A 249094-nucleotide genomic window follows, 5' to 3' on the forward strand; every position below is an offset into this window, starting at 1 on the left:
TTTTCTGTGTTTTTACCTCCTGCCCAGCACAGTGTGGCCATGATCCAGCAGTGTGACGCTTTCAGCAATACCTGGAAGGGAGCAGCAGCTGCCAGGTGGCTGCAGCACAAGGGAGAACTTGGCTCCCTCCCACTCTGCACCTGGGGTGCTGCCAGAGGGATTCTTCCCAACCCTAAGGGCACAACACTGCCCAGCATGAGAAGTTTTGCTGTACCTATGCTGAGGACTGCTTTTTAGAAAATTTCTGAAGGATTTTTGGGGGTTGTTGTATTTGGGGTTTTTTTTTGGGGGGGGAAGTTGTTTGCTTGTTTTGTTTTGGGGGGGATTTGAGGGTTTTTTTCGGTTGTTTTTTTTGGTTGGGTTTTGTTGTCTGGGGTTTTTTAATAGAAAAAGAAGGCTCGGTAGCACTGCAGTTCACAGTCGGGAGCTTTGTGGAATGTGATTGCATTCTCTGCTCAGGGATGCCCAGGAGCCCAATCACTGAATCTCATTGGATGGAGAAGATTGCCAGGCTGGGCTCAAGGTCTGAACTAAAGCCACTGATGCCTCATTTTCTGCTGTCCTTCTGTTGGGATGTGGATGAAGGGTGGCTTGCCACCTTTTTACCCATGGGGAGAAGTCCCCAGAATGAACCCGGCAGAGGCAGCGCCCCACTGAGACACTGTCTGTCAAAACCACTTCAGCCCTCAAGACCCATCTCCCAGGAGCTGCACATCCTGGCTGTTGGCAGCAGAGGACCCCCAGGGAGGCTCAGTCACAGAAACAGAAATGTTCCTGCTTCTCATTCAATGTAAAATAATTGCCTGAATCCATGTGAGGAAATCCTCTCCCCGCAGCAGCTTTGGGGATATGACAGAAGGCATGCTCCACTTCTGGCAGAGATAAAGCAATTTATCCTTCTTTTTGCTGTAGAAAGCCCTGAATTTCTTTCAAGACATGACAGTGGTGTATATTAGTACATGATGAGGAAAGAAATTGCAAGAAATTGTCTGGGGTGGTTTGGTGGATTATGTTTTTTGGGCCACCGCGGGGCATTTTCTATCTACAGAGTTGTGTCAGCGATTTCTGTGAGTTTATCCCCACTCTGTCGTTGTTGATGTTGGTGGTGCTGTAAATCTGCCTGTAAGGCACTGCTTGCAAAAGCAGCATGTAAAGCAGAAATTTGTCCTTTGTATTTTGAGCAAACTAGAGGCAGAAATTACATAAGCTGGCTCCCCAGTTCTGTCAGACAGTCTGCTTCATTGGTCTCTTCTCCTTGCAAAAGTTTTGGAGTTCTGGTAGTATTTATATACCCCATATATACACACTTATTTATGTGCATTGATACAAGCACGTATGAAAATACAGATATATGCATATATATATGTGTACACATATCTCTCCATGTATATATGCTTCTGTGTGTACATTTATATATATGAGACAGAGATTTCAGACGGGGGTTGTGTATCTATAACTATCTAGACTCTTTCGGTGAAACTTATTGAACATATCTTTATTGCAGAGAAAATTACTGAATGTGTATTTTACAGCTTTTCTCCTCTTTAATCTCTATCTTGTTTTATTTTTGTATTTTGTTCCTTCTTTTCCTCTCTGTTTTCTTTTTCTCCTTTCTGTCTAAATGTATTGGATGATACAGTCTAAAATGGGCTTTGCCGTAATAGTTTTGTGGGGTCTACTTAGGGAGGAAAAAATCTTCTAAATAACTGCATGTAATGAAGATGCATTTGAATATATAATCTGTGTCTTTCACCAGCAGTGACCATCTCATATCTGCAGCTTAATGCAAAGATACCACTATGCTTATATGACATGTTATGGGAGTGTGACATGTAAGTACATATAGAAACATACACTTGAAAAGAATGAAGAAAATAACATAAATATTTGTCAGCATATTTAAAATTAATGCCTATATCTCAACACTAGCATGTTTCTGTATGGGTGCATGTGCTTTGTTTCTGTATGTATCAGCCAGCCTTCCTATGAGTGCATGTGTGTGGGAGGAAAGGATATGATTATGGATTTGCATAACATTCTGCATGAATGTAGACTGAAACAGAAAACATGGAGGAAATTATAGAAGCTATTTTTAAAATCTACATTACTGCAAATGTTGCTTCATCAAGCTCTTATCACTACTGATTAATTATGTAGAATGAATGAAGATGAGCTCTGCCTTATCATCTATGTCTGCATTGGAGAAGAAATTTAAGCAGGGTGTTTTGGTACACTTGCAAAGAGGTGATTCAGCAGACAGGGGAGTACCATAACCTTATTTTTTTGTCCCCTGGACATTCCAGTTACTGGTGTCTCTCCTCATGCATGAGATTATTGATCTCCATGGTAGTAATGAAAGACAAAAAGGTCATTTTTAAATGTGAACAGTAGGGACCACTCGCTACTACAATGGCTAATGTAGGCAACCTACTCCCTTATCTTTTGCAAAGATCTCCATTATACCAACAATATTGATCTACTGTGAGAAGATCTTGCTTTCCTATCTTTTTATCTTCATGCCACTTCTGCCCAGCATTTCCATAATGAAAGCTTTTATAGTTTTGATAGCTCCCTGCTTCCTAATTTTCTTCTTTTCCAGCATGGGAGGTACTTGTATTAAGCCACCTGAAGCACAGCTCTTGGCTGTGCTGGTGCTTTCCTGATGGCTGCTGGAGGAGGTGACCCATCTGGAGAGCACCTTCCCCACTACAGCACTGCAGCCCCTCCTTGTAGCCCCTGTGGCTGCTCTTGTAGGGGGGCTGTGTGGATGCAGGCTGCACTGCAGGAGACAGCAGTGGGATAGAGAGCACTGATGTAGTTAGGTGTAATCAGATGAGGGAAAAAGGGAGCAGGATATGGGGAGTTAGGTTATTATATTTTATTATTTAGGGAAAATTAAGAATGGGTATCAAGGATGAGACCCCAACAAGAGAATCTGAGAAATCTCAGGAGTGTCAACCCCACATCTTGGGAATACAGGGACCAGGGAGCATTCCACTCTCATATCTGTGGAATGACAGCTACAGGTAGTGCAAATATCAAGGCATTTCTAAGCTGCAGACACAGCTGCACCATGATTTAGATAAGAAACAGATAGAGTGCCTCAGTGTTGTCATCCATATTTCCTTCCTTCCTTCCTTCCTTCCTTCCTTCCTTCCTTCCTTCCTTCCTTCCTTCCTTCCTTCCTTCCTTCCTTCCTTCCTTCCTTCCTTCCTTCCTTCCTTCCTTCCTTCCTTCCTTCCTTCCTTCCTTCCTTCCTTCCTTCCTTCCTTCCTTCCTTCCTTCCTTCCTTCCTTCCTTCCTTCCTTCCTTCCTTCCTTCCTTCCTTCCTTCCTTCCTTCCTTCCTTCCTTCCTTCCTTCCTTCCTTCCTTCTCTTTATTCCCTCTTTTTTTCCTCTTCTCTCTTTTCTTTCTTTTCCTTCCTTCTTTTCCTCCTTCTTTCTCTCTTTCTCTCTCCCTCTCTGCCTTTCCTCTCCTCAGTCTTGCAGATGCATTGGAAAGTATGAAAGGATGCCTGCCCCACATACTGAAAGAACGGAACCAAAAAAATCCTAACTTCTTTCCATGTTTTCTTGAACTCCCATGTTTCTTTTTAAATTTTTTTTTAACAGTATCACACAGCTGTAGGCAGGAAAATTGATCTGCAATTTTCTGGTTTTTTGAGGATTTAGTGCAGCTGGTATTCTGTCAAGGAAGATACTAGCTTGGACTTATTTCTGTTCAGCAAGGGGATGCATCAGGTATGTGAGAAGAATAGGAAAGTTTGATGCTGGTATTCACAACAATTCAAGTTCAAGTAAGCAAACCCAAAAAGGCATTATAGAGGAGACTCTCACTTATAACCAGAAGTTTTGGATTAGATGTTTAGTACAGGAGGTAAGAGTCACAGAACAGTTGGAAGGTGTGAAGAAAACTAGTCACTATGATTCATTGAAATACATCAACAAACAAGCCAACCAGTGTGAGTTTCTGAGAAAGCTGGGGAACTCAGAAAGAAACGACAATTGCATCATGTCTGTCTACATTTCCCACTGCTTTCCATCCCTGAAATAGAAAAAAGAATAGAGGAAGAAGTGAGTGGTGTGCCTTTGGAAATCCTGCTTGTCAGGCTCTGCTCAAGTCCCTGGGAAGAGATAAAACTAGCAAGAAAACAGAAGAAGTGAAGGGCAGCCAAAGGGGCATCAGATAAGGTGAGTTCTGTGCTTAAAGGAAGCAGACCCCATTTTAAAGAGAGAGCTGAAATAAATTGCTGTGAAATGGGAATGATGCAGAACTATATTTAAACATTGTTTTATGTAAACTAAAATGAAGATGGAGTGCTGGCAATTAGGAAGCATAGACAGAACTTTAGCTGTTGATAAAAAAGCATGTGAGACAACATTTGGTAAATTAGCTGCCCTGACTAAATGAATCCATAATATTGAAGGGATTAATATTGACTTGCATATCATTTCTCATGTCTCAGAAAAATGGAAAAATACATTAAGATGGGGAAACAATATAAGGAAAGATTCAGCTTGCTGATTTAAGACACCCGTAAGCTGGGAGGTATCTACAAAGGATGGAAGCATCAAATGTCCCATTATAATTGGTAGCAATTTAGGGCTTTGTTCAGTTGCTCACACATAAGCATGGCCTGATGGCCCCAGGGGACAGCACACATGCCGTGGGGACTAACAGTTGTATGACAGGAACTACAGGAAACCCATGTCTCTTTGGAGCATAGGACTGGAGGCCAGGCAGGAGAGGGCAAGCCTTGGGCATCTCAAAATGAACCAGGCACCTCTGGTTCACAGACAAATCAGGAGCTGGGAGCAGGAAATAGGTCCAACTTAAGGCTCCAAATGCCCATTGCCACAATTTAACTAGATGTTAGATTTCCTACTACATTCTCCTAGTGAAAAATAGTTCAGTATAGCTATTGGCATCTAAACATCATAACTAAAGATTATGTCAGCTGATCTAAGGTATGGGGACCTAAAGCCCTTGAACAAAAAGAAGCAGCAGAAAACATCAGCCCAGCAGCTGTGTGATATCTATACACTATCCTGGTATCACTTCAGACCTGTCCTTTAGAGAGGTTTATGATGGAGCAAACTCCCTCTCCCCAGCTAATGAAGAGAAAGATGTACGGAGGTGAAATCCTTCCTGGCCCAAAGCAGACCTCTAAAATAAAAGGGATTCCCTTTCTCAAGTGCTTGTTGTTCCTGAGAATGATTTTTCTTAGCATTTAGAGCAACAAAGCCAGGTTTCTGGTGGTGCATGCAAAAAGAAAGCAGCTCTTTTTCTTCTCTCTGGGATTTGGAAGTGATTTCTCCTGAAGATGCTAGGGGGGCTCATTATATATAGCAAAATCAAAAAAGAACTGCAACATGCCTAATGTTAATCCATGGTGTGTTGGCAACCATGCTGCAAAGTGAGCAGAGGCCATGGCTCCCCTCCCTGCAGAGCTGGATCTCCTACAGAGCTGGATCTCTGCCCCAGGTGTAGCTTGTCCTGACACTTGGGGTCCCATGGGGAGAGGCACCCACACCCATAGGGTTCTGCATGGGTTCCTGGTGAGCATGGGACACCTGGAGTGAAGAGTGACACCTTGAGTCACAGTGATGGGCCAGACCCAGGAAATGACTCAATCACTCTCCTTCACTCTCTGTAGCCTGTAAGGGCCTCATTAGGTACAGGTAGCTTTATTTGAAAACAAACCCCTTCAGCATGTAAATGCATCATAACACCATGGCACAGCAGCCCTTGCCCATGGCTTCCTCCATTTGCTGCCTTCTTGGGGTGAAATTAATCCCAGATTCTTCCGGGTGAGAGTTGCAGGAACTGTGCCCACAACAGCACAGTTGGATTGGGTGATGAGCTGGAAAAACAGAGAGTGATTTTTCAGAGGGGGTGTTGAGAATACTTCTTGCTGACAGCTTTGCCCTGATGAAATACAGCATCACATCTCTACAACTCCAACTGCTGAAGAGGGCAAGTAAAATGCCAAGGGAAGGGAGGGGGTTCCTACAACATATATGTATATATCTCTCATGCAACTGGAAGAGATTCAATTAGCAGAGATTAAGGTGAACATTAGAGCAGAAATTCCATAAAGATGACGTCTACGAAATTACAGAGAGCAATTTGAGAAACTGTGCTTCTTAAGCACTAGGGGAACAAGAGTGCATTGTGAGGCACAGGATCTCTCACAGTTAATAGCTGTATTACAGTGATGTAGTGTTCCTTCTATAGTTTAACATGAATCACAATGCTGACATGCATAAATACCATATTATTTTATACAGGCTATATATACACCTTGTCTATGACATTATTTTTATCTGCCCCTTTAATGCAAGTTTAGGACTTCCCTGAGCTAGACCATAAGCATTATGTGCAATACTGGGCATAAGATTTATGAAGTTTAATTTGACCAGTGCTTAAGGAATGTGCTAATTAATAAATTTATTTTTTTTTTTGCATTAGGAAGTAAATAAACTTCAGAAGTTTCCCTTGTCAGTAAGCACAAGTTTATCTTCAAATGGTTTTGGACTATAATGCATACTTGTAAATGAAACACGGGAGTTCTAGTGGTTATCTGGCAACTGACACAGACTAGGGTTAAGAATGTGACCATTTACTATGAATAGTTCTCACATCTTTAGAATGTGTATTTATAGAACTACTTATTTTATGCTTAATACATTTAGTGGTGGGATCACTGGAATTTGTTCCTGGGCCCACTTTCCTCTCAGAAAGCAGCCTACACTGCTGTCTGCTTGGGGTTTGACAAGAAGACAGTATTTAACATTTATCTTGTTTACACCTAAAAATGAGGAAAGAGAAAGTCTGGTACGTATAGATCTAAGCATTTGCCTGTCCATTTACCAGCTGAACATTCAATCACAGAAGTTGCACAAACAAATTAGGCATACAGCTATACAAACTTAGTTTGAAAAATTGGGCCATGCGTGGGTGTGTGCATCTAAATATTTTACAAGCTAAACAATTACCCTGGAGTATTTTAGGTTAGAGACAGATAAATGATATGTCCATCGAAATTTACATCTAAGCAAAGATTCAAAGATGAATATGCATAAAACCTTTCAATTATCAGGTTTTCAGGTGTTACGGGTGTCCTTCCTTCAGAGCAGTGCTGGGGAGAGCTCCATGCTTTTGCAATTCAATTACCTGACACAGAAGTAGCAATAAGGCTACTGCCAGAATCTACGTTAAGAAAAAATATTTCCAGTAGTCTATTTCTCTGCTGCAGTATAGCAGATGTTAACAGTGATGAAAGCACTCAGAAAGGTGAACCAATGGAGTGAGTGAGAGAGGCGATGCCCAATTTTGCCACTCAGACACAGCGGGGAAGGCTCACTGACAAGTTCAGGAGTTTGGGTAGAGTTTGTTGTCTCTCCATAGCATTACTTCAGTTCAACCCACAGCTCTCTGTGCAATGCCTGGAGCCTAGTGGTGGGCAGCTCCCTGTGGATGGGCAGTCTGGAGCCTTGCCTTTATATCTCAAACCACCTGGGAGCAGGCAGCAACATCTGCTCCATATTATCATCCACATCCTTGCATGGCTGGACTTTGTCTCCTCTCCATGGCTTCATCTCCTCCTTGATGAGGGCACAGCTCCAGCAAGAAGACTGATGAGTCTTACCCTCCTGAAGTTACCCTACCAAACCATTTTCTTTTCTGAATCCAGGACCTCCTTTTTATGTTTCTTGTTATAATTACAGAACCTGAGCTACTGGCCTGTGAAGTGGTCTGTCAAAGGCTAGCCCATGGCTAAGTCATGAGCAGAATTTGGGAATGGATTAGGAAACAGGCACCAGCTTAGACCAAAGGATATTGTTTGTATTCCAACAGCTTAGTCTCACTGTTCAAGGGTGCTCCCAGGATTTCCCAGGTGACTAACGTTACCTCCTGGCACCAAAGGCTTCCCTGCTGTACTCAGTGCTACTACAAGGCTCGTATCCCATATTCACTTAAGTTAATTATTACTCATATTGAAACACTCCCTTTTAATTAATGGGAGAGTTGATGATCTCATATGTTTATCTGTTAGCAGTTTTGTTACTTTTTAATAACTAGAACCCTAGAATGACACAAACCCACCGCATCAAATGATGGTGGCTGATTGTCACCTCAAATGGTAGAGAAGGCTGTGGTTTGGGGAAAACCCTGCTATTCAGGGCCACATTCTTCCATGTGGTGTTTGGTGTACACCACCAGCTAACAACCACTCTGAGAGGTCCAGCAAATCCCTTTGACGGACAGGCAATGGAAAGGGAAAAAGAAAGTCAATAACAATAGAGTAGCAGCCTTTTACGTGACACACCTACCGGTTAGCAGTCCTCATTCCCAAGAGGCTGGCAGATTACCACAGCTATTCTTGCAGCTGACTGATCTGTCAAAAATTATGGTTTTCTCTTCTTTTCTTCAATGGAGATCTTTTTATTTTGTCCACTGACTTGAAAAAGAATCCCAGAAACAGATTTCCATTTTAGTTTCTGCTCATCAGGATAGGGATGCAAGTGAGGGGAAAGGAAATAAAAGGCAAACAACTCCCCACACATATTTCCTGGTAGTGTCGCCTGAACTGGTACATGCCAAGCCCAGAAATACAGAAGGCAGAGCATACCAGAACTGCCTACAAACTATCGCATTTACTACTTTTCCGGCAGCATTGCCAACGTTACATTTCTCTGCCCAGGGTGTTCCTGAACTATCAAGCCTGGGAAAAGCTGTGGGAAAAGTAAAGAAAGTCCAAGCTACCTTATTTGCTCACAGCAATCCCAATGGACAACACCTGTGTGTGTGCCTCTCCTCCTCCTTCCCCTGCCCTGAAATACTGAGGGTTGGTGCCCATGGGTCTGGAGAGACCTGAATGGGCACTGCAGACAAGGCTCAGCCCACTTCTGGGTGTGGGACAAATGCAGACTGTCCAGAGAAGATCTCTCCTGGTACAGATTTCAGAAAGTATGTTTTCTTCATCAGTAAACAAACAATGAGTCACTGGCTGTCACATGGGAGAAAATGAGATTACAAAGGATGTATAAGTAAATAAATTAGTTCCCGTTAGTCATGGCAACGGCTCAATGTTTCCACCCAAATGTTTTATTCCAATTTATCTTTCTGTCTTTATTTTTGTAATATTATTACTCTTTTACTTTGGGGAATGAAATTCTAATAAGATTCTCTTGTAAATACAGTTTTTAAAAATGCAGTTCTTGTGTTAGACTCCTTTTGAGGACACAGTCTTTATTTTTTGACTTTATCAGGTATAGAGATGTGGGAGAAGAAATGAAGCTGTACCCTCCTCTGCCCTGATAGTGCTGCAGGTCTTGCATGTGGCCATTTGTCACTCAACCTGCAAAAGGAGCTCTTACCATACAGGCATCTGTTGCTCAGCTCCCTGCCACAAATGTGGGTGCACTACACTCTCTGTTTTACAGATGCCATCCAATAGAGCTCAGGAGGTTTACTGACCCTTGTCCCCAGGCAATGATGACAGAATATTGTGATCCAAAGAACTCTGTCTCTCTGAGGAAATGTCAATTTTAAAACATGCTTCTTCTCCACTCCTTTCCTTTGCATCTGCATCTCAGAATAGTTGATAAAAACTTTTTGTGTTTACCCCAGATCCTTCAGAGATGGAAATCTTGCAGAAGAGCTATGTTTTCATCAGTGGTTTTAATTATTTTTTTTAAGACCTTGTTTTGCTATAGATGTTAAATAGTCTACAAATTACATAAGATGTTTTAAATATGTATTTATGTATGTATTTATTACAATTCCTATAAACTCAGTCCATGCCAAAAGCATGCCCTTCAAAGTAGGTGAAGCTGGAAATTGTCAGAGTCACATCTTGATTTAAATGTCACAGTTCTCATCTATAAGCAAAAGTGGTTGTTACCGTTTTCACTAAGATATGAAAAAGACTTTAGAAATTATTTCGGAGAACTGAATTATTTAAGTATTGCCATTATTCAAAGTTTCCCCTAAAACTATTTTCTGACTGGTTTTGTCCCTTATTGTAAGACGTAGGAGGAATTTAGGGAGATGGTGCCATTTCTGGTACATTCTTCAATATGTGCAACAAAGAAAATCACTTCCTTTAAAATAATATCAAAAAGGATCTATCTCCCTCTCTGAGTTCAACTGTTTTAATACCTGCAGATGCTGTTAAATATATCTGTTCTAATTGTGAAATTCATTTCGAGCTATAAAGGTGATGGCATTTTCTTGGGGCAGCTGCTCAGGGGAGATTCAGGAGCCACCCAGCAGGACTAGAAGAAGTATGCTCACAGCCAGCATTAGCAATATAAATCTCTTCATACTATAAATGAATCAGTTTGACTTGGTTTGAATTTTTAGGTCAGTGGACCAAAAATGTACTTGGACTCTTAGTTCCACTGTATTTCCTGTATTTTCAAGGACAATACTTTATTGAGACTACGGTGTTTAGTCAGCCAGAAGAGGTGATGAGTGAGGGAAGGAGAGGAGGGAAAGCAGTGTGGAAGGGACTTTGGCCCATGTATGCACCAACAGGTGCTGCAAGGTTTGTGAATGCATCGTGTAGACAGCCTGGAGACGTCTCTTTCCTGCTGTTTATACAAGGACTTTTCTTATTCCTGTCTTGTAAACATGTCTAGGCTGTAAGAAATTGAAACTTCCCAGTCAAATTCTCAAGGCTTTCAAAACTTGGAGGCAATGTCAGCAAAAAATTAAAATAGGGCCAAATTAAAAGGCTATGGGATTTTTTCCAGTACAGCAGAGAATTTTTTCATTATTGGTGGTAGCAATAATAATAAGCTGAGGCCTGTGATTCAGTTTATGGTGTTCTTAATTTATGATGGAAGACTTTATATTTAACAACAAAAGTGAGAGGATGGCAAAATTGTGTTGAAGGTAATTAGCTCCACAGATGCAGGGCTGAAGGCCGCTCTAAAGAGTGAAAAAAACCCCAAATAAATCTATATGGGTGATGTATTTTATCCTCTTTCTTTCCAGCAGGTTAACTTTAAAGTACCTTTTTTTTTTTAAATTGACACTCTTAATGAAACTATTTAAATACTACAAAACTATGTTTAGTTCTGCTTATTGCTGTTGTCACAGATATTTCTACATGAAACCTGAACAAGAATAGGTCAGGTGGAGCAATGTGTGGGTGAAAGCACTTCCTCTACACAAAGTAAAGCAAGACAGATTGTATGTAAACAAGTACTGATTCATGGTCTTGTCTTTGAATGAAAGGGACAAGTTTGTTTCTAAATTCTCCATCTTCACTTCTGACTGAAGAACTGATTCTCTGATGCTGGACTGAATAAATCAGCTTGTGCTCTGCTATTTTGATTTTTGCTTTTATTTAGAGGGGGGCTTTTCGTTTCAAGAATGGAAAGTAAATATATGAGTCTCACAGAGAAAAAATAAATTAATTTCTTTCAAGGCAATCCATCTGATTTGAGTTGTTCATAACAGAGGAAAGTGAGGTTGAAAACCAACTCTCCAAAGGCCAGCTCTGACAGACCAAGAAGGTAAGAATTTACCCATCTCAAGCTGTCAAGAGCTGACACTATTAATCCCCACACTGCTGCATAACAAATGTGTAAGGTTAACAATTAAAGGATGGATATTTTCATTCATTTAGATGATGGGTAAAGTAAGAAATTCAGGGCTGGATTTATTTTTTTTCAATACTTTTGAGACATCAAAAGCACTTGAAGCAAAATAATTTTGATTCGTATTTTATGAATATAAAAGTATTTGTATTTTCTTGTTGAGACAGTGGGTGGGAGCAGTGGAATCAGGAGCTTTGTGTTGAATTTCAACTCCGATAATGAATTCCTTTTTGATCAAAGGCAAGTCTCCTAACAGCTGCACGCTGTAATTTCTTTGTCCTAAATGTAGCTGTATATAAAGTATACCTGCCTCATGGGATATTCCAGCAATGAATAGAACTGTATATGTTGAAAGTACTACATAATGCCACTAGAGCTGATATTTAGGTTGATGCTTTACAGCTTAGGTGCCCTAAACACTTTTCTCATTACCTCATTATTTTCTTTACTGTTTTTATGTGGCTTGTTCAGGCAGAACCCATTAGGCAGTGATAAGAAAAGAGGGAAAGATGTTTATAGTCAAGTCACCAAAAAGTCCAGAGATTTTTTTTCTTTATATATTTGAAATATTTGCAGCCATAATTGGAGGGGGAGCGGGGAGGATGGAGTTTGGAGGTTTTATTTGGGTTTTTTTAAGACTCTGGTATCTGCAAACATTTGGAAGGATTTCATGATTCCCAAGTGTTGCCTAGCTCAAGATGATACATAACATGTAAATAAACCATCTATTTTCTGAGATTCTTGGGAAGTCACAATATAGACAAAGGTTACCACCAGAGTCACACTGGAAATGTAAAAACTTGTGCACCCCAGAGTATTTATTTAGGTAAGAAAAGTTTATGCAGCTTATGGAAGAATTACTCTGCAAGGAAATTAAATTTCAGTAGCTCATTTTTTATCTCATTTCCTCAGTTCCTCTGTCATCCCCCAAGCTCAACACTTTCTTTAGAAGCCCTGAGTGAGTGGGAAAAAATGTGTTGAATTTAATGGTTGGCTTGGGAAGTCTTCCCCAAAGGACTATTTGTCCATTATAACTGGCTGCCTGCTGCACTTATTTTGTTTTACTGGCTATAAGGACACGAGTACTTACATTTGCTCTCTTTCTCAAAATATTGTCGTTTGGCTGAGTGGTTTAGACTAAACTGAAGAGATATATCAGTGCTAGTGAGGATGGTTTATTTTGGTCGTTTTACCTGTGTGTTTTCAAGCTCCATCTGTACTGTGAGTATCGGGCTGTGTGTGGGAGTGGTGCTGAGGCAGGAGGATGTGCAGAACGCTCATTCCTACACACACAGACACAGAGAAGGGTTTTCCCCAAATGCTCTGCTCTGTTGTAGGGGGGAATTTGAAGATGGGAGCAAGGTCAGGGACCTCTGCACAGAAAGCTCGGTGTGCTGGAGAAAGGCAGATTTCACAGAGACTTAGTACCACATCCTCCACAAGCACTGTGCAATTTAGCTGTAGGCAAGGCAGGGTTGACCACACTGTGACTTGCATTAATCGCACCACCCAGACTGAGCCAGAGGGCAGACTGCAGTCAAGGTCAACCAGGGCTGTCCTTGCAGTCACCCGGGCCTCACCCACGGTACAGAGGAGATGCTGAAGCGGCTCACTGCCCCTCCAGCTCGGCTGGGCTGCACTGCTGCTCCTCAAGGACACCTTTTCAGCTGCACTGCCTGGCTGTGCCGCTCTTCTGCTGAACAAAGGGACACCTACATTTCATCAGAATCAGCTTGGATAAAACGTTTCTTCCGAGGCTCAGTCAGTATCTCTGGGCCCTCGGAGCTCCCCAGTGGCTTGGCCTCCAGCTCCAGGCTGTGTGCTTTGGCAGCCTGTCCCCTGGAGCCCTGGTGCCAGGGCGCCTGCTCGCCCACGGACAGCTGGGCCCGGCGCCTGAAGAAACCTGCTCGCACTCCGGCTGCAACGAGTCCGGCAGCCTAGGGCTCGCTCCTGCTCTGGGAACAACTACACTTCAGAGACCGGCAAAGCAGCCCTGAGCACGCTCCAGTCACGTGCAGAAAGGATTTCGATGACAACTCTCCAGTTGCATGAGCAAACCAAGCATTCTGGCCTTGTGCAAAGGCTTTGCCTATTGATCTATTTTTTCCTCTCCAAGAGGATGTTCTTATGAGACAGTTGTTCAGAAATTAATTTGTGCTGCACTAGTGATTGTATTGTTGTTGCTCCCATGTGGCTATGGATATAGATGATATTTTACAGGAAATCATGAAGAAAAGACTATTGCTTTGAGCAAGGCTGTAATTTAAAGTTATCCAGAGAACATGACCCATGCTTGTATTCTCACCTCTATAGCATCGCAGTGGTACAACAACAGCTCTAGTCCAGGTGATGTTCTGACCTAGGTTTTCAACATGACCATGTTTATTCTAATTGACAGGTTTAACATTTTAGACCTAGTTCATCAGCCTAAAGTATGAATTAGTGAGCACTTAAACCTGAGGCAAAATTTTCTTATATATGAATAAGAGATGCAGGAGTCCAGTATATGTACTCAATGTAGAAATGCCTTCTCTCTTTTCCTGCCTGGGATGCATGAGATGTGTCTGCAATTCATGGTTTTATTTTATAGAAGGTGTATTTTATTGCCTCAGACTTCATGAAAATGAAAAACATCAGTGATCGTACTCAATTAGTCTAAAGAGCATCACTTCTTCATTTGTAACAGGAGACAAAATAACCTAAAAATATGCCCATGTAAATTGCTTCTTGCATACATACTATTTCTTTTCTGTCATTCTAGTGTGAACATCCCCCTTGAACACTTCCCTGTATTGGACATACTGAATACACTGTTCATTTAGCAAGCAGAAAATGAATGAAAGTGCTATTAAATACACCAAATCATTTGGATCAGAACATATCCACTTCCTTGAAAAATGAAGGTTGGGAAGAGCGTGTAGGAATAACAGCAAAGACATAAAATTAGAAGATGCAATTCAATCTGGGAGCTGAAAGTAGAGGTGATGCTCCTGTGTCTGGCTCTGCCTGGGCTGACAGCAGCAGCAGGGCAGGCTGAGCTCTGGGGCCAGGGATGTAACTGGGAGCAAAAGAAACTGAGTGGAGGGGATAGGATTACTGCCTGCTGTCTCTCCCAACCAGAATGAGAGTCAACCACGTTCCACCGATTTATTTGTGGGAGAGGAGTTAGAGGAATTAATTTACTAATCCTACACCCAGCCTCTCTCTTCCCTGACTGCAGTCTTCCACTAATTTCCCAATATAGATTCTGTATTCCTCTCTGCAGCTGTTTGTTATTTGTAATTTTTAATAACAAAATGTTATTTCCTAAGACTTGGAGACTTTTATTTCTTCAACAAATCCACTTCCACCTTATGTACATAAAGGACTTGTTCCTAATACATAAAAATCTGTAAATGAAAGCACTTGTAGTAGATTTTTTCTTGTCTAAATACATCTGTCAATTTAATCTGAAGAAATTAGACACCTGCTCTAACAGTAAATGAATGTTCAAGAAACTTAGGGAGAATTAGAAGGTCGATTCTTCAATCATTTGCAAATCATGAACATATACTTTTTTAGTAGCCCTGAAATAGCTTGCAGGAGTAGTTTTTAGGTAGCTAAAGATGGCTCACTGCACTCCTGTAGTTGTTCAGGAGAGACAATGTAGGGGCAGAGGCTCTACATGACATTGCTTCAGCTTCCTGACTGTATGACTACAACTTAATGAGCAGCTTAGGGCTGGACCCAATGACAGGTTTATGTGACTAAAAGAGGGCTTATGTATTATTAAGATTCCTGTACTCAACATTGCAAATCCGTACCTTCCTGTTTGATTTCATAAGTCTCTAAATGCTGCCAGCTCTGCACCTGCACGTGTCTGGGACCATCTCTGATACTCTTGTCATGTCTGGGTGTCATTGCAACCCAAGAATACATCACTTGTTTGCCTTAAGGGCCTGTCACAGTAGGCTTGGCCCACAACCATTGGATGGATCCAACACAGGAAGCAGCTTTGGCTATGAATATGCTTCACCTTTGTTTTTGAAGGTAAATGCAAATTCACAGGGCAGGAGAAAGGGTGTGTAGTGCCACTGTGTAATATGTCAGGTACTTACATGGAAAAGAGGGAGCCAGTAAAATCCAGAGATCTCTATTTCCTCGTCAGCAAAGCAAGTTCAGGATCCCTTCATCCTGGCCAGAGGAACAAGGGTGGGATTTCTAAGAGATGCTCATGCACAATGTTTCATGGTGCCAGGTTGCTTCCTGCAGAAGATGCTGGCTGAGAATGTTCATACTCTGATCCCTTTGTCCCAAGGATTTCGTATCACAAATCCCAGGGAGTCAAATAACCACTTTGCGACCCCAAAAACTGAGGTCCCACCCATCTCTCACACCCCTGCCACCACGGAGTTTCTCTCTGTATCTCACAGTGACACCAGCGCTCACGTGTTGGCTTTGTACTTGAGTCACCTCAGTTCAACAACCTGGAAGAAAACAAACAACAGCAAATCCTACATAGCTTTATGCCACACTAGTGAGTCAAAGGGAGGGTCCAGTCAGGGCCAGAGCTGGTATAAGCAAGATACAGGACTGGGAAAGGAGGAGAGGCACATGTTGCCTCTCTTCTTTGTCCTTAGCTGAACACTTTGGTGTCTGCATCCACAGGCTCCATGTGTGCTCTACAAGGAGCACATTGTTGAGCTTTGGGTTTGGGCCCTGCTTGCTCATAGTGAGCACTTCTGCTGGTGAAAATATCAGCAATGATCTGAGAAAGAAGACCAGTAAAAATTAATTTAAAAAAGATTAATATAAGAATAGGCACCTGTACAAACAGTCACATACAGCTCAAATAGTGGCTCCTGGGATATATTTGTATTAGATACATGCCCTCATAGCTTTGAATAAATGTCTTCTCTCAGAGCATAAACATTCATGATTTAATCTACGAATTACCATTAGAGACACCACAAATGTCTAGGGTAATGTTAACCTTTGTCTCAGATAATCAATTGTTGTTGGTCAGCAAATAATTAATCTGATTTAAGGAGTTCTTAGGTGACACTGGTCAAACCCACACACTTCTGCATTGCTGCAGGCAAAGAACTGTGATCAAAACACAGTTTTAGATGCAACAGGTTGCTTCATCCTTGGCACTAGCTCAGCTGACATATGTAAGCAGCAGACATCAAACTTACCAAGACCTTTCTGCCCACCCTGCCCTTTAGAAGGCAAGGAACTGCCAGATGAGGGCCCATAAGTAGACTACAATTTGATATAGAGATACATAAAACCAGTACAGCATTCATTTGAGAGAAAATAATTGGTAGATATATTCCTCAAGCTGCTTAATTCTGCTTATGCAGAATGTTACTTTGATTGAAGACATAAGCAGGAAGTACCTGAGAAATGACAACTGAAAAGCAGATTTGCTATATCTCTTAATTTTTCAATATCGCAAGAAAGACATACAGGCCTATTTGAGATTGAAACCCTTTATTTATAAGGATATTATTAGAGAAAGAAAAAGAGAGAAAGAAGAAATTAAAAGGAAAAAAGGAAAATAGGAAAAGGAGGGAAGAAAAATATCTTTTCAGAGTTAATTCTTCAGTCATTTTCATCTGTTTTTGAGCTGGCACTCTATGACAACATTTCCTTTACATGATGTCTCTGGTGTATTGCTATCAAAGCATACAGGACTTCTCTATTGAGTGGAAAATTGGCAAGCCTTTCTTGTTTACAACTGCAAAGGTAACAACTCCCGATAAAGTACTGGACATAATTATGACACCTTTAGCCAAATTGTTGGAAAAATAACGTTACGTTCCCTTAGCCTGGCCATTGCACCTGAATGTGTTATTCTTAACATCAACACTGATGTTGCTTGTTAACAGCATCCCTGCTCAGAGAAGGCTGTGTGCACTCAGTGACCTCCTGGCTTCAACAACTCTACTTGCAAGTGTAGCTCAAGGATTTTCACAGCAATTGGTGCTCTCAATAGCACCAATTCCGCTCTGCTTTGGAAGAAGAGTGTGAGATTGACTTCTAGAAGCAGCAAGTGAAGTTCTGGGCTAGAAGGAGACTGAGCAGTTGTATCCATCTCAGCAGAGTCCCTCTGCAGTCCTCCACAGTGGACTACTGCTTCTTCCCAACTGCCCTTAAAAGATCAAGTCCCATCTAAGGCTGAAATATAAATGAGCAGATGTTGCACTGCTGTAGTGACCATGCCATCCCCATTATAAAGATTGACAGGCAAAGCAGTGTAATGCAAGCCTTGTTAAGAAAAACTCTGAATGCAATGTAAAGTAGATCTAGGCTATTTGGAAGCACTTAAAAAACCACAGGATTACTATTCATAGAATCATAGAATCATAGAATCATAGCATAAGCTGAGTTGAAAGGGACTCATCAGGATCGTTGACTCCAACTCCTAGCCCTCTGCAGGACATCACAAGAATCCCACCATGTGCCTGAGACATTGAGGCCCTTCCTCTTCATCTCATAGTGCCTCAGGTATTGTAGGCTCTCTCACCAACCACTCCCTCCACATCCTCATAGCTCAGGGAGCCGAGCACTGCAAACTTCCCTGAGCATCAAGCTCCAGGTTCTAGCAAATCCCTTGAATCCTCATCTTCTTAAGGAAATTCTCTAGCAAGTGGCCTATACTTTCAATGCTTACCTTTGTGGTTCTCAGAGCACTTTATGAACATTCATCAAGCTTATGTTATAACACTTCTGAAGGGTTAAAACATTGCTACTTTCCCAAGGGTGGGTAATGAGATTTTTGGACATCCACATGGAGAATTGTGAAAGTTTCAGAGATACAAAACACCCAGAACTACCAGCATCTGGTATACATAACTTGTGACCCAAAATAAGCACTATTAAAAATGAAATGGTGGGCTTGCTTTTATTTACCTCCTAGTAAAAAAGAATTTAGAATTTCCAAGTGTGCCTCCACAGCTCTGAGAGCAAGAAACTTTTTATTTGCTTGTGCTTTTTTGCCTGAAGGGAGCTGAGACAACTTAACTAAAGATGCTATTCAGGCAGTTTGGTCTGTAAGTAAAACAAAGTACACACCATATTGGATGACTCACAGTGAAATTGCAAGAGCAGATTAAATCAGTGGGAGCCATGAGCTTTTCTGTAAACAATTTCAAAGTTACTGACACCAAAGCACAAGGCAGTGCAGTGTTAGGCACCTGTTAGGGGAAGATATAACTAAAATACATGACATTGTGAGGTGATGTGTTGAACAGGCAGTGTGGGGACCAGCACAAAACAGCATTTGTAACATCTTGAGATCAATGTGAACAACAGCATGTTGTCATAAAGGCACATTTCTTTCCCTCTGGATTGGATACTTCCCAGGAATTCCCCTCCCGGGGGTATTTCGGTGGAGGGCCCAATGACTAGGAGGTTTGGGACAGGAATGAGGAGAATGCAACCACTCCCCGTTATCATTTTTCCCACCCACCCTCCCACGGTGAGGAGCTTTTCTCCCTCCCAAGGCTTTCACAGGAGCTCTGAAGCAGCTGGCAAGGGGAGGCATGCCAGCTACAGCTCTGCTGGCAGGGGCCCTTAAGGGAGACTGCAAAGACAACTGACCACAAGCGCTGACCCTCTGCAGGGTTCCCTGTGGTCTGCTGGGAAACTCCTAAAGTAAATTAAACTGTTCTTTGGGGTGAGGGCACAGGAAATGGTCTTTCCCTGTGTGATCTGGAAAAGGACTATCATGACCTACCAGTATCAATACAAAGTAAATGAGCTGTGATTAAGTTTGCCTACGCAATTCGTCGTGTCAGCTAGGGACTTCACCCATCAAATTTTAAATCCCATGAGAGCAGGTTACTGCAGTATTGAGCTCTACAGAAAGTCAAAATGTAGGTGATTTCAAATCTAGAACAGACATGATTGTTAGTAGTGGGTGAAATAACTCATTGACTGCTACTTTTTCATATGGCAGCTGAACAGTGCTGTGCCTCCTGCCTGGCGTGCATTCACAGCTATGGCAAGCAATCTCCACTCAGGAGAGGTTTGGCATTGAAAGAGCTGCAATATTTTAAATTGGGATTTGAGGAACCATGTAGACCTTTGATCTGGAATAGACTATTTTTTGCTGAGTAGAAATTGGTCCTGTATTTGGCAGATGGCACTGACTCAAGTGTTTATCCAGAGTGCTCTGATGCATATGTCCGTGTATGTTCACAGATCATAGATAAATACGTAGTGCCTTAGGTTAGCGTCACAAAAGTGTTTGGCTAATGAGTGTCAAAACTACAAACATAACTGATCCTCCCAAAATTTGTTGAAGAAAAAAATAGCACCTCATATATTTCAGTTGGGTACTGGATTTGTCAGCTAAATCAGGACTGACTTTGCTGCTGCAAGCCGTAATGCTAAAATATACCACTTGTATAGGATGCCCTCTGTGATTTACATCTACAAATTATCCCTTCATCATCACAGCGAACTATTACTATAATCGTATAAAACCTAGGAATACTAAATTAACAAAACTTTCCTGATTAAGACAAAGCTATGCAGCACTTGGGTAACAGTGACAGTTGAAAAACAAAGAATAGGAACACTGACTTCTGAATTATTTTTCCTGTCTCTAGACAATTTTTCTATGTAATAGAGATCAGGTAAAAGAATGGTAGTGATGCAGATCTGAATTTACATATGCTCAGTTGTTATTGCCATGTTGCTGTCTTTGCAATAGCAGCTTAAAAATGGATTGCTTTAAAAAGCTCCACCCAAAACTAAGACACCCCTAACTATATTTTGAAACCTGATAATTTTTTCATAGCTCCATTATCATTACTAAAAAGTTTGTTCCTTAAAATAATTAATTGTGATACAATCGATATTTAAAATAAATTTTACTCAATTTCAGTTAACAACCCATAACTATGATTTTGTATAGTTAAAAATTTTCTCCGTCTCTGATTTAAGAATTCAGTGTTTCCAGATTTTTTAATGTAATATTTGTATTTGACCAATGATTTTTATAATGCTGTCTGGTATCCAGTTTTTCTATTATGTATAATCATTCAGCAATTTCAATTATGACTGATGGAGTCAGGAAAATTTCACTTTCAACCTTATTAGTTCTTCTCACTATTTTTCTCCCAGCTAATTCTAATTTTAATTAGATTGAGCAGCAATTGATTGTACTGATGTACAATTCAATTAATTCCACAGCGATGACTGAGGTTATTTTCTGAGTGACAGCAAAATACCAGAGTACACCAAATTTTACAATAATTATAGACCAGTTCTAGTGGAAACAGTGGTCCATCATTTTGTATACCCAAATTCTGATTTTAAAGTCACACCTATTTAGGTATTTTTAATCTATTTCTCATTAGGAAATGAGGATGACTTAATTTGTTAAGTACAGAGATCATAAGCTTTGTAACATTAAGAAGGAACTTTAAAAACTGACCACACAAAATATCTTGAATTTAAATTTTTCCTCAGAGGCAGATGGAGTCTTGGTTTGTTGTTGTGTGCCCATTGTTTTTTGCCTCCCATTACAGTAGATCATGTAGATGCAGGGAAAATAATCTAGTGATCACACTACTTATGATCTTGTCTTTTAATTCTGGATTGAAAAGTAAACTACAGACTACACTTCTGTATTTTCTGAATCAGAAAAAAACCAGGTTAGACTATGACCACTATAGATGATGTTTGATCTGCATGGATTGCACTTCTGTCTAGACTGTAGACTAAAACCTTGTGCACTGATCGGTAAGAGTCTGCATTACCCATTCAAATGGGAAATGTTGCATGAAGGCAAAATTCATGCCAGCATATAATAGCAGCAAATGACTTACACTGTCTGACCTAATTCAGAATCGTCAACCTCAAATATTCAAAAATTCAATCACAACACCAATCATGGAACTAATGTAAAATCCTGATTTAAAAGCACATTGATTTTTCTTTTATCTACAGGTTTCTAAGTTCACAGAGAGCAGGCTTCCAGACTTTCCCTGGCAGTCAAAAAAGATGAAAACATTGTTTTGAAGGTTGCACTTTTTGTGTACCTTCTTTCACATTCTTGGGAGCAGTGCTCTGAGTGATACAATATATTTTGTATAACAATTAAAATAATTGGCAAAACAGTTTTCAAAGGCAGGGCCTATGATTAGTCACCAGTTATTAGAAAATAATTGGGAAGGTTAATGAGGAGCATTTGTTTCCTTCTCTGCAGTTAACCACAGCACTGTCAGTTTGTGAAACTGACACCAGTCAGATGTCAAAAGGGTGAAGTCAGCTCTTTGATATGAGGTTCGTAATTAAGGCTGTAGACACATAGTACAGAGCCAAGTAGGAACTTAAGCCCGAGTCAGTGTGATGTCACAGGACTGTTGAGCTGCCTTCACTTATAACCTGCAGCTGCTTTTTCAACCTCTTGGCCCAACTCAGTCCCACCATCTCTCTGCTTCATTTGCCCAGGCTCTTGGGGTGACATGGTAATGTACCTATGGATCTGCAGCACATCACTTTGCCACTTTTCCAGACCATGGCTGCTGTACCAAGCTGGGATGGGCCAGAAAAGAAGTCCTGTCCAGGCACACAAATGCTGCAAGACTGCGGCTGTGGGTCCACAAGGAAGCTGCCATGGAACTTGGTCCATGCAGTTTGAGGGCCCATGGGATGAACTTCCCTGCATCAGTAAACAACTACATACACTTGGAAAATGTTCCTCCCAAGCAAAGAAAGCCCTGGTCTTTGGCCTTATACAACTCAAATTGGTCATGCAGCCTACTGGATCTCCAGGTAAGATAACCTCCTCTGTTTCTTTTCTGTTGCCTCTGTGCTACAGATTTTTCCCCCATGGGAGGGGAGTATCAGCTTGCAGTCCTGAGCAAAGTCCAGTGTGGGCAATCCCATTTTGTTGACATAATCTACCACTGCTGTAGATTATAGCACTGGAGTGCTATATCTGCACCACTGGCTCTGAACTACTGCACAGCTGTGACACGTCGGGGGTTGTGCTCCTCCCTTGAAATGGCTGCACCTCACTGCTGGTAGATGCAATGCCTGTGTCTCTGCACTGTGCAGAACAGCCAACTCTGGACACAATTTGATATTTAAGTGCAAAATGGAGATTACACAGCAGAGTCAAAATATTTAACAGCAGTATTTTGAATTTCAAAACTGTATGAAAGATCACTTTTAACCTTTGAATAGAGTTCAAAAGATGTCCCTCAGCACACTTCCACTTTTAAATAAACAGGAGAATCAAGGGCCCTGACATTTCCAAAGCCCAAAACACCGGTTTGTTTTCCTTACATAAATACTTTGAATCTCAGCAACTGTCTACAAAAGATAACGATAGAATTTGTCAGAGTTAAATGTGATCTGCTGATAGATTTAGCTTGCAGTTTTACAGCACCTTTGGGGAGCTTTGGTCCATTGAATAGAAGAATTCAGATGTGAGCTCTAAGGACACGTTCTTCCCCTCAACGTTTTTCATAAATGTCATTGAAGATGCAGCAGCCATGCAGTAAGTGAGAAAAGCAGCTGCCTTACAGTCAAGCTGAATTAGAATCATAACGCAAATATACTTAAGTGACTCAGCAGTAACTAAGTGAGTATTTCGGATCTATTCTTCCCCGGTAGTGGTCATGTAATTCCCCTTCATCTACATGGGAATTGAGAACATGTTTTAAGCAGAAACTAAATGCATAGTGATGTAAATCCTTCAAGATTTTTCTTGAAAGAGAAGACATTGACAGAAGTTTTCTGTTATCTTCTGTTATTCTGTTGTTTGCATTATTACAATTAGCATTTTTTCCAGGTTAAGGAGAATTAAAAATTACTTTTTCCTCCCAGAGTGCCCAGGGTTTTTTTACTTTTCCATTTGTTAGTGACACAGTATTAACAACCCCACGTGTATAAATGGAGTTTATTAAACTGTTGATATCTTTAAAGGGCAGTTTTGAAAATCAGGAGGAGTGGCTTTTGAAAGAGCTTAATCACAGTTTCACAGAATAAATTAGGTTTTGGAAAAAACTTCTCAAATCATGGAGTCCAACCTATATTAACTTAGATTAGGTATATTTTCACCCCAATGGACTAACACAGAATGACCAAACACCTTTGCTGTCCACCTCTGAACTGGACAATGTTGTTTTCAAGATTTTCAACTTACTACTCCCTCTGTCTCACATCCCTGCTAAAATGGAATTGAGTATTAGCTCATACTCTAGATAGAGCAGCTGGTGAGAAAACCTGATGCATCTGGAGAAAAGATCAGGTATTTGCACAGAAGGCAGCAGGAGCACCTCTGGGAGGTGGTTCTTGTCTCCTGCCACAATGTGTGTAAATACATTAGTGTGGTTTGGATCTGCATGACTGGGATCCATATGTTTGCATGCCCATCCTGTGGAAGCCACTACTCTGCCAGGCTGGTGGTAAAGCACAAGCAGCAGCACGTAGGGGACAGAAAATGGGTACTCATGAAAAAAGAAAGGTGGAAAAAAAATAAAGAACTATAAGCTAAAATACATGCTAGTGATTTTTCAGCCTTTTGTGCAAGACATGAAGATTCATCAAGATGAATAGACTGCTATTATGTAATTGCAAAACAGGTCTATCACACAACCTCTGGGTCTGGGGTTTGCATGTTTGAAGCAGTAGTACGAGGCATGCTGTTTCTTAGCCAAAGACATAGATATGTATTTCTATTACTTACCTATTTTTTTCTTTTTTTTTTTAGAATATAGTTATGGCCTTAGGCTGAGAAAAATATTTATGCTCTTCTCTCCGGTGTATGTATTTTCTAAGGACAGCACCACTCTTTATGAATATGCAAAAGTGCATGCTTTACATATTTACTTTCTTTATACAAAACAGTGTGCCTGCCACATCATGTACTGCTTTCACTTCTGTGCATATTCTCCCAGATTTATCATCTTCTCATATTTAGAATGTAATTCTCACTCAAATCACAAGCAGCCAGCTCTTCTTAATAACAGTTATTTTAGAGATAACAGCTAATTATGACATTTTAAAAGGCATACATTAATATTTCAGTAGGCTCAATGTTTTGAAATACTACTCGGGGCAACATCTTGGTTGTTTTTGCAGGGGAACCTAAGGATCCAGTCAGCAAATAGGCAGTTAAAACATCCTTCAGCATACAAACACTTGCAAACACTTTCGACAGTGTCTTCTGTTCATCACAAGCCACACTTTAGGAAAAAAAAATAGCTTTAATGGATTGCTTCTTAATATAATTAAGTATATTTAACAACAGTATGCTTCAGAGTTCTTAAATTAGTCCTTTGCCTCAAGACAATATATTCATCCAAATCCCTCCCCAAAACATTCTTATTCTGTAAATCCTATTAGCATTAATCTGCTAAAGTTAGGTGTGCTTTATCATTTTTTTTTTTTTCAGATACCTGGAAAGCTTTGAGAGCTACTGCTCATTCAGCAGCTTATAGTTCCTTCTGGAGGTCTAACTTAGCCTGGAAACTTTGAAGCTTTCATGCCAGCTTGCCTTGGACTTCCTCAACTCAACAGTGCTACAGGGAAAAGAACCAAGTGGGAGATTTATTGCAGGATGGCATTAGCAAGAGTGTGGTAAGAAGGGACAAAACTGAGACAGAAACCTAACTGTACTATAAATGCAAAGGAGATAAGTAATAATTCACCTCTCTTTTATCACTTCCACTGTGCATTTTGTTCCAGAAACAACAGAGACTTTTATCTGAAAGTCCTTGGATGACCGATCCCATTTAAATTCAGCCTAAGCCTCTGCAGACTGAAGTGAGGCCTGACCATGCTGTGAGGTGGAGTCAGCAGGGACCCCAAATATTTTCCAGCTCTAAAAAAGCATGGCCAGATTATTGTTTCAAAAGGAAGATTAACACCTCTCTGAAGTCAAATGCATGCACAAAAAGCCAGGAAAGGGGATTTCTGTTCCTCCCCAAGGTGCATGCAAAGTCTTTCTTGGAAGAAAGAAGTGGCTGCATTTTCCTTTCAGGTTTATCTCACAGGCACGTGAAAAGCAATTGGGGCTTCCCAAACCATCAATTAAATGCTGTGAGAATTTGTACAAGTTAACAAGGGAAAGAGGGAGTTATCTGAGGATTTTAAAACCATTTAAAGTAGGAGCATGGAAAGATTGCCAAATTCACATTTTAAAATCATCGTATTTCAAGCTTCTAAAATCTTTGTCCCAAGATCTCACCGCTAGATTAAACTTGGTCACAGAACACAAGACAGCAGGGCTGCTGACTTTAATTAGGATTCAGAAAGAGTGGTGCTGCCTAGCCTTGCCTCCCAAGCCAGGAAATGTCTCCTGTGAAGCAGTATGGCTAACACTCCAGCATCCTCTCCCTCGAAGCTGCCATATTGTAAAGGGTTCACAATATTTTAGAGTGGCTTTCCCCTTCCCCCCCTGCCCACCCCAAGGGATGATCTTTCCCCATAGCCCAAGGACAGTACTGGGGGGAGTGTGCCAAGGGGAAAGCACCGGGGCTGGCAGTGGGCTATTCCCACTAGAGACCAGGGCCACCATGGGGGCTTCTGTCCTCTGCCTATAACCACTCATGGAAGTTTTCCCGGGAGTGGAGGGGCACAGTGGCTGGCATGGACTGGACATACAGCCAGCCACGGGGCTCTGTTTAGGAATTGGCTTACCCCAGGGACCGGCCTGAAGTGTGTCAGGGGAGGTTTAGGCTGAGTATTAGAAAAAGGTTCTTCACCCACAGGGTGGTTGGGCACTGGAACAGACCCCCCAGGGAAGTGGTCACAGTACCAAGCCTGACAGAATTCGAGAAGGATTTGGACAACGCTTTCAGCACATGGTGGAATTCTTGGAGCGCCCTGTGCTTGGCAAAGAGCTGAACTCGATGAACCTCGTGGGGCCCTTCCAACACAGGATATTCTCTGATTCTGTGGCTTGGGAGGGCTGCCGTGCCCAACATCCTCAGCCGAGGGCTTATCATGCCCCGATTACCACCCGACCCGGCTGACACACAGAGCGCCGAAGGAGGCTGAAACTTCGCCCCGGGCTGGCAGGGAACAGAAGGGCCGGGAAGAGCTGGGCCTGCCCCGCCCCACGGCTAATGGGCGGCGGCGGAACAACCCCGATACCGCGGCTGGAAATGCCCCGTCGGCAGCGGCCCCGCGCTCCCCGCCCGTGGCAGCCCCGGGGCGAACTGCGGGGCGCCCCTCCCCGCTCCGGGGCGCTTCCCCCGCCCAGCCCCGAAGCGTACGCGTCTCCCATCCCCGGGTCTTTCAGCGTTCGCCAGTACTTTTCCCGGGCGCTTCCACTCCCAGGGGGGCAGCTTCTCCGGGAGCGCTGGGTCTCCCGGGGATGGAAGAGGGAGGAGGTGTCAGGGCGCTCCTGCCGGGCAGGGCCCCCTTTGCCCCGCCCCTCGGTGCCGGAGAGGTCCTCCCGCGGAGGGGAGGGAGCCACCCAGGCTGTCCCTGCCTGTCCTTCCTGCGCTGGGGCGGGGGAGCAGCGGCCCTCCCGGCGGGCAAGGGGGAGCCCAGGGAGCTCCTCCCGCGCGATCCCGGCAGCGGCAGCGGCAGGAAGGGCAGGGCGGGGGCGGGGGCTGTGCCTGTGCCGGGGGGGCGGTTCGCGGAGGAGGGGCCGCCGCCGCCGCCGCCGGGCGCAGCAGGCAGAGGGAAGGCAGGGAGCGGAGCTGCCGCCGCCGTTGCCGCTGCCGAGGGCCGGGGCCTTGGACACGTCCGGTGAAGAGCGCAGGAGGAGAAGGAAGGGGAAGGGGGGGAGCCAGCCGGCCCCTCTCGGAGGACGCGGCCCGCATCCGCCCGGGGAAGGGCAGAGGGAAGCGGAGGGGGAGCGAGCGGGCGCCGCCGCCGCCGAGGAGACAAAGAAGCGGAGCCCGCCTGGGCTGGGAGCCTCCCCGCCGCCACCGCCCGCCCCGCTCCGCTCCGCTCCCCGCCGGCCGGCCGGAGGTGAGCGCGGCCGCGGGCGGGACGGGGATGGGGCCGGGGCGGGGGCCGGGGCCCGCCGCAAACTTGTGGCGACCGTGGGGGACGACGCGGGGAAGGGGTGTCGGGAGCGGGGGAAAGGCGGGTGTCACCTGGGCGGCCGAGGCTCTGCGGCCGCCCCGCGCAGGAGGGGCCGGTACCTGCCGGGGGCGGCTTGGGGGGCCCGGAGCGGGAGGAGGTGTTTGTGTGCCACGTCCAGTTGCGGGGGGGGGGGGGGGGGACTCGGAGGCGGCTCCTCCTCATCCTCCCGAGTTGCTGCTCGTTGTGTGTGTGCGTGTGACAGCCGCTGCTTTGTGCCGCCCGGCCGGGGGGCAGCGCCGGGCCGGGACGCCACCCCCCCCCGGCCCTCGCGGGGCTCCGGTGAATGGAGGCGGCGTATCCGGCGGCCGCGGGGCAGCGCCGGGGGAAGGCGGGCAGCGCCTCCCGGCCGGAGCGCGGCGCAGCCCGAAAGTTTCCCGAGCGGGAGCGCCGCCGCCCCGCTCGGGGATCGGCGGGCACACCGGGCTGCGGCGGGCACATGGCCCTCGGCCCGCTCTGCTCGCTTTGCTTTCCGTCACCCACTTTCGGCTTCAGTAGGGCTGAGGCCGGGGCTGTTCTCAAGGAGCGGGGTGCACTACGGCCTCGGTCGATGCTATTGTAGATAAAGAACATAAAGGTAAAATTACATCTCATGTATTGAGTGTTCAGTGAAGCGCATCCCTGCCTGTTTTGGGAAGAAAACTACTGAAGTTTATAAGTCTTCTCGTCATGTTTTTAATTAAAAATACGCCTAGGCTAACAGCTACCCCTTGCTGACGGGCAGGCACTTTGGCCTATCTCAGATCAGGTTGTCAGATCGGGATTCAGGTTTGTAACTCAGGTCTGACCTGCAGCTGGCTGATCATGAGGGCTCTCGGCTCTAGCTCCTGTGTTATATCTTCCAATGTTTTTTAAAAGTGAACGTGGCCCTCTGCGTGCATCAGGGTTATTCCGTGAATTCTATGTAGTATTTCACTCCGAACTGTCATGTTTTTGTAAAACAAAGAGAAACCTTTTGTAATTTTAAAAGTTGAATGGCGACTGAAAGTCGGCAAGAATTTAAAGCATTCTTCAGCTTGAACAGTGTTTCTTCCCATGAAGCATTTTTGTTTCTGTGGAACATACTGCTGCTGTTCTAGCAGCTCAACGTGGGAGAATTAAACTTCTCTTTCATGAAATGCGGTAGTGGCCTTTGTAAAAACAAATTTTTATGGCCTAACCATGCGTAGTTTGTATCATCGGGAGTTTGGACTGGTAACTTAATATGGAGGAATTTGAAAGGACTCACTGGGTAGGAGATTATGAAGAATTTCTTTTTGAAAGTACTTGTTTTACTTACATTGCTTTTTAGGAATCTGAAGCATTCAGCACCACATAGATGATGTTAATGATACTGTGTGTTCATTTTTAGGATTATAATTTCTGATGTAATGTTGCTTCTCTGAATATTGATTTCACAACTCTGGAAATCAAAAGCCTCTGTCTCACCCAAGTGTGTTTAAGAAGTTAAGCAGATTGCTTTGTCTTTGTAACTGACTTTCTTCTTGTGACTTTGAGAGAAGATGTCACTTTTGGGAACAGTGAGTAAATGTAGCAATAGAAGGCACCTGTACCATGAAGATCAAGGCTGTAATTAGCAAATATTTTTATATAGGCCATGAAACAGATACAGATTCATTATAATGTTAGATCTTATTGCTGTTGTTCTGTCATTGCAACATTAGCTGTTGCATTTGCCTTCTACTAGATTACATTTCCGATTGCTTTTGTGGAAAAAAAAAAGATACACAAAATCTCTTTTGCTGTATTTTCCCAAAACTAGCAGCAGATAGTCTGCTGATAGTCTGGATGATCCTTTTTATTACATCCTGGCTACTGAACAGATGATAAATTCAGAACTTCAGCCTGTGCCTTGTTGCCGTACAGAAAGGGAACTTATCTCCCCTCTCTCCTCTATTTTCCTGACTAGCTGCCTGAAAGCTTAAGGAAAGGTGTTTGCTCTCTTCCGTGTCACCTCACATCTTCTGTTAGCTAAAGAAGAGGAACAAGGTCAGCGGTGTCTGCTGCTTTTCTAGCCTTTGGTTTTTTGTGTGCCTTGTGTTGCTGTTGGTATGTTAATCCTTTGCAGTGCTAATGGCTTTCCTCAGTAGAAACTATAACAGTAGCAACTCGAAAAATGATACCCAGATAGCTCTGTTTGCTGGTCGTAGTCTTGAGCAGCAGCAAAACTATCCAGAGTATCTGCATTTTTCATGCTTCTTGAGCATAAAAGCTGCTTCCAGACTCATGGAGACAGGTGCTGTATCAATTTACTTGCCACTGGTTTGAAATCAAAACCAAGGCATCTTTGAATGTAAAGCGTATGTTCTAGAAAAATATTTTCTGCTTTTATTGAGGGACTGATGGTTTCTAATCTGTGGGTATTCCCAAACCCCACTCCCACTGTGTTTTGAGGAAGGAGGATTGCTGATGTGGATTTATTAGAGGTGTTTGAGGGATTTTTTAGATAGCTGAAAACTGAAACCAGATGCTGCCATGTTTTGGTTAGTTTATGCAGCCCGGGGTGAGATGCTGGGTGCTCGCTGGACACCCTGCTCCCCCAAAGTAGGTCATCTGGCATGTTGGAGAGGCCGGGAGTTGAGGCACTCTGCAGGAGAGCTACTTTGTGCTTCTCATGAAATAATACACTTAAAGGTAGTATTCTTTATCCTTGTATTTACTAAGTATACAGAAATATTGTAGAACAATAGTTTCCAGGGAATGAAAGTCAGGAATTCTTACTAGTCCCTGAAGTGAACGATGTTTAGAGAGCTAGGATGGTGTTTGCAAAGTGGGAAATAGCATTGTTTTGTCTTCCTGAGGTGAAGAAGTGAGGCCTGCACTAATCATTTCACCTGTGCAGTCCAGTCTTTACTACAGGAGACCCTGGTACACCTGTTGAGAAATGTTTTCTGTTCATTTTGCTTTGCAGATTTATGTATGTTGGCCCAGGAATCCAAAAGTTATTTCTGTTTTAGGTAGTTCCAATTTAAATTTTTCCTTCAAATTAATTAGGCCCATTAGTTTTCTCATAATAATGTAGTCAATGGTGTTCTGCCCAATTAAACTGTTGCTCTGTTCAGTGGAGGGTAAAGTAATTCTTCCAAATGCTAAGTTTTTGCTATTTTGTTTTTTTCTTTTTCCTTGAAGTAATCTTTTTCCCCATCATAAGAATTCTTAATTGTTTCATAAATGCTAATGACATGAGTAAGTGAAAAGTGCGTTAAAATATGAAATATATATTTTTATATTGAATTAAGTATATGTGACAAAACAAATCAATTTGTTTCTCGCCATTAATGGAGTTCATATTTTAAACCCAGCATAAATAATAACTTTGTGTGCGACGAGGTGGCCTGACAGTGTACATTTTTAAGCTTTCATAGAGTACTGCAAATTTTAAGAATTTAGGTGCAGAGGAATAAATCTTGATTAGAGAATAGCAACCCATTGCATTTTAAATTACTGTAGCTATACACAAAACCCTTATGTCAGTAAAGTTTTAGAAATACTCATGCTATGAAAAACATTTGTTAGAGTGGAAGCTCAGGCCTGCTGATAGAGCCTGTATTTGTTCACAGTTGTAGAAACAAACTTTGTGGCTTAGAAGCTTTATTGCTCTGTAGGTTTGCTCTACTGGTTTTGGTCCTGATCTCGTTAGCCAGTATTAATATGGTAACATGTAACTACTATTGATTATTTGGTGAAGCAGACAGTGTGGTAAACGTGGAACACTTGGCAGATCCCTGAATTCTCAAAAATGTTGCTTCTCTCTTACAATTGTGACAAAATGCAGAGGCAAAATAAAATGCTATATGGGTGTGTTTTTACCTTACCCAGTTTTCCTCAACTCGTATCAGTTACTGTGTGCAGAGTACACACAACCATAGAAACAGATGTGAAAACAGGTAGTGAGATATACCACAGACAGATTATAGCAGAAATTTTATTGGACAAAAAAAGATAGATGCAATATGTTTACAGAACCAGGTAGCAACTGTCTTAGGCAACCTCCTTTTTAAAAAGTAATTAAATTAAATACAAACTTTGTTTCAAATAAGGTGTTTGATCAGAAAAAGGAATATCATTAGGTAACCTATTGTGTTTCAGCATTTGTGCTGTTTGGATAGGTGGGGCATCAATAACCAAAAATAAATGAGCAGGCCTTCAGTTTATTACCTATTGGATAGAAAGGGAGATTTTAGCCTTCCAAGCTGTTTGAAATTTCTGCATTCCAGAAATGATCAGAGTATTTATGACGGCTTTAATAAAGAGAAGTGGCACAAGTGTGAAAGCAGGTACTGAAGTTTATGGAGAAGCTAGAGGCTGTGGATACTCTTCCTGATGCAGTCCTCCGAGTCTGGGTCACGTCCTCTTACAGTGTGAGAAGCTGCTTTTAGCTGACTGCTGTCTCCTGCCTGCCTTTCCCTACGGGTTACACTGGATCAGCTCTGTGCAAATACAGAGGAGCCATCAGATGCTGCAGGAGGACAAGAAGAGGGTTAACAAAGGCAGGTGCTTTTTGTTCATGCTGGGGTGGGATTATTGGTTCTGCTAGCAGTGCATCATTTTAAAAGTATGTGTTTTATTTTTAAGAAAACAGAAGCAAGCTTTTAGGGAAAAAATTGTCAGTTTTGCTTCGGATTTAACTATATTGTTAGTATTTATATTATTTTTAAAAAGCTATTAAAAACTGTCTTATAACGTTTCCTTCAAAATGAGATTAGATTCTTGAAAGGGTGGGAAGGTTTAGAAAGGTATGATGGTATTCATTAAGCATATAAACTATAAATGAAACAATAGGATTTTCTAAGTCATCCTTGTCAAATTTAAGTTGTCTGAAATAATGATTTTTGTAAACTAATTAAGTATTAGTTAACTGTTTAGTAAAATAAAACACTTAATTCCTTCAGTCGTTTCATAGGTTTGGGAGAGAAGAGGAACACCATGTCCTGTTAAAACTTACCCTGTATGTGGAGAGTTAAACTGGTGTATTACTCTAAATTTTTTTAGAGCATTCTGGACTAATAAACGTTTCGAGGAACAGCAATAAGTGAAGCCTCCTGCTTAGCAAAACCTGGCACTGATACCAAAGAAGAGTCCCAAGCATTAATCATACTGACCTCTTGTTTTAATGCAGTAAGAACCCTCAGCATACCATGGCTGCAAGGTTTTTCCTTCCTGTTCTTACAATAGCAGTGTATCCATCACATTTGTTTTCTCCCACATCCGTTGTGTGTTGGACTTGGCTCCCAGTGCCATCCTGGGCCACTGCTATTTCAGAGGAGCTGACTTCTTAGTTGACATCCTAATGATGTTTTGTATGACAACAAAGAAAGTATTTTTCAACCTTTTAATGCAGAAGGAGAGATACGTGGCTCTATGATATGCTCTTGGGCTGAATTTTGATAGCTGTCATGACAACAAATGACACATTCATTTCCCTGAATGGATGGTGTCCTTCCAGATACACACAGAATGTTATCAAATTTGACAGATCTTGAATGATGGCATGTCAAGGATTCTGGATTCCACCACAGAAGACTGGGCTGCTGCAAATGCACACTGCCACCTGACTTAGCAAAATTTACTTTAGGCTTTTTCTTGAGTTTTTCAGTTTGTTTTTACAAGTATCCTTTGAGTTTTCATTTTAAATAGATTTAATGTTGGTTGAAAATTCAGTTGATAATTTTAGATTGAAAATTTGTTTGCTAGATAGGATGAAGTCCAACTACCTTTTTTTTCTTTTCTACTGTCATGTGTAAAGATGCATGTGTTTTAAATGCCTTCAGTATTTTTAGTAAAAATTTCAGCAAAACCAGAAGGATAGGTTTTGAGTATTTGTTAGGTTGGAAACAAGCACTCTGGTCACTGATTTTTTTTTTTTTTCATTTTGTCTTAGTGCTGTCAGTCAGTGATGGTACACACACTCCATGGTAGTTCAGCTGTATAGTGCAGGGCCAGGAGCTGACACCTGTGTAGATGGGCTGCAAACAGGGGCAGTCAGTGGCACAGATGGCTTATTCGGTTTATTTATAGGCTTGGCTGTTGTTTATTTGTAAGGTTGCAATCTCAGTTGGCCAGGTGTTTCTAGTTTAACTGGACTGAAGAAGTCCTGTAAGTTGGGTAAAACCCTATAAATGCTGATTTTTGTGTGTTTTGTATTGGAATGTTAAGCTGGGTTACAGTCTGTCAGTATCAAGTGCTCTGGTAAGTGACCCAAATTACCTGCAGACAGCAGTTTTTCATGCATGGTGGTGTATTTATTTTTTTATAGTTATGAATTGCTTTTGTTAGCAGTACTGTCTGGCTGTACCTGTAATATAAGTGAAATGATAACTGGTACCACTTAGGTGCTGGGAAGAAGGTACCATATTTGTATCTTTAATTAGTCCTTCCTACCAGAGCTTGGAATTCTGTCTGTGTAGCAACTTTGGAAATGTAAGTTAAGAGATAGCAGGGACTTTTACGAAATTTCAATACTCACTGGGAAAAATGCTATTTTTTCAGCTTTGTGGTTTTAATTAAGAATGCTTTTGTTCCAGTCATAAAAGAAGTTGGTTATGGTGTATCTTGTTCAATTGTGCTTTCCTTTAATCATTGCTTGTTGAATGCAAAAAATGTAGGTGGCATTTATAGGTATAAAGACAGGTATTTTTACATCAAAAAAAGAATGAAGCCATTTAGAGTATAAACATCCTGAGCTTTACCTTCCCTGTCTTTCAGAAAAAAGATGAAAAGAAAAATTGATGATCAGTCTCCTTCCTTTACATTTTCAGGTCTGTAGGCAGTCTTTCTTCTAGTGCTGCAGGGATAATATAGAAATAATTATATTGTGGACTATTCATAAATTCACACTGTTTTGAATTCCATTTAATTCAAATAGAGAAAGAAATTAATGCTAATATCCCAAATAATTAATGCTATAATAAATGATCTGCCTTCCACTTGACACTAAAGGACTTATGTTCCATTGCATCAAAAGAGCTAAATCATTTTGAGCATTCAATATTAAAATTCTAGTTCATGAATATTAGAAATTTAATCTGATATCTTAGTAAGGGCTGTGTGGATTGTATTGAGTTTAAACACTGGTAATCACAAAGCCTGTGTTTAGCACAAGTATCAAAATATGACACATCATTTTTATGAGCTTTGAGGCTCTTAAGGGATGCATGGGGAATCATAATGAACTGAAATGTGGTAGACTTCCTATAGCAGAAAACTGCTAAAGTCTGGGTAATGTCATTACTGTGACAATGTATGTCTTCCTCCGTTAGTCTTGTCTTATAATAATACTTTTGGTTGTATTCCTTTAGGATCTTTTCTGGTTTTGCTGACAGGAGATTCTGGATGTTTATTTTATTCAGGTATTTCTTTCACCTCTCTGGAAGACACAATGTCAAAGCTTTGCCAAAGTTTCATTCTTTGTTTTGTATTCCAACTTCTCCCTCCATTGCTGTGGCCCTGTGAAAATGCAAGCAATGTGCTTAGGGGCACTAGTGGTCCTATCGGAGTGAACGTCTCTTATTTACAAAGCACAAAGCTGAGCCATGTGCACATCTTCTCCAAGACAAGAACCACTGTTACATTGCAGGCCAATTATTTTTTTGTTACACATTCTTTGCTTGTCACAACATGTATATTGAATTATGGAACTTCTGCTGTAGTGTCACACAGCCAGCTTATTTTTAGAGACAGACATTACGCCTATACATTGCATATGACTTTAGTTTTCCAGCAGTCCCATAAAGTCAGTGTGGCTTCTAGTAGTATAGGATTGTTTATTGAACAGGTGTGGATCAGGCGGTGCTTGATATAATGCCTGTTTAATTGATGGAAAAGGAAGTTAGTCCCTCAGGAGGGAAACAAAGAATTTGTAAGTTTGGTGTTTTATTTAAAAACATGAAACCTAGTATTTAAAACAGAAAACCAAAATGAATGAAAGCAGGAAAAAAATGGGAAAACTAAAATGTGATGCAAGAAACGCTCTTAAATACATTCAGGGTTGTAATTTCTGGTTTAGAGGAACCAAGGTTTGAAAAGAAGTGTATGAATGCAGATAATGGAAATTCATAACTTTTGAAATGCTTTGCCCCCCATGTTTTAACTGTATTAGATTGTTTAATGGTGCTGCTAGACCTTATTTCCATGTTCTGTTATAAAAGTCTTTTCAGCATGCCCTTGTGATTTGTCTGTTCTTTGGTATTTTTTTTCCTTCTTTCCGGATAGATAATTTTAGTGGTTAAGTAGCTGGTCATTTGGATTCCTTTGAGTTAATGTAAGTGATATACTTGTGATTAAAAGAAGATACCGTACATAACTGCAATCTGAATTAATGGCCATTGACTTACTCTTCTGCAGCAAAGGCATACATACCATTACTGAGTGTACATAACATTTGAAGCAGCTTGGTATTTAGTAGATTATACTGTGCTTGCTAAGCAGGTAGTAAAATTCTAAATGCTTCATTCTTCAAAAGTAGCAATCCTGAATCTGATGTCTGTGAGTCATGAATGCAGGTGAGTCAAGGTGGAGTTGTGCTAGGGAGGAGGTCATTTTTCCAATGCCACTACCTTGTCAACTCTGCCTGCCTGTTGCCTACCTGACTGGTAGCAGCCCTTGGCTCTTGTTCCTGCGCCGTTTTCCTGCCACAGACGTTTTTGAATGTGAGGGGTGTGCCTAGTTTGAATGTGAGGGGTGTGCCTAGTTTTCAGGATGCCTGGTGTTAAGCAACTGGATTTCAGTGGATTTTTAAATTGTTGATACTGTTATTCTAAAATTGTGGCACCTACTAGATATTAAGAAGACTCCCCACAAAACCCAACAGCAATCAAAACTCTGAACCTCAATATTAATACTTGCACGTGGTATCAATATAATTCATAGTTTTGGGGTTGTGTACATGTACCTTTAGATTTTCTTAGGGAAGTACCATTTTATTTTATGAATCTGTAAATACTTAATTCAAGAAAAGTCTGATCTAGTTGGTGCATACCTTGATTATTGTGCTATCTAAACTGATGATCACCTGTGTCTTTGCTGTCTTTTCCCTCCTCCTTTTCCATTGCACCATTTTGTAGATAATTAGGATACCCTTGATTGTGAGACGGCATGCTTTTGGGTTGTCTGCAGTCCATTCATGTGGCAGAAATATTTAAGCAAAGAAAATAAAATATTAGATAAAACTAGAAAAAATGTATTCTGTCTAGTGTGATTACACACATTTGGGAATGGGTAAGATTTGACTGGAACATTGCAGTTACATGATGTACAGAAGTAGAGTTGATGAAATTTCTGAAATGAGGATATACTTGAACCCTTGCTTACAAGATTTCTGTATAATTATGTTTAACTTCTTTCTTCTATGAATATATTCTGAAATTGTGTTAGGGTATTGGGGTGGGCTCCCACATGTGTCAGTCAATACATATCTTTCCTTAAATAAGAAGACACATTTTTACATTGAGAAATGTAATAAATAAATGTTTTGCATTGTTTTTCTAGATTTTTCAGTGACATTGATTTGAAGTACTGTAAATTTATGAAAGGCTAAAATGACTGTGTGTAACTGTTTTGCAGAGAAATCTGTTTTCCTGCAGCTGCTGTGTGTGACTGGTCATTGTACGTAGTCTTGCATCCACAGCCCTTTGCTCTAATACCTCTTTCAAAGCATCCAAATTTGCCTCCTTTTCCCATCTTCCTTCTGCTCCCTTTGCAGCACCGGGGAGCACCAGTCACTGCCTCGGAAATCCACATCCTCTGGTTCTTGCACTCTTTGCAAGCAGCACAGGGGCTGTCAGGTAGCTGAATGGTGTCCAGCTGCTGTGTTATGCAGCCCTTTGTCTAACGATGTGCTGTTAAAGTTCCCGTGGAGGCTATTACTCATGTATTCTTCATGCAGGAAGAGCCTTTCCATTAAATTAACAGCTATGAATAGGATTTGGATGAAGATATTTTTGTTAGTGTTTTGTTGGCTCTCTGTTCCAATTAAATATGTAGTTGCACACAGTCACAGAAATGAGGTTGTCTGTTTGCTTATATCTGCTCAGGGTAGGAGAAAGTATAGGGTGTTTTACAGGTTATTCTGCTCAATATCATATTCTCATTTTCTATCTTGATATGTATATGCTTGCTCCTTCGTTTTAGGAATGATTAATTAAATCTGAACTTAATGTGGGAGAAATGCTATCGAGAAAATTGTGTGATGAGGTTCAGCACTGGATCCCAGTGTCATAGGGTGTTGGGGGAATGGAGGAAGCAATATTATTTCAGTTTTTTCTGTTTTCCAATAGCTGGGTATTCTCTTTTTTTGTAACATTTCTTCAGGACATTGCTGTTCTGAAAAGTCTGTGTTGTTTTCTACTGAAATGAAATGTAGCCTGGGGTTTTCAGCTTCTAGATGTGCTGTAATAACTGACAGTTGCTGAGTCTGAGGACTTAGTATGCAACACTGATCTGAAACTTACACATTTGAAGGGCAGGTAAAGGAAAGAGTTGGAAAATAGAAATCTTGAGTTCAGGAAGAGTTAGACAAAGGATATATGATTTACAGTTAGTAGCCTTAAATGTGTATTTACATTTTAAAAAGTTTCATGTGGGCATACTTCCAAGATTGTTTTTTAAAGTAATTGTTTTATGCTTATCAGCTTTTGCTGCAAAGTGGACATAATGCAGGTTGCTGAGTCATTGACCCTTGTAACCAACAATTTGTATATCTTCCCCTTGTTTAGCTTCATACCAAGAAGCAGTAGAAATGTGATTTAGGATAAAATCACTAGGTGAATATACTTGTTCACAAAGGAAAGACTTAGATTTTTCTCCAGTATGTCTAATTTTTTATCATTATGTGTGGACTTACAGAATGTGCTCAGCTGAGATTGATCACTGGTGTGTGAAATGACCAAATTATAACAATGGAGGGTTTTGAGGTGGGTAATATATTTTCATATGTAGCTTCCAGCAATGATTTTAATATACTGAAGGCCACACTTTCAATGCTTCTGTTATTGAAATGTAGTGCTCTGATCGTTTCTCTGCTGAACTTCAATTTAGAACTTCATCTGGAAAACATCCAAGGAAAAAAGCATCAAAGCAAAATAATAATTGTCTCGGAATGCAGGAAGATCTTTAAGTATAGAATTAAAATAGGCAGCAAGAGCTTGAAAAAGTGTACTGGACACCTTAAAGGCTAAATCTGTAAGTAAGAAAGGAAAAGACTGGCATGTATCTTGATGCTGTAATAGTTTGCTAACCTTGCATACAGGAAGTAAACTTCTGCGTTCTTACTGTTTATAGCTTCGTTTCCCATCTTGAATCCTTTGGCTTTGCTTTACCTAAAGGATTGTTACCACTTTACTGATAGATCCTCAGGGAGTCTGTTGCCACTCACAAAGCCCTGAAATAGTCCTCTGCTGCACTTCAAAGCCACCAGGTGAACTCTTCCAAATATTTAATCAACCGAGTTATGATACTCAAGCCACTTACGAATGTGTTTAGTTTACTTTTCTGAGGTTTGGATTTGGGACTTTGTAAAGAAAAGCACATATGAGAAGACAAAAATGATGATTAAAAGAAGTGTATGCATAGTTGAGAATTGATTCTGGCTCTTTGGCATTTTAGGTGTGCCAGGGTGAGAATAGTTTCTCTAGTTCTTCTGTCAGTGTAGTAATAGCTGTGGGAGGATGGTGGTGTGTGTGAGACTTCAATAGCTGACAGCTTTTTTGTTTTCTACAGCTACAATTAAAAGTACCATAAAAGTTGAATTTCACACTGCTTTTATTGGAAGAATGATTAAAGAAGAAATGTAATCTGTATTATCCAGGAGCACCTGTATGTATCATGCTGAAGTAATTCAGGTTTTCCTTTCATTTCAGTAGGTAATGGTCTGGACCTGTCAAACACAGATCTTGGTGATTCTTGAATTGTTCCAGCAGCATCAGCAGATGTATTCTGCAGATGGCATTGAAACCATGGAAAGTTGTGTAAAGTTCAGATTTTCTAGGGTTTTGTTTGGTTTTACTCTGCTTTGCAGTGAATATTAAAATGTTCAGAAAATTTAGCATCCTTTGTCTGCTGGGCACAGTAAAATATTGCTGTAGCATGTGGAAGCTTCTTTTCATCCCACCCACAAGCTCAGTGTACCTGAAACACCCTGTCCCTTGACTGTGGAATGTGTTGGGGAGATCTGCTCTTCAGCCTAAATCTTAGCAGACATGGGGATTTTCTTCACCTCTTGTATTACAGAGGACTCTTCTGCCTGCTTTAGTTTCTACATTGTCTTTTCAGCTCAGCCCATGCCTTTTTCTTGCTTTTCTAGGAATAGCTTCCCTAGATGGCAACACCAGCGGCTGGCAGCTCTGTGCTTGTTACGCCTGGGGAAAAAGCCCTGGCTTTCTCAAAGCCCACTGCCTCTAGCAGCAATGAGCAGATACACTCATCATTAGGAGATGTGAGTGGCAGGTATGTGGTAGTCTTGTCTCTGCATGGCTGAAACCCTCATCAGCTGCAGCAGCTGAATGGATCCTGGTCTGGGATGAACTTGATGGATTAGTGTAGTGGAAGAGAGTCTGTGCTGTGTCACACATCCCAGTTGATGGTGCCGTTAGTTGTTTCAGGTGCTTGCAAATAAACTCTCCCTGATACAGTTGAAATGCTCTTGATTATCTTCTTCTTTATTCATAGAAATGTTGCAGTAGGTCTGGATTGGACTCTGATATTAGAATCACCTGTATTTCCTTGCCATTTTTTTCCAAGTCACCTCTGCATACTTGGATAAATAGCACACATACACTGTCTCCATAGCAGGTCTCTCTATGGAGTACCCACATGGGACGTTTGTTACAGATTATAGCATCCACCCCTCTGGAGTAAGATTATTGTCTTGATTTCTCTGTGTGTTTAAAAACATAGTATCACCTGCAAAGCACGTCTTGTCAACAGTTTCTAGTCCCTGTTAATTTTTATCTTTGGGGTAAAAGGATGTGTGTTAGGATAACTTAGTTTCAAGATGCAATACAAGATTTAAAGAGAGGAACTGTGTGTGCCTGCAAAAAGGAGAATGATTCTCTGTTTCTCTGTATCAGTGATTCCATCTTTGCAAGAAAAACGCTAGGAGGAAAGTCGTTGTGGTCATGTAATGTTATTTGATTTCAGCTTGCTAGTCTGAGTTTTCTTTCTGAGAAAAGAAAGGTAATTTAATCACAGATTGCAAATAGTGGAAATTAGACACCCCTCGAAAGTAGAAATGATAGCAGAAGGACGAATTAGTTGATTTCTACCTACAGCACAGGATTCACTCTCTTTGGCACCAGCAAGATGTTTAGTTCAGCTCTGCCAATTTTTTTTTGAAGTCTCACTCTAATTTGCTGAGTGTGGAGATCGTGTGATTATTTCAGCCAGCAGGAGAGCCTTATTTCTTTTGTCAGTTTTTTGGTTTTTTTTAAATCTGTTTGCTAATTCTTTGGGGTTTTGTTTGGGGGGTTTTTGGTTTTTTTGGAATGTTACTTCATCATGTGCACCATTAAACGTTTTATGCAGGAATGAGAAGTAATTATTTTTTCTTCAGTTGGTTCACACTGGAATAGCCATAAAATCCTTGATCCTGATTCTTCACTGTTCTGCAGCTTGTAAATCATTTACTTTGTGCTCCAAGTGCAACGTGTTTGTATAAATCTACTATTGATGTTGATGTATCATTTCTTCTTCAGTCTCACTTAAGGCGAGTGTAAATAACTTTACAGAGTTGCAAAACAGTGGGAAAATAAGCCTCCACAAGCTAAGGCATCAGATTTATTTTCTGGGGCAAATGAAGAGGTTCTTTGAAGCCTGATCAAAGCCCAGGCTCTCCAGTTGTGCATAGTATAAAGCTGGTGGCGTTTGAGCAGAATTTGTTGGCTTCAGGAGTTTTGGTTTTGTTTTCTTCTCTTTTTTAATTTTTTTTTTTTATTGGGGCTTTATATCTTTGGAATGCATATTCAACATATTTCTGGAAATGACAAGTATACTGCCATATGGCATACCAGATTTCAAGCCACTCTGAGGTACATGTGTGAATTTTAGAGTGCCTGGAAGAAATGAATGAAAACCACATTCTCAATTTTATCTATTGCTGAGCTCTGTAGGCAGAAGGATGGGAAGGCTTTGAAGTAAATTCTGCTGGAGGGATTGTGTGCTTATTTCTGAGCCACCATCCTAATGCAGCAAGGTGTAGATGTAATTTATGTTTCAAAATATGCACTAATTTCAGCAGGGCTGTCAGTTTATGTGCTGCTCTGCTATTCTGGGAGATGGTAAGAAATACTGAGCATCTTTTTGCTAGTGGCAACTGTTACCATTTTCAATTCTTCATTTCCAACCCTTTTGTGTCTAAACCTCTCTTTCAGACGTTAATACCTGAACCTAATTCTTAAGTATTGTTGAACTGTTATTTCTGTATATGCTCTGCTTCCTTAAAAGGTTCTGTATTGATTATACTTTGAGTAGATTTCTTAAGCTTTTGTTGATTAGTAAAAGCTGAGGAAGCATTACTTGAAGGTATTTGTTCCAGGGTTATTTTTCAGTCTGGAGACTTTATGTAAACTTTTTAGACACAGAAAAGACGTTTGGGGAAGTTGTGTCAGGTTTGGGTTATAAATCATCTCTTCCATGCAGAGGGCAAGCTATTAAGGATTAAGGTAGTTCCTTAAGATCAGTTTGTGATCAGCTTACACAATTCTGTGAATTTTCTTCAGAATCAAAGACAATTAATTTTGAACCATTTTTTTAATGTAGAAAGGGAGAATAAACGTACTTGTGAGATAGCTAATTTGAGTGATTAATATTTTACCACAATAGTTGCTTAGCTGGTAGAATTTGGTAAAATTAATTCTTTCTCTCTCTAACAGTAAGAGAGTGTTCACAGGGGAAATCATGTTACATTACTAAATCCTTTCCCCCAAATTAAATTTTTCTTCTAAAAAATGTACCTTGATACAGTAATTGTTCCTGACCACTTCCAGTGCACAGCCTCATGCTCTTTGCTTTGTGTGAAACCCTGAGGCTTTTCATAAGATTCTGAGTTTCCTTCATGTTAGGACATCTCCATGATCCAGTTTAACTTGCTGTGTGCCAGTTAATTGCTGTTTCTGACCTTGAATGAAAGAATATGTTGTGTGTTCCAGTTGTTTCAAAAAGATGATGGCAAAGGAATGATCTTGCAGTGATGTAAAGCAGCAGTTTTACAGGTGTTTATAGTTACCAACATTTCTGATGTTCTCACACACGGTGGAAAAATGTTTTCCTTCTTTCTAGAAAATACTGATTTGTTAGGTCTGTGTTATTTAATAAATCAGTTTGCCAAGGTTGGATGCTTTGATGAGTTGAGAAGCAGGAAGCTGTGGTTCTTGCCAGTGGCAGCAGGAGGGCCAGGAGCTGCCCTTGGGATCTGTGTGTGTGCAGTCCTCCTCCAGCCCTTGGGACAGCTCTTCCTGGTAGGAGGTCACAGTCAGGAGCTTGAACAGACACAGCGTGAGGGGTTGCTAATGCTGAGAGCATCTTCCCTTGGGTGACAGTGGGCAACTATTGGAAAATTCATGGAGTTTTCAAGGAGGAGAAAACTGTATCCCTTCTTTCTTAATGTTTTCTGGTTTTGTTTTTTTTTTCCCTTGGTGTGTGATATGTTTTCAAATTATCTTCCTTTTTCTGACATGATAGATTTATTTTTTTTAAAAATAATTTAAGAAACTTTTTTCTTTAATAAAAATCTTAGTTTTGGGGAGTTCTTAGTTCTGGAGTACAGAGATCCCCACAATAGTTATTTGTCATTGTTCTTTGCTTTTGAAATTCTGTCACTGTGTGTAGCACCAAGTATATATTCAATGAAAAATTTTTATTTGCAATCAAAAATTTGGAATTCCTGGAATGCAGTTTCTGTGTGTTTTAGTAGGAATAAAATTAAGGACATTTTAGTTTTTAACTTTACCTGCTTTACAAAAAAGCAATTTTGGAACATAAGGTTTTGAATGGCAATACACTTCTCAAATTGCCATCCGTATAGAAACTGGTTTTGGAATGGTTTTAGAGAGGTATTAGTACACTGTGAATTTATTAATTAGTCCTCTTTCTTCATACATTTGTTTCAAAACTCTTCTTCCAACTTTTCTAGAAATTCTGTTAAAAGAAACCTCGGTAAGAAACTCTTGGAAAAAGATCACAAAATGGAACATGTGGTCAGCCTTTTGAAGAATCACTGTATGCTGAACTTTTCATCATGTGTCTCTGACTTGGATCAGAATTTGCAACAAACATCTCCTCAGTTCTTCCCTTTCTGAAAGACTGACTTGAATTTGTTAGCATTTTGTTTTATCTTTCAGGATTAGAGTTTAAGCTGTCGAATGCAAACCCTAGCTAAAACCTGAGCTCTTTAGGTGTAATAGTCATTGCAGGTGATATGTTTTTCCTTTATTGTGTATAAATGTTCTTAGATGTATTATCTCTGAAATTTCAGTGTATCAAAACCAGTGTTTATTTCGAGGCTATTACCAGCCAACCCTTATTTTCAATCAAATTGTTCTGAATACTGTAACAATTGGTGGTTGTTTGTCATCAGTTGAAGTTAGGCATACGTCTTCTGTGTGTTTTTCCTACCCTGTCTGTGAAGGGAATTGCTAATTGCATAAAACCTTTCTACAGCTCTTTCAGTGTCCCTCTAACATTTTGACTGTTCTTGTCTTATTTCTTTGTCTGCTTTTTCACTGCTTGACCTTCTCATGTGAGTTATCTTTACCAGCCACTTACCACTTACTACTACATCTGCTATCCAGTTCTTGTTTTGAAAACACCACCAAAGAGCAATTCTGAAATAAATTTGTGATTGTATATCCATCCAAGCTTTCTTGCTTGGGAGGTATTGCAGGTAATGGCACTAAGGAAGATATGAGAGCGTGTTAGCAAACAACATGTAGCCTGGTAGATTTGAAATCTCGTTTGCGTATTGATACTGTTTGGAGAAGTTCTGTAGACCTGAAGCAGAACTCTTGTTGCCCTTAGGCCATCGATTTACACATACTTCTGGTTCTGCAAGTTTTCTTTGACATCATAGATGTGTGTGGTTGGCCTGTTTTGTTTTGTTTTGGGTTGGGTTTTTCTAGTGAAGAATTGTTTCATAACATTTTTTGGCAAATAGCCTGAGCCAGTCATGCGAGATGAGAGGGGGAAATCTTGCCTGGCTGAGAATCACAGAAATCTTGATTCTGATTTTTGAGGACCTCATGATCTCATACCATTTTTTGGTAAAGCTTTTGTATAGGTACTCAAGATGCCATTTAAAGTTTGTGGATGTGTTTGTATTAGTGTAATGGCTTATTCTGTAATTTGACATTATACATTTGACTGCTTAGTATGTGCCAATAACTTTACAAAGATGGCACTTAAGCTGGGATTACATACTCTTTTGCTCACCAGTGTAAGCTGTCTTCAAGTAGCAGGTCCTCCTGCCTCTCTGCTCCAGGGAGAGCTCTGACAGGAAAGAGAAGGTTTTTTGCCTGTGAGGACATTGAAAGGCTGGACAAAGAAACAGTACCACCCTCCTTTGAGGTGATTCTTCCTTCAAGCTTTATTCAAACAGAAGGCATTTTTGTCCTGTGACAGTTTAGAGTTTGGTTCTCAGACCCATAGTGCTCATTTTGACGCTCCCCTCAGGTTGTATTCTGCACAAAAGAGGAGTCATGTTTCTGTAGTGAAGACAGATAGCTTTTTTAGGAGCAAAGCTAAAACTGGCTTCCGAAACACAAGCTAAGTGAAGTATGTAACATTTGTCTTTGCAGTTTATATGTGTGGTGCTGTCTACTTCAAAATTTTGTTACATAGGCATAGAAACCCATGCTAGAAACTTTGGCTGGTATGTTCTCTGTAGGGTTGCTCTTTTGTTTTCTGTTTCCTTTGTATCTCATGAAGTAAGACAGTAATATATCTTTAATAAAAATGAATTGCCCTGAGTTGCTTTTTTTCAGATATTTTTTGAAATGTTGAATACTGATTGCTTCTCCTTGAACTCATTAATGCCCGTCATAAGCAGGAAACATAAGAATACTGACTGAACAAAGTTTGCACATGTAAAGTTACTACAAGCTGGTAAAGTGCAAGGTGAGAATAAGTTTTTTTGGCAAAGGAATGATTGAATGGATGGTGTAACCCATTTATGGTCTCAGAACCAGTACTAGATGATGTGTCATGCTTTTTACCAGTACTAGATGATGCATCATGCTTTTAATCCTTGATGTTGTTTTGTCATGGTAGGTTTATTTCTGATTCCTGGAACATCACCAAAATTTTGAATCCTGTTCACACAGCATGTCTGTTCCTGAGCTGATTTTTTTTTTTTTTTCAATTTTTTTTGTTTGCCATATGTCAAATGCACTAAGAACATGAAGTTGTTGTACTGCTTTCTTAAGGTACTTAGTGCTTCTAAAAATTCAGTAGCTATAATTTGAGACTTGATACGTTCACAGTCTGTAGATAGGTTCTAGTTTTGAAAATACTCAATTCTTACTGCTACTTTATATTTGTCAAGAAGAAAGCACCGTGGCATTTGTGATATTGCTGATTTAAATGAAAGGTTGCTATAACAGTTGTTTTTTTTTAGAAAATCTGTGTATGCTTTTAGTAATTAACAGCGAGTTTTTGAGACTGTTGCTCTTAGGGTTCATGTCATACACTTTGTATTCTGAAGCATGGGGGATGCTTGTACTCTTTTGCAGTTTGAGACATGTAACTTTCCTAAAGGATATGTTCTTGATATAGGATCCATATTTGCCATCATAGTCAACTGAAAGGGATGATAAATTACTAAGAAAACCAATATAATCAAAATAATGCAGAAAGGAAATTGCTCTGCCTCATTTAAAGTTAACTAGAATTTTCAAAACTATTTAAGTATACAAGTTCTTATTGAGTGTTTTCAGGTCTTTATTAGCTTTAAAAAACTCAGCTTCATTTTTAGGCAAAGATGTTTGGATCATTAAGCCAATGTCTTCATATTTCTCTTAGCAAAGCTTCTGTTCCTACAGATCAATAAAACCGTTTTAAAGTTTGTAAAGAAAACCCCATGTAAATACACCAGAAAAGCCCATGCGGTTGAGTAATATGCATGGAAAGTGCCTCCACCCTTTGTTTCCTTTTGTCACAGAAAGGAAAAAAAAAAAACAAACCCCAACTTCATGTTATTGTCTTTTAATCTCCACTGCACAGAGAAAGCTCTGGCCCAGATCTTCCCATTTGAATTGTGGAATTGGAGTACAGACCTTAAAATTACTTAATTACCCTCCCTCCCCCCATCAGCATCCTCTCTCTGTCTGGAATTTAGCTGTTTGTCAGGTTGTCGTTAGGTATGTAAAGGACAAAATTTAATAAAACTATAACTATAATTGTTTAATGAAATTACTGAAATATTTAAAAGTCTGTTCTTGAAACTTTGAGCCTTTCTGTACTAGAAACAAAGCGTTTGGTATGTATGTTTGAAAGTGGAAAGCATATATTTTATTGGCTTTTGATTTTTAGCAACAGATCATGTGTTTAAATGGCATCATGACATTTTGGTTTCTGGCCTGCATGAGGAAGATGTTGTAGTCAGGTTAGCTATTGAGAAAGAGCTGTTCAGCAAGGCTTTTGTGTACCCTTCAGAGAGAGCTTTGTTGTGACTGCCTGCTACAAATGAGGGATTTTTAATTTGTTTTCTTTCTTTTTTTGTTCCCAAAAGAAAGGACAGACCTGGACATCTATAAATGTTTGAGGTAGTTGGATGAGCTTGGAAATAATGTATGAGGAGAGGGACACGTGGTTATTATATATCCATAAATAAACTGCAATGAAGTGGTGAAGTATTCAGACCTTCTGAAAGTTGTCTAAATTTACTTTGAAATACTTAGCAAGGATAGTAAAATCCATATAGAATAAGAGCTTATTTAAAGGAAATTCATCATCTTTTCAGTACCCTTCAGATTGGTGACACTTTGCTTTAATCTCTCCATGTTTTCCAACATGAAGAACCTTCTGTGTCAGAAGGTTCCTTACCCAGGTAATCTTTAAAAAACAACAGACAGACAAAATAAAACAGCCCCTAACAAACAAGAAAATGAGAACTGGGACATCATTGGAGTAAATGTTGAATTCACCTGGTGGTTGTTGTTGTGGTTTACATACATTTTGAGCATTGGGACCAGGACAAACTTCTGTGCCACAAGCAGAAGGAACAGTTTTTGAGAACTATGAAACAGCAGCTGACTTCTTCAAGGGATGGTGGGAAGACGAGGCATTTCCCAAGTCTTTCTGAAATGCCTGGCACAGAAAGGTAGCTCTGAATTTCCTTTCTTGTAAATGAAATTTTATTAAACTGTGATTGCCATCTATGTCATACTATAAAGATGGTTGAAAAATGTGCTGATTCTCATCTCATTCAGTTTATTGTCATACCGTATGGGATTTAAATGAGACCTAATGGAGTAGTAATTGGATTTGATTGGATTTGCAGTGCCTGTGTGATATGAAGGAGAATTCGTGGTACTGTGCTCAGTCCAGAAAGCAAATGCAAAAATTAAATCTCATACAAAACTGGAAACAAAAAGATTGATTGACTATATCCTTAAGTTTAAAAAAAACCCCAAAGTTGAGGAAAATTGTAGCTGAAGAATTTCATTTTAGGCTTTGTCAAAATGTTTCTGACAGGTTCACTGACTGCATGATTCAGTTGGGAGATATTTTCAATTAATTGTATATTTTCATATATATTAACTGTATATTTTCAGTATATTAACTGTATATTGTATGTATATACCATAAAGTTATTATTAGTTTAGAAGTTTAGTTAAAATTATTGTGTCTGATATTCTCTGTTATGCTTTAATAGTAGAAAACATATGGATTAATGATTTGAATTTGGTTCAAACCAGTAATATACAAAATTGCTGCCTTGCAAAAGATGTCTGTGAATACCTCTGAAGAAGGATTTTGAGACTAAGTGCCCTAAGAAAATGGTAGCTGCTCTTCATTGGCACTGCTTCTGAATTAAGGCTATCTTGAGTTCTGGAGTGCAACCCTGCATTTGTGTATTAGGTGTTTCTTTGAATTTCTTTTTGAATTAACTCTATATTCTAGAATGTGCCAGATTTTGACCAAGGAAATTTCTTAATTTCAGAATTTTCTGAGTATTGCTAATGACTGTATTCAGGAAAAACCCAAACAGAAATAAAAATACCCACCTCTAATAGTGTGAGTCTTGGTGTGAGAAACACAGGCTTGGAATACACAGTCCTAAATATAGCCACATTAATAATGAATGCTTTACGCTTTCCTGAATTTTATGCTGTCTTGATACCAGAAGCACTTGCAATATATATAGAGTGAGTTATATCCTTACCACTGATAATATTCTGGACAGATCAGGATTAGAAACTTTGTCTATACCAGTCTGCTATTTTTGATCATCATTTACTTATATTTAAAAGTTTATTCATCTATTCATAATAGAAATAAGACTTTCTAGGTTGAATGTATTTACTTACCAACATATATTTCTCCAGTTATTTGGCATGTGCAGTTTTTTTCTTTACTTTCATAGAAGTCTCTTGAATAGCTTCAGTTAAAAAACAGATAAATTGATATTTTAATATGCCTGCAAAGAAAGAAAAAAATTCCTTATATTATTTTTGTGTTGAATTAAAATACTGTTTCCCTTTCTCCTTGATCCTTATCTGTTTTAAAACAACAAATAAACAGAATCCTGTTGCAGGGTTAGTAAACTGAATTTGCCACACAATTAAGCAGTAACACACACACTTCCAAAGAAAAAGGGAAATCTGCAGTTATAATGGCTTAAGGAAGACAGCAAGAAATCATACTCTTAAATTAAAATACCATTTGTCACTGAATACCATTTGTCAAAATGAGGGAGAATATTATTTTCTTTTATGTTGACTTCAGGTAAATTTATTTTGTGCTTCTGGGAAGTTGGCATAGTATACTACTGCTGTTAATATTTTGTTGGGAAAAAGAAGTTTTGGGAAAACCGAAATGGTAGTTGAGGATGAAGAAGTAAGCAGAAATCTTTGTAATTACTTGAGTCAATATGTCTTTTTTCAAAGAACTGGACCTGCAAGCTAATATCTTGGGGGGCAAATTTGGACAAGGTAATTGGCTTTGACCTTTTGCCAGATGTCTAACAGTTCCTTTTCCCCTCTCCATTGCATCCAGATAAATGTCATGTCTTTAGGTTTTTGTTCCCTTGTTCTGGTTTGAAGAGTGGAGCTGCTTATGTAGCTAATCTGCACTTAAAATTATTTCCACTTCTAACCCCAGTAGGACTCTCTTTTGGGGTATTCAGACAAAATTGACATAATTGGATTTCTGCCCAGATACTGTATTTAGATAGCTTTGGAGATGTCATTAATTTGGCAGCTGCCATAGGAAATCTTTGTTTTGACTATTGTTACAGGGCCTGCAATGTTTCTATTGCATTTTCATTTGTAGTCTGCCACTGAATTGCTGTGATTAAAATGAGTAGAATAAGACACCATCAAACCTGTACAAGACATGAAAGGGAGAAAATCAGTGCTAAAAACCTCAGAAGGTAGGCTGGTGCCAAATTTTATTTGGGTATGATGAGATTCTGGAATACCTTGTTATCTTCCAAACACCAATAGCAGCACAGCCTGCAGCTAGATCTGCTGAGTGCTGTGATGGAACCAAAGCTGTGTTAACATTTCTTTTGTTGCCAACCTAAAACAAGGTTTCTGTGTGATTCAGGCAAAAACTGCTTCAGGTGTTTTTCTGATGGTTAACTTGGAAGAAAAAGCAGGTTTTTGGGGGGGACTGTTCTTGGGAAGTGGCGATCCTAGCAGCTCGGCTGTTATTTCCAAAAGGAAACATGGATCTAAGGATCTTTGTCCTGCACAGTGAAGGCGGTGATTTTGGGGACTGCCTTGTTCAAAGAGGATGGTCACTGTACCACCTACCAAGTTGTGTAATGGCAAAACCACTTTGAAGTTCTGTGTGCTTGTCTTCCAGTTCCCTTTGGCTCCTAGATGTGAACCTCTAGTTTGATGGTTTTGTACTTGAACCTTATGCAGGTTATTGCAACTTGAACCTTGTTGTTTTTCACCATTACGTCATCAGAGGAGACTCAGAAAAACTTCAAATTTGAAATACCAGTTTTTCACAGCCTTTGATATACAAATAGACTGTGACAAAAATGTCTTACTCCTCCCAAAGAAGATAATTTTCATCAGAGCATTACTGAATATTAACACCCAATATTACTTGAGACTATTCTGGTGCCAGTAGGGATTTTGTGTTGAGTGGTCTCCCCCACATCAGTTTTACTTTTGTGTTCTAGTTTAGTGTCTGTTTATGTGAGTTCTTCTGCCCTGTGCTTTTGGACATTGTAAATGAAATACCATGTTTCAGTAAATAGTAGATCTCTGCTTTTCTTGATGGTGGTAGGTTAGAGAGGTTTCTTCAACTTGCTCCCTCAGCTGAAGTCATTATAGATTTCTTCACCTGAGGGCCAGGATGCCTGGACTTCTTTCTGCTGTCCTGTCCAAGTCAAGTGGCTCGTTCATGCTGACAGTACTTAAGATGCAGTTTGCCTTAAGAGAATAGGGCAGAGCTTGCAAAATCTTCAGTGTCAGATACTCTACATGGACAGTAATGCCTAGAGCATCCTTATTCCTGGTGGCTGAGCATCTGGAGGAGGGGTAAAATACCCAGACACCCTCAGCAAACAGGCTTAGGTGTGGGGAACAATGGCTGCAATTGTTGGTGATGGCAGCTTTTGCTGGGGAGTGCCCAATCCAAGTTGTGTTCTGTCAGTGTAAATTATCCACTTGCCACCTTGCAGTTTGAGTTATAAGGAAGTTTCTGACAGTGGTTTCCGTGAAGACATCAGTCACAATCTGCTCTGTGCATTTCCTCTAGTTCTTTGTATCTGCCTGGTGGCTTCAAAGACAAATACTGACCTTGACCTATCTCTCTTAAAATCACCATTGCCATATATTTTAGCACCAACACAGTAGTGGCAATATTGTTTTAAATTCAGACAGTGCTGTGTTGAATGTACACATAGGAAAAATTTTCTTCAGACTAAGAATGAATAATTTACCGGAATAGAAGCTCTAATAAGGATTTCAGTCAGCTTCTGACTTTGAATTGCCAGAAGGCTAAGTCTGCCTTGCTTGACTCTGTAATTCCTGGTACAGTCCATTTTCTTAGATCTCACCCCGAAGCAAATCATCTCAAACTGTGTAACTGAGATTTATTTGCTTATTTTAAATGTGAGTCATCTTAGCCGTGACTGGTAACCAGTTGTCTCTGCCTAGTGTTTCTCTGATACTGAGTTAATGTTACATTCTTCTTCTGTAGTAGCTAATTCATTAGAATATGTGATTTTCAGTTCTCCAAAAGGCATCTGTGAATCTTTTTCCAGTGGAGGTGTTAATATTCAGTAATCTACATGTGCAGATTACTAGATTACTAGTAATTACTAGATTACTACAAAGAATGTATTAGCATGCTGTTTGTAGTCATCTGTCACAGTCCTGAAATCCAGAAGTATTGATTTAAAAGCTTTAACTCTAGTTTGGAAGAACTGGTATAATTCAGTGAGTTGTTTACATCTTTGCCTTTAAAATGTTTTACATAAGGATGCAATAGGAAAAACAGATTTGTGAAGGAACTGCTTGGGGCTGGTAAGTTGCGAACCACTGAGGTCATCCTCAAAGATTCTGAGCTGATTTTATATTTGTTGTTGTACAGTTTTTGCAAACAAAGCATTAAATTATTGATAAGAAAAAGGCTGAAGCTCAAATGGAATCAGTTATTAAAAAGTATGTACAAAGCACTAGTTTATGGAATTGTTACTAACTATAAATGCTAAGATATTTCTAAAAATGGTATCTGTAATTTGAGAAATAAAGCATCCTATTAAAGAAACCAAAATAAATGTTATGCTCAAACCATGGCCCGAGAAGCTCACTTAGTGAAGTATTACCTAAGACTGAAGTCTAATCCTTTCCTTTCCCTGGAGACACTGTGAGACAAAGTTCAAGAACAACCTTAGTATGTATAGTTCAGTTTCTCTTTGTCTATTGGCAGTGCAGGTCTTTCAATGTACATTTGTAATGGTTCTTGAAATGGTTAGAGCTGTCCTAACCGTGAATCAAGACCTTTGTTTCATCTCCTATGGGCTTTAGAGATATTTATCCATATCCTTGCAGAGCCAGCTTGTAAACCCTTAAAGAAAGAAAATAAAGATTGCAAGCTCTGTTTTCTTATTGCAGATAAAGAAGAAAAACTAGGGGATTTGTATAAAATGGAGTTTGAATAGTTTACTTTTCGCTGATAGTCCTTGAATAGGAGTGTTAAAAAAACCTGGAGCTATGATGATGGCACAGCACCTTTGTTGTGAGCTTTCTTCAGCTTGTAAAGTGACTGGTCACAGCTTGCACTTATTTTAGTGCTTGATTTTTGGTCTGAACAACGGATGTGTGGAGTTTTGGTCATGGGGGTTAGTTGGTTTTGGTTTTAAGACTGCACTATTGCATGCCTTCTCAAAGAGTTTGTAGCCTTCCTGTTGGGGAAGCTTTCTGGCCACCTATTCATGATTTTTCCACTGTGCTTCATGGGGTTTTTTTCTCTCTCTCATGCAGGGGCTGCCATGGAACTTTGCAGCTCCACATAATCAAATATGAATCAGGTCAATATCAGCAAGTATCAAGATAGACAATCCTGCTTAATCCAGGAATTAAAAAAACTGCATATTACAATGAATTTAGGTAGTAATTGATCATCAGTATTTGGGTTTTTTTAATACTTTTTTTTGAGACTTTTGAGGGAGAGCTAGAGAATGTAAAAAGCGTGTGATTTCTCTTAAATAATGTAGATTTGTGCAATATCTCAGCAGATGCATCCACTAACAGATGTAACCCTCCTTATTTCCTTCCAGTTTAAAAGTATGCTAGTCATGCAAGTGATTGGAGGTATACATACAACGAATAGAAAGCTTGCAGTGGCAGGTTTTGAAAGACAATATTTATTTTAAATACTGATATTATTTAAACAGCCAACTACTTGTGTGTCGTGAGTAGATCAGGTGGTTGTGCAAATATATGTAAAAAATATTCCTGTTTTTTGAAAACATATCATATATATATTCCAGTACAGAGAATGTGCATTTGACTGCAGGAGTTAAATGAGAATACAAGTTGGCATAGATTCTTTAATTCTGTGTGATTCAAGTGTGAGCCATGCATGTTTTCTCTAGCTGCATTTCTCTTCCTATTCCTCCCCCCAAGTATATGTTTATTTTAAAAAAGAGAGTTGTTTGAAGGAGCATTGATAAGTATCTAACTGCTTCCTCTTTGAACAGACAGCATGGCCAGAGGTGCACGACAGCTCTTGCATCCAGACAGGAACACAGAGAAGATGCACAACCTCCTGCCTGTGTGCTGTTCAGTAGAGACATGAATTTCTTAGAGTAACTTTTACAGCCTCTGGTGATGGTTCCAAACCTGGACTACTTTAGAAAGCCCATTTAAACATAGAATTTTCTCTTTGCTTCAAGGGCTAGTCCCATTTTTATAGCTGGCATACAAGCTCAAATCTTCCCCAGTGTTTTAAGTATCTCACGCAAGGCAGTGAACCTATTCTTGTGCCTCATTTCACTTGCTTCCTTGCTGTTAGGGAATCACAATCTTAAGAGAAGAAAAGCTTAGTTGTGTAGATTATATAGTATGAAAGGATTTTTAACTTTTGTTTGTTTTTAAAATTTTACACACATTGTAATGCAGTGTTGTAATTTGCTGCCTTTTTGAAACCTTAAATATGATGTAAATCCACTTTTCCTTTTTCTTTTCCTTTTCTCCCTGTGTTTCATACTGACTCTGAAAGTGTATTGCTATTTTAACATAACCATTTTCTTAGCTGTAGAAGAAGGTAATATTAATTGAGTTTTTGAAATTATATATATGACTAGGAGGTTTAAAATACAAAGTATATACTAGAGTATTCAAAAACTTGTTGGGTTTCTTTTCCCTAAGCAAATTCGGGCATTGGGCTTTTGAGTGCTTAGGCTGATCTGTCTGCTAATCCATGGAACTGGATTGTGCTTGTCCAATTGTCTGCATAGTTAAAATATTTTGAACATAGCCTGTTTTAAAGTAACTTCTTTTGAAATATCTGCCTAATGGAGAAGTCTTAATGGAATACTTTAATAGTCCAAAGTGGTTACCTGCAATTGCTCCAGTGTATTTCAGTCAATTACAAAGGAAGGCAATATTTAATGTTGAAGTGAAGCTAGATGGTATAATGAACTGGCAGATTGCCAGTTTGATCTTCTCCACAGGAGAATTTGTATTAATGTGATGCTTTTCATTTGTTCTCCAGAAGGTCACCAGTAATATGTCAATTGGAGTTAAAATTCCCACTCTGTGCAGTACAGGTTTATGGTCAGATCATTCTTGTGTATTAGCATATTAAGTATCAAAGAGATTATTTTAGCTATTTCATGTCAGAATTTAAATAGGAGGTGGTTGGGTATTGGGAAGAGAGCCTGAGAGAATTGTCATCGAAATTGTTGCTGTAAGGCTGAATCTGGATTTTAGCCATGGAGATAAAGAAAATGGGGCACGTTAGAGCTATTAGTGAAAGAAGAGGTGGTTAATAACTGTGGATGTTACTTGCAATGTAATCGTTACAAAACCTCTAATTTATTCTGTTAGGTAGTAACCTTTATATTAAGGTTCTTATTATATTAGATGTTACTGATATTTACCTTCTGGTGCTCATTTGCAAGCATCAAGTTCAAACTTTTATTTCTGACTGTTGACAGGGGCTTTTTACTGTGGAACTTTTATAGGTCTTGTGTTTGGAAGACCTTGGTTTAGAAAGTAAATGAGTGTCTAAAGTTACTGTTGAAGACTGGATAAATTTGTCTTTTTGCTTTGTGTGTTTGTACACGTTCATCCAGTTCCTATATTCTGCCACTCCTATTCCTTGTCATAGTCTTGTATTCCTCTGCTCTAGGCCTCAAGGAAAGTGTAGGGTATGGAGAGACTCATGAGTGGCGAGGAGCTGTGGCATTTTACATGTGGCAGGGCTGACATTACTCTAGTAGTAGATGCACTGAGTGAGGTACATCAAATGGACATTGTGCTAAGTTATACAGAAGTGATGGGCACTGGGGGCACCATAAGAGAAGAGTGCCCACCTCTGTGCCTCTATTTGCTTTGCTGACTTACAAAAAAAGTTGTTGACTTGATTTCCCGAGTTTTCCAATGTTGCGCCAGTTTGTCTTTTGGGTGAACACTAAATCCTGTGTGCTGCAAGGCTTTTGAAGGTGGTTGGAAATAATTTTATACTCTCAAAATTTAACAATTCATTCCCCAGAATGTCTGTGCTATCAAATATTTCTTTCTAGTCCTGGCTGGTAGGACATAGCAGGCGAACCAGAAAACTCCATGTGTGGTGCAAACTTTGCCTGGGAGCAAGAAGTCCCAAACACTAACAGCTGTTACAATTTTTGACCCTTGAGAAGAAAGATCCTTACTTCTGTAACTGAAGATTGTTTCAAGGAACACATTTTAAAGGAACATTTCAAGGAAGATTTTAAATATAAGTGAAATATTTGAGGTCTGGGTTTCCATCCTGAGTTTGTGTCACTTGGCAAATCGCAGTGTTTTGGGCAAAGCTTTGGACTGTGGGGGTGTGTGATGGAAATTAGCTACTCCTCTGGGGAAGTGACTGTTAGCGTGACTCCTAGCAGAAAACTTCCTTTGGCTTTTCCAAAGCCAAGTGAAGATTTTTATCATGAGAAAAATAGAAAATGGAGTCATGATGCAACAGGATTGAACCCAAGGAGCACAGAGACCAGTCTGCATCTTGTGTGTCTTTTAGATTAACAGAGTTTTATTCCAATCTAGGTGTTGTTAGAAGTGTGGTTTTTTTGTACATCTTCCTTTGACGATTTGCACTATCACCATTAACATTCCAATGTGTGTTAATTGAACTGCCAGAATAAAACCATTCTTGCTGTACAGAAGGAAGTTAGCATTGTTATGTTGAGATAAACACATGACTCATTCTTTTCTTATGCGTTTAGATGAAATTTGGACTCTTTCTTTTCCCAACTGTACTTCTCTATTTGACTATATCTTTTTTAAACCAAGACAGACTGATAAATACTGGGCTAGTTTTTCAAGTACTGATGATGAATAGTGCTGTTTTTCAGCTCACTTTCAAATACATTTTCTATTTGCAAGTGTGCATTTGTGAAAGTGGAAGTAATAATTGAGGAAGGTATTGTGTTTTTCTTTAAGGAGCAAAGCAAAAATACCCCAACAAAATCAGAGCCTTGGTACTGCATTCAGTGATAGATGGTAATGAGTAGTAGATTATTTGTAAGGTAGAACAAGGAAAGACAGTACTACTCAGAAGATCTTGTACCAAAAAAAGGAGGAGATTTTTGTTTTCTCATTTTTACCTCTTAATATTAAAAATATCCTTGTATTATTGACAGGAGAAAAACTATGTACTACGAAACATTCAGTCAGCAGGAAAATACATCTGTTCTGCCTCAGAGTTTTAATGTTGCTTCATTTATTAAAGTATCTCTCCCATTTACTTGATATCCGTCCTGCAATTTCACTAGAGCAATTTTCAGTGGGAAGACAGTTAAGATTGGATAGATAATTAGATAATTGGATAGAAAAATTGATACAGCAAAGTGTTGTTGCCTATGGTCTGAGTCTGCAGAGCATTGAAAACCCAAGTGGGGCAGCAGCTATTCCAGCTACCACTTGACAGAGGAGAAGGGATTGATCACCTTCCAGTCCTGCCTGCTTTCTGCTGTCACAGGCAAATCTTCATTCGGGTGGTGAGCTGTATCAGGAGGCTCTTCTGTTGGAATAACATTTCCTCATAATTTGCCATCCTCTGTTACTCATTTATTTTTTTAATCTTGTGTGTTTTTCAAGAGGGCTGGCAAGGGTTTGTCTCCCGTTGCAGCTGCTGGGGAGCAAAGCGTGAGCTTCCAGGAGCTGAGGGTCAGGGAGTCTTGTGTTCTTGACCTCCTAACAATATGTTTAAGTTTAAATGTTTGTCAAACTTTTTGAACTACTTTAGTCGTTCTGTTACTCTACCTATTAATGAACGGGAGAGTAAATCTCACTTTGAAACATCTGTGTAAGATATTTATAATACCACTGTCAATACTTTTTTATTCTCCCCTCACTTTGTAATCGTACATGGGATCACTGGGTGACTTGCTCCTCTGAAGTTAATTTCTTCCTGTGATGTTTTTGTGGAATCACAACTGCTTGGAATCTGTTCAGAAAAGACTTTGAACAGAAATATTTGTGCCTGAGTGGCCTGGGTTGTATAGGAGTTTTAACGCATCGTTCTTATGAGGTAGAGGCTGCAGCACAAGAAGTTGATGAGAATTTTTCTTCTTTTTGAATTGGATCTTAATGGATTTACACTGCTTGAATTTGTTAGACATCCTGTGGAGTTAGAAGGGTCATTAGAAAACAGAAACAAGTGTTTAAACATTCTGACCTTTCTTCTGAACAGTTACTTTTGTGGCTAGAAATACTTAACAGAACAACGGAGGCCAGGAAGGACCTCTGGACAAGATATGATTCTGTCAGGGCTGAGGCTGCACCTGGGGCCATGTTCAGTAGAATTTGAGACTATGTCAGGTAGAAGGCCCATCACTTCACAGAGGGTGTGTGGCTGTGCTTAGCCAGCCTTGTGCCTTTAAATTCAGCCAGAATTTCCCTGAATGTGGTTCTCTGACACTTTGACAAGCTTCACCACCGCTGTCAGAGCTCTCTCGTTGGGTCATCATGTCTTGTGCCAGAAGGCTTCAAGCCACACGTGGTATTAATCCAGCTCAATTACATATCTGTATGTGTGAGTGCCTTCTGCATGGAAATACTTTACTGCCTCACAAAACTCCTGGCTATGCTTTTGTTGCTCTACCTCTTTTCCTCATGTAGAAGCATTTTCCTTTTCTTAGAAAGTACAGTCAAGTTAAACTGACTAATACAAGAGTGAAGAAAACAGTAAATAGATGGTGCTTTGTAAAATATAATCTTTCTAACACTAGAATGAATTTTTAATTCAATTTAATTGATTTTTCTCTGTATTATGTAGCCTTAACTTGTGCATGGTTTGGATTGTTTGGTGTTAAAATAACCTAGTATTCATTGAGAGAGAGGAGTTAAATCTGAAGATGGGGTCTGTTTATGCTAAACAGGTGGATCAAGTTCAAACCATTCTGTCTGCTCTTTGCCATCTCATAGGAGGTTTTGACAGCCTGAAGGCTAAATCACCTATTTGGAAGTGTTCTAAGTTTAGTGCTAGAACTAAAATATGTTTGTTGTTTCAGGCGGTGGTGTATATAACTTTGTTGGAGAGTCCTGCCTTTCACTGCCTGGATCCTTTTAACAGTGTGTCAAAGGTGAGTGGTTCAAGTTCAGTGGTTATTGTAGTAATTTAAGATAACAAGTGAACTGAATGTATTGCTTGGTTTTGGCTTTTATGTAATAGCAGTGTAGTTTGTTTTTTGGTTTTTTTTAACTGCTGGATGAATAATTAAATAGCATGTCTTTTTCTGTCAGTGAACTGGGGCAAATCAGTTTTAGCTCTTACTTTCAGGAAAAAAAACCCCAAAAAATTAATAGATTCAGACTATTAATTAAGAGCTAGATATTGCTTCCACTGTTTTATGGCTTCTATCTCCTGATACCCACTGCTCTGACTTGGGCTGTTTTCCCCTGAATGTGCTGCCTGAGGGCACAACATGATGGTGTGGGAAGTATGGAGGAGAGCAGTCATCCATAAACCATGGTGGGGCAGGCTTTGTATTATTCTTTGATTGAATTAGAAAAACTAAGTAATAGGTTTGAAAGTGTTGAGTATTGAAAATATTAGGTGGAAAGAAGGTTTTTGTGTTTTCTGTGAGAGCCAAAGAGAATTGCATTCAGTGTATGCAGAGCGTCTTCCTAGGCTGGCTCTGAAGACCTGAAATAATCGAATGAAGCTGATGTTCCTGTAGAAATCTTCTTGTGGTAGAGTTTGGCTAAATTCTTTCTTTTAGTTTGTGTACCCTGTTGTCAGTTTCTGGTAGCTGTAGTTGATCTCTGTGGCTTAGTAGGAATTTCTTAACAGAAACCTTTAATAAATGGTACCTCATTACAACTGTACCAAAAAATAAAAGCAAAATGGCAGAACACTGAATAAACATTCAGCATTGTAGTAGCTGCAGCATGGAATCTTGGCTTTACCAGGTGGATTTATTACTTCTTATTCAAATTCTCTGTTTATAGAACAAAAGTAATGTTACCTTCTTCGGGAGAAGTTATGAGGTCCAATTATTGACATTTTGGAACTTTCAAATGGAAAGCAATATACTGAGTTGTGTGTGCCTTGATATTTGCTGTGAGTTCTATTAAATACTTGTTCAATTAAGTGTTATGAGATGTTGAAATTAGATCTGTTTATTTAATTAAGTGAAGGTGAACCAGTTAGAATTAAAAATGCAATCCAGTCTTAACTATAATATCTCTGTATGTTTTTGCAAATGATTGGTTTTCCTTTAAAGTGAAAAGGAAATTTTGAAGTAATACTGAGATAGTGGGCTTTTGCACTACATTTTCAAGTTATCTGACATGTGCCTTTAAATGTACAGAAAAAATTTATAACCTTGGCCTTTCTAACAGATCAGTGTAACCTTGAAGTCTGAGGTGTTTAAAGACTAATAGTGAGAAACCTTCTGTACCAGTTTTCTGGAGTAGAAATTGAAGTAAATTTTCTTTAATACTTTTTCTATGTTGTGCAGGTAGAAAAATCAAAATGTTCTTGAAAGAACTGTTAATGTGAAAACAAAATAAATACACAATAATAAAACAAATAATTCATCAAACTGTTGACATAGTCGTTGTGAAATTGTTTTTCTGCAATAACTTCTCAGAATTAACCTGGTAATTTATTGACTATGAGCTAAATTATGTATTAATTTAAAATGTGTAGTATAAAACACATCAGAGTTTTATCTTTGGAATCTCTTTCTTGTCCTTTTTATTAATAGTTCTAGGTTAAATGTTCAGTGAAATTATTTTTTAAAATAATCCACTACCCACTTAAAAGAAATAGGTGCCTGAAATCTTGGTTATGTACTTAGTAATTTTTATTTCTTGAGCTAGTTGCTGTGATATATGGCATATTGAGTAATTTTCTTTTTACTCTCTAATCAAATAGATGTGGAGGGTAACTAGACATGCCCAAAGTGGAGCTCTTTACATCAGATGAAGGTTTTATGTATTTCACCAAGAGGCAGTAAATCCGTAACAGCTCACTGAAAGGAGGAAGAACCACTTGGATATGCCAGTTGGTGGGGGGTGTAAGGAAGTGTCTCTCTCTTTGTATCTTTTTTTCCCCCCTTTTTTATTGAACAATGGAGTACCCAGGATATTTGCTGTGTGCAATTAGACAACACTCAATTGCAGTAACAAAATTAAATCTAACTATATTAATATTTTACACCTTTTTCCATCCTTTGTGTGCTTGTTTCTGATGTGCTATATTCAGCTCGGTAAACATGTGAATCTGCAAAACCTGGAGCATTCTAATGCTGCTCCCAAAAGGACATGAATGTGTAGGTGTAGGTTCAGTAAAGCCTACATTGGTAATAGGTTGTTAAACCAGAACATAGTAAACCTTTTGCCTTTTCAAAAGGAAATGAACTTGGCAACAAAGTAAATTTTCAGAAATTACACTCCAAGTCCTTAAACTTTACCTAACTGCAGGCAATCATGTATCCTTACAGGATTTTGTTGTGGTTATCAAGGTCTGCCAGGTCTTCTTTTATGTAGCTGGGCAAGCTGGCTTCTTTCAGTTGTTTGCTTTCCTCTCCCTCTCCTCTAACATCATATTTTATGTAGTAGTATTCTGTACTTTTGAACTTGTCCCTCATTCACTTGCAGTAATTAAATAAAAAACAAAATCTCATGTTGTATTTTCACAATAAAATATTTTGAGAAGGGGTTGCAATATTGTTATGTGCATTGAGCATTTTCTGTTTTAGATGAAAATTTTCTGAGAAGTGTTCTGTGATTTTTTTGAGACTTGATACACTTGTATGGAATAATTGGTTCTTTAGGGTTACCTCTGTGCATGGGAGGGAGATTATTTGATGAGATCAGAAGCAAACCGGTATGAGCAAAGTTAACTGATGTCTTCATACTCAGCAGTTTTGTCAAGGCTACAGTACCACAGCATAGAACAGAAATCCTTGTCTGTAAAGATTCTCACAGCAACCATGGCAGAGATGAGCTCTGACAGACTTCTGACAGACTGATCCTCGTCTATTCAAGAGCAAAAAGTACCATAGGCATTTTAACTTGATGGAACTGTTTGTGATGCTGTATCAGAATATTGGTATTTTTCTGTGATTCAGCATGTTTGTAGTTGTTAATTTTGGATATTTTTTAACCCAAGGAAAATTATACCTATTCTTAGTGTTTCCTATGAGTTAGTTGTGGGAAACTTTGATTCTGACAGTTATGAAGAGAATGAATGGTATGTGCTGAGTGGATGTCTGGATTCCTTTCTCTTAATTGGTGTAATTACAGAAATTTTTTTTTATCTCAGGTGCCCAAAGTGATTGTAAGACTTTGAATGCAACTCCAGTGTTACTTACATATTTTTACAGGCATTTGATATAATGAATGAATTTATAGAATACTGCCTGTTATGTTATGCTAGTAACATGACACTTTCTAACCTGTAATTGAGGACAGTGGGGAAGAATACTTTCAGCCAGCTCTTACACTTCCATTACTAGAGGTACACACCCAGAATAAATTGATCTTCCCTGAATTACATTATTTTAGTATTTCTTATTTTAGATTTTTCTTTACTGCAACTTTTCTGTTTCTCTTTGTAATAATTGTAGTTCTTTGCTTCAACTATAGGTATGTTTTAATTTATTAATTATATGAAAGTTAAGAATCAGTTGTCTAATTTTTTCCAGTTTTGATAGTTTCAGGTGCCACTCGTGTTCATGAGTATTAGCAGTAAGTGTTACAGCCCACAAATGTCCTTTGCATTGTGCTTAACTGCAGTCCATATGGATTTGTCATCAGAGAGCAGCTTTCATCAAAACAGGAAAATTAATTTGAGTAAAAATATAACAGTAACCACATTTTTTTTGTCATGGATGTAGTTTTGATGTATCATAGCCAAAGTGTGGACTTTGTTTTGTCGTGTAGCATGTCAGTTTTTCTGAGCCAAATGGTTTGATGCTAGATGTTCTTGATATCTAGATGTTGAAATTGGTGAATTTCACAGAAGAGAAGAATATTTAGAAGTTAGTGTGGTATATTTCTTGTGGAATTCTGTTTCTAATAACTTGATTAATTAATCTTGGATTACAATTACTGTTTAAACTGTAGTAACAAAGCTCCAATTGTACTAAAGAGAGAGGACTGAGAAAATGAGCTTGTCCTGTTATTTATTTTTTAAGCCAGTAGCAACGCAAAGCATAGAATACCATGCATACAGATACAAACCTTTCACAGTTTTTCTTTCCCTGAGTGAGTTTGAGAGCCTTATTTTAAGACATCACAGGTTCCTTGCCATCTTGTGGATTTAAGCCCCGCTTTCCTTTGTACTGTCTCTTCACACCCTTTTGTTTCAGGGATCTCCTGCAGCTCTCATCCTACCTTATTTTGGAGGCTGTTGTTTGTGTCAGCTGCTCTTATTTGTTCCCTGAAATTGATCCTTGATGTAGCCTATTTTCTACCTGCTCCATCCTTTCTTTTATCCCCCCACCTTTCTTTTAAATGACCCTTCTGATTTTTGATTCAGCAGCTCTATGTGTAATTCTTCCAGGTGCTATTGTTGCCACTCAGACTTTTTTTTTTTCCCCTCACTGCTTTGGGTTCTTGAATTCTTGTAGCATACCTTTTCCTCATGACTTTCCTTGTTCCACCTCCTTCCTACTAATATTTAAAATTTACCAGTAGCCTGATATTTTTTTTTTAAATGCTCAATACCATCATCTTAACAGACCTGTTCCTCTGTGTGAGCTAGAAATCTGCCTCCTGCAAGCAGCTACAGCAGGTGATGTCAGAGGGATTATTTCCCTGAAGCAGCAGGTAGTTGGGGGTATCCAAATTTTCCCAAGAGGCTGATTTTGAATTCTCTATCTTGCACCAAAATCCATAGCTCTTAGCACATTCCCTGATAAGCTCACTTGTCTCATACCATTAGTTCTCAGGTTATCACATACCAGCCCCAAAAATGGTGTTGAATCACAGTTAGACTTCTCTTTATATTTGATCTCTGAATTTGTTTTTCAAGCTTAAACAGTCAGAGTATTAGTTTTCCTTGCTTAGTTATCCCTGAAGATTACTGAATGGTATTTTCTGCCAGCCCTGGATTTGCATGGGATATGGAAAGGTCTGTTCAGTTATTGCTGGAGAAGAAGGCTCGTTTATGATGGTAAAGATATGGATGCATGGTAACGTGAAACATTTATCTCAAAATGAAAGGGTGTTGACATTACTTGAACATTTGGACTAGAACTGCAAAACTTGTCTATGTATGTTTATAAAATTCGTTTTGGAACTACCTCATAAGCAAGGCTTTGACAATTGTGCTTCATAGAATTTGAATTTACTGTCACAGGGATGATGGAAGCTAGCATTCTCAGCTGCTGACTTGCACTTCAGACACCTTGGATGCATGGCTGCTGTAACATACTTTCTGACTGCACTAAATTACTGAAACTTCAGGAGGTCTTGAGCTGTGAGCTGCAAGTCTTCTTCCATGTGACTGCTCACACATCATTATGTGGCCAAAATGGGGTGTCCCATTTGTGTGCTGGGCTTATGTCCGTTGTGTGAAGAGCAGCTGCTGCTTTGTATTCTTCAGGAAAAAAAGTAGTGACAGAGAGATCAGAAGCCTGCTGATTGTTGTGACCTGCTTCCTGCCTGTGGTTTAGGAGAAGGGGAGAAAAATGACAGCACAAAGTAGGTCACTGGTCAGCTAAAGATTCTGGCCTGTAAATGGTGGCTGGGCATTTTGGCATTTCTGCCCTGCAACATTCTTGAAAATAAGAGAAACAAAACTGAGAGCAGTATTTGATGAAATGACATAGTGCTGTTTTGCTTTACAACTATAGTTTGGTTTCAGGGTGGAGTTTTTTGAACCTGAATGTATTCCATACTAGAGGAGCAGGAACAAGGCATCAAATAACAATTCAGACCAATACCTGTTCCTCAGAGTTCAATTTGCAAGAAGCTACAGAACAAATAAAATAAAAATACTTGGTATTAGTCACTTGAAGCAGTTAGGGATTCTGTGTTAGAGGAAGGGAAAAGGGACATCTCTTCTGTAAGTTCTCCCTGGGGTCCAGAGAAAGAGGGGATGAGTATATCTTCCTAGTTGTCCCTATTCTCTTTTTTCTCTATTTTCTTTATATTCTATTTTATTCTGGTACCTTGAGGTGATTTGTGAATTTTTACATGCTGGCTCCTATTTTTGTTTAGTCCTGGGATTGTAACTTGCTGCTCCTTTAATACACTGCTCTACAGCTGCCAATATTTGTGTATCAGTTATCTTCAGAAAGCCTTTCATTGAGGCTTGATCCATATTTGGTAACACTGTTGTCTTGCTTGCATAAGGTCAGATTCAGATAATGAAGAAATTGTCTACTTCTGTTGTAGCATTACTTTTAGCAGGGTTGTGGTGTGTTGCTCTTGATATTGACTACAAGTAACACTTGGTACTTGACAGTGTCTTGTATTTTATATGGCTTCCATCTGAACTGGTGTTTGAGAGCAATGGCATAGTCATTTTTATTGAAAATCAGTAGCAGTATACATTTCTAAATTTGTATTAATCTAGAAGGAAAAAGAAGCCTGTAGTTAAAGTTCCACATTTCAGACCTGTGGTTTTGAACCTGCTTTTTCCTTTATTTAATATTTATTCCTGTTCAGATGTTAATCCTCACATTCTCTATCCATATTTAGAAATTATTTGGCTGCTATTATTTCGCTTTCATTTTTGTTGATGCTTTTTATTGTTATCCAGCAGGAGTAAGGAAGAAAACGTGTCTGTGATTGTGTGAGGGTAGCATGTCTCATCAGTGCAAGAGTACATAACATTTCTGGATGAAAGGGAATGTGAGGTAGCAGCCAAACCCAAATGTTTAATTTTAAACCAAGTTATTGCAGGGAGGTTTTATTCAGTAAAAGCAAGCTTTGGAGAAATTTGACAGAAGATAAAAATAATAGAAGGAGATTTAAAGGCATTTAGAAGTACTCCATTTTGCTCAAACACTGAAGGTGAGAGTAGGAATAAAGGAGGATGAGAGTCCGGCTTTATGAGGCAATGTTTGTTTCTCTTGAATGTATATTTTGCTCTTAGAAATGTAGACTTCTCTAATTGCTTTTTTTTTGTTTGTTTTGGGTAACTGTTTCTATGGAAAAAATCAGATACTCCTACAGTGAAAATTTGTTTTCAGAAGCTTATCCTTCTGAGCACCAGATATTGTGCAATGGAAAATTGTGTTGGGATAATAGCAGTGGAACAACTTTTGAGACTGTCTGTGTAAGCTGTCTTAGAGCAGCTGGCACCTGAACTGCAGCATAAGAACTCAGAATAAGGAGCATCTTCCTAATGTACTTAGAGCAGCATGTGTTCTCTGGAGCACTCCTGGGATTTTAGAAGAAGGGTTTTAGAAAATCCCCTTTCATCCTCTTCCCTCTTCTGTGGAAGGTGTTCCTCTCTTGGCTTTGTGTCCTTCTCCATCAAGTGAGGAATTAGCAATAGCTAGTTGCTGTAATTGTATAGCAGAGCACTCATAAGTACAATTTTTTGGAAGAGGTGCTCATTTAAACTGGAGGAAGATATGTAAGAAATAATTTGATTGAAATAAATGAATGCTACCAGCAATACAGACCAAAAATGTGGTCTTGGCTTTAAATTTAAAGCATTCTTTAAAAGTTATATGACAAGTCATTTTGAAACCTGTTTTGTTTAGAGGGATGGTGTTTCCTCTGCATTTGTGTTTTGGGAGTAGTAAGAGAGGATTCCTGTATTGACTCTGAAGTGCTGTTAGATGGAAGAATAAATAATTTAAAGGGGAAATGGGGATTGCCATTTTTTTGCCCAGGCTTATACTTTCTTGGGTAGCACAGCAGTTAGTGTGACTGACGAGAGACTTGTGAAGGTACAGCTTTCACTTGCATCTCATAAAATATCCAAGAGTGTTTCTTTATTTAAATTGTGCTTTTGCTCTGTACATGTCCTATCAGGAAATTAAAAGCATAGCTTTCTGAATAACTATCTCATGTTCCAGTCTTTTTCAGGAAGATGTACAGATTTATGCAGGAATAAATTTAATACTATTAGCTGTCTCTTAATGAAATCTAACACTGCATCTTTCAAGCTGCCTCTTTGGTTACATGCATAAGCACAGAATCAAGAATGGTATCTTATGTCCAGTGATTATTTTTACCTGACTCTGCTTCCAGGAAGTAACTTTTTGCCTGAGAAACCTTCCTAGATATGAGAAATAGGTGTTCATTAACCCAAATTCAGCTTTGGAACTTTGCCTTGAGATTTAAATTCAGAAGTATCCTTTTTTTTTTTTTTTTTTTTTTTCCCATTCCCCTGTTGCATATGCACCTTTTCATAATGGATAAAAATTTTGGTCCAGGTGACTTGGTAAGAAAATCCAGAAATCTAAGAATTTATTCAGAATTCCAAATGACTATAAGCTGGAAAGTTTATGGGAGCAGAGTCTGAACAGGACCTTTAAATTACTTAGTGCTCTGTGAAGTAGAAAGTTTAAAATATTATAATAATTAAAATTGTTTTCTCGTTTTCCTACTGTTATGAGGTAGATTGATGTGGGGCGATTTTTGGAATAGTAAATGATATATTGCTTAAGACTGCAGACTGAATGTTGTCTTCCCCCTTAAAAACTTTGAAAATAAATGAGTTTTTGAACTGAGCAAACATCTCTTCCTCTTTCTAGTTAAAAAGTGAATATATGGTTTTTCCATTGGGGAACAGAAGGTCAGCGGTTCAGTTTTATTTTCAGCATTTTATAGACAGTTTAAAGTGAAATCCCTTGAAAAGTAGGTAGCGGTGTTTCAAGGGATTAGCAGTAAAACGTAGCAATCCACAGTGATTCTGAGCTTTGTCCTTCTGTGCGAGATCAAGGTTAAACTTCTTATGTCTGAGGACTGTTCTTTGTTTATACAATACATAAATGTATTAATACTTCCAGTGAAGTATAACTCCTGCAGACCATTGAATGTTTGAGCTGTGGGAAAAGAAGCAGTGGTGGAAGCAAATCTTCCAAACACTTTATTATTTGAAATCTTGAAAGAATTTCAAGGATGTCTCCTTTATAAAATGTCATGGTGTTCACCGTTCACTCAGGTGTTCACTCAGGTTCGCCATGTCCTGAGTGGTTGGCTAGTTTAGTTTCAAGAAGAAAATTTTATTGATAATAAGGATGAAAATCTGTGAACATGGGTACACTTAATTTGTTCTTTCGTAGAGCATATATCACCAGTCTATCATATAGTTACATTTACCTAAATGTCCTCTCAGTAGAGTGTCTGTTTTGGGCTTTTTTTGACCTTATGTGCTTTGTTCCCTCCTACTCTGTTTTTATAAAAAACTGTGGAGAGGTTGTCAGTTGTGAAATGATTGGTAATTTTGTCTTATGTAGACACCTAAGGTATGTTTTATTCTTCCTGGACTTTCCCTTCTCTTTTATCTTGTTTGTTTTTGGTTTCGTGTGTTTCTGAATAGAGCGGTAAACTTAAATGCTGTCTGCTGGGAGGAGTGGAGAGAGAGAGAGAGCCATCCAGAGCAATAGCAACAAACATTAAGCTTATCTGTGTTTCTTTGCAGAAATATCAAAACACCCATAAAGCAATGCAGAGATGTAGTCATTAATCATTGCTGCTGTTTTAGAGGTGAGATGAGGTCTCTTTTCCAAAAGTTTTCTTTAGGGCTGCAGAGTTTATTAATGGCATCATTTTTCTGGAACTGCTTTTAAAATAATTCAGGAAAAGATGATCCAATGCTCTTTTCTGGCCCTCTTGCTATATCTAAATGTGAGGCAGTTTGAGATTCTGTTGTGTTCATACTCTGCAACCAAGAAAAATGGGGCAGAAAAGCTTCCACTTTCCTGTTTGTCTTGTTGTTTGCAGTCAGAAGGTCTGAAGATGTTCTCTCTGCACAGTCTGGGTTTCCCCACTGCTGGCTAGAATGTACCATTGCTCTTGATTGCCTTCAAAGTAAAGCAAGAAGATTTTTTTTTGCACTAATAGTGGAAAAAGTCACGACAGGTTGGAGTCATTCACAGTCGCTGCATCTGCTTTAGGCTGCTTATGGAGGCAGAAAAAAAACTTGCAGCTGCTGCCTGTACTTGCCTGAGCCCTGCCTGCTGCTGGGGATTGCAGCAGCAGGTGCTGGAAAGGGAGGTTGAGGGCAGATGGCACAAGCACAGGGAGGGTAAAGGCTGGAGGAAGGGCTTGCTAGGAAGAGGGATATTAGCCAACTGTCTATTGTTGGAGTTGCTTTATATTCAGACATTATTTTTTTCTCATCTTTCAACAAATGAAAATCAGTAACGATGACAGTTCACATTCCTTGTGTTTTCTACTAAGTATGTGATAAAAGGACATGAAATTATGTATAGTCTTCAAGATATGAGGAAATACCTTCTTCTAAAAATACTGTCTGAGATAAAACAGTAAAAATCATCTAACTACAAAAATCCTCTCTCTTAGTCTGAATGACATACAGATACACATTTCTTAAAAACAGCACACACTCCAAACAAACTGAAACATGTTTGTAAGGTTTTCTTAGCCCCTTAAGGTTGTCATCCCATATTTATGGAAAGATTTGAGCTAGGTTTTACTTACAAGTCCCCTGCCTTGTCTGTTGGTGACTATAATAAGCTTAGTTAAAGACATGATGAGGTGTTTTCTCTGTAATTTCTATTACTGTTGCTGTCTATCTTCTAAGCATAGGTAAGTTATAAGGCTTGTATCTAGTACTGTATAATTGTAACATGAGCTGCTATAATACCAGCTTGTTCCTGTAGGATACCAGCTTTTCATCCTTTGAAATAGAACTTTAAATTTAAATCATTTGTCAGAAGCTGAAAATGAACACTGCCTACTTTATAACAGACATACTGTTCCAAAAAATGCTATAGAAATATCCTTTTTAAGTAAAACATCAAAAGAGTTTTAAAAACTCAGCTTCCTGAAACAGCAGAGTGCTTATCACATAAATAGAAAAGATTGTACTTAGTATTATGTATTTTAAAGTCTGCCACATTGATTAAGCATTTGTATCTTGAAATGCCCCAGATGAGGAAATTCTGTGGTATAGCAGTATTACTAAGGAAAATCTTTAAAAATACTGAATTGGAAGGGTTAGCTTGTGTCAAAGTCACAACATGAAACAAGAGTGAATAGTGCATAAAATTAGAGTGGTATTGCATGATTAGTAGGCCAGAACTCAGATTTGTATTTTTCTGATGTTGTAGCAGCCAACCTTATAACAGCCTGGATGGCTTTCTTTTTGTGCTACTGGAGAGTTAGTAGCCTAAACGATCTGCTACTTTTCATAGCAGCATAGGGCTGGAAGGCACCTCTAAAGGTCATCTAGTCCAACCCCCCTGCAGTGAGGAAGGACATCTTCAAGTAGATCAGGTTGCTCAGAGCCCTATCTAATCTGACCTTGAATATTTCCAGGGATGGAACATCTTCCACATCTCTGAGCAATCTGTTCCAGTGTTTCACCACTCTCATTGTAAAATCAATTTCTTCCTTATATCTAGTGTAAATCTACAGTCTTTTAGTTTAAAACCATTACCCCATTGTCCTATCCCAATAGGCCCTGCTAAAAAGTCTGTCCCCATCTTTCTTATAGCCCCCCTTTATGTACTGGAAGATTCTATAAGGTCGTCTCTTTTCCAGGCTGAACAACCCCAACTCTGTGAGCCTGTCTTCATAGTAGAGATGCCCCAGCCCACTGATCATCTTGGTGGCCCTTCTTTGGACCTGCTCCAACAGGTCCATGTCATCCTGTGCTGAGGGCCCCAGATCTGGAATCAGTATTCTGGGTGGGGTCTCACCAGAGTAGAGTAAAGGGGCAGAATCACCTTTGACCTGCTGGCCATGGTGCTTTTGATGCAGTCCAAGATGCAGTTGACTTTCTGTGAGTAGACATTGCTGGGTCATGTCCAGGCTTTCATCTCTATGTTCCACAGCCCTTCTCTATAGTGTTGCTCTCAATCCCTGCATCCCCCAGCCTGTACTGATATGGAGTTGCCCTGACCCAGGCACAATACCTTGTACTTAGCCCTTTTGAATCTCCTCAATGCCCATGGGCCCAGTTCTTGAGCTTGTCCATGTCCCTCTGGATGGCATCCCATGCTGCAGTTTTGTCAGCCATAGTTTGGTGTTAATGTAGACTTGCTGAGGATGCAAAATGCTCAATTCCCCATCTGTGTCATCGATGACGACATTGAACAGTGCTGGTCAGTGGCAAGTGCAGTGTGGACTCCAGACACTGAGCCATTGATCAATGTCCAAATCTCTCTGGATGTGACTATCCAGCCAGTTCATCATCCACTGAGTAATCTATGCATCAAATCCTTATCTTTCCAATGTAGAGAGAAGGATGTTGTGGGGGACTGTGTCAAAGGCCTTCCTGGAGTCCAGACAGACGTCTGTAGGCTTTCCCTTATCTGCAGTTGTAGACACTCCATTATATAAGGCCACTAAGGGTAGGGCTTGGATTTGGTGAAGCCACTTTCTCATGTAACCATTAGCAATTTTATTCCTATTTGTTATTTTTCAAAGTCTTATGTTGTGTTTCTAATTGCAATTTTTGATATTGTATGCCTCAAATTATCAAGCTGTATTAGTCTGAATAATGGGCAGCTGTGACTATGAGGTGACTTTGGCTTTCAAGAAAGGAAGAAAAAATGTGAGCTGGAAAATTGTGCTCACTGCATTCATGGTGCTTGGCAACCTTTTCATTTGAGGGCATCCTCACTGCTCTTGTACAACAGACACTTGTGCTACACCTTCCTGCTGAAGTGGAGCTCGGAGAGCTGGAAAAACCTATAGCCGTCAGATCACTAAGACATCTGGACTACAAGCAAAACATAAGTGGGTCTTGCTGAGGAGATGAAGCCTTTTGTTTAAAACTATTTCTTTTCCTTAAATGTTGAGTTTGCATTTTAAGATATCATTTGAAGCAGTGCCTGCTTGCATATTTTACCTGAGCAGACTCATTCATGTGATAGACATCATGAAAATTTTGCATGAGAAATTTTTTTGCAAACATCTTTTTTATAAATTCTTAGATAAACACGCAAAGATTTCATTTTTGTTGAATGGTAAAATGTTGTACTGACTCCTTAGTAGGAAGAATATATTTCTGGATGTTTCTAACATGTATTCTCCTTTATTTCTTTGTTTGTCTTTTTAAAAGACTTCTAAACCACTTACATGACAAATAAAAGTTCTTAAGCTCTGTGTTCTATTGGAACTATGCAGAAATTCGTTACCACTACACTAGTCTTGAGGTTTCCTGTTTGCAATTGTTCTGCAATGTGAGATGCAAGGTGCCGGTGCACCGGTGTTCTGCAGTGTGAGGTGTAAGGTGCACGTAGCTGCAGCTGCATTAGAGATTGGGATAGCAGATATGTTGGGGGCTGGGAGAAGCCAACCTTACCTAGCAACTATCAAAAGCATTTGGCTGCAGAAACAAACCCCAGCCCTCACACCACTGTGCCCATAAACAGTGACAGGCTGCACCAAGGGGACAGGGTCTGCAGTGTGTAGATAGCAAGGTCAAGTTAGTTAGTATAGCTCTAAATTACTGGTTAATTATAAGTGATCCTTCACTTTTTTTGGAGACTCACTTGTTATGTTAACAAGGAGTGTCATCTAAAAGCCCCATCCTTTCCAGGGCTGTCCTGCCTGGGTGCACAGGCTGTGTGTGACCAGAGCACTCCTCTGGTGCACCAGCCTGGATCACTCTCACCCTTTCATCTGTAATTCTGCCTTTCTGGTTGTTTTTTAAATTTCTTTTCCCCCAAGTGACTTGAAAGGAAACCAAGCGCTTTTCTGCACTTTAGAACAAATGTCCTGGTTCTGCCAGCAAAGCTCATGGCACCCACTGAGCCTGCCTTAGAGTCTTCCTGCATTGTGGCTGGGGCTATCCCTCAGCTGATTGTTAAATCTGTTCAGCTTGGGTGGATGAGTAGACCTAAACCACAATCTCAAAAGAAGTGGGAAAAAATATTTAATGAATAGCTAATATTCTGTAACAGCTTTGTGGATGTTTCTGACATCTTGGGGTGCATTTGAACATTAAAGGTGTTTTTATATGCTAGTTAATGACAAAAAAGAAAATGGTTGTCTCTGTAAAGTAATCCCATATGTAAAAAAAAGTATTAAACTTTTTTCCAGTATCATGTGCAGTCAACTTAATATTCTATCTAATTCTGTACTTACACTTTTGCTAATATTTAAACTATTCCAATGCAGTTTAAGTACCTTTTTTACAGCTCTTGATGAGCTGAATTTTAATTCTTCTGATACTTTCAGTTTGCATTTCTGAACTTAAGCTTATTGCTATCAGTTTTTCCTTTTCACAGAAAGATTGCAAATTTTAATAAAACATTCCTCCTTTACAGTGGATTAATTTATTTACATCTTTGTTCATGTTTATTTTTTATAGCCTACCACTCATCTTTGCTTTCAGCTTTGGAAAACTGGCCCCCTAAAACACAGACAGCAGCATCTATTGATTATGACTGTCTTCAGTTTGCACATTGAAGTAAATTAAATAATAATTACTTGCACTTACTCAGCTATCACTTTTAGTTCTGTAATCAATGCATCCTAATGAGACCTAATAGTGAAACACCCCAAATTAATTGTCAAGCTTATGCTAAAACAGTCAACTATTTTAGGTTGCCTGAGTGTGGGGGGCTTTTTGCTCAGGTATCAGTTTGACACCTCACAACCACATAGCTGGGTAATGAATGCTTGCTCACTACAGCTGTTTAGTTAACTTCCTTTGAAAGAAGGGGATAGTAATCTTACAGCAGTTTTTGATGCAGTGACCTCTTTCCAAAGAAACGTGTCTCTTGGCGTGGGTTGACACATATTATATAAAGTATTAAAGTGTTAAACTGCAAAAGTAGTTAGACAAAGTGGCCTTTATGTGATCCATCTCTGTTTGTCCAAGCACCAGCAAATAGCCCAAGTAACGAAGCATGGAAAGGGTTTTACTGGTTATAACAAAGGTTATAATTACAACAACTTCTTATAATTTGGGTCAGTTTGTTTATTCTTTTTATACCTCTGCATTTTGAGGTTCCCTTGTAACAATCATTAGGAATATGTCTTCCTTGGTTTAGGTTAATTTTGGCCTTTGAATGAAGGAGATGATATTTCCCTGTTTCTTCAAACATGTTGCACTGGAAGTAGTTAAAAGTATATCCAAAAGGTGTATTCTTTTTCACAAGTGTTTATTTGAATTCACATTACTGGTTCTTTTTTATGCCTTCTGAGTTCTGCCTTTATGCTGGTGTTTTACTGGTCCTTGAGAACTGAACAAAACAATTTCAAATGTAAAGATTTGTTTTTTGATATCTTTCTGTATGTCAAAACTATTCATCTAGGCTGATGTAAGAAAACTAACCACACACCCACACATGCAACAAAGAAAAAAACTAGGTGAAAACAAAACTTCAAATTTCCTGAAACTGTTGGCAGGCTAACCAGAGATTGCATCATCATAAACAAGAAAGCTTCAGATTTAGAGGGTACTTCAGATGAAGTGATCTAATACAAGTTATTAATTGCAGAATACAGTAATACATCCAGGTAGCATAAAACAAGTCTGTATGAACACAGACTTTTAAAAATTTATTTTCTGCAACTATATTACCTTAGAGGACCGAATATTGTCTATTTGCCATAGCTGATGAAGGATTAACCAGGTGACCACCAGATAGCTGGCCTGTCAGCAATAAATGCTGCGTGGTCCAAAACACATTTTGATTTTTCAGAGTTTGGGGACAGGTGGAGAGGTTGTTCAGCCTTCAAACCTTAGAGAAAACCATGGTACATCATTAGTAAGTTTTCCACTCTTCCCATGTAATTAACTAAATATAATATAGTAATTATATTTTACTTAATATTGTACAGCAATTAGGTGTTTTATGTGTAATGTAGAAGCCTCTGCATCAATTCTGTCCCTTTCTTTCAGTGTGGCTTAGGAAGACATCCATTTCCAGAACAATCTATTATATCAGCTGGCACTGCCTATTAGAATTTTTGCTTGTTCCCTTGGTGAGGGATTAAATTTCAAGCATTACTGTCAGTCATTTTTCAGTCATGTTCTTTTTTGCAAAGCAAGTTGTGAGCAAGGAAAGCAACTGCTTCCTTTCTCACTGCATCTTTACCTCCTGTTTGCATGGTCCTAACTAACCCTGACATAACTGTGAGCTTTTCTGTTGAGGGCAAGAAAAGATGCTGCTTTTCTACCCTGGACCAGGACATTAAACTAGTCATAGTGTTAACTTGTGTCAGTCTATAGGAGAAGATTCCAGTTCAGGTGGCATGCTGATAAGAATTCTCTCATTTGTCCCTATTTGGGAGAAATGTATTAGTCCTGTATGGGGAGGGGGAGAGAGTGAGGATTGAAATCCCAGCCTGGTAAAAAAGAATGGGATCTGCATAACAATTCTTTCTGTTTTGGTATTTAAAATGACACCAACTGAATAAATCTTTCACATAAAATTTACTAGTAAATGTACAAGCTTGTTGGAGCAAATTCTCTTAAGTTCCTCTATGTTTAAGTTTCCATAATCTGAAATATTACTTACATGGTTCTCTTTAAGCACGGCTTCAAAATGGCATAAGTATTTATTTGTTTAGTTTTTTCCCTGTCATTGCTAAGTAGTTGGATTGTTGAGAGTTTGATTGTTGAGTTGACTCATGAAGTCATACAGACGCTACAGTACTAGATATTCCACCAATGTCTGCATTTATTCTGCCCTGTGATTAGTTAATGTTCCTCACCTGTCTGAGAGCTTTCAGTACAGGCATAACTGTTAACCTTGGCTGAGTTTTTGTTTATTGCCTTCTTGGCTGTGCAGTTTTTCAGTTTTTGCCCTCTCTCCCAAGGACGGTTTTGTGTAGAAAAAGTGTTATGTGCTTCTGCAATGGGGCAGCTTCCATTGAAGACAGAATTCCTTTCCTAACAAAACCTAAGATGAAGGGAAGTAACAAAGCGGCTGAAAATACATGAGCTCAATCGAAACTATAGTAGTTTTAACATTTCAACAAAAATGCAGAGTCGGTAAAATAAAGTAGTTTTTAAGACTGATAGCAGCAAAGAAATTGCTGGATTAAAAGGAGTTAGAATTGTGTATTCGTATTATAAGAATTGCCTTTTGAAGGTCTGGGTTATGGAGTTCTGTTTGCTCTCATTTAATGTGGTGTCTTTATTTTGGGTTGTTTTTGATTTTTAAGGTTGGAAGTTTTATTGCCATAGAAGTAAAGCAAATGACCACTTGATATAATAAGGTAAAAGTCAGGGTCATGTGAAAAAATATTGTATGGAGGAAACACTTGCATTTCATTGATTGTATAGAGAAAAGACTCTTACAGTTTCTTGCAGAAGTATTTCAAAGCTTTTCACTGGTGGTTTTTAAAGCGTGGAGTGTTGTCCTGTCGGGTAGAAGACCACACAGTATTTCACCATGAGGACTTTTGAGCTTTCTGAGAAGGAACTTTCCAGAAAGTTGAACACTTTCAGCAGTAATGGATTTTCATTTTCTTGGTGTGAAGGAATCTTATGTTGCCATTAAAACATTTGGGAACTGTGGTATCTTTTATTTTGCAGTACGTAAGCAGTACACTAAAGAAATTTCATGCTTTTAGTCCATGTCAAGTTTTTATGGTACTTTCAGATGCTTTGGGAGGCTGTGTTATTGTGTTTTCTTTTCGTTTTCCCCCAAATCTTGTTATGTTGTCTGCTTATAATCCTTTATTTGGCACATGGCTGTGCTGCAGAAGCATTTCAAAACTATTACTTCTACAGTCCCCCTTCTGGGAAACAAATGTGTCCTTATTTACATACCAGGAAATCTTAGCTCTGCAGATGTCACAGGAAGAGCCATATTGTCCTTGATGGAGACAGATTAATGATGTAATCATAAGAAAATTGTAAGAACTTTAATGTATTTCTCTACATTAAAAACAAACAAAATAAAACAAGCAAACAACCCCAAAACACAAAACAAAATTCGCTCCCTCCAAAAAAACAAACCTAAAACTAAAAAAAAAAAGAACCTAACACAACTAAATTGTATACACACATATAAAGCTTTAAATGGAAAAGCTGCAATTACATTATGCATTTTGACTCTAAATCCTATTTCCACTTGGGAAGGAAAGCTTTTACTAAACATTTAGTAAAATCTGGACTACTTTACTGAAAGGGCTTAAGTGTGAGCATGGTGCTAGGAAAACTGGCTTCTCTATATCTGAATACTTCTGCCAAAATTGCATCATGCAAGGGGCCTGCTTGTGAAATGACAAATCATTTCTCAGGAATAGTGACAGTTTTACAGGTCTACACTAATGGGAATTTAAGAAATCGAGTAGGCTTGAGCACCCTGTCCTGGTGAGTTTCAGAGTACTACAGTTGATGTTGTCAGCCCTGGTAAATAGTTTCTTCCTGTGCCAACACCGTGGGGAAAGACTTGATGACTCTTACAATAGAGGTCAATTAAAATTAAGTTTAAAAGTTTTTTTCTTCAGAGGTATAGGAAGAGTTTAATAGTTTTCCACCAGTCACTATTCAAATATTATTCCTAATGTGGGCTTCTTATTATTAATATGCTGTAATATTGATAATTTTTATTTGCCTATATTGTGAAAAAAAACTTTTTTAGAAGAGGAGAGTATGTAGTGGCAACATCAACCAACTGCATTGGTGATGTCCTATTTCTTCATGTTCTCCATGTCCTCAGGAATAGTAAGAATTGACCATTTTACAATTGCTGAGATAAAATAAACCAACCTAAATTGGAGAGATAGATTATATTGACAACACCAGCCTCCAGAACATGCTTGACTGCCGTCCCCTGTGGCTACATCAGCTTATCGACCTGTAGGCTCTCTGTCCATTTTATGTCAGTCAGAAAGCAGGGCAGTTTATTGAAGGCTGAGGTCCAAAGTTCAGGCTCTTCTCTGTCATTGTCAGATGGGATTATTATTTTAGGGGGAAAAAAATGGTTGAATGGTTACTGACTTATTTATTGTAAAACCATCAGTTCCACTGCATGACTCACAGCCTGTTTGAGCTGTAAGGATTGTGCTTCTCAGTTATTCAAAGCATCATAGCTCCTTTTTAAATTCGTCTTGGGGGCCTCAGCCATGAAAATGCATATTTGAATAATGTTTTAATTGTTGTATGTTCTTTCTGGTTTTTGATTGGAAAATTAAAACTTAAACCTGTTCAACTCATCTTCAGATTTTCAAAAATCATGTCCTGCTTTGGCCATGAGGGGTAATTTTGCTGGTGCTTGCCAGAGCTTTGCTGTCAAATGGTTTAGCAACCGTAGCTCAGGCCAATATGATGTTCTCCTAGAAACAAAATTAATGATAAGAGGAGGCTATTAATTTATAATAGGGCCCACTATTATGTTTTATGATTATAGATTAAATAAGGAAAGCACTTTTTTTTCCTAGAGTAAATAAGCCAAGTTTTCTGGCATGCAGTTTTCACAGTTTGTACTGTAGCTAAAGGGGGAAGTGTTTGTGTGAGTTTGTGTGTGTATTTACGGACTGCAGAAGGAACCCTTTTAGAATATAAGTGATATAACTTACATGCTGAACAGAATTTCTGAATGAAATCTGGTTTTTAATTTCCTTTCTGTCCCATAAACAGCTAGGTATCAGAGAAGATAGGGTTGTGGACTTACAAGACTTAGGCAACAAAGTCAAATATTACAGAAGTCTTTGGACATTAATAGTTTGAAGTACTTTTGCACCTTTTTCTACTAATCTGTAGTTTAAATGAAATCCACACCTTTTATTTAAAAATCTCAGAATCTACTACATTGATTTTCAGATATGTTGTCACCTCCTACACTCTCTCTGTCCTCCTTCACTTCCCTCTCCCCCAACCCCCACAGCAGTAATTAGAACGTTTTAGGTGACTTCTCAGAATTAAGAAGGTAAAATCAACATGGCTCGGTTGGCATTATAATATATTTGAATGTCATTGGTACTAGAATTGGACTTTTCCTTGCACACTATTGTGCTGCCTCGCATTGTTCCTGGTAATTGCTGGGATGCGTAGGAAAACGTGGAGGCATGCAGCTGCCTTTGTGCAGCTGACAAATAGCTTTGAAAGAGATCATTGTTCTTACAGGTAAGTGAGAGAAAGACATCTCATTCAGTCTTAATGAAGCTCTGGATATGTTTCAGGTAGGGAAGAAATGAAATGCAGTGGGTGCTCTTTTCCACCCTGCTGACTAATGCCTGGTGCAGGACTGTGCTGAGCTGGGATCTTCCTGGGAACAAAGGAGGAAGTGAAGACTTAAAGGCAGTTTTGTGCTGCCTGCACAAAACGGTGAACAAAGGCTTGCTAAAGACAGTACCCTCTTATTGATGGCAGATTTCCTTTCTGGGCTGCATTACTTCTTGAATTATTTCTTAACTTTTTAATTAATGAGGATGGACAACTTTGTTTAAATGCAGAAAACTTATATACGTAATGTTAGTATGAGGACATGGGACTAGTGTAGAAGGAAAATACGTTTTTGGAATGTTGCTATTTTATTTTTTTTCTCAGAACTTGGAATGCCACATATGGGATACTTTTATAATGTTATTATGCAAAAATTAAACAGATTTTGTAAATAAACTTCTGTTAATATGTATCTATATAATATTTTATATACATTCTGATGAAGTGAAGGTAATAAATTATGACTAGAATTCAGTATCAATATGCTGCCATATTTTAGTGGCTGAAAAACCAAGAAGTCATTATGACTTCCCTTATTTTTAAAAGAGGGTTCTCCCTAAATGGCATTCTCATTTTCCCCTAACTTTTTTCTTGCTTCTTTTAGAAGAATTAAAAAAAAAAAGAGTAATAATTATATGACATAATTTACTGAGGATAACAGTTTAATATTTTGTTGCAGAAGGACTCCATGAAAGATGACAGAAGAAGTTATTGTTATTGCAAAGTGGGATTACACTGCACAGCAGGACCAAGAACTTGACATCAAGAAAAATGAGCGTCTTTGGCTATTAGATGATTCTAAGACATGGTGGAGGGTAAGAAACGCAGCCAACAAAACGGGATATGTGCCATCAAATTATGTGGAGCGAAAAAACAGCTTGAAGAAAGGTTCTCTGGTTAAAAATCTAAAAGACACATTGGGTAAGTAATTTTGTATTTTGGAATAAATTTAGTAGTCTTGATGAGTTTCAGGTTGGGAATGTAATGTGGATATAAATATTTCATAACGTGTGTTTGGATTGTCTTTATGCTTGGTTTGAAGTGATATGATGGGCAGATGATTGAGGGAGGGAGAGACAGAGGGAGTGGATGTGGGTGTAGAATCACGTGTAAAAATCTGTAATGTGTTTCCTTGCATCACATCCAGAAGAAAAAGATGTTACTTTTGTTTCAGTTTGTCAAAGGTTGTGTATTTTCAATGGCTGAAGAACTATGAGTTTCATACACATGTCAACTGCTGAATCCTCTTTTCATGCCAACTCCTCTCACTTGAAAGATGAAGGATGTAAAATGGATTGTTCAGCATAGTATAATAGCCAAAGATAAATCATTTATGAATGGGATTTTACATAGTGTGGCTATGTACAGAGCCAGGGGTTAAGTTTCTGTGGTCTGAGATTTTCTGTTGACTTTCAAGTCCTTAAATATGTATTCTATTTTATACTTGCACATAAAGTCTTCACAACAGTATCTCATACATATAAAATAATCTAGGTTTGAAAAATTTTGTTTGCATTTTAAAGAAATGTATTTGAAAGTTAAGTGAAATGTTTTTCTTTCTTTCTCTTCGATTTTTAAGGCATTGATTAAAAAGTGCTTTGCATATGCCTGGGAAAGGTTATAAGCATAATGCTAAGTTGTTGTTTTATGCCAGGAAAACCTACTAGTGGTATTTTAGAGTGTTATGAATAAAAGAGAAACAGGCACATTAAAAGTGTTTTGAGGGGTTTTCTTTTGCTTCTGTTTTGGTTTTTTGCCTGTGTTTTATGAAGTCTTACATAGGGAAAATATGTTCTGTTGCAGACTGCTGTCAACAGCATGACTCTTCAATAGAAAAATTAGGATTTGGGATTGTACTTATTGGAAAGTTAAAACATTCACTTAAAAATAACATGGCAATAACTTATGTGGGATTATCCTGTGCCAATGTTGTTTCTAACAGATTTTGTTTCTTAGTCGCTCCTTCATTACCATGTCTTCCATTGCTGAGCTGCCATAACGTACATAGAAACTGGGGACTAGAGGATGGGTGGCAGACAAACGAGGTCATCATAAAATTTACCATGCTAATATTTAGTACCACAGTCCTTTCTACAGATACTCTTGGAATATACTGATTGCAGTGCCAGGAAATGTGATTATGCCTTTTCAAAGATTTGCGTGGTTAAAATCAAAGTCCCAGTTGTGACATTAAGCTCCTTTTGTATAGATTTATGTTGTTTAAAACATAAATTAAATGTATGTATTTTGTCTGAAAGGTACGTTAGGAAAGGATTGCAGTCATGTTGTAATAATACTTCAAATGTTCATGTAAAATGTGAACAATAGTTGCTTGATGTAAACACATTTTTATTTATGTCCAACAGAAATCTATTTAAGTGAAGGAATAGAGGTGTGTCCTAGCCTATGTGTGTGTTTATTTTAAAAAAGCTGCATGCTATGCAGGGTGCTTCCCTTCACTCTGGTGGTGAATGATGAAAAGGTGTGAGAAAAAAGCTTGATGGTTTAATGGCTGAGCCGTCCCTAGGTGTCACATCTTCCAAGACTCAGCCCTTTGCACACACCTGCATGGGTTTTTAAGTTCTGAAGGACTGTTAGGACAAGTTAGGCATTCCCTGTTCCCTTTCTAATGGTTTTCTCTGTGTGTTTGTTCAGCTGAGGCAGAAAGTGCCTTAGGATGGGGTCTGGCTTTTTGTGTGCTGTCACCACACTTAGCTGGTGAGCATCCAGAGTGTAAAGCCTCTCGTGCTCTTTTAAGCTCCTACATCCTGTGACACTGAGAAACTGCCTGAGGCATACCTAACTCACAGATGGATTCAGAATATTCTTAACATCCACCCAAAAGAACTGGTGCTTAAGAGTATTCTTTTTTAGTAGTTTAGGTGCTGTGAACTCTTTACCGTAATGAAACATGTATGTGCTGTGCACCACGTATCTGTACAACTTTTTTTACCTCTCTTGAATCAGAGTCCTCAACTAAACTATAGTCTTTAAGTCTTTCCTGTCTTGCTGTAATTTCTCATTCAGAACGAGCAGACCATGTGTCCTTTCTTAGTGGATCCATTGTTTTGAGAGGCCATCAAAAATGCAGTCCTTCTTTTTAAACAAAGGCTTGCAAATTGCAAGACTGATGTTTCATCTACTGAAACAGCTTTTGAAAGTTTTGCTTCGCCCAGTGAAGCAAGTTCTTAAGTTCTCTTTATACAAATATGTCTAATGTATCATCACTCCTGCCTCTCAAAGGATCACAAGAAAAGTCTCATTAAAATACTGCCTAACCCAACACAGTTGGGAATGGTGGTCATGAGTATTAGTCCTTAAATCAAATCTGTTTCCAACTTTGGTCTTGAAGCTACTGCCAAAATATCAGGTACTGAACTTTAAAAAAACCCAACAAAATGTCACTTAATAGTCTTGTCAATAATTAATAACGAATCTTGTGAAATCTCAAGAAACTCCCACCTCATAGCTGCTTCCAGTGACGTACTTGCACTCCTTTTCATACTTGTGTCACTCAAGCAAATGATTGTTCCCATGGAGATGCACTTTTCCCTGCTTCTTTTTTAACAGATTACATTTCTTTGTGTTAAAAAATAATTCATCTGAAAGCATTGTTATCAAGCAAATGATGTCATGTGTTGTCTGTGTGATTATCTGCCAGTCTTGTGCTTATCCATGGTAATTACCAGTGCTTGATTTTTTTATATTCAATAAATATGAAAAGTGATAGCCATAGTTCAAATTGTGGCAGACCCTGTAGGAGCTATAACTATTTAATTAATAGTTCCCCTCATTTGCTGTTGAAGATATATCATCTGAATAGTTATTCATCTTTGGCATTAGTCTATGTTCTAATGAAACTTTATGCCACGAGTTATGCTGGTGTTTTGTACACAAAAACACATAAAAGTACACCATGAAAGTTTACTATCTTTTCGAAGTTGCTTTTATCGGGAGAACTTATAATCTCATCAGAGAATTGAGTTATGCCTGTTTGATGCGAAGAACTAATTTTCCCAGAACTGTTGACTGTCATTAATTATATCTCAACCCTTGAATATTTTATTAATAGTCCTATCAGCTTTAACATTTTTTAGCTTGGGGTTGGTGGAAGGTTAATGGACATATGGGTACCTAGAATAGGCAGCTTGATGTTTTAAAATATCAGCTCATTTTTAGCAGGCTTCTTGAATTTCCATTTTATTTCAGCATTTTTCGAAAAAAGCATCAAATAAAATGTGTTCAGAAACAGCTCTCCTGAAAGTTTTGGGTGCTTATTAAAATGATGATTAACTCTTGTTTAGCATATGTTCATTAAATTCGTTCTTTGTGGACTGAAAAACAGCTCACCCAAAATCTCAAATGAACCCCAGTAATTTCTGAAGAGATATTTTAGAATCATCCTATGGTTTTTTACAATACAATAGCCTTTTCTACACTGTTCACTTTGTGTTTACCTTTTTAAGGGCTTGCTCTGTTCTATTGTATCTTCTTTTAGTCCTGACATCAGGGAATTTTCTGTAACTTTTAACTTTCCTTAAATTACTTGGAGGAACTTTGAGTCTTGTAATTCTTCAATTGATGGATGTGTGGTTTTTGTCATTTTTCTGTTTGATATATGCTACTTGTGATCTTCTTAAATCTCTTTCTTGAGTGAGGTCTAATGAATACTCAGCTTCAATGGCCTAGTTTTAATTATGGAAGTATAGTGTATAGGCCACCTATTGAGTATTTTAAATGATTGATCTTCTCATTCCCTCTTTTGTCTTAACTGAATGATACTGCAAGTAAAAAGTTAATGGTAATTTGAGCATTTCAAATTGCTGTCTTCTGTTTGCTCATACTGAATGAAATCTGGTAATTATTACTATTCTTAAGGCAAAAGCCAGCTTCCATGCCTGTGATTAAAATTTCATCTTCATTCATTATAATGAAGTTTAAAATAGTTTCCTTTTACAGTATTTCATTTGTGGGGAGGGTATTTTCTATACATTTTGAATAAGTCTTACTAAGCAAGAGACCTTCAGCATGCATCTTTTAAACTGTAATTTTCTATAATATAATTCTTCCCATGTGCTGGGGGGGTGGAAAGGAATTCCCATATCCATTTGTTTGGAGTGGGTGTTTGCCAGCACCACCCCCAGAGCTGCCTCTGAGTGCAACTCCACGGGTTTCCCCGTCGGCAGCAAAGATGATCTATGCCTGCTGGCTCATCTCTGTCATGCCAAACAGAAACCTTATCTGAAGGAAGCCAAAATAATTGAGAAGTCAGTTGTTTGTGTACTCAAAATAAAACTTCTACATTTTTTCCATCCCTTTGCAAGTCATTTTCCTGGCAGCAGCACAGCTCCCCAGGCAGCAGCGTGCCATGAGTGACTGAAGCGTGTGATCCAGCAGCAGGGTGCCATTTTCATGGGAATCCATGATTTTCTGAATGTTACTGCTTTTTTGCTTCATAACCAGCACTGTATGTAGGCTTTTCTTACAGGTTTCTGGTCTTGTTCCCTTTAGTTAAAAACTGCATAAGAAACCTTGAGGACATTTCTACTCTGCTCTTGGTGTGGGTTTTTGAATAGATGCCCTGCAAAAGAAAAAAGGTTAAATAAAATGTGTATTGAAAAGGAGATTGGACACCAAGAAAACAGGAGAGGTATTTGCAAATCTGTAGGAACAATAGAAACGGATGAGTTTTGGTGGTGATGGCAAGTAACAGTAACCTTGATAACATTTCACAGACACATTTGAGTTGCATGAGAGACTTTTTAAATGGCTCCTTTATTAAGCTTCTGGAAGTCTGCAAAACTTTTCAGTAACTTTTTAGTTTTAATTCACTCAATATGTCAGATTTGGAAAGGAAGGATTGTTAAGCAGGATGTAATGTAGAGAATCTTGCTTGTATCAGTGCTCCTAGTAGGTTATTCCAGAAGTGTTATCCATCCAGGAGTATTTCTTGTGTCTGTCAACCCCTGTGGTGTATGTCTGCCTGGGTCAGTCTGTAGATCTGCAGCAGTCCCTGAATGCCATATATACTGATGCTTCCAGGAATGAACACTTTTATATCTCTCTCCTCTCCTCAGCTATTTTTATGATAATGCTGGGGTTTTTTCAAATTTATAACTTCATATTTTCCCATTTGAGAACTACTTGGTACCACTTTCTCAGTGCTCATTTGGAAGTTGACAGGGAAGTTAGCCCTTTTTTCTTTGGGGAGTCGCTGCCTAGTAAGAAGCAGAAATGAGGAATTGGTCATTCTTCAATGCAATCTTTTTTTAGCAATGGAAAACTGTTCCTCTTGGTTGGTTAAGAGGCTTGGTGTACTTCCTTTTTACATATAAATATTTCAACTCAGATTTACACAATTACCATCTGTATAACATGGTTATGAAATCTCATGATTAAAGTTCTGGTGTGTGTTATTGGTCTTTATTTTTTTGTTTGGTTTGTTTGGTTTTGAGGACTTCTTCTTTTTAAAAATATCTTAGTGATCTGATTTTGGTAGTTCTGATGTGATGTGTATGGCAGATTTAATTATATAAGGTTGTATTTTGACATTCATCAGATTGTTTCTAAATCTTGTTTTAAGTATTGAAATTTTATTACTGAAATATTTCACTGGCTCTAACATTGTGGGTTTTAGCTGAATATTTTCCAGTTCTTCCACGCTAATTTTTAAAAGTGTAATCATAAGAAGTATGCACAGTATTTTTGGCACAGTCAGAGCACTAAATTGCCTAAAGTCAGAGTCTTCATTACTCTTTGCTTGATGAATGTTTGTTTGTCAGTGGCCTGTCTGAGCCTCATCTACAAGATCACAGAAAACATATTAAATTTATAATAGAACTAAGTCCCAGTTTGAAAATATTTGTTAGTTCTTAATTAGTTATTTCCAGTTCTAGTCTTCTCTGGACACCATAAGGGTATAAAATTTGCTACACAATGAAAGAATGGTGGAAATAAAAATAAATATGGTATCACTGTATAATAAGTATATTTTTGTATAGCACAGCCTCTTAAGCCTTATATAGCTCATGTTAATAAAAGCAGGTCTACCTTACAAGACAAACAGAAGTTATTTTAATCCCTTTAGAACTTCAAGCTCCCAATGGTTTTGGCCTTCCTTGTCACAGACTTGTAAGAAATGCTAGTCTTTCCATTCAAAAACCAGCATTTAATAAAGTTGATTTTAAAAGATAAATAACTTCTTAAAGCATATAGTTACTTGTCAGATTATTTATCACGTCTTAAAATTCCTAAGGGGGAATTCTATCACGTTTTTGTTTAGCCAAACATCTCTATCTGAAATTGGGTGATAAAATCAATTCCCTCATAGGAATTCAGCAAAAATAAAACTATTTTATCTGCGTCACTTATTGTTGCTTTGAAGTTTTCTAGCTTGTCAGAAAATGTGGACATAACAGTAGTGGCATGTCTGTTGTGCCTCTTGGAGAATTGGATGAGGGTGAGTCATCTCTGTTTGCACTTTAAAGGAGTTAGCACACAGGAATTAAAGTTCAAATTTAGGGAGAGGAAGTAGTGGAAGTGTTCATATACAGCACAAATCCTTGCTCAATTTCCTAGAATCCTAGAATAGCTCATTTCATGGTTGAATTTGTTCAACTGAAGCACCTTCTCTGCTGTGCATCATCCTGCTTCGTAGTTGCATTGCTCAGAATGTTTGTTTGTGAGACACTGTGGCAATGGTGGTGACTCTTCACCAGTGGTGAAATTGAGGAGAATGGTTTTGTGGTAGTGAGAGAAGTGATGGGAACGCCTTTTAGATGTGGTGTCTTGAGTTTCGGGGGAAAAATAAGCTGGAACAATTGCATTTCTTCCATGTTCACGGTAATAATAGATGATTGTGGTTACATAGATTGCTGAGAAAGGATAATGGGAGATGTTCACAATGATTTCAAACGCAGGGAAGCGATTTCTTCCATTCCCATCTAGAACATGTGGAGTTAGGTGGTGGCAGTGCTGATGCCACTGGAGTGATAGCAGATGATTTGTATAACATGTAATTGAAATACTTAGCTGGTTTCTGGAAATACATCTGCCTCACAACTGTCATTAAAACCTAGACTTAAAGTAGCCATTTTCACTTTATTGATGATCTTTGAAGATATTGTGATATACTCAATAGCAGTAGTTTTGCATATGGAAAATGACACAAGAACATACTGATGACAAGGTAGGGTCTGCCTTCCCACTACATCATTGCAAAAAATACATTAATTTTTAATGAGTGTCACTATAAAACGTTAAAATATTTATCTAGAATCCAAAACAAACTCATGAATTCATGATTTTGGACATGTTGTACGCCCACAAACATTTAAATAATTTTAATATGTATATCAACTGTGTCCACTGAAAGTAACATTAAAGGAATCCTAGTCTCTGCTTGGTGAAACTAAAATCAGACTTTCTAAAAAATACTGTGTTTTAATTTCTAAAGAAACATCTGCTTGGAGAAGGAAAAAATCTGAAGTTGTAGAGCAGACTAATGCAAAACAAACAAACAAACCCACAAGAAAAATCCCCAATGAAAATTAAACACAAACTTGATGCCTTTTAAAGAGCTAAAGGCAAAGAATTTTGGTGAATATTCTGGAGAATTCATGGTTGAGAATAATGCTTCTTTTATTGCTTGATAAGACTTTCTCTGCTAGATGTGTGCACCAAGCCCTTTATCTGCTCCAAAGTGAAAAGCCAAAAGCAGCAGTGAATGGAGAACCTGAAGCTTGTTGCAGGGCTAGCTTGTAATGATTCAGAAGTTTGCTTTTTTCATGTTACAACTGTATATATTGTATTCTGTTGCAGTTTTAGCTTTATTGGGGTAGATACTTTAAAGGATGTGCTGCTTCAAGAATTTAAAACAAATATATAATGGAAACCATGATGTGTGCTACATTTCAGCAGATTTTTCTTCTGTGATGGTTGCAGTAAAATGTTTCAGGGCTGAAGACATAAAGATACCCTCCTGTTTTTAGTCTATATTGAGTAAATAAATGTGTTCATTGTATTAGAAGTTTTATCTAATAGATAGATTTTTGTCCCCCCTTTCCCATGCAGAATGTCTGCATGTGCTTGGAGGTACATAGACGTTTACAGATCAAAGAACGAGCCTTTATTTTATTCATAATTATGTGTGGAAAGATAAAAGGATCACCTTAACTCAGTGTGGCTGTGCGTACTTATGTCTTTGGTATTATTTCCCTCAGTCTTCACCTTGGAGGACCCTTGGTTTTGCCCCTCTCTGAGCCAGTTATGTTTCAACCTGTAATGTCTGGCCTTAGAGCAAGCCCAAAAATTAGCTCCCAAGGTAGTTTCACAGCTTACTATTAAAGAGAGTCCCTCCATTGCCAGTAGCTCTTCCTACGCCCTGTTCCAGCTGTGGAGGCAGTCTTTTACTTTCTTTGCATTAAACGTTTGTGTCTGAACCCTCAACTCTTTTGATGTTTCCTTTTTTACATAGAATAAAATACTTCAAGCATTCTGCTAATTATGTATCTTCTTCTGAACCAGTAAAAATAGAGTAAGTTTTGTTTTTCTTTTCCCCCCAAGTACCGTCTTGTACTGGATTCATTGCACAGTGTTCTCTTCTGTCTTCCTTTCCCTCAGGTTCTCGAAGTTGGCTGAGGCAGCAGAACTGGGGCTGCAGTGTGAGTCACTGCATTGCACCTATGTGCCTGAGTTGGGCGTTTTCCATCAGCACATGCTTATAGGGGCACATGTGTTTGTGTGCTCTGCATACTGTCATCCCCTTTGGCTTCACATATTAGCACATGAAAGTGGTAGCAGAGAGAAGAAACAGATGACAGTAGCTGAGGTATTAGAGGTCTTGTATACCTTGTTTGGTGTGTGGAGCTGAGTCACTCTAAAACCCAAGCTAAGGTAACTGACAAAAATCAATAGCCTCTATGTACTCCTTTTTCCAACGACTTGCAGGGACTCAAAGGACAAGAAATTTTTCAATATACAGGTGGCAGTGGCTGTTCTTTCTCCCACCTTAGAATCTTTGGGGAGTTCTTTTCCTTCAGATTTGGCTGTTTTCTTCAATATGCAACCTTAAGTAATTATGTTGATATTACTGGATGTGTCTTTTGTGACCTTAGGCTGTCTTGAAGTTTAATATTACAGGGTATTTTTAAGTATTAATTTGTTTCTTCTTCTCTATGTGTTTGCACTTGGGTTCTATTGCTTTCTGTTTGTCAGGTTTTTCTAAGACCTGAACAATAGGTGGCTGTTCCGTGACACGTTCTCGTACCATGCAAACAGAATTTGTAAATTAGCGTTCACACCTAAAGAAACTGGGCCTTGTCTTACAATGTGTTAGGAAGGGTTTCCTTCCATTTTCTGAGTCTCAAAAGTGTTTTCTTTTGTGGAGTCTGTTCATAAAACAGGAATTGACATGTGTGGAGTGTATGTGGACATAAAACATAAAGTTGCAGTGCTAGAGAGAATGCCCACCTCCAGTTTTAAGGGGAAAGGTTCCAGCACAGATGGCATTTTATGAGCATTGTTTCAGTGGTGAATGTGATTGCTTACTGACAAGTTATTTTTGTGGTCTCAGCAAGTTCATTTGGATGGACATCTCTCTTAATGGCTGGTCAGCTTGGACAGGTGGACATTTAAGGGTGCTCTTTCTAATAGGTGACTATTTGTAGCTGTATTTTGCACTAGAAATTGATTTAGAACTTAGACTATAAACTGTCTAAATTGTATGCAGTCATTTCCAACGCTCCTGTTTGCAGTCTTTGAGACTTTTTAAATTAAAAGAAATGGAAAGTTAAAGAAAAAGGAAAGGAAAATGTGTTTTGATGTGGTGGTAAGGTTATTCTTCTTGTATATGGGTTCTACCAGTTTACTAACCATCCTGTAAGATTTTTTTGAATTGTTCATTCGGGAAATTGTTCTCCAGAACAGGAGATAAATGTATTACTTTACTGTTGCTCTATAGTTACTGAGTTTAAATCTACAAAAGAAATTGTTCTGGTTTGTGTGGGAGTCCTGCGGTTTTGTATTTTGGCTGTGAGGACTACACTTCAGAGGAGATGGGCAGTTTTGTTAAGTGAGCCATTTCATCCTATACCTTCCCCTTCAGAGATGGAGAGGCCTGGATTTGTGTATGTGATTGCAAATAACCTGAGAGCCCTTGATTAACGAAGCTATGTGCATTGAAATTCAGAGAGGAATTTAGTACAGAAAAGATTATATTTAGTTTGCGTTCCCCTTCCTAAAAGGAGTTTGCAAGAAAACTGCAGTACCAGGCTTCTAAGGATTTTTGAGGTCTCTAAAGAGAAAATGTAATAAACATTTTGTATTTTCCTGTAACACTTATTTAATGTTGGAAAATGTTAGTATAGTATAACATGGGCATTCTGGCCTTATGGTAGAATTATTAAGGCTTAACATCATGCGTGGTGTTGGTATGGGTCAACGAGTAAAACACAGTAAACTCAAAGAGTGGATGACTCTTTCAGGAGAGACTGTCTTGAGCTTTTTAATGCTAAGATACTGCCCTTTAGTCAGTATTCGGATCATTGCCTTCTAAAGCATATTTTTGGCTCGAGAGGCTGTATAATTGCTGCTTTGTAGTTTCTCTGTTCAGGTTTGGGCTTGGTGATCCAAACTTCAGTCTCTATCTGTAACACCTGTTACATCTTTGCTTTTCAGATACAGAATTCAGAGTAAATTTGAGCATACAAGAAGTGAAATGACTAAGTTAGAAATATAGTTACATCTGTCTAAAATGGAATAATTCCATCTCGGTTATTTGGAAGGGTCTTTAAGTTGGAGGGTTGTCATCTTGTATTCAGGATAGTCTACTTAGTACTTGCTGTGGTTTTTTTCCTCAGTTTCTTTTTAATTGAGTGGGTTAGTGTTAGGAAGTCAGATTTGTATCCTGAGCTGTCCTGTGAGCCTCTTTTACTTGATATCAATGTGAGATAGCTAAATATAAATCCTCTTTCTACCAAGTGCTGGAAGGGGAGAGGGAACATAAGCTGTGATATGCTTCCTGAGGGACTGGAGTATGCATTGAGGTAGACAGTTTGGAGCATCTCATGCATATTAGTGATTTCTTTTGTCAATATCCTCTGTTAGTGTTTGTGAAGGAGAGGCAAAACAGTGTAGCTTTTCTTCTCTACATCAAGGGAACAGAAAGCAATGGGAAGTCCTACATGGCTACTGTGCCTTCTCCCCACACTTTATAGATGTGTTCTTAGAATTATAGGGCTGCCTTAGACTTAAGGTATTTCTGGTTATAGTCTCTTATTATTCATCTTTCAAAATCAAGATAGCATAATTTATAAGGTTACAAATTAGGTGGAAATATTTTTATTTGTATTTGAAAGCAGAGACTGCATATTTAAAGTAAGCAAGCTTCAATTTTAATGTGTAGAAAGAAACCCCATTCATTTTATATGCCTTTAATTTGAGACCAAGGCAGCTGTTTTCCTGTTATATAGAAGATTTGAAATCCCAAGACCATTTAAATTTGCCTAATGAGTCTTCTACTTAATTTTGCCACTGGGGTAGGAACATACATGAGCACTTTATGGAAACCTCCAGATCGTGCATTTGTCTCTGTCCACATAAGTCCCTATATTACATCTTTATAATGTTAACCTTTTGCTCTAAAATGCTCTGGGTACAGAAAACTCAGTACCTGATACTGAAATTTGAGTGTACCTTTCCTAATCACAAAGAGGCATGTGTAGCACAGTGTAAATTACAGGAATTAATGCAGTAGTCGTTTTTAATATAGATGTTTTAATATTGCTGATTTCTTTACAGAAGCCTCCAGACCAAATCGTGTTTGATGCATGGAAAACTTTGACACTGCTTTTTCCTGTATTTGAAAAGCAGCCTGGTTGTCGAAATGTCAGAGTTTCACTTTGACATTTAGAGAAGAGTTTCCATTTTCTGATTTGTTCTGGAGTGGCTTTTTTCATATATTGAGCTTCTTAGAGAAGATACAAAAAGTCATTAATTGAGCTGTAAAACTTCATTTCTGTATTACAAATGCAGTTGAAGATTCCTGGAATTTATGGCAGTGTCCTTTAAATAATGCTGTTGATGGATATGTGGCTTCTAAAACACTGGCTATCCCATATGGATCTTAGCCTTTGAACATTTTCTTGGAAACTGGACGTGTAGGTGGAGGGGGAAAAGAAGGAGTGGGAGGTTGCAGTCTGAAAATGTGCAGAAATGTTTGGTTTTTCTTTCTGTGTAACAGAAGAAACTTTGGTCTGCTGAATTCCTTAGTAATAAAGAAGCAAAGACAAGTTAATTTGAAATTATTAAAGCAATAATAAATAACAAAACTACATGAATGGCTGATTTGAATATTCCAGTTGACAAGAAGTTCTGTTTAGCTCTGTACTGAGTGGATGAATTACTTAATTTACATTGCATTATGGTGGAGGTTTTTTCTGAAAAATTTTCCTGAAAAGCTAATTGTTTCTTTCTTAATACAATTTTTAGTTTCTTTTAAAACAGACACTGTACACTTTACACTCTTATTAAATATATGCATTAATATGCAATATAATTCATTGTCATAATATTCAGAGATAAATAACTTATTTGTTAAACAAGAAAGGAACATTGTTTTTAACTGCAACTGTATGAAGTCAGATGGAATTGCAATTCTGTTAGAATACACAAGAAAAATAATTTTAAGTATCTTAAATAAAAATTGGCTAAAACGTTGAAGAAATATTACTTCTAAATAAAAACGAATTTTGAGAAATTTGCTTGTTTCTGCTGCATCTAACAGAAAACACTACATTAGTAAATTGAATGAAAATTCCTGGTTGCATTGAATTTGAAGATTTTTAAAACAAGTAGAGCTGTTCTGTGAAATTTGATTTAATGTTTAGGGGAACTAAAATATATCTCAATTTTGGCTGAAATTTATTTCTTTTTATATAGCTCTGAAATTAGCAGCAATTTTTTTTTCTGGGTATTTATATTGGGAGTTCTTCTAGTTCATTTGTTTGGCTTCCTCAAATTTATCAGCCTCAAAATTGTTTATCTTGAATCTTTCAGCTCTTTAATGGAAGTAGTTGTTTTAAAATATAATAAAGTTAAATTTTTCAGCACTCTGGAGCGCTTTCAGTTTGAATTGGAATGGGGTTATTTTTAAAGAACAAAACCCATTGCTATAAAAAATTAGTTAAAATGAAAATATTTCCGTTAAAATTGTGCTGTACTCATGTTCTTCGTGTGGCTTCTATGATTTTATGGGGTTCTTTGGGAGCTTTTTATAACAATAAAGCAAGTTAAAAACATTTTACTCCAGAAGGAGGGTGCCTAAATGAAAATGCATTAAAATTAATATGAAAAATTTTACAAGTAATTGCTTTGTTGTTTTGGGCAGTTTTTTGTTGTGTTTTTTTTTTTTTTGTTTGGTTTTTTGTTGGTGTTGTTGTTTTTTGTTTGTTTTGGTGGGTTTTTTGTTCTTTTGTTTGTTTGTTTTTTAATTCAGAGGGTAATGGCCAGTAATATTTTTTAAAATTGAGTTACTAGGTAATTAATATTTGCCATTAAAGATCTTTTTTCAAATTCTTTTTTTCCCCATAAATAAATTTTCAAATATCCATGTTAAATTTAAAACCCATGCTTTGACAGCCTGTGTGAGAGTTGTAGGTGTACATGTGTCCTTTCCAGCTCTAGTATCAGTTCCTGTGTTTTGGCTTGGTGATACAGCATATTTTAGTTTTTTAATTGGGGAAAAAAAAGCTTGTATTTGTAAATAGACTATGAAAGAGATTACCTGTTGGTATTTGATGCACTATTAATTCAAGATATCTCCTTGACTCTCTTCTTGCCCAAGTTACTTTTTTGCCAATTTACAGCTTTATAGTAATATATAATAATTGATCAAAAACTTATTTCAAACACAAAGGGTTGAATACATTATAGGAAAATTAGTTACAGCTTGTTATGATAAAAAAATCTATTGAGATACGTAAATATGGCAGTAGATGAAAATGTGCAAATAGTTGGGTTTCTGATTGCCATGGGGAGAACTAGCAGCTTTACTCAGCAGCATCCATTTTTGTCTTTTCAGCTGCATATTTAGACTTAAAACTGGCTTCTCCAACAGGAGAATACAGGATATTTGAAGAACACCATTTAAGAACTCTAGTCCCTAAAAGAGGAAGTAGTTTTCAAAACTCAGTTGTATTGAGACACTTTTGTTAGTTTTGCAGTGTAATCTATAGTTTAAAAGTCACTTTTGGAGGAGAGTGTCCTTCCTTAATTGTTCTTGATATTTGAATAAGAAGCTATTGGAGGATTCTTAAGCAGTTGTATCTATTGTATTTAGTAGCATTTGGTGTTTTTCACCGAGTTCTGAATTAAGGAATTCTCTTTTGGAAATTTGGTATTGCACTTACAATTTCTCATACCAATAGTTTTCTTGTATTGCAACATTTTTTTGAAAGAGTTTTGGGGTTTTTTTTGTCCTGTGATTTTGATTTGATATGCAGGTAAGCTGCAAAAAATATCTTTGCTTATCATTTGTATATTAAAATTATGTATTAAAATCAGAGAAGGTTTTAGAAAAGGTGAATTGGGAGAATTCAGATGACACTGATGACTTGCCAACAGTTTCTCAGAAATTGTCATTTGGTACTGAATAATGTTTTTTGTATATGGAAGAGGGAAAGATAGAAAAGACATTAATATCAAATCAAAAGACAGTAATAGCAAATCAACTTCAGAAAAAGTCAGGTATCAAATCACACTGAAATTCCTTCAGAAAAGAAATGCAACTGTATTTAGTTTAAAGTTAAGTTACATACAAGATTTTACAGATTTAGGGAGCAGTCTTGGGAAGGCAATGCTAGAGAATTTAACTGCAAATAACTTTAATATTTGGTTCATGTTATTCTTAAGCAGAACTTAAGAACCGTGAGTGTGGATAAGCATGTGGAGATGTTCTTTCATTTCTGGGGATGATCAAATGCAATTAAAATACAAAACGTCATCACTGATCAGTTTCAGACAAGGATACCAGCTTGCAGGAACATGGAAAGACTTGTCAAATAAACCTTTGTAAAATTATGAAGTTGTCTATTTTGTAAATAGATTTATTCTAGTAAAGGTAGTATGGAATATTAATCTATAATTAGCAAATGGAATACAAACCTATACTAGTGGCAAAAAATCCCTTTCTATGCAAGTGTTATGTATGTGTTTGATAAGGTATGTTTTAAGATCATGTTTTAAATATAATTAAACTTGTTTATCCTGTGAATCAATTTTCAGAGAGGTTGTAGCTCTGCAGCCTTGTTTCAGTGCCATCACTGAAGACAGGAGAGAGAGAGAAATCCTTTTGTTTTTAGCAGGAGAAGACTGGGCAGTTGAGGGATCTGTGCTGACAGGCAGCCAAGCTTTGGCCCAGGAGTGTGGCCAGCATGGCAGGAGACACATGTAGGGGTAGAGGAACTGGCACTGTCCCAGCATTGGGCCAGAGGAGATTGACCAGAGGGAAATTCCACCACTTCGAGCTTTGGGCGTGGGGGAACTCAAGGGAAGTCTAAGGAGGATGAGGTGGAAGGCTGAAAATGCTGTGGGGAGAGGGAATTGGAGGTGCAAGCTCGAGGAACTTAAAGGTACAATGGAAGGGCTGTCTCAGGGACAAGCTGGTAATGAAGGGGTGCTTGCACAATGGAAACTTAAGTGACAGGAAGCAAATTCATAGGAAACTGGTCTTCAGCCTGCTGCTCAAAAAACAAGCTATTCTTTAGAGCTGCAGCTGAGCTAGGAAAGGAAGACAGCACGTAGTGATGCGACAGGCACATTTCTGAGTTTCCCTAGGACTAACCATGGGGCCAGAGGATTTCTTTCACTGCAGAGAGAAGGAGGATTTGCACTGGGTCCCTTCTCTGGAAATGTTGCTAACCAGTTGATCCTTTTTTTTTGTCTCAGTAATATAGTCTAAGAATGATACCAGCTCACATCACTTGGCAATGTATTTATACGAGTGAAAATGAAGTAATTTACTGTGGCTTACTTGTAGACTGTGAATAGTGTTACTTCCTACAAATTGCAGTAACAATAATTTCTGCTGCTTTGCAATGCTTCTTTTCCTTCTGTACTTTTCCTCTCACTTGAAAGCTAACTTCTTGCTTTAGATTACTCCTTACAACAACTATTTGTTTTACAAAGGATTATGGCTTCCACAGGTTACAGATGAACTGGAACCACTGAGTCAGAATAGGAAAAGCATAGTTGTAGTAGATAGGTAGATTAGTAGGTTTTCATTAGAACAAAGACAATAAAACATGCCAAAACTATGACTGCAATTGCAAGCATATTCAACTTTTCTACATGTGCCTCCCAAAGTGCTTGAATAGTTTTGTTTTTCCAGTAAATCCTTTATATGGGTTTCATTCCATTCATATATAAGAATAGGGATCCCCTTATGAATTGTAATAAGTGAACATTTCTGTTAGTAGAATGGTAGTGTTTACTCTTCTAGAGATGACTCATGTAGATTGTACTTTCTTTAATGCAGTTGTGTTTTTTGTTATAGATGCATATACAAAGTTTATAATTGTCCTGACTTTAGTCTTGCTTAACTGTGATGAGCTATCCCACTAAACTGTATTTTTAGACTTTCCTAAGGAAATGAAGCTTACGCTAGTCATGCTGTAACAGTCAGCTGTCATAGTCCGTCCATCTGTCCATCCTTGATAACTCAGCCAATTTTAGGCAAACTTGACAGACTGGCAGAGATAATCTAACTAGTTTTCTCCAAGTCTCTGCCTGGGAGAGTCATTGCTGATGTCCCTCACTGGAGGAGAAGCCAGACCAACCCCAGTTCTTTGCCCAGTCCTGGCAGGGCTGAAAGGCAGTGGGGCACCAGACACTGTGCTTGACTGGCCAGCCCAACAAAGGTAGGGAGGAGGGCAGCACCAGGGGAGATGGAGTATGCTTTGAAGGCATTTTGGAGATGGCAGTGGGGAGCTAGAGATACAAGAAGGACCTGGGGATGTGGAAGCAGTCATATGGTAGGGGGACTTAGTGTGAATCCTGCAGGAGATGGGGGAGGGAGAGAAGGAATAGCTCAGCAGGAGGTATAAAGAGAAAAACAGAAACATATTTCCTTCATTCTGCTCATGGAACAGCTTGTTTCCTCTGCAGTCATAGATACAGTTGTGAATGTTGCAACCTCACATAAAAAATGATTCTTAGATAATGTGCTGTGCTGTGCTTCGCTGTGCCTGACTGCAGATGGGTCTCTGCATAGTTTTCCTTTGGTCAAACCAACTGGAAAGTCTTTGGTGCACTTTGATGCTATTGCAAAAGGTTAATCATTACCATGCTGTCAGCCTTAAAAAGTTCATTCACATGAAATGGTAAGCTTAAACTGAAGAATTCCAGTTGTCTTTATTGATAGAAATTAGAAGCTTCACTATGTTTCTTTTTTTTTTTCCTAAATTTGTAATGATTTATGTTTAATGGGTGTGATAGGAAGCACCATTTGAAATGTCAAATGCATCATTGGAAGGTCTGTTAAAAAAGAGAGAATATATGAAACTCCAGAAGAAAGAAAGTGCTTAAATGATAACTTTTTCGTAAGTGTTTGGATACCTATATCAGATTTCAGGGGATTTTCCTGAGAAAATTTGGGGTTTTACCTGTTTGTCAACAGTTTTTTCTCTAGATACTTAAATTTATGGCATTTTCTTGTCACACTACATCCCCATTTCTCAGGGTTATTGCTGTGTTCTGAGTTTCAACTAGTTAGGCCAGCTACTTCACCATCTACCATCTAATTTTGCATTAGTTCTTCTGCTGTAATTCCGAGAAGTGAACTGCATATCTTCATTAGTGAGCCGATAAAAGCCTAAGTTTTTAATCTGGAAGGTTCAGTTTCAGTGGAGGACTATACGTAGAGTGAATCTATTGAAATGCAGTTACTTGTTTTCTATCAATTTACAACAAGTAATTTCCCCCTTTTCTTAACAGAACTACCTTTAAGTTGTGTTTGTTTATATCACTGTAATTTAATGCTCCTTAGTTCTGAAACGCCCTTGTCTTTTTGGTTAAAAATGATCTCTAAACTGATGAAAATTTCCAGTCTTGGCAGAGATCAGAGCCTGACCACCTTCTGATTAGTACTTGCTTGTACACTCTTTTCCTGTGATTGTCTCCCCTAGTACAATAAGCTGCCTCCCTCATTTTGCCTGAAAGTGCAGCCACTGGCTCTTGGCTGAAGTGATATAGTTAGAATGACATTAGGATGTAGCAGGCTCCAGCAGGAAACAAGGCCCTACTGGGGAAGGTCAGGAAACACTTTAGGATCATCAGGATTTTCTGCCATCTTCTGAGACCATAAGACCATGTATTAATGTATTTAACTCTCCTAGACAATGATCCCTGCATGGCTGTGTGTGCACTGTTAGTCTGTGCTGCTCAGATAATGGTGAAATAAGCATGAAGTTTTGTGGTGAGCAAACAGCTTTGCTGAAGATGCCCACTGGATATGCAAGTACATGTATATGTAAATATATTAAAAACACACTTTGGCAGCGGAGTGGCTGGATTGAATAGGCCTGAATTGTTAAAAACCTTATTTCTCCTTATTTCAAATTATTCAGAGAAACAAAAACAAAGTACCTTTATTTATTTTCCTTACGCTAAGTATTCTATAATCAGCATGTGTGCTCTTGTGTCTCAACTAAATCTTTCACCTGCCACCCAGGCTCTAGGAGCATGGAGAAAAGTACAAATGCTCCTATTTCTGTTTTGCTTTCTCTCCCTTGCGTGACTTTTTGGATGTTGTTTGATTGTGCTATGCTGAGACGTAATCTTTTGTTTTTCATATATTTTATAAGTGAATTTCAAAAGAGAGGGCTACTTGTTCACTTTATTTATTATTTTGTTTATATGTAAGCTTAAGCAGGGGTTGCTGCAAAAGTTTTAAAAGTACACCGAGTGTGTTGTGCGGTTTTTCTATATTTCAACAGACATTAGTATGGTTTCTCTAACTAAAAAAAAAAAAGGTGATGTGTTCAATGTTATTGTTTTTTCTTCTGTACATTGTATTTAACACTATAATTAAAGCCATGACAGGACATCAGAATTTACAGGTTATAGGGAAACATATGCAAATGGTCTTCCTCATCATCAGGTTTCTCCTGTTACAGTACATGATGAAATGTAGGTGAAAGAGGTGTGAGTTTCAGAAGGGGAGTTGCAGTTGGAAGGAATTGCAGCTATGCCTGTGCAATTCCTGTGCCTGCCTGGGTATTGCCAGAGCAAAGAGAGCAATACAATCTGCAGAGAAACTTCAGCTTTTATTTCTGTACTCGTTAGTTTTTGTAGGTTTTCTTTCACTTTTTGTTTGAGCCAAATTGAAGTCATCTCCAAAATTAAAAGGCATGGTCATTTGGCTGGAATTTAAAGATATATAACAGCAAGCTCAGAAACGTTTCAGTGATTAGCTGTGAAGAAATCATTACGTTTAAGTGTGTCTAAACTCTGCTTCTTCTGAGAAGAGAATAGAAGTCATTATAACACAAACTGTTCTTTACCTAGTGGTGCATCAGGTGGATGTTAGGGAGAATCTCTTAAATGTGTTGCTATTGCCTGACTATCTAGTGCTACAGAAGAGATCTCCATTTTAGCAGTGTTGTTGAAGTGAGGGTACAGCACGTCACCACGTCCAGCTCTTGCAGTCTGGGGACAAGCATTCCAAGTGACCACTTTGCATTTCTGTCTTTACCAGGCTTGGGAAAAACCAAGAGAAAGACGAGTGCGAGAGACGCCTCCCCCACTCCGAGCACAGACGCAGAATACCCTTCCAACGGCAGCAGCGCCGACCGGATTTACGATCTTAACATTCCCGCCTACGTGAAATTTGCCTATGTTGCTGAGAGGGAGGACGAGCTGTCCCTCGTTAAAGGGTCCCGAGTGATTGTCATGGAGAAGTGCAGCGACGGCTGGTGGAGAGGGAGCTACAACGGACAGATCGGCTGGTTCCCTTCAAACTATGTGGTAGAGGAGGTTGAGGAGGCAACTGCAGATTCACCCAGCTTTCTCAGCCTAAGGAAAGGCGCTTCCATGAGTAATGGCCAGGGCACCAAAGTACTCCACATCGTTCAGACACTGTACCCATTCAGCTCGGTCACAGAAGAAGAGCTCAATTTTGAAAAAGGGGAAACGATGGAAGTCATTGAAAAGCCAGAAAATGACCCAGAATGGTGGAAATGTAAAAATTCCAGAGGTCAGATCGGTCTTGTCCCTAAAAACTATGTAGTAATCATTAGTGATGGCCCTTCCATGAACACTTCCCATCCACCTCAGATAAGCTACACGGGACCATCTTCTACTGGACGATTTGCTGGAAGAGAGTGGTATTACGGGAACGTTACCCGGCACCAAGCAGAATGTGCCCTGAACGAAAGGGGAGTGGAAGGAGATTTCCTTGTTAGAGACAGTGAATCTTCGGTAAGTGGTGCTCGGCCTGCAGGTTTGTAAACTCCCATGCACGGGTTAGCAAGCACTGCACTTAACACATTCCTTGTCTTTTCATCCTTAAAGAAGCAAACAGGGCATCAGCATTACCAGCCAATACCCTCCCTGCTTGTGAGAATCAGTCTGTCAGTGAAATGCAGTGACATTTACACTGAAATTTAACAGCTGTGGTCTGTATTATCCAGGGGTTTTTTAAATCTGTGGACAATCAAGTAAATATTTCGGTTTTCCATTTAGCTTTTCATGTTTCTCATGCAGTCATCGAATTTAAAGCATTACGAGGTAAAATAATTCTTGTTGATTGAAAATTTAGTCGTTGATTTGATCTTAAATCTGTTTTCAAATAGAATCTTTGCATTGGTCAGTTCTATTCTGCTTTTAATTGAATAATTGCATCGTTTCTTTATTAAAGTCACATTTTAATGTATTTTTTATCTACCTAGATCATTTAGGTTGTAATAAGGTAAAGTTATTATTGTATCTAGTTGTTAAGGTTGTTATGTACAACAGATAGGGTCAAGACAGACAGAGAATTTGCAGTTAAAGCGCTAAAATTTAATTATTCTTTGACTGTGATTTTGAAAAGGTGACAGATTTTAATCTTACATCATATGTAACATTGACAAAATTGACGAAGTACAGTTTTGTAACAGTCCCAGATATTTTTATCTGAAGACAGTATTGTCTGATTAGGTTTCAGGCACCTCTCCTTGATGAATTTGCTCTGCAAAAAACATGATAGCTGTCAAACTACCCTTTCTTTGAAGCTCTGTGTCACTGAATTCCTATTTCTGCTTAATTGTAATCACTAAACAAAGGCAGATGCAAATAAGCCACAGGAGAACAGGAAAAAAATTTAGAGATTAAGTAAAAATTAACTAGAGGAAGATAGGAAGAAAAGTAGAAATTTAGAAAACATGACTGGTTTACAGTGGCTGAGAGGAATCAAGTTTTAGTCAACAGAAGAAAAGACTGATGTGGGACACAGTCTTCTAAAATGTAGAAAGGCACTGGAGGATTATGGTAATCATTAAATTACAGTAGTTCCGTTTTTCCCCCTACATTCTTTTTCGGTCAACATCCTGTCTGATCGGGGCATACTGGATGTGGTCGATTCTTAGCATGCCTGTCCAGCAGGTAGAAGCTCGCCTTCAGATCTAGAGGCTGCATTGTGATTTATCCTGGGACTGCAGCTATCAATTTCCTTTAACCTCTTGGGAAAGTGCCAGGAGGAGAGTTTGAAAATGAATACATTAACTTAAAATACAAAAGTGCTTACCCATTTCTCAGTGCATGACATGTCACAGTGACCACTATGCCATGGTTTGGTTTTTTGCTCTTAAGAGTCTGGAGTAAACGAGCTACCTTGAAAGAGCACAGTAACCTTTTAATTTAATGTGACATCATAACGTTAAATCCTTGTATTCAAAGCAGTTTCAAACTTTTTGCCTGCATTGTTGCTGGAGAAATCATTCCTTAGGAGTACAAAAAGAGTACAAACTATTTTAGTATCTAACACTTAGTGGGATAACAGAAAATTTATTCAGTTCATATCACAGCGAGTTTTTTGCGCACCTGCAGGGAAAAAAAAAAGCACTCAGTTGAGGAACTTACCTTTTTTCCTTCTTTTTGTACTCTTTATCTGGTCTTGCATACCCTATATTTGAGACTCTTTTAGCAATGAGAAAACTATAGTTATGCATGTAAATGTCTGTCTTGTATTAGAACTGCATGAGAGTTTGAGTTTTTATTAGGTTTAAAGAAATAATTTACTGCATCTCAAACTTCTGTCTGCCCTAATCCTTATGCATCATTCCATCATATAGTGTGTTTTATGTACATGAATTACAAAACACTGAGGATTGCTATTTTTTTCCCTGGAGTGCCACAAGTAATATAATAAGTGAATGGACATACTTGATAACATTCAGAAAAGGATCATAAAAATCTATTTCAAACTTATTATGTATGGAATAAAGAAAGAGTTTAGCAAGAACTCATACATTTCTTACTGTTGCTGTATTTCATATGTGTGACTACAAAGGTTGCTCATGCTGTGGCTAAAAGTCACCAGGAGTGTCTTTACAATGTGAGCAGATGGGCTTGATTAGAGAGAGCAGACTGAGCAGAGCCAAGTTGTCAGCTCTCTGATTTGCTCATCTGACCACCAGACCAGCACTTCCCATTACACTTTGTTAGCTCACCTATTAAAGCCGTGGATGCAGGGGTTATTCCTTTCTAGAAAGGCCCATAGATAAAACTGTGAGTCATGTTGCTAATCCTGTGCCTGATTTTTGACCTGTCTTAGAGTTTTCTGTAGCCTTCCATCACCATAGTTACAATAATTGGTCTGCATAAAAGTTTTCCATATATTTCAATTTTGCTCTTGTTACTGAGCTATGAAAAGCTCTCCTTGGATAGATGAAGATTTGTATTATTCTGTATTTGCTTGATGGGACTGTCATGTTTTTGCATTTCATGTGTTAGTAGTTGCAAGATTTATTACAATATTTCTCTAGGTTTAACTTACCAGATTTTTGTTTGACAACTAGATTCCTTTAGCCAAAAATATGCTCCTCATTAACACTTAGATCTACAGGATGCTGCCATAGAGGAGAACAACCTGAAATGAACTCTGTAAGGTAGCTAGGAGCCTGATTATCTTCATTAATTACGAAATACTATTATTAGAAGCATAAACTTGTTTGAACCATTTAAGCCCATAGTTTATGTAACAGGCACAGTTACCTACTGATAACATTTTTGCCAACTGTGTTATACTTAGGTAATGTCACCTTAGTTTTGGAGATCTAAAAGAACTGAGCATGTGCCTAGTTAGAAATACTGCTTACTAGTTGTTCTTTCTGTTGCAGGCTGCTAGGTTAATGAAACTTGCAGTTTGTCTCATTTAAGTAACAAAACAATGGAAAAAAAAATGCAGACTTAACATGTACTGTCTCTGCAGAGCCATTTTTTGGATTGCAGGCTCTTCAGTGGTCAGATTTTTTCCTCTCTTTGTGTAGTTACTAACCCAAGACAAACAGGTCTTGGCTGATACTGATGATCTTGGTTGGGTGGGTGATTGTCATGGTTTGAAGGTCTCAGATTTCACTGCGTACAGAAGCAAATTTGGGTGAGAAAGAGTTGTTTTGTTCAGATTCACACCAGGAAACAAGTGTGCCCAGTAGTACTGTAGATAACAGGAAGCAGTAGTGTGTCACCTCCAGCTCCTGAGCAGAGCCTTTGCTGCAGACATCCTTAAACTTCAAAGGGAGCTTCTGTCAGAACTTGTGGGCCCCTTGCAGTCCTCTGCAGGTGGGTGTGAAACTGGCCATCAGGCAAACACCAGTGCTTTGTAGTCCTATGAGGTCTTCTTACGAAGCAGAGAAGGTGTTATTTTTCTCAGACTATGAGTGAGCTATGCAAAATTTTGGATGATTTCAGGAGCAGTTATTCATTAGGAAGTAATGGCTACCTTCTGCTGGTAGTGTCACAGCATTCAAATTACAGTAACCTATCCTAAACAGGATTGCAAGGTATAGTTTTAAGATGATACTGATGATTTTAGGTGTATTAAAATGATTTAATAGTAAGGATTGTACGTGTGACTGGATTTGTCAGTTTTTTGAGATCATATTTAGCTTCTCTGTTCTTTGACTAGCAATAATGACAATAGAGGGAAGAGGCAGAGGTTGAGTATTTGTATGTTTTTTGAGGTGCTAATTCTGTAGCTTTCAGAGTGTCCCATGTTTTCCTGGGATTTTAATCCTACAACAATCCTGGATAGAAGCAGTGAAATATGGCAACTGTTTAAAAGTAAACATCGGTCATGATCTGTGACATGCAGTGATTGATAAGTACAGCAGACATGAGGAGAAAGTTTTTGAAAACAGGCATAAGGAAATATCCTAGTGACTTATTTTAAAGGGAAGAACAGAAATCTTATTAGAGCTATAGTTGAAGATGGATGAAACCAATTCGTATTTCTGATCTATGTCATATTGATTTTGGAACATGAACATTACATAGGGAGGAGAATGTTGTTTGGTTATATCCAAATGAAACAGAAGGGGTAGAAAAAGGAATTAACTCTTCCAGATGGTTCTTTCCAGCCTGACCTTACAACTTTGAGCTATGACTTCGAGTTTTTTGGCTGGGTGATTGAGGAAGAGGGAGAAGTGAGGGAAGACTTGGGTATGGAAGTGGAAGGAGTTTAGGAGCCCCAGGACAGGCTCACTGATGGGAGCTCAAAGGGTCTGGAATAGTTTGAAGAATGAGTTCATAAGAGTATCTTTTTTGGAGAAAGGGCATTTGCAAATGGAATTGGACTGAAAGGGAAAATTTGAAATAAGTTATAGGATGGGTAAAAGACTTTCAGAAGGAGCTGTTTTTCACAACTTTGCCATTTATAAGTGATAAAATTATTTCATTTGCAAATTGAGAGTGTGAAGAGGGAACTCTGGTTTTGCCATTTCACTTGTTTTTCCTTATATTGCTTTATCTCTTGCTTTGGTGATAGTTTTTAGTTGGGTTTTTTTTTTAAAGATCATTCAGTTCCTCACTGAAGCAATAAAGAAAACCTACCTTTCCTACCTTTTGTTCTCCACATGCTGTAGGCATCAGCTGGCTCATGGTCGTCTCTAGATATAAGCAGGTGTTAAAATAAAGGAACTGAAAACAATTCAAAGTACTGTTACACTTGGACTGTAGGTGCATTTAGAGCTAATCTTTAATTTTCTGCTTTAGGAATTGATTTAACTTCAGGTTAGATTTTTCAGGTTTAGGTCTTTCCAATTATGATGGTGCAGAAATATTCATAGATTCACTGCCACAAAGCTATGCTCTGTAACTCTGTTGTAGAATCATCAACTCTTCTATAGACTTAAGGGATTAAAGCTTACTTCTGATATGCCTTTATTTGGTGTATGTGACTCTTTTATTCCTGGAAAAGTTAGTATGTAAACATCCAAATGTAGCAATTAATTTAAGAGGGAGAAGAAAGAAAAATTGGCCAGCAGTTAAAACAAAATAGCTTAAACAGTAAATAAAATAAACAGACTTGGAGCAAATCCAAGGAGGACAGCAGGGAACCAATTCAAACTGCATTGAACCAGCGTATTTTGAAATGGTAGTGTTTAAGAGCAATAGTTTATTTAGATTTTTTTAATAGTATTTTTAATGAATTTGCATTTGTTAGGGCAGGAAGGAACCGAAATAAAAACAAAAACGAGTCCAATTGCTTTTGCTGTTCATTCTTCAGTCGTATAGAAGTTACTACTCTGAGACCAATAAAGGGTTTCAGGATTTTTGCAACAGCTGTTTGAGCTCTTCCATCTCTTTGCACCGGATGATGACTCTCAAAAGAGTTAGATCAGCCTTTCCGCTTTCTACATTTTTTAAAATTAAATCAGATAATGAAAAGAATAAACTTTGTAGCGTATTCTACAGAAAATATGATAACGTCTTCTAGTTATGTATCAATCTAACAAGCAGGCTCCAGGGCTGTGGATAATAGACAATAGTTCATAAGAAATGTTCATTCACTAAGATTATAATTAAACTGGCAGAAAGAGTATTTAATGTATTGTGTGGATCACCTCACAAAGATAGAAGTCTGGCCAGTGCCTGGGTCATAGGACAGTAGGTCAGAGGTCCAAGATCTCTCTGTGTGTCATTAGCACATCCTTTATGGTCTAGAAATAATTATTCTTAACAGATACGAGGAGCTTTGAAAACTGATAATTTTGACACGCTAAAAACAACTGTGCTTTGTCAGAAAATATTAAAACTTTTTTGAGAGCAAAGTGATTATTTCACTTATTTTTTAACTTTTGCCATAACATTGTTTCCTGTTCCTAAAACAAACAAAAAAATGTTTAGTTCAGATCATGAACTTTCCATTTGTAAGTTCTTCTGTTTTAATTGAGGGCCTTTTGGTTGCTGGTTTTGTTTGGTGCAGACATCACCCATGGAAACAGCAGAACTTAGTCAGCAAGACTTGATACTGTGTTTTGAATCTTAACTGGCTAATTTGTACTTGCTGCTTCAGTTTGTCCTTGGTGAGACCTGTGTTCAGGGCACAGTGATCATCAGCACACTGCCCAAAGCCCATGCCCTAGATTCCTCCTCCATGAGCCCAGAGTCCCAAAGCTTCTGGAGAGGTTTGTGCTGGCCTGTGCTTTGTTGCTGTTTAATGGCTGCTGCTTAGAGCTATGGAGATTCCACTGGAACCATAGCCTGTGTGGCTATGGATGCTGGCAGATTTGTCTGCACTGCATTTAACCACAGCAAAGTGTTTGTACAGCCAGGTTAGCTTTAACCCAGTGGGGTAGGTGCTGAAAAAAGCCAGTCTCAGTGTGAGTTCTGTGCAGCCTTTGTGATACTGCTGAGGCAGGGGCTTAATATCAGAGATAGCTGGCTTAAAATAGCAGTTTTTCATACTTGGAGTTAGGGATAAATGACAGGGCACAAAATGTATCTTGGGTGGAGTGTTTGAAATCCCAAAGATACGCTCTTATGCACATTTCTTTCCATCGTTTTCTCCCACCCTTCCCAGTCCCCTCTTGGCAGTCACAGAAAATATTCCATGTATTTTGAGCCAGTGGCTATTCAGTGCCAGAAGAAGCCTTCCTGATGGAGCCTACACTGACCTGGTCAAGGCCTGATGACCCTGGATTATAGATAGAACAAGTAATTGTCCTATGGGTGTTACATAAAATAATTTTTAAAGAAGTGATGCCTGTTGATCTGGAATGTAGTGGCTTGAGGTAGAAGAGGGTTAGGCCAAGGGTGTGGGGAGGTTACTGCTGCCTTTAACAGTACAAAAGAAGAACTGCTGCCCAAAGCTGAGCCTAGAGTCTAAGGAATTGGACGAGAGCCAGATCAGCAGGCATGGCAGGAGCTTTGCTGTGGGCAGGGCACATGGAGTCATAGGGAAGACAGAAAAAGCATTAGTGCTAAAACAGGTGAGGGAGAGATGCAAGAGATGAGATTTTGGGATAGGCAGGACGTGAGGGGTATGTGGCCAGAGACCCATTTCATTGCAGGAACAAAGACAGCATGTCTGAGAAAATGCTGTCCTCCAGCTTATTTGGGTATGTACTTTGTGTTTGACCCTTTACAAATGCAGTGCAGAGGGCTTGAGGTAAGGTTTTGTGAGCTGAAGTCTGGTGTCAGCAGTAACACATGAGGGCTCCTGACCCCTCCAGTTGGTCCTCTGCTGTGCCACAGCTGTGCTCAGGATTGTTCCTAAGGGAACCAGGTGGGTTTTGTTCAGGCTGGGCAAGCACAGGTTTGCAGTACTGGCCCAGCCAAAGCAGCAGCGTGGTGGGGAGAGGACCAAGGGACACAGGTTGTGTCAAAAGCCTGGCATGTGTGCCTTCAGTAGTTTGTATTTGAAGCCGTGCCTTCAGTGGGCTGAGACACTGCAGCAGTACCTCCACAGTAGCACCAGACATTACTTAACTCCATTAAGTGCTTGTTCCAAACTCCAGTGTGTGCTTTTTATTATTAATTTTCCTACTGGCTGGTGGCACCTACTTCCATACACCTCTCACAGGTCAAACCCATGCTCCCATCTGTCATATCCCACTCCTACCTGGAAGGGAGCACCCAACATTCATCAAAGAATGGCAAAAACCACAAGGGTCCCAAAAGAAGCTCATGAGGTTTTATTAGCAAACTACACACTTGGCATGGAAATTAATGTTTTGGCCCTACTTCCTAATAGTAAGAGGAGGGAAGAAAGAGAAAGTGAAAGGGAGATCAGGTTGCAGGGGAAAGGAGATCTGCAGTCCTGGATCCAGGATCAATCCAGCCAAAAGGGTATCCAGGGCCTGGGGGGGTGCAGCACCAAGGCTTTGTGGAGCTACCTAGTTATAGGTAAGTTTTCCCCTGCCTGGGATTAGGTTTCTTGCTATTCATGTAAGTGAATCAGCATATGTACTCTTCTGGATCTTGATGGAAATGGGGGGAGCTTTGAGGGTCCTTTGGTGGTCTTGATCCCCCTCTACTGGACTTGTCTGCTCCTTGACCCTATTCCCATGCCTGCACTGTTTTGTGTTGTGTGGTATCCATGGACCAGAACAGGAAAATTGGCCCCAGAAAGGTGCTGCCCTACCTCTGCACATCCCCGCCTTTCCAGCCACATCCTGTTCTAACTTGGCTGCTCCAATGGTCGTCGGTATTTGAGGCATAGATAGCAGCACATTAAATCCTTATTGCCCAGTCTTCTACACCGTCCCTATGGTCAGCCAACAGCAGTAGGTGGCTGGAGACAGAGTTCAGCTGGAAGCAAGGGACACTGTGTCCTTTCTACCCTCCTATGGTGACATGTGGTGAAGAAAGTGGAATGGTCTCATTCTGGCTGTTTCGATGACAGATCTCCTTGTTAAAGCAACTGATTGCCAGGATAAAGAGGTTTATCATTAGAAATTGTTATGTCCTGAGTAACTTAATTAGTGCATATATTCTGTCTTTTGTGGGTGGGAGTGTGATGGTGTGATTTGTACGGTGTTTTTTCTTCTATAGCTTTATCTTTTCTTACAAAGAAAATGTACTCGGTGGGAGAAATTATTCCCTATACATGTGGTAATGAAGATAAAAGGTGCATGTGTTTTTTGTCTTTTGCAATGCAAAGCAAGAATGGCCCTCTAGTGGTCACGGCTTTAAAAAAGCGAAATGGGGAATTTTCCTCATCTCGCCCAAGCAATATTGTAGTAATTGTTTTCTCCAGGGCACTCTAGTGAGGAAGACATGCATGATAAAAATTGTTCCCTTCTCCTTGACATTCTTGTGCTTCTAGATTGATTAACTAAGATAATATTTGCAATTTAGTCATGTAATTGGCAACTTCAGACTGTGCGTCTAGGGAGCTTTCACTTAACTGTCTTAACTGCGTACATTAATAACAATGGCAATTATTTATTGAATAATAGGCTATTGGGTTTCCTAAGTAGCTAAAGCACCGAGCTGTGGAACAAAGACTAATGTAAATTACTGTCAACTATATGACACAGTTTGTTCCTGAAACTGCAAAATTATGCCATCATTTTGTTCACTTTTATGTAATTTTTTTTCTTTTTGAATTCTTCTCAACAGCCCAGTGACTTCTCAGTATCTCTAAAGGCGTCGGGGAAGAACAAACATTTCAAGGTGCAGCTCGTGGACAATGTCTATTGTATTGGGCAGCGACGATTTAATACTATGGATGAGTTGGTGGAACACTACAAAAAGGCTCCCATCTTCACCAGTGAACACGGGGAAAAGCTATATCTTGTGAAAGCACTTCAGTGACGTTGAAGATGGACTTGGCCACCTGGGCCTCTTATAACTTACAAGCCTTAGGTCCTAAATTCACTTTTATAGAGCAGAGCAATATCTGAAGCAGGCTTAAGGAATAGGCTCTTACTAAAGTGTTTGCTCTGTCAGTTGCGGTTTGTCCTTTTTTTTTGTTTGTTTGCCTCTTTTTGTGTTCCAGTTTTGTTAACCTCTGACCACCTCTCTTCAGGTTGAGAGTTTCCCTTGGGTGGCCATGGCGAGCACTCACCTTCCTGGCAGAGTTCAAAACGCCCCTCTCCTGTGTACGTTTACATACTTAGCTCAGATCGAGGAGGGGCGTTTTCAATTCAAACCAGTGTTAGTTAATCTGTTCAGACTGCTCCTGCAGGCAGAACTCTCCGTTCAGAGACATCGGGCACAGTTTGAATGCACTGAAGCTGCAGCTGCTTAAGTGAGAGAGAGTAGACATAACAGTTGTTGGCTGTGAGTTCTGTAGCTATATCGCTTACCGAGTAGGATAATACAAAATCTCCTAGTTCCTAGAAGCACTCTTTACACTGTACTCTGCTGTTACATTGCCTCTCTGACTCTTTGTAAAGAGTACACTAATTAAAAACATTTTGTAATAGTACTTCTTAAACTACTATGGTAAGATTGTAGTAAAAGAAAACTAGTGTATTTTGGTCTGTAATTGCAACAAAGAGAAATTTTATTTGAAAGTTGATTACTAGAGAAAGAATAATTGAATTGTAAAGGCTGAATGTTTCGGTAATCTACAACCAAATGTGCCATCCACATAATGCTTTTTCCTCTTGCCCTTCTGCTTGTTTGAATTAAACGATTATGTATTTAATTCTCAAAGTAATATGTATCTGTAGCTGATTGTTGACACTAATACAGAAGATTAATAAAAACTGATCTTGGGACAGGGTGGGGCGGGCTACCAACACTATATATATATTTGCTTTATGGAAAGAAATCTTCGGGTTTTACAGAGGATGGCGTGGTTGGTAGGAAGAGACACACAGAATGTTTATGAAGAAAATGCATTTTTCTCTTTTCTTTACATTTAAACTCCTTTATGGTTTAAATATACAGTCTTTAGATGGCACATTCCTGAGATTGAAGAAGGGATCATAAGATCTCAAAATCTTGCATACTCAGTTTTTTGGATATTGTAATAAAAAAGGTATTACGTCATGATGGAGTACTGGATTTATCCTTGGGTGGTAGTTCTGGTGTTACTTTAGCAAGGTGAAGTAGAGTGAATAATGAATTTGTTTGTCTTGGAATTTGTGTGGCCTAAAAAGAAATCATCTGCGACTGCAGAGGACAGTTTTGATATGAGGCAGTGTCTAATGAGCTCTGTGTTTCTTGTTTCTGTGATAATTAAGTCCATTCATAGCTTTAATGAAAACTGCGAGATGGACCTGTTTCCTGGTACCTCTTTGCTATTAAAACACATTTCTTACTTATGCTGTATTTCAGCCAGTAGTAGTGCAACTACCTCTGTGTATAACTCTAGAGCAGTTAAGCAGATACCAGCACTGTCTGACTTGCTTTGGGGTAAATCCTGCCACTGCCAGGACACTGCACTGGCACCTTTGCAAATGAACTGCAGCCTTGCTCAGATACAAGAGGCAAGTACAATTTCTGAAGTTCTATGCACATACTACTTTTACACCTCTTGAAATCTTATTTCTGTAAGGTTTTCTGAATTGACAGCTTGTATTGGAACTAAAAAATGTATTTTTCTGTATGTGCATTAACTAAAAATTGAGCAGTGACACTTGTGCTTGGTAAAGCTTAATGAAAGAAAGCAGTGATTCAGAGCAATCCAAAATGATCATGCATTATCCTGAAGCATACCTACCCACGACTGTCTTCTAAGAAGATAGAAGTTTTCCTTAGGAAGTTGGTGAGAAGTACCAGTTGTTTACAGCTTACCTACAGAAGGATTCCACAGTGGGCTTCTTAAACCTCATGAGTGAATTCTGCAGAGAATGTAGGGATTTGCCTTCTAATACCTAGTTTTTTCTATAGGTGAATCTAAGCATGTAGCGGGTATGGCAATAATATTAAGAAAGTCAGCTATATGTTGTATGAGTATTTTCAGGTTTGAGTGAATTGGTTTTCAGTCTTATTGTCTCTTGGTAGTATTTACAAAAATTATATATGGGAGTGGCTTACCTTTTCAGCAAACTGATTGCTCTAATTACTATTTCATGCCCTGTGTTCATTTTATTCCTGAAATATTCCATATGTTTCCTGTTTCAGGAGCCCTCATATGCCTCTTGCAATCTTTTTTCTAGAGTCCATTTTTACAAGCTCTCTTAGTTCCTAACTCCTTTCTAGTCTTAGTAGCTTAGAACTAAATCAAATATCTGAATGAAGGTTTTACTATATGCTTTATATTTTAAGGGATTTATCAAATTTTCTTTGCTTGTTTTTGTTACCTCATCTTCTGTAAACAGCTTCTTTGTCTTGAGGTGTGAATTGTAAAATACTTTGTTTTGGAAGCAGTTAGTTAGTTTATGACCTGTAAATGACCAGCTCAAGTAACTTCTTTTTTTTTCAAGTAAGTTTCACCTTGGTTTTTTCCATGCTATATTTTATCAGCATGCTTTCCATTCAATAGGCTCATTAATACCTCTTCAGCTGTTCCCATCATTACTGAGATATGTTCATATGAGTTTTGCCACCTTTTCCTGCCCTTTTGATCTCATTTGTTGGACTTAGCTTAAGCATTAATAATCTTCAGTACTAAATGCTTCATAAAGGGACAATAGACATGGATTTTATTATTATTTTCCTATTTTATACACACCTTTCAATTATTTGACAAAATCTCACTTTTATTTTTTTATTACCTACAGCCTCTTTGTCAAAGCTTGCGATGGGATTTTTTTTTTTTAAATGTGAGCAGAGTCATGGTGACCTGAATTTCTTTGCTTGCAGTATTCATTAAAGGCTCAAATAATTTCTGATGGAGTAGAAGTTGTGATTTTTCTTTATGGTGTTTAGTTTGGCTTTTGCTATCCTACCTGATTCATACAGGTGCATAAGTACTTTTAAGTACTACTCCTGCACAGCCATTAATGTTTTCTTGCCTTGCTGGTGTCTATGGAGAAATGCAAATGACTTGTGAATCCATAACAGTTGTTGTACTTTCCACACAGTGGCAGAAATTTTTTATCCATGTTTATAATTTTAGCTCTGTGAAGTTGATGACAGGCTCCCACTTGACGTTATCTGGACTGTTTGTGATATCACCCTTTGTGGTATCACATATTAGGTGGGGACAAATTAGTAAAGGATTAATATAAGAGTGCACTGAAAACATGCCAGGTAAACTCACATGGACCTACTGTGTTATAAAAGCAAAGGATTTGCTTACTCTTTGCTTTTGAGGAGAGAAAAGGCAATAAAGGTATGCAGTTGGGTATTTAATGTCATTGACTGCATGAACAAACTCTGAAGTCTGACGCTTGAATGGTTCTGCTTAGTGTTCTCTATTCAGATCTTCGTGTCTCATAAATGTATATTAAATCCTAAAAGTTTACAACTGTTCCCTCAAACCTTTATTGTAGCTTTTCCGTACTATAAAGTTTGGTGTCTGGTTTAGTGGTTTCACTACGGGGAAATAGAGATCTCCCCCATTTAGAACAATAGCTTCTGTTACAACACAAAGTTGAAGTACTTTCAAAATGCCACCATACAATTTCACCTATAAAAATGAGTCAGATTTTTGCCTAAATTGTAAATTAAAAATGGATTACAGGTCCTTTGAACCAGGTCTGACAATTTACTTGGCAATAGCTACTAAATAACTGTAAGGGTTTTCATTTCTTCTTGGTCTTAAGATAGTTTAATTGAGTGCTCTAGGGATAAATGAAACTTGGGCAGTCTCTACAATCTGAATCTTACAGGCTCTGTTTTCTTACTCCAGTGGGATGTGATGACTCATTTTTAAATGGAAATGTGTTAGCATATAATAAGCTGTGAAAATTGTATTGCTAAAGTAACACTGATCTCTTAAAATGCTCTAGGAACTGTGAACCTTCCTATTCCTTTCTTTTCAGTACATTCAAAATTCAGTGCCTTTTTTATGAAGTGGAAAAGTGCAAGCCAGCAAGAGTACAGCATGCACAGTCCTGAAGAGCATTACAGATTGCCTGTACCATGTGAATTAAAGGATGCAAGTAAATGCTGCCATTCATTCACTATTTTGACTAACAAGTAAATCAGTTGTGCAATACTCTTCTAGAAAGTATACTGCAATTGCAGCCCAAATGTGCACCAGCTTTAGTATGTGGTAACAATGCCTAATGTATGTTCTTGTACCAGTGTCTTGCAAAAGCAATAGCTTTCTGTCTTTTTCTCTTTTTTAGGTGGGCATTCATGTTGTTGGATATAGTTTTAATTTGTTGGAGAAATGAACACATAATGTTTTTTGACCTAAATTGACTTAATGTGAAAAATAACTTCTATATAGTAAACTTAAAACTAGTATTTTCTGGTCTTTTGCATGATGTTGGAGCCCTATGCTCTTTTTGTGTTTTAAAATGTAATTTTTTTCTGGCACGTTCTTAGTGTGTCTTTTCTTGCTAGAAAATAGGCTGTTTCCCCTGTTGTTACTTGAACTATCCACCCAGGCTGATACAGAAGCTGACTAATAGAAGTGGCATGTAGCCATTGACACATTAGACAAGTTTTTCCTTGCATTTTCTTTCCCATGTGGTAATATTAAATGGTTTAAGAGTGGGAGGTTAAACAAAAAGAAAGAAAAAAGAAGACTTTCTAACTTGACAGATTATCTTCAGCAGTGGGAGTCCACAGTTATGAGGAAAGAATAACAGGTAAGAAATGTTCTTTTCTATTTTCCTAAATGGATTTAATTTGGAGTTTAGCTTGACATCCTGTGGCATGAGTGCAAGAAGTAAAAGAAAGGTTAACAAATTAATGCTAATTTAATCCATTTTATTGAAGGAATGGATGAATAAAGTTGTTGATCTCAGTGTCTTACTATAGAAAATAGTCATCTTAAAAAGGGGAGAACTGGGATTTTGGGGAGTTCCTTGTTGGTGATGGGGCTTTTTTTTCATTTTTGAGGGAAGACTTGAAAGAGGTGTCTTGCTCCAGTTTTCAAGACAGATTTTTGCTTCTAAGCTTCTTCCCAAAAAACATCTCTTGAGTGTGGGCCAGGCCACAGGGAATGAGTTAAGAGGAATTATTCTCCCACCTGTAATTGAAACTGGTGGTGAATAATGGGCTTTTTTTTTTTTTAATTTTGATCTCCATTAGATTGGATACATACATCTATATGGTAATTAATTAGTGGGTTCTGTGGGTTACTGACTTAGTTTTTCACCTGGGTTCAACTCTCTCAAGTTGAAATAAGCTTGATGACTTTTTTTTTAATTCCTTTTTATGTCACAGGACCAGTAGTGCATTCAGTGCAATTATAATTGGTAATGCAAAGAAGCCCTTCAGTTGTGGGCAGCTGGTATGTTTGGAATACTAAGTCCAGAGATGATGATGATGATAATACAGCAATAAAGAATTGCGAATAAGGGCACCAGCAGACAGAGAGAACAGGCTCTGGAGTCATTAACCAAGTGTCTTTATCATTTCTCTTTGGAGAGTTAGGATGTTTATTTTCACTTGAATATACATAGCTAATTCATAGAAGTTAAACTTAACGCTTTTTTGGTGTACAGTGTGTTTATATGTAAGTAAATTCACAGGAATTAGTACTACAGGAGAGAATGTCAATGTTAAGGGCCCAGGAAAATTAAGAGTACTGGTATTTAGGACAGCTTTCCTAATGAAAATCCTTGCAGATTAATGTCCCAGTGAAAAGTGGGGTGCTACTTCACATTCCTTGGTTTTGCACTGGCATTGGCCTGACTTTGTGCTGCCACAACCTATCTCCAAAGGCAGGGCAGCTGTGATTATGTTAGAAGAGATTTTCATAGTGTAAGGGCTCTTGTGCAACTAGCTTGGACTAAGCACAGAGTGCAGTGTGAAGAGGTGTTGAAGAACCCACCAGGAATGGGTGGGTGCCACAGAGAACTCATTAAACCTAGATATGTTTGTCCTTTGCCCTTACTAATTCAGCAGTGAGTGCTGACCTTATCAATGTTTGATGTTTTGTGTTAGTAAGTCTCAGGGTTCTTGTTCCTTGTGCTAACAGAGATCAGATGTGCCACTTCTCTGGTTTGTCTCTGTGGAATCATTCTGCAGTAAAGTTCAGAATGTTTAAGAGAAATTGTATCTTTAGCTGGCATATCTGGTGCAGTATATAATCACATCTATGTTGTCAGCCTCCTAATACTCTTTAGTATTACTTTTCCTGTAAAAATTAGAAGTCTGAGCATGTTACAAAAGTTAGCATTAGATTACCTGTCATGTCACCCCTCCATGGTGACATCCCATATTGTTTAATAGTGGTCTTGGAGACTTGTCTCCCTAAATTAACATCACATTTGGTTTTTTTTTTTTTCTCTCCAGCTTTTTTTTTTCCTTAGAAATACATGTACATCTGTCTTTACAGTCTTGTTAGTTCCTGGAAAGTCTTCTGGTCCTTGGCTGCTGTTCTGGAACTTCTGGATCATTTGGAACAATGACCTTTCCATCCAGTGTTGACTTCTTGAGAAATAATACTCTTCATGATGAGCTGTGTTATCCTGTGTTGGGGAAATAAGAGCCAAAGGTGCTTTCCTACTTCATGGTAGTTCTGGGAAGCACTTTGTCCTAATAAAATGAACTCTGGCCATTCTTTAGAAAAGAAAAAAAGAAAAAGAGAGCAGGTTACCCTTGTGGTTTAAATCAAATGCTCTGTAAAAGCTTGCAAATCATTCTAAAACTGTAATAATGGAGGAGCTCATTATATAATGCAATGTCAGGAACTGCTTTGGTTACTTATGAAAGGAGGAGATTGCTTTCCTCGGCATTAGCAGGATGTTAATTCTGCAATAGTCTTAGAATTTCTGAAGAACAAACCCAACCACCTTCAGGAATGTATCTGAAATCAAGCTGTGCATATTACAGTTATGAATCTTTGAGGGTAGGGTACCACACAATCACCTAGCTTGAATTTTCACTATTTTACAGTTAGCTGCAATGATTTTACTTTTATGATGATTCAGATGAATAATTTTTTTTGTGTTATTCCTAGTGCAGCTGCATGTGGTCCAGCATAATTTTCATTTAAGCTGGTTGAGCTTCCAGGAATCCTGCTTGTCCTGTGCTTTACTCATCTGCACTGCCTTCCTGCCTCATTTGTACTTGGTCTCCTACTCTGCTTTTTTGCTTTTCTCACCTGTTTTCTCTTGTGCCTTAGAGCTTCTTCAGTTTTTCATCTTCTTGTCTTCAAGTATTTCTACTCTCCCTTCATGTACAACCTTTAATATTTAGACCCTGCCTAATGAAGAGGAATGATTGCTTTGCTCCACACTTCTCCCTTACACTCTCAGCTTGCAGAGGAGCAGGCCCACTTCCCTGCATGGAGTTGTTTTTGTGCTGTGGGAACTTCAAGGAACAGATCATCAAGCAAATAACTACATGACCTGAGCAAACCTGTTCTTACTCAGAGAGGTGGTTATTGCAATAGGTGCAATGTCCACTTGAATCAGCAGCTTGACTTTGGAGCTTCAGTGTATGTGTTCTCACTGTGGAAGGTGCTCAAACAGGCTAAGCATCTGCAATTCTGAAATGGGGAATGGGAAAATACATGGCCAGTATTTCTGCATATTTACCACAAATGCCCCACAGCATGCTCATCAAAACAGGGGAAGTGAAATTCTTATGTTGGTATTTGGGAGTGTTGGCCCATCCCTCCTTTCTTGCTTGCTGAAGTTTCTTCTTGACCTACTGGCTGATATTTTCCAGCACTGAACAGAGAGAATAGCAAGGATTCCTTCAAGAGAGTTGCAATTCAGCAGTAGCAGCTTTTGAGATGTGATTTGCTTGAATTGCATCGATCCATATTTAGGCTGATATAGTGGAGTCGTTACATTGGCATATAACTATAACATTGTGTTATAGCTGTAAATGCCAGTTTGTGCTGTTTATTGGAGCTGTTATAATTATGGTGTGTGCTATAAAATCTTCATTCAAAACCTGATATCATAAACAAAGCCCTTTAATTAAAAAGAAAAAAATAGCTCCCAGCTCACGTACAAAAGGAAGGAACAGCTCAAATTGAAAAGAGGAGCCAAAGTAATTGTTATGCACTGTACACTGGATAATGGAGAGCAGACAAAGAGCATACACCAAGGAGCCATGGAAATGAAGCAGCATAAAAGGACTGGTGACAGCACCATTGGGAGTGTGCTCACCCACACAAGAGAAGTGTGTGTGTTTGCACCAGTGAGCAGGAGTGGAGTTCAAAATAATCACATGAGGCATTTGCTAAGGGACCAGGATCAGCAGACCCAGGCCAGAGGAACTTTCATTCTAAAGATGTTCATGCTTTTTCTCTCAAGATACAGAGGCAGGATATAAATAGCAGTGGGCTTGAATAAGCAGTCGGCCTCTGCAGCAGGAAATGAAGACATCTAAGAAATCCCCTTTGTCCCAGATAGATGTGTGTGTGGCATGTTTACTTTCCCTCCATTTAAGACTGCTTCAGATTTGATTTGTTTCAGAACTAACTCAATTCTCCTTTCAGAATCAGTGCAAGCCTTTCCACAGCAGATTGGTCACCAGGGAAAGGTTGGATTACCCTTGAGCATGAGTATAATCCACGTTGTCCTAGGCTGCACATGGTTGCCTTAATCCTTAGGGAGGGAGAACCAATACTTCAACAATTTTAGTACAGTACATAATTGCATTAAATCTCCTCTGCTCTTCCTCTTTCACCACCATACCAATGGGCTGGGGACACATACCCCTTTGACTTCTGTGAGATGTTTTGCAGCCCTGATACTTGAGAAAGTTGTTTTAATTCTGATACTTGGAAAAAACCACCTTGAACCTACTTCTCACACCAGCTTTTCCCACTGAATATGAAAAATATCTGCACTTACGTAGACCTGTCCGGGAACCTCATTGCCCACTGCTATAAGAACAATGTGTTGCCTGCCATCAGTACACAAAAAATACAGGATTGCTCCATTGGCAGTGGAAGAGCAGTATGAAGCTCTCTGTCAATACTGTGTCATTTCACATCAGCATGGATATGAGTTGGATTGGGAGCTGATGATGCATAAAACTTGATGAGGGGAGATAAGATATGCTGTGTGTCAATTCTGAATCATCTCTTTTCAATTAAGAGATCTTAATGTCTGTGCTGGCCCTCTTATTTATACAGTTGTAACAGTAGACTTAGCAGTACACATACATACATTAGGGGGATGCAAGACCTTAAAAACACTGACTGTGATGCTTCTGTTTTTAAGGCAAGAGAACATAATTGTTGCAAAAGCAGTGAATGAGCTAAAATACACCTTTCTTGTTAGTGATAGTGGCTGACCTGGTCTCTCTGCTGGTTCATCAGTCCTTGTGAGGCCTTGTACTTTTGGATGGGACCCATCTCCTCCCAGTCAGGATGGGTGCAATTGAGTTATAAACTCTTAGCAGGGTCCTCTTAGCTAATCCTCCCCTGGGCTTTCAGCTGCTGTGCTTCCCAGTCATGAAAGCCATCTTTTACTGGCCTGAAAAAGAAAGCAGAGAGATTTTTCCAGAAGGTTTTATCTGTGTTAGCAGACAATAGGAGGAACAGTCTTGAAATTAAGTCATGGTAAATTGTGATCTAGAGAGCTATAGATTTTTATGCTCATCTGAGATAATAGACAGGTACTGAAAAAAAAATAGGGAAAGTTAATGAAGACATTTCTTTCTCTGAATGTCTTTGACCCTTCCTGTAATCCTTATCCTTTCCAGCTGATAGAGAAGTTCAACAGTGCTTCCCCTGCCTCTGAATTTCTTGCCCTAGAACTTCCTAGAGGAAACTGGCCAGTCTTGGTACTGTCTTCTGGTAAATGATTACAGTTTACACTCACCATATGTTTTGAATATACAGGCTTGTTAAAGTGTTCCAGCAAGATTTGTGTGTCATGTGAGCACAGACAAAAATCATTGTTCCTCAGTGATGCTGCCTGTACTGAGAAGCACACATCTACATTACCTGGCATCCTGATTGTTAGTTTGAGAATGCTTTTTTTTTTTTTAATGGACAGTGGCCATGAACTGAGATGCAGAAAAAAGAAATTATTTGCAAAGAACCTCGCAACATTATGCAATAACCACGAAGAGCATCAACACTTACTTTACATGTTCTCTAAGGGCTTATACCAAGGCAGGCTGAAATTTAATGGAAATATCAAAATGACTAGACTTGGCTTTGGATCAAACTTTAATACAATTCATTTCTTACTGGCTTCTGTTTGATATCAGAAGGTATTAAGGCACATTTACTTATGATTTTAAGAGGCCTCATTTTAGAAGATATAGGGGATCAGAAATGTTAACTTGTATTCCAGACCAGCTGACTAAATTATATATCTGTTTTCTAAACTGTCTTAGGCAAGGCATATTTACTTCACCAATCTTGCAGAAAATATAAAAAAATGGAGATGGTGCCAAATCTGCAAAGAGAATGTCATATGAAAGGGGATTTTGTGCTTACTTCAATATAGACTATTGCACTGTTCTTTATCTGAGTCTTCCTAAGTTTTCTGCTGTAGAATTACTGTGGCTTTTCTCAGATTTTCTGCTTATTAAAATTCAGCCCTCCAACTTCTGAGCTCCCTTGTCCAATGTTATTTGATCCTACCTAGGGGAATGTGTTTTAAGCGTTAGATATTTTTAATGGATAAAACCTTAATAGTAAGAATTTAAAGAATATTATACTTTGGGACTTAAAAACCTCAAGTTGGAGAAGAAAAGAACATTACTTCCTTTCTCAGTTTATTTCACCTTTGTTCCATATGGAATTGGAAATAACGTTCCAGCTCTTCAAGGAACACTATGATATTACTGTGCCTATGCCCTTGGACCTTAAATTCCCATCCCATAGAGATTTTGAAAGTTTTCTTCATCTGTAATAAGCTAACATTAAAAATAAACTCTGGATGTCTCATAGAATCACAGAATGGTTTTGGTTGGAAGGGACATTAAAGATCATCTAGTTCCGACCAGGGACACCTGCCTTTAGACCAGTTTGCTCAAACCCCATCCAGCCTGGTCTTAGACACGTTCAGGGATAGGGCATCTACAACTTCTCTGGGCAATCATTGCCCAGACCACCACCCTCACAGGTAAATAATGTCTTCCTAATATCTAATCTAAATCTACTGTCTTTAAGTTTAAAGCCATTTCCCCCTTGTCCTGTCAATACATGCCCTTGTGAGAAGTCCTCTGCAGTTCTTGTGTCAGCTCCCTTTAGGAGCTATAATGTCTCCCCAGGCTGAACAACCCAGTTTCTCTCAGCCTGTTTTCCTAGGAGAGGTATTCCAGCCCTCTGATTGTGTTTGCAGCACTCCTCTGAACTCCAGTAGGTTCACATTTTGTGTGCTGGAATCCCCAGGGCTGGATGTAAGGGCTCCAGGGCTCCAGGTAAGGTCTCACAGGAGCAGAGTAGAGGGGCAGAATCCCCTCCCTTGCCCTGCTGCCTACACTGCTTTTGATGCAGCCCAGAACCATCAGCTTTCTGAGCTGCAACGTGCATATTAGCAGGTCATGCCCAACCTGTATTTGTGTAGAAACATATTTTCGTCCAGTCTTTTGGAATTACAGAGGAGACAGTGCCACATATATTCTCAGTTTTGGGACTTGTCTTTGAGATGGTCACTTGTTGCACCATGGTAGTGAAAAGCTTTTTCAGTGTATGAAAGAGCTTAAAAAGTAGATTAGGAATGATTGGTTTAAATTCCTTCATCTCATGGATTTTGATGTTTATCTTTGTGATAGTATAGCAATGCAATACAACTGCAGCTGAAGTTTGGCAGTTTGTTCCTCTTGAGTTCTCTTTCAGCTTCTCTGTAAGAAAAAGCATTAAGCTTTCTGCTTAATGATGTTCCTTTCTTCTCTACTGGTTGGAACAGGCTAGCTTCACAAGCTTCATGTTGCAGTAATCATTATACGATGTTTAGTATTGGTGGTTGGATACTTAGAAGAGCAGCAAGTTTCCAGGCAGGGATCAGATCCTAACAACTGCTTGCAGAAGGATTTAGTGAGGTTACACCTGTTTATCTGCTGCAAACTGATCCTTTTTTTCTTTCTCTTGCTGCCATTTTCCCATGTCTTCAGTGATTCACAGCCTCCTACACTGCAGTCCACTGGGACTGCCAGAGATGACTTTGTTTTGAATTGATGTTTCTTGAATGACCCAAGTTTTCCTTGTAATCTGATTCCATCAAGGGGATGGTGTTAGGCCTCTGGGATTTTTAGGAATGACTTTCATTGCACACACTTAAAGGAAGCTTGTTCAAAGTGACCTACAAACTTTAAAGTCTCAAAGGAATCACCATTTCTCAGTTCTGGGCTCAAAAACATGCCTTCCTCAAATGCCTGTGCTCTTTTGGACAAGTGTGCTTGCTGCATGCCAAGCTCTCTGTTTCCCTCTAGTCCTAAGCTCCTCTGTGCAAGCAGGGTCACAGTCCTGCTTGGATGTGGAGCACCCATGTCAAATGACCTCCTATGACCCCAATGCTTTCACTGTTGTGCCCTCCTCCTGTGTCTGTGTGCTCAGTTTGTGAGATTCCTCAACTATATAAGAAGCTGAAAGCACAACCTTGGGCCCTGCTTATTAAACACCATTTAAAAAGCATCTACAAACTTCAGCTTGTCTTGAATGTGTGAAGATTGCAACACAAACTTCTTGACAGAGTGGTACATTTCCATTTTCTATTTAAGAGAATAATAATGAATCACAAATATTATAAGATTACTTCTGTGCACTGTATACATGCTTTGTAGATGCTTCCAAAAATAGAATTAAATAAGGAATTAGAAAAAATGGTACTGTGCACTTTCTGCCATTGGCTTGTTCAAGCTCCTGTTCTTCCACGTGCTTTGCAGCACTGAGAAGTATAAACACAGCTAGTCTCTTCCTTTTTCAGAACTGCTTAGACAGTGTATCCTCCTGCTACTCAAATGTATTGCCAGAGTTGCCAAGTGGCAAATCACATGGATTCATCACATGAATGGACCTTTGTTCATGTGGAATTGCTTTGGTACTGCAAAGCAGTTTCCTATAGGTCACTGGTTTGCTGTCATTCAGGTGCTTGGCGATGTTATTCATAATTTCTTTTTGCTGTTGATCAGAGCCATACTTCAGGCTGTGAAGAAGGGTACAGAGGATATTCAATATTAATCTGAACTGTGCAATTCTCTCTTAAGGTACCTGTTATAAAGAATGCAGGGAATTAATTCCCCTGCTGCTTCTGCCACAAGTGGGATTTAAGGTGAGCTAAGGAACTTCAGCTGATGCTCCATATTTTATTGTGTGTCAGGCAAGCCCAGAAACTTTATTCGTGAGGGCTGTGCGTGCTCTTGACTGATGAAATATTTCACCCGCTTTAGCTGTGGGAGGTTGTTTAATTAAAGGGAATAAGTAGCATGTACTATATCAAACACTTTAATTCTGAAAACTTGGAAATGAGAATTAATAGATTCATGCAGAAGTGTGCTTACAGTGGATTAATGATTGTTGTTAAGCTGGCGATTATTCATTTCCATTTTGAATACATTGGTCTGAGAATATTCTTGGGATCCAAAAAAATTAAAAAATGGAGATGCGGGGCCTTGGGGGTGGCAACTCTGGAGCTGAAATATGTTTCCCTTCAGTGCCATGGCATTAAAACCCACTGGCTGATGCTTCAGGTAACTGACTGTCATTTCCACCCTGTATGTGGCCTTGAGACTTCCTGCTCAGTTTTCAAGCATGCCATGATGCTGACAGTAAGGTTTAAAGAGAGCAGTGAAAACAAAGGTTTGAAACACTAGTAAAAGCCTAATTTCATGCCACCGGTTAAGGGGAACCACAGTGAAGGTTTGTATGATGCTCTCATGGGCTTTGGTGTCATGCTGCTATCACTGGCATCCACAGTCCTCCAACAGTCTCTGAGACTTGTATCAGACCTAGTTTGCCTGGATTATCAGTGTAACCTGTTTTCTCCCATCTTGCTTCATCCAGAATAAAAGAAACTACTTTGCAGTTCTAGGACTGGGATTTAAAACAAATGGGCAGTATTAAGAGTATGTCCTTTTTAAAAAGATGCCCTGTGGAATGGTATTTGAAGAAAAACTGATCATGGTGAAGTACAAGAGAAAGCCGAAAACTCACGAGTGTGAGTTTTTTGTGCAGCAAGCGTGGGGGGTGAGCTAGAAAGATCAGGATGAGGAATGAGCCTCCACTGATATTCACACAGAAAGGGAAGAGCATTAAATCAGGTCTATTGATTGGCACTGATACAAAAGTAATGCTTTTCTCTTAAGCACAACTCTGCTGTCACAGCTTTTTGGTTACTGATGTGTGCTTCCCAACAAAAGACATTACCTTAATACAGAGAAGTAGCTGTGAGCTGCAGGCACAACTGAGGCTGTGGCATATTCTCAAGCATGATTACGCAGACAATTTTTTTCCAGTGCGTTTTTACGTCTATTTTTTTCTCTCCTGAATGCTTCTGTTGATAGTCAGACTTTCTCAATTGTTATTGCTCACATTAAGTGGTAAGAAGAGGGAAGAGTAAAAACCTGAATGCTTATAATGTCCCTCACTGTTGCAAAATCATTATTGGCAGCATGTGACATCAACACAGGGGTTTAGAGAAGCACGGAAATAGTACCTGAGGGGTTAAAAAGACATTGTAAGTGGCTGTGAAACATCATCTTCCCTTTCTCAAATAAAATGCTCTCATCCACTAAGTCATCTATCTCAGTCCTCATTAAAGTTAGTGGGAGCTTTCCCATTAACTTAAAAGGATATTGGATCAACCCCAGATCCTCCGTGCTGGGTGTAACGGGCACAGTTGTTAAGCTCAGAGGTGAGGAGAGGGAATTTTATGGCTGAAGAGTCAGTGTGAAATTTCAGCCCTCTTGAATCCACTGGTGAAACTCCCATTAACTTCATTAGTGTTGGGATTTTGCCACTAGACTCAGCATGGAATGAAATCAATGTAGCAAGAGATGGCAGGATGTTTGACAACAGAGATGCTAGCTGTGTTTTATCCATGGCTGGAATGCTGAAGTGTAAATGCTGAAGTTAAAGTTTCATGTTGCCATTTCAGTGGCAATAGGAGAATTGAGCCTGACTGCAGCTGCCTGTCTTGTAAGGAGAGAAATTCTGGCATGGCATCTGGCATGAGCTTTCCTTCAAAAATGCTCCCTGGGGACATTTCCAGTTTATCCAGAGGTGGCTGCATCTCATATGCACCAGATAACTGGAATATAATACACTTCCATCCAGGAGCAGAGACCATACCCATAATCCCTTCCCAGGTAGAAAGCATAAAGCTAGAGTCCAAATAAAAATAGGGAATTTGGAAGAAAACAAGCTTCTTAGAAAGTAATGAGCTGTACACATCCAGCTGTGCTATCTGCAAGGAAATGATACATTATTGAATTGGAAAGAGATGTGTGTGTAAGAAGGAGGAAAAAATGATTGAAAACACATGATAATGGAAAGGATTTTCACCACACTCTTCCCAAATGTGAAGAGAAAGATGTCCATTATAATAATTTCAGTGTAAGCCCCAGAAATATGCTGCAGTGTGAGGCCAGATCCATCCCTGGAGGGCTTGCAAGCAGAGATGAATATAAAAAGTCACAGGAGTTCAGGGATAGGTCAATACAATGATTTCAGTTTTTAAGCAGCTAGTACAGGGTTTTCTAGAAAGGGCTGGAAATCTTATTTCCCTTAAGCAGTTGTAGTTGAACTCCAAAACCCAGAGCCTCTTAAAACACTAGTTGCTTTCTGAAATGTTGGTGGTTATTAGTATCTAATTCGAGCCTGTTTCCCAACCTGGGAAGTATCACTACTGAGAACTTCTGTGTGCTCCTCTCTGCCCTATCCTACTCCCTGAGCAGGCTCTGAATGAAAGGGTTTGTTGTAGGCATGTGCTTCACCTTTTACTTCTACGTGCTGTTGACTGGTATTAGCAGTACCTCCCTCAAAAGAGATGAGGATGATAACAAGATGATGCTTAATTGAGGTCCCTGAAAGGACTTCACTGGCTTTAGGCTCTGTCTGCAGCCACCAAAGATCCATCCCTGGGGAGAGCACATAGGTGCTGCATTGTAGTGCCTGCATTTAGATGTGCTGCCTGTAAGTCTGACTCCTTCTGGGATTAAATGGTTCATTCTTTCAAATACTGTCTTATTGGTAATGCCAGCATGTCATTAATGCAGTGAATCATTAAATGGGGAACATTTTTCCTGTCTACTTTTCTGTGTGGTAATGTTAAATGTGGTCCCCCACATTTCCTACCTCCAACACCTACCCTCCACATCCCCCATCCGATTTCTCTTTCTGGAGCATTCAGAGTGCATGACTTCATCTGCCTGATTATCTCGAGCCTTGGGAATGCTGGCTTTGTCTCTGAAACCACCAGAATGTGCTGAGCAAACACCGCTCCCAGTCAGGCTGCATCAGGGCTGGCAGCTAAAGCCTCCCATGCAAGAAAACTTGCTAGGAGCTGCTTTTCGATGAGATCATCTTTAATGATAGGGGGCTGTCTTATTTTGGTGAGCTGGATTGTACACGAGGGCAGTATCAGGGCCAAATAAAAGAGCTCTTGTTTCTGAATGTTTTTGTAGCTTTCTAGGATTGCATTTTTGCACAAAAGTGGGCATTCATTCTTAGTTACGTTGCAGTTTCATCTTTCATACTGACAATGTGGTTTCTGTCATTGGCAGCAGTGCCAGTAAAATCTACAATGGATTTTTAAAATGTAATTGGAGAGGGAGTGCTTTTTCTCTGAGAGGCATGAAGAGCTGTATCTCTGACGATGTAAACTTCTTAAGAACTGTGCTCTTCGCTCAAGTCTGTCTGGCTATAGAGCATTGTTGTTCTTGTGCATCAAGCAGCAGGAGTAGGCTGAAATAATGGAAAGAGAAGGATTGCTGACAGGTATCTAATGGGAGCCATTTCATGGGAACTCCCATGATTGGAGTGCAGGAGCTCTCTGTGCAGCTTCTCCAGCTTGTTGAGGGGTATATTTGCTGCCACAGGTGTTCTGATGAGCAGAACAGGAAATTAGGATGGGTTAGATATTACTGGGATACAAGGAAGAATATTATGTTTCCATGTTAGCTGATAATATCTATGCTATGCAAATCCAATCTTTCATGGTCTGCAGACATTTCCTTCTGCCCTCCATGAGGAAGATAAGTTCTTAGAGCTTGCTCAGAACTCAAGCTGCAGCATTACATTGTCAGAAATGATCCAAAGGAGGGGAGGTAGTGTGTAAAAAAAAAATGGACAATGTGAGTTACATATCCTGACCCCCCAGTCTGTGAAGCATGTCTTGATATCTTGAATTTCCTCCTTGAATATTCAAAAGCTGTGGGCCTGCCACTGTTTTTACACAGCAGAGACAAATAATGCAGACAGCAATTACAGCCACTGTTCAAATCTTAGTCAAGCATGTGCTTATTAATTTGAACAGCGTCAAGGTCCCAGCTTTCTCCCTGTCAGGCAGTACAATCCCCGCAGGTTTAGGAGCTGCCAGTGCATGTGAGGACATTTGATGTTTTCTGTCACTGCTCTTGCATGTATATGAAGTTGAGTGTTATCCTGGTGTTACAGTGATTGCTTCCAGCATGGCTTTTTGGGGGAAATAAATAATGCCAGTCAAATTAGGAAGTGATCCAATATCTTGCTCATAACCCAAATTAAGTAAAACAAAGCTTGTATTTTATTCTGGTTTAGAAAAGGTTTAACTTTTTGACATTAAGCCCTCTATACTCTCTTCTAGTCCATCACACAAACATCAAAGAAATTGTTATAGCTTGACTAGAAATGCTTCAAGATGTTCTAGAAAAGAGCTTATTCTCACTGAGCTGAGAAGATAAGCTTGTGCAGAGCTGAAACCAGCTTTCAGGAGCTTTGCAGGTGGAAGTTTTGAATGTCCAGCTAAGAAACTGGCTAAATTTTGATTGTTTCTATTAAATTAGTGATCAAGACAGTGTCAATACACAGTTTTGCATGGCCTAATAAATAGATGTAGCTTTATCACAGGTGATTAAATTGGAGTCTTTTCCATTGAGATAGAAGCTAGAGAAGGTTACCAGGGACAACTGCTGACTCTGAACATTTTCGAATTCTTAAATCCAACAAATATTTATCCATGAAATTTTAAAGGACTAGACATAGGAGCTCTGTTGATCTCTGTATTTTGGTTTTTAGTCAGTGAGTGGAAAAAGTATACTGCTAACAGACTATGAAAATTGAGTGCTGGTGCTAAGTGTAGGTCTATCAGCTTGACATTGATCCAAAGCAAAATAATGGAACTACTGAAACTGGAGTCCTTTATTAATGAATAAAGGGAACAGCACTTTGTTAGCATCTCTTTATCTGAGCCTAAGGAAAATGGATCTTGTCAAATCAGCCTGATGTATTTTACTTTACCAAGATTACAAGCTTGCCTGATAAAAGATGCCTAGTCACCTAATTGGGCCTTCTTCACATCTTGACCCAGAGAGAAAATGAACAATGTCCAACAGAAAGTGGTTTTGATGCTGATAGATCTCCAGGTGGAGATGGATGGAGGGAATCATCTCTGAGCTGTTGGTGTATATAGTAGGATTCCTCAGGGGTCGTATGCTGGGTTTTTGCTGTCTAACACTTGTGTCAGCAGAACATGAAAACACGAAATGATTGCTGCTACTGTTTGTAGATGTGCATGCAGACTGGACACAATTGAGGGAATAACTAATCTCACTGTAAGAGCCACCCACATTATTTGATAAACTGTGAGAACATAAGAAAAACTCATATATTATTTGCCTGGTGCAGGGTCTTCTATTTAAACTCAAGACAGCAGGTCTTGAAGGGGCCTGAGGTTTTGATCCAGCAGAGCAGTGACTAAGAGGCCCTGGTGGATGGAAAACAGAGTATAAATCCCAAAACCCTGCCAGGCTGTGGGGTTTGATAAGGCACTAATGTGGATGTGGAAGGAAACATTAGAAAACTAAACTCAGTATTGGTAAAAAGGAAGTGGGTTGTTTACAAAGTCACTGTACGTTGGATAAAATCCACTTTTGTGCAGAGGGCTAGCACAGATGATATCAGGGATTAGAATGAGATTTTCATCTTGGTCTGCATTTCAGTGCAGAGGTGGAGTTTAGCCTCAGTATGTTATTGTGCTACATCAGGATTTAAATTCCTTATATACTGTTTTCTGGCAAACATTTAGGTAAATGTTGCATTAAGTAGACATTTATTTTTAATAACATTCACATTTATCTTGCTTTTCTCCTGACATTTTTAGCGTCTTCACAGATACCTGCATAGCTATTTCGGTTCTAAAATTTGCAGTAATTAATTGCTTTTCTACATATCTGTGTGAGCAGCTATCAGCAAAGAGAAAGGGAGGTGCTCTAGTTTCACATCCTTTGATTAAAGGTAAATTGAAATAATTGAAGGTGTGGTATTTAATGTAGAGGCTTTAGGGCTGAAAACCAGCATCCTGATACCTGCTGAGAAATACCTTACTCCACAAATAATCCCTGTTCTAGTAACTCCTGCCGTGGCTAAGGCTAACATTGGAATGTGGCCCACAGTAATTACTGTTTTGAGACAAAGGGGACGCTTTCTGTTCACCCAGAAATAAATCACTTTGATTGCTTTTCTCCTATGGCAGCGTGCTGTATGTATAATTTAAGATGTACAGCACAGCGGTGGAGCCTTTTAGAACTGGATCATCCCACCGGTCAGCAGTAAAAGCTGATGCAAATGATGGGTGAGCAGATAAACACGAACAGTTTTGGGAGCTGCCAAGTGCCAAGGATGCTGCACGTACAGCTAAGAGCACTGTATGTGTTTCAGTCTCTGCTATCAGCCTGTCTGGAGGTGAGACTCAGCTCGCCTGCTAAACTGCAGGAATGTCTCAGGATTGCTCTTGGGGGATTGTCTGAGTGCTGAGTGGAGCTGCAGTCGTGTCAAGAAAACCAGTCCATCGTGTCAAGTGCTAATAACAGGAATTAAGCAGTTCTGTAAACACTTTTTACGAACAAGTATAATCAGTTTGGTGTCTCTTAACAGACTGGTATGTGATGACGCTGGAGAGCTTTGGAACAGCTTTAAGAAGGGGAGGCAAGGCAGAGCATCATCCCCTCTTAGAGGGCATTCGCTGAAAGTGAGGCTTTTTTGTGGCTGTGAATGGGGCGGCTCCATGCACAGCTGGGGGCTGACCTCACAAACACAGGGTTGTTTTTTGTTGTAGTAACCAGCCACCTGGGAAAGGTTTCTAAAACAGTTCTTTTTTATTACCTGGTGAGCACTCAAAGCAATTATAACTATGGCAGAAATTGCTGATGGGCTTGTATCAATTTCCTTTTGATAGCTGTCTTTTCTTTCATTAATCTGGGGTCTGAGATGTTTTTTGTAATGCCAGGATCTTCATCCCTCTCTTCCATGGCTCCAACTCCTCTCCAGGCTGTGAAATCAGCTTCAGTCTGCCTTTGTCTCATCCTGCTGTGAAGTCCTTGGACTTTTAACCAGTCCTGTAGTTAAATAGCCCCTTCTCACAGTGCCACGAAAGCACATCTCTCTCTACGTGACCCCAGTTTCTGTACTGGAGGCACAGCAAGAACTGGAGGAACTGCCTCTGCCAGCAGCCACCCACCTCTTCCAGGGCTTCCACCTGAGCAGGCAGTTCTTGGTGCTTGGTGTCATTCCTGCAGTTCTTGGTGTCATCCCTGCTCTGGTTGAGAGGAGAGGTGAGCAGTGAACATCAAGGTTCTGTGTCACAGAGCATCTGGCCAAGGCAGTGAACCTGGGCTTGATACCATGCTTTGTCTTCTGGCTCAGCTGAAAGGCTGACACAGAAATTTGAGTAAAACATGTTAAGTAGGCACCCAGAACCTGCTACATACAAATTCATTTAATGGTCTTGCATGTGTTCATCTGAAAAAGCAAATATATGTAGTTTGCATGTCTAATGCGACTAGAAGAGACAGAAAAAGATCAGAGAAGAGGTTGTTCTATTTAATTTCTAGACATTCTACTTTTGTTTAAAATCAGCATTGTGATTGAGGCATTCTTATTACAATTTTGCAGATACTTGTTTGCAATGAGAGACATTGCCATGTGGCATTCTTATACTCCCTTTTTGTTTTGTCCTTTATGAAATCTTGTGCTTTCAGTTCTGAGTAAATTAAAGGGGTTGGATTGGCAGTTCCAGATGTAGATGCTCTGTTCATAAAGCAGGTCCTGTACAGTAACAGAATTAAGCTGCCAGTTTAGGTGTGCTTGAGCACCTCTGATTTGATCTGAAGAAACCTCCATGCCAGCGGAGAAAGTCAGCAATTTTGTCTTCAGCACCAGCATGAACTTTGATGCAGAAGCTGTGCAGCTGACTGAAGTAACCTGACTGGTGGTATTGCTGCTCTTCCATCCATGTCACTACTTACTGATTATAAAACCCTGCCTCTTTACTCCTGTTGATAGCAGGTTTTGTACTTTCTGCATCTGCTGGGCTTCAGTAACATATTTGCTGAGAAAATGTTCTGTTGTCGAATCTTGAACCTGGTGTTTTTTTCTACATTTTAATTATATTAAAAAGAAAAAAAGCAGGTGGAGGAGAACTTGGATCCTAACAATATTATTTAAGCAATGAGTTCATCTTGGAGGCTAAACCAGACCTTTTACTTTTGAGTCATTCTGTGGGTGGTGCTGCTTCTGTACAAGCACAAGGTGCCCTTACTACATTTGTAATTCAAAATAATTTCCAGCAATTTGAGTGCAGATAGAGCCAATCATTGGTGCTTATTTCTTTCTACCTTCTCATGGAGAAAAAAAGTCTTTCTGATACTCTTTTGAAGCTGAACATGATGCAAAAATCAGGCAGACCTTTCATCTTCCTCTCTCCTGATGCTTACCATCTTGTCTGTAGAAACATGAGGACAGTGGCATGTGTCTGGCATATGAATCAAGTCTCCCGTACACAGGGTGGAGACAGACCATGGTTGTCTCTGTGGAGGGCCCCAGCAAGGTGCTGGTCCCAGCCCCAAACTGTGAAACAAACAGTTTCCATGAGGTCTGCACCTATCCCTCTTGCAGGCCTGGATCCCCATCTCACACTAGCCCCAGGCAGAAGCTGGGGTGGGCTGTGCTCACACAAGGACAACAGCACCAGGGCAAACAGCTCTTGTCTGCACCAGCTGCTGTTAAAACGCGGGGGAAGTTCCTTTCCCAGAAGCCTAATGGGAGATGTTTCAAGCTCTTCTAATTGAGCAGTGCTGCAATACAAAATGCTATTTGAAAATCAGCGTTCCTTTGTATGCAACTCTTTTGTTTCACCTCTCTCACCATAACCAAGGCATGGAGCTGAATTACAAACCCTGCAACATCTGGGTAGTGGCTGACAGCAAGCCATGTTCACAATGGGCCAAAACTTGGTCTAGACTGGGGAGTGGGTGTAGGGAAAACCATCTCCTTTAAGGAAATCTGGCAGCTCCAACAGGCTGGCACAGTTCCTCTGCCCCTCATCCAGATCATGGTTAGCCACTGGTCTGACACGCTGGCAGCATGCTCTCCACACCCATCCTCTCTCTGCCAGGCACAGTCTGTCCCTCTGTGCTGACCACTGGAAAAGCTTGCAGGGGTTATCAACAAAGGTTTGCCTGTCCAGCTGGTGAAGTGAGAAGCACTCGCTCTTGGATAGAAACGACAACAGCTTTTTTTTTTTTTTAACCAAATTATTTATTTGAATAGATGGAGCAGTAACTGTGCACTGTATTCAGAATAATTTAAAACCAAATTAATGCCATGCACTTGTAAGCCAAGGCATAGGGAGGCAAGTAAATCCTTCTTCCTAGTCTTAGGGGAGTTGCTTTTTCCCTGCAGCACAGGAGAAGGGCTCATGCATGCTTAAAATGCCATGTATCAGTTAGAGAGCCTGTGTGCTGCTGTTCAGATGACACCACTGGTTAACACACAGTTTTCTTCCCTCTTGACCTTTTAATGTGTGTGCCCTCTCATCATCATCCCCCATTTTATTTTAATAGGGAGCAGGCTACACCAGCAGCATAACAATTTGTTTCACAGGGTTCTTCCTCATCTGAGGATGATTGCTAGAAAAAAGCTGGGGTTGGAGTGACACGTGGGAAATCGTTATACTAAAGCTGGAGTGCATGAGGAGTCTGGCCTAGCCCATCTGCATTCGAAGGTAATGATGCTTTTGGTTTTTTAGGATTTTTGGATGGAAAAAGTCAAGGCTGGGTGCAGCAATGCTGCTCTTTGCAGCTGGAGGTGCAGGGAGAGGTTTGCTGATCTGTTATGTGCCATCTGCTGTTGGGCTGCTGGAGAAGCTGGCAAGCAGCTCCAGATAACCACATGGGTAGGGTATTTTTCAGAAACGGCTTCCGGGATTGTCCTCAACCCAAAGACCCGTTAAAATCGGTGTTAGACTGATGAACAGGGATTTCTGCTCGTTGCCATAAAGGCTGAAATGACTGGATAGAGAAAGATATCAGTTTCCAATTCTACTTGAGCAGATATTTCTGCCCAGGATAATGCCCCTCTGGGGGTGGAGAATGAATGGAAATTAGTTATAGGGAGTTCCAAGGGAAGGCAAAAATGAAAGCAATTTAATCATAAGGGAAGTCTTTATGTTGCAGAGATAACTAATCGGTATTGAGCAATAAAGATCTTAGGATATAAAACAGAAAAATTAACTATTTTATGCATGGAAGTACTTCGGATAAATTCTGAATACTAGATTGTATACTGGAGCAAATTAGTACCATTATTTCTGTGCAGAAAAAATGAGATTTTTGTGAGAGAAACAGTAGCAGGACATTTTCTCACAGAGAGAGATGAAGGAACAGGGGCTTTTTCTCACCTTACATTTAAATCCAGAAAAGTTTGGTTTTCTCCTGTTTGTATCTTGACCAAAACCCCAGACATTTTTTTAATGCTTACTCTGAATGCTGCTTTGCACTGTACTGCACAGAGCAGGGGAAAGTAATTGAAAAAGACTGATGGGGAAAGCATAAAAATTATTGTACAAAGAGAGATTGTTTATATATCTTTATTTAGCAAGTGAAGTACATTGCCAATAGGAAGGAGAAAAACGAAGGCTCAGCTGTTTACCAAGGCAACAGAAATTTTCCTGAAGTGAGGCCAGCTTTGATATGAGCTATTAATTTTGCTTGATTTTTGCAGGGCTACTTCTGAATAGGATTGGAATGTCATGTTTTTGTGTGAGGGCATAAACATCTTGCTTTCAGTTCATGTTAGTTTTGCATCTGTGTTTCTAAAAACTGATGGCTGGTCTGGCACTTGAAGGCCCATAGCGTGGCTGAGGTTGTGGTATGACCTGAAACAAGTTGTGCCCTGTGTGCTTTTGGGAAGGGCTGAGGTCCTTGTGGCACCAAAACAAGGCTGTTGAAATAGAGCCAAGTGCATTGTGTTAATCCTGTATTTTTTGCCCTTCTCTTCTTCCATCTCAGCAAAGCCTGTCCTTGTGGCCCTGGTCCAGCAAGCCATTTAACTGTGTGCAGGTGCAGGCAGGGATGGGACCTGCTGGCACGTCTCACTGTGTGCTGAACTGTATTGTCAATGAGAAAACAACTACAAGGTAACTTCTGTGGCCACCTGCCCCTGCCAGCCCCAGTCTTCGTTCGTGCTGAGTACAAACATCTTCCCAGAGCACCAAGGTCAGGGTGACAAACCAGGAAATACCAAGTGAAGGTACGAGTCCCTACATTTCCCTCTCTGACCTTTGCAGATGGGTGCAGCTGCCAGGATTTACCTGTGGCTTTGTCCATGAGAGCAGCTGTGCTGGGTGGCACAGCAGGCTGTGTCTGGGTCTCCCTCCTCCCTGAGCACGCTTGTTTGAGCACAGGCTGGCTCGTCATGCAAGGCCACCTTGCAGGGCAGCTCTTGCTCCACCAGTGATCCAGGTTGTGCCAATTGTCAGTGGCCAGCACAGGTGGTGATGTCCTGGAGATTGCCATCTGTGAAACACTAGAGGAGGGTGAACATTCTTCTGCAGGGTTTCCTATGGATCACGTTTTTTACTCTTCCCTAGGCACGGCTATTAGTTGGTGGTTTCGATACCAGCAAACCTATGAGATGGCAAGTCTATTTCTGCCTTCTTCCTGCCTCAGATAAGTGCCAGACATGAGTGCCAGTACATGGATGTCTTTTCTCATCCCACTAGGCCACTCACACTCCTGACCCATTGACCATAAGCCAAGTCTTTCTCCTTGGCCCCTTTTCTACAGCAGATGTGAGAAGGGGCTCTGAGGGATCTCCTGTATCTCACACCCACATTGATAACTACCCTTCCCCATTAACAGGAGCCCTCAGCCTTCTCTTCCCCACTGATACCTGTACTCACAATTTCATCCTACTATTCCCCCTTTTCCCCTTAGTTTCTGCCAAGAAGAATTTGTTTAGCTTCAAGTGTTTTTTAGATTTCTCACTGGACTCAAATTGCAGTGCCTCAGAGTGAGCTTGCCCCTCCTCATCACCTTCTTAGCAGATCCAGATTGTAAGAGCATACTATTACTTTATTTCCTTCCACTCCCTGGGTGAATAGTACATTTTGTAGGTGTTGTTCAGGTTTTGGGCATGGAGAACTGTCCCACTGATTCTGTTGAGAAGAAGGAATTGAAGGCTAGAAATTTTCTTGACCTGCCCAAGCATGTGTACTGTGACCCATTTGCCTGAGCTCTTGCACGTGTGACTGCCCCCTAAGAGCTTGATTGTTTTGGCAATGCAGTGTTGAATTGGCCATATCCCAGTAGGGAATTACTTAGTGCTACTTAAGTGGAAATGTCAACAGGCAAGTATGAAGTTAGGACCAGAATCTGCTTTTGAGCAAGTTCTGGTAGACTTCTATCCACTTCAAGATTTGTCTGTGGATCATATCCCCTGGCTTGGCTGAGCAGAGTCAGTCTCATGGAGTTATTTATGGTGTTTACCTCATATCAATAATATTTTTCTTTTGAGCACTGGGAACAATAATTTTGTAAAGTTTGTCAAGTTTGTGAGATTTGGGAGATTTATTTCAGAGAACTTCTAGGTAACATTAAAATAAGATTTGATTTTAACCCTGAGGAAGAAAATAAAACTAATGGGCATGACCGAATTCTCACTGACTTAGAAAAAAATCTGTGAACATCCTTTGACAAATGGACTTGAGTGAGGCTTAACCAAGGACCCTAAGCCATGGGCCCAGATGAAGAGGTTCCCAGAAAAGTCTTTGTGCAGCTTGGTCTTTCCTTTGGCAGCCCCAGGCTTCCTAGGCAAATGAGAGCTCTAATCTTTTTCTTTTCCTGACCCAAACCCTAACCCTAGGCACAGACTAAACCCTTTTCCAAGGACCACAAGCTATAGCAGAAATCAAAAAGCTATCATGGGAGAAATATTTTTACATTCTCCCTTGTCAGCCACAACCCAACTGGAGTTCAAGGGTTTTCCCTCTCCTAACCCTAAACATTGGCCTTGGCTGGTTTATCACAAGCCACACCAATGATGAAATTTTCAGAGACGAAATCCTAATGAATCCAGTCCCTCCCTCTGGGGGAGCTCCTTGGCAGCTCGACATCACATGCAGTTCTAGGCTTTGACATTCATCTGAGCTAATCCTAGCCCTAAACCTTCTGTGTGAGCTGAGCATTTGCCAAAGAGACTAAGCCATGCCAAGATAACAAACTTGTGAGGGGAGAAAGCTCTTTGCAGCCTCTCCTTTGCCTTTGGCAGTGCATTAACAACCCCATGCCAGCTGAAGCTGTAGGACCTCTAAGAGCTCAAACTGTAACCTAAGCCCAGATGTGGGCTGCTTCACAGGTAAGAACACTCAGCTGTGGCTGAGATGGAAAGTGTAGTAGGGGATTAAATTTTTTTCCTGTTCATTCCAGCCTTTTCCAAACCCTTTGCAGACCTTTGCCATCTGGCTTTGTCCTTCTTCCATCCTTAACCCTAAAGCCTGAGGGCAGCTGATTCTCAGTCAAACACACAGAGCAATGGTCCAGATGAAAAAGCAGTCAGAGGAGAAGTATTCCTGTGACCTGCACTTCCCTTCAGAGGTCCCTCACCAGTGCCATGCTAACTGTTGCTGTAGGTTTTTTTCCTTTTCCCAATGCTGAACTCAACTCTAAGCATGGGAATAACCCTTTGCTAAGGAGCCAAAGTCCAAATCAAGCAATAGTCAAAGGAATTACTTTCTAGGATACTGCTGCTTCTCCTGGCAGTGGGAAATGCAACATCTACTGAAGCTTCAGGGAGTCTCTTCCTCCTAAAGCAAAAGCCTGAGCTTGAGTTAACTATAATTAAAGATAACTTGCTGTGGTCCCAATGAAGATGTCAGAGGAGCAATCTTTCAGGAAATCCAGACCTTAATTCTAACACTAAATGTGGAATGAGCCCTGGGCCATCATTTAAATGAAAAAGGTGTAGGAAAGAAACATTTTTCTTTCCTCCTCCTTTCTTTGGAATTTCCTTGGCAGCCCCGTGTCAACAGAGCTCCTGTCCCAACTTTCTCCCTGTTTCTGTCCCAAACCTAACCCTGCCCCAAACTCTCAACTCAGCTTATCTAGAGCCCAAGGAAAAAGGTTGTCCAGAGGTAATTTTTTTTCAGCCTATACATTGCTTTGGCAGTCCAGTGCTAACTGAGGCTTTAGGCTTTATCCCATTCCTAAACAATGTTACTGTAACCTGAATTTTATCCCTATCCCTAAACTGGGCTCTTCAAGAGATAATCATGTAACTCCAGTGTTGAAATGCTGACAGTCTTTAGCCTTCTTTCCAGCTACAGTGACTCACTGTTACTGTTTGAGCCCTGTGCTCCTTTTGATTCTTGATGCCACTGCCAGGCACAGCACAATTCAAGGTTAGTACCAGGCATGTATTGCTAGTGTGTTTGTGAGCCCTGTTTAGGGTTCTGCCTATCCTGAAAAAAACCAAACCCAAACACCTCTGCCAGGTAGCACTGCTGTGTCTGTGGTTAATTATGGGAGGATTGAAGACCAGATGACATCCTTGTGAGATGAGCATGTTTGTCCTGTGTGTACTGTGTGATGAAGTGATGGGGACAAGAGCTTCACACACCAGCTCTCTTCCTGCCTGTTCTGGTACAGGCCATGCACTGTTTAACCCCATGCTGAAGACTCTCCCCTGGCATCCAGTTGGAAGAACAGAAGGATCAAGCCAGCTCCCTCTTCTTTTGCATCCATCTCTTGCTGTTCCTGCCAACAGCACCCAGAGAAAGACCATGTGTTTATTTTCATGTAGTGTCTCCCACTCATCAGCTGGAGCAAGCCATGGATCCCTGTGATCTAAATCCTGCAGGCATTGCCCTCTCCTTCCACCCCCTTCAAATCTGTGTGCACATGTTGGAAAGTCATTTCTTAATAAAATAAAAAGCTTCCCATATTAGGAGAGATTATTTCTGTAACTTCTACTTATGTGTTCCAATATTCTCAAGGACCTCTGCATCTTGTGTATTGTGCTTTAATACTGGGAAGGGTAGGGCATTCGCCCCCCCGAAATATTTTCCATCAGGAAAAGGAATGAGTCATGTGAGTCTGGAAAATTGAACAGTGAATATTAACAGATCCTCACCCTGAGGTGTGCTCTCTGGTAATGATTGTTTCAGATGGCTCTGGACTAGGGTTAAAAAGCTGTGACTGTGTCACAACTCAGAGCTGTAGGATTGAATTTAGACTGGCACTGTGGAAATCAAGGTAAATGTGCAGCACGTGCAATTGCTTCTTCAGAGGGTTTGAGGGTTTGAGGGCAGAAAGGGAGAATGACTCTAAAAGTTGGAAGGAAAATGGAAAGAGACACTGATAGGAAAGAAAATTGCTGTAGTAAAGATTTCTGTAGGCAAATACCAGGTCGAGTGCTGATGAATGGTGACTGCCCAAGGATAACTCATGAGTTATTGTGTAGTGGAAAGTTATAGACTACACTGAGCATCCTCATTCAGCAGAAAGAGCCCTGCTGCATGTTCATGTGATACACAAGGGCTTACCTATACAGTTTTGATAGTGCTGTAACTCCATCTGTAACAATTAAATCAGGATATCCCTCTGGCATGGGTTCAGTTGGAGATGGGATCCAATTCCCTCACCTTTAATAGGGAAGGCTGTGTGGATGTGAAAAACTCCAAGCTGATAGAGCCACCACCTGCACAGAAGTTTGTAGCATTGTGATGACACTGGCACTGAGTCACAACTGTCTACCCAACAGTAAAGTTCACAAATCACAAAAAAAACCCCAAACCCAATCCCTGTGACATAATTAAAAAAAAAAAGAAAAGAAAAACTTTGTTTTGCTGCATATTCATCTTTCCAGCTCCTTGACACCAAAGACCAGAGGGATACATGGATCTGCAGGCAGAAGAGGTGAAAGGCTGGGTGAGCCAAGGGTGGAGGAGCTGTCCTGGCACAGCACACTGAAACTGTGCTGCCAGTACCTCCCACGGGGCTGCTGTTGTTGTGCAGGGTAAAAACCAACAGGAACAGGGTCTGATGAGGCTGGAAATGCCAAAGGGCTCTCCAGCTGTAGGAGACAGCAATGGGGAAGGTGCCCATGGGAGGAATAAATGGTTAAGCAGGTACAAGGTTTGGTAAACCCATGAATCTTCAGCCCTGGCACATATCTGGCCATTTCATGTGCTCGTTAGGTCAGTGATGAAAGACTTATTCATCAAATCATTGTAGCCTGAAATGTGTTGCATTTTAGTAGAAATAACACTTTGAAGCAAGATAAATTATTTATTCCTGACCCTTTCACCTCAGCCAGAACACTTTTTCATGCAATTTAACTGAATTAACAAGTAGGCTGTGATCTGATGAAGCAGTGAATTCTGCAGTGGTGCTACAGGACAGAGCTCCCCTGTCCCCTGGGCATGGGGCTGTGACACCAGATCAGAGCAGCTACTAGGGGGAAAAAATTAAATGACTTTAAAAACGTTCTTTTTTTTCCTTTCTTTTTTTTTTTTTACTGGGTGTTGAGGTGATGTGAATGGGCAGGCTGGGGTGAGGTCTTTAGCTTGTCTTGTCATGATGTTTTCAAGCCTGAGTCAGTAGTTATGCAAAAAAGAAGAAGCAGCAGAAATAACAATTTGGCCATATTTGTTGTGATGTATTTTCATTAATCGTGCTCACAAAATCTTACAGAAAATCACAGCCAGCTCGTGGGACCGAATTAAGCTGAGGAACATTTTTTTTAGATTTGAAAAGAGACTGAATTTCTTAGATTATATATCCACAACAAACAAGAAGTTCATTCTCATTCCAGAAATCAGGAAGTGCACTTCCAGCAGGAGGCATGAAGGACATGCATGACCACCACTCATGCAACAAGCTGAAAATATGCTTTTAAATTATGGTCCTCTCTGGTCACAGCATTTGGGGTGGCATTTAGAAAGCCCAAGGAAATCTGTGGGCCTCTAAAATGACTAGCTGCATGGAGGTGGATTTTATCCTTCCTGGATAAGTGATGATTGCTTCCTTTGGTTACTCTGAGAGGGGGTTGTGTTTGGAGTCAGGGCAGTGCCTTGTTGCACACCCAGTTCCCCACCTCAGGATCTTTGGCAGTGCCTGAGGGGGATGCATTGAATGAAATGTGTTTACTAAGTCTTTCTCAAAAAGTACATCAGGAGAAAGACCAGGACCCCCTTTCCTTAGAAAGTGCCAGGATTAGTCCAGGATGTGGTAGATAGGGATTAGCTTCCTCCTCTTTCCCTCAGGCTCCTTGGGCTCATCTCTCACACTTTCCTGTTCAAACTGCTTCTCTTTGTTTCAGTAGTCACTTGGCTACAGAAAAAGAGAGCAAATACAAGGCAGTTGCAATAATAATATGGGTAGTAACAGTAATAATAACAACAATAACAATTTACTCTTGACAGCTGCAAGAATCACATTGAGTTCTGACCATTTTTCTGATTAGTTACTTGTACCTCTGAGAGGACAGGAAATATAATATTTGTTGGCCCTGCTCTCCATATGTGAGACAGAAGGACACTAAGGAAGCAAACCTGTGTCTGCTGTCTGCTCCCTTCCAAGCTCTTCTTACTCTCCAGCACAGCCAGAAATGTAGGGTTACTGCCTGTTTAGCTCTGCCTGGGAGAGAATGCAGCTGATCCTCAGAAATCACAACAAAAAATTAAAGTGTAGGGAAGTGAAGAGAAGGAAAGAATATACAGAATTGCTGAAAATTATTAGTATTGGCAGATGCAGAATTTGCCTAATCAGGAAGGTAAATGACTGGGGAAAAGCGGAGCCTGAGCTTGAATGTTAATATTTTTCTGCTTTGCACAATTGCCACTTTGTATTTAAGGAGAGATCAGTCAAGGAAGAACTTGCAGTAGTGATTGTCATATCTGAAAGCAAAGCCAAAGAACCCTGTTACAAAAATTAAATTTTGATCCCCATTCTGCCTTTACTCTCCCTCTCAGATCACTAACCATTGGTTGCAGCTTCTCCAAGCTCAAAAGGGAAAATGCTGAACTATTATTGCTGGACAACTCTTCCTCCTCCAGGATATTTATTAAACTAACATCTTTATTATTCAAAATATTTGAACAAGTGGTGGCATGGTTACCTCCCTCTTTCAGAAGTCTGCTGACGCCAGCCCTAACACAGCAGAACAAAGCAGAGACTTTTGCTCAGCACACCATTTCTCCTCTCCCCTGCTCTCCCTGCACAAAACGACCCCTGATGAAGGGCAGGCAGAGGCCTGAGCTTTAGAACAGATTATTTTGTTCAACCTTGGAATTGAAAGCAAACACTCCCGTCTCCTTTGATGCCAGCTGACCTGAATCAAAGCTTGCAGACCCCTGGCTGATAATGTTTACCAGATGCAGCAGTGAAGAAGGGTTTCCAATCTAGTTTCTCTGTTTCTAGGCATCCATTCCAAAAATTAAGTACATGGGTAGGAGTTTGGCATCTGTCTGCTGTGAGGGAAGGCTTGTTGCAAAAGAGAAAAAGCAAATGGAAAGTTATCTTTCTGCATAGCCCAGTACATTCAGGTACTTGACTAATAGCTTCTAATAATCCAGATAAGTGCAAAAGTCCTGTTACAGGTTCTGTGGTGGGTGTTGCTGGCAGCTGGATCTGTACTAACATCTGGGGGAGCAGGGGGAGTCCTGTGTGGCAAACACCTTGGCAGGAAGGCAGAACTGAGTGAAGGGAAGGAGCAACAAAAGCAATATTATTTTTGCTGACAGAAGTGGAAGAAAATGGAAAGTGTCACCTGAGGGGCTCTCAGTGGCAGATACAGGCACTGGCAGGGCCTGATGGTGCTGGGGACACAGATACCTTCGTCACCTGCCACAGGGACAGAGAGATGGTGACAGCTACCTGATCACTACATGTAGAAGAAAACAGTGATGCAAGGCAGATATTACTTCATAAGCTGCAATCATTCTGTCAGAGAGCCCAGTCCTGCCAGCAGCTCAGTGATGGCAAAGCAAAGGTGCTTTGGTACAGAGGGAGGAATGAGGTTGTCACACAAGAAACTCACAAATGCTCGACTTCCAGAGGCCTAATCTATTATGTGAGAACTCCAGCTGAGCCTGTTGAGAATGGGAGAAGGAGAAGGAAAGGGGGAAAATGTAAGCATTCATATTTCAGAGGCCCAGCTGCTCAAAAGAAATCCAGACAAAAGGCACTGTTGTCCCACTGCTGGAAATAGCAGCAAGATCAGGCTTTGGAGCAGCAGCAGAGTCAAGCATTGCATGACAGGACATGTCCACCCTTGTGACAGCTGCTGTGCTGTATATACAGCTTTGTATATGATACAGAAAAATATTAAACAAAGGAAGAATATCCAGGCCCCACAACTCCCTGTGTGTCCTTGTATACCATGGAGCTGTGCCTGTGCTCCCAGGACAGGACAGCTTGCCAGCACTGCAGTCACATCAGTTCCCTGGGGCTCCTGGGAATGTGCTGGCCATCCTCAGGGATGGACCCTCCTTTCAGAAGCTGCCTTAAAAAGCAGCAGCAGGATGGGGGCAGGGAAAGCAGCCGGAGGATGTAAACCTTGTGCAAAAATCTGTGAAACAAAGGCTGGTGAGCATAGCTTGCATGGAGGAGCACAGCTTCTCCAGGGCTCAGGGCAGTGGCAGGAGATGTGCAATGGCTGCAAGTCCTGCACACAGGGAGGGAGAACAGGAAACAGAGCTAGATCTGAGTCCACAGGAATGCTCTCCCCTTCCTCCTCCTCCTCCGTGTATGTATGTGTGTGTGAATTGCTGGTTAATTACCATCCCTGACAAACTATATTAGGGTAGCTTGATCTTGGCTAAGACCCCTCATCTATCTCTGCTTTTTAAAGAATTGGGGCATAATCAGCTCCTGTGGGCAGTGAGCTTCACACTGCCCTCCTTCATTGAGGTTTCATTTCTGAAAAGTGAAGTGTTCCCTAAGTGTGACAGCCAGAAGGCCAAAGAGCATGGCATGGGATGTGTGCATCCCCTGCAGGGGCTGAAGCAGCTGCTGCACAGTATCTGATCTCTCCATCACCTGCCAGACCTGCACCAGATGTGTTACAGCTGCTGGGGTGCTCCCACACCCCTGTCCTTCACACAGGAGCCATAGCCTCTTCTCCATTACTAGTCCCCACCAAGTCCTACAGCCGTCTCCCAAAGATGTTTTGCCTTCTGTTGTTCTGCAGTGTCTTTGCCTGAGCAAGACCCTGACATTTCATGATTCAAGCAATAAATGACACATAATTAAAATACATACATGACCTATCATATGCTGTTACCCCTTTCTTCATAAGAAGCAGGTAGCAGCTCTCTTCAACAAGTCTCATCCCTTGTCTCCCAGGTGCTTGCCTTCTTGAATCCTCACCTCATTTTAGAGCTGCTAAAACATCAGTGGGATGTCTGAGCCAAAACCCCACACAAGGCTAAATTTTTGTTCCTCTGCTCCTTTGATGCATCCTGCTGCAGCCATTCACTTGCAAGATGTGAGTCAAAGGATGGAGTAAAATGGACCCTCTGCACAGTCTGGTCCATTCCTGGGCAGGTGAAAAAGAAAGTAAGGGCTCTCCCATGTCTGATCCTGAATCCTGGGATGATCCTGCCTGGCCTGCCTGTGTTTTACTGTATTCTCATTCAGTATGTATGTAGTCATACTGGGAATTTCAGTCTCAAGCCCACTATTAGCCTGGCCTGGTTCTGGACTCTCCCACACCCTCCCAGTCTGTCCAGTCTGGTTGTTTCAGTCTTAGACTGAAGTCAGAAGTGATGTAGTCAGTCTCCCAGACAGGAAACTCGGGCTCAGGACTGGCAGAGGCTGCAGGTCTGGGCAGTGCAGGTGTGGGGGCTGCACCCCCTGGCCCTTTCTCCATGTCCCAGCAGTGCCAGCAGCATAGTGCCTGCAGCCTTTCCTTCCCCCTTTCCTCTCAAAGCACTTCAAGGATGCCACCCTGGCACAGACCTGCCTCCTAACCACAGGAGTGCTTAAGATGACATGTATTTATATATTATTTAGCATGTGGTTTGCATGCTGTCTAGTCTTTGCTTGAAAAAGCAGTGTATAGGGAGAGAACCAACAAAAGATGCTTTTTTATAGTCCTGGAAGAGCTACAAACTCAACACCTCCAAAGTAACACAAGCCACTGATGAAAGGAAAAGTTGGTACCACAGGTGAGCAGCCAGGCATCTGCTTTAACAAGGAGAGTTAAAAGGCCCCCAGTGAGCACACCCTTGCTCAAGTTTCTATCAAACAGAAATTCAGTCTCAGGAGGATTAAATTATTTTTTCCTTAAAATGTTTTCCAGCCATATGGTGCCAGTCTCAAAAATTCATGTCTGAATCATTTATTTTTAATATAGGTAAATACCTTCCTTCTGTCTCTCCTTTATTCAGGTTTCCTTAGAAGGAAAGAACATTTTTTTTTTCTTTTTTAATAGAGAATGAGCCTCTCTGTCTTGCTACCTTGGATTTGTGGAAGTTTTTCCTTGAGAAGTTTTGCCTTGAGAAGTTTTGCCAGAAGGGGAAGGTGGCCATACTTGACCCATCCCATGGTGTGACTCAAAGAAGTGCCACTTTCACCTCATATGCAACACAGGGCAGATGACAAACATCCCTGCTGTGGTGGGGAAATCCCTCAGAAACTACGTTTATGTGATAACATACTTTTGGTGCAATATATATGTTCAGTTCCTTTTACAGAGTTTATTGTGGTTTTCTTTCTGCTGCTGTATTCCAGCACCTTCAGAATCACCTCAGTGGCCCTGTTGTTCTCCAGGTTGTTTGCTATTACCTCTTGCAAGCTGGAAATGAAACCTTTTGTCTCATGCAAGGCAATACACAGATGATGTGTGTGCCTGGATGGGTGTGGGTGTAAGTGTGTCTCCTGATGGGGTGCTTTAAACTCAGGAGCTTTGCAAGAAAACCAGCACTACAACTTCCCTCTCACTGGGCTTCACCATCTCAGTGCCAAAACATCCTCCCAAAAGTAGACTGACAGCAGTGATGGGAAGGTGCTTCCATGTCCAATCTGTTGCCCTCAGTCTGGGCTATGGAAGTGCCTGAATTACACCCTGCAGCTGGGTTGCTAACTGCAGTATTAGATATGCACTAGCATGTGAAGCAAGTGGATATATCCAGCTTTGGGAGAGATTTTAAATAGGCAGCTCTAGCAGTCCTCTCAGTTTCTCTCAACATGAGGATTTTCTGCTTTACTGGTTTATTTTTGGATATGCAGGCTGTAGAAAGAGGAATTTTGTTAATAGAAACATGCAGTCTCGTTTGTGAAAATAACTTCATGAGTATGGGAGAACATTGTGCTGTTTTACTTAAATCTGCACATGTTTTGCTGACTTAGTAGTTGGTACTGCATTTCAAAGACTAACTCACTAAGCCTGATTGGTGTCCTTTATCTTTTGATGTTTAAGAAGTTTTTCTTTCCAAAGTCTTCTTTTCTTTCAAGGCACTTCAATGAAAAGTCTTCTTTTCACCCACCTTCAGAACTGCACGTAACATCCTTCAATTCTCCCTGATTTATCTTCTGTATTCTCTTGACTCAAGGCAGATCATAAATTCACCCTAATTTATGATCTGTTTTTTTGGGTTTTTTTAATTTCAATTCTGCATTTTCTGAGACATTTATTTCACCCTAATGAAAATAATGTATCTACTGGGATATTCTTGTCCATTATACTGTGGTGTCCTACCATGGCAATAGGGACAAAAAACGCATAAACTGGAAGCAGAATCAACTCATTCCTTCCTGATATTTCATCAAGTATCTGGACCTTTTTATTTTTCCCTTGAACTGCTACTACTTACATGTTCAAATGCAAAAAAGTGTGTTTAAAAATAAAGTGAAGGGTCAAACTCTGACCTTGTCTTCTGTGGGAACTGCACTGATATGGTGTTTAAGACCATATTCTGGTCAGAATTCCAGAGTAGAAAGAACAATCTTTTATTTTCTTTCTACTTTTTTTTTTTTTTTTTTTGGTGCAGCAATAGCTACAGGCTAAAAGACCCACTTATGTCTTGTCTGAAGGCTTTAAAACAAATCACAGTTTTTAGTGACAGTTCTGGGACTTGTGCATCTCTTAATTTTTCTACTTTTCTTCTAGCTTTTTGTCAACAAAGATTTTTGCAGGAAAAGAGGATTATTATTATTAACTTTAAAGAGGTCATCTGCTCCTGCTTCATATCTCTCTCTCCTTAAACTATTATTTTTTGTTTGTGACATCCGATTGTTGCTGTGGTAGCAACTCAAAAAATAGAAGAACATGACATCTTGCAGGGAAATAACAGCGTATCTGGGGAACTTTTAAAGAGGTCCTCATTTTCACTTTTTCCCCCCAAACCCCGATTTTAATCTGTTTGCTTGATAAAATAATTTTGCAGACAATCAGCCTCCTACCTACCATGTCCCTTGCTAACATGTATGGCTATCCAGGGTTTCCTTTTCAATATGAGATATTCAACATTGGCTAAATATTTAAACTTCTAAATCAGAGTTTATCACAAAAATTCAGCTAGATCCTCAGCCACAGATTCCCTGGCAAAATGCTCCATTGATTGGGACTTCTGCCAGGATGGGATAAAGATTAGTTAATTCCATGCTCCTGATGGTCCTTTGTAGTACCCAGGGCACATGCTGTCATTCTGTAATGCTCAGTTTATCTGAGTAGGGGCAATGGGGAAGGTTTGGACAAGATGTGGTTCTTGGTGTCTCTCCTCCTCCTGGTGTTAGAGACTGGCTACAGCAGGAGGGGAGAAGGTGGACAAGAGACAAAGCTTCTCCAAACAACCTCGTGTGTCATGGATCATCTCTGTGGTCCTCAAACTCAGAACTGAGACAATCACCAGGTTAGAAACAAGAATCAAATCAAGAACCAATGAGTTGCCTCCAAAGATATAATCCGCTGGGGGTTTTTTTCTGACATGCTTCTTACATTGTCCTAGGCCATTAGGACCCTTATTGCTACCTCTCTGTGGTCCTTTGAATACCTGTGGTCCTTTGGCTGTTGAATACTTGATTTCTGCACCAAAGGTCTTGGTTTTCTCATGGATTAATGAAATGTTTTGTGGCAAAGCAAGGAAATGGTGTGTGTCCTTCCTTTGTATGGTTGCCTGTGACTGCCAGAGACTGGATTTAATGACTCAACTGGCTTCTTCCATTTGTGTTACTGTACTAGTGGTTCAGGCTGAGCTTGCAGGAGAATTTGGATTATTGCCCTGACTATGTTTTACTTGCATTCAGGCCTCTGCTGGGAGCAGGATTCTTGTAATGGATTCTGAAAATCACTTGTGACCTTCTGAGTCACTTGTGACTCAGAGGAAGGAGCTGAAGGGAGCAGTCTACTGCCTGAAGTCCACAGATGTCAAGAATTTGAAGCCTTTTGACTTTTGCATCCCCAACTCTTCTTCTGAATTTGATTTTTTAGATAAAGACTTTCTCGTTCCTCGTGAAGCAATGGAGTCTCTTTGCATATCATAGTCTTAAACTTGCCTGAGGCCTCTTGACACTTTAATCATGAAACAGAAATTCAAGAATCAACAGGAAAAACTTTTGACAGCTACCACAATCCTGCAGATACAGTCCCTTCCTTATTTTTTCTACGAGTTTCCTGCAGAATTTGGTGAATTGGCTATGGGACTATTCCTTCATTGCCCACTTCTCTGCTGGGTTTTGGAGATCTCATCACAGTTCTTCTTATCACCCCCTTCATGCTCCTGCTGCTTTGTCTGTTGTGTCTCTTTCATCATTTTTCATCAGGCAGGATCATGCAGTCTCTCAGACACTGGACAAGTAGAGGCATCCTCAGCCCACAGACATTTAACAAATCTGCATGGCTGCATTACTACTCTAGCCAGGAGGCATTGCCCTGGCATGGGAACTGGAGAGAAAACAATCAGGACACATGAAGGGACTGAGAGAGAGTTACCAAAGCTGCTCTTCAGTGTTTCATCATGGATTCACATGGCCAAATGGGTCTGAATGCAGCAGCAGCTATGACAGACCAGAGGTCCCTCCTGCACTGCACCCTCAGTGCCTCTGAGCATCTCAATGGCTTTTCTGTAAGGAGGGGACTGTGGTGCAGTCTTTTCAAGGTAGCCCCATGGAAGGTCTAGGGGAGATGGGAAGATCCATGCTGGTCCCATGGTAACGAGCCCTGCATGACTTCTGGAATGACTTACAAGGAAGTAAGTCACCTCTGTCTACAAAGAAAGAGAAGAAAATATGAGTCAAAATGTTGCCACAGCAATGTTACAGGCCTGCCTGAGAGCTATCTTGATCGAAAAAGCAGGAATTAAAACCACACAGTATAATGGGAAATAGATGGTTTAGAAAACATCTATTGTGCTGCAGAGATAAAGAGATGCCAGCGAATGTGTTTTAAAAATGGGAGATTTATCCTCGTCTTTTTTATTTAATAGAAAAGCTGATTGCATTCTCTTTCATATGAAAAATCATAAAATCATAGAATGGTTCAGGTTGGAAGGGACATTAAAAATGATCTCATTCCAGCCTCAGGCAGGGACTTCTTCTTCTAGACCAGGTTGCTCAGGGCACCATCCAACCTGTCTTAAACACTTCCAGGAATGGGACATCCACAATTTCTCTGGGCAACCTCTTCCAGTGTGTCACCAACCTCACAGGAAAGAACTTCTTCCTAATACCTGATCTAAACATGCTGTCTTTCATTTAAATCCACTATCCTTTGTCCTATCACTACATGCCCTTGAAAGGAGACCCTTCCCTCCTTTCTTGTAGGCTCCCTTTAGGTAGTGGAAGGCATCTATAAAGTCTCCCTGGAGACTTTTCTTCTCAAGGCTGAAAACCCCCAATCTCAGCCTGTCTTCACAGGAGAGATGTTCCAGCCCTGTAATCATCGTAGTGGTCCTTCTCTGCACTCATGTCAGCAGGTCCACGCCTTTCCTATGCTGGGCCCCCAGAGGTGGCATGCAGCACTCCAGGTGGGTTCTCAGCAGAATGGAGCACTGGGGCAGAATCCTCTCCCTTGCCCTTTGGCTTTCTGGGCTGCAAGTGCACATTGCCAGCTCATGTCCAGCTTTTCATGCACCAGTACCTCTAAATCCTTCTTCTCAGGGCTGTTCTCAATCCATTCTCTGCCCTGCCTGTATTTGTGCTTGGCTTACCCCAGTCCAGGTGCAGGATCTTGCATTTGGCCCTCTTGAATTTCCTGAGGTTTGCATGGTCCCATGTCAATGACAGATGTGCCAACAGCACCAGTCCCAGTATCCACTCCTGAGGAACACTGCTAGTCACTGTTCTCACCTGGACATAGAGCCATTGACCACAGCTCTTGGATATGGCCATCCACACAATTTCTTATCCACCCACTCGTCTATCTATCAAATCCATGTCTCTCCAATTTAGAGACAAGGATGCCATGTGGGACATGAACAGAGGTGTTTAAGCTGGGCCCCTGATGAAGATGACTTACTGGCTGGGGTGGCAGGAATTCCTTTGTGCTGCCCTTCAGATGGTCTCCTGATGACCTGTGATCCTTCTCCAGGCTCTGGGCATCTCATGCTGGCCCCAGCATCAAACTGGAAGGGATGAATTGAGGTTCTCCTCCCTGAGAAACTTTATTTTAACAAACTTTAAAAACTTTGTTAAGCTTCAAGTTTAATAAATTCTTTAGTTTAGTGAAAAGAAGGGAGTGGTAAATTGTTAGCTGCCTATTTAAAAACAAGGGAGCTGCAAACAGTTTTTCCAAAGGCACTTGCTTCATCCTGCTCACTAACTTGTAACTCAAGTGGAATAATTAATTAATTTGAGTCACTGTGAAATGTGCAAATGCGTTTCTCAGCATCTCCTGTAATCAATCACTCTACAGGGAGACAATTAATTTATCAAAATTAGGAATTACTGATAGGGCTGTTTCACAGTTCCTGTACCTGTAGAGAGGAAAACAAAACAATTAATTAAATAAAAGGGAGAATTTCTCCAATGCAATGACTCCCTAGCCAAATAAAATTGAACCTCTTTTGGTAATGAATTTATTTTGGGCTTGGTGAGGAAGGTGGTGATCTCCAAAGGTGAGCAGCTTCCACAGACACCAGTGCCCAGAAACCGTACAAGCTCTCAAACTGCAGTGTTGTTGCCAGTTGTCAGCATTTTCTCCTAAGCCGTTCAGCAACATTTGAACACCAGCTTAATTTTAAACTCATTGGCTCACTGATTAACTGCTGAGGTGCAGTTTCATCTGACACATGGCTGCAGGTACACGTACAGGACATCTGGGCAGCTGCTCCCTCTGCCCATTGGTGTCACCTCCAGGATGTGCTGGAGGTCACAGTCCCCACAGCAGCTCTTGTGGAAGACTTGACTTTTTCCTTGGCCCTGGCAGAGGGGGAGCTACCAGACCTGCTGAGGATGGCTGCAGGGCTCTGCCATTTCACAGGCTCCAGCAGCTGTTAGGTGCATATTAATTTACAAAATTTGATGTCTCGATGCTTATCTGGAGCTCAGCTCAGAGGAACCCCAAGTCCGGGGCTTTTGAGTGTCCTACAATGCAAATATTAGATAATAATTTACAGAAGTAAGAATAGGAAAATGAACTAACCAAAAGCTTGCCTCAAACTCTGTTGAGATCAGTGAGGCTTTTCTTTTGAAGCCATTAAGATTTTGATTTGGTTCTTGAGAAAAATTATTTTTTTCCATAAAACAAACACTAGAATTATGTTTGTTGTTCCTGCATTCAAGTATAGGATTCTTCCACATTTTCTCTGCATAATGAAGAATTATAGATTTATTCTTAATCAGTTAGCAGCAAGGGGTGAAGAACAGATCCTACACACTAGGCTTTATCAGAGAGATAATGAAACTCACATGACATTTGAGGGTGAGCTTTGAAAGCCTTTTCCTTAGATAAGCTATCATCTGCTTTGTAAGCAAAATTGTTGTGACTATGGGTTCCCCCCTCCTCGATTTTCATTAACATAACCATTTGCATAAAAAGCAAGATTCTTCTTTCTGAAAAGTCCATATTCTCCTGCTGCTTGTTTCCTCCATGCCCTTAAAGTTTTCATTCTCTGTTGGCAACTTGATAAATCACTTCCACTAACTCAATTATGGTATCACCAACACAGCTTTATCACTTCAGGTGATAAGAAATAAGCAGCAAGCACAGCCTCAAAACCTGCAGGAATACAGATTATGTTTCCATGTCATTTGCTCCATTAGCAGCTTGTATGGAGTGTTTGAAAAAAAAAGAAGGAACAAAAAGAAGACATGATAGAAAGAGATTATATTCTTTACATATCTCAGATGCTTACAGCCCAGGTAATGCATAAATTATGAGCCTCAGGTAGGGCCTTTGAGAGCAGTGGAAGGACTTTCATCAGCTTTAGTGAGTTTCAGATAGAACAATGCATTTGGAGTGAAGCAGAGTACCATTATGTAATGACAAAAATTGGAAAGAGAAAAAAAAAAAGAAGCAAGTGAGAAGAGAAAAAAGGCTGCAGGCATTTTTGCTGACTTGGATATGAAGGTTCACAGCAGAAGCCGAAAGAGATCCATATCTAAATGGAAATGAGGAAACCACTACATCTGAATGAGATTTTGCTGATCCAGTTTAATTAACCTGGTAAAAGTTCAGATACTTTAGTAATTAAACTTTAACTTTAGAAGCTAAATTGCTTCTAAATAAGCTCCTGGGATTTATTTTTGGCATGCAAATCAACAGTATTCTTGTCTTCTACACTACAAGAGTCTGGAGCAGGATTCTGGCAGCCATCACTATAGTCCAAGCCACCACCAGAAACAGATTTCAAGAGGAAGAGATCCATATTTAATTATACTCAAGAAGAGCTGTACAAAAAAGAAAAACATTAAAGAATGGTGACTAGCAAAATTTCATTTAGTATTTGAATTATTAAGTGCTACAGTCAACTTGTGCTATAAGATAAAATGCATTCAGGGAAAGTTTGGGGATGAAACTACAGTGATAATGACAGGTTACTGAGAAAGAATAATAGAATAGTTAAGAGTCACCATTCAAAACATGTTTAAATAATTCTAAAATAAAGGCACATTGCAGTTTGGAAAATGTAAGAAGTACCCGTAAGACAGGAGAATCTGTCCCAGGCAGGCTGTGAGAGTGATTATAAATATCCTCAACACAACTTCCCAGTGCAATGTTGCATAAGAAGAGGAGCACCAAACAGAAGCAGTCACGTTGCTGTTTGTCTGTGCAGAATGCACAAGGCCAATCTGGAGAGAGATGCCCAGTTATGTGGTCCATGCTGCACAAAGAATAAGGAAATACTGGGGAGAGCTGCAGGAAAACAGTGCAGGTGACCCTCAGCCTGGAGACCAAGCCTTCCCAGGTATGACTTGAGGCAGAAAGGCTATCATTCCCACCTAGGAGAAATCTTAGCAGCCTTATGTTCTTACAGACAGGAAAATCTATCTGATAAGGGAATGGTGGGGTGGTATAAAGTTACAGACAAGGAGATAACAAGATCCAGTGGGTAGAAATTTAAGTCAGGTGAATTCAACCTTAACACAAGAAATAATCTCCTACTGCTAAAGTTAATGGGATGTTGCAGAGCCTGAAGAGGAAAGATGAGTGCCTCTGTCAGTTTGTGATAGCACATGCCCTTTACAACATCCTGCTCTCTTTGGATCACCTGCACATAATCCATACAGAGTCATAGAGTGGTGAGCAGGCAGGAGGGACCAAGGCACAGGGGATCAGGTGCAGAGGGGATATTGAGGCAGATTTGGTGTGGTACAGACACACACACTTGCTATTTGCACTGCTGCAGGTGGCTGTATGGATGAAAATGCAGTGATTCCTCTCTGTGGTGATTCCTCTCCTCCTTGCTCCACAGAGAGTCTGGGGAATGCTACAGGTCCAGGCAGTGCCAGCACGTGTTGATAAGGCCATTAGTGCAATGAAACTCCCTGCATCCAGGCTTCATGCAGTTGCCTGGGAGGTTCTGGGGGGGTATTTTTATCCTGCCTACTATATATGTATTTCAGAGAAAGGGAGAAAGAAGAAATTTAACTACAACAGGGCACAGTAAACCCAAACAGGATGGACCACAGCACACCAAGGGAATTGTTTGGTGGTGGGAGATGATATCAAGACCTCTTCTGCATTTTATTTAGCCCATTGGCATATACAGAATTGGGCCAGAAGAAACCTTTGGGCAACAGCTGCTTGTTTCCACCATGCTGAGGAGAGGCCACCATGGGCATGCTGACTGCTGCTGCCCAATCTCATCTGACACCACCACAGCCTCCTCAGCTGATGGAGCTCATGCTTTGCTTCTGTCTCCAAGGAGAGGGTCAATGGGATGGAGGGGGTCAGCTTGGGTTTCTTGCCCTTTGGGTGCCTGAATGCTGAGCAGAAATGAAGAGTTTTCAATTGTGAGCTGGACTCCTCCAGCTTTCTGCTAAGACTGGGTGCAGCCCTTTAATAATTGCATTTGACAATTGTGGGAAATAATTGCATTTGACAGAGGAAGGGGCTGTCAAGTAGTATGGGAATAATTAATTTTGATTTAGCAGAAGTAATTTTAACCTGAGGTGTCCTGTAGGAAGTAGGTGCAGATATGAAGCCAGCATTTCTGAGAGCAGAATATGTTGTCTTTTCAGAAACATTCCCCCTTCACTGGGGATGTGTCCTATTTGGACAATGGTTGAAAGATAGGAGATGAAAGGCTGCTGAGCCTGATGTTTCCTACCAGCTGGCACCACTCCACCTCTCTGATGCATCAGAGGGGTGGCAGCACCCAGTGGGGTGGGATCTGCCAGGGCACATTTAGGCTGGTGTTGGACCTGAAGAAGGCTTAGGATGTGCAAAACCTCTTGACTTATTTGCTTATCAAAGAATTTAGGTTTAGCTTTCTAAAAGAAGCTGGCACAGACTGAGCTCAGCTCAGCCCCACCAATATCCAGGAGGAACTGGGCTCCTCAGTTCCTGGACCTCTTTGAAAATCCCAAACTTCCTCTCCCCTCCTACCCCTGGGGGGCTGGCACCATCTCAGAGTGCTTACTTGTGACTTATTTCATAATGTAGCAAAATAATAATGATATGGCAGATCTTAAACTCACTGAACTCCAAAAACTAGTGTAACATGTAGTTTGAAGAGCTGGCGATCATAAATGGTTAACTAACAAGTGTTTACAGTGCCTCATGATAGTTGCTGGCAAGGGCAGTAAAAAGTGGATTAGATGAAGATAAATGTGAGACACAGGCAGAAACAAGTACTCTAGCAGATGTGTGTGGAAATTAATGGGGTGGTGATAATAACAAATTCTGATTCGCCACACAGTAAATGTGTCTCTTGATAATTGGTTTCCAACAGAATACCAACCGGGCATGCAGGAGACAGAAACCTAAATGGGGTGACATCTCCAAATTGCCAATGCATTGGATGGACACAGAAAAGCTCAAAAAAGATAGCTGGAAAAGCTGTGTTTGTTTTGTCCCCTGCAGTCTTCAAGATTTCATTTTCTGGATCTCTGACCAAGTCTCTTGACAAATAAATCCCCAGGGCTACCAGGGAAAGATTTCTCCCAACTCGAGCTGAGATGTTGGCCATGTTCCAACCACTGCTGCAGATATCCTGTATCCTGTCTGATGTGGGGTGGGCAGTCACCACTGACCCCACATGTCTGCTCATCTACCAAACTGGGATGTGAAAGCTCCCACACAGCACAATGCTTTGCCAGATGTGTTGTTGAACTTCATGTGTTTATGTTTGTGAAGAGAACATAGGATGAAAGACATTGCAGAAATGCAAGATATGATTTGTTATGATTTAAAAGTCATTCTGATTTAGCAATGCTACTTTCAAATATTTGCATCCTGCAGGCATTTTCAGATAAGGACTCAAGCCCAGCTATTCTTTTCCGGTACCAATTTTTTAAAAAAAGCAGAGTGGTTTCCAAACCCTTTGAAAATGGAACTTTGAGCTTGCCTGCTCCTGTGACCACAGGGGCCAGGCTGTGGCTTCACAAGCATGGAGGCATGGAATGCAGTCATGTTCTTGCCCCATGTGAACAGACCCCGTATCTCCCCCAGCTTTACCCTGCACACCCATCCTTGCAGCATTGCTATGTAGGTAACAAACTGAGCTGGGACATTTTGCCAGTGTGTGTGGAGTTGGGGCTGTAGCAGGGCGGGGAGGGCAGGAGGGCAGGAAGCCCTGAGAGTGGTGTCACCATGGCAGTAACTGTAAAAAGGACCCACCACTGGTACCCGGAATTTCTTCCTACTTAGCTGAAGTGAGGTTTGCACGAACGCAAGAATAAATCCTGCAGGATGTCTCTGAGCCCCTGCTAAAATCCAGTAATTTGAATAAGTGTAGGGGACTTAAGACAAAGACAATGGAATTTACGGATTTCTGTCTTACATTCTAAAATAAATATTACATTTTCCATTCCCAGTGGAGGTAGCAAGTACCTCCCTGCTCAAAGTCTTGCTGTTGAGAACACTGGCCATGTGTGATAGTGCTGCTCAGATACTCTGGTCCCTGGCCCCTTTTTCCTTTCCTCCCCACATCCAGCCAGATCAGCCCTGGGCCTTGTTGCCGTGGGCTCAGGTAGTCAGCAGCTGACTACAGTGCCCAAAAAAATCCCCAAAAGCTGTGAGAGGGGACCTGCTGACTTCAAGCTATCAACAATGCAGCCCAATCAAATGCATCTAATTTCCCAGTCACCACTTCTTGCACACATGACCTGTTAAAAGGATTAAATTAAAAGAATTCCCAGAGCTAATCTAGTGATGATATGATGAGAGACAGGAGCTCAAGTATATCCCAGAGGTGACTGATCAGGTTTCCTAGGATGTATTATTTATGGGGCCATCTGCTTTAGACAAGCGTTCAAGTCTGAAGGGGAGGAGGATTTTGATGGAATTCACTCATTTAACTGGGACAGAGTGATGGTGGAAGAGAGATGTGGTTTCTCGCCACTCTCTCCACCCCACTCCAAAAAATGAGGCTGTAGTTATTTATGGAATAAAGCTGGCAGCAGGGTACCTCTGTGTCAGTGCCTTCAACAAAATGCTGCTGAGGTCTGAGAGCTCATGTGTGTCCTCACAGAAGGAGCCATTCATAGCAAGGCCCATTAGCATAAGGGACAGAGGTGCAAATATGTTCCAAATATGAGCTACTGGTACTGTGAAAAATACAGGAGTATAAACAGAGCCATGACTGGAATGTGGGGAGGTAGGGAAGTGGCCAAAAAGAGGCAGAGTCAGCAGGAGAACAAGAGGAATTTCCCCAAGATAGACGATTTAGTTACTATATAGCTCAGTAACTGCAGGATCTGTTTGCAACAATTACAGACAATGCAAAGCAAAATCACAAATGTAAAAAAGGAAACTGTCTTTCTTCCTGATTTAGGTTGATGTGCTATTTAAATAACATGGGTCAAGCAATCTGAAATAAAATGTGTTCATGAACAGAATTCCCTTCTGTCCATCTCCCACAGTGCTAAAAGTAGACACCTTCTGCTGACATTTCCCCATCACACATGTGTTATCAGATTTCTAAATATTGAAGCTTCCTCGGGGTTATGTCTAAGCCTTTCTTAGTGAAAGTCATGAAATTCTCAAAGCTTTGGTTGGGAAAGTTCTACTAAACATTTACACAGAAATTTGCTGGAAGCTACCTGTCAGTTTGCTGCCCACTTTCCAGTAATTCAGACTAATGACTCGTCAACACCCCCTTTTCTTTGTCTTTTGCATCTGTCTAGAAGGAGCTTTCTGCTCCAGTTACTGGTTTAATAACACAAGGCTATGTACCGAGGCAAAATTCTCACCCAGTCTTACTTGATTTGTCTCATGACTTTTTTCCTAATCCTTATTTTTTAGTTATTGAAAAACATTATCTGAGCAACTAGTTCTAGGATATAAAGATTTGTATTTCTGAATTGGGGTATTGCTTCAGAGCTGTTCTTCTGGACACTGGGTTTATGCAGGAAAGTTTTTGATTACAAAAAAATGCAGACTTAGAGTCGCAGGCTATAAGAAAGGTGGCTGTGAACAACATCAGAAATCCTTTTATGCAGTTTTTGCTTAGCTGAAATTTTGGTTTCTGCATTATGGAAGGTTTGTCCCAGAGTTGCTGCCTATCAGTGTTTTACCAGACAGACAGAGTATTAGACTTCTGTCTAGTGAGTCGTTGTTATCATCCATGTGCTGAATGTCCAGGCTGGGAAACGCAGCCTGCAGAAGGAGCCTGGATTAGGCCATTTGGCAGGATTGCTCTTGCTCGTGAGCTTCACTGAGGTGCCTTTCTAGTGTAGCTGCCATCTCACTTCACCCTTGGCAGAGGCACACTGGAGCATCTTCGGGCTCTTCTGGTTGGAGGACAGGCATGGATTGTCATGGATGGTCATGGATCATGGCAGCCGGGAAGAGGGAGCAGCAGAGCTCCCCCATGAGTGGCCTTCAGCCACAGGTGTAACATCAGCTACATCTCCATGAGGGCCTGTGGCAAAGGGCTGGGTGCCCTCAGCATCCCCTGCTCTGTGGCACCTGGCCACAAGGGTCAGGGTGCTACAAGCTGCATGTGTGCATGGGGCAAAACATCCATCAAGGCAACTCCTTGGCACATGCTTCAGTCTCTAAAGAGCCAGCAAGGTGTGTGCAGACAGAAACCTGCATGAAGATGAGTGCCTGGGGATGAGCAAAGACATGCACTCTCTTCTTGCTGCAGAAGGTGGAGTCAGCAGGATGATAAAAAGCAATCAAGCCACTGGAGTCGCTTTTTATTCCTGTTGCTGTAAAAATAATACTAGTGGCAGATTTGTTTCTCCACCTCACAGCCCAAAATTGTCCCAAGGACTGGATTTCTCTCCCAGATTACTCTGATTGGCAGCTCTTCACCTACTTCAGGGAAATTACTCACAAAAGACAAGACCTTTGGGCTGGATGGAGGGATAGGGATTTTAAAGCCCTTGCAGGACAAAATACTGGAGGGGCTTGTCATCTGGGGTGCCTTTTCAGTAGGTATCTCTGCAGACACTTCTTCATTTTCCAGGAAAACAGGCTGAAATGTTGTGAGAGCTTCCTACAACAAGCAAGCCTCCCTCTGTGTTGGTACAGCATCTTGCTGCTGTCCCTGTACAGTTAAAGCAGGGGTGAATCCTCCATTACTGCTGGGTTAGTTTTTGCTGGATTATTCTTCTGCCAGATTATTCTTCTGTGCAGGTGAAGACATGATGCTGGAGTCACTGTGGTATGAGAGTAGCTCCTGAAAGGGATGAAGAGACAAGAGAGGCTCTTCTTGGTGGTGAGATGTCACAGCGTGTCTCAGTCTCATCTGACTTGACTCTCAGCACTGCATGGTGTTTCCCCATCCCCTGTGCTGTGTCTCATTCAGTCAGTGAGAGGGTGAACCAGGAGATCAAGCAAAGTGATGGGAAAGTTGTTTCTCTCTTTTCCCTTGGGATATTTGCTGCCAAAGCTGCTTTCCTGATCTGGACCACTGCATGAAGGGCTGTGTAGGCAGACACAGCAATGTGGGGAAAAGCAGGGCAGAGTTTGTTTAACCCAGTTTTGCTGTTAAAAAAACATTCACTGCATCGGAGCTTCACAGATCAGACCTGAAGCTAAATTTTATTTTTCTAAGAGGACATCTCCTCGAGTAAGCACTGATGTTTTCTATGGAGTCAGCAAAGCAAAGAAAAGGCTTTTGGTGGCTTCCAGGTGCTGTTCATTTAGGTTTAAAAATCTGTGCCAGGTGGACTGGGTTTTGCTGAGTTAACAGCAAGCCACATTGGTGGTACTTTTGAGATCTGCATGATCATATTATTTCCAAGTGGTGGCAATAAGCAAAGCCCCTATTGCCAGTACTACTACCTGAAGGTGGGCATGTGGCTGCCTGCCTGTGGGTGAGCCCCATGTGCAGTGTCTGGGCCTTTATGGACTGCTCACAGCTGCTTTGCCACTGTGTGTCCAGCTATGTGCTGTGAGCAGGAATATTCCCCCTGATGTGGCCTGATATCCTGAAGTATGATCCAAAGGTACATCCATTTCCACTGAATGTCTGGATATGTATCTTAGCCATTCTGGCACTAAAAATATGTAATGTGCCTCCAGAATACTGCTGTAACTGCATCAAATGTTTCTTGAAATTGATTGCAATGTCCTTAGCCATTTGAAACATTACTGGGATATCCCACTGAAAAAAAAAAGAGTTTGTATTATACAGATGCCGCACTCATTTTCTGTTCTTTGTTAAATACATATTTGGATAAATTAATTTGATATTATTGATGTCCATCTTGTTTATTGCCCCGATCATCTGTAACAAGAGATTGAAATCACTGCACTTGTGATAAAACAGAGTTTTGCTGACACAGCCTCGTGAAGTTTTGAGCATGATGGGTGTTTATGAGGAAAATGGGTCTTTATGAACCCCAGCCTTGTTCCCTGCAGTAAGGGGAACCTTCTGGTCTTGCCTTTGGCCTCTGGCCCTCCTGCTGACCCCAGGTGTGCTGTCCCTCCTGTGTGTCAGCTCTGCTGTGCCAACACATTCTGGTTCCCAGCACCTGCAAGGAATTAAAGAGCACTAAAATGCTCCCTGGAGCTGGGAGCTCATGGTACAGTACAGCTGACACAAAAGCTGAAATTCCTTTCACATGAGCACATGGGTACATCTGCTTGCAATCATCTTCCTGCAGGCAGCCGGCCTGATCAAGGAGAAATGTGATTCTCCACACTTGGTCCAAGGAGTGCTGTGTAGACGCCTCCAGCCAAGGGGCTGGGATTTGGGAGAGGCAGAATAAACTCGCCTTTCACGCCCGGCATCCCCACCAGTCCCGTGGCTCCCGCGCTCGCAGCCTGGGCCGCTCCTTGCCCTGCTTGCAGCAGGCGAGGCATGCTGGAATAAAGAGAAACTTGTTCTGTGGCAGGAAAGGTCATTTCTTCCAGCCAGGCATTCCCATCCTGGGAAGGAGACAGGAAGCATATTGCATTAAAGGTAAACTGATAAAATATTTGTCTGCTAGAGGAAGGGGAGGAATGTCAAAAAAAATCAGTGTTCTTTAGAAAAAATTATTGTGGGGTCTTACTCCTTCCCTGACAACAGCTATGGGGTGTCATTAAGAAATGATTTAGGCTTCAATGGTCTGTAGCCTCATGCAGGAATTTTCCTTGCTGGAAGGATGCTCTTTGTCCATCTGTGCATGCCTGTGGGTGTACACACTGGTGTGTGAATGCATGCTCTGCAGCAGAGGAAATGGCTGAGAGTATTAGAAGTGAATGGACATAGAGGGGATATTAGCAGAGTCTCTGGGAAATCTATTGTTTGTTTGTTATTACTTTCTTTGTTGCAGCTGACCAATGAGAAAGCAACTTTTAAAAATCACTTCTTTGATGAAATGTGCAGTTTGTAACACAGATGTCTTATGGTTTGTGTACTTCTGTAGATTTGTCACATGCCATGTTAAAACTTGCTTTTCGTGCTGCTACACAAGAGGACTGAAAAAGTAATTTATAGATACAATTAAGAATGCCATGTTTGGGGAATAAAGGGAGAGTATTTGTAACAAAAGAAAGCTTGACAATTGAGTGGCTCAGCTTCAGTGTGATTCCTGAGAGCAAGCTGAAGGCAGCAGCCACAGTGTATTTTTAATCTTCAAATCTGATCAACAGTTAATATGTTTGTAAAGGCTTGGTTGCCCCACCTTCTCAGGCTGGATTTTACCAGCTCATAGTCCAGATAGCCTGAAAACTTGAGCCAGGTTTGCAGAAGACATTAAAAACTCAGTGATGCAGTTGTAGCTGCAGTGCTGCAAGGGCACACACGTCCCAACCCAGCCACAGCATCCCTACAGCTGGACTGATTGAAATGGTCAGAAGTGACAGCTCACCACAGTCCTGCAGGAAAATGCTGTGCTGCAGGCTGGGCAAGAGGACCTGGGGCAAGGAGTCTGCTCTGTAGATGCTGTTTGGAGGCATGTGGTTAAATCAGGCATGGGCTGCTCCTAAACTCTTTGAACTGAACTTTTACTAAAACCTCCTAAGGTCCTCCTAAGTAAGTCCTTACTAAGACCTAAAATGCAAGCTATATTCTTGGCCTCAAACAAGTGCCTAATAAAGAAGACATTCTCATGAATAAGTCTTACTTTGGACTTTTTAAATGAATTTTCTTGTTTAGGGAAGTTTTGGTAGAGTGGAAGAATATCATCCTTTAACAAGTGCAGGGAACAGTGATGAACAGATGATGTTTAAAAAAAATTGGCATGCAGAGGTTCTGCATATTTTACCACTGCAGTTTATTCACATGCATTCATGTAGAGTTTTAAGGTCACAGTAGAATGATCTGTGCTAGTGCATGAAAATTCAAAGGGAAACATCTGTCATTAAAAAACAATAGGAAAAAGCATTTTATTTAGCACAGACTGAAATACAGAATGTTTGCATGCTGTGTTTGGCTTGATTTACTACAGGGAAGATTTAATGATGTACAATGGGGTTGTCTGTAAGAAACTGTGTGGGATCTGCTGTTTTCTGGGGCTTCTCACGTGAATGTTCATTTGGGTGTTGAAACCACTGACACTCTGTAATAATCCACCACTGCATTTTTTAAAGGCCTCATACTCAATGTATTTTTTTAATACAACTTCAGTCCCTGTGAATACTGATTCAGACATACAGAGATGAGAAGCTTTTTGGTGACAGACAGATGGGAGGCCTTTAAGACTGTGTCTGTGGCCTCTGAAAATATTGATTGCCAAGTGTAAGTACTGAGAAAAGATGCTGAAGCCTTTAGAATTGATCAGTTAGCAGAGCATGCATCACTCCTGGATTTTCAGTTGTAAGAGGGATAAACCCTTATGTCAGTCCTTCCCTGTGGCAGCCAACTCTGATGGTTGGGTCTCATTGTAGCTATGGGAAAATGCACGTCTACGTTCCTTTGCTTTGTGAAGGATGTGCTTACAGAGAATATTCTTACCACTCACCACACAGATTTCAACCTCTGCAGGAGGATGAGTTTTCATTCTTGGCAGGAGGCACAAGCACAAGTCTTTAACTTTGGAGAGTAAACGGAATTTGTCAAGGCCTTGTAAAATCGCTCTTGTCTGTTGGTCTTTCTAATGTTACATCCCGGCCCTTTGCCTCTCTGCCTCTTGCAGCCTCTCGGTTCCTTGTAGTGCTGTCATCAGACACCAACCTTTTTCAGGTATTGCCTGAAGCCACTGCTGAGCAATTGATGGGAAAACAATATTGGTTAGGTTGGAGGAAAGTTGGCTTCAGCTGGCATTTTCGTATAAATGTGGAGAAATCTGTTTTACAGGTGACTTGTAAATGTACTAACTGTACACTACCACCTGTCTTCTCCTTCCTTTCACATCCAAGAGAGATGCATTGATTTTAAGGCTAGATGACTATGGGCTGATCACATGCATAATTCAGGTCTTCTGACATCCCTATATAAAAGTCATATTTCAGGACCTGTGACAGAGACTGTCTTTTGACAAGGAGAAAAAGAACTCTCCATGATTAAGAAAGATCCCCATAAGTCCAAGACAATTCTTTAGAAGTCATTAACATCTATCTGATGTTTCCCCTTACAAGGTAGACTCTGAGCCTATTACACATCCAATTTGGTTAAAAGTGCTCCACTACTTACACATACATTCTCCCTGCACAGAATTCAGATATCAGTAAATAAAATACATATGTTTCATAAGTCAATAAACTCAGCCTCAGATCATTTGGGATAATTTGTCCCTGAAACTGCCCATATAGTCAGGGAAGGGAATAGGAAGATATATTTTCTGACATATTTGCTATGCAGAAAATATACTTAGATCTCTGATTAATATTCCTAGTTTGTATTGTTTATTTACATATAAGAGTTTACTCCTCTGTAATGACAGCTTATTTTTAAATGAAAATATATGATGTGTAAGTGGAGACTGGAGATGAATAGGAGAAAGACAGCTTGGATGAAATAAAAGAGTTGGAATTTGTAATGAAACCAAAATGAAGGTATTCTGTCAGCCTTTGTTTTAATCTGTTTCTTTTTTTAGCCTTGCCTGGAGTTGCCTGTGTGCTTGCAGGGAAATCAATCTATGCCTTGGGCAGTGGGATCTCTCCATGGCTAGGGAGACTGATTGATTGATTCATGTATTGAGACTGCAGGTTTGATGGGAATTCTATAGGAATGGTGACAGCAGTGGAGATTTGAGGGTTTTGGCTTCCTTACTAAAATACCTTACAACATATGTTCCTTCTTATCAGATAAAAAATCCTCTCTCCACTGTGTATTTCTCTCTTCTTTCTGCTATGTATTTTTCATCTCATTTGTGTATTTCTCCCCTTCCTCTTCAATCATCTCAGTATGGATTGTTTTAAGTACAAAATAAAATCAGTAAGTCATGTGAAATTAGTATTATGGAAAAGCTTTTCCATGGACATGTGTAGTAGCTTTATAATAATCAGTGATTTGGTTGCATTTGGTGCTTTTTTTTTTAAGTGTAAAATAATTTCTCATTATATAGCCAACTCAAACCCCATGACAAATCTTTTCATATGAAATTATCAAGGGTAAAGGGTTGGCTTTATTAAACCCAAGGATAACTATTGTATTTAAATTAGCAGAACCAGGACTTAACTTACCCAGACACTTAAACTTTGCACAGCAGCCAGCCAGGCTCTGTCTCTGAAAAGTGTGCTCCCATGATGGGTATGTTGTTCTTCAAAGTATGACTGATCTGTCATTTTCTCTTAATTGAAAAGACTAAACAGTAGAAAGCTTCCTATCTGCTCCAATCTCCTCCCTGCTGTCTGGGGAAGCATTGGAGTCACCATTCCTGGAGGTTTTTAAAGGATGCATGGATTTGGCACTTAGAGACATGGTTTAGTGGTGGACTTGACAGTGAAGGTTTATTGTTGGACTCCATGGTCTTAAAGGTCTTTCCTTATTAAGTGTTTCTATCACTACCATCTCTGGTAATGAGTGATTATCAATAACTGAAATTCACGAAGAACTTCTTCACAGAAAGGATAACAACACTGGAGTGGACTCCCTATGGAGATGGTGGAGTCTCCATCCCTGGAAGTGTTTAAGAAACAACTGGACATAGCACTGCATACCATGGTTTAGTTGACCAGGTGGTGATTGGTCAGTGGCTGGACTTGCTGATCTTGGATGTCTTTTCCCACCTAAATGATTCTATGTGATTACCATCATCAAAGTTTTATTACTGTCCCTGCAACTACATTAATCAACATAAAAATTAAAAGTTTAAGTGACTGTCTTTTGAAGATGCTTCTATTCCAGTTTTAACTCAAGTAAAAATAAACTATCTAATACTACTGTGTGGCCTCTCCCAATCTATCATAGGTCATTACTGTGCCTGTGCCATTTCTGAAAGGTAAAAGAAATCCTCAAAGATTTGTCTGTGTGTTTACTCACTGCTGTATGGCTGAACCCTAACCTGGACTCACACATGAGAGAAATAAATTGGTGGCATCAGGGCATTACCCAGCCCAGGTCCTCCCCAATTCCAAATACCATTCAGGAATATGTACTACACTTGCAGCCCATTCTAGCAAATAATTACCAGGTGCAAGCATACTTTCATTGTAGCCATTAGGCAGTAACATTACCTAATAAAAAGGCAGTCACTGTCCTTCACAATGTATTAAACCAGGACAACGTTCTTTAAAGCAAAAATCACTGTGGTCCTCTTTAAAAAAATATAAGTCAGACACAACAATTTGTAATGGCAGGTCTTGAGAGACGTTGAAGCAAAATAATTTTGTGTTGGTTTTGGTAAAAGTAAGTGATTGAATTGCTCATTCCAACTTGAGGAATTGCTTCCTCAGAATTCAACTCTCTGAAGCTGATTAACTTTCAGACTAAAGTTGATATCTAGTCTGGCCCAGAAACTGAGTGATCTGACCCAACAGTGGCTGTCTTGCCTACCAGGATATTTTTGATGATAGGGAAACAACATGCTGGAGATAGATGGCAGTATCTTATCTCCTCTGTGCCATCCTCTGTGGCAGGAGCTCCAGGGCAAAAGAGCAATTCTGCCAATGCCTCGAGGAGCAAGCAGGGACTCTGGAGGCCTGCCTGCATTGACAAGTGCAGGCAGGTTCTTCTGCTTGGGTGATGGAGAGCCAGCATGAGTTAAGGAGTTGTGAGTCCTGCTAGCACAGGGAGAGTTAATGTGAGCTGGGTCAGGGCCCAAGCTGTGATTTGGGATCAGAGACCAGCAGCCTTCCTTTCTGTCACTCACCAAACACAGGCCCAGGAGAGCAAAGAGCTGGGAATGAAATGCCCACCTTTCCAGCAGAGCCACGTTTCTGTATAACAGCATTTTGGGATACCCGGGTATAGGGTGGGATTTAATCTTTCTGAGATAAATGGGATTCCACAGGGCTCTTGTGATGAAAAATGCATGTGTGCATGAATACTTGCGGGGTGGGTGCCTAAATGACCACAATGGGCAAAACCCTCCCCTCAAATTTCCATAGCCTGCAGTCACCCACCCTTTGAAGTCACTGGCATCCAGGGACAGCTGGGTGCAGTGGAGCTTCACAGGGGAAGATTAAAGATGTCACCATCTCTTACTCAGCAGCAGCAGCACAGAGAGAGTACAGAGAGTGCATTCTCCTGGAAACAAACTGAACTGTAAATCAGAAAGGTAATCCAACATCAGATGAGCAGGAGCATGAGCTTCTTCACAGGCAGGGCATTGGTGAAACTGGGAAGCACAGTTATAAAGCAGAGCCAGCAAGAGCAGATCAAGAAGAGGTGTAAGGTCATATGTGATAAAGTCAGGAAGACAAGTGAGGTTTCTGCTCTAATAATCTGAGAATCATGCTCCAAGCTATGATGCACTGCATGCTCCTCAGACTCCCAAGGGCTCATTTTGACCCGAGGAGAGAGCAGTCACCTGCCCTTTGCTGCAGGTGACTCTGCTGTATTTTATATTTCAACTGTTTGGGCAGACTTTTGTATCCTGTGGGCCTGCCTTGGGCAGGCTGGCAGTGCTGCTGAAAACTGCAGCCTGTGTGATTCCTACCTGCCTGAGAGGGCAAGCAGGGGAAAGTAGATTGTTTTGTTTATGCTGAAAATGCCTAGCACACTCCAGGCAATGTTCCAGCTCCTCACCTTTGAAACGTGGGCTTCAAACTGAGCCAAGGGTGGCAGCAGCTCTCTGGGATGTCCCCCTTTTCCTTCCCCGTGAAATTGCACACACTTTTTCTCCCATTTCAAATAAAACCCACATGTTTTATTTGCCTTCAGTAGGCATGTGCTGTGTCCCTGCAGGTCTCTGAGGCTCCTGGCTGTGCTGGTGAGGCTGCAGTGGAGATGCTCAGGGTGTCCAGCATTGCTGCGAGCTCCTGGCACTGTGGGGACCGAGGCACAGGGAGGGAAACCTTGGGCAGACCTACTACATATTCACCTGTCACCATCTCTGGCTCTTTACTAGCAGAACAGGTTTGCCTTCTGAGGGGCAAACTTCCCTGTGAAGGCTGAAATCCACTCTAGAATATGCCCACACTTAACCCGTGTCATCATTAGGATTTAAGATTTTTTGCATTTCTTAATCTTTGAGTAGGTGCAGCTTGTTTGTTGGGTGGGTCCAGGGGCTTTTTTGTTCTGTTTTCATGAGATTGAGTGTGCATTCTGGATGTGAATAATAAAATAAGGCAATGAACACAAGTAAAAAAATTGCTCAAAATAAGTGTTAAAAAATATTCTGAAGCATAAAAAATAAGTATCTCAAAAGACAGCAGTAAAGGAAGGAATGATTTGAATGAAATCAAGCCATGTCAGAAAGACATGTGTTAATGTACTACAGTCCCTCTCCATCTCCTTTCCTGTTAAATCTGACATGCAGCCTTGCAATATGCTTCCAGGTTTATCCTAAAAGTATGCTGGAGGCAGTGGAAGAGAAAAAGGAGAAGGATTTCTTAGAGAGAGAATGTTTTTATCCCTCTGTGGAAAGGAAGCAGCTATGATCTGATAACCTTGCTGAACTAATCTGCTTCTCATTGTGCTTATCACCAGAGCAGTAAGGTAAATTCTGCAGTGAGGGCAGCAAAGTACTGTCAGTCAATGAAGGGAGGAGGATGGACAGACCAACAGACACCATTTCTTATCTGGCAGGCTCAGATAGAAGATGAGAAAAATATCACCAGTAGCCAAGCAGGAGGAAAAAAAGCTATTTTAAGCTATTTTCTATGAAAAATATGAGCTCTAATATTTATTACAAAAATGGACCAAAGAAATAGTACAACCAGTTGAGATGCAATGGCTGAAATGTGTCCCAAACCATGTGCCAAGGACAATGAGACTCACGGCTAGCGACAAATAAACTTTTTCCTAAAGAAAAGGTGTTTGCCCTGGGACTTGGGGCTGGTCCTCTCACTGTCAGGGATCTCTGGGGCAGTGGAAAAAAATAGTATGAAACTCAAAATATTTTGGAAAGAACTGACTGATGATTTAAATATTCTTCCTTCTGTTTGGAAGGAAAACACGGCTCCTGCGGTTTTCTTGGAACAGGCTGCAGAAAATGATTTGGAGCGCCAAGTCTACCCTAAGGCAAGCCTCTACCTGGACAATATGGCTGGGAGATTTATAAAAACTTTATTAGCAGAAAGTAATAATTTTCTGGGTGTTGGGGACACTGTTCAGTGCTGTCATGTTCTTGATCAAATGGATCATTTTAGTGGATTGTTAAAATCTACATGGTGCTTATTTGCAAAAGATGAAATGTCATCTCCTGCACTCCCTGGCCTATTTCCAACTTATCTATTTGCCCATTAAGTTATGCTGATGTTGAGCCTCATTATTTTATCTTGTCTCATTATATTTGGCGGGGGTTGGAGTTTCTTGGAAATTCAATATTGGGAGCCCTGTGATTATATAAGCATTTAATCTACACTGTATTTAAGAATATTACTGTGATGAAACACTTAAAATCATGAATCTTAACAAAGAAAGAGGGAAAGAAACCAAGATTAATCTTTTTAGTATATTTTTTCTTGTGCTTGGAATAACTGAATATCCTTGAATAGCCATTACTGATACTATCTCTTACATTTTAATGAACAAACCGCAGTTCTCTCAACAGCTACTGCAATGAGAGACAAAAGCAGAGGAGTCTCTGCTATTCAGAGATCTCTTTATACAAAATTTTAGGCAAAATGTAGAATGTTAATAATAGTAATAATAATAATTATAGTAAAACACATAAAAATTCTTATCAGTTAAAGAGCCACACATGCCCATGCCATTTCAGACAGCTTAAGTTTAAACTGCTGGGCTTAGAACCAATACACCTAAACTTAGAGATCACAGAGATGAAATGGAGTTGCCTGAGAAGTCACCAAATCTGCTGCAAGTTGAAGAGATATTTAAAAATCTAGGGCCTTCTTTGCTTATTCTGAAAAACATACACTTAGTCCTGCAGGCTCCAAAGACAAAGCTGGCAAGTAGCAGACTCATCCACCAGAATTCCTTTAGCGAGCTCCTTGCCTTGCTTCTGCCTGTGTATTCTTGAAGTCAGGTTCAGAGTGGTTTCCATTGGATTGCTCCCAAGTTTTTGCCTCAGGCCTGCAAGACCATAGCCCTCAGTCTAACCCCATGCTGGGAAAGTAATGAACCCACCAGCTCCATCCTGCTATCCTGCTGCAGGCATCCCTCCAATCCATGGTCTTTGTTATGCTGAGGGACTTGATGGAGTTTACACCATGCATGAAAGGGGCCCTGCTCACTGCTCCTCATTCCAGAGCTGTCTGGGGAACAGTCCTGCTGACAGCATTAATTAACAGCTTTCAACAAAATTTCGACATCAAGGGTCTACTACTACCACTAGTGATGATGAAAGATATTTAACCAAATGACATCATTAGTGCAAACCTAATGTCCTTGAGAATGCTGCCCAGCCACAGCATCAGAGAGCTTCCAGCACTGATGTGCCAATGCAGGCAAATCAAGCCCTAAAATAAGCCTTAAATTCCTCCATACACAGAATCACACAGAATGACCAGGTTGGAAGAGACCTTCAAGATCCTCAAGTCCAACCCATGCCCTAACACCTCAACTAAACCATGGCACTGAGTGCCATATCCAATCTTTTTTTAAACACATCCAGGGATGGTGACTCCACCACCTGCCTGGGCAGACCATTCCACTGCTTTATCACTTTTTCCATAAAAAATTTTTCCCTAATGCCCAACCTATATCTCCCTTGGCACAGCTTAAGACTGTGTCCTCTGGTTCTGTCAGTGCTGCCTGGTGAAAGAGACCAACCCCACCTGACTGCAGCCACTTTTCAGGGAGTTGTTGAGAGTGATGAGGTCACCTCTGAGTCTCCTTTTCTCCAGGCTAAACAACCCCAGCTCCCTCAGCTGTTCCTCACAGGGTTTGTGTTCCAAGCCCCTCTCCAGCCTCGTTTCCTCCTCTGGACATGCTCCATCCTCTCAAGGTCCTTCCTAAACTGAGGGGACAGAACTGGACACAGCACTCAAGGTGTGACCTCACCAGTGCTGAGTACAGGGGGAGAATGACCTCCCTGCTCCTGCTGGCCACACCATTCCTGATCCAGGCCAGGGGCCCTTGGCCTTCTTGGCCACCAGGACACACTGCTGGCTCATGTTCAGCCGGCTGTTGAGCAGCACCCCCAGGTCCCTTTCTGCCTGGGCACTGTCCAGCCACACTGTCCCCAGCCTGTGACACTGCAGGGGGTTATTGTGGCCAAAATGCAGGACTTGGCACTTGGACTTAGTAACTTTATCCCGTTGGACTCTTCCCATCCATCCAAATGTTCCAGGTCTCTCTGCAGAGCCCTTCTACCTTCCAACAGATCAACACATGCTCCCAGCTTAGTGTCATCTGCAAATTTTACACAGTGCTGTGTGATGACACTCAGTATAAACTGTTCCATTACCTTACCAGGTACTGAGGTCAGGCTAAGTGGCCTATAACTACCAGGATCCTCCTTCCTACCCCTTTTTGTGAATGGGTATCACACTGGCCAGCTTCCAGTCATCTGGAATCTCCCCAGTGAGCCAGGACTGTTGGTAAATTATGAAGAGTGGCCTTGCAATTTCATCTACTAGCTCCCTCATCACCCTGGGGTGGATCCCATTTGGTCCCATAGATTTATGAAAACCAAGCTGCTCAGCAGTTCCCTGACTGCCTCCTCCTGGATAACAAGGGGACCATTCTGCTCCCTGACACCATCTGCCAGCCCAGGAAGGCAGCTGTCCTGAGGACAAACCATCTTCCCACTAAAGACTGAGGCAAAGAAGCTGTTAAGCACTTCGTCCTTCTCATCTGCAGTTACTAAGTTCCCTCCTGCATTCAATAGAGAATCAAGGTTGGTCTTACCCTTCCTTTTGCCATTAATATATTTGTAAAAACATTTTTTATTGTCCTTTACAAAAGTTGCCAAGTTAAGTTCTAACTGAGCTTTGGCCTCTCTAATTTTTTTCCTACATGCCCTAGGAACTCCCTTAAATATTTTCTGAGACACCTGACTCTCCTTTCAAAGATGATACATCCTCTTTTAATTCCTACGTTCTTTCAAAACCTCATTGCCCATCCAGGCTGTGTGTTTGCCTCGTTGACTCATCTTTCAGCACCCAGGGACAGTCTGTTCCTGTGCCCTCAAGATCTCTGTTTTGTAGCACACCCATCTTTCCTGAATTCCTTTGTTTTTAAGGACTGCTTCTCAAGGAACTCTTTGAATAAGTCTCCTAAACCGGCCAAAGTCTGCCCTACAGAAATCTAGTGGGAATTTTTTTATTGATGGTCCTTCTTATTTGACCAAATATCGAGAACTCTGTAATTTCATGGTCACTATGCCCCCAAACGACTTCCAACCACCCCATCTCCCACCAGCCCATCTCTATTCACAAACAGCATAGGTCTAACATAGTCTCTCCCCTGATGGGGTCACTCACCAGCTGTGACAAAAAGTTATCCTTCACACACTCTAAGAACGTCCTGCACTGCCTCTTTTCTGCTGTATTAAGTTCCCAGCAGATGTCTGGCAAGTTAAAGTCACCTACAAGAATAAGGGCTGGTGATCCTGGTGATGCTGAAGAAGAGAGGTTTTAAAGAGAGCAGCGTCACTGCTGATGGAGAGATCTCAGGAAGACGCTGCAGTCAGTATTCCAGCTGTACACACAGCAACTCTGTTTTTTTATGGTAAATAACAGAAAGGGGCACTGCAGGCATGTCAATAAACTTGGATATTCACTCAGGGGTAAATACTTGGAATAATAATGCAGTAGTTGCAAGCTCAGCAGAAAAATATGTCTTACTGCAATACTAGGGCAACACTGTCTTAAGTCCTTAAAACAATCTGAAAAGAAATAGACATTGCTACTGGGAAAACATCAGTCACCTTTCACTCTCGCCTTTGAAATTAAGTGCTGTTATTTTTTTTTTTTTTTTACTTTATGGCAAAAACTTCTGTCCCCTGAACTGAGAAAATGACCTCTTCTTGAAGACACTGCACTCAGTTTAAACCTGAGTGTTATAGTCTTCTGTCAATCACTTCTTCCATTACTAGACCAATGAATTTCTACAATAACCTTGTACTTGAGTCAATTCCTTCTCTGCTTTTCACAAGATTGCATTTTATCCCAGCAGTTTCTTTCAGAAGAGGTTCTGTGCTTTGTATTTCCCTGGCTGAGAAGCACAAAGCACCTGAAGTTCTGCAGAGCCCCAGCTCCCACACAAGGCTTGTTACAAACCAACCAGCTGAACAAAACACCCTTTACCATCACCAGTATAGCAGTAAACCATGAATATTCATGAGTTATTACCCTGGTTTTATAAATTAACTCCATCACAGTTTTCCATGTAGTCTTCACTTCTGTCCCTTCTAGCTATATTCTGAAAATAACTATCCCAAAATCTCTGGTGGTTTTAGCAAACAGGCTGTCAGCATAAACCTGATGAAAGAGTGCCTTGATTCAGGAGAAGGGGCGTTTGCTCCAACATATGGTGTTGTCTGCTGACACTTGAAGAATGGGAAAGACCACTCTGAAACAGTGACAGAAAAGATGAACAAGTTCTCGTTCACATTTGCATGGGAGTTGAGGTGGGACCTCATCCTCCTATGGAAGAGCTTCCACCACAGGGATCAGGAAGGTGCTTCTCCCTCCTGCTCTCTCTGTGTGGGAAGATGTGGTTCCTGCAGAGAGCAAGAGGCACTTCGGGTGGAGCTGTTGTTCGACTTTGACACTGCCACTTGGACTGGGATAACAGAATCATAGGATGGTTTGGGTTGGAAGTGACATTAAAGATGATCTCGTTCCAACTCCTCCCCACCATAAGCAGGGACACCTTCCCAAAGACCAGGTTGCTCAGACAGTCCCATCCAACCTGGCCTTCAACATTTCCAGAGATGGGGCATCCAGAACTTCTCTGAGCAAGCAGTTCCAGGATCTCACCACCCTCGCAGTAAAGAATTTCTTCCTAATATCTGTCCTTGCGACAAATCCTTACAAAAAGGATGAGCAGAGATGCCCAAGCTTTAGTTCAGGGGTGCTGGGGGATGAAGGACAGCAAAGGAAAAGCTTTGAGTGCAGATATAAGTGATTTTTTTTCAGAAGAGGAAAGATGTGTGGGGCAAGCAGGAACGATTTCCTGAAGCAGCATTCAGGCTGGGGCTGGGACACTGCTGAGGGACCAGCCTACTCTGGTGATTTTTCTGCATTTTTCAGTGAGTGGTGAAGCCAGCCATGGGGTATGGTCCCACCCCCAGGATCTGCTGTGCCTGTATGGGTTCCACATCTCATCACAGGGAGTTGCCACACCCCTGCACAGCTCCCCCACCATGCACTCGTGGCTATGTGTATGTATACACACACATATTCAATGTACATATTTATATACAATTGCAATATATACAGTATGCACTCTGTGTGTGTGTATGCATTCATCTGCAACTGATCTGGAACCGATCCTTCTGCCATAGAGCCAAGGCCCCAGCACTTGCCAGATTTCTCACAAATAGTTTACAGTGCGAGCCCAGCTCTCCCTTGCTCTCTGCTGGCACAGGGTCAGCAGGAGGTGCGATGCTCGTTATGGTCTCCTGAGTGCTGTGGGTCTCTGCTGCGGGAGAAGAGAGAGGTTTGTGTCTGAGGATGGGTAAGGAATTCATTAGGAATTCATCTGGGGTGTTTCTGGCATCTGCAGGGGAAGGAACTGGTAGAAGATTCATTCACCAAGGGAAGGTGTAAGTACGAATTCAGAAAAGGCAAGAGTAAGTTTATGCACCATTAGAGTTATGAAACTGCTGGGCAAGGGCTCATAGTTTGTGGACTTGGCTTTTGGTCCCCAAGTTCTTACAATAAACTAAAACTGTCCATATGTAGGGAAAAAAGTTTTCCATATTATTTTTTAAAGCTGATCAGTTAAAATTCGTTGGGATTTTCTGTAGGTTTGGGCGGTGGAAGGAAGGGAGACAGAGAAAAACCTGAACTAAGTCACCTTTGGTTGATTCTGTTTATTTTTGCCATCAGGACAATCTCTCCATTTCCACGTACTGTTACAAGGATCTGACAAACAGGGTTTATATCAAGAGCAATGCGAAATGACATGCTACAGCCATTTAATTTTTTTTTAAGCTCCCCTGTCAGAATAGCCTGCACGAGCCGCTGAAAGGTCTTTACCAGTCTCACTGGATTGATTGTGTGTAACTACAAAAATAAAATTGCTTCTGGGAGGTGGCCGAGCTCACGGGTGGGAGCCTGGTCCTGCCCATAGGAATCCCGCCCTCCCGGAGCGCGGGGTGCCCAATCCCAGGGGATGGATCCCGGGCTGCGGTGCCGGTGCCGGTGCCGATACCGGAGCGCTGCCCTGGCCCCCCCGGCCCCGCCGCCTCCCCGCCCGTCCCCGCCTGGCCCTTCCCTCCCTCCCGCTCCTCCGTCCCTCCCTCCATCTCCATCCTGTCCTTCTCCTCCCGCACAGGTGGGACTCCTCTCCTCTCCTGCCGCCCATGCCGCCGCCGTGTTCCCGCGGGGCCCTGCCCGGGACCCCCCTCCTCCTCCTCCTCTTCCTCCTCCTGCCGCTGCTGTGCGCGGCCCCCGGTGAGTGAGCGCGGGATGCGGGATGCGGGATGCGGGATGCGGGGAAAGCAGAACCCGGCACGGCAAAAAACTTTCCCTGGCATCCCGCGGGGGCGAGAGCTTTGGGACCTTGCTCCAAACCTTGTGCAAGTTGGGCATCCTTTTAAAAAGGCGATTGTTTGCCAGCGGCTGAAGCACTTCGGAAGAGCCGAGCGCTTGCAGGTCTCCCGTTGCGCTGCCGGTGTGGGGATCAGCAGGATGACTGCTTCGATGTGCTTTGGGGCAGGATGCCAGGCACAATTTTGGAGCGGTCTGATTGTTAGCACAGACCTCACCCAGTGACCAGGGGTTTTCAGCATTATCATGCTGCTCTGGGTGCTGGTACTGGCACCAGCTGCAGTTTTCTGATGAAAAATATAATAATTGAGTTGGTGAAAAGAGGCCAGAATAGGGTTTCCTTTGCCAAGAGAGCTGGGGAGAGGATGCTGGAGTGTCAGAAGCTCCCCTGCAGTGTATATTGAGCTCAAGTGTGGAAAGGGGAGCAAAGAGAGCAAGTTTCTCCTGGGAGAAACTTGTCTGCTTTGCCTGTTGAACTGGAGCTATGACAAAAATACTTCTGGCAATTTTTGAGAAATAATATTTTGTTGTTATTTCCTTCTCAGTAAATGTATGTGTTTTATTTTGATTTCTCTAGATGTTTCAAGGGGAAATAAGCTTAAACTGATGCTTCAGAAACGAGACGGTAAGTAGAGCCAGCAAAGTGCTTTCCTTTGTTTTTCCTCGGCTGCTGTCAGTCCGAGCTGCCGATGAGCTGTCCCTGCACCTCCAGCTCCAGGAGCGCAGGCACAACAGGAGGCTGCAAGCACCGGGCCACACTCACTACGGGCCACACCAAAACCTCCTGCTCAGGCAGAGCCTCTGCCTGCCTGCTGTTTGGGATGTTGGGCTGCAGGCTCTGCTCCCTCTGAAATCCAGGGTTCCCAGCCTCAGGCTGCACGTCTGCCTTTTTCTCTGCACAGAGCACAGCACCGAACTTTTCTAACGTGTGCGTGGCAGACGTGGCATTTATCTGGGTTATTTGGGGAAGTCACAAACTTTTACAAGGAATTATAGTGCATGGAAATACTGCTGGCTCAGGCAGCAGTATTTCAGGGAAGAATATGTGCAAACCTGGCTTGCCTATGGCGCCTTGACTTGTTCTTTTTGTCTTCTTGGCTCCACGTGTGCTTCCTTTTTGGAAGACTGCTCTCTTACAGGAGAGATGATGGCCAAAGGCCCAGCAATCAGAAGCGTGGAATGGCTCGCTGGTTGAGGGAAAGTGGTGGAAAAGATGCCAGCTGGGAACAGGCTGCACCACAGAAGATGAAACATCCCAGGAGTTTTGGCTAGCTCCTCTCATCCTGGTCTATGGCTGAAGCAAAGAATTTATACCCCCACAGGAGAGATTTCCACTTTCTGCCAGGCTTTTTAATTTCGTACTGGGGTTTTTTTTTTCTGGCATCACCTCACTCCTCTGAGTTTACCTGAACTAAAAAATATATCCCTCCCACCTCTGTTTTCCCTGTGTGCGGGTTTCCATGTCACCATTCTGCAGTGCTTGTGTGAAGATTGGAGAGACCTTCCTGCACCACAGCAGTGGCCACTTGTTTGTTCAGGTCCCCTGGGGACAGGGACTGCCTGGGGAGAGCTCTTGGGGCATGCAGACAACATGGCTTAGATCAGGAAGCACTGCAAAATTGATGATGGTAGGAATATGCAGCCTCTTTAATTCCAACTTTGCTCCCCTTTTCTGGTTGGTTTCTAAAGGGAGCAGTACTGCTTCCCTTGCTGGCAGTGTCCCTTGTGTGAGGGGTCATTCATGGGACATTTGCTCAGCTGTCCCTCTTCCCAGTAATAACACCCAGTTCAAGCTCATGGTGAGTTATCAGTTTCCAGCTCGTCACTGCAGGACAGCCTACTGTTTCCCACTTACTGCAACAACTCACCCATCACTTTTATCTTCAGGATCTCCTTCTCTCTGCAGTCCTTTGCCTTCCTCTCTGAGTCTGCCCAGCTCCTACTTCAGTGGTTTCCACATCTCCACCTGTCTACCCCAGTCTCTTTCCTCACATCCTCCAAAAATCCCATGTACACTCGTGTTCCTGATTTCTCCCTCATTGAAATGAACCATCTGAAGGCAAGACTTCTACTCCTACACACATCTTGTTTCACAGCCAGATCAATATCATGTTTTATCATTTCTGTGCGTGGCCAGAGGCTGGCAAGTCACAGAATCATAGAACTGTTAGATTTTAAAAGATCTCTAAGTTTATGTCCAACCGTTTGCCCAGCAGAGCCACGTTCACCACTAAACCATGTCCCCAGAAACAAAAACATCTATATGTTTTTTGAGCACTTCCAGGGATGGCAATTCCCACCACTTCTCTAGGCAGCTTGTTCCAAAGCTTAACCACTCTTTAAGTGAAGGAATTGTTCCTAACATCCAATCTAAACCTTGTGTGGCACAGCTTGAGGCCATTTCTTCTCATCCTGAATAGTCCTCTCATCCATGTTTTTGGGAGGTGCATCAATTCTAGCAGCCACAGCAAGCTGCTCTTAGGCATGGAGCAAGCCAGATGGCTCTTCTGGGTCTGGTAGGTTGAGGGCATTTCCATGCATCCCTCATGCAGGTTGCTATGAAAACCTGATGGGCTTTTATTTTCATGCATACAAGGCATATAGTAGCACTCATTTAAATGCTACTTTTTTACACATCATATTCAAAACCTATATTTTTAAGTGTTTCTCCCTTCACTCTTCACTCAGTGTTTCTGCAGCTTCCTTCCTTTTTGACTCCACCTCTCTTCTTCAAACCAGTTTCTGCAACTGTAGCACTTAGGGCCAATCTCCTGTTCTCTCCTGAAAGCACAAACACATAGTGTATATGCTCATTGAGTTTGGGTGTTTTTATTTAAATTCCACAGTTAGCTGCTGTACTTGAGCTCAGAAATGTTTTTCAAGGATCCAGGAGAATGAGGGTAGCAGAGAAATCCTATTACATCAGTGATTCCTGGGTTTATTACTGTTACTCTGCTACAGGCATTGCACTGGCAAGCACAAAGGTAACGGCATGATGTGAGAATCATTTTCTTACTTGCTGCAAGCAGTATGCTTCAGGCTGACCAAAAATTTCCTGGCATGCCTTTTGTGGGGGGAATTAATTTCAGCCTCTGCTGCTGCAAAGCCTGAGGTGTCAGTGAAAGAAACAGCAGCCAAGGAGTTCCTGAGCAGCCTGAGACGGCAGCGGCGCCAGCTGTGGGACAGAAGCCAGCCCGACGTGCAGCAGTGGTACCAGCAGTTCCTGTACCTGGGCTTCGATGAGCAGGTGAGTGTACAGTGGAGAGGGCTTATAAAAAAGAGGGAGACTAGGCAGGGATAGAACAAAGGGGTTTGGTTCAAATGAAAAAAAGAAGATATTTAGACATGAGGAAGAAATTCTTTACTGTGAGGGTAGTGAGGCACTGGAATAAGTTGTCAGAGCAGTGATTGATGCCCCATTCCTCTAAGTGTTGAAGGCCAGGTTTCATGGGGTCTAGTAGAAGGTGTCCCTGCCCAGATTTCTTCTTCAAAGTGGCAAATATCTCTTACATGTTAAGAGATCCCTTCCTTATTTTATTAGTAGAAAAAAAATTACATTAAGGCCTTGTATGGAGTGTCCACTATCAAACTTAAGCTTAATAAATCGTAACTGGACATATGAACAAAGTTTGCTTTGTGGATAGAATAGGTGGCCAGACTTAAAGCAATCCATTGTATTTCAGGAAAGTAATTTGTCAGCCTCAACCTAATCAGCTTTTAAACATGCTGAGAAATCCACACCTAGCTGGCTGTGATTGGCACTCCTCAGTGAAATGGCACTGACATTTTGCACCCAATGCACACTTGTGCCTCCACAGTGTGGGCAGCTCCTGACCATCATGAACACTGGCAGCTGTGCCTCCACTCTACACGAGAAAGGAAAGCCCTTGGATAATATTCAGCCAGCTTCCCTTCAAACGAGAAGGATACATTTTATAAAAACACTTTATTTCTAAAAACACTGGAGTGGAATCAAACTCTGCACAAAGCTCTACTAAAGAGATGCTGGAATAGGGAAAAAAAAGTGTGTTTGGTTGCAGTCCCACATGTAGAATAATTTCTGCTTTTAATAAGAGGTAAAAATAGTTATAGATGTTGAATTCTTGGCTTCTGCCAGCTGTATGAATATGTTTAATGAGATTGCATTGGCACAGGCAAACTGGAGTACATTTTAAACTTCCATGCTATGTGGATTGCTTGGAAGATGAATGCCCTCATTTTCAAAGCTGCAACAATTAGAAAAATAATCCTTTGCTTGAGCTGAAATAATGAAGGGTACTTTTCCCCTAAATTCTCCTGGATATTATGTGGATAAAAGTAACTTCCCAACAGCATGACTACATCCCCCTTCACTAAAAGGAATAGGAAAAATAGGAAAAGTGGTTTTACACATCAGAAACTGAAGACTGGGGGAAAATACTAAGGAACAAGGACAAACCATGTAGATAAAGTGAATTCTCCTCTGAGTTCCTGTATGCATTTCAAAAGCTGAAATGAGGCCTGTTGTGGGATACAATGAATCCACTTAGTAGGTTTTCTTGAGTATTAAGACACAGTCTTAACAATGAAATAACTGTTTGTTCCAGCAAAAGACTTGATCCATACTTAGCCATTGTGTATTTGCAAAACTTTTTTTTTTTTCCCCCAAATCTCAGCCAAAAATATTTCCAAAGAGTCATTCAGATGGAAAGGCTTTGACTTGGCAAGTATTTGATATCCTTGCACACTATTTTTCCTCTGCTGTTGTGAGCAGAACTGAAGTGCTTATTGCATTTCCATAGCTGGAAGGCTGCATTGCACCTTTGTTTTCACCCGTGCAAGGTGGGAGTGAGAGATCACAGACAGAAAGCAAGAGCCTGTTGCACCCCAGCCAGGGACATTGCAACTAAAGGCACATGGCAAGGGACAACTAAACCTTTAGATTTTAACTGCAAAATATTGATATAATTTTACAGTCCACCATTGACAGGGTAATCGAAATATCAAAGGTGCTTAGTGCACATTTCAGACGAAGGTGCTCTCAGTTTAAGCACTTTGCAGTGGGCAGGGGATGTGGAGCTGGGCAGGACAATTCCTGCACTCAGGATCCTGATAATCCCATAGAGAAGGTGGGTACAAGTCACAAAACCCCTTAGATCTAGAGATTTCATTTATGACAAATTGCAAAGGATCCGAATTTCTGAAAAAGGCTCTTGCACCACTTCTGTTTCATCTCATCGCTGTAGTTTCAGTCTGGAAAGCAAATGCTCTCCTTTTTTATTTCTGGCAGAAATTTGAAGATGACATCTCCTACTGGACAAACTTGGGGCGTGCTCGTAATGAATACTACGGTGGCTACTACCAGCACCACTACGATGAAGATTCTCCGATCGGCCCACGAAACCCGCACGCCTTCAGGCACGGAGCAGGCGTCAACTACGACGATTACTGAAGCCATTTATCCATTTATCCTACTATAGCTGCTGCCTGTAGGGCTGCACTGGGTGAGGCTGAGCCCTCCCGCAGTCAGAATGACCCCACTTTTTCCTCTATTCATGTCAAACAGTAAGAGTAAAGGAACTGCCACACTTTGATGAAAGCAGCTTTTTAAAACTATCATTACTTAGTAGTACACTATATATATAAAGTGTTATAGAAATAAAGCTTTTTTGATAATCAGGTTGCCATTATTTAGTAGACTTCATAACAGTAAATTTAATTCCAACTGTATTACTACAGATTCTTTTTTAAAGGGCTTTTTCATTTGCTGTCCTACAATCAATTGAAAAATTACATTATATCATTTACTTTGGCATACAGAATACATAATATAAGCCACTACATTTAAGATGTGCCTGCCCATTCACATTTCTATTAACAAACAAATGCAATTATTCTTAGGAGAAAAGAAAAAAAAAAGGTTTTTTGTCAATTGAAATGCTGCCTTGTTGCTTCTTCTGCCGTTTCCATACTTACAGTGTGCAGCCCTCCAAGCCTGACACATCACTTCTGCAGCTCCTGTTGGGTCAAGGACACTGATATTCACAAAAGCTAAATTCAGTGCAGACGAGCTTGCCTACCTACAAAGCCTGTGCAAGGATCCTCCAGGGAACGGGCTCAAAGCAGGAACTCGACTTCAGCAGTAACTGCTGAGGTGCAGAGCATCCAGCCTGAGCGGCCCCAACCCCTCCCAGGCACGATAACCCAAAGGTTATCTTTGCTGAATACTCCCCTTTGTGTCCATTCCACTTAGCGTCAAGCTTTCAGCCTAGCTCAAACAGGGAATAAAACAGCAAAGTAAGCTATTTAAAATTGAGTCAGTGTCAGACAGCATCCAAAACAATTCCCTGACATCATAATTTCCTACTGCAAAATTCCCACTACCCCAATTCAGACTGAAATATACATGTTAGGCTGAGCATCAAAATGTATCAGAGACCAGGCATCTGTTAGCGAAACATTGTGGATTGAAGGGGGATTGTTGGTGGCATCATGTATGTTAAGAATCCCAGTGCTTGTATCACAGCAACATCAGCCTGGGAGGGAGATTTCAGCCGTCAGGGGCTTCAGGAGGAGCTGGGCAGAGGAAAGCACTGCTGGTATTTGACAAGTGTAGAGGACTGGGAAGGGGCAGGTGAGGAAGGCTGGCTGCTCCATGACTTCTGCAACTGAAGAATCAGGATAAAGGGAAATTAAGTATGTTCTACCAACTGTATCAGTCAGAGAAGACAGCATGGAAGCCTTAGCTCTCTCTCATCGAAAGCTTACAAGAAATTTCCAAAGCATGGATGATGACACCACCATTCTTAACACTTCACTTCTTTCTTAACTCTGAGTGTATTTCCTAATCTTTTGCCTAAAGCCCTTGTTGTGTGATGCACTGGCGTCTAGGAGATGTAGCCCAGCATCACACAGCTCCCTGCAGGAACACTTCCCAGGAGACAGCTCTTTGCTCTTGAGAGAGCCAAACTCAACAAACATGTTGGTCACTTCTCTGCACACACAGATCCATGCTGGCCTAACGTGCTCCAAACCCTCAGCCTTCCCTAGGCTCAATCTCTGCAGAATCCTTGCCAGTTTAACTGGTTTAGACTGGCGTGTTTCCTTGGTAGAAGAGCCTTTATTCCAAATACAGAACAATCACATTCTGAGTCAAGCACAGACTCTTTTGCACAGTTGGAAAACACCTATTCCTAGAAGAATACTTCCATTTTGTATATTATCCAAGAAGTGCACTGAATTTGGCAACATTTGAACCATGCTGGTAATTTCCATTATTTCCCAGAATTTACAATTGGGAATTCAGACCAGCTGAATAAGGAAGAATAAAAAAAGTGCTGTAAATAAAGACCATCTCTCCCTAGGCCTTTGCAAACTCTGTCCATTCTGGCAGGGCTGACTCAGTCTAGCAGCTTTCTGTGCCTTGCAGGCTCACGATCAAATCGATGTTCTCTGTCTTCTGAATTCTCTAGGAGGAAAAAAAAATCTTTTCCATTATATTGTGTTGCAGGGTTAAGGAGTGAGACACAGCTAACTTTCTACATAACATGTATGATAACATGTTTTAGATTTGTGACTAAACCAGCGTAGGAAGAACACAAATGTTTTTGCTTTGGGTGAACAATGCCTGCACAGCCTGTTTTCCACACTGCCCCCCAGCAGGCAGGCTAGGAGAGTACATGGGTGAGAGAGCTGACCCCAAACTGGACAACTCCCAAGGATGTAATGACTTGGTTAACACTAAAAGCTGGGAAGAAGAGAGTGGGGGTTTTCAGGGAAGCCATTTCTCAAGAGACTGGGTGAGCACCAGGCTTGCTTGGGAGAGCTGCTGAATGGCCTTTGCATCACTTGGGTTTTCTTCTTCTTCACTCATTAAACTGCTCTTACCTCAGTTCTCAAGGGTACTTATTCTGATTGTCTTATTTTCTCCCATTGGGGCAGGAAGAGGGAATGGCTGTGAGGGAACTCTGCTGCTGGCTGGGGTAACTCATCACAAGGCAACAGCTCTGAGGTGAGGGCACCCTCCTTCTTGCAGAGGGGTGCACCTGCCTTGCACTGAAGCAGTTGCAATGGTGGAAAGCAAGCAAGGATGAGCCAACAGGCTTGGGCAAAAAGAGGAAGAATACTGGGGAAACAAAAACTCATCCGATATGCATGGAGTACTTCAAAGTTTAATTTCCCTTGACTATTTCTGTCCCAAAACATAGACAGAACTGTGCACCTCCTCTCAGCATTTCCATTCTGCTGTGCAGACAGCACAGAGCACTTCACATCACCATCACCCTCAGCCACCCCAGCACTGACATAGCGTAACCTCTCCAGCAAGACAGAAGAGCAGCAATTGTTCATTGTGGCTCCCTTCAGAGCAGGAACAGCTTGGCAATGCTCCAGTGCTTCATGTTTCAAAGCCTGATGCTGCAACATCCCCGAGTTTGTCGGTGTCAGCCAGGCAGAACCATCAGATTCACGGGAAGTGCTGCCTCCTTTGCTGGTAACACCTGCCAGCAAACCTTTCTGCCAAAATGGAATTACTGCTGTGTCTTTTGTTGTTGTTTTTGGAGGAAGAGAGGTCATCATTCCTTTCAAGTTCCTACTTATGACACAAACATGCTGGGGATGGGGGATTGAGCACTTCTATCCCAGGACTGCTTCCCAGGTGGAAGATGCAGCCTTCCTACTTAAAACAGCTTTCTTTGCAGTGGGGTGGAAGGAGCCCAGATTGCTGTGTGTGGCTTTGACGGCACTTAAGGCCACTGTTCCCTGTGGCTTTGTGCTTTGGACCTTCCAGCTGTTTCAGCTCTGGTATGGACCAGAGCATTCAAAATATCTTGCTCTTTGCTGAAGAGCATATCAGCATCTAGGGAAAACACTGCAAGAATAAACAAGCTGGTGCTTGTTCCAGGCTGTAAATGGCAACAAACCAAGATGGACAAAGACTTGTCAGATAGCTATTAGGAAATAAGCAAGTGAGAGAAGGACTGAGACAAGGAACAGAGAATCAAAATCCATTTTTTTTTGCAAGAAATATGAACTGTTATTTTAGCAAAGCCTCTCTTGTTAATACAGAATTGCACCCAGGAGCCTCCTGCCACAGAGCCCTGCTTTGCTTCAGAACTATTGCTGCTCTTCATGGTAGCTCTAAGGAGTCAAGAGCTGCAAATAAGGCATTCCCTTCTGCCACTGAAATCCCCACACTGGGTAACGTTCACTACAGAGGAACTATGGATTTGTGGCAGCTACATTCCCAGCAACTTCAGGGAAGGAATGTACGGTTGCTAGGGCTAGCAGTGTTGAGTATACAGTTGCTGTTTACAAAGCAGCTTCTTCCTGTGGACCAGCCCCTGACCAGCCCCTAACAACCCTCAGAGACTTCCTGGCCTCAAGTAGCATTAAACTCAATACTAGCAAGGCTGGGGACTGGCTCAATCCATCAAACTAATCGAAGCCTTGTTTTGCCCTCTGTACCCTGTTCTCTAAGGCAATTATGCCCCTTTCAACTTTGAAACTCAATTCAAACACTAACAAAAAGTGAAGCCTTTTTCACCAGTATATAACTTTTCTAAAAATGTATTGGAAAAAAAATAGATTAGGACACATTAATATCCAGGTGACAATGAACTCACTGGCTACTAAACCCACCAGAGTCTATACAGGTTAAGAGAAGCTGCAAACACCTTAGACACAGAAACTACCAATCATGATTTCCCCATACAGCAAAAAGTCAGGCATGAGGTTTCTCTAGACTACATATTCATGAAACTACTTGAAATGCATTAGGTCTGCAAACCCCTCTGTAGCTTGTCTGCAGACTAGCAATGTGGCTAATAAGGCTCCTTAGCAGCCTACATAGAGAAATAAAGTACATCATGCTTAAAAAAATAAAATCCAATTGTGATCTCATGCTCTAGTAACCTCCAGCAGCAGGAGTGGTCCTCCTTGTGAGAACCAAAGGAAACACAACAGCAGGTGCCTCACACATCTTTCTTTCTGGAAAGCTGGTCTCACTCAGCAGCACCAAGCTGGCCAGTTCCCTCTGCTGCACTGTGTATTTCCTACTGAGAGTGAGGATTTGCACCCAGCACCAGCTGAGCTGCCCATTTGTACAGATCACTGTGAGTAAAGAGGCACCTCAAGTTTGGTCATGTTAGTTTTACCTTGTCTGCCTGACGAGATGACAGCAGAAAATTCCAATTCTCAAATTTTCTAGTGGAAAAAAAATCCTGAGAGCATGTCTCAGCTTTACTCCCAAATCCTGTATTTCCAAGCTTTCAGTGCTGTATTCTACTACCCTCCATCAAAAGAGGCTCTTTTGGAGAGGCAGCAGCTCTTTCTTACCTGGGGTTCCCAACACACTTGATGCCTCTTTCTCCCGCTGGGATGTCTAACCCCAGACAGGAGCAGAGCACCAACATGCAAACCTCCATCTGCCTTCCTGAAGACTCATTTCAGATCTGACAACTTCAAAGTACCCCAGACTTTCAGTTTCAAGCATCAGCAGACTCTTAACATGATTCATGCCTTTCGAATCAGCTCCACAGTCATTCAGTGGCTTCAAAACCTAAGGGCAACAGCTGCCTCAGCTCCTGTTGCTAGAAGACACTATTAAAAAAAAAATATGGGAGCTGAAACAGGAACTTCTGAAACAAAACCTAGAAACAGTAGGAGGAAAATAGCAAATTCACAGTCTGGTCGTTCGGGCCAGTGGGAGGCATCACACAGAGATGGGTTGTACTGGTACCAGTGACTTGCCCTCTCTTCAATTTATTCCTTTTATGAAGGAAGCCAGGCTGTGAAGTAACCTGAAGAGCTTTTAACTCCTCTCTTGTATCTAAAGGTTCAGACTTCCCAAGGGATTATTTTTTTTGAACATACACATTTTGTTGTGCTTGTCTACAGTAGCATGCTTGTGTCTGTACAAATTCACAACCTTTGTACTGAAGTCACTGGATTAAATAAAAAACAGCCCTGGAAGTAACAGCTGGTAGTCAGAACTCCCACTTACCCTCTGTAATTGCACTAAATGTTGGACCAGGGTTGCACCTGTGTGCCATCTCTTCATAGACTTTGGCATACAACGGCACAATTTGCACGAGGAGTGAAACCTAAGGAGAAAGAGCATCATCCCCCACATACAATATTCAGCCTAAGGGTTTTAAGGGTTAAAACCACCATGCTGGGAGCTCATTAACACTTCTCTCCAAAGAACTATTGAAGAAGTGGGCACTACTTTCACACATGTCCAGCTGTGCCTTAGAGTACAGGGAGAGGCTGTGCTTTGTGAGCATTTCAGTAATGACAGGTTACAGGCACATTTGGAGCAGCACACCACAGTGTACTTTTCAGGCAATTTAGTATGGAATAAATGCCCAGATCAAGGACCTAGAAAGAGGCTTCATACAAAAAAAGTAGATCTCAAGCTGCTCGGCTGTGAAAAGATGGAGGTAATGTATAATATCTAAATTCCACCTCTGAATCCAGACAGGAAAATGCACCCTGGCCCCCCACCTCAGCTGTATGGCAGATTTCCAAAGAGAGAAAACGTGTACTTGTGAGCAAGAAAAAACACATTAGTCTTAAAAGAATCCCTGCAGCTCCACTCTAGGCAGGGCACAGCAATGAATGCAGCAACCCCATCACTGGCTGGAGTCACTGGGAACTTTACCAGACAGACTGGATGAGACTCCAAGCCATGCAAGCACTGTGAGGCTCTGGCACACAGCTCAGACAAAGGGGCCTAAGTGCCACATTGCTCTCTGAGTCTTCCTAGGGCTGGGCATAACATCACTGCTACTGGTAACCCCCAATTTACCATCAACTTGAAGATACTGAAAAGCTAATAAAAATATCAAGCTTTAATGAGATAAAGTCAAGTCACTTTGCTTAATGAAATGTAGGATGTTCAATTTTGAGTAGCGCTAAGCCAAAATACCTTTTAAACACCCTTTAAAAACTAAGGGAATTATTAAAATTAAGAGGAATCAAAGTTCTTTTGTTTGGTTGTTTGTGTTTTTTTTTCCTATGATGACAGGCATAGTTACTAAAGTTGAAAGCAATTTCGTAACTGCTTAAAACAGAAACACTTCCTCAGTATTTCCTCAGGAAGGCTGAAGTTACGCTCCATGGTTTAAAGAAAATATTGTACTCCTGCATCACTATCAAGTACCTGAATTGGAATAAATCAGGATGGTTTTGTCTGATCTATTTCAACAGACATCCTGCAGCCCTTACTATACATCTGTTCAGAGACAAGCAATGTAAGACCGAAGTTATTAACTTCAAGTGGATTATTTACAGACTGTTACTTTATAATTAACACATAATAAATCCACAGATGTGCAAATCCAGAGAAATGCCCACAGTGAAACCCTGAAACTAGTAAACAGAAGTTTCAGTATTTTATTAAAATAGCATATTCAACCACTGTAACCAATAATACATTAACTTTATTCCCAGAGTACGCACAACACAGTAGTGATTCAAAATATCCTTATCCATGGTAATCAATGAAAATATCTCAAATTCAAGTGTACAACTAAAACTAAACTTTGAAAAAATCTCTCCTTTGAAGAATACATAAAGCTCTCATAACAGAATTCCTTTAAACTCTTCTATATGCAGATGTCAGTGTCTCTCACCTGACAATACCACTAGTTTTTTTCTTATGCATAGTAGAACATCTCATATTTTATAGTACCCATTTTATAAATAAATTGGCATTTTCCATCCCATTTGTGTTTATCATCAGCTTCACAAAGAAACCAGTAAATAAAACTGTCAAGGACAGTCACAACAAAATGATCTCACATCAAGATATAAAACTTGAAAATACTAAAAGATGCTTCTACTCTATTTTACATAAAAAGACAGATTTAAAAAGTGCAAGGCAAGATTTGCAGGGAAAGGGAATATTTATGTTATTTTTAGGCACATCCACTTCTTTAAAGCAAGCTTCAGAATGAAATTCCAGTTCGTTCTTCATGATACCTGTTTTAAAGTCTCTCTCTTGAAAAAAAAAATTTAAAAAAACATTTAAAAAAAATTACATCCGCCAAATGTCAAGCAGGCAATTTCCTGTCCAACTAACAGTCTTCAGTTATGTCTTGTTCTTCCTTTTTTCATCCTTGCAGGTTTTGGTTTGGGAATATACTGATTGTTCGCCTGATACTCAAGCTCCTTACGGAAGTAATGAATTGCTTTATTCAAACCTTCTTCCAATGGGACCTGTTCCCAAAAGTGAGGAGAGAATCGTATCACTCTAGGTTCACATCAGCTCATTTCACAACAGTATCTTTTATAAAACAGCTATACAAGGGAGCCAGGGAGTCCCACTCTTAGCCAATCTAAGCATTAACAGCACCACATGCTGGCTACATCTCCTCACTGCTGATGCAGCTGAGCTAAAAACCAGCACATGTATTTTCTGACATAAGTTGAAAAAGCCAACAAATTTAAATCCCACACATGGTTATGATGGGCCTGCTTAGTATCAAAACAGACATGCATAATTCTACTTTCAATTCCTAATGCATTGAAAGAGACAAACATTCAGCATTTAAGCTCCTTCTGTTTGTAAGGATTAAAGATCCTCTTTCACAGCATGGTATAAAGCTGGCATCCAGTATCTCATTTGATATTCTTAAATCCTATACAAATAATTGTAATCCTACAAATTGCAGTGTTTAAATACAGGCATAGAATATGGAGACAGGAATAACAGAGGAGTTGTTTTCTCAGGAGCCATATGTTCTGACATGCTTGCTGACACCACCACCAGTACAGCAAGATAAAAACAGCAGCACAGAAACTGCTTGCCTTGCTGTACCAACTCTGTACTGGTGCTGTACTTCAACAGCTACTACTGAAGTACTACTGCTCTGTACTTCACAGCAAGTTTTGTTACTGCCTGGGCCAAACACAGAAGCCCAGAAATACAAAAGTTAAATCTTCTGTGTTTGCAACAATTTGTTACCACCCTTGTGCTGTCAGACATGGTTTATCAGGTGGCTCTGTGAATCCTTTCAGAAGGGTCTGGATCTTTTTTTCTATTATTAGGCCTACATTTACTAGGTAGGTTCACATGCCTCCTGGAATGATTTTTGTCTGCAAATTTAAAAAAGGCTACAAACCACTGTAAAAGTTCGAATGGGGAGCTGGCTAAAAAAGTCACACTTCTTCTGGGAATTAGATCTTACCACTCCAAGCAAACCAACTCGTATTGCCAGCGACAGGAATGAGGATTGCAGCAACACCAGCAAGCCCATTAGCTACTGGCTTGGCAACTAAGTAACTATGTACCATATACTTCAAATGATTCATCAGGCTTACAGAAAGGTAAACATCTCTTAACACACAAGTGAAAAACTTAAAATATTAAAACTGTTTTGGAGATGGTGTTAGGCAGATATTCCAGTATGGGAATGTATTGTTATCATGTGGCCTCCCTCAGCCCCCTCTGCTTCCTAGTGTTTTACCACACAGCACCAGTAATTCATTTGTACATACCACGGGTTCCCAGCCAAGCAGTAACTTGGCTTTTCTGATGTCAGGTTTTCGTTTCTGAGGGTCATCCTGTGCTTCTGAGAGAAACTGGATTTCACTCCCACTGCCTATTAAACAAGACACTGTGATTTATCATTTGAAATTCACTAAGCTTTGCATTTACACCTTTTCTACCAACTGGAGCAGCAGGTTTTTCTGCAGCTCTCTGCTTCATAATTCAGCCACTGAAATGCTTTCCACAGACACAGATGTACTGCATGCAATAGCTGGGTGATCCACCTGCCACACAGCAACATAGGTTCATAATGGATTTCACAAAGATTTCAGCATGGATTCACAAAAATTAAGTAATGCTTAGTCTATAAATCTCCTATGAGGAAATGACAAGGGCAGAGCAGTGGATATCGCCTGCTTTGACTTCGGTGATGTTTTTGACACTGTCTCCCATAACACCCTCCCTTAGTGCTGGGTGAGCAGTGAGGAGGAGTGAAAGCTGTGTGGCCATTCTCAGAGGCTGGTGATCAAATAGAGACTGGTAACTCGTGCTATACCCCAATGTTGGATCAGTACTGCATTGCTGATACACCAGAGCATGTGCTGCAACACAGACCTCGAGAAAGGAGGCTGGAGAAAGGGCTCACAGGAACCTCATGAAATTCAACAAGTTCAAAGTCCTGAATCTGGAGAAGTACAGGCTGGGGGCCAACCAGCTGGAATACAACTTGGCAGGAAAGGACTGAGGGTCCTGATGGGCACCAAGCTGAATATGAACTTGCCATGTGTGTCTGCCACAAAGGAGGCAAATGACATCCTAGGGCTGCCAGCAGGACAAAGGAAATCAGCTTTCCCACTAATCAGCATTGATGAGATCCATATGGAGAACTGGGTCCAGTTCTAGGCTCCCCAGTACAAGAGAGACAGGGACATACAGAGCGAGTGCAACACACAGTGATGACAAAGGGACTGGAGTAAGAGGAGAGGCTGAAAGACCTGGGGCCCTTCAATCTGGAGAAGAAAAGGCTATGGGGAATTTCATTCATGTGTATAAATACCAGATGGAGGGATTAAAAAGAGGAAGCTAGGCTCTTTTCAGTGGTGCCCAGTGACAGGATCAGAGACAGTGGGCACAAACTGAAACACAGATGGAGGACGTGGAGTCTCTACCCTTGGAGATACATAAAAGCCATCTGGACATGGTCCTGGGCAACTGCTGGTTGTAGGCTGTCCTGCCTGAGCTGAAGGGCTGGACCAAATTATCTCCAGAGGTCCTTTCCTCAACCCTTCCATGATTGTTAGCACTTAGGCATTAGAATGGGCATCAGCTTCTCTTTGCCCTTAATCTCCAATCTGATTTAAATAACCAATCACTTGCCTTTCCTCAGAACAACAGACAGAAAGAGGCCAATTCTTCTAACCAAATCTAGAAAATAGTTTACATGCCATTTTAGAACTAAATTGTCTCCCCTAGTGGACTGGAACACATCAAGTTGTTTGTGAACAAACATAGGTGACAATCTATGTGTCTGATGGGGTTGGTGCTGTGATTTTTCCATTTCCTTCCCTGATCTGTGAATTCACAAAAGTTTTCCAGAGGGAACAGTCTTTTATTAGAAACAACACATGCATCAGCTTCTGTGTTCTGTGTTGGAACTCGTCTTTTTCAGATATGTCAGAAGCACTCCTGGAAGGCACAGACTAAAAGTCCTTGGCTAATGGCAGCAGGATGTTTCATCTCATTAGGGAGTCACACTAGAAGACCATGCACAATCATTTCATTCCATTCTTGAGAGCTCTGATTTGCTACAGGTGTCAGAGCAAGAATGAAGAGGAAGCCACAGTGTTTTCTTCCCAGGTGCTGTCAACCCTTTCAAGAATCACTGCTAGAAACAGTGAAAAGAACAGGAAAAGACTGTTGCCACACCATGAGGTTTTTAATGGTAGCTGAAGGACCACAGCCTGCACAACTGTGAAGAATCATCTTCCTGAAGTATCCCTATTGCAGCTGAGATACTATGCAGGACATTGTCATTCACATATTTTACATTTCATTTATGTATTGCCCTTGTGCCAAAACAAACCTAAAAAATTGTCCAAACATTATAAAAATTAATGGGTATAGATTGCACAGATACACAGAAAATGTATTCATTCTAGTCTTCATGCAATAGTTCACAGACAATTGAGAAGATTTGGATTATCCTATTAATATTTAATGATATGATTAAATGCCTTTGATAAAATTATTAAGAAATCCAAAGACTAATTAAATTATCCACATATTACACACACTAATCAAGTAATAATTATCTAATGACAATAAGTACTTAATAAACTTTACAAGAATTACTAATCGTACTCACCAACAAGTTTTTTAATTAACTGGGCAAACTCTAGGATAGTGTGCTCTTCTGGGTTTCCCTACAAACATAAGAAATGCTCATTTCAATAACAATTAAACACCTTAATTTAAATACCACATGCTAGACACGAGATGGTTCCAACAGGGGCATGTTAAACTCTGAAAAAGCTTTAAGCTTTATTCTACTTTGTTAAAAAAAAAAAAAAGTAGCAACTTTGATAAGCTCCTTCCTCACTTGAAAATTTTTCTCCATTATATTCACGCTGGTAATTTAGTGTATGTAGAGAGGTGTTGCTCCCTGAATCTCCCCCCCCCCCCCAAAAAAAAGTAATTCTGAAGGAGCTGGCAATCACAGTAAAGGCCTATGTCACTGAGCAGCCCAGACAGCCACATCATTTGGAAATCTGGATTAAAGGACTGTGCCCAGTTGAGGACAGGTATAATGAAGAAGTATGCTAAGTTCTTGGTTCAGAGTTAGTAACCCAGACTCATTTAGCTGCAAACAATTGCTTCTGAATCTACTACAGCTTACATATCAATACATAAGGCCTACTTGCTTTCCTATCCAATACTCTTTTTCATTGTTTTTAACCAACTTGCACAAAATTTCCTGATCAACATTTCACAATCAAATGCTGAACACTTTCTGCTAGCATTAGCTCACCTTCATCAGACTCAATTCCCTCCATCCCTAGCTTTCCTTGTTTCAAAACTCTTCTTTACTACATCTCGTTTGACCTCAAGCTGAGCACTTAAGATACATGCAGATTTAAATACTGAATTTTTTGAAGACAAAGCATGCTCTAGGGTTTAAACACATCAGCGTTTGGATAGAAACACATACATTAATTCATGGCCACAGGAAGAAGGGAAAATCTAGTGATCAACTGCCCTGCAGAGTTGAGTATCTGATTTGGCAAAAGCTGGCATATACAAGAAATGACTTGGGATACACATCCTTTTTCTGTTTTTAAATCCACTACTAAGAATAAGATAACAACAAACAGGACAGAACAAAAATCTTACTAGACAAGTTAAGTTCCAAGCATTTTAAACAATATTAGAGAACAATACCATAAAATACTACCACATTTTCCTTGAATCCAGGGTAGTATGAAATTATTTCTAATTATCTAGAGCTAAGTATTCCTTCAGTGCTTTTTTTCCACTAAAATCAGTCTTCAATAATTTTCTTGGTGCACTTTGCATGCGTCCCCCACACACTTCCTTCCTTCATGTTCTAATTACATACATCTTCTTGCTAGAACAAATGTAAAACTCCAGCAAACGTATCCTGTTCTTGGAACTGTAAGACCTCAGCATACAGGGGCTTGGTCTTCTTATTTATAAAGAGAGTACATGGGAGAGTATGTGGTTCTTTATAATGGAAAGACCTTTTTTTGTTCCATTTATTTTTTCTAGAAATCAGTATCAGTGACAAGGAGGAAAACAGAGGTGGTGTTGACCAGTGCACTGTAACTGAGGAGAGTGGAGCACTCATACTCACCAAGTTAACAGGACTGCTGACATTGCTGTTCATCAATGCCACCAACCCGTTCACAAGATCACTGTAAAAGAGGGAAGAAAAGATTGGCGCAATTTCCACCTCTCTATAAATAATATTCTTGGTCTAAAAAGAGAGCTGACTCCTAAGAACGCCAGTAAAGCAGATCAGGCAGCTGAGGAATGCTGAAATCAGATTTATATGGGTGCATGTTCTCTTGAGTGTTTGTACTAAAAAATGATTAATATTTCCTCTTCTCTCTAGTATGCAAACATCTCTGGAGGCTGATTTCCAATGCATTTCAAACAGAATAGATCAAGTTGTAATACAGAGGCATATAACGCTACCACCTACTTTGCAGCCTGTTGTTTGAATTGTCTTCTCATTTTCAAAAATTCTTAAACCAAGTTTGTTAAAAAACAGTATTTTGGTATTACTTTCCCCCAGCAATATAACTCAAAGTTATTCTGGGTTATTAGCCACAGATGTAGCACCTTGGTCCTAGACATAGAAATCCAGATCCTTTTCATTATTACTTATAATCAGGAAAGGAATGAGTACTTTGACCTGATGGGTTTTCTTTAACATCTATTACTGCTAATACTATTTTCAGCAGAGGGAAAGAACATTTCCAAGCAAAGAATGCTTGGAACCAATATGGGGTTTTTTAGCTTTTTTTCCGTGCACAGCACACCAACCACAGTAATCCCAAGGACACGAGGTGGCAGCATTGCATTAAAATGCAAGGAGTGACAAACTGTTCAGCACTAAAAACTTGTCTGTTACTTGCTGTCTCTGAAAGGGAAGAACACGTTAGTATTTCAAGTAAAATTCTAAACCAATTAATGTTTTTCTCCTTGATATTTAAAAAAACCTCCATGTCTCCCTTCTATAAGTAAAACTGGCTCCTAAGAGCTCCAGTAAAGCAGATCAGGCAGCTGAGAAATGCTGAAATCAGATTTCAATGGGTGCATGTTTTCTTGAGTGCTTGTATTAAAAAATGATCATAAAAAGTAAAACAAATGCACATGAATACAAAGCGGACCAGGCTACCCAAACCATGAAGTAAATTATCAGCCAGAACAAAAAAGGCTTACCTGACATACTGGAAAGCTCTTGTCTGAGTTCCAGATCCATAGACCTAAAACCATATGAAAAATAGGAAAGTTAACAAATACAGAAGCCCTCTCTAGCCCAATTATCTTTTCCTTACCATTCTAGAAAAACATCTCAAGGGGAAACACTTGAGACACAAGCTCAATGTTACAGGAATGGAAAAAAATGTTCTTGCAGAGCCTTTGGCAAAGTATTAGTTCACTGAAGGTTGTCTTCCTCTTGGATCTGTCTCCAGTAAATATATCCCTAGGCATTTTGTTAACCAGAACTCTGCATGAAGGAAACCTTCTCAGGGGTGTAGGACAGAGTGATGCTTTGTCCTCTCCTGGAACACTGAAAGAAGGTGCAGCCTGCACTCAGCCAGAAAAGTGTGCCAAACATTTAAAGCAAACTTCAGACTACTAAGATGTGGTTATATGAGCAGTTTTGACTTGCTTATTAACAAAAGCCAGCTTCAAAGAGACCACTAAATGTTAGTGGTCTCTAAAAAAATTGTTGATGATAAACAGCACTGTGTTTAAAGCAATCAGGACAAAAAAAAATCAAAAATCAAAGGTCGTGTGGCTCTAAATATTACTATCTAGGGAAATGGGAAGCAGAGTAATTTCTAGATGATCTGACTCACAAAGTCACCTGTACAGATTTGTATTAAAATCCTATATGGGAAAAAAGAAGTCTCCTCAGGTTATATACTCATACTTTGGAGCAAGTAGCTAAAGTTCAAACAGACATTAATGTATACTTGAAGCATACATATTGGCATTTGATACTATTATTTTTTCACAGTTTAACCAAGTGCAGTACTAAAGTCTCTAGAACACGAATACTACTGAAGTCTCTAGAACATGAACATTCTGAAAGCTATTAGTAGGCACATTCAAGTGGTGAAAACATTTCAGTTTAACTGGGGACACACACATTTTACCAGCAACCTGCTTCATTACAGAAAGGCTTTTGGAAGGACAGAAAAGAAAGCATGCTTGTTTTTCCTCGAGGACAGAAAGGGCAGTACAATGATACATAGGCCATCTGTTACTTGGTAAGCCTTGTGCTGTCCAAGGCTGACTCAGAGCTCAAAAGAATTCACATTTCAGTACATATTGGGTAAGATCAGGGGTCTAAGAGTTTACCCAAAAACTGATTCAGAGAGGAATGTACCAGGAGCACAATGACAGCTTGATGGACTCCCAAACAAACAGGAAGCAGATTTATGCATTTATGTAGAGCTTCCTGCATTTAGCTTTACTTGTAGTGTGTGGGATAAGTTTTACAGAACTAAGTATTTGTACATGATTTTTGCAAAGTCACCCATGTAGTTATCTTTCCCACATACAGGCAATGGTTGGAAAAGACAATATCGTTTCTATCTTCCAATTTCTCTTAATAAATCTTTCCTTTATAATAAGAAAACAACAATTGTCATGTTTCCAGAGGCCACTATTTCTACAGCTCAGTGACAGTGTCCTCTCAAGAGATTATTTACTCCATTTGAACAAGTACTCTGAACCGAGAGACCAAATACACAGAGTTTCTAAAGAGATCAACACACTTGGTATTCCTATCAGCCAAATTCTGTGGTGATATAAGAGTGATTTTTTTTTTTGGGGTCTCAGCCACTGCTTATTGCTGATAAATAATTTTATTTGACCTGGTCAGCTAAAGAACTCTCTCCTTTCTTCTTTTCTCAGATCCAGTAATTTTCAACATCAGGCAGTTATTTCCTGCAGAACAGTGATGGTGGGCAGAACATTCTATTTTAACCCCTATCACAATTACATTCTTTCTAAAGTTTAGACAGCATGGCAATTATGGAAATAAAATAAAAGCTTTCAGTGTCCCCTTCCACAGAACAACATGGACTCCAGACTTCTCCTATTGATGCTCTGAAATATTCCAGGGAGACTGTATATTTTAAAACAAGATAAGTGCTTCATACTTCCCAAGGCTTCAGAAAGCTTCCAGTTAGTGCTCTTACTCTGTTCTTATAAAGGACTGAAGTACTATTGCCAATAAAACTTGAGAAACTATGCATGAATAAAAAAAGAAACTGACAGGCCAAATATGGCAGTAGCTTGCTATATGCGCTGGGGACCAAACCCAAAAAATGGAAATACTTTCTGATCCTCTAAGAGCCAGTCAATTTCCTAAACAGCAGAGAGGCTCAGACTTTATGCCCTGGGAACATCAACTCACAAATCAGCACAAGGCCACACTCACATTTTGATACAACCAAGTCCTACAAGGATCAAAAGTACCAAACAAGAAGCTCCACCTTCTCGTCTGCTTCTATTTGTTTAGCTCCAATAAACAAGTTTGGGGAGATACCTGGGTAAGAAAATGAACCTCTTTCTGCAGGAATTTATGCTCCTTTTTTGTAATGTATTGATAGGAAAATAGCACAGGCCCACATGGTTGTGCTGTCTATGTAGTGTTGAAGAGATTCCTATCAAGGGCTAGGCAAGCTGGGCTCACTTGGTTTAGTCAGCTACCCAAGACTAAACTCTGAGATCTGTACTCTTAATGCTGACTTACATGGCAGACAGTAAACACTGGCCAGTAAGTTACAGTCAGCATCACACAATAGCTACCATACACTAAGCAGTAACAGGGATTTCTACAAAAGTGGTAAATCTTGGGGGGAAAAAAATCTTTAGGAGAGGTGGTGAACACAGCCTTACTGCAGGCTTGTTACTCTAAAATAACCCAAGCCTAAACTGGAAATTTAGCAAAGGCTAGGAACACCAGAGGAGCCAAGATTAGTTGCTAACGACATTAAAAATAGTAATAAATTGCCTAAGTGACCAATCATTGTTAAATAGTAAGCAAGAAAGCAAATGCTGCCTTCCAGAGAAGACCTTTAATCTTTCGAAAATTAGCAGTGAAAGGTGATGTGCACTGCTTTGCAAAACCTATGTAATTTGAATTCCTTAAATTTTCTTTCCCTAGAAAGAGTTCTAGATTTCACTCAGTCAGTAGGGTAGTATCTACCACCAAAATTTTGCAGGGGGTAGCCATGCTTTGGCACATTATTTGAAAAAGATTAGTTAGATGAGATCTATCACAGGACACCAAGCTTCATTTTGCTTGGCATGACTTATTCCCTGGCCTAAACTCTTCAATGATCTGTCCAGTTTCAGACTTTTCTATAAAAAAAGTAGTTGTGGGAGTTACCACAAAACTTTCATCCTTATTCTCCTTGGATCATCTGCTTCGAGATATTTCTGACAGAACTCTGGATTTTGTTTATATCCCAAATAGAGAGAATGCTGAAATGCTTCTGCAGATTGTAACTGGTAGCCTTGTTTCTTTCTGGGAAAGAAAGAGAAACCCCATTGACAGAATCCATCTTCTGAAATGTCACTCCAGACATTTGAATTTGGTATACTGGAACATTACATTTTGGAGGAGGGGAACATCTGTATTTTCTAAAATCTACCCTCATTCATAAGACATCAGGACAGGACAGAAAGATGGACGGTTCTTCCTATCACCAGGAGATCTTCACTTACTGTTAGTGGTTCTCCCTGGAGAGCTTGTAGGATAAAATTACTGACAACTCTTCCATCATTCATATGCATTCGAGGACCAAAGGTGTTGAATATTCTGGCAACCCTCACTTCAACTCCTTCCTGTAGCCAAAGAAAAAAGAATGGTTACTTCCTTAATAAAAGCGTCTTTCTCCCTAAAAGTGTAAACTCATCCCTGTCAAAAAACTTTTTAAGCTTTCAGCTTTAACATGCATTATTTTATAATAATGAAACACTTAATGTCTCCTCAGCCCTTCTGAAAAATGTAGTGCATATAGCAACATAATTTATACTAGTTCTCAGTATTTGTAATGCAAATCTAAATCAGTGCTAGAACAGCTCATGATTTTAGCACAAGTATTTTCTTCCATGAAGAACTTTAAGATTTTTCAGTAATACCTTTCCAATAATAACTTACTTCACCTGGGATTCAGGTACTTTTTTTGCACATAAATGAAGCCTCACAATAACTGGATACAGCACCAAGGTAGTATTTCCATAGGTTAAAAAAGTCCATACTTTAGAAAAGTTGAACATGTCAGAGAAGTATCTTTTACAAAGGCCATAAAGCGATTTTGTAGCCACAGCCACAGTGTATTCTAGTGCCCTTCTTATCCGGCTGTGTAAATGCATGCATTACAATCAAACTCTTCAATGGCATAGTTTTTTTCCAAGAAACATTTTTATCATTTCCAGAAGTCCTTTCTATAGAATATTTTGCAAATCTTCAAAGCAAAATGCAACTAATATGTGAAACTGGAAACTTTCTGGACAAAGCATTTTAACAGTTAGAGACTGTAGATGGAAGTAGTCTCTCTCAAGTTATTTTGATTGACACGTTCATTTGGACAAGCTGCAGTTTATGATAAAACCTACAAGAAGAATGTTTGGCCCTTAAACTTAAGGGTGCTATTAAACAGGATACTGCTGAGTTCAGAGCAATATGTATGCTGTAAGCAGATAGATGCTATCATCTGAGAGTGACAGTCACAAGGTAGGGAAGAAGGTATCAACATCAGTGCAGGCCTATGTATCCTCCCTATACTACCTGGTCCTCTCACCTCCCAGAAAAAGACATCCTTGTATCAGTTACAGGAAAAAATTTGTCTGAAGTAAACTTTGTGTACTCTGATTCAACTGAAGTCACAACCACAGTGCTGTGGAGTCACAAACATTCCTTGCATAGCCATTCCTTCACAGGATACACAGAACATCTTGTATTTTCCATGCATTTTACTAAGGCTTAGACCAATGCTTGTTCTCGTCTTGGAAGAGGATGTATGTGGAAGAAGTGTATTGTCAGTATATCTGTGGCTAAAAGCTGCAGCTCACACACACTTCACTGAGAAGAGACCTGGAAACACATATTTCTTGGAAATAAATGTAGCTTCATGTACAAGAGACACTTGCAGGAAAATGGGGCCTTCTCCCTTAGATCTCCAACTGATTCATAAACAAATGAATCCTCAAAGATGTTTTATGAAAGCAGTAGAACTAGCTTTTTACAGGTGAGACAGGCAAAAGGGACATCCAATACATCAGCTATTACTTGGTGTTGGGAAATCAGAAACACCAAGTAGTACAGGTAAAGCCCAACACCTCCCAGTGTGGAGAAAGTCAAACAACATTCAATTCTATTTAGCTGCAGGTAAGATTTCATTTGTCCTGATCAAACCTTGTTTGCACCTGCAACTAAATGGTAAAATAACAGTAACAAGGGAGGTAACTATTGAGCCACAGGAAAAGATACACAGTCTTTGTCCAACAAGCTTGTATCCACAACAGAGCCAAAAAACAAGCTAACAATATTCACTGCGCCCTTCCTGCTGAAAGAGACTCTGGAAAGAGCTGAAGTCCCTTTCCATACAAAATACACCAGCTGGGAACATACTCTTTATTTCTTGTTAGCTAAAAAAGTACAGCAGTGTAACATTTCAAATGTTACACATTACAGCAACACGACAGAATCATTCCCAAAGCCTTAACTGCATTTGCAAAGATATACTCTTACAGATCTGCTCCTTCCTCTGTTTTGCCAAGCATTTTATCTTAAGAAGGCCACTGACTCCATCAGGAAGGGGTTGTATTTCACGTGGGCTTTCCAGATCCATTAATAACAAGTGCAGAAAATAAGGCACCTGGAAGCTAGTATTCAAGATAAAAATAACTCATTCAACAATGCTGACCAAAAAGCCTCTCTTGCAATGCACAAGCTACAGCAGTAGCCTTGTTTTCCAGTATTGGAAACTAGCTAGGCATCTAGAAAAGAAAAACAACCCATCCTCTATAGGCACTTATTCATAGAAACAATGAATCCATTATTTCTTCTCCCTTCTATTTATTCACCTCACCCCACTGTAATGTTGTCTTCTAAAATGAGTAACCTTTTATTTATAGTATCATCTAGCAAAAACTTTTTTCTTCAGCCTAGTGCTTTGAAAAATCTATTTTCTATGCAACTAATTTTTCATTTGCCCCTTTAAAACTGGAATCTGTCTTCTCAAAAGAAACTCTTCCACAGACAGAGATCTTGGAGCCAATAACTTAAAAATTGTCATAACTCTCCTTTTTCTGTTTCATTAACATCTCATTTGAAGTGATCCTTTTTATATGCTGAGTAACTCTACTCCTTTTTGTATTAATTGTCTATGTCTTAGCTATGTCCTGTTACTCTGAGTATTTTCAATAACATGTAGTAATGACTGACTATCTCTACTATATTCCCACTATCAAAGTCGATTACTTCCCCAGGTTTGCAGTAGTAAGTCATGTACAGTATTTTATTACGTCCTAGAGACAGGAAAAAAACCTCTTTGGCTCATATTTAAACTGCTAAACGTAAGAGAGCTTGAGATTTATCCCTAATGCTGAGATAAAATGCAACCAACTGCCTTCTGTCCTCACAGTTTAAGACAATGCCTTCCCACAGCAGATTGATCAGAAAGAAAATTCTTTGAGCAATCAAAAAAAACCGCCTGAGAGCAAGATCATAAAATGCAGAATTGTAGACTAGCAAAACACTTCAGTTCACTCTATTATTTATCAGCATGAATTTCTTCACAGAAACTGTGCCTGTACAGATAAAAAGAAACAGTAAAGAAGCAGGAAAGATTGCTATGGCCTACGGAGATACCTCCTCTGAGTAAGTACTCAAGATTATTCTATAGCTGTCAGTCAAAATGTAGCATTTAATTATCCAGTCTGCAAAACAAAGCTGTCCATGGTTTTGAGCATGAGTCTTTGCCAGTGATTTAGAGATCCCAGGTCCAGAAACTATCAAGGGTATCAAGGATGCTATAATAATTCCTTAGTTTTAAAAGACATTATTTTAATTTTATAAGCTTTTTAAGAACAGGTATCTCCTTGTATTGACTTCTTAGAAAACAGATCAATACAATTCAAATGCCAAGCTTCTTTTAACCAAAACAATTTGAACATAGTATGCTGTGGCTGTAATTCCAAAGGGTATCAGGCATGCTTCTCCTATTAATTACCACTGCTTTCTTCTTTGCAAAGTCTGTGGTTTTATCTGAACAGCAAGTATGCGTTAGGTCTTCCTGCATAATATATCACAAAAGGAAAAGCTACAGATTTCTGCTCTCCAGCAGACAACTGGAATTAAAAAAAAATGCTGGGGCAGTCCAGACAGTAGTAGGGATATTACTGTGACCTGATACAAATCTTTACCAACGTCTCAGCCAGAATTACTTAGATTTTTGTCTGCATTCCTTGCTCTAATAGTCGCTTTCTTACTGATTCATATTCTTTCTCAAGTATTTCCATAGATCATTAACTCTCAAAATTGTTCCCAAATCTCTGAATTGCAATCACAGAAGAATTGCTAGCACTATGTACACTGGATCTATGATGTGTTTAAGCTACAATACTCTACAATGAAGCTGGGCCCAAGGAATTTTATTTTTATGTGCCATAAATTGTATAAAAAAATGCCATTAATACTGTGTTACTAATAGCTTTTAAGTATTATTTTACAAAGACAGTGATGCTGAGATGTGAATTTCATAAACACTAAAGCTCCTAAACAAGCTAGGAAGGACAGGCTCAGTCATCTGACTCTATACTTTGGGCATAATGTAGGTCCCTGAACACAACCTACAATTTTACAGCTCAAATGTTACCATGCTTATAGTTCAACACTTTTAACTATTCTAAGGCAACTCCAAAACTATCACTTAATGTGACAAAGCCCATTTTTTACCACCAAAGCTTTCAAAGTCACATAGCTGCTATAAAAAATGGATTAAGAAAGAGGAAGGGGAAGAAAAAAATTCCTGTAACATTCTCTAGTGACCTGAAGCGTTGCTTCAGCTCTGGAGAATTTCCTTACAGGTCAGTAATATAAGAAAGAAATCTAGTTCACACACACCCTTAATATGCACAGCATTTAAATTGCTCTGTATTTTTATTTACAACACACCTATGCAGATGATGCAAATCCCTGCCATGAAGGCAGTATCAGATTCTAGCCAGTATTTAAATTAATCCAGAGTATTGAAGTGAACATTAATACGTAGCTTTCCAGGTAGCTCCATAATGCCAAATGCAATTTTTTTAAGGTTGAACAGATAAATGAATACTAAGTCCTGAACAAAGCACAAAATTCACACTACAATACTGTGTGCTAAAACTCCCCTCCCACCGCTTTTTCAGGTGATAAAGTCAAGAAATGTTTAATTCATAGGGTCAAAATAAGTGAACAAAACAACACTGCCAGCAGAGTAAAAATGCACTAACAATGCCTTGGTCAGGACTACTAAGGAACTCTGATGACAGAAAATAGTCAACTTTGACAGATTCAAAAACTATTCTGATTCAAACAGGCTGTCTGTAAGTGTAATGCAAAACTTTAGTTTTACTTCACATTTTGAGAAACACTATTAGGTATTTATGGTACCTAGCAATATGCATAATGATAGAAATCTTTGTAAGAAATGACCAAAAAAAGCAAAACAACCTTGCCTGTTTCTTCTTTTTATTTAAGCTATGTGATTCTGGAAATGTTTTAGCCTGGAATACTGCAAATCCTACTGTTTGGGGCTAGGTCACTCCTACTGAAAATCCTTTTAGAAGCACAATGCTTATTTGCATAGAGGAGATCCGACCTTTTCGAAAGGTAAGGTTTCCTCCACTAATAATAGCATATCACCTAAACACTACCCACCCCTCTATTTTCCTCACACCAGCTCAACAATGTTTCAGAATATATCTGAACAAAAGATAGGACAAACAGCTCATTTGCATCATGAGTTTTTACTTAATCTATATGTGCACTGCAGTTCCACCTTACAAACCTTTCCCATTCATTGTAAATCCTGCATAAAATTTATGAGATGCTATCATAGCTCATTCCATGGTTTTAAAATACAGCTCATTATTTAAAAAATTACCTACTCATGATCTTCTAAAAGAATACTGCAGTGTGTACCACAAACCTGCAAAAAATGCAACAACCTACAGCTCAAGAATTTCTCATAAAAACTGCAATCTTCAACTGCAAATGGCTTTCCAGACTGATAAAGAATATTTTGCTACAGTGAAATACTGGAGACATCACCCTGAACAAGAGCAGTTTCATCATGTTGGACCTTAAATGATTTAAAAGACAGCAAAAGAGACATAACCTCTGCCTTCTCTGTCTGGTAGAAGAGACAAGACAATATTACTACTCTATACTAAAATACCATCTCTTTAAGTCTTACCACTTAAGCTTGATTCTGTTTTCAAGGTTTATAAAAGCACTTAGAATTTCATAATTAAAAGGTTTAAAATTCTGTACAATATATTATGTTTGATTTATACTTTTGCATATTAAGGCTGCAAATAACAGGAAATACTGATACTATTTTCTTTAGTGAGTCACATTTGCTAATCGAAAGGTCTACAGCCTAGATGAACCACAATTAAGCAAGACTTACATAGAGGTAAAGAGTCAATACTACATTAGTTAATGATGAGTTTCTACTTGCTGGTTAGGAAACAAGGAAACTGGCATGTATAATTTCTTAAACATATTTTAAATTGCATTTTTATCCTCATGTTACTGTCTTTGTCTGAAAATAGGCATTACATAGTTAGGTATTCATTATGGTCTGTATTTGTAACTATGTAATTTTAAGACATTTCAGAAGTGTTTAAAATACATTGCTTCTATGTAAGTACACATTAAAGACCTTCCTCATTCTTATCTGTATATCCTGATTTTGATTATCTTCCTTCAACATTCCATATTTATCAGTAATGGCCCTATTCAATCCCATTGACTTCTCAGCACACTAAGGTCACTTCAGTTTAATCTGTCTAAAAACTATTTACTATACTGAAAGACATATTATACCTATTAAGAAGACTAAATCACATTTTCTACAAGAAGACTGCTCATCTGGAAACACACAACAGACAGGAGCAATAAAATTTTCCCATTAATGAAAACAGATTTTGCATCAACAGGGTAAGTGTTCCTACTCAAAATGGTCTCTTTTTCCTTCCTACCCCTAAATATACATATTCTTGTCTTGCCATATATCAGCCTTCAATAATTACAGAAAAACCGTCAAATCTGATGCAAGTTTAATACCTGCTTCATGTATGCGTAACACATGGTCTCTGCAACCCGCTTCCCTTCATCATAGCAGGCTCTTGGACCTATGGGATTCACATGCCCCCAGTAATCCTCATTTTGAGGGTGAACTTCAGGATCTATGGGGGAAAAAAACACCTTAGATTATGATATATCAAAAGATGACTACATATGATGAAACTTTCAGTAGAGCATTTGTGTTATACAAGTAAGCACAGCTTCTCTCTGAATTCTGCATTTTAGAAAACCTTGTATTTTAACACAATGTCTTTAAAGTGCAATCACTGGAACCAGGAAAATGGCAGTGGCAGAAGATGAAAGATCAGTAAAATAACTGAGTACAAACAAACAACAGCCAGTAACTGCTTTCCCTAAAAGTGTGTGAACAGAGGGTTAAATTCAACTCATAACATTACAGGTTATGTAGGCAGCAGTTATGTAGGAGGTATTACAGGTTATGTAGGAAAGTAAAGCATATTCAAATTTCATAAAATAGGAAACAAGGAAAGAAAAATGGAGAAAATAAAGATGTACTGCATTTCTTAAAGAGGTAAGAGTGATGTACCACAAAGTACTTACATTTCTTCTTTTACTCTAAGCATTTTTACTAGCTATCACTGGGCACAATTAGATTAGAAAATCCTTTGGTTTGATCCAGCATAGAAAAATTCTTGATTATAAAAAATAAATTGCTAAACAACAATCACCTAGGAACCTTGATGGTGTGTGCTTTACAAGCTTGAAAAAATACAAACACTCGGTTAAATCTATCCCTCTGCTGTCTTTAGAATGGTATAATTTCTACTGCGCTTGAAGTCTGCATACATTACTACAGAACTTCCTAGTGTTGAAAGCTAATTTTTGAAACAACCTTGACAGTCAGTTCTGATTAAACCTTCCAGATTTTATGCTGCTCAGATATGATTATGGGTGAATTTATGCCATATGAAAGCCACAGAGCAATGGCAAATGCATAGAAGTTTTGCAAGATTATAAAAGCCCATAGCAATCTTAAAAAGGCTTGAATGAAAAGATGCTGTGGGAAAGGAGACACTCCAGAAGGGAGTTTGTTCAGTCACAGAAGAATCTTTGGGCCTACCATTTTTCTCTGCAGAGCCTGACCACAGATAATCTAAGGTCTGGGAGGCAGTAGGAATGCTGCACATGCTGAGGCTACTTTGGCTGGCCAATCATTTTAGTGATCTCTTGCTTGGCCATATACTTTGAATCTTCTGAAGCTGCTCCACCAAAACTGTACACCTGGAGGCTTGTTCTTTGTCCTTCCTCACTTTTTGCTTGCAAAGCTTTCTATCTTGTACAACAGGAGACCATTTTTGCTCGTGCTTTTCAGCTGAGACTCAAATCTCAGATCTCAAATCCCACAGGATACTGTGCCTGTGTATCTCCACATCTTGCAACACCACAATTATGTAATAGTTCAGAACAGAAAAAAGTTTCTCTAGCAGGCATAGGGTCTGTTACACACCCAAGGAACTACTAAAGATTCTTGCTGCATCCACTCCCATTCTATCCATCATTCTTTCACTTCTTCACTTCTAACAGGAAGAAGAAGATGGAGAGCACTGCCAAATATTACATTTTAAGGGACACCAGAAGAACCTGCATGCATAATCAGTATTTTCTTAGCTTGGAGGTTACATCCTTTGTCTCTTACACAGCAGGCCAATTGCTAATACTTAACAATCCAATTCCTATGTGATGGGAAAAAGATATGCATATTTACTATTTAAATGATCTTTCTTCTCAGGTTTTCATTATGGCATCTGGACTTTGGAGTATAACACTCAATTTCCCCACAAGCCCTTTGGAAAAAGATGTAAACCAGGAGATGGGAAAGATACAGACAACACTGCAAGTCTCCTGCCACCTCTCTTGACCAGACACATAAAGCAAGCACTGTAAATGCCCTTCTTATATTTTAAACTGTAAGAAGAACATCTCCTAAAAAAGACAGTGATGAAAATCTATCATTCTGGTATCTGACAAATTTGTAAATATCCTTTTACACAGTTGTATCTGAAGAGCTCTAATACTGTTTTATTCTTCTTACCTCCATAAACCTCTGACGTAGAGGCCAGCAGCAGCCGTGCTCCAACACGTTTAGCTAAACCTAGATTTTGGGCAATGGGGAAAGAAGAACATAATTACAGCAAGAATCTTTCACTCATGCTAGCTGTTTTAGTGTGATTCTGTTGTACACGATTTTAAAGAGAATTCGATTCCTCTCACTAGGCAAATTTAGCTGTAAATCACATCCCTAGCTCTCATTTCCAAACTAGAAAACTAAAGAAAACAGCAGAGCAACACCTGCATGTGATGTGTTTGCTTCTGGGACTAGCAGTTTCACTGAATCAGGATTCAAGAACTTAATCTGTTCCAATCTAAATAAAGGCCAAGGAAGCATTCCACTTAGGAAATCAGGATCTTGAAACAACATAGTATATTATATGATTACCAAATCCTTCATTACATAAAGACAAGCTATGTAAAGAAACTTACACAGAATAAGATGTTATAGGACAAAAATCAATCATTTCTCCTTTATTATACTCTATTTTAAACTGCTTGGGTGATCCTACCCACCACTTGAGATTATCCTGCATTCCATTTCAGTGACTTTCTGGTCTTCAAGTTGGCATGACAAATCAAACAAATCTCTTACCTGTGCCATTCTGACACCTCAATAGCTTTTGAATCACTCAGTTCTCTGAACTGTACTCTCTGGAGTATCACTCAAATGAGTGATAATGCTAATGCTCAGGAAGAGTTTTTCCAACTCATAACAATTCTTAGGATCACTGACACTGAGATAATTCTGCATCACACCAAATAGCACGAAGATGGGAGGAAAAGGTAGTGAATGCTTGAGGTCTTCTTTTCACAGACCCATTCCCAGCATCAAAACTAACAGACAATGCTGAAAACATTGGACAGTGCTGAAAACATTGCCTTGTAATTATCCAGCATGAAGCTAGACGTTAAACGCTCTTACAGAATTTGCTAGCCAAGGCATGCACAAGAGGGTGCAGTACTCCTGATGTCAAGTTTAAACCAGTGTAATTCCACCTAGTCCAATGTTTGCTGAGGTGGAAAGGAACACTCATAGTAATCGTGGGAATATTCCACAGTCACCAAAGTGAAAACTGCAGTCATGAACACAACTGTGCTATAAAAATCCCACGCTCTTAATTGCTCCTATTACTTCTGTAATTACTGCACACTCCATAGCCAACTTACAGGCACAAAGTTCTTGTGCTTTGAAAGCCATGTTGCCAGTGCTCACTTGCAGATATATTTAAAGGAAAACGACAAAAATCTTCGAAGAGGGTAAAAACACCCTCAACCTTATTTTGCTTACAGAAACAACCTTTTAAAATGTACAACTCATTTGCTTCATCCTCCTCCCTCCCAGCAACTCTATCAGGATTATATAATGTGTAACCAAGTTAAGTAATAAAAAAATTCCACTTACCCAGCATGTTTAATGTGCCAATAGTGTTGGTCTTCAATGTTTTTATAGGATTATACATGTAATTTGGAGGAGAAGCAGGAGATGCTAGATGATAGATCTGGTCCACTACAGGAAAATGGAGGGGATAGCATAATTATTCTCCCACATGAGATATTAAATGAGACAGCATTAAAGTCAAGAAGCAAGTATTCCTTTGTGCACTTCCTAGCACTGGAACCCAGCACTTCCTGTATTGCTACCTACAGATGATATGCACACAAACCTGTTGTAGCTCTAAGAAAAACTCAATTTTTAGTAAAACAAAACCTAGAGCATAATGTAATGTATCAACACTGTTGACATGGATATTGATGCCTGTGTTGGTGCTCATCCTTTTCCACTTACAAAAAATTTAGCTGAGTACTTCAGAAATGTTTAGAAGCTGTAAAAGTATTTGCAACATTCTGTGACTTTCAAGTTTTTAAGTGGCTACAAGTTTCAGAGTATTTTTCTAAAATACACTATGAAGCAAAAAAGGTAGAAACATTTTTTCAATCTGAGGAGAACTTTCTGGGCAAATTAAACACTGTATTTTTATTTATAGACCAGCTGTCAATAAAACATTAATCGCCTTTGTATCATTTACATATTAAATATAAAAGGCAAGATACAAACATGCAACTTTTTTCTTTTATGTTACATTTTTTATATATATGCAATGTTTTGGATAATACAGTATTTTAGTTTTAATTAAAAAAACCAAGCACATAAATCAAAACCCAACACAGAGATTTCAGTACACTCCTTTACTTCCTGTTATGAAACACAATTAACCAAAGAACTAGTCAAAATTCATTGTCTGAGATGATTGAAGGTTGGAAGTATTAGAAACAAAAGACTGCTGGAAACAAATTCGTTAAATTATAATAATAACAGAGCAATGAAAACTGGATCCATTTTCATAAGCAGTATCTGATACTAAAAAGCTCAACCTGCAAGCCTTTCATAATAAGACTGTTGTAAAAAGGTAATGTCCTTCTGTCTTCTATGTAACTTGAATCACAGTAAGTCAGAACTATATCAAAAAAATCACCCATGGAAAGGAACTGCAAAAGCAAAAATCAAACACAAGCTCAAATAAGATGTTTAAGGAAGAACAAATACCCTACACCAAGGTCATTCAAGAAAAGCAATCAAAAGGTGAGGTAATAATTAGAATGGCTTGATAAAAGAAAGGGAAAATAACTCCTTTGTGTTTCAAAAGAAAAGTTAGGTGTTTTTTTTTTTTTTTTTTTTTTTTAAGAAGACTTGATATTGAATCCAAAAAGAAGCTGGAAAAGTCAAGGTTAGCTGCTATTCTGACAGAAGAAAATACTGCATGGCATAAGACATGACTTGCCCTAGAACAGAACACTACTGGTCAAACAAATGCTTTCCTTTTATTTCCTTAGGTGTTTTATTATTAAAAAGCAATAGCAAATCACAGCATTCAAAAAAATCTGTACTTTGACCACATATTGATTTCTCTTAGCCTTCTGTTGGGGGCTTTAACTTCCACAGTATCTGTGGCACATTGAATATTTCCCTCCAGTTAAATTACTTTTCCTACTTAAAACAAGGGAGAAGCACCCTTGACTTTCAAAATGAAAAAAAAAAAAAACAAACCCAAAAACAAACCAACCAAACAAACAAAAAATCTTTTTTTTTTCCCATTTAAATACAACTATACTTGCTTAAACAGCACAAGCTGTATATGAGTTACATCTAGTAGGGAAAAAAAAAGTTCAGAAATGGTTTGAGTTGGAAGAGACCTAGATCACCTAGATCTCACCACACATTCCACTAGACCAGGCTGATCAAAGCCCCATCCAGCCTGGACTTGAATACTTTCAGGGATCAGGCATCCACAGCTTCTCTGGTCAACCCATTCCAGTGCCTCACCACCCTCACAGCAGACATTCTGTTTCCTATCTCTAACCTAAACCTACCTTCTTACAGTTTAAAGCCACTTCCCCTAGTCCTATCACTACATGAAAAAATATCAACTATGAAGTTATCACCTGCATTCAGCTAGCCAAGAACACTGAAATATTAGAGGAATATGCCTCCCGTTGAAGACTTCCTTCCCATTCTCAAACTTCATTTTGAATATACCCTTGCTTTCTGACTTCCAAGATATATATTAAAAAAAAAAGCAGACCAGTAAGGCAAGAGCATACATAAGTGGGTTGAATTATCCACGTGAAAGTCATCCCTTACTTTTCAACAGTCTATTGAACAATGAAAAAATGAAAAGTAGGTAAGTCTTCAAAGCACAAGTATCTCCTCACATTAAAACATTACATTCTTTTTAAGATAAGCATGTGTTCTGGTAATAACACTTTAAAAATAGTAGAAGAATTGGCATGGTAAAATATTCAACCTACTTTCTTTCTGAAATCCTAATGAAATGTGCTTGTATGTAAGTCAAACTTTTCTAGATTAACTGTTGTGTCTATTGTCTGCTGGGCAAGCTCAGCTTCTGACTTCTATATAATTATAACATAGCTTGGATAAGCACACACTGGATCATCTGGAGGAAGCATTTCAAAGTTTACCCAATACTGCAGCCCTGCATTATCACTGCAAAACAATAAATCCTGCAAAATAGCTTTATTCACTGTGTCAAGTGACCAAAATAAGGAGAAATTATTTCAAGTCATACCTCATCCCAGAGAACAATTAACTATGAACATAAACATAAGATGATCTCCTAAGGCAAATAAATTTAATGACTGCTACTGCACGTTTTACTGTCTTAACAGAGTAATGATATTTGGCAGTATGCTCATGCAGATACCACAAAATACATCTACTTATAGGTTGCCATGTTCTTTTTGGTCTACAGCTGTTTATCTCTATAGCAGGGATGAATTGCTGCCTAGAAGATGTCAAAACAGCCCAGAAAGCTTAAGAGAGAGAGTTTTGGCAGATGTGTAATGTTGTTGAATATGTATTCTCACATAAAAAGATGCAGAGAAGTAAAATTTCATGTAGCAGGTTCTCTGCTATTTGTTCTTGAATTATCAGGAAACAATACATCCAACCACTATCAACTCTGGTACACCATCAAGAGAGAGCTTGTCACACAAGGCACCTGTAATAGCAACACAAATAGCCATCCAAAGACAATCTGATGTAGCAACAGCTGGAAGAATAAAGTTCCCAGCCCAGGCTCAATTCCAAGCTCTGCCTGCATTGCTAATTCAACTGAAACTTTTAAGCGTCTGTCTGCAACATGAAGCTAGTTAACTGTTTTGCATGATAAAGTGTGACATGGAATAACTACTCCATACTTTGGTCTTGTGCTGTGGAAATAATGCAAAAATGTAGCATGGGGTAAATTTTAGCTGGTTTGTTGAACTTCAACACATTTTCTACAGATTAGTTCTGAATATGAATAGAATACATGACTGCCTCAAGTTTTGCTTTAAGTATCCCCTTCCCACAGCATGCTGCTGTGTCATAAAACCAAAGACAAGTGGCAGACTGGAAGCTGGCAAAAGGAATGCTCTGTAAAGATGCTGACTGATGCTTGCAACCAGCAGGTAACTCAAACACAGCAGTGCAGAAAAATTAACAAAGCAATTGCTGAGGTCACCTACAGCCAACTCAAAGCTGAACTCTGACCTGAGTTTCATGTTATTTCTTTCTACCTATTCCTTCATAACCCTTTCTAAATCAGGTTTTTGACAAGCTGCAGTGGAATTTTTGGAAACAGAAAATGCCACTCCAAAAGCACTTTAGTCCTTTAGTAATTTACTGCCCAATCCTATTCTGTCAAAGCAGAAATTAACTCTTTCCTGCCTCCCTCTCCATCCACTTAACTTGTTTTGTGGTTTTTGATTTTTTTTTTAATACTGCTAATTTTTGACACATACCAGCTCCTATAGGATCGGCCCCTTTAATGACATGTGGCAATTCAGATACAGAAGGTCAAAAACTACATTCGTTTTGCTCCACAAGGCTACAGCTAGGCCTGTGATTATCCAAGTGGTCATATATAACAGTTAGCCAGAAACAAATGCATATAAAATACAAAACCCCAAACCTCTTTATAATCCTTATAATATTCAAGTTTATTTACTTATTTTTAAACAGGAAACTAAGTGTGAAAAACAGTGCTAAAGAAAGATAGAAAGCAGAAAGCAAGCAGGAAAGAACTCTCCTTTTAATCCTTCATTCTCCCTTTGTTTCCCAGCTAGCAACTGTTTTAAATGAAACAAGGAGAAGGAGCTGGTGGGAAAACAAGGTTTTCCTCTCCAGATGTACAATCTTTCCTGTCTCATTCGTCTCAATGTATTTCTCCCCAATTCATAAAGGTAAAAATCTACATCTGTATGGAAAAGGTTCAGCAAGAACAGAACTGGCAGAGGTGGAAGATGGGGAATTTGCCAAGTGTCAGATGGCCATCTTCTGGATCAGGAGGATAGGCAACGAGGCAGCTAAAGGACCTCCGCCTCTTGCCGGGGAAGGAATCTTTCATATATCAAGCCTCAGACCAACGAAAAACATTTTTACAAAAAAAATGAAAAGCCGTTTTCCAAAACATTTGGAGAATGCTGAACATTTCAGTAGGGTGATAAGTTTTTATCACAAACTTTTCATATTTAATCCATCAAGCTGACAATGCTGAAACAAGAAGAATTTTTTTCTTATTTCACCTTCCCACTATTAATTGTCAGGGCTGAAAAATACCTACTTTTTTTTTTTCCCCTCAGAATTTCAGCAGGCCAGCAGATAAAGCCATCTACCCACCTCAGCTGACAATCTCGTGCATTGTAGTACAAAGTTATTTAAGAGAACAGGCAACTTAACTCTGTTCCAGCCAAGGCTGTGGAAAGCTATCCAAGTCACAGCTTTTCAAAGTATTAACTGTTTGGGTGCCTGGGACAGTACCGACTGAAGGACAGAAAGAAATACATCTAGTAATTGACCTCCACAACTCCTTCTTGTTACACGAGGTAAAGAAGTTTTACAACATTTAATATGAAGCCTTGAGCTAGCTTTGCAATAAAGTCATAGCACAATTATTTGGAAATAACCATGTGAACAGTTGTGTAAAGTGTTAACATTAAGGACCACAACAGAAGAACAAATGATAACAATAAAATTCTGCAAGTTTTGTAAATCACATGGGAGACTAGAACTTTGTTAATGGCAGCAAGTAGCTTACCAAGCACAGGATTGTATACTGATAAAGATGCATTAAACAAATTTTCTATATTATGATTTTATTGAAAAAAAAGGCCAAAAAATCAAATTCATTTCAAAATAGCACAGACATAGAAGCTGGCATAAACATTCAAGCTATATACACAAGGTACACTGTAGCAAATATAGAAGTCTGTGCTCAACATGAAGTTTGTGTAACATATTGCAAGATAAACAACAACTAATGTTTGCCAATTATGTCCTTCTCTATGTGAAAAGCTGAAAAAAAATTCTCCAAAATTTAGCATACATGGAATCTGCAATACCTAAATTTGGACATGAACATTCCATCTTGTGTCTTCCTTAATGCTAAACAAGAATGATCAGTAAAACCACTTGTCCTAGCGTGACTAAGATAAAATACTCCATAAAACTCCAAAATACTGCCAAAATACTACTTTCCTTCATATAATTTTTATTTTCTAGCCCTAATACTGCATAGGTTCTCCATGCTTCCTAAGTGAATGATAAGGGAGAAACCTGCCACTTTTCCTATGACAGGAAATGACCTTTATCTTCAATGTCTGCCTTCAACGTGTCATGGTCCCAGAAACGACTGAACAGGTCACTGAGTCCACTAAGCACCTGCATCCATCACTTTATTTGCTAGTCAGGAAGCACTGAGCAGAAAAGCTTTGATCAGAAGTGTAAAAGTAAGTTTCTACAGCTTGAATGTATGGACTTTTCTTGTGAAAAAAAAAATCAGTTGTGCCAATTTCATTTCTGGAGGTCAGGCCAGAGAAGGTGACACAACGAAGCGAGACATTTCTATTGCCCTGAACTAAAAAGGACTACAAATAGAAGTTTACCTGATGCTAAACACGTTGCCTGTAATGTCAGGCAAACTGGAATAACTTCATAAGGATTTACCATATTGCTCATACTGGAGCAGTTTTGGAGAGCCTTACACGAGAGACCAAGATCAAGGCACTACTGCACTTGGCTCTGGACAAAAAAAATAAAGCAGCATTTGTTACCCTCTGCCTTGCCATAGACTTTCCTGACCATACAATTTAAAACCAGCAAGTTGAATGCATTAAGCACAGAAAACAAAGACTACAAAGACTAGGAATACAAAGACTAGGAAGGGAAGAACCTAGGATGGAAGTATGGAAGCAGAAAAAAAAAAAGGCCATGTATTAAAGACTCTCTTTGACTCTGTGTTTGTATTTGTATGTGCTTTAAATTACCTTGGACTTGGAGAGTGAACAATTCTGGGACACTGTAAAACACTGTTTAGTAAAATGTTACCATCCTGACATCTGGAAGGCTGTTATACACAAGAAGGCTATAGACTATTCTTTTGACCAATTTTGTAAGACTTGGTCTTAGCCTTAAAAATCAACTCAGACCTACAAGTCAGCAAAGTCCTTAAGAATAAAAGGTTTTTTAGTCTCAGTTAAGCAAATGATTTATTAAAATTCTATGAACACTGTTATTTACCTATGTGTGTGTAACTAGCAACTATACCACCTCCTGCAAACTCTGAAAGCCAATATCCTTGTCACTATCTGTATCACCCTGTCTCTCAATTTGCAAAACGTGTTTTTTATTACATAATTTTAAAAGCTTTCTCAGTGAGAGTCAAAAGAGCCAAAATTACCTTTGTGGTCAAAATACTCACTGAATTCAAGCCAACACTGAAGAAATGTTTTTCCAGAAACTGGACTGCCGGGATGAAGAAATAAAACAGAACAACAAACCAAGACCAAAACCGAACAGCTTTAGTTAACTGAAGATCTGTTATCTCAGAACATAAGCCATAAAACAGTTTATCATTACCTACCACATACACTTCTCTCTCACTTCATATTATATTACTCGGGTAGTGCACAGGTACTTGGTTTTAAATAAAAGTTTTTGAGCATCAGAGTGGAACTACTCTTCATTGCTCTACCCAAAAAGAATTTGGGCAGCAGTTTCAGCTGCCATAGACTGCAATTTTAGAAATACCATACAGTATTTCTCAAAACATACTGTGCATCTTTGATTAGGGAAGTGAAATCTATTCAACTGACTCAACTGTTTCCACTGTTGACTGTAAATCTGTGGCATTTTCAGGCCTGTTTTTGTTTCCAAGTTTGTGAAAGGTGTGGTAAAAACAAAAGAAAACAACACTACTAAGCAACCAAAAAGAAATGCAAGGCCAAAGTGTGTTTCTGTGAACCAAGAAACAGTTCAGCTGAGGACATCTTTCAGATACAGGAGATAGCTGGGTTTAATGGAAATGTGCACCTATCACTTTACAGAAGATTGTTTTAAACCTTCCAAAAGTTGCTGAGGAAGCAGGAAGAAGAAACGCCAGTGGGAGAAGGATATGGGCTATGTATAACTGTCTGGTGTTTTCTTCCAGATTTATCTAAGGGTAGTTGAAAACCAGACCTCAAGACTGAAAAGTGAGAGGCATTCTTTCCTATTTAAGGGTCCAGTTTGTGGAATGATCATGTGCCACCTTATGACATCACCTTGGAAGCAGCTTGGTTTTTCATGTGTGTGTTTTTGGGGATTTTGTAGGGTAGATGGGCTGTGTACCTTTTTTTTTATTGTTTCCATGTATCTGTGTTTTTAGGTTGGGGTTCTTTTTTGTTTGAATTTTGTTGTGGTTTTGGTTTTTTGGTTTTTTTACATCTATTTAAGTATAACAATATTTCACAGTAGAAATATAGACTTTGGTGGCTTGAAGTGATATAAAACCAAACCCTTACTTTTTACTACAAACAGAGAGTCAACTCTAATGCAAAAGTGAGTACAAGCAAGACAGCACTAATGCTTATGTCACTATGTAAACCAAGTACATTACTAATAATATATTTATTTAATATAGAATTTCCTTTGGCATTTTTAATGCAATTTTATCTATTACCCTAAAGTGAAGTACATCATAGTGACACTAGATGAAGCATTAATTCTCATTTGTCTTCCAATTAACATCTGTGTGTCTTTACAATATGGTTTGTAGGAACATGAGCCACAGTGCTCTCAAGTGACCATCTTGGGCTGCTTGTAATCTTAATGAATGTAGAGAATGAGGCAGAAAAGAAGTAAAGGCGTATTTTTATATTTTATATACATTTTATTTTATATTTCTTTTTCCTGATAATACAAAAAAGAGTGTTAATAGATTCTGCTCTTTCCAGACCAGCCTTCAGAAAAAAACCCCTGTCTTCCTGAACCAAAACAGTGCTCATTTAATAGTGTATTAAAGTTCTACGTGAGGGTCAGGCTGAAATGAAAATATCTTTAAAAACAGAGAACTGAACTATAATAGGAAAAAAAGGGTTAATATACCTATTTCAGACTTTTTGTTTTTACAATTTTTCATATTTCAAGATTCCTGAACTACTTTCATTCCACTAAAGAATTCAAAGCCCTTTTTCTTCTACTTGAAAAAAAAGCGAAAACTTGTGCATTTCCCATTGACATTAACAAATGCTAAAGCAAATAAAATCCTAGTAGAGGAGAAAGACATTCAGCACTAGAGATAACTACAGTTGTCACAGAGTTAAAAAATAAAATGTGTGTCTAGGTGATTTATTATGGTCTCTGGCCAACCTAGATCAAGATCCAAGAATGCTGAGTCCCACTTTGTGTCATGGATCAAAGACAATGACGCAGCCAAGGCAGATTGTGCGTAGGCATCACTGTGAAGCTGAAAGCTACATATCTTGAGACTAAATTCACTTTTCCACATCCAAAGTGAAAGCACTGTTTTTTCCAGACCAAAAATGAGGTCTCTTTCAGAAATAAAGCACTGATTATCCTCTCTGGAACTGAACTGTCAAACAACCTTATATAACCTGGTTTAAAGAGGACAGCAAATACAGAGAAATTCTTTAGACACAAACCTACTTTTTACCATGACTACACAGTCATTCCAACTTCTGTTTACAAGTAAAAAGGAGAAACCAGGACTAAGAAAAGAAGTATCTGATCTATATGCCAACTTGCTGATGTTACAAAAACTATCCCCTCACTGGACTATGAACTCTGCAATGAAATATAATTTTATCTTGTACTTAGTGTATGAAACTTACTTTATTTTAACACTTAACCATGTCAACCTCAATTCATACTGCTGGAAGATTAGAAGACATTCAATAAACTACCTACTGAATAACATGTAATAATTAGCTGTCAGTACTAATTAGGGAATTGGTGTCTTAATTGCACAGGCCATAGGAAAGGTAGCTGAAAGATCTCAGGATTTCCATTCATTAGTGCCCAGTTAGCTGGGCAACAATATTAGCAACGATGATAATCCCCTGAGAGTCTCAAGTGTAGTCAGTCAGGAAGAAGGTAATGCATGGAAAAGATTAGAATAGCTGACAAATTGATCTGGCTGAGGTATGAGCTACCAGCACCTGGAGTTAGTTAGTAAGATCCTTGTTCCATTATCCTGTCAGTGGAAGCAGAAGTTTGAAGTAAAATAACAGGCAGTAACTGAACCAGAGCATTGTCAGAACAGAGCAGGAGCAAGTGTTTTTGCAGGACTGTTTCTGTAGTGTTGCCAGGAATTCATCACCAGCAATAATACAAGAGACACAATTACTAGAGCTATTTCCTGTGAAATTCCATCCACTAGAATTCAGCAGGAATTAAAAAAAAAAATACAAACTGCTCAGTCTTTCTTTTTTCCCTCAAAATGAACAAGAACATTGCTACGAAGTTTTAAACGGATGGAACCCAGAAGAACCCACCCACCAGAACTGCAGTGTCATTTGAGCAATGCTTTCACTGACTCATTATAGGGTTAGATACTCCCATAGAAGTCTATAAATGCATGTCTCTCTCAAATACAACCATGTTAATGGTGCCTTAAAATATATTTAATAGTTTGAGGTTTATGATAGTTCAGATGTTGAGCTACTACTTTAAAGCAGAACATATTTTAGTTTGTTTGCTTTTCTTTAGGATTGGTATATTTCTTTTGTTTTTCTGCTGAAAACTAGGGAAATTCAGTGCTGCTGTTTTCCAGCTCTTCAGGTTGTAAAATGCCTGTACCTAAAGCAGGAGCAATGCTTTCTACACAAGACACTGAAGGCAACTAAGGAAAGTTATTTTCCTCTCAACTGACCATACACAGCTGCAGGATGCATGTCTAGTGTAACTGCAGCCCTCAAACTTCAGTTCATGAAATATCTGGACCACAGACTCTGTGAGTAAGTCTATGCAGGCACATAGGAAAGTGGGACAATGGATGGGACAGACAGACCGACCCACTGCCATCTTGCCTTCTCACAAAATCAGACATATCAGAATGTTTTTAAGGTCTCTTTCCTCCTGTCCACTCAGAAACGATTTGATTTCAAAGACAAAAGTGCTCTGAACCTCTTACTCCAGAAAACAGGCTAATAATAAACAAAGCAATAAGATATTACATACATCAACCCACAACTCGGCAGGTAAATTTCATTTCTTTACAGACACACACAGGTGGAAGGGAAAGGCACGAAAACCTGCAAATACCAAAGCAGAGACTACCTACCTTCAATGTACAGGGGCTCAACGACATCATGATTTATCAGTTCGAAGTTCTCATGACCAATCCAGTGCTCCACATTTCTTTTCCTGCCCGTAAAGAAGTTGTCCACAACTGTAACCTCATGGCCATCCATCATTAGTTTGTCAGTAAGATGAGAACCCACAAACCCTGCTCCTCCAGTTATCTGCGTTAGGACAGTTGGTATAAATTTCTTTTTCTTTTTACAGAAACACTAGACAAAGTCTACAAACATGAAGACAGAACAGTAGGTTTCAGATCTTTGCTTACTCCAGGGGAAACAACTCCATTTCCATGTATTTTTTTTCCCAAGATTTATAGCTTTTAAAATTTTGAGACATACTTGACATATTTCATCGCTGTCAGGCTACAAGGTCAGCTACCTATTCACATCAACAAAATATCTTTTTCAGATTACATTATTTTCCATTTTTTCCTTCAAATTGGATTGCGCTTTTTTGTGACAGCAAAATATAAAAAGATGCAGAAAGGTAATAAGAGAAATTTCTGAAAATCCCATTTCTAAGAAAAAAAAAAGGTATGAAAGGTATGACAGAATGCCAGATTGTTTTCATGTCAGATTTATCAGACATGTCAAATCCAGCTTCTGTCTGGTTTACGTGAAAGACATGCTAAAGGTGTTCTAAGTAAGTACTGTAAGTTTTCACCAAGAAAGGAGGAAGGGAATTCTCTGAAGACCTTTCCTTTGAAATACCTGTTAAAACCAAAATAATTCTATGTTTTAATGCATCCATAGCTTACATCATCTTGGCCATCTAATCAGTTGGATTAGATGATCTTTGCTGGTCCCTTACAACTGAAGAAACTATTCTATACCATTAGCTCTGACATGCAGCATTTGCCTGTCTTGAAACTCAGATGTTCTGCTGCAAAGAAACAAGCAGAAATCAAATATTTAAAACCCTATACTCCTGTTTCATTGAAGAAACAAGGAAGTTCATTAATTTTTCCCTTTTACACCACAGACTCTAACAGTAAACAAGCAAACAAATCACTAATTCGTACTGAAGCAGTCAGCACAATAAGCAGAACTGCAAGTTGTGTGACACATCCAGACCTATCTACAAAAGCAATTATTTTCTCAGCATTTCATAAAAAGTTTTCAAGAACCTAGACACAACAGACCACAACATTCAAAAAGTAGACTTGTAAAAGACCTGTGTGGTATCAGCTGTATAATATATCTGCGTGGTCAAATGCACATTTTGAAAGTGATTCAGCTGCTCAGCTGTTATGTCCATTCTTCAGCTGTAGTGACAACTAACTGAACAATGAAAGGACAAGGTGGAATCAAGCAGGAATCAAATGAACGGATAGTATACTGCAATGAACAAGTGCTATGTGGAAAAGGATGAGATGACTGAAGTTCTTTTACTTTGATTAATCAAAGGTTAAACATTTATCCTGTCCACTAACATGCCATCCACCGTTTTAAAAAGCAAGATTAGCAGATTGTTTTTTTTAAACTAGAAAAAAAAGCAAAGGAAAACCTTCAAAGATTGAAAAAGAAAAAAAGATACAAAAACTACATCTGTTTTCTTCTGTAAAAACTTGAGTGCCCACTTCTTGTATTTTCATCCTTCTTTTTCTTCTTAAAAATTCAGGAGCACCAGTGTGTCAAAACAACTGTAAGTAGCAGTTAATAAAAGAATCATTTAGTTGTTCTCTTTAGTATTCTTCTGAGTTTGTCAGGGCTTCCCAGCTGCACATTCAACATCTTAGTCAGTTCCCTGACAAACCTGAAGGAGAAACAGGATTTTGGAGAAATCTCCTCTGAAATAAAAGAAAGAATCTCGAGGCTCATGTTATGCTGCAACATAACATGAAAAAAAAAAAAAGCACAAACCAATTCTGTCTGGAAAGAAGTTTCCAATGACCTTAAACCTACAAGTAGGTTTATGATTAGTCTAAGTTGGCTTTATTAATAGATCGCTTCCATGGGTATTAGACAAAAGTTAAGAAATGATTGAAAAAGGAGTTGAATTTCCCCTGGAAAAGTAAAAAAACTATGTAAATTATGTTTTTTATCATTACTTGAGGCAACATTATAAAAAAGAAAATATGATTTATCACTGAAGTTCTTTGTACAACCTTCCTGTAATTACTCATAAAAGCACCACTTCTAAATATTACTTCCTGCAAATCACAATGACATATTAATCTACATAATCATAGTTGTACATGAATCATATCCATATATAAGAACTGGAACACCAGCACTTGGGTCTTAAAAAGGAATTCTTTATTAAGAAAATATTAATGAAAATATTTAATTACTTAGTAGTGCACGTGTGCTTGGTAACTTCAACACCTACTAAGAGGCACAAATATTACAGAGGCACTTACAAGTTGTCTATTTATTACACATTTCTGCTGTCTGCAATCAGATTCAAAACATCATATGCCTCTTAAGGAAATTACATTTACTTTTTTGGTTTTTGCTTTTAACGGTTTACAATATTCAATTCAGGAAAAACGCACCCAATAGACTGAAATACTGGCAACATTATCTTCCACAATAACAGAATTCCTTCTCTTGCATATGAAAACCTATGGACTAGTCACTTCAGAGAACTCAGGAAATAGATAAACCATGCACAACAAGGTGAAGATTTATTTTTAAATGAAAGAGACAGGATATGTGGTCTCAGCTTAGATACCACCACTACTCAAAATCACCTCCAAAGACTTGCTGTTTAATAAAAAGTAACTGCTAGAACTGTTGTCTCATGAGGACAATGCTGTGGGCATCTCCAGACTGGAGCTGGAGACTACAGTCAGAATTTAAAAAAAAGTTAAATCAAATTAAGAATGCATTCTAGAAGAAGATGTAGTATTAAGAAAATACAAAGTGAAAATACATGATCTAGCAAAATTCACTTGCCTGGCCAGTTCTTGAGAATTTTGAAGTGTCATGCAACATTTTTATGGGAACTTCAGCTACTCAAAAGAATATGGATTATTTCCCCTAGGATTTTGATAGCAAAAAAGTAACAGAAGGGAACTGCCCACATGGGCAGGAGGTCTATGAATGCCCATCCAAGTTGGCAAAAAAACTAGTCAGAACAATCTGTCACTCCTTTTTGGCCAGTTTTCTCTGTAGTCATTTAAACTCTATAAAATACACGGTAACCAAAAAGCTATTCACCTCCAGGTCAGCTGAAAACACTCCTATTCCAGCTACTTGCCATCTCTGTTGAAGCAACAGATTTCAACAAAATATCCAGTATTTTTCAGTGGCAAAGTCTGGAAGGGAACATTTAGAGCTCCACAGCCTGTTAACAGCTTTCACTGATTTTTTTTGCTGGAAGTACATTCTCACTTACATAGAAAACATGACATTAAGGTTATTTTATATCTTTGCAAACACATGAAGTACACAATTTAGGAATTCTCAAATTTAAACCTCTATTTTCCTCAGTTTATCTTCCATATTCAACAGGGTCACTGGGAATCTACAGGTCTCCCTCCTTCAAACTGTCATAAAAATGACAGAATACCACTGTAGAACTAAATTAATTTGGAAATACTTAGTGAAATTTTGCAATAGCAATGAAATAGCAGTAAAATAATTTTATCTCCATCTTTTCAGTTTTTTTCTTCAAGATTTTGAAGTCAAAGCAAACAAAAGCACCAGCAGGGTTTTGTTGTAGACTTTGCTTTCTACCAAGGAAAGTTCATACTCTATTTTATACATCTCAAATGTAAAAAAGTTATACTTTCTCTGCCTTCAAAACACGGGGACAATTTCCCCCACCCAGACAAACAGAAACAAGGAAAAAACTAGGACACAGATAACTTCAGAAGTGTTTGCAGACGAAAGTGGAAAGCTGATTTCCAGCACAATTCATGAAGTTTAAGAATGCCCTGGACAACTACTTGTCCTGACTTAACTGCTGATGACGCTTTAAAATAACACTCTGCAGAGCAACTTCTTTTCTAGCCTTGTGACTAGATTTTGCCCTATATGATCACACAACGTTCCCAAGAAGATGTACTTAAAAGGTTTCCCAGTCTCTCCAAGTCTAAGCCGTCTGGGAGCACACACAAAGACTCTTTGGCAATGTGATCCTGAGAAGTTACAAGGAAGAGCAGTTTAGTTGGCAAGTCAAACTTCAAAAGCAGAGTCCAAGTCTATTGTTCATACGCTGAGTTTGAGAACATCAACACAAATAAGTGAAGCAGAGCCGTAAAGCCTCTGCAACAAATACGACATCGAAGGTAACTCCATCCCTTCTCATGTCTTTAATCCTACAAAACAGATTACATTCCACAGAATTTTTTTGTATTTCCCCAAAACAACCTCTGAGTAAACATAAACTTACCAGGATTCTTTTACGATCCTTTTCTGATAAAAATTTCACTGGTGGGTATTTCTGGGTGAAACTACAGAACATTTCAAAACAAAGAAGAAAAACTAAGTAAGTTTCAGCCTGGTTTCTTTCACATACCTGTCTTTGATACATTAGAAACTACTCTGAAAACCTTCCATTCTTAAAGTTCTGTTAGGAGTATATTTAGCCCTTTATTCTAAAAAAGAATCTGGGTCAACACAAGACAATGCCTATGCATGGTAGAATACCAAAATTCATCTGCAAAGAGTGCTTTTAAATTTCTGCCTGATTTTACATAATGAATCACTTGACTTTTATCTTTTGAGAGCAGAACTTGTGCCAGGCATGACATCACAAGAAAATAAAACAATATAACATGAGCAGTGACTGGACTCCTTTTTAAAGTTTTAAAAGGCAAACAACCCTCTTAAAAGTTCAGGAAAACAAAGCAAATTTTGTTGACTCACCGCATTGACTTCAAACACGTCTTGAAGTTTCAATGTGAAACTTACAACATAAAGTTTTACAAAAACCAATATAAAGTTTACAATCAGAATGTTGAAAAAACACATTTTAAGAGATTTCAACAAGACAGCTTATTCAGTATGAAAACCAATCTTAATATTCATACACATACTAGACTGCCATTTATTTTATGGTCTTCAAGCCAGTAATTCAATTTTTGCACCTTCTTTACAAGAACTTAATCAAAACAAAAATGCCATAAAATAATGTGAATCTTAAGTGCTCTCTCAAGCTCTTGATGCTTCAAACCTTAGAGTAACTTCTCTTTCTCCCCAGCATGCATTCTGCATAAAGCAACAAAATCTTCTGGAAGGTTTGAACTTTATTTATTTATTTCAGTAGTTAGCCTCATAGTCTTGGCAATTTAATAGCTCAGGTTTTCCTTAACTAAATATCAGCATGACACTGCATAAAAATTAATTTATGGTTACTTTTCTCCTCCAACAAGTCTACATGCTAGATAGCCTGGTGTAGCATGCAGGAGTCAAAAATGGCAGGAGTTACATTTTCTTCTGCTCATCAACAGCTGCTGATTGAACTGACCCTACAATGTCTGTGATCTTGAAGCAACTCCTCTGCTTCTAACCTGCAGTACTGGCTCAACAGGAATTCTTCAGCACCAGAGCACAGATGCTTCTGTACTTTATCCAATTTTCATCACAGCATGAAAGCTGCTTCCAGTTTCTTGGATAGGGGAAATATGGCAATGGAACCTTCCAATGCTAGCCACACAGGGAGACTGAAAAAGAAGCTATCTACACTTGCCTTACATCACTGTACATGTCACTATCCATTTCTTTGGCTTACGCTGAAGCAATAAAAGACAGCAGTGCACAAGCACAATGCAGACATGTAAAACACATCCTTTCTGAGCCAGAGAGGAAAATTCACTCATAACAAGAAATTTATGGAGTTCAAGATAAGTTTAATGCCAAATAACTAGATGCAAGGCAAGTCTCTCTCCTCCATTCCAAAGACCACTATTTTAAGGTTGTAGTAATCCAGCCTGGAGTCATATTGCTGCCAAAGGGACTTCACAACCATTTTTGCCCCTTCTATTACACCAGTAGCAGTTTATAGGCACTGGGATAGAGTCTGGCTGCCAAATGATGACCTTTTGGAAACAAAATGGAGTTTATCTTGACGCAATGCTTTTGCTGTGCAAATTCTTAATAAAAACTTTACAGCTCTAGCTTCAGTTAAATAATCTCTTGTCATGAGACTAGCATTAAGGAATTCTTGTTTTTCCTGCTTCTCAAAAGCATGAAGATGGCTTGCTTTCAGGTTTTATCAGCTTATGCAGTAAGAAAACATTGACACTAGAATAAGCTTTGCAAGCAGGATCAGCTTTTGGGCATCTGACAGTGAGTAGTTATTTACTACCACTTCACACAGATATAAAATTTAAAAAATATTAATTGCAACAACCCACATTCAGCTGAACCACCAGAGGTAAATGGCTACATTACTTGAAAAATAACAAGAAAATAGTAAGAGCATCCCTTTTGTGAAAGTAATTTCCAGATTGATTCATCTAGAGGTAAAAAAATATTTTGATTCTTTCTCCTTTTTCCTAGAGGTCTGAAACAAGACTTATCAATAGAAGTGAAAAGGCAGGAGCATTTATATGGCTTTGTGGGCAAAGTTTTAACTTAACGGCTTTACTCAACAATTCATTGCTCATTTGAAAAATACAACAATTATTAAATAAAAAAGAGACAATCAGGATACTCTCTCACAAAGGTCTTCTGAGGATGGCAGAAGAAAATACCTGAATTACCCACAACTGAAGCTGAAGGTTTACTGGACTGTCAACAAAGATTAAATACATCAATTTAATATTGTAATTGGGAAGGTGGTGACACAATCTGCAATTTGTTTCATGTTGCCAATATACGCCTAGTTCAACCTACAAAGTTTATGAGCACATTAAGAGATGAGCAACCAGCTCAGTATTCTCACTGAAATAAATTGCATGTGGCAGGTCACTGAACCTTTCAAATCAATTGTAAAAAACAGAACTGAAGATTTTTCTCTTTTTTTTCTTTTCCTTACAGTCCAGGAGGGGTGGAAAGAGGAGGGGCAGCTGCTCACTGACAAGACAAAACTCTTGAACACTAAAGCACTGCAGGTGTCAAGCATACCTCTGGCCAGCAGCAGTGGTATTCTGTCTCCTCTCCAGAGGAAGAGCACACAACCACCAGCATGCAATACCCCACGAGGGCTTACTGGTACTGCTTGGACAATCCAGACTTAGCCCTTCGCAATGCAGCACTCTCTGCTTTGCCTGGGACAACAACAGTATCACTTGCAAAACAGTACCACTTGCAAAAGCAACATATCCTTATTAGAGCTGACAGTTCCCACTGCCATAGCAGACTTCATTTTGTGATGAAATCATCTGTCCACGAGGACACCCTGATCAGAGAACTGATGTGACACGAAGGTGAACAGGCAGAGTGAGGGATAACACATTCTGTTACAAAGTCTGAGAGAAGCAGATCAGTCAGGCTCATCCAAAGCAATACACAGGCTAAGATGCACAAGCAAATCACTGAACAGTAGCTGAACGAGAGTAACCAATCGTAAGAATGGGAAGAGTGTCATAAAACATATTTTAAGTCTCTTGAAGATGAAACCAGTATGTCTTAGCAGACATAAACCACAGTAATCCATTCATCAGCTGGACTCCAAATAGCAAATTCCTCCACAGGATTTGAACTTTACTTAGAGTCCAGCATTCATGGCTTGATTTAGTAGGCTCAATCAGCCTGAATACCTCAACCATTACTGTCTTAGCATTCAATGCCCTGTCCTCACTTATATACGATAACAAATCAAAGGTGCTGAAGGTATATACAAAAATTTATTTCAAGTCTACAACTACAGAACTGACTGCTACAGAAAAGAAATTGTGCCTTTGAGCTGCTTCCCAAATTCAGCAGATGACATACCTTTTTTCTAGATCTTTGATTTTCTCCCTTAGAGGTGCAACAGCCTAAAATAAAGGAAAAACATTTAATCTTTGAAGAATAAAACAGGATTCACATCACAAAACATGCACATAGGGAGCTGCCTTAAAGCAAAAATCATGGCAAACAGTCTTCTATGCAGATTTTTACTGAAGACACTCCAAGAAACTTACATTTTAAAGCCTCCTTTATGTAAAAAAGAACCTTGAACCTTTTCCACCAAAAATCAAGTCACCTAGGAAAATGTGAAATGAAATCCCTTACGTACCACTGAAAACAAAACATCAAGACTACGAGTACCACAGTCTTGATGAGGACATCCAATGTTATGATTCCTATCTGGCAAAGTGAAGTCAAAACTGACTTGTCTGAGGTTGTCAAAGGTAATCTATATCTAGCAACAGAACAATGGGACAGTAATTTAAACATCAACTATTTAAATGGACAACAGATAAGCATACGGAGGACATAGACACAGAGAGAGGGATATCAGCTCCAGAATATGCAATGCAAATTTAATGATACATCATGTTGAAATGCCTAAATATGTTCTACATCACGATTTGAGGGTATATTTATGCTTAAGAAAATATTCAAAGGAAATTTGTTAGAAAATGTAGTTCACCTACCAAGACTTTTGTTTGCATTTTCACAGCTTTAGAAGAGAGAATCACTTAAGCGGGCATCAGTTCCAGTTTATCACAAGACCCATATTTCTAACAGACCTGCTGAATTTCAACAGGAGTCCCTCAACTCTTGTTTTTAAGCTTACTAAAGCCTAGTCACAGAATCTACCCTCTTGGGCATTACATAAGTTGAAAGCTGTCAGAGGTTCTAACAGCTACTAAGTGGCAGCACATCCGCAACCGCCATTAATTTGTTTTATGCAAATACTTCTGGTTAGAGTTAGACAATTCAAGAACTTCATAAACTGAATAAAGCTGCATATTCATGTTAAGAGGAAATAATATGGCATTGCCATTTATATTCATGAAATATTTAGCTCTATGGAACAGCAAACAGCTATTGAAACAATTATATTTATTCTGATGGTGTAAGACATTATACAACTTTAAAAAAAAGATTCAGAAGTGCCCAACTTCTCAAAACTTACACTAACTCTGATCTACACATTGAATTTCAAGTATTTCACCATTCTTAAACAACTGGAATTTTCACAATGCTTGTTGCAACACTTCCCAGGTTTTTTTTAAAAACCCAAACAACCCAACCAAAAAAACAGAGAAAGAAGAATGCAAAAGACAAACTAAGAACACAAGCTCTCCATTGATTTTAAGCAATTTCAGTGGGCTGCTCACTGTGTCCAGAGGAACAACTGCTACATAAACCTGCTAAAATGTAAGACACTAGGCAGACCAGACTACACTAGTACAGGAACACACATCCAAATAAGGGGAAGGGATATCAACCTCAAGGACTTTCCTTCTATTAAATACTTTGTTTTATTGTTATTAGACTGGAAGGCTGAAAAAGATCTCTTGTACACATTCTCAGTATTTTACAATAAACTGAGGCTAAAATGGAAATTCACAGGTATTGGTACAGCAGTTCAGAACCACTAGTATGTTCAGACCCCATGCCTACTCCAGAAAATTGCCAGGACTTCTGCTTAAAGCCTTGGCACTGCACACCCTAGCCACAAACACTGCTGTATTTGTTCATTAGTTAAAAACCAAAGCAAAGCAATTTTGGGTACCTTCGAAATTGTAATGCACTTTATATATACTTCACATTTTTTAAGGCAGTCAGAGGAAACAATTTGTGTACATCCTTTCAGTAACAAATAGAACAGTTCTTGGGAGGATTCTACCATAATCTCTGCAGTAAATGTATCAGCAGATCTACCACTTTCAAGGAAAGTTTTAATGAAAATAAAGTGGAGTCACAGATCAATTAGAGGGAAGAACACAAATCCAATGCTTTGGTTTTAGTAGAATCAAGATTAAAGAAATAAAGCTACATATACCACTTGAATATGAAATTAGTGAAATGCAGTCCTCAAAATAAAACAGATTACCTTATTAGCAAACTAACCTCCTCTATTCTACTTTCCACCTTCTGATCCCCATTTTCTTGAAGAGACCTGTTGGCAAGAAAAGAAGAAAATAATCCACACCTAACCAATAACTACTCCACTGCACCTGAATCATATTAAAACAGCATCCTCAAAGCATCTTGAGTTATTATTATTTCAAAACCATAATTAGAACGAATTAAATAGGATGGTCTAATTTCCATTGAAATCCATCAGTTTGTAAGAAACTGAACCAAGCTCACAGGAAAGAAACAGTACCAATAAAAACGTCATTCATTTTACACAGAAAATTAACTTCATTTTAGAAAAGTGTCTAATTACTAATTTTGAGTGTAACTTTACTGTGCAAAGGCCGAAAATGTCTCTTTGAGGGTCTCTGCTTACTGTATGCTGACAAAACATTTTCCCTTAGGCAAATGCATCTCACTTTGACTTTGAACTTTTCAAACACATAAGAAACAACCCCAACTGCACTAAAACGTGCCTTCAGTGACCGCCTGATGGGCAATACTGACTCCTCACACAAATATTACTCATTTGAAATGAGGCCAAGGATGAAGTATGTCGTGGTAACTTGTGAAAACAGAATACTGTCTAAAAGAGCAGTGTCTTGCACAAATCTGTGTGGTCTTATTTAGCATCTGATTGTGTAAAGTGTCTCAGTTATGTTCACTTTCATTTAAACTTTTACAAGTGTAGAATATGTATTTTTAAATTCTACTTCTTGTATCAAGGTTATGCGATTTTCCTTACGTTTGTGTAATTATATTTTTTTTTCAATTAGACCTTCTGAAAGGGGAATTATTTATGACACAGTAGTTAAATTTTTGCATACTAGAGGATTCATGGGTATCCAACATAAAATACAGTTCTTTCAAGTGCAAAACAGAGCTCCTTTACTTGGGACCTGAACTCATTACACCTAGAGAAACAGAAGATCCTTTGTTAAGCAGACACACACACATATATATACACACCACACTGTTAGAAGTTAAAGCAACGATTTCCTTCATAACCCTCTGTAAAACTCTCACTTTAAAAAAAAGTCAACTCAGTCTATTACTGAGGCAAAGACCTTACTGACCAGATTCATTTGTATCTCTAAAGAACACAGTAAATTCCTACATTAAGACACACATTCCCTGAACCATCTGTTCGAACCACGTTGTCAGTTATTGCAATAGTTATTGCAAATAAAACCCCTGCAGCTAACATAGAATGAATTTACTATAAGGAAGCGATATTAATCTATCCTGGTGGATTTTGAAAATGTTTTCCTAAGTAATAGAAATTTACAAAAACTGTGCAAACAACTGTGGAACAGATAGCCTTTCCTCTGTCATAAGTGAGCAAGGAAAATTTGGAAAACTCCTCAGAATTTAAAAAGGTCCCCTCAAAAATAGTTCCTACTGTTTTTTTACTCATAAATCCTGCAACTCAAGGACTGACAACTTTGCAGTCTATTTTTAAATGAGCATTTCCTCCTAACAAAGACAATCTTAATGACTGAGGATCAACGTCAGTCCTTCAGAAATAATTTTCCCCCAAAATAGCTCTATAAAGGATATCTCAAATAAAAATTCAGAGACAGGTAGTGGCAGAATTTCTAAGGATAGCTTATCAGGATATAAACAGCCTGGATCCCACACCCTCCTGTCCTCCTCAAACCCCTCTCTGAGGTTCTTGTCCTTTGTTAAGAAATTCTCAGCTGCTCATGTAACAGCTGCTAAGCTGCCATAGTTCACTGGTCATGATAACATGGTAATCTAACTGATATCTCCATCTGCAAGCCACAGCAGCCCAGCAGCAACTGTTTGCCTGACAGCTGAGCACTCTCTGCATCAAGGGTGGGAAACTCCAGGAGGAGTAGAGTGGACCACATGGGATAGGAACAGACCCCATAGTTAGCTGTCCTGGATGAATTAGAACCTGCATTATCATTCTTATTTGGTCTCAAACTTTCCTTACTATGTGCTGCTAAGAGTGGCAACAGAATACCAAAACCGTTGACTAGCAAAGCAACATGGTAAAATATTTTGTCCTCTTTACACAATGACTTTGCTGTAGGGAACAAGCTGTCCCCATATTCTCTTCAATTTCTTTTGCAGCTGTGTCTCCCCGGTAAATTTTCCTGCAGGACAAACTCACATGCAAGCAGAAATGTGAAAATCTGCACGTCTTGCATACATATTGTTTGTCTTTCTAAAGGAAAAAATTCTAGAGGACAATGCAGGATTTTCTGCTTTTCAGCAGTTAAACCATCAGATTCTCTACCAATTAACTGTGGAGGAGGAAAAACTCTCCAAAGCACATTTCTGATTCTAGGCACAGAAATATAATAATGGCAAGCAGTGGAGAATGTGTTACTCCACATTTAAGCCCACATTACTACTGAGATACAGTCACATCTGTGCTGAGAAAAAGCAGAATACAAGCCTATACAACCAGGTATGCCAACCAACTGGCCAAAATTAGAAGACTAATTTGTGTAAAGAAAAGCAGATGAAGTGTGAGTAAAATCCCAGGTGAGATCTATAGCAAACATACAACTATTTTTGAGACCGAACACTTTGTATTTTAAAAAAATTGTATCAGCTGCTTAGTAACAATCCAAACAACAGTGTGAGCTGCTGTTTTTCTCCCTACTTTATATATATTGATGGGAAAGGTAAGTTAATTTTATTAAACATAAGGATATTCAATAAAAAAATTATATACATTACCTCATATTGACAAAGTTTCCCCACACAGCTGGAAAATAAGAAGAGAGAAAACATTACAATGTCATATGGCAGTACCTGAGGTAATTTTTTCCTATTATCAACAGAAGGAAAGTAAAACAATATTAAGTGTGTTAATCACAAATTATCTAACTAAGTTACATATACACTGCCCATATATAAGTGTCTAGAACACAGTTTCAGAGTGTGGGTGGAATTTTGATGAGATTACTCGAGACCATAAAAAAATACGTAGGAATTATCTAAACTGTAATTTGTCACTGCACACTTGTTTATTAGGAATACTGGAAAAAATGACAAGAGCAAAAGGAGTCCTGTAGACCTGAACTACATAAATTGGAAACTGCAGAGTGACAAAAGACTGGCCACTATAGGTTAGAGCTGAACCTGTCCAAAGAGGTGCCTCAGGAGTCCTGCATTAAAGGTAAAAGTGCTTGTGTGCACATATAATTGTGCCTAAATACATAAATATTGTGATGTAGAGACAAAACGTACCTAAGCAATATAATTTAAAATGCCTCAGTAAGCAAACAAAACTCATTTATCACTTTTTGTATGGAAAAAGTTTTATAGAAAGATAAATCACAGCATAAAATCAAAGACCAAAGACGTAACAGATGTTTTTAGGTTCACAAAAAGATTCAGCTGCCTAAATCACTTTCTACTAGAAAAAATAAAATCTTCTGAAACTGGTCAGGGTTTATGTGATTATAGGAAGACTATGAGAACACTGACTTTGTTTTTAACTTTCAATTAGGAAACAGAATGCAATTTAAAGTGAAAAAATGAGAAGTCATAAACCAGGCTACATAGCCAAGGGAAACTTTACAACTTTGCATCATCAAGATAAACAGGGAACAGTTATGTAAGGGACTCTGCTAAACAGGCAATACAGGAAATATACTTCAAGCACCTCCAGAAAATCATTCTGGAGTTGCTCTTTAAGGGACAAGGCTCAGACTAAGCACACAAATTACCTTGGGTCTTAGGGAACAGCCTATATGCAGTATTACCATACACAGAGAAAATTTCTCAAGCGTTCACAGATTTTGTAAGGTGTATTGCAGGTCTTGAGTAGCAGCTAGTAAAGTATTTTGCCTACCTTTAGGCTTTGCACATACATCACTATTACTCAATGAGCTCAAGACGACGATAAGGTGTTACAGAAACCAAACAAAAACTGCTGCTACAGACACAGGCACCTTCCAGGCAGGATAAATGAAACATTCCCAGGAAAGAAGAGTTGGGAGGACACAAATGAGGATTCAGTAATACAGTTTTTTTTGCCTTCAGGGGATGGCAAAGCTACTGAACTGTTTTTAAGTGCTGAGTGCTGCTGAGTAATTCACGAGTAACTCAAAAGAATCCATGACAGACTATGAAATAAGCTGTAGGAGGGCCCTGTGTTATCTGTGGTGATACCATAAAATCTCCTGTCATCTTCTGGGGAAAAGACAGGGAAGCTTTATTATATTAGAACAAATGATCCATAAAATCCAAGTGAATTTTAAATAACCTGGATTTTGTGTTAACTAGATAAAGTAAATTTAACGTGGTGAAAACAGGATACAGTGTAGAGCACAGTTAAATTATTTACCCTCTGGTCAGGATTTTAGAATTATGTATCATAACACTAATGGAAAAACACTTTGTTTTCTTTCAATGATGAAGATCTGGCAGTTACAGGTACAGAATTCTCCAGCTAAACACTACTGAGCTATACTTACCAAGAATTATTTTTCTGGGCTACAGAGACCCATACAAATAATATAAGTGGTTATGCAGAGGCAGGAAGCATCTGGGTTTAGCTGGTGAAGTAGGAATTGATTGAAGAATAAAAAAAAAGAGTTGCCAGCTGCAACACAAATATCATCCTCCCACTTTTGTTGCAAAGACAGTGAAGCCACATTGCATACAAAGCACTGGCTTCCTAAAGAAAACATGTGACTTGTGTGTGTGCTCAGTGTCCACAGCAGGGAAGGGAACCTCAAAAAGCCATCCACATCCTTCCAGGAACACTGTTTTGGATATCCCAGTTCTGTAGGAGTACAGGACCCTGCATTAAACTTTTTACGAAGCGTATTGGGTACCACTGCATAAAAAAAGAAAAATTAAAAATTCGCAAAATTATTCACGCAGGAACTATCATACAGAGAGGTCTGAAGAACCCTGAAGTCTCTCAAGTGCAGAGAGATGTTGCAAAAACTCACTTCAACATACTGACTGCCCTCATAAAGGATTCTGAATGCACAATTCTAAAAAGGATCTCTTTGGCTACTGGTGCTCACATAGAGCTTATACCAAGGTTGAAGGGATCAGAGCTAAGATTTTTGTAGTGGAAATAAGGTTTGGCTGTTTTTCTTCCAAACACACAGCTGTTTATATAACGGGCTTATGCAGCAGCAGAGCCAGAAGCATGACGCTGGCTCACAGAGGATTTCCTTGCCCTAAAGGTTAAGTCAAGGCTGGTTTGACATTCAGGTAAGAATGATGGAAACACAGAGGTAAGTAGGTCCAAATCCACAAGCAGAACGATGAAAATGACAAGCCTAAATTCATGATGAAAATCCTTATATGCATCACAAAACCACTTGACAGGCCCATTAAGATCAGGCCCCAAAAGTTACAAACACAGATGGTTAAAAAAGATCTTCCACATCAGCAAGGTCATGAATTGGGCACTACACATAAAACCAGCTTTCAAAAGCATGAGACTCCTAATGGACCAAATTTAAGCAAACACTAACACAACCCAGAATCTCAATGTAAAAGCCAGTTTTAAAAATTCAAGTCTAAAGCCAAATCTTTTAAGTCAAAAGGTATTAAATCCAGGATAATAATCCTGTGCCAATTCTCAGACTGTAAAAATTTAACACCCTCACCCCCCACAGCCACACACAACACACTCTATGAAGAACTTCCAACTCATCCAACTAGAGAGCATTCATAAACATTCCTGCAACCTACTGAAACTGTGCAAAGGAAGAATTCATGATTCATTGGACTAGACAGAAGCATGACGTGTAACCTAACAATTAAGACACTCATCTACAAGAGAAAGAGACAGAGGTTCTACTTCTTCTTTCAAAGAACGATTGTAAACCTCACTCAATGACTGATGAAGGTCACAGTAAGTTGCCAGTGATCAGAATACCTGAATTGCTGTAGCCTGGTTTAATGGCTTGTAGGAGAAGTAAAAATAGGACTACACCTATCTGTTTTGAGGTGTTTTTTTTCCCTTTGCATCCTTTTCAAAAAACAATGAGAAATAATTTTATTGTAGCATTTTTGCAAGGATTAATCGCAAGTACCATGAAGAGTAAAATACATTAATCATTCCCACAGACATCACACTTTAAAGAGAAGGCTTCCAGAGAAGAACAACATGCCTTGAGTGAAATTATGAATAACTCTCTAAGTGAGCCTCTTTTAGAAAAAAAAAAAGATTTGTTTTTTTAATGCCCTAATCACAATATTGTTATTAAAGAGGTATTTGCATTTATCCAACTAAACATTAATCACTCAGGGTTTTTAGAAAATACTGACGCTTTTTTGTTTCTTTCCCCAGCCTCTGAGATCAAGCTGTAACTATTTGGCATGCACAACCTTACAGTAAAATTGTTGTGGGTTTTCAAGACTTCTCAAACCTACCTTAAAAGGTAGTCATATACGAGTAAAAAATGTGGTTTTTTGTTTGTTTTTTTTCCTACTGAATATATTTACATTCCTGGACTTTGTTTAGTGTTTCTAGAAAAGCTCTGTTGTGAAATGATGCTGGATGCAGAGGACTGTAATGAGTGGGATACTGTTAGCAAAGGAATACTCCAGCAGCTATCCTTTGGATATTAAAGCAATCCTGCCTACATTATGTTAAAAAAAACCCAAACAACAACTCAAAACCAAACAACACAAACTCCAAAAGGTGCTAAATCATACTTGAAAAATACGACAGAAACCCCAAGCACTTGACTGGGGTTTTGCTGAGCATCTACTATTAAATGGACACTTCAATATCACAGTCAGACTTTTAACTGACCAGCTGCACTTCACAGCAGGCAAATGTTATCTTTCCAGATCCTCAAAACAGGAATAGGATGTATGTTTTCATCTGGATATCCTTTGAATTTGTCATCTGCAATAATACTTTTTGTACAGGTTTCTATAAAATACAGATTACTACATTAAGAGAACCTTGCATGCCGTAAAAAAATCATCAATACGCTGGGGAACCAGAAAAATAACACTGTCACAACCTGAAAGTGGGAAAAAACACAATCCTAAAGGAAGCCTGTACCTTTTTCCCTCTTCTCTGGGTCTTTTTAAATGACATTAAAATCAAGCCAAAGATTATCACAGGCCCACAACAGTAATACACACTCAATCTAAAATTATTAGTGACGACACTAGTTTCAGCATCACACAGATTTTGAAACAGATGTTTTAAAACGCCAAATCATGATCTAGATGTAGAGACCCAACTGTACCAAAAACAGATGCAATTTCTTTTAAAACCATATTCTTTCCCAATTACTTTGTTGTTTCCATTTCCAGGACACTATGTTAAAGAAACTTACACAAAGTTTTGCGTAAATAGATTCAGCTGAAAGCACAGGAACTTTTCCCTGTATCACTCTCCTTTCAACTTCTGTTCCTCAGAATAACAAGATTACAAGATGATATTTACAAATAGATTTCCTTATCAACAGAAACAGAATGCAGGAATAGTATGAATTGATATACAGTCATAACCAGAATTCCTAGAGCAAACTTGTATGTTCTGAACATCCAAAGTGAATTGCTTCAAAGTTTCCATTTCAGAGAGATGCAACAGCATTCAAAAGAGGGTTTGTTTTTTTGGTTTTTTTCTTAAATTTGACTCTCCACAGTCACTCAGCAGCTTCGGCCCGGAAGAAATAATGTTTTTGTTTCCAGATGCAAACCTGAGAAAGAGGGAGAGCATGCAAAGGGAAATAAAATGTTTTTTAACACAATTGCATTAAAGTTTTAATTTAATTACTTTACATATTAAATAATGTAAAGAAAACAATTTTTTTTTTAGGAAACTATTATTTCTCACACAACACCTGTGGATAAATAGGAGAAATATGACTTTGATGGACTACTCAAGAGATGGCAGCTGGCTGGCTGCATCCAGGGCTCAGTACCCAAAGGGAGATCAGTAACAACTGGTCCATAGGGGGGTATACTGGCACCGGTACTGCTCAATATCTTTATAAATGACACAGACATAGCCACTGAGGGCATCCTCAGCAAGTGTGCAGATGACACTGAGCGTATAAGTGCATTGAGGGAAGGGATGCCATCCAGAGGGACAATGACAAGCTTAAGGAGCGGGCAAACATGAACCTCATGAAGATCAAGGCAAAGTGCAAGGTCCTGCACCTGGGCTGGAGCAACCACCAGTACCAGTACAGACTGCGTTACAAGACGACTGAGAGCAGCCCTGTCAAGAAGGTCCTGGGGTACTGGTGGAAAATTTGGAGATGAAATGGCAACGTGCACTTTCAGCTCAGGAAACAAATCATACACTGTGCTGCACCAAAAGAAGTGTGGTCACCCTGTCAACTGAGATGATTCTTCCTCTCTATTCCACTCTCATGAAACACGACCTGCACACAGCTCTAGGGCTCCCAGGACAAGTAACACATTGACCTGTTAGAGAGGGTCCAGAGGAGGGTCACAAAACATGGTCAGAGGGATAGAACACCTCTCTTATGAGGACTGTCTGAGAGAGCTGGTTAGAAGAGCCCGGAGAAGAGAAGGCTCTGAAGAGACTTTATTGTGGCCTTACTTAAACAGGGCTTATGAGAACAAAGAAGAAAAACTTTTAGCAAGGCCTATGGTGACAGGACCCTTAAGAGGCAGTGGAGTTAGCCTGAAATAGAGTAGGTTTATGTAAGAGATGAGGAAACAATTCTTTACTATGAGAGTGGTAAGCCACTGGAACAGGTTGCCCAGAAAAGTTGTGAATGGCCCAGACCTGGAAACAACGTGAAGCTGGACAGGACTCTAAGCCACGTGTTCTACTGAAAGATGTCCCCGCCCATGGCAGCAGGGGGCTGGACTAGATGATCTTTAAAGGTCCCATCCAATGCAAACCATTCTATGATTTGGCCAATAGATTTCAAACTGCCTTTTATAGTCTAGATTCCATAAGAATAAAAAACCCTCTCAACTGCACTCCATCTGTAATTCCACCAGTATGTCAATTTGCTTTAGAAAATTATTTTACTGATGGGAGTATTTCATAGTATTAGTGGAGATAAAACATACAATTACTAATCATAACTTTGTATTAAGAAATGTCACCTTCCTTAGAGAAGTTTATGATTATGCCTTTGGGGAACGTACAACAACTTGAATATTCAAAATGATTTTTTAAAAATACACCTCTGGTAAGTCTACACAGATCTCTGAATAGCAAATAGTTCTTATTGTATTTTGTGAACTGATGCCTTGCTTAACAGTAAAGTTCTTGCACCAAATCAAAGACAGCAGATAGGAACTGTAGCTTTTCCCACATGAGAAGTATCCCAGACACAAGGAGACAGGGTTTGCTAAGGGAAAGAGCCTCTCTGTATCTTGGACAGCACCACTGCCACTCTACGCCAACCCTTCAGCTATTCATCAACTAGCAAAACTAAGGCAACACCATCACCAGGAAATTTCTCCACCCTCCTTAAGAACAAACATTTAAACCTTGGCAAACCAATACCCTCCCACATCTGTGAGATATAACATTATGCAAATTTTCTTTCTTTACAAGAGTTAATGGAGCTTCATACTGCAGGGGAAGGTAGCCAAGGATACACTTTCTTACATTTCAATTAGCATAATCACTTTATGACTGAATTTTGCTTTTTGTTTCCCAGATGGAAAATACTCCTGAAATTTTCTATTAAGTCTTCTTTCAAGTTCTCTGTTCACTGTCACTGCTCCTTCCTGCCTCATATCTTCAGCATATCATTCTTTACCACTGCTCCGTCTGCTGACAGCTAAAGTTGTTTTCAGTGGGCTCACAGTATGTTCCAGTGTTCAGCACTGTAACTGAAACAAACTCACTTTTCCCAGCTAACTTTCACAAACCCCTTCAGGTAAATTGATGCAATAACCCCTACCTCTCTCTCTCTCTCCAGTCCATAAATGAGATGCTGAAAACTTCCCGTTTCAACCAAACTCTACTTTGGTCAACCAAACTTAGAAAAAAGAAACAAGCAATATAAATCTCAAAGAAATACTCCCCTTTGCAAAAACAGAAGGTAAAGAAGATGGAAGCTCTAAAAGTGTTTGTCCTTGAGTAGAATGATGACAATGTTGTCTCCTGCACATGCTGCAGAACAGATGAATACTACGTGGAGGTAAGACATTAAAGACAAATATTAAATGGTTATAAGAGAAGAACCACAAGATTAATTTCTCCAGGATGCCAAAAACTGTTTTAAAGCATCATGGCTAGCAAGACATAGTCAGAGTCCATCTATTCCTGACAAAAAACTGAAGCATGAACAAATTTTCATAAGCTACATGAGTACAGCTAGTTGCAAGCCTGATGAGCAGGGAACTGGAAGCTGTTACAACAGTGAACTTATTTCCATAAACCCACAAATTAAAGGCAACTTGGTGAATGTGACCAACCAGTAAATGTTCCGGGTTTGACTTTTTCTTTGATCGAGAATCCATGGCAAGCTGACACAAAAAGCATGCAAGCCTGATGTCCTACACAACCATTCCTAACATCTCCATGGCAAATCAATCCTGACATCCAGTTATAAAATGGATGGGGAAGGAAGATTTCTGATGGTGAATAACGTTGAGACAGATGACCTGAAGCAATAGGGCAGGACCAACTTAATAACTGCTTTTCTATTATGAAAAGTGGAAGTAAAAGCTTATCAAAACAAAATATTAAGTAGCATTTAACCTTTGCTTTTAACATATGCAAGACAAGTAACGTGAGGGGCTGGTAAGACGCAAACTGAAAAGCTCACTCACACCTTGATATTTCGAGAAGAGAACATTGCATTCTTCCTAGCTGATGAAAATCTGACAAAAAACAAATCTTATAAAACAAAGGATAACAACTATGGAAACTAACAATACTGTGAAAAGTCAAGCCAGTATACTACAGGATGTACTTCCCTCACATTATTTTGACATTTCATTTTTAAGTTCTTCTAATAGCTGTGCTATAATACATCTTACAAAGGAAATGAGGTCTTAAGCTTGGATCTCATAAGAGCACCCTGTTTCATTTTCCCCTTGGAAAAGGAACAAGGCTACTGATTTACTTCCTGAGAGCCATTTGATCTACAAATGAGTAAAGAGAACTGCTCTACCTTACCAGAAAGAGAGCTCTTAACTTTTTCATTAAGAACATGCAACTGCCCTCTCATACCAAGACATCAGCAAATTATTTACAGCAGCATCGAGATTCAAGCAAACCATGCAGACTGATGAGCTCTGGTCTTTAAATCCTGACTACAAGATTCTAAGTGTATTTCTAACAACTTAAATAAAGCCCTGATTCTGCAAGGACAGTACCACTGAAGCATGGTTGCATGTCCATATAAAGCTAAATAAACATTTAAAACTTCCAAAGGAGTGAGTGTAAGATGTCTATGTACTGACACTCCATCACACAGGTGGGGTTTTTCAAAACAGAAGAACACTCTCAGCCTGCATATAAGTTATTCATATTGTGGTGACATTGAAGTGCTTTAACATTATTGATTTAATTGACTGCTCTTATGATCTGTCTACATTTCTCATTACAGACAACAAAAATAAATTAAACCCACTTCACCTCATGTTGTGAAGCTGTGGTTTCACAACAGCTTCAAAATTATGTAAGTGAAGCTCACGACTGAAAGAATTTGTTTCAGTCCAACTCCACACACCCCTCCACCCCACTTTGGTTAGCATTAGCACTCCTGCACTATTTTGCTGAGGGTTAAATTAGAGGAAAGTTGGAGAAGAAAAGTTTGTCCCTTTAAAAGGGCAATGCAAATTCAACCTCTGAGTAAGGTTTCCCACTATATGTAGCACAGTACAGTCATGCAATGTTCACAGAAGACAGCACTGAAGGTGAAACAACTAAACCAATTATGAAGAGTATTTAAAAAAAATTGAGTAGCAGTCTGACATACTACAGAATGATTCAGACAGCTTGCTAGCTGCAATATCTTCATATTCATCACCTGGGCAATGGGGAACAACATCACCCCTTTCACCCAGGGCCTACAGGAAAGGTAAAGGTAAATGTTAAAACCTTATTCACGTCCTTTTCCCAGGAAACAGTTGCTTAAGTTACAATAGCTTTTATTGCCTGCTGTATAGCAATGCTCGTTTTGACTTCTAATTTTATACATACAATCCATACATAGCACAATGTTTTGAGTGAATGCTTTTTTAAAATTAGTATCAAATAGATTTACAGAAATGAGTCATCAAATACTACCGTAATTCAAATCCAAATCCAAAGTAAGGATCTTTCTGGCTCTAAGTGCTACTAGGAAACTGAGTGAAGTCCATAAAGGAGCTCTAAGAATCTTTAATATGACACTAACAGTGTATCTCATGTCATGGCAGTACTTCAACCAAAGTAAACGGGACTCCTAATTGCAGACCTGCAAAGCATGTGATGGCAGCACTGCCAGCAGCAGTGACAGCTTTTATCCCACTTTACCACTGTGCACCACGTCCTCAAGCTGGGCCAAAACAGCTATTGAATACCCACACTATCAAACGGCTATAACACAAAAGGGTGATCTCAGACCAGACCAGTTCCTTCATCTGGTGCACAATAAAAAATTTCAGCCATTGTATAGATGTGGAGCAGAGATACCCAAGACGGCCCAGCCACCCACCACCTTGTGTGAAACTACTAAGACAGCCACTAAACGACTGTTGAGAGTGAAATAGCTCACAGCCTTTCAACTGCACACAAAGTTTTTTCTCTAATTTGCAAACTTGCCCAGAAAAGTTATTCAGGCACCTTTATAACAAATTTGCATTCAAAGGCAAAAGATTCCTATGAAGTAAGACATTTTTCTAAATGATACTCCCAATACATTTGCTCAGGGTTTCACACACAGGCTGACAAAACAGCACTATTAAAAACGTCCTATCCTCTAGTTCACAAAAAAAAATGTACTCGCCAACTATTTCATTCCCTGTAAAATGTGCTCCAAGTCTGAATGCCCATGCCCTAATACTGAATGGAAATTCATGGAAGGAGGCACACAGCCTAAAAACACTTAGTCATTTGGAGAGTACTTCAGAAAGAAGGAATGTAAGAAGTGCCAGCACATACACCTACACCAGCAGCTCAGTTTTATCAGATTCTCTGCTATTTCAGTTGGGCATTATCTGACTGCAAGCAGAGCATAGTGATGATTCAGCAACATTGTGAGGAGTACCCTTTTAGGGTAAGTGAATGACATAATAAACAATCACTTCTGAAAAAAGCAAACAAAAAATATTCTCTCTAGAATCTGATAGACCAGTGGCATCTGCTACCATACCATGCTATGTAGCTGACACTTAAGAGTTGCACTACTTTTGATCTCTAGTCAAAATATGGGAAAGCACAGTATGTCAGATTTGCAAAAAACACATTCCCATCAGATACCAACTTATTCCCTTTTCAAGCCACTTTTTTGCCACACTGGCCTGCAGTCCCTCTCCTCCACTTTTCTTCTGAATCCCAAAAAACAAGCAGTCAGAAGGCTTCTTCTTAAGGCTAACTTTTACTCAAAAAGTTAGAAAGCAAACACCTATTACTGGCCAAAGAATATAATCAAATCCACTTTTCACTGCAGCTTATTAACTTTCGTTTTGAAAACCATCATTTTTAGCGAAACATGTAAGCCTTTAAAAATAATAACTGACATTAATCTGCCAAGATGCAAAGGACCTGAAGTCACTCGGAAAACAAACTGAAAGTCAGAGCTGAAACACAACTTCAGGGTAACAGAAGTACCTAAATAGTGAGGTGCAGTAAAGACAATAAAATACGGTAATGAAGGGAATTGCTGTTCCTGTGGTAGGAAACACTCCCTCTCTGACAAAATTACTCGTGTTGTACCTTTCCACCTTCCCAAATCCAAAGGCGTGATCTGAAATGCGATGCACACACTCACCCCCAAAGCTGGTTCACCTAATATGTATGTGCCTTCAAGCATCAAGAGAACAGCTTGCTCCCTACCTAAACTGACAAGGCATCGTGCTGTCCACACAGAATCTACCCGAGTCTGAAAACGGAACAGGTTAAAACAAAATAAACTAAAATTGCAACAGAAAAAAACAAGTAAGGGAAGAGCGCTGACAGGACAACGTTTTAAATCCATTTTAAATCTATCTGACTCACTCCTAGTAAGTGAAGTCATAAACATCCCCATCACTGGCTGGCTATTCTAAGATTTTCTCAAGTACCTCTGCGCCTCTCTCCTGGCTCTTAAGACTCCAGCTACGCGCTGAGTTAATAAACAAACATTTATTTAGCCCCCAAAGGGCTTGGGAGGATTTTACAAAACCAGACACGAGGCCTACCCTGGAAAAACTTCCCTGCGGGCTGCTCACCGCTACCAGGTGGCGATCGGGGCGGACAAAGCGCGGTCTGAGGAAAAGAGCGGCTGCGGAAACGCTCCCGGAGCCACGTCCCGCCCGCACCGCTTCCCGCAAGCCCTGGGGACGGGGCAGGGGAGCGCCGGCTAACGGGGGACGCCCGGCACGGCTGCCCGCCGCACTCGGGAAAGTTTCGGCAGGGCAAGGAAACGGGGAACCCTGAGCCCCACCGCCCGGAGCCGCGGGGAGCCCCTGCCCCGCTGGGGCCGGAGCGGCCGCGCTGCGGCGCGCCTGCAACCGGGCAGCGCACGGGAGGTGCCGCCGCCACATCTTCTTCTTCTTCTTCCTCCTCCTCCTCCTCTCCCCCAGGGCGGGCGGAGGGCACGGGGGGCGCCGTGCCAGCGGGCAATGAATGATCGTGCCAGACCCGCCCCCACCCCCGCTCACTCACAGGCGACGTAGGCGACGAAGGCGAGCCCCATGAGCAGCTTCATCCTCCTGCGGTTGATGGCGGTCAGCAGGCGCAGCAGCGGCCCCTTGCTCACCATGCCCCGCGGCAGCGGCACGCAGAGCGCCGGGCACGGCCGCGGCCACCCACGGCTCCGCTCGGCCCCGCTCCGCCCGCCCCGGAACCGCCCGCGCAGGCGCAGCGGCGGCGCGCGCCCGCTGCCCCGCCCGCCCCTTCCCTCCCTGGTCGCGGACGCGGCCGGAGCGGGGGCTGCGCATGCGCGTGCCCGTGCTGCCCTCAGAGCCAGCGGCGCCGCGTGTTCCGTGCGGCGTGCCCGCTTCCCGCGGAGTGTGCTCCGGGAAATGGAGTACGACCGCAGCCTCCCCGTGGCCCTCGTCTGGCCTTTGAGGGTGCTTCAGAGTCGGGCGGGCTTGGTCATCTGTCGCCTCCCACTGTGGTGGTCCTGGCGCAGTGACCTGCGGGAAGGAACGGGCAGATGTGGGCACTCGCACAGACAACATGTGTGTCGCGCTGCCACCTTCAGTGCCTTTTAAAGCAGCATTTTCCCGTCCCCAATGTGCTTTCCATATCTGCACAGGTGTCTGCATAGTAAGAAGAACCACCTGGATGCAATATTACAGAATCACAGAATACTCTTAAACTGGAAAGGACCCACAAGGATAATCAAGTCCAACTCTGCAAAGGACACCCCCAAGAATTACATCATGTGCCTGAGAACGTTGTCCAAATGCTTCTGTCAGGCTAGTGCTGTGGCCACTTCCTTGGGGAGCCTGTCCCAGTGCCTGACCACCCTTTTTATGATATCCAACCTAAACCTCCCCTGACATAACTTGAGGCCATTCCCTCATGGGCTGCCAGAAAAAGGAAGTCTGTGTGCCCCTCCACCATGTGAGAAGTTGTAGACTGTGCTGAGGTCTCCCCTCAAGGTGCAGTAGGATGACCTTGTTTGAGCACAGAGGTTGGACCAGATGACCTGCTCTGCTGCCTTCCTGCCAAGTAGTGGTTTTTGACTTTGCCTCTGTTCAGGATAACAAGATTGCAATTGGTTTAAAACAGATTACATTTTCACTGGAGCTTCTATCTGAAGTCCTGGTAGCCTGTTGCAAACTGCAGATTGATATTTGCCTGGAAGGGTAGATGCCTTCCTCATGTGTCAAAACATGTTCTCCTGCCAGTAAATAATCTGAAGAGAAATCTCACTCCACAACCTGACCTTCCCCTTGAGTAGTGTGGCCTTCTCACTGAGAAGGGATATTCTTTCTCACACTTGCCTCCCACGGGAGAAGACTGCAAGAGCAAGTGCTCTTGAATTAAATTCTTTTCAGTACAGAAATGCAGCTTGTTTACAGCAAGAAACGATGATCTCAGTCAAACAGAGGCTCACACAGTTAACAAGAGTTAACTCCTTATTACAAGGAGTAAAGTCAGTGAAACAAATATGTGAGTGTCAGAAGGGTAAGTGCAGTAAGGTGCTCTGCATAGTGATTAAAAATATCCTGCTCTGTGACACCCATGGAACAAAAGGGACTTTTACAGGAAGCCTTGAGAATTGAGATTTCCTAACCCTAGGCTCTGATTATAAGGCCACTCCTTTCCTCTTGATTTTTCTTTCTTCTGATTTGTGTTTGCTATACCTAACTTGTAAGTTCATTCCACTGCTTCTAGCTACATGGAGTAAAGGGAATAACAGATCATCATCAATTAAGACATGATCTAGCTCCAAATTAATCTTGTGTTGTAATCTCTCAAAAAGTAGCAGAGTTTTATACCTGCAGTAAATTTGGCCATCAAAAAGCTATAGCTGAACAGTGCTATACAAAAGCTAGAGAATATTACAGGATATATTCATCTGCCCAATACAAAGTCCACAAGACTTTAGGGGTGCCCAAGATGCTTTTAACAGTTGCCTTGCCCTGAGCTGGGCTGCTCAGTCCGTGAGTCAGTCACACTGCTTTTGTAAGGCATCTTGCTTGGCACCTCGCTCAGTCTTCATGGCAGTTTTGCTGCAGAAACATGTCCAGACAGGCTGCAATCTGTGAGGATGGGAAAAGGAGAGCAAAGGAACAGGATGCATTATGGAACGTCATGGTGGAGGAGACTTGAACTCCACAGGAGTCAGGCTGGCCATGCTCTCTGCAGGGCCAGCTGTTTGTCATGCATGACACCAGGGCCAGCTGTGTCTATGTCTCCCTGCAAGTGAGACAGAATGTGACTAACTTAACTGCAGGGGGGTGACTGCAATTCTGTCCCATCTCAACTGTAACTATACACATGTACCTTGTAAGTGCTATTAATTTCTCCAGACCCATGATGGTCAACAGCAGGGACACTTGTTTCAGGATACAGCTGGTCATATTCACAACTTTGTGCCAAGGACCGGCGCCAATAGCAGAAGTTCTGGTATGTAGTGGCTGCTAAATATGCCAAGACAGGGATAATACGGTTTTGAGTGCTGAGTCTGTGTGCTGTAAATCAGGTAGCAGGCATCCATCTGTCTTTAGGTCATTTTTTTTATCATTATCCATCTGCATTTGGGTCAGGCTGATCGCATGGCATCAACTAATGGCAATCTTCACTGAGATGGTTTGCAGGCAGTACACTGTCTCCCACACTGCAGTTTTCAGCTTTAGTTCTCAAAATGCTTTATGAGAGCATTTTGATTTTTTTTGTTCACTAAATCACAATGGGGGGTTTTAAATTACGGGATTTTAAAATAACTTTTGATAATGATTAAAAATGTGAATATGCAGGTATACCTACCTGAACAACCACTATGAGTTTAGAATTCACAGAATCCTTGCAATGTACTTTTCCTTGATACCAGATCAAAGGAAATTATGCAATTACCCAGCTGTTGTTCCAGAATTGGGGAAAAAAATCACCCCACCAAACCAACTGCTGCAGAATTTTCACATGATGCCACATGTGGGAGACTCTTCTGCCATGTGGAAATACCAGGAAAATCTTGGCTTTCTGTCCCACTCATGTTTCTGCAAGAGATGACATTCTACCGTATGGTGTGGGAGACATAAGTCTGGGCACTGAGATCCAAGCAGAGCAATTGCTATGTACAAGATAACAAAATGAGTTACAAAGCTCTGAAGAAAATGTAAGAATAAGATCAAGCCATTACTAGCACACTACTTTAATCTCTTGTAACTTTGGTCTCTAAGTCAGAAAGCTCAGTGTGGCCAAGAAAGTAACACAGAGTTGCTCAGCTATTTGTATGCTTCCTCGCCGTTCATCTGCATCCTAGAGCTAGTGATGCTGACCTGGGAGGAATTGCTCTGGTATTGTTATCCTCCTCTAGAAAGAGATGATTTTAGATAGTGGAGTTACATTGTTGTACTGCACAGGCACACTGACTCAGACATACAAACCCCAAGATAATTTTGAAAAACTAATGGCATTCATGCATGCACATATTGTAAAATGTGATTTATAAGAAAAAAAAAGATTGGAATGTGATTATTTGTTTTGGCTAGTTCTACTTTTAGCAACAGATCATAGTGGGGAAGGAAACAGACAAAAATAAGTTACAACTAGCAGTGTTTCTTTTTAGGAAAAGTTAGAATTTTGAGGGTTTGTGGTTTTTATAAAGGCTAATGAAAAGAGAACATGCAGTTCTGGGAAGAGAGTCTATTCTTTTAATATTAACATCTCTGAAGGAAAAGAAAACTGCTAAGTGTTTCGGACAGTTATTATTTATTACTTGGATGGTAATAAACAGTTTCAAATACAACTGGATCATAACAGTTCTAAGCAGAATTGAGACAATCCGAGCCATTCAAAACATACAAATTAAGAGACAGATCATCCAGTGAATGCAAGCAAACAAGTAAGTATCAAAGCATAATATGAAAATTACCACTTAAATATGGACTTGCAGAAATTAGGTGAGTAATTTAATTATTTAGACAGTTATTTGCAAAGAATAAATTATAACATCTAAGGAAATAATTGTATTTCAGACTATGGTGAAGTCTATCTATTTCGTTAAGCAGTTTTATCCATGTGGGAGTAGTCCCAGTATTTCATTCTGTAAAAGTTGAGGCTCTTTTTTTACATCAAGCATATAGAAACCTAAGACACAACACTACTCAAAAAAGTTACTTCAGGCTCCAGGCTTCAAATTGATATACTGACTCAATTAAAAAATAAAAATTAAACAACATTCCTGAATTGACTGGTAGCATTGCTTACTTGTAAGTACTTGTAAGTATAAAGTACTTGTTCTTCATGATTCATCTTTCCCCTGAGTTAGTTGAAATCCGTGTACATTTTTAAAGTTGGGGAAAGATTTTAAGGTGCTTTATCTATTCTGAAAGTGCAGAAGGCCACGTGCAAGATCCTTTGGTAATTGGGTCAGAATGAAATAGCAGATATGGTGGCTAAATTAGTGATCATAAAATCTTGTGAGCAGTTAAAATCACTGTTCCTCAAGTTTGTTTTATCATCCATCAAAGAAGTTAGTTTATTGGGCTGGGTCAACAAGTTACTCATTCACTGCTGTTTTGCATTTCATAATTTCCCAAGTCCTTTGGAACTTTTTAATTGATATCACTCTACTCTAGAGCACTTTAGAAGTAATGACTTCGAATGCATCCATTTTGGGCTCTGTTCAATCCAGATCAAGACGGAATTAGTAGTGAAGAAGCCCATGCCTCCCTCTGATGGTATACAGCAATCAAATCTGTATGCCCCTCTTTACCTGTATATCACTGGCTCAGAAAGTGAACAAAAATAAGCCTACCCTTGGGTGGGCTAGGACTGTAGTATGCATATGACATCGTGGCTGAGGACTCCTTGTTAAGAAAAGCCACTTGGGGTTTATACTGGAAGTCTGTGCCGGCCATTATAGCACTAGGAAGAGGAAAACCTTCTGCATCTTTACTTGTGGCAATACTAGCTGAATGGGACTTTACCCATGTTAGGCGTGTGCTTCATAAAAGGTCTGCCTCTCCTTTCCTCATGCAAATCTCAGGCAGATGACTTACAAGCTGCTTTAGTAGTAGTGTTTTTGTGTTACAGCAATGTGAGGATTATCATCTTAATTTGGAATAAGGAGGTGATGCTAAGTAAATGAAGGAGCAGGACTGCAAAGTTCTGGAGAGTACATCTACTCTGCAGTCTAGGTATATCTATTGATGTTTTCTCCTCTGAGGCAAGGAAAGTCTTAGAGCTGTTCAACTTCTCTCAGGCTGTCAATAAAGCAGAAATTATACAAGGTCATTAAAGGTGTTCAAGAACTACACAGTTGAATTTATAGAAAGACATTGCTGAGAAGTGTCTATATCACAGTGCAGTTGAATTGCATTGGAATGCATTCTTACTGCTGTTTATGTTATTACTCTTTTACAAATTTCTCTAGCCTATAGTGTCAGAGAAGTTAGATGGATGACAGAGAGAACACGTACACACATACATTTCTGAAAATGTAGCACAGAAGCATTATTATGTTTATGTAGTCCTTAGCTATGACAGTCCATGGCCTTATGAAGGGGATCTAGGAGCTGCAAAGAGAAAAGCATCATGAATCATGTATCATCTGAGTGATGGGGCAAAGTGTACCCTCAGCATATTTGCAGATCACACCAAACTGGGAGAAGAAGCTGATATGCCAGAGGGCTGTGCTGACATCCAGATAAACCTTGCCAGGCTGGAGCACTGGGCTTACAGGAACCTCTCAAAATTTGACAAGGAAAAGTGCAAAGTGCTGCACCTTGGGAGAAACAGCCCC

At 40.0% G+C, this 249094-nt stretch overlaps 3 protein-coding genes across 6 annotated transcripts; 2 read left to right on the forward strand and 1 right to left on the reverse strand.

Moving 5' to 3' along the window:
* Positions 1–27248: 27248 nt before the first annotated feature.
* On the forward strand, positions 27249–111269 carry NCK2 (NCK adaptor protein 2). 3 transcript variants are annotated; one of them, XM_088160097.1, is made up of 5 exons: positions 27249–27548; positions 59056–59127; positions 79969–80210; positions 100042–100763; positions 109890–111269. In XM_088160097.1, the coding sequence occupies exons 3-5, from the start codon at positions 79985–79987 to the stop codon at positions 110082–110084; spliced, it is 1143 nt and encodes a 380-aa protein (XP_088016223.1). In that variant the 5' UTR covers positions 27249–27548; positions 59056–59127; positions 79969–79984; the 3' UTR covers positions 110085–111269. The 3 variants fall into 3 exon arrangements, with proteins under 3 accessions (XP_088016223.1, XP_014748915.1, XP_088016224.1); XM_014893429.2 differs by lacking the exon at positions 27249–27548 and adding an exon at positions 39986–40103; XM_088160098.1 differs by lacking the exon at positions 27249–27548 and having other exon boundaries at positions 79972–80210.
* Positions 111270–114912: 3643 nt separating this feature from the next.
* Positions 114913–180501, forward strand: ECRG4 (ECRG4 augurin precursor). 2 transcript variants are annotated; one of them, XM_088160099.1, is made up of 5 exons: positions 114913–114928; positions 174629–174747; positions 175421–175468; positions 177933–178090; positions 180113–180501. In XM_088160099.1, exons 2-5 carry the CDS (start codon positions 174657–174659, stop codon positions 180272–180274), a joined length of 459 nt encoding a protein of 152 aa, XP_088016225.1. In that variant the 5' UTR covers positions 114913–114928; positions 174629–174656; the 3' UTR covers positions 180275–180501. The 2 variants fall into 2 exon arrangements, with proteins under 2 accessions (XP_088016225.1, XP_014748926.1); XM_014893440.2 differs by lacking the exon at positions 114913–114928 and adding an exon at positions 160481–160648.
* A 6703-nt stretch (positions 180502–187204) lies between these two features.
* On the reverse strand, positions 187205–243517 carry UXS1 (UDP-glucuronate decarboxylase 1). Its single transcript, XM_014893452.2, has 15 exons — positions 243337–243517; positions 231282–231309; positions 228558–228606; positions 226485–226528; positions 222997–223057; positions 218636–218816; positions 207919–208023; positions 206497–206556; positions 204423–204544; positions 197810–197929; positions 194282–194325; positions 193188–193248; positions 191682–191739; positions 189325–189428; positions 187205–188043 (listed from the first exon to the last, which is right to left on the reverse strand). Exons 1-15 carry the CDS (start codon positions 243431–243433, stop codon positions 187912–187914), a joined length of 1266 nt encoding a protein of 421 aa, XP_014748938.1. The 5' UTR covers positions 243434–243517; the 3' UTR covers positions 187205–187911.
* Positions 243518–249094: the final 5577 nt, after the last annotated feature.

The sequence above is a fragment of the Sturnus vulgaris genome, chromosome 2, assembly GCF_052056855.1.
Source record: "Sturnus vulgaris isolate bStuVul1 chromosome 2, bStuVul1.hap1, whole genome shotgun sequence".
Taxonomy (NCBI): Eukaryota; Metazoa; Chordata; class Aves; order Passeriformes; family Sturnidae; genus Sturnus; species Sturnus vulgaris.

Excerpts from the sequence above, each read along its gene's own strand:
- NCK2 (XM_088160097.1), top strand. The coding sequence starts at position 79,985 with ATGACAGAAGAAGTTATTGTTATTGCAAAGTGGGATTACACTGCACAG. Across the intron at positions 80,211-100,041 it reads AAATCTAAAAGACACATTGG|GCTTGGGAAAAACCAAGAGA; the intron begins GTAAGTAATTTT and ends TGTCTTTACCAG. Across the intron at positions 100,764-109,889 it reads TTAGAGACAGTGAATCTTCG|CCCAGTGACTTCTCAGTATC; the intron begins GTAAGTGGTGCT and ends TCTTCTCAACAG.
- ECRG4 (XM_088160099.1), top strand. The coding sequence starts at position 174,657 with ATGCCGCCGCCGTGTTCCCGCGGGGCCCTGCCCGGGACCCCCCTCCTC. Across the intron at positions 175,469-177,932 it reads GATGCTTCAGAAACGAGACG|CCTCTGCTGCTGCAAAGCCT; the intron begins GTAAGTAGAGCC and ends AATTAATTTCAG. Across the intron at positions 178,091-180,112 it reads ACCTGGGCTTCGATGAGCAG|AAATTTGAAGATGACATCTC; the intron begins GTGAGTGTACAG and ends TATTTCTGGCAG.
- UXS1 (XM_014893452.2), bottom strand. The coding sequence starts at position 243,433 with ATGGTGAGCAAGGGGCCGCTGCTGCGCCTGCTGACCGCCATCAACCGC. Across the intron at positions 208,024-218,635 it reads TGAGCCCCTGTACATTGAAG|TGGACCAGATCTATCATCTA; the intron begins GTAGGTAGTCTC and ends ATTTTCCTGTAG. Across the intron at positions 206,557-207,918 it reads TGGCACATTAAACATGCTGG|GTTTAGCTAAACGTGTTGGA; the intron begins GTAAGTGGAATT and ends CCCAAAATCTAG.